This window comes from Falco punctatus (assembly GCF_963210335.1).
Source record: "Falco punctatus genome assembly, chromosome: 3".
In the NCBI taxonomy this organism is placed as follows: Eukaryota; Metazoa; Chordata; class Aves; order Falconiformes; family Falconidae; genus Falco; species Falco punctatus.
The window spans coordinates 108,750,933-109,002,749 of NC_137582.1; the positions used below are offsets into that span (position 1 = coordinate 108,750,933).

Sequence of the window (251,817 nt, forward strand, 5' to 3'; positions counted from 1 at the left end):
ATGAGCAATGCATCTCGCTGTGTGCGATGCATCCTATGAGCAATGCATCTCGCTGTGTGCGATGCATCCTATGAGCAATGCATCTCACTGCGTGCGATGCATCCTATGAGCAATGCATCTCGCGTGCGATACATCCTATGAGCAATGCATCTCGCTGTGTGCGATGCATCCTATGAGCAATGCATCTCGCGTGCGATGCATCCTATGAGCAATGCATCTCACTGCGTGCGATGCATCCTATGAGCAATGCATCTCGCGTGCGATACATCCTATGAGCAATGCATCTCGCGTGCGATGCATCCTATGAGCAATGCATCTTGCTGCGTTCAATGCATTCTATGAGCAATGCATCTCGCTGCGTGCGATGCATCCTGCAAGCCTGCAGGGCTCTTCAGATGAAAGAGGAGCATTCTCAGCTGCTCCGTTGTTAGTGGAGGCTGCCTTGCAAAGTCGAGCAGCTCTTCTCTGCCTCTCATGCACACCAGTAATCCCATCCTGGGCAGAGATGTGCAGTATGAAGAGGGGAGGTGACTCCTGCAGCTCTCTGATCCTCACACACCTGGGCGTGCAGAGCAGCGGCTGCCATGCAGCAGCCTCTCCTCCAGCCCATCCTTCCCGCTTGCTCCAGGCCGCTGGCTGGCTGGAGGCAGCTGGATCGCATGCGTCCAGGCTGACGCTGAGTGTCAGCAAAACCGTGTGTGGACTGGCACCTTCACGTGATTTCAAGAGAAAGAGACCTGGCTTCGGCGTGACAAGTCCTGCTCTTCCCTTTCATCAGGGCGCGCTGGGTCAGGGCTGTTTCTCACTGCTCAGGTTTTTCAAAGGCTCTACATCAAAGCCAGCCCTTGGTTTCCTCTGTTTCTTTAAAATTATGACAATGGCCTTGTTAAATCACAGAAACCTTTTCAGCTTTTGTTTCTTTCTTTTCTTTCTCTCTCTGTGTTGGGATTTTTTAAAAATAATCTTTTCATTTGATAAGGGAAAGTGGTTGTTGGGGAAAAGGAATTTCTTCTATAATATTTCTTTAGTGTTTTGCTTGTCAAAGCAATGGAAAAGAAGCACGAAGGAAAATGCAAGCAGATGGATGAATTGCTTTCCTATTTTATTTTTTTTATTATTATTTTTAATGTAGCTTTGGAGATGTGCCTTTGATTTTCTCACTTTCCTGCTATTTGCCCCCACCTTCAATCTTCAGTGCTGTAGCTGGGGAACTGGCCAGAATTACCCCAGTTGCCCATGGAGTATCCCTTACATTTTTCTTGCCTCAAACTCCCAGCTTACAGGCTCCAAGAAAATTGCTAAAATCAAGAATTTCCCATATTTGTGCCAGGTTCCCTTGAACCCACAGGGACCTGCTGCACCTCTAAGGTGGCCAGACTCTCCTTGGGCTCACATTTCTGGTGTGAAATGTATGAGTAACTTGACCCAGACTGGGCATGTTGGGTGATGTTAAGTCATCTGGGTGCCTATTGATGAATCCTGTCAGCTCCCAGCCACCCACGGCATCCCAGCCCAGGGTACCACCTGCTTCCAGGCAGCTCTCTTCGGAATTTGCCATCTTTTTTCCTTTGGCTTACCTCCTTTGAAGTTTCCTCCCTCCTGACATGAAACTGGGAGTTTTCTCCTGACTGCTACCACCACCGCACCTTACACCACCTTAAGTTTCCAGCCAAAAGCTGGATGCTCTGTGAATTCACCCCTACCTTTCCTTGAGCCACCGTTATCCAACTGCTTAAAACATCTCCCGCCCAGGTAGTCTGAATCCCCCAGCATAGCTACAGACAGTGGCCCTATCTCCTCCAGACCATCATTTTGTTTCTGGGTGAAGCATATCTTCTGGTCTGCTCTCCTAACCATCAGCCCTTCTCCTGGAGCCCCCCGAGGGGTGTACCTGGGGTGGGAGATGTGCTGATGCACCACGCTGGTCTCCTCACCACGCACCAACGTAGATCGAAGGAACCAAAGCTGACCCTGCCCCCGTTCCCCAAATGGCAGCACGTCCCCAGAGCTTTTGGGGGATTATTAGCAGCGTGTGGGGAATTATTAGCAAGTATTAGCCACAGAACAAGCTGGAGGGATGGGGAATGTGGGCTAGTCCCATCTACTCAGCACTGCTGGGGCTGCACGTGGGGAACTGCGGATGGTTTGGGGGCATTCCGCTACAAAGGGGGTGCCAAGAAAGCCTGCAGAGTCCAGTGGAGGGTCACTAAAATACCCCAGGGTATCGAACGGATGGGGTGTGAAGGAACTGGGTCTGTTTGGGCTGGCTGGGCATCCAGTTCGCTCATACAGGGCATCCTTCTTGGAGCACAGCGTGGGGCTTGAAGGGTTCGAGATAACAACAGGTTTGATTGGAATGTTCTAGATCGAATTTATAGCTGTTATTCCTGTTTAGCTATTAATTGGCAGGTTCCTGTGCTTGCCATGGGGCTTTCTTGCCTTACTGTATATTAGAGTCTAGTGCTCGTTAGTGGCTGATTTTTGCTTTTGCTGCTTGCTGTACCGCTGCACTGCTTGTCATTGTACAGTGCTGTGCCTGGGCACATTCTGATAACAGCCGTGGCGCTGTGCCTGGGCTGGCAGCTGGCCAGGGCATCGCTGCTGTTCCTGTGCTGCAAAGGATCTATCGCAAAGGTGTAGTCAAAAATCTCCGGAGATTTTTCAAAACTTGACCAGACAAGGCCATGAGCAATCTGATTTGACTTTGAAGTTAGCCTTGGGGAGGGAGAAGGATAGCTTAGAGGCTCCCAGAGGGCTTTTCTACCTTTCTTTGACTCCACAAAAGTAAAAGCCGAGGTGCAGGGCAGGCTGCACTCATTAGCCCATGTAGATGCCACCTTCACAGCTCTTCTTCAGAGCTGTTTCAGCTTCATTCGTCACCCAGAGCTGGATGACATCACACCACGCCAAACAGGAGGTGCTTCCTATTACACGTAGTAAGGATTACACCAGTCTTCCATGGTCATTTCTCATACGAGTTCAGCCAAACAAAAGCGCCAGGTAATCAGCCTCTAGGAGTGTGATTCCCATATCTCCTGCAAGACGTGCTGTTTGTATTCCTCTCCTGAATGGTTCCTGCCCGGGATGCCAATGCTGTGCCAGCAGAAACTGCCATATTGTGCAGACACCATCCCCAGCTCCTACACACCTTGTCTCTGCCAGGGGCTCTGCCTGACCCTGCTTTCCCACCTGACAGAGGGGGCTGTACTGGGAAAAGCATCCATTTCTCCCTCTGGTTCCTACAGGCATGCCTTTATAGAAACATAGTCCTAGAGAAGGAGCAGATGGAGTGATGAGCAAAAGCTGGAAGGTGAGTTGACAGGCACCTCAGCATTAGAGAACTTGTCCTTTGATGGCACCTCAGCATTAGAGAACTATCTGTCCGTTCAGTTTTGGGGTCTGTGTGAACAAAGACAACTGCTGGGAGTGTACGGCCGTGGAGTTATCAGGGTGGGTGGGATGAAAAGGATCCTCAGCAGAGCTTGTGTGAAGGGTCTGTGTTTAAAACCAGGAGTATCTCAAAGCAGTGAGACATTGCTGGGTGCAGCAGGGATGAGAGCAGAAGCTTGCAGAGGGTGGGGAGGGTGTTAGTGCCTTTTCTGATCATTCTACCATCACAAACTGCCTCCAGCGTACTGGTGTTCTCATTGGCAGGTACACAGCCTCGCCAGCTCTCCGAGGCCAGCCCCAGAGACTGGCCCAAATCCAGAATGGCTCTGTTTGCTCAAACATGCCCTTGAGCAATTGCTCAAAACTTGTCTTGGACTGGGATCAAGCAGTGTGACAGTACATCCTAACCTCACATCTTATCACACGTTAAACCGGTCCAGACAGGAAAGATCTGAGCGTTAACAATCTGCTTCCCTTCCCCGTTCAACCCCTACCGTAAAAGCTGACGGCTTCTCTTGATAATGCTTTGGTATGTGCTCATCTTCTCAGGAGCACATGAAGTATTTCAGAAGTAACAAGCCATGTGGCAGGAATTCCCCAGCCCGCCCAGACCTTCCCTTCTCCGGGGGGAAGCGAAGCCCTGGTTCCCTACTCCTGCCTTGGGCTATCGTGGTCCCACGGTTGTTGACACTTCAAGGTGCTTTTACCCAATGGGTGCAGCTCACCATGTCGGTGCAATTGTCAGCAAAGTGTTTCCTTTGCCTTGGCCTGAGCCCTGCAGGTGCTGAGTGCTGAGGACCAGCTCCAGGCTGCAATTCCCAGCGTGGAGCGAGGACGGACACTTTCCCGTCCTACACCTCCAAGAAAGTGAGTCATGTGGGGTGGGATTCATAGTAGTGACCATGAGTAGAGGTGGCCCAGGCAGCCAGCAGTAAGCACAAACACATCTTTAAATCCTTGCTTATGAGTTTTGGTTATGATATTATGGTTTTATGACACCTCTCTGAAGGCAGAGCTCACGAGTGCCAGGCTTTTCTGGGTCCGGCTCTGTGGCTCATTGAAGGTGGGGACAGCATCAGTGTCTTGTAGAAAAGCCTAATGAGCAGAAACATGCTCCTGTGAAAAGCCACCAAAAAGGCTGCTTGTGATCCCCAAATCCAGAGCTACCCTTCTGCAGGAGGCTGCCCCAGCTCCTGGGAGGGTGCTCTCATGGGTGAGTGGGATGCAGCCACCCGCTCTGCTCTGAAGGTGGCCACAGCATTCCCAGGAATATCAACGACATAAGCACAAAAGAAGAGGCAAGATGGGTCCAGACCATGTAACCTTGACTTCAGGGATTTCAGCAAGGAACTGGGGGAAACTGAGGTTCCTTTGCTGCCCACTGGTTGTCAGGTGTCAATACTGAGCTGAGTTGGAGACAGCAGGGCCAGGAGGCAGAACTCATCACGGGTCTGGCCAGCAGCGGTCCCTTGTAACTGCTTTGCTGGCAGGCTGAGGAATTTGCAGCCCCACTGTGCAGGATGAGCCATCACTGATACGGGAACACGCTCCTGGGATCGCTGAAATACAGGTAAAAGCCAGCGTGGCTTGAAACCTTTCAGAAGCAGAAAGAAGAGGAAATAGCGGTGGGATGGCAGCAGGATGGGAGGGTGCAGGGGGGTGCCTGTGAGTGGAGCTCATGTATAATTCCCTTCTCCAATGCTGGAAAACAGGCTTCAGCCTAGTGTCTCCCCTGCTGGTTAAGCAGACATGACTGCAGAGCAGAGGAGGCTCTCCTGCCCTGAGACATCTTCCTGGGGAGAGCACTACCAAAAGCAGGAGATTTTTGTAGGGTTCAAATAGCCTTTCCTGTCAAAAAGATCCCCTTGATTATTTCCCAGCTAACTGAAAAACCTTTGCACTAGCCCAAACATCACAGGAGGAGACAGAGGGAATGGCTGTGAGGACAGCACAGGGCAGCACCATCTCCTAGATGCTCAGCTCAAATTGTTCCTCTCCCAGCAGCAGTCCTCTTGCTAGCTGAAGCTACCGCTGCGGCTGAGCGTGGACGGGAGCACGTGTGCTCTGCAGCAGCCGTATCAAGCACTTGCAAATTACCAAACATCCTCTGCTCTCTGCCCATGGTCCCCCATCAGACCCAGCTCCACCTGCTGCCGCAGGCAGTGTGGGCAACACATGCAGTGTGGGCAACACATGCAGCATGGGCAACACATGCAGCGTGGACAACACATACAGTGTGGGCAACACATGCAGCGTGGGCGACACATGCAGCATGGGTGACACATGCAGCATGGGTGACACATGCAGCGTGGGTGACACATGCAGCGTGGACAACACATACAGTGTGGGCAACACATGCAGCGTGGGTAACACATGCAGCATGGACAACACATACAGCGTGGGCAACACATGCAGCGTGGGCGACACATGCAGCATGGGTGACACATGCAGCATGGGTGACACATGCAGCGTGGGTAACACATGCAGCATGGACAACACATACAGCGTGGGCAACACATGCAGCGTGGGCAACACATGCAGCGTGGGCAACACATGCAGGGTGGGTAACATATGCAGTGTGGGCAACACATGCAGCATGGGTGACACATGCAGCGTGGGTAACACATGCAGCGTGGGTGACACATGCAGCATGGGCAACACAGTGATACTTTATGCTATTGTTATGGTGGTGGTACCTCAGTTTCCCATGTTCTTGAATCCTGAAAAACACGTGGAGTAACATCCTTATGCTCCGGAAGCGATTGCTTGGCACACATGACTCAAGGTCTCCAAACAAGGCATAATCAAAAAGTGGTACTCTGCTCTGAATCAGGGAACATCAGTTCTCCCCTGCTGTTCTGTCACCTGCCATAGATTCTGTGCAGCTACACCCTTTCTATGGAAGCCTTCCACCTAACCAAGTATCGCATGAAGAGAAAACAGGAGATCAGATGAGATCTTTCCAGGCATGTTGGAGAAAAGAAGACATTTCTAACAGCACAGACGCTTCCTCCTTCCAGAATATTGCTGCCTTCCAGTGTGACTGGGTAAATCCCTGCCACTCACTCACTCTGTGCCTGGCTTTTGAAACAGACCTCTGGAAATCTCCAGTGGGGACAGATCATTAGGGAAACCAAGATTACCCATGGGTAGGAGTGCTGGAGAGACATCTGACATGCCGAGATAGAGCAGAAGAACCCATGGTGCTGTCATTAATAGCTATTGTGAAAGGCTGAGGAATGGCTGGAAACGAATTCATTCCCCGTTCTCACCGTACCTCCTGAAAATTTACCTGATTAGGCATCTTGCCTGCTATTAAACCTCATTCTTTTCCCTTGTGATGCTTCTCTAGCAGATGTAAGGAGCCAGGAACAGAGCCTGGTAGCTGTGTAGGTAAATGTCAGTCCCATAACCTGGCAGGAATTAGGGAAGCAGGACAGTGCGGGCAATGGATCAACCCGTAGGGAAACAGGCACATAGGAGCAGAGCAAACGAATGCATAAGGCAAAGTCCCTAGGAAGAAATCCCTGGGAAGGCAGGCGAATCAGGAAAACTTAATGCCTGGCCCACAAAATGAGTTAAAACAAGGAATAATTGGACGTGAAGGAAGGAAGGCTCAAAGGAAGGAAAGCTAGCTGTGTGCAGGGGATCAGCGATACAGAGAAATGATGTTAGCTGGGGTCGGTATTTCACATCCTCTCCTAGTGACATCTGCCAGGCTCTTTCAGCAGGAGCCTGCACCAGGGCACTGAGAATCCAGCGTTTCTGAGTGGGGGGGACACGGGACAAAGCCCAGGTTTGGCTTCACAGCTCCTCAGCCACGCGGTGGGAGAGGGAAGTGGTGATGGTGGGGAGTCGGGGGGCGAGAGCCTCTCTCTGGGAGATGAGGTGATGTGCGTGTCCATGTGGGGAGGAATTACCTTGGCCCAGCAAGTGAAAGGTGTTTTCACACTTCATGCATTTCCTCAGGGTCTCCGGCAAAGGTGTCAAGGTGAATATCAAGCACACTCGAGGAGCCCCAGGAACCAGGCTAAGGAGGCAGTTGCCGTGGTAACAGAATGGCTTATGGTAGATGATATTGAATGATATGTCGCATTCCTAAAATCACAGCACTGAGGCAGTGTCTCGGGGGAGCTGTTAAAGAAAACTCCAGACAGAGCAGAGAGCGAGCTGCCCCGCAGTGCCAGGGTGGGCACAGACGTGCGTCGGACCATCAAGGCACTCTGGGCATCATGCATGGATTCCCTACGGGTGGGCATCCAGGAGGGACACGCAGGGCTGGGCTGCTCCTGTTTCTGGGTCCCTCTGGAAGCACGTGCGCTGTTTTTTTGTGCTTTGGCAGGGGAGCGATTCTCACGCATAAACACAAGCTATGCCCTGAGCTGCAACTAGAGCTGTGCCACCAAATCTCACCGTGCCTGGGGCAGCAGCAGCTAGCCTTGCCCATTTGATGCATTCAAAACAGTGCAAAAACTGATGAAATCACCAAAGCATAGTGATCTATTTTAAGGGGCAGCGATTTCCTTCGTATTGGGGCAGACGCAGACCCCTTATGCTCATTTTGTGAATGGTGCCCAAATCTCAAGGATCAGAGTGATGGAGGACGTGGGCTTCTAATGATTCCGGCAGACTTCGCTCTTCCACTGTGGGGGAGATTGTCTTTGTGTGAGGCAAGGTCCCACCGAAGGACCCTGCAGATGGCAAGGACCTAGTCCATTTGACCTGGCCCCAGATATCGTGGATAGGCGACATTCCAGCCAGAGCCTGGCCACAGCTGGAGCAGAGCAGCATGCATGGATGCACCAGGTTGGGTAAAGGTGCTGGTTTCAAGGTGATAGAAGTATTGCACAAGGGGAGCTCGTATAGGAATGACAAGGTCCTCTGTGCTTCTGGCTCTCTGATCCTTCTGCAAGTACAGAGAGGGCTCAGGGCTGGCCTTCGTTTCCAAAGGGAAACACCTCCAGCCACAAAGGACCAGATCTGCCTGCAGGATCCAAGCATCTCGGCTCAGCCTCAGTTATCTCCCTCCCAGGCACTCGGTGGAAGCAAGTTTGAGCAAAACACGTCTTTTAAAAAAATCTATTTATTAATGACAAATGGAAGACATGGCAATTTCCCCCTAACCCTCTGTATATCCAAGGCAAAAATTGTGGAATTATTTTGCCTCAGCACTATTTTCCGACCAGATGTTTTAAGCGAGCTAGCAGAGGGGTTTACTCTTGTTCATTCATTAGCTCTGTAGAGCACCAGCTTGCAGTGGTGATGGAGCAAATCCCTCATCTGTCTGAAGGGACTTGATTTGCAAAGCTTTAACCCTGTGGGCTCCTCCTGATTTTGTGGTGAGGGATCTCTCCAGCTGAAGTGTTCCCCTTAGGGCATGGTGCCAATGTGAGAAGAACCCTGTATCTCACCGATATCTCAGTGATAGCGATAGCTATACAGCACCGTATGCCAACAGTAAATGGAAAGAGCAAGATAAACATTCTCCCTCCTCCTGGTAGCAGGCAGCCTGTGATGGGATATAGGTTCAGAGGCTCAGGCAGAAGAGGGATATGAACCCAAGCTTCCCACAGTCCTCACCGCTGCTGCCTGACCAGGGCTTTGGATGGCTTCTCTTTCCTGCTTTTGTAGGCAGTGTCTAAGTCTGATGGGAAAGAACCAACTGAGGGAGCAGGGGGTGGTGCTCCTGGCTGTGATGGTGTTTATTTCTGGGCAGAGGTGGCAACAGAGCTTCTGCAGAGAAGAGAAAATAGTCTCCTTACACCTGAAAGTTGGCATTCTCCCTTGCTATGCCATGTGGTACAGGGAGAGGTAGGGAAGTTCAAAAGCCAACAGATGGATCAAACCCACAAAGTTACATTTTAAATTCATGTCATGACCTACCTCAAGATTAACCTTTAGGATAAGCCTTAGCAATGCTAGCCGAGCAGTGGCATTTCTTCCTGTTAGCAGAAGGTCATATATTAATGTACTTACAAGGTTTATGTTTCTCCTTCTCTCTTGGAGGGATCAGATGTTGAGTTCCCTGAAACCCACACCCTGGTATTGCTCCCACCACTTGCTGGACACAGTAATCCAGGGTCACTCTGGACTTCAGCAGCATCCCAGCACTGACCAAGTGAGCAGCCACACGCTGCAGACATCGAGATCATATGGCATATGCTCCAATCCCAGCTTCCCTGGACCTGTGCTGGGAAGTTGGTACTGTTGGACACAAGTCTGGACTGTGGCAGAATGTGTCTTGCCATCACCCTACAGCACAAAACTGAGCCAAGAACATCCCAGAGATTTGCTGTCTAGTCCCTGCTCTTAGGACATTTTTTTAATTTATTTTTTTTTTCTCATCCAATAAATGTCAAAGCAGAACTTCAAGGCACAGTTTTTCTGGCTGGTGCCACACAGGAGACATTCTACCTGTTTTTTTCTGTGGGTTTTATGTTCCTTCTCCAGTTTCAAAATAGTGTGGTGGGGGCAGGCACTTTTGTTCTACCCTCCCCAGAAAATTGCAGTTATACCCACAGATTTCAGCTGGGATGTAGGATGTAGCCCTTTGGTTCCCGGGCAGGTGCTCTGGTTGCAGGATAAGACACAGCTGTAAGAGCTTTATAAGAAGACAGAGGTCTAAGTGTCCAAACATAGGAATAAGTTTCATGCTCCAAATCCCAATTCACAGGTTGCCTAAGTGCTGCTCTTGGATAGACGCATGAACTCATGTGGAAGAAACCCCACACAACCTGTGTCGCTGCCATCTCCAGCGCAGGGCTATGGACATCCCTGTGCTCAGCGTCAGCATTGTCACAATTCCTAGTCTCTGCTCCTATTTTTTCAATATTCACTCTAGTGCATGAAGATCCCCCAAATTCAGCATTACAAATTCCATTCCTGGAAGTGGGTGGGTTTTTTTTGGTCTTTTCCCCAAATATGCAACAAAACTCATGCACATACACACTTCCTTCTTATCATATCATTATTTCTCAGTGAAGCGACACCCATCTCATATACTGGAACTGTCATTACTAGAATTTTGGTTTCTAATGTGCTTGAAAAACTTCTCTCTACTGATGGCAACGGTGGATTTTTCTCTGCTGATCTTAACTCCCTTTATCAATTTTCTGTTATCTTAAATGTTTGCTTTTCAGGGATTGTTAGGTATCCCCCGTCTCCTACCATTGTTTACAGCTTTTTGTTTTTCACCAGTTCAGCCCCAGTGAACTGGGAGGTGGGGAGTTGAGCTGCAGGAGCCACTGTTGCTGGAAAGAAAAGATGGACCCTGAGGAAAATGTGGGACAGACAGATGGGGCAGGATGAAGGGGGTTGGTTTGAGTAGGATACCTTGAGGGTCCAAGAAGAGGAGAAATTGAATGGGCACCCAAGAGGTGAGATTCCTCTTGGCAGCATCACAGCCTACAGGCTGAAGGACTGTGACAGTTTAGAGATGTGAATGACTGTGTCCTCCCGTTGGTCTGCAGCTGTGCTCCGTAGCTCTTCTGGCCAAAAATCTCAGTGGTTTACAGTGTAAGTGACATGTTGCCACTTCACTGATCAAGGCAACACTGTTCGGCCGCAGGGAGAAGAGGCAAGATGCAGGGGAGAAGCAGAGGGAATGGAGAAAGATGCTCAATCCTGGATATGCACAAGGAGTGATAAAATTAGTGCCGGACACAGAGAGAGAAGATAGGAGGAAAACACTCATAAACCCAAGAAATATCTAAAAGCTACATAACATGAAACAGGACGAGTGTTGTGATGTAGTATGACAGGGTCTAGGACAAAGCAGAGCCCCAGCAATGGCCACCTTCTCACTCCCCAAAACTAATTCAAATCGAGAATAATGAATGCTTCCAGCCGATGAAAGAATGACGCTGGGGACTGTTGTACAAACCCCTTGTCCCTGCTGAGTTTCTGGGGACATCTCCTTTCTCTGCCCGACACAGCAATCTTCTTTGGAACCCGCTGCAGAACGTGCAAAGCCACGGCTCAAAGCCAGAGGAGCCACCTGCATAACTTTATACAAAAAGCAGAAGATATCCCTGTAGTTCCTAGACCTCCAATGCACCACGTTCCTCTAGTGAAAGGTGGTTTTATGCTCCTAGGCCACCGGCTCTCTTGTTCCCTCATGTCCTGCATTCTCCTCCTTGTCCTGCTCCTCTCCTGCATAATTCCCCTTCCTTGGTGGACCTGGCTGAGCTCCTGGGTGATGCTGCATCCACAATCTGCTCTATAAAGGCAACATGCCCCTTACCCTGTTCCACCACTGAGTGCTACTACATATCCCTCTGTGATTTTCCTTACAAGAGGGGATGAGAAGAAGACCACTACCCCTGCCTGGCAGCAGGAGCCACTGACCTAGCCAAACAGCCTGGGGTGGACAGACACCTCTGGCCAGGAACTCCTGCTTGGAAAGTGGCATAGGTGAACTTGCAATCAAAACTGGCAAAATCAAAACTGAACTTGCAGAAACGGGAACCTGCAATCAAAAGCTGCGCGTTAGAAGCTGCTTCAGTTGACCATACTGCCCATTGCGCTAGGTCCTGCCCAGCTCAACACAGAGCAGGTTATGCAAGTAATACCTTAAGCTACTTATTTTTTTTTTCATGGTTGCAGATGGTTGGTTCAGAGCTGTAAGTATCTGAATGCAAAGGGAAAAGTATAATTTGGTTCACATTGAGGTCACCTATTACTCCAGTCTCATTTCTTAAGTAGAAGAGGCTCCATAAATTGCAGAAGCCAGCAAAGGCACAGGGTAGCAAGCCTGCTGGGTGGGCAAACTGCACCAGAAAGGCCCATCCCACCCTCCAGCTAGTCGGCTGTGCACTGGGTTTGCTCTACTTTTGGTTTTGATTTAATTTAGACCCACGAGCCTTGTGCATTCTGGAAAGCGTGGCTAGGGAGAGACATCTGCTAACAAAAGCGGCAGCTGGAGATGGGAAGGGGAGGGAGCACATATAAAAGACTGTTACCCATTCTATAGGAAGAATAATACAAAAAGAAATTGTACTTTGCAGGCAGAAGTCTGAGGTTTTTAGGTGGTGTGTGGGGTGGCAGCTTTGTGTTGCTTGGTTTTGGTTCTGTTGTTTGTTTTTTTTCCCCCAGGAAATAAGTTTATGGCCTTGAAAGAAATTGCAAACATTAAAACCAGAGCTACGTGTTGTTCCAGGAGTTAGCTAACCAGGGCCAAAAGACATTTCTGCACAGGTTTTAAAGGTGTTCCTAAGGCTGTTTTTCCAACGTCTTCAGTGGACTTTGCATTGCTCCATATATCCATACTAACAGCAATTACCAAGAAGATTAGAAAGTTGCCCATTGGTATCAGGAACGCTAGTCCCAGAGAAACAGTCTAATTAAGAATCAAGTAATACAGCATTTAGATAAACGTAGGGTAGCTTGATTGGGTCAAACCATCACAGCTTCTGAAGGGAAAAGTATGCCTTGTTAACCTGAAAAAGTTAATAAAATCAGAGAGCAAGGTGACCTAAGTGCATGTAATTTACTTGGGTTTTTGAAACACTTCTTATAAGGTTCCTCTGAAAAGACTGTTAAGGAAAATAAATAGGTATAGGATAAAAGAAAATGATTCATTGGTTTAATAACTAATTTCATTAAAAGATACAAAGCAAAGAAATGTAGTGGAAGTTTTTTCCTTAGAGTAGCAGAGGTAAGAAAAGGGTTTTCTCAGGGAGCCAGTGTTGGTTTTTGTAGTCTTTAATTATTAAAAGCTGTGTTAATTATATTGTCAATGCAGAATATACATTTAAAATATAGGAAATACCAGATGTTTGGCTGTCTCTTGTAACAGAACTCTGAACTGTCCATAACTTTCAGATGGATTTTCTTGGTCCCAAAACACCCAAAAAACCTGCTCTTAAAACCAAAAAACCACCAGATTTTATCTGAAAAATGTATAAGAATAAGGAAGACTCTTCCAGACTGCTTTCCAGATCCAACAACCTGGTGATAATTCTGGGCTGGGATATCTCTGTTCAGGAGAAGTCACAGCACGTCATCATTTCTGATGTCCCCTTCTGTCTTCAGGAGCACATGCCTGCCACAGTGACCATGCTCTCCTGTCGTTCAAGCCAGTACCAATGCTGCCATGTCCCTCCTCCTCAAAGCTCCTGGAGGACTTCACCAATATACCAGCCTCTGACATGTCCAGAACCCCTCTGGGAGGCAAGATAACTTGGAGGAGAAACACTCCTTGGAGTCTGACATCTCAGTTCCCCATCATATTACTTGGGGACTTGTTCAGTGAAGCTTGGAACAGCCCCAGGGATGGAGATCCCACCACCTCACTGAGCTGCTGTCCTGGTGCCTGGTCAGGGTTTGTTTCCCAGCTGCTCCTGGCAGGCTGAAATAACACAGCTTTTGAGAAATCAGAAGCTTACACGGCTGCACGAAGTACCTCTTGTTCCTGCCCCTTTGCAATGCTGTTTTTATTTCAAGACTTTTGCCTGAAATCAATCAGCAGCCTGGCACGCAACGTAACTGATACCAGCTACATCACGATATTAGATGATAAAAATGACAGACCAGCAACTGGCTTAGATGCCCTCAGGAGAAGTAATACAGGTGTAGAACCAAAGACATTCCAAACTAGGCTTAAACCGAGAGGAAACCCAAAGAGCAGAGCAATCTGGAAACTGATGATCAGTGAATGCAGCCTCCTGCAGGTGGTAGATTTTGATCTTCCCTTCATTTCAGGCAGGTTGTGGTCTGACCTTACTGTTGATCCAGCCACGGCTTTGGCACTGGGTGTCTTGCTTTGCAACTGCATTAGCCACTGCTTTTCTCACGTATAGGGATGTTCTGCTGTCGTGGGATGGACATAGGAGACACACGCGCTGTGTCTTGTGATGCTTGGCCAGCAGCTAGCTACGCAGCGTGATGGGCCTATGTCCTGTGAAAAGATGAAATGTCTCAGTACTTTCTGTGCAGGGCCATGGGTGCCTGCCATCATCCTTCTAATCAAGAAACATGAAGGATGGATTTTTCTAGATTGACAGTGACAGTGAAGGAAGGCACAGTTGACAGATCAGACTGATTAAAAGGTTATTTTTCTCAGGGCATGGCTAATGATGCAGAGCTGGAGTAGTTTGACTATTGTAATTACACTCACTATCATTGTTATTTGTAGGATGGTGGTACCTTGGGGGTCCTGCTGGAGCCTGGAACCATGTTGTGCTGGATGCTGCAAGGACACGTATCAGAAGCAATTTGAGAGAGAGAAATGTGAGCAGACGAGACAGGGAGTGGGAGGAGGAACAGAGGCACAGAGATAGGAAGAGCTTCCTTAGATCATTCAGAGCATCAGCCATGAGTTGAAGTCATCCAGGTCTCCAGTGCTCTGCCCACCCAGCTGGGTGAATGGAGAACATCTCAGCTTTGAAAAAAATGACATTTCTCCTAATTCTTTGGCCATCATTCTGACATTTTAGGGCTTAGATCTTTTCTCCTAGTTGTGGCTGGAAAAGGTGAACATTCTTTATATCCGTTCTACATCAAAATATCATTTTCACTGTCATGTTTCTGGGGTTTTTACACTATTCATAATGACTACACTGGAAGCAAAAATGTAGCGTACCATGAAACTGCAAAGCCTTCAGAAGCTTTTGTAGAAAGCTGGGGAAAATCCTTTCCTGTTGCAAGCAAGAAGAGTCAGAAAAGACAAAAACTCCTCTATATTGTATTATGTTATAAAGCCAGACAATTGCCGTTTAGGATATGCAAGCTGCCTTGCAGAGAGGATGGATGATTTCTAGCAAGGGCAGGACACGGTCTCATCACTTCAGATGATGCCCAGCTGCATGGACTACAAGGTACTGGACTACCAGCACAAAAGACAATGCCAAGAAACAAACCCAATACCCAACATCTGGTAAAGGTGACAGGGACCTGACGCTCCGTGAGAGTGTGAGAGAGACCGAACTGTCAGGCAAACTTTGAGATGCTCATATATAGGACCCGAAACGGTTCTGGTGCATGGAAGGGCAAAACAGAGGCATGGAAGTCACACGGGTACTGAGAAACCTCCGGGATGCTGGAACCGGTGGGGATGGAAGGAATGAGGTGGTAGCAAGAAGCAGAGCGTGGAGGATGGAAATGTTATGGCAGGGTCAAAAGAGTGTTTTGATGCAAACCACTGCCAGGAGGGATGGCTGGAGAGGGAGAAAAATCTCACTGCCCTCCTCTGTGTCCCCAGCCTCAGCCTAATCATGATTAGTCTCTATATAGTTATCAAATGCAAAAGTATTAATGGCAATTATAGGAGACTTTTAACATCTTGAAAATTAATTGAAAGATAATTGATGCTTGTTGGCTCAGGTGTTTTAGGTGATGCGATTCTTCACAAAAGTAAGTTTAGCAGTGGTTTTGACCTAGCTCCTGTATGATTTTAAATGTAGTAAAATTTGAATAAAGTGTGACTGTGAGCTGCCTTTTCTCACTTTAAATTTCAAAATGGGCAAAAGTAGGTCTAGAATGAAGGTCTGGACACTTAGGAAGGCAAACTTTGAAATCTAAGGAAATGAATTATTGAGTCTAGCTAAGCAGCTCTGGGATCTGTGTGCAGAAAAGGCATAGGTACTTAAAATTCAAAATTCAAAAGGGAGAGAGAGCCGTGAGAAGAGGTATGTTTGAGAGGTTACAAACTGCAGAAAGAAAGTAAGGATGACCGAAAATCTACCTCACATAGGAAATTAAAAATAATAATAGTACATGGTACTTAAGCCGCAGAAACCAAGGGGAACAAAGAGAAAATTAGGACAGTTACCTATCGCTAAGACTGAAAACCTTACTTACTGCAGTTAACAGCAGCAAGGGCATCAACGGACTCCCAGTGTGGACAAGGGTAGGGCACGACAGCGTCTGCGGTGAAGCCCATAACTAGCCTGATTCAAGTGAAAAATGAAAAGCTGATGTCTGCCTCGACCATTACCAGCATTGGCAGGCAGAGCAACAGCTGAAGGAAGGACGATGTGTAACAGTTACGCAAAGCAGGGATAGTCCCCGTAATGGGAGGGTAACAAATACAACACCTCCATAAAGAAGAGGGTGGAGAATGATTCAGACAAGTGTAGGCCTGTTAGTTTGATGTCAGAGTTTTGGAAGAAGTATAGATAAAGCCCAGGAAGTAGGGAGAAATGTAAATATTCCAAGATAATTTACCCAAGCGAAATTGTTTCAGGATAATTTAGCAGTGTTTCTTGGTAGGACCAGTGCTCCCTTACACAAGAGACGTACATGAACTAAATCCATCTTACTTTCTGGGAGCTTCTGATAAATTAGCCATGGATTTGGGCTCTGGAGCTGAAAGTGAATGAAGGGAGCCTGCAACTGTTCACACTGAAGTGGTAAGTACCAGAAAAGGACAGATTACCTGTGGTGATGCTCAGAGGCGGTTCTGAAACCACTGCTGCAACAGAAGCACGGACTCACGGAGAAATGTGGGCTGGAAGGGACCTCTGGAGGTTCAACCTCCTGCTTAGAGCAGAGCTGGCTTCCAAGCGGGATCTGTTTGATACGGGTGTGGTGGCCAAAGGCTGAAAATCAGGTATGAGCTTCATGGTTTGAGGGTGACACAAAACTGGGAAGTACTATGAAGCCTGCCAGAGCAATTGGGTAATGCTGTTGATTGCGATGGTTCAGATGAGGAGACATTTGATAAAACAAAGCAGAGTTGTGTCCTTAGACGTTCCCAACAAAAGCTGCTTGCTATTAAACAGGGCTTCAGGAGTTAAGAAATAAAAATGCATGAAAAATAAAAACGCATGAAGACTGCTAGCATAAGGACGGTGAAAAAACTTTAAAGTGTTTATAGGATGCGTATGGCTATTCATTTTTTCTGCTACAAATACATTGGATGGGCCAGCCCTGACACTCATTTGAGGCATGTTGCACAGGGTAAGCTGGGAGGTTAAGTCTGTAATAACAGCTGAAGGTGGATCATGACCAAGTTTGGACTGGAAATCACTAGAAACCTTCCATTTTGAGTGTAAAGTGCACCACGGGTATCAAGCCAGCATTTATCTAAAAACCATTGGCCAACTCAACGTATCCCACACAGGGAAGCAGAGGACAAGGCACAACAGTGGCAAACATGTTGGGGTGACTCAGTTTCCCAGCACCTGCAGGTGGTCTGGCAGAAAAAACAGAATAATAACATCCCATCAGTTGAGTACATGGATATTCTTGCACCATTGGCTTCATTACCATGGCTAAACCATCTTTGTAAGTTCCTCTTTTAGGGAACTTGGCAGTAAACTTGAAATCATCGTGTCTTGTGGAGTATGGGTGGTTTGGTTCCCCCACCCACCTGCATCCTTCTGCCCCATTTGCATCGTGTGGAACAATTAGTGGCTTTTTTATGTAGAAGAGTCTTGTGGCTAAGTAGTCATCTACGGCACACATGATGCAGGGTTTCTGCCAGGGAAAGAACTATTAGTGAAGCTGCTGACAGAGATGGTATAAAACCCATCTGTATTGACACTGGAGCATTTTCTGAAGCTTTGAAAATCCACCGCCCAAATAAAACTGCTACTGGACCTGTTATGGTCAACCTATAGATCTGGAGAAAATGTGTTCCCATTTCCAGTTACATTTGGTGTCACGGAGCGGGAGCAGATGTTTGACTGAAAAAGCTCACAATAATAAGAGAAGCATTTTAGAGGGACAATAATAGGGAGGGACAATGTCGTTAAGTCATTAGCAAATCTTTAATGCAAAAAATGCTTAGATAAACTGGTAAAAATGGGAAAACTATTTTTTTTTTAAGTACCAAGATTATGAAATGCTTTCCCTTAACTGGATCCAACATACGTCCCTTGTTCTACACAATACATGAGATTCTAAGGAAGATTTCTTCTAAAGCTAATAAAACCATTTTTATTCACTGTTTGCTCATTTGCATTTGCTTACAGCAAATTGTGTCTACTGTAAAGACAGCAAAGCAGTAATTATTTAAATTAGTTTGATAGATGTTTAGCAATGCTTTGATTAAAATATCAATTTTAGATACCAGTAAGTTTGTGAAAAGCAGAGCGTTTAAATTATAATGTATTTTTTTGGCAAGAAAAAGTTTCATTTTGCACAAATGATTTTGAATGAAAAGCCCTTTTGATATAAAAATTTCAGATCCTCGCTCAAACAATGGAGCTGGTGCAGAGCTGAGGTCAATACAATGACCCAAACGCATCATCATGAGATAGACAAGGGGCACGTCTCTGTCGGATGAAATATGGATGAACCAACCTCCACAAGAGAATAGTTTTATTATGTGGGTGATGCCCAAGTAGCTCCAGCTCACCTGGAAAATTGTCCTGTAGGACTGACAAAACTTTGGTGGGGAACAAAGCTGAAGGTGATCAGCAAAAGGCAATGCCAACCTAACAAATCTGTATGAGCAACCAAGCTTAAAGCCACCCCAAGGTTCCTCAGTTCAGCCTGCAAGGCAGCAATCAGTCCCAGAATCATCGGAAAGGAATTTGTGGGGTTCCCTAGTCCGCTGCTCCACCTTCACACGGGAGGAATTACATATTTATCACTCCTGATAAAGATTTGTCTAATCTGCACTTTAAAATATTCCACAATGCCCCTGGTGATTCTGACCTAAATCTTGTCATGCAAATTAAACCCAGTAGTTTCTAGGCTGGTCGGAACGGGTATGGAAGTAAGGCTGTTCCTTCACTCTTTGCATATGTCCCCTAAATCGGCTTTTCCTTCAGACAAACATCTCCAATCCATTTTTTCCTTTAGATGTCTTTATCCATTTGCATAATGGGTTTGCATGGCAAGGTTGTGGTGGCTTCTGAGAAGATGCCAGAAGCATCCCCCATGCCCAATGGAGCCAATGCCAGCTGGCTCCGGGATGGACCTGCCTCTGGCCCAGGCTGAGCTGATCAGCGATGGTGGTAGTGCCTCTGGGATAGCATATTAAGAAGGAAAAAAAAAAAATGCTGGATGATCTATCTGTCCTTATCTCGACCCATAAGCCTTTTGTTATATTTTCTCTCCCCTGTCTGGTCGAGGAGGGCAGTGACAGAGCGGCTTTGGTGGACACATTGCCTTCAGCCAAGGTCATCCCACCACAAGTTGGTCCTCCAAATGTAGTTCTCCAAACTGGCAATGGGACTCCCACTGTGAGCCTGCCCATTCCGAATACAACAAAATGAGGACTGCACTTGCTTAAAGAATGGCAAATATATATATAAATATGCAAAAAAAAAGAGATTTTTTTCTCTTTCAACAGCGATGTGTTATGCCTGACTCATGCTCACCTTGTGATTCATTGTGGCTTCCCAGGTCCTGTTCTGTGGTGCTCTTGCCAAGCTAGACTCTTCCTGCCCAATACTTGCTGGAATATTTACTCTTACCTGCAAGGAGCAGCGTGTTGTGTTGGTGTCTATCAAAGTGTGCTGGATTTCTTCAGTGCATTTCTCCACATTGTCAGCATTCTGCTGAATTTTAAGCTTGTATCCTTACGACTGTCCATCCTCAGACAGAGTGGACAGAGGAAGATACGGTGAAATGGGTTAGATGAAAATAGATGAGGAGTTTTGAACTGCAATCATTAAAATGGGCACCCAGAGGTCGATTTGGTCATCAGGTCAAAATGTTAAGTTTTGTAGTTCAGAAACATGAATGACTAACCATGACTAACAACATAACTAATGCCATGAGATGCATTACTTATTTCAACATGAGCAGTCAGCTTGTAAGAAATATATTAGATGTGGAGCTGGCCAGAAAAACAGGATTTCTATCTTTTCTCAATAAAACTGCACTTCTGAGAATAAATTTCTGATAGAACAGCAACAGTAAAGGTGACGTAGGTGTCTGCTTCAGTAATGAGCAACATGCCAGACTCTGTGCCACCACTGTGAACCCAAGCAGGAATGCACATCTTCACTGTAGCTTTAGCGTATGCATCAAGCCTCAGATCCTTAGAGGAAAAAAAAAAAAAAAAACAAACCAAAAAAAAAAAACCAAAAAACCCAACCAACCAAATGAGAATATTTTGAGCTCAGTAAAAGTGTTTTTGCTAACAAGATTTCATCTAATTAGCAAATCTGTGAGCAGGGCTGATCTGCTCTAAGAAAATCCTGTTTGGGTCTTGCTGTGCTGGTGCTTGCTGGTGGGTAGGAGCACAGGGGATGTGAATCAAACCCACAGCCAAGGCGGAAACATTACTGGGAACTGCCTGAAAAATATCCTCTGCCAAATGTCATTTCCTCATCATTTTCTCAGGCAATCACCCACACCAATTTTTGAGTGAGGGCTGAGTAACGTTCTGCTGTTTGATCCTCAACAACCAGCATGTTCAGTATTTCTTTCATTGCACAACTAAAAGCAAACTTGTTGCGTGCAGTTTGCACCAAATAATAATAAAACTGAAGGAACCGAGGGGAACAGATGGATGCCAAAATGAAAATAAATCTTCAAATGCAGCAACAACAGAGGCACGTCTTCTCAGTGAAGCTATTCGTGTTGTCACCAGCTCATCTCTTAGCTACTAGAAATTTCTCAGCCAAAGGGACCTGTCCCAGCAGCTCTTACCTCCACAGCAGCGTGAAGCATCAGTGCTGTACTGTCATTGCAAATGGCATCATGGCGAGCAGTGAGAGAATAATCACTAGTGGGTGTCTTAGATAACAACCGCCTCTGAGGTGTTTTTAGTGAACACTGCACACCCCAAAATGATCCGTGTGGATGCTTGTCCGACAAAACCCACAGTCCTTGTTATTGCAGTTGTTTGAAAGCGGCAAACAGGTTTTAATGGGCTCGTTATCACACCTAAGGAAAGGACAGAAGGCACAGCTGCTAACATTGGAACAGACAACATATCTCATCTTGACCTTCATCCCCCTTCATCCCTCCACCCTCTGTCCCTGGAAAAATCCCCACCCCATCATGCCATGGTGTGAATCAGCACCTTTTTTTCTGCAGCTCTCCAATTAAGATTCAGCAGTGCTTGGAAAGCAGCAGTCAGCCCACACTGGACTAATTAATTTTTCCTGCCTGAGTAATTACAGTCCAGAGGTGACCATGAAAGCCAAGCAAATCAATTTGTGTTTTACTGAGATCCTCATCAGTCACAGAGCACTAGCCAAGAAGAAAAAAAATATGACCAGAGACAGAACTGCCCCCTGAACAACAAGCAACAAAGGTTGCTCTAAAACTGCTGAACTTCTCTGCTGCAGATAGCAAAGTTCACCAAATATTCGGGTTTTTTGCCCAATCAGTTGGTTGCCACAGTCACCCTCCTGAAAAATCTACACTTTATCTCCTTCACTGGCACTCACATCCCTTGCAACTGATTCATATCCTAGCCAAAACCATGTCAATGCTCAGTTTATGAAGATGAGCACTATCGTTTTGCAAATGTCTCAGCAAGTGTTGGATGTGGCTTTCCCACTTTCCAAACAGAAGCAATCTGCTGCTTTGCTGAACCAGTGCACTGCCATCAGCAGCTCAACCGATTTTCCAGGGAAAACTTTTCCAAATGTGCCAGGGATCCAAGCAGAAAACTATCTCCATGTACCACTTGTTGATACACCCATGAGGTGCCTCTCTAGCCTTAACAGAGAGTGTCCCAGAGAAGTAGTGTCTCCTGAAATCCATCGTTTTCTGCCTTGTCCACCTAATATTTCCAAGGAGTCCATGCAATCTTAGATGAAGAAGCAAATGTTTTAGGCAGGTCATATGATGGAGAAGATCCAGTTATTCCTACGTGGCAAAGAAATGGGGCACATGGTTCTCCCAGAAGTGGGGGTGAGGATTTGCGGACAGCAGCTGTCTCCCTTGGAAGGGTGCAGGTGGGATGGACCTCACTGGAGAAGCGCCGTGGCATTGTGCCCAGCTAGAAGTGATTCTTCTGCCCAAGTCAAACCCCGTGGAGCAGCCCAAAGGGGTACGTGCATCCCGGAGCCACCAAGAAGCATGCATTCCATCTGAGTTTTGGTGGCTAAATGTGGTGAGGACAATCCTGCTAGCTTCATCTGCTTGAGCTTTCCCAAAGCCTGCCTCAGCATGACTCATCTCTTAAGGGGGGCAAGGAGGGAATGCCACCAACAGGTAGGGAGAGTCATGGTAGAAGTTGGATGTTCCAGCTCTTCTCCAAGAGATGCTGCACCAGAAAACACAGAAGCAACATCCTGCATACCACATTTTTTATCCTGACACACCTGGATACCAGCAGCTACAGACTGTCCACTGGACATTCTTGCAAAAAGATTAATATTAGGGGGAGCCAGAAAACCCGCTGAGGAGCACAGAAGCTGATCGGGTACACATGTGCTCGTCCTTCAGCCTACAGCCTGTGCCAGAGCCAAGTCCACCCTAGAGCACAGAGAAGGTTGTGAGGGCAGCTTGAGGAACGTCACCAAGAGTACAAACACCGAGAAAGGTGCAGGGAGCCACTCCACACTGGAGAAGATGTGAGTCCACCTGCCTGAAGAGATGTTCTTTGTCTTTCCAGGCAGGACTGTGAGCTAACAGGAACAGAGATGGAGCCCACACAACATTCATGTTGCTGAGATGTTGGTTGAATGACTGTTACCATCACCGAACGAGGGTTTGTTTGCACATATTGTGACCTGGAAGTTCTTGTGGATATTTAGAAATGTGCTGTCCCTGAGCTGTGCAGACAAGGATACTCCTAGTAGGGAGAATGAGTTGGACTACTACAGGGAAGCTGTTGACTTTCCAAGTGAAACACCCGTGCCAGAAAGATGTGGATGACATTTCAGGCAGCTGAACAGAAATCACTATTTGGAATGCGGGGACTAAGGTGTATTTACCTGGGTCTGGATGGATTCATGGGGGAAATGCCCTTCTCTGTTGGAATCTGCTGAGGTCTGGTTGACTTATCTGAACCTGAGGTCCCCTAACAGTGCTGTGGAAGGCTGTGTGACGGTCAAGGTGGCCATCAATGGTTCTCTGCCCAGTATTTCAGGGACGTGGTGCTCCATTTAAGTCCATGGGATCCCATCATCCAAAGAAACCATTTACTATAAAAAGCTGTTCTTATTATGTACAGTGAGGCTGGTGTTTGGGGATTTTTGGTTTGTTGGTTGGTTTTTCCCCCCCCATACACGGAAGTTGCTTAGATTTTTCCTGACTGCCCAAGATGATGGCCTTTCCCAGAATGGAATTTTCTTGCCAATGGATTTATTTTAAGACTTAATTGTCTTTCAGTTCCTCCAGATGAGCATGCTTTGAGGAAACATTGCATTTGGAAAGGCCCGACCCCTGAGTTCAGAGAGGATTTGTGGAAAGGAATGAAATTATTGGGATTTTTTGCTTTGCTCTTGCTCCATGTTTTCTCCCCATCATTCCCCCAGCTGTCAAGTGAAAGACCTTGGTTTCTTGACTCTACCAACCTCAGCGAAGCGGAGACTGAAGGGACCCTGAGGCGCTATTACCGCAATGAATGGCGCGCCAAGAGCTTTTTGTCCTTCAACGTAAACAGCTCGCAGCATGGCAAACCCACTTCATTGGGTCATCGAGGTTAATAAAAACACAACAAATAATTTATCAACATGGTGGTTTGAAAGCCAATGTTGGTGACAATTACCAAATTTGCATCCCAGAGTAATTATCCTTTGCTATAAGATAAAAACATCCCCAAAATCCTCCCACCTCTTGCGCAATGGCGCCAAGAAGATGATTCCTCTTGACGCGCTGAACTTTTGAACCCGATGAAAAAATCTTTTTTTTTAGTTATACAAGAGAGTCATTGAAAGTTCATTGCCCTTTCTCACATTTGCACCACCAAAGGGACATAAGGAAAAACATCAAGTGTAATATCCGTCAATGTTAGTGAGGCATTCAGAATACATCACCGATGCATAAATAACCCAAATGAAACTCCAGTGGCAGGAGGAGGTTCTGGAAGAACGGAGATACACAACAATATTTAATTATAAATTGCATCAAAATTATTGTCTTTACTCATCAAAGGACTTCTCACAATCATTCCTTTGGTTCAGATGTGAGCCTGAAATCCTGGGTGCCCCCATCCAAAAGCTCTGGATTTTTCTTGGTTCACTGGCTACTTTTTCCTGCCAAAGCTCATAAAAATCCAGACACCAATTTACTTAACACGAGGGGTGTGAAATCCCCACTTAGGGAAGGTGAAGTTAATTGGAAAAGAAAAAAAATCATAAATCCAGGCCACTGAGCAGTTTGAATTGGCGAGCTCTTCTGTGACCTTGATTTGTTGTGTTTTTATTTTCCTGGAATGTTTTTCTCCCCCAACACAAGTTGGATGGAGGAATCTCTCCACCGGAATCCCCAAACACAGGCTTTTCCTATCCTTGAAGGAGAGCAGCGGGTGCGTACACCTTGTGTAAGGCAAATGCTGATAAAAAAACCCTTCTGCTAGGGCTAGCAGAAGCAAGGGGGCATCCAGCTTCCGCAGGTGGTCTATCTGATGGGACCCCAAGGCTGCTGAGCAGTTGCTGCTACCAATGCGTACGCAAATAACATTCTCTGGAGCATCTTCATGTCTTTAAGCAGAAATTCAGCCAGGGATGACTCACAACATGCTCCATGAGGAAGGCCAGGCTACAGGGTCACAAAGTTGTCTGCTGCTGGGTGACTCTCTGAAGACTCCCAGATGGAAATGCTGCAGCGATATGGCCCGCAGGGACATAGACCCCAGCCTGGCAGAGATCCCAGTTACCAGATGCAAACCAGTAGTGAGGCTGAAGAAAGCATGGGAGGATGTAGACCACTGACTAGTCTTGCACTGAGAAAGAGATGATCTTGACAGCCTCAAGTCAGAAATAGCCTGTGGAAGATGGTAAATTGAAGAAAACAGAAGCTTTCCTAGTCTGTAATACCTAGAGAGGCTTTTATATTCCTTTCTAATGTATATCCCTTAATTAACAAGAGTAAGGCACTGCCACATGAAACTCAAAGAAAGCTAAAATTACTGCATTACCCCCTTTTTGCACCACTACTTTGACGATTCCCTACTTCTATTTAGTCACTGCATGATATTCAGACCAGTAGCTTCTACTCTTCCTGGGCAAGATACACGTTTCCTCTTTGTACATCCACCTTCCTCTCTCTAACCTGTGTGGAAACACAAGTGAAGAGGATAAAGACTGTCAGAGCCTGTGAAAACACCCATGGGTGCCAACATTCACCTTGTTGTCAGACCCAACTCTAACTGGACAGTAGGGGAATAGAAAATACAATGTGACACGGTAGGGGAATAGAAAATACAACGTGACTGTGGAAAACTTACCTAACAGGTATGAGTATTCCCCTCTCGGTGAGCCAACAAGCATTGCTACAGCATCTCTAAGAGGAGGCAGGGAATAGCTACCAGCAGTATTGTCTGCAGGAGCATCAATGTGTTGGTTTGGGCATGTAATGAGAAGTAATGGTGAGTCATTAAGACACTCTCTTTAGCCGGAGCATCGTGTCAGTAGCCCTGGACCAGGCAGCTATTACAATAATCTGCCATGGGAGAAGGTAAATAGCGTGTTCATGAAATCAGCCTGTGGTACACAGCTGAAATTCAGAGAACCATTATAATGATAGATAATGAAAAAGATGGAATTATAAGAAAGAAAGAAAAGGAAGAAGAAAAAAGAAAAGAAAGAAGAAAGAAAACTGAGGGTCAGTATGGAAAACTGTAAATTATTTGAGAATTATTTAGCAGATATTCAACAAGCAAGGTAAATAAAGGAGATGCTGTACTTGAAGAGTCCAAGCCAGGGATATGTAGCATGTGACACAGGAGAGGGCAGGGACAGAGATCACTGAAGAAGTTTAATAATTGTGTACAGTATAAAAAGCAAGGGTGACAAAGATACCTTAAAGCATTACGCCTGACTGAAAGTGGCAAAGCAATCGAGCAGGAGATTTGCAAGAGAGGGAAACCAGTTCTCTTCTGAGTGATACAGAACAAGACACCTTTTTTTTGGTGTTGCAATGTTAAAGTCGGGGAGGAAATCAAGTCAGAGCAGCACCTCCTCCAGCCACAGAGTCAGCAGGGAAGAACAGGAGAATAGGTATACAAATAATTATTTTCTACATTCAGGTACTTTAGACATCTTTTTTATTGAAAACCAAGTGCAAATGCAAACTTTCTTTCCATGTACCGGTGTAATGAATGAAGTTTACATCTTTCCAGTGAAATAAATTAATTATTGATTAACCTTCCTTCTCTTTTCCCCTCTGATAAATATTAAAAAAAGAGATTTCAACCTGTACAAAAGGCTTTTACAGTCTCAGTTCATCCTCCCATTTTGACTCCACTAGGCTGTGCTGTCCATACGTGCTCGGTCACGGTTCAGCTCACCAGGACTCGCTGGTTGTTACGGGGGTTCTGAGCGTGTTTTTTCTGTAATGATCCATTGCAATTTCCTAACACATACCTGGATTTATGCTGTTATTTATTCTGTCCAAATTCACATGGCTTTTTTTTTCTACTCGTGATTTTCTCCTTTGGCTTCCTACAGCAGCCGCTCACGGTTGCTGTTGGGTGTACGTTCACACAGGGCTAATTGCCAGCGGAACGGAACAATTACATACACACACACACAGAGCAGCGTATGCGTGGATGTGTGTATTTCTTGCTCATAACAAATTTGCAAAGAAGGAAGAGCTCAGGGAGGATGGAAATGAGTCAAAAATCATCATGTGCTTGGCAAATGGGATTTTTTTTTGGAAGACCAAACATTTCTCCTCAGACCCTTGCATAGAGAATCATCTGCCTGAGCAGTCAGGCTGTTAGCTGGCGACACTTGCAAAACGAAACACTCCTACCTTCGGTTCAGAATAACATCTGTAAACATTTACATTTGTAAAACAAAGAGAAGAAATTACGTTTGGAGAGTTTGTGGAACCAAAGAGGAAGCAAAAAAGTGTCATTTCCAGTCTCATATTCCTCAGGGACTTTGAGGGGATGTTTGTGTGCTTTGTTTTATTTAATGAAAACAACCAAACACCACAAAAATGATTTCATTGTGATTTGAGTGTACTGCCCTCTTCCCTTGGTTTGGTAAATTAACAATTGATTATTCAGCTTCTGCTGTAAGACTACTGACACTGCATTTATTTACCTCTCTGCAAATCTTCCCATTCGGAGCATCCACAGCTCCATAACTTCTCATGAATAATGTACCAACGAGCATAAATGTGACACTTTCATATATGTGGCCTGATCTGATTAATTAAGACCCACAACATCCTATGATCTATGTTCTCTCATCCTGGCAGTTTATATATATTCGATTGACCTGAAATACACTTTTAATTGATTTTTATCAACAACTCCCAAGGACTGCAGTTTGATTTTTTTTTTTACTGTGCTTGTAGCCAGTCTGCGTCTTCACTTAAGTTGCGCTGCATTTCGTACTTTGACGAATTTCTCCATGGAGATCACAACAAAGTACCTTATTTCTATATTAAAATGTTAAGCAAAATATGACATAAAAAATAAGACTGCGAAATGCAAACCCACACTGCTTAAAGTCTTATTAAAATAGATATGCATTATTAATGAGAGAAGGAATCTTGAAACATCAGAAAAGAATTAATAATCCAGTACTCAGAACTGCAAAACAGCTTGGCTATGAATTAAAAAAAAAAAAAAAAGTCCAAATTCAGTGCTAATTATCAGTGAAAGTTCAGAAGGAAGAGCGTTAATATAACATTGTAATTCTTCACTTGAGCCCCTCTGAAGAAAGGTATGTATCTTCTTGTGGAGGTCTGTGGCAAAGGATGGTGGAGCCTCAGAGGCTCCAGCTGGACATTAGGAGAAGCTCCTTCCTCAGGAGGGTGGCACAGGCCACCAGGGAGGTGGGGGACATCTGCCATTCGGGGTTTCCAAGACTCATCCAGACAAAGCCATGGGTGCCCTGATCCAGCGTTGGGGACCGTTCTGGGGACCAGTGGGAGGCTGGACCAGAGACACCAGAGGTTCCTTCCACCACCCCCACTGAGATCCCTAAATAACAGGGTGACTTGGAAGATGAGGGCAGCAAAGCTCCACCTCATTTTCTGGGTGCCTTTCCACTGAAGGTTTCTTCTGCTTATCTGTCACCCCAGGCAGCCCAAGAACTGGTGCATGGCAAGACGTGTTTTCTGGCGCAGTCTCATCATTGCCATATGCGCAGCAAGCACCGCTTCCAGGCTCCTTTTTGTATTCCCCCAGAAACACGCTCAGGCAACCTTGGGCTGCCTAATAGCATCCCTGAGGCATCCTTAAAGCTATCACAGGGCATAAAATAGGGAATTCAAGTGGGCACTAGAGCCTGCCCCTGAGCAGATGAATGCAAAAACATCGTGAAAAAGGGTGAGCTCTCAGCAGAACTGGCTCAACAACGAGCTGGGATGCTCGTTGTGTTTGGTTTGGCTGCTAAACACCCTGACAACAATTATGTACAAGACAAAGGATTTAAAAAGCCTTTAGGATAACAACCAAGGCCCTCACTTATCTCTTTTGGTGGCAGAGGTATGAAGAAAGCCGGTAAGCACAAGATAAACAAAGTGGAGCAGACCCAGAAGTAAACGGAGAAAACATGAAAATACGAGGCAAAATTGTGTCCAAACTGTGAAAAGCAAATAAAGAAATATAGATGAGGGGAGATAAATATGCAAAGGAGGAACAGTGCAGACAATGGATAAAATGCCCTAAGAAAAATGCCTCATAATGGGCTTGTACCTAATAATTGTAGGAAGATCAAACATTATGCAAGAGTCTGCAGAGCAGAAAAAGCTCAGGAAAGAAAACATGATACCTGGGATACAAACAGTGTCTGAAAATCTCAGCTTTTATACATTTATGACACTAGCACATTCCAAAATGGCAGGGGGAAAAAAAATATAAATTTAAAGCTCTGACTAGGAACAGATAAGGGGAAAACCTGGCAGAGGCACACAAACAAGCAGGAGATTGAATGGGAAGTAGACATCAATGCTCCTGCGAATGAGCGAAGCTACAAAGACTTCCCTGCATTGTGCCAAGGGAGAAAGCAAACCCAGAGCCGAGCAAAGAGAAATTAAAATTTCATGCAGGCTCAAGGCAGTGTAAGATACAAACATACCAGAAAGGATATTCATCGGCCAAACAACACAGGAATCATTGCTTTCAGCAGTAAATTAAAGGACTCCTGACATGAAATCAGAAAGAAATAATCCTCACAAAACCACAGAAGTGAAACGGGTAAGCAAACAGCACACGTTCAGAGCTGACAGTATGCTGCATCTGCTAGCAAGAGAGAAATCCCTCCCGAGAACCCAGCGCTGCAGATCCCGGTGCAGCCTCAGAGCTGGCAGCTCACCGTGTGCCAAGCTTCAGACACCACCAGCCTCCTACGCGCTTTCCTTTGCACGGAGAAGTGACCCCAAATAGGGCTGTGAAGACCTTGACCTGGCAGGAATTGCTGTTGCAGAAAGCATCAACCACACCAGCTGCGGCATGGCTGGAGGGAGCTCCTAGGAAGCCCACCAAGGACCATGCTGTGGTCTTTTCAGGGAACCGTGTCTCAGACTATCACAAATATCACAAATAACGCTGAGGGTTCGTTGCTGGCATTGCAGATGAAAGCAGACTCTACAGATGGGTTCCTGGCCATCGTGCTTTGTACCTGGTGGAGAAGCTGAAGTCAAGCCTTCCTTCCAGGCGAGATGGGAGGGAATTTAGTGCCGTGCATCCTGTGACTCTGGCTTGAAGTCATTTAGATATGAGTAGGTGGTGCTGTCATACAGCCCCCAGAAAGGTCACCCCCAAGGGGTTGGGAGGTAAGTAGAGGGTTTTGAGCTGTGCTGCAGGTCCTGTGCATCTCTTAGGGCAAAAACGTAGGTGCTTAAACGATGACATACAGTTTTAGAGCCCACGATTTAGCCCTTTGGGGTCTGATCTCTCTCACGTGTGGATCTCAAACAGATGGCACGTGCAGGGAGAGCTGAGACACAGAGACAGATCTCCCTCTAACGTCACTCTTTAGACCTCAACAGCAGTTTCCCATCGGTGTTTTTCCACTGATGGCCACTGATCTATGCCTGACTTGCATCAGTGTGAGAGGAATCTAAACCACCAGTGTGTCTCCATGGAGTGTAGCAGAGAAGCTTCCAGGGAGACTTCTGGGCTGCTGTTTGCTTACCGACTGGCTTTCAAAGCAGCAAGCAGAGCAGTGACTTGGGGAATGGATGAGAGAGGACAGAAATGGCATTGTGCCAAAGGTTACCCTTCCTGGGTCAGGAAAAGCTTATAGCCTGGGAAGATCAAGCTTTTACGTGAGACCTATCCAGCCAGGAGTCCTTTTCAATGCTCTGAAAGCAAGAAAGCAGGTTGGAAGCAGCACAGGTAGGACCAGTTTCATATCTGTAGGGCAGCATCATTCCTCTCCCCAGTGTTCCCCTACGGCACCAGATATTTCGCCTGTTGCTATATGAAAGATACGTTGCTCATTTATTACCAGTTTGGACTACCAGTGCTCCACCCCCCAGTACATTCTGCAAAATGGTGCCTCTATCAAGTTTGTCAAGTGGTTATGGGCTCAGGAGCTTCCCTTAACTGTTTACAGATGCTGAGCAGAAGGAAGGACCCAAGTGACCGTGGCCTCGCAGCACTGGTTGTTACAAAGGTACTTTGGGAGAGTGGGTGATGCAGAAAGTAGGGCTGGGAGGAGAAATGGGGTGCTAAGAGGGCTCATGGTACAATCCTTGGTCATGGGAGAGTCACTAGGAGACTGTCTGACCCAGACGAACGTACCAGCCTGGCAGCAATATTGCTGGCCACGTGGCTTACTGGGGAAGAATTTCAGGTGTGCCCAGAGAAGTTCTTGGGAGACGATGCTGGCCCCATCACTTGTTCAATATTGATTAGGTCTTGCCCCAGGTAGAGACAAACACTCTTCCCTAGTAAACTGAAGTGGCCACAGAGGGTGGGAGGTGAGCCTTCCAGGCTGCTCATGCCTTTGCTGCCTTGCCAAGACTCTCCTCTGTGCTTGTTCTGCACGTGGGCTCAGGGTCGGTGTCTGGGTGGGCGAGCATCGGCTGCACCCCCTTCCATATGGCTCGGGAGTACTTGGTCTCTCTCAGGGATCCCGTTCTTTACAGTCTTCCTTCCCCTGCGGCTTGTGCCCCTGTCTGCTCCCCAGTGCTGGGTTCTCACTGCATTTTGCTCTACCCAAGCAGCTTTTAGGGGCCTTCCAGCACCCCACGAAAAAGGGGCAAACTTACACCCTGTTTGGCTACAGCCAGATTTGTAGTGCCAGAAGGAAGGATGCTGATTAACAGCCAAAGAAAAGATTTTTTATTAAAAGAAATGCACTTTCTAGGTGCATTGGTTTCACTTTGATGCTTGCCATCAGTATTTCTCTTTGACATTTCAGAACTGGGGTGCGTAGGTCACGTGCAAAGATTGGAGTTGGCAGGTTCAGGTCTCCACCCAAAGATTCAGGTGCACCTCCAGCTCCTGCTTCGTAAATGGAGCTGTACAGAAGCATCTGACAACTACAGAAACATTTATCTTAGCTACAAACACACAAACCTCAGCTTCTCCTGACAAATGCATTTGGGAAGGAAGCAGGAGGGTGACAGAACCAGACAACGTAGATCTCTGATTATGAACTAAATTATTGATGCTCTTATTAGGAGTCAAAGTCTTTATTGTGGCTGAATGCTAGATTATCACAGCTAATGGTCTGTACAGTCTATTTGCTATATTACTTATATCAATCACCTAAACTACACCTAGTTCTCTCAATGTGCATTACTTTCAGGGTTGAAAGATTACTGCACAGAAGAATTGGTGGACAGCAAGTAAAATAAAAGCATTGAGTTCATTTCCATAGAACTTGATCCTTTCACTGATTTACAATGATCATTTACATATGTGATTTTCTCTCTTTTTTTTTTTTTTTTTGTATGCAGGGCTGTCAAGGGAGCAAGATGCTCATGAAAACTGCTGGTTTACTTTCCACATGGGGTTCAAGCTGGGAGGTAGTTGCTCAGACACTGAATTGCCTTGAGTTTCCTCCTCCTGTTTACAATTGTCTGTCAATGCACTGGGCAGCTGAAATGTCACAGGACCAAGATTTCCCCTCTTGCTCTGTGAATAAGGAAGGCCAAGCAAAATCATCGCTGAAGTCACAAGTTCAAATACTCAAACCCGTGCACATATGAATCTGTAGCATCTTTTTAACTAAAGAACAAGTTAATGACAAACAAAATGTTCTTCTGGAAAATTTACAAGTGGAGCAAATGGCTACATTTGTTAATTAATTATTCAGGCTAAATGGTTTAAGCAGGGTAACAGTGGTATCTGTTTATCTTGAAGTCATTTCCCAGGCACTAAACAAGTTCTGGGCATGTTTTCCTCTCTCTAAGAGATCGATATCCCTCATGTTTGTCTACCATAACATTTACACCCCAGCAGAATTATGGGGAAGGGCAAAGTCGAACAGAACACCCAGAAAAGAAAGCCACAAGCAAATGCTTCAAACTTTACAATTCACATTTATTTTGAAAAAATGTTTTGTTAAAAATACTCCTACAAAGGCATTGGAGCAGCGGGTTTCTGTTTCCTTTATAAATACATCTGATTTATTTCTTTCTTTATTTTTCTCAGTAACATCGAAAGATATCTGACAAAGCCAGGGGAAGCCCTGGTCTGAATGGAAGACACATCCCTGTGTAACAAGGACCTGCACACTATCTCCCCATTCACAATTAAAAAAATACAAATACTGTCATGAAAAGTGTTACATTGTCCACAGGGCCACGGCCAACATACAGGATGACGAAGAGTAGGAAACCAGAGTTAGGGACACCCCTGGAGCCCAGCTGATGTCTCCTTGGACCGACGTGAGGGGGATGACGGGATGGTGCATTGACTACAGACACTTGTCTTTGGGTAGGCGAAGGATACACGTCATTCCCCTCCCCCCTCCACCGCCAGCTCCTTCCAACGCCGTGACAAGGAGGTCAGAGCCCAGCAAAATCTGCTCTCTGCAAACCTTCCCTACAACACAGGCAGCTCCTCCAGGACCTTCCAGCCAAGGCTGATGGCTTCACACCTTGGAGGAGCCACATCAGCAAACCACAGTAACCCAGCACCATGACAGGCAAGAGGATTTGTGGCCACGGTGCCCAACCACACTCTTCCATGCCACCTTCCTGCCACCTCACCTTTCAGACCTCAGCATAAGGTTTCCCTCCCTTCAGGACCTTCTTGCTTTCTCCCTTGCGTTGCTGACCTGGCTTTAGCCTCTGAGCTAGGAAAAGATCTTCGCTGCAGGGACTCTTAAAAAATGGAGACGTGGACGGCTATGTTGGCTCTGCAGTTGCTCAGAAGCTCACTGAGACACGGCACCTGGGGCTGCAGAGGGCAGTGTGAGTATCTCTGCTCCAGCTGACCGGAGGTCTTTGAGCTCCTAGTTGTTACTCACTTGCATGCTGCACCCCACCACCTCTCAGCCCAGAGCTCGGCTAAGCGAGGGGGGATCACAGCTCTTCGAAACACCTGGCTCATTTCTCCAGCAGGAATTGCTGCTGCTTGGCTCTGGCTTCAACCACTTGAACGCTCCCACAAAACTTAAAATTTGGCCTCACAGCCCATCCAAAACCGAGGGCATGGCAGGGAGCGACACCAGGCTGGTAAAGCCTTTCCGAAGCAGACCTGGGAACAGAATTTACATCCTCAGGTGGACAGGCGCGCTCATTTAGCTGCGGGTAAGAGGCAGGGTTGGACCCTTTTCCCTGAACTATTCCATGAGAAAATTGCCCAAGGATCCTGACACACCTGCCCTGCTTTTGTACAACCTTCTACTTCTTTATCCAGGAAGATCTGGGATGGGAAGTGGCTGATGCTTCCAGGGAGGTAAAAAGGAGGAAGACAGGTAGGCAGAGGGGGGATATTTTTTTCATGGGAAGAAAAGTAGCTAACAGCTTCCCTGCAGAGATGTGCTGAGCCAGCTCCAAGGACGGGAATCCCTGGCAATGGCTCAAACCTGAACAAACCATCCAGCCCTTCAATACTGGCAAAGGGACAGAGGGCAAAGGAACAATGCAGAGAACAAACAGCTGATGACGGAGGGCAAGCAATAAAAAAGAAAAAGGTGCAAGGATGACAGGCTGAAAAGCGGATGGAGAAGTCACTGGAGGAGGGCATCCGACAGAATGCCCACTGATGCAGGGGTCTACGCTTGGATCCACGAGTGAAGGAACAGATGCAACCCCCCAGTCCCTGATTTCTCCCCCTCCAGCTCCAGCAGGATGGCAAGGGGTAAGCTACGGTGTGTGGTCTTGCTTCAGGAGGGCCATTATGAAGAGGGAGGAAGTGAAGCCAGCACCTCAGCAGGAGAATCTGGATGATCTAGGAGAAGGACCACAGCCTGGCACACTGGAGATGTGTGCGGCAGGGCTTGCTCTCCTTGCAGAAGGTGTGCATGTCAGGGCACCCACAAACTGCAGCTGTCTGAGAGCCCAAGATCACGCCTGGTCTTTCCAACTCCACCCTCCAGGGAGTCTTTCCTTCCACCCCTGCTCAAGCCAGCTTTTTCACTGTGCAGATCTTCTGTTTGATGGGACAGGTGTGACCAGACTTGTCTGTCCACTCTGCACACAGCTGACCCTGGGCAGGGTGAACTGGGGGGGGTGTCTCACTTCTTTCCACTGTTCAACAGCTTGAAGGAAAACTCTGGAGCTTGAAGGCAAGATGGGCAGTGCTTCTACTGGCCTGAGGGACCCAACCACAACCTGACTGCATGACCCTGAGGAAGTTCTTACTCCAGAAGCACCGCAGCACCTTGGGAACTCCTCCAATTTGAACTCAGCTGTTTAAACAGGAATTGTACCCTGACTTCTTTGTGGCTCCCAGTCTTTATTTCTCTGTACCTCAGTCCTGTGGAAAGCCTTGGCTTGTCTCCAGGACATGTGCTTTGCAGACTGCTAGGGGCTCGGGTATGGTGGGAACAGGTACAATGGTCACTAGAAGCTGGGCTGGCCAGCATGAAACCCATAGCCCTGCCACTTCAGTTCCCTCACATGAGGGTTGGGCTGTCCTACAGGAAAACTGGGTTCTCCTATGACCCCAGTGCTCCTGGGACCATAACCACAGGAGCTGGGATTTTCCGGGGGAAAAAAGAACCATCTGAGAGCTTATAAAATCATCAGCTAGGAATACACCGGTCCTCTCCCTTCCAGCCCCTACTGGAGATCAGAGCCCAGAGGGGGCCAAGCAAGAAGCACGAGCACACCAAAGGTTGTGCTCTTCACGGATCTCCTGTGGCTTACAAGGGTCTGCAGGGGGCCAGGACTGCTCCAGACAGGCCCTTTCCCCACGTTCCTGGGCTGCTCTGCAGAGGGAAGTGAATCACTGCCCGTCTCAAACAGCTTTTCACTTCTGCCAGCTGGGTAGCCTCAGCAAAAGAGGGCTTTCTTTGTCTGGATCTAAGCTGTCCTCAGGAGGTAAAAAACAAAGCCAGCTTCAGAGCTGGGCCAGCACTCACAGCTGGACCTTGCACTCAGTACCTGTCTGTACCTTGTCCCGGAGCCCCCGTCACTCAATGCTCGCCCTGGGGTGCCTCTGGGATGTCACTGCACGCACCCAGCCCAGCCCTGAGTCACTCCATCGCACTGAGACCTCTTGGCCCATCTTGGAAGCCTGTCCCAAGCTCATTTCTTGCATTTTCACCCTTGAGGCAGCTCTCATGGGTCCATTTGGACTAACGATCAGATATCCAAGCAAAACCAGCAGCGACTGCTCGCACAGGCTGAGCCAACCCCCAACGCAGAGGGCCCACGGTCTCGCTGTCCGAGACCAAAGCATGGCAGAGCAAGGGAAGAAGGAAAGGGACCTCTCCTCACCCCAGCAGCCCCTTCTGTGCACAAGGTTCCTCTGGCACCACACAGAAATCCTTCACCAGGAAGAGTGAAGAATGGAAAATCAATGATGCTCGATAAAGGCTGCTTGGGCTTGTAAGAGATTTAAAATGTGTCAGTCCCAAGAATACATCGGTGTGAAAGAAGCGCTGTAGGAATGCTGTTATACACCCCATACCCTCAGGCATCCCTGACCCAGAAAAACTGGAAGAGGTATTTTTCTGTTGAGGAGATTATTCTTTCTCAAATTTGTCCAGTCATCTTTTGAATCCATCTAATGCTTGGCATCAACATGCACCAGCATGATATCACCCTTCAAGCGCTGTGCTTCGTGCCAAAGGATATTCTGCTTCACCTGCCTTAGGACTTTTATTGTGAGAAATAGCAGCGACTGCTTTTTCACCTTACTCACATCTTCCCTGATCTAACAGCGTGAAATCTTTTACCATCATAGCTTACCTCTGCCAGACCAAGAATCAAAAGCTGTTTATCTTATCTACTTCCCAAAGACTTCTGTCTGTTCCTGAGGCCTGTTTCTGTATTTTCCTTAGTTTCCGTGCATCCCTTTTGAGCCGAGGAGAACAAAAGCATCGCCAGCATTTGAGAAGCCAGCACATCAGAGATTTACTGGCTCAGCACAACATTCCCGTGTGAAGGCTACTGAATACTAATATTTGTTAGCAATCAGGCTCTGCACCTTTATTCTCCACTACCAAAGGCCAGGGAAGGGTGTGGATTTGCTACACCATCCATCTCAGGCTGGTGCCCACCATGCCTTCCAGGCACTGGTTCCATCTCTTGGGCTCAGGAACCAGCTCGCTCCTCACAAACCGGAGCCAGGGAGCTGGAAGTGCAGGAGAAAGGCAATGTGAGGAGAAGGGTGACAGGACTGTCAGCTCCAACCTCAGGTTAGAGCCACACGCTTCCCCCTAGCCCTCCTCGAATCCCTTCCATCAGTTCTTGCTAACACAGCTGTTAAGGATGCAGCACGACATCTGCACAGCAACCAAAGGCTGACCTTAGAGGTAGAAGTAGAAAGTACAATTGGAGCAACTGAAACATTCCTGAAATTTACTGGAACAAAAGAAAACTGGAAAAGGACCAACCGAACATTTGTTGTTCTTTTTCTTCATGAAGGCAAAACGGAGTTCCTGCAAGAAAATGAGGCACAAATGAGGTCAAGTCTGGTGGCGTGTTTGCAGGAACGGCCATCAGGCACTATGAATATCGCACAGCCTGTGCCTGGAGCGAAGCAAGGCGGCAGTCAGGCAGTGCTACAGAAGTGGCATGCCGACAAAGCACACGGCTGCAGAGCAATTTCTTGCAGAATTGAAAAAAACCCAGTGAAAGAAACTGCTGACTCAACTGCAAGACAGCAGAGAATGCAGATTAAGACAAACAAAGATTTGTGGGGAGAGAGGACTTCTTGCTTCCAGTCCCAAATTTCTGCAAATTTGTCAGTGGAGCTGGCAGGAATTACAGAGAGAGAGCAATAAGGTAAATTGCAGGAAATATTTGCGGAGCGCAGGGATGGGAGATTGCAACACATATTGAAGCAAGCACAGACCAAAGTTGTGTCCTGCGTCTGGGACATGCTTAAGAGTTACAAGAAGCAAAGGCATGGTGGAGAAATCTAAAGATACGTCCAAAATGTGACTGAAGATAAAAAAATCATGTACATTCTGCATAGTAGGAGGATTCTAGCAGCTCTCAGCAATGACAAGATGAAATCAGTAATACAGAAGAGATTTTTTTTTGGTAGGAATTGCTTGTGAGACAGTCAGTGGCAGAACCAACAAGATGAGCAGCTGGGACCAGTGCTCCAGCCTCGAACGAGTTCCAGGACAGAGCAGGGTTGTGTCGACCGCAAGCAGGTACAGCTCAGGTCATGCAACCCCGAGGACATGTCATTTGGCTTCACTGATCGATGAAAAGGACGATTGGTCCCAGAGTTGAAACCAGTTCACTAAGAGGTTGTAGTGTAAAAGGAGGGGAACGCAGCAAAGAAGATAATTTTTAGGCTGCCTTTAACGGCATCAGATAACTGCCAGCAGAATATCAAAATGCATTTGGTGCTACTTTACTTGTTCATCTAACTTTGAAGGAGGAAATGCTGAACCCTGTAAGTGAACAACTTGTAAATAATGTAAAATTTTCCAAGATGGAGAAAGATCTACATTAAATCAGCCTCAAGTTAGACACACAGGAAGGAAGATGAAATACATTAAAAAAATAGACTCCACTAAAACAAACCAGACAACAGGGATACTTCCAGAGACTCTGGATTCATACATCCAAGGCAGCCACAGATTTATTACATCATCAGAGGATACAACTGTTAACGATGCAGCAGGGTTCAAGCCCTGACTCCAGATTTTGTATAAATCAGCCTGGAAAATATAACAAGTTTTCTCAAAAGCTCAAACCCACCAAGAGGTTTTTCTCTACAAGCCTCTGCTAATCTACAGCCTGTGTGATGGTTACTGGAAAAGAACCTTTCCTTTAACACCAACTCCAAGAACAACTTCAAGGCCTGTAGGAGAAGCATTATTAGGATGCCAGCACCTCACACGGGTAGCGCATCCTCTCTCCTTGGCTCACGACATGCCAGCCCAGGGGGCAACTCTGCACCGGGGGGTGCTTAAGCACCCCATGTAGGAAGCAGGATCTTGCTGTCGCTGCTGGCCAGCAGTCCCTTCATGGCAAACTTTCCAAACCAGAGCTACACGCAGACGTAGCATTACTTGCTCCCCAGCCTTGCACGGGGTACTATCTTACACGCTTCCCTGCACATGGCTCTCTTCTTGCTAACACCGGTACCTACCGGTCCAGTGATGCTAACAGATGACTCCGCTATAAAATGACTGGCATGGAGTTGTGGCATGAAACTCTACATTTGAATTAGAATACTAAATTAATACTGCATAACTGGTAAACCCTGTGACAGCCACATTGACCCAGATCGATGGAAGCCCTGTGTATGGATTACTGCCATTGAAAGCTTGCTTGATGGTGAGGATGCTATGGAGAGAAGCCAGACTGCAGCAAGCAGCTCCTCAGCTGCTGAAAACCACAGATCTCCATTAAGTTAATGGAAGGGAGTTCTGAGATTTGGCTGGGGAGGGCACAAGATAACTTGGGGAAGGGATGCACAGTTCATAGTGCCCTGTTTCTGTTTTCTGTTTCCCCACAGCCAGCAAGGGCAAGCGGTTGCTCGTGGCAGTGCTGTGTATTACAAATTTGCTTTCCCTTTCGCCTGGCACATCCCTGTGCTGTTAATTCCAGGTAAAGGGCTGGTGGCAAAGGTAGAAAATGACCCACTAAATATATTTTACCTTTCTACTATCCACATATGTTTTGCTTTCTCCACTCTGGCCCATGATGCTCTCCATGATTTGAACTTAGCACTGGCCCACCAACTTAGTATTTTCAACCTCGGATCCTGCTCAGCTCTCCTATCAGCTGCCACAGGTGACCCTCAGCAGCAGATGGCAGTGGGAAACAGAGGAGAAGGGTAGGTCTGGGAGGTAGCTCGAAAGGTGGAGAGGAAATGTGAAAATTGCAACAAGCTGCCTGAAAAAACTCATTGTGGTAATTTTTGTTAAGTATTCACACATGCACACATGCACATGCACAACAGTATTTCACAGTGTCAGTGTTAGCAAGTGCCTTTTACCCTTGTTACATGTTCTCCCTGTGAAGCTGAATTTTGCCATTAGACTCGTATTTCATAGCAGTACACTTGATACCCATGAAATAAATATGTTAAAGTCACTTCAGTGACTGCCCTCCACTGGAGCATGCTCCAGAGGCATTTACAACCCAAGTACTTTGCAGGAACTCGGTTCCTCGTGCTCCCAGGAGAGCCTGAGGGATGCAGAACATCACAGTATTTTATGGATCACTTCTATTTTAGGTCCAGTTCTCCATTAGTCTTACACAGACAAATACAGACAGATGTCCCAGCCATGCCTGGTATAAACAGATGGGAACGTGTTATTTTTAGAGCCAACACCTTGTGATTTTTGGTCAGGAGACAAGGATATGCCTTCTCTATCCTGCAAGCAGCTGCCTCGGCTTTGGCGAGTCGTGGCACCGAGCTTGGTACAGTCCCATCCTTCACAGTGGGTTGGGTCTGGTACGTAGATTAATGGTACCAGTGAGGCCATTCAGTGCATTAAGACAAAATGCCGCCAAATGAAGACCTGAAGTGCCCTTCCAAGCCCTGTCTAGTAACGACTGGTGCTAAAGGGGATGCTGCCTGGCCACTGCTCCTCCCTAGTGTCTGCAGGAACGTGAGGGATGGCAGACAACACTCAAGAATTGTCTGGGCAGGACAACTGAAGGGCATCATGTGCTCCTTCCACATGGCTGCCCCATAGGAATTTGCTGGTGAGTTTTCTGGACAGACAGCTCTCCTTGCAAAGCTCTCTTGTACATAAAGGAGCTGCTTGGCTGTGGCTACACAAGTTGGCACAGCACCACACTTCCCTCACCCTGGACGGCCACCAAACAGCTTCAGACACGCCTTTGGGAAAGACTGACAACTGTTCCTTGCTCAAATGCAGCAGCTCGGATGTGAGACAGCGGCGCACCGCATGAGCCGTCCTCACCGCTGCTCCATGCTTCTTGCAGGTCAGGGACCACGGAGAAGCTTCTTGTTTCTCTGTGTGCCCTCTGCAAGCACTTCGTGTGGTTTAGTTGCTGCCATCGATTTTTGCACGCTGTTCTTTCAAAGCTGAGCCCATTTCCTGATCAGGAGCAGTGCTTTTAAAGTGCAAAGGCATGAAAAGCATCCCTTCACTAGAAACAGAGGCTAAAGCAGGCTGGATATAGGACAGATGGACGATGATGTCCAGGCACCACCTGCATACAATATGCCTCGGTCTCCTCACCTACGTCTCTACACCCTTCCTCACTCGACATCATATTCTGCCATTTGAAAGAGATGCAGGGCAATGGCACTGCTGTCGGAGGGGATGTGCTGTGGACGCCGAGCGCAGAACACGTCCCCGTGGTCCCAGCACACACCTGCTACGTGACTACAGATGCACTTTCAGATGCAAGGACAAGGCAATGCTGTAAACAAACGAAAATACAACACCACACTAGAGATTTCAGATGAATAGGGGCTGGAGGGAAAATTCCTCTGGGTAAGGCCCCTGCTGCTTAAGCTGTGCACCGAACACTGGGACGATGGGAGAGCAAAGTAACTCTCGCTTGGAGGGAACGGTCTGCTGCTTTCGTTGTCGGGTCTGGAAGTGGCAAATGCTAAGTATTTTATAAATGGCCTCATATTTTACAAGCAGTCTAGGGAGATGGTGTCTGGCCACAGAGGTCTAGACAGCTTGGGAACTTCATCCACAGCAGACACGCCTCCTCTTGGATTCAGCTTCTGGAAAATACAGCAAACCAGCTCCCCATGAACATGCCTTCCACACCCCGTGCTGCTGCAAATTAGTGGAGAACCCTACGAACGACATGGCAATGGCAGCCAAGGGCTGGTAAATGCCGGTTCTGCTGGCCAGGGCCACGCACGTGGAAATATGCCACGGGTGGCCCGAGGACGGTGGGCAGTGGTAGGCATGTTTCAAAGGATGCCAGATGGTGCTGAACAGGGAGTACAAGCCCGATCCTCATTCATACCCCGCTGCGCTTGCTTGGTGGTATTTACATGTACCAAAGACCTGGTCAGTAACTAAGGTATTTATTTCAGTTATTTATAAATCCATCGATTGACCATTCAGCTCCAACCACAGCATTTTGCCTCTGGAGACCTGAGCGATCAGCGGTTTTGCCTTTGCCATCTCAGGCTCTCCTTGAGGCGACCGGCTGAGGCTGAAGCTGCCTCAGAGCCCCCAGTGCATCGTCTAACGAAGGCACCGGGTCCCCGAAGGGCACAGAGCACATCCACAGAGTTGAATTACTACAGTGAACCACCCACAACCTGGCAGCGAGCACAAGTCAGACTCAAGAAACCACATGCCGCAAGCTCCTCTTAAGGGGATCAGGCTTACCCTGCCTTCCTATGGTCCATGCACCAACCGTGCACCTTTCTCAGCAGTCAGACACGTCCAAAGGACTCTGACAGCCAGCTGCGGGGCCACCATCCCCTCCCACCATCCAGCTGCCCTCCCCATCTCTCCCTTCCCCCCCTGCAAACCGCCACCCCCACTTCCAAACCCTCGGTGGTGCTGCTCACCCCTGCACCAGCCACACTGAATTGAGGAGGTGGTCATTTCATCTTGGTCATTTCACATTTTGAAACACATCTGTTGGGTGATGACCAATTGCAAAATAAGAAACAAGCAAATGGGAGGAAATGTGCACATAAAAAATTTTTTTCTCCCAGCATATTGTCAATAAGCTGCAATTTTTTCCTTCCACAGGGAAGGGATTTAGGTTCTTGAATGATATGATGCTTGGCGATGTCATTTCTTTTTTTCATTAAGAAAAACCAAACCAAACCAACCAAAAATTTCCAACCCCAAACTCACAAACTGGTGTTAACAAAACAAGGTAAAAGGACAAATCTCCCCAACAATGACAACTGAAAAATAAAGGTACACGTCAGCATTTGTAATAAAAACTACTACATACTGTACTTGGGAAGTCTTCTGGGAAAAGATCATTGGCATCTAGTGAGGACATCACTAAAAGTCTTGTGCATGTGATATGTATGAGACAATGATGCCACTGGAGGGTGGATGGACAGACCCTTAGGAAACTGTCACTCACAAAACTGTTCCATGACAAGAGAAAATAAGAGATGTAAAAAGGATTGGTTTTCCCCATCCCCACCCCCCCCCCAAGCGTTACAGATTCCTTCTCATTTGTCGGAAACAGCCTCTTCTAGTCTCAGTTTATTTGTGTTTTTTTTTTTTTTTTTTTAAAAAAAAAGTCTTCAGCTTTTGAAGAAGTCCATCGATTTCTGAGATGCACTTGGTTCCACAGCACCAAAGAGCTTCAGCTCTCTCTCCCCTTTCATTTCCTAACAGTGGCTGTTGGGAAGGACTGCTGGCTGCAGGCCATTCCCAGAGCTGCCATCCCACGTGAGAAAGAGAAGTGCTTCTCGTGACCTTTCGTTGCATTCATCTTCTTGAAAAAGTCTCATTGCTCCAGAGGTGCCTGCGCCCAGCTGCAGCAGCCTTGTGCAAGAGGAAACAGATGAAGCTGCTCTTCTCTTCCTTTGGAGACTCCCATTGGTCTTGGAGCCCTTTTCAAGAATGCAATTGCTTTATTATTATTTAAAAATATTTCATAGGGTTTTTTTGTTTTTGTGTTTGTTTTTGTGTTTTTTTTTTCAAAATAGTTGTCTTTTTTTTGTTCCCTTTTTCCATTGCTTAAATTCTAGAAGCTCTTGGTGACTTCTTGTTGTTGATGACAGGGCGTTTCTTCCTGTTGCCATGATCCTCAGAGCAGCTGTCTGTCTCTGGTCCACGCAGAACACTCAAGAACTGGAGCTTGAACATACAGGGGCAAAGGGGAGCAGGGTCTCGAGGAAGAGGAGGACACGTAGCTATCAAACCTCCACAGACTGAATTTGGTTCATCTGTGCTCTCATCACCTGGATACTGTTCAGAATTTTCTTCTGGTGTCCTGCTAAAGTGACCCCAACTCGCAGAATGTCCCTTTGGGAGGAAAAGAAACAACACATAAGCATCAAAAGACATTTTTCTCACAGCAGAACAAGATCACAGGTAAGCATGTGGTGTACCAGGAGCTGAAGTTTCTGCAGATTTATTCTGCAGCAAATGCCTGCAAACCTGGTGAAACCTCTACTCTTCCTCTTTGACTCTTCCCAGCTCATCCTCCTCATCTTTGCACTTGCTGCCTACCACAGCACCCCCAGAGCACCTGAACCCCAACAGAGAGCGTGAAACCAACCACCACAGGCTCTGCTCACTGCTTGTGGGTGAGTTAGCCTTAGGTATTCTACCCTTGTACCATTTTCATTCTCCCTTGGCACATTTGGATCCTCTCTCTTATTTCGTGACACAGTAACCCATTTCTTCCATCCCTGGAGATGTACGAACAGGATGTGCTATACCCTCACCAGTGTGCATCTCGCTCCCCCTATGCAGATGATGGCTGTCCTTGCTACTTTTCCTTTGATGTGATGAGGCCACGAAGTGATTAACTTTTGCTCTTTATCCTCTTTGCAAGGATATGTATGAGGGCGATGTAATTTTTGCACTGCTTCTATTTTTTTATAGCTAGTAGGCATCTGGGAAAAACAAAGGTCATGCCAAGAGCATGAGGGTGACCCTGCGCTGGTCCTATCTGTGATCACTCCAGCTGAGTTTGCTACTCATCTTGCTCTTGGATAAATCTCAGTCATGAATTCTCCTGGTCAGGGAACGGATGGCATTCATGGGACGCAACCCATACCTCCCTCTAAGGATTTTCAGTTGCCTTTTCTCCTTCCTAGAGGGTTAGGAACAGACTTACGAGGAAGTGTGGCAAAAACCTTGTCTTGTTTAGAGTGGAAGTCACTGGGCAAAGAAGGGCAAATAGGAGCTCCATGGAAAGGTGGAAAAAAGTCATCTAGCACGAGTGGCACATGAGCCTGTATGTTTGCTTCAGAGTTTGCTTTAGACCTTGCTTTTTTGGTCAAACAACAGGAGTATGAAGAAGGAAAGCTGGGCATGGGGCTATGCCACAGATGTACGCATTCTGCTTGGTGGTAGCCGACTGGAGACCACCACTGGGGTCTCCCATGCCCTGGGAGACTGGTGTGAGGGTGAACGTCCCAGACACACCTCTGCTGCTGCTCAGCCAAAGTGGAACCCTGCTAGCACAGCACACGGCTGGCAACCAGGACAGCATCCTTCACAGGGACAGCTCTTCTTCCAAAGGGTTTCCATTCCCTCCTCCGCTGCAGCCAAACGTGCTGAGCTAGGGAATTTTCCTCCTTGGATGAGTTTGGCACTTTGACTTTGGCTTTTGTTCCGATTGGAAACAAAGCCCAAAGTCTTCATCAATGTCTGTAACCCAGAGTAAGGCAGTGGCCGTGCACAGCCCAGTGCCTCCCAAGCTTTCTGCCCTGCACATAGACCATTTGGTGGCCCAGGTGGTCCAGCCTGCAGACACACCAGTGAGAGACCTTTCCAGAAGGTCAGTGTTGAAACCATGTGGATTTGATGAACTGAATCAGTTTTCAGCAAACATTTACATTTTGCTGGCTAGCCAAATTTGGAGAAAACAGCAACTCCACTTACATGACTATCTACTTCTGCAGAGACTACTGACCATTAGAACGTGGTTTCAAGATGTTCATGTTTTCATGTTGCAGCATGACTTCCCAAGGAAAAGGACTCGAGTGTCCTTTTCTCCATTATTATGGCCAGCCAAGCATGGAGGAATGTGGGAGGGAGGTTTGCCAAAACTGGTGGAGACATGAGCTGAGGATACCCTTGTGTCTGATGAAGGCACCTGGCAAGGACTTGGAAGACATTGTGAGGGCTGGGCTAAGGAATTGGGAGAGGTGGCACTTAAGGGACACACTGAGCATGTCCATGAAAAAACAGATTTCACTAGCTGGACCACCTGCAGGGGTTGGGTTGTGGTGCGGGTGTGATGTCCCAATTTGGTCCAAGTTCTTCTTTGCTATCCTTCAGAATTTATGAACCCTCTTCTGTTGTATGAACACAGCCTTTAGTGTGCCAAAATCATCCCCAGGGCCCTGGGGTTCTAACACAGATGTACTGAAATAACCAGAATTGCCAGCTGAATTTCAGCAAAATGGAAGCAAATAAGAACAAAAAAAGCCAAAAAAAAAAAAAAATGTAGTTGGGCTGTTGCGTGAACGGGTTCTGTTTCATCGGTAGACTGAAACTCTGGAATTAGGCACCAAATAGAAAGAAACCTTCCTGGTTACCAGGCAGAGAGCACCACAGCACTTACAGATGGCTTTAATGCTTGCCACTTTCTTAGGCAGGGTTTCTAAAACTAACTGCAACCAACCACAAATCTTTCACCAGAGGCATCAAAGCCCCAGCTAGCCCCAAGGGATTTCAAAAACCACCACAAATGGATTTCAGCTGCCTGCTTTCTCTGCAGAGCTTGCTAAAACTCTGCCACCGAGGGATGTTTTTAGTGGATGCAAGGCAATTCAGAACAAACTTGAAACCATCTGGACTTTCAGAGGCCTTTCTTAGGCAGAAATTTGTTTGCAGCGTGCTTGTCTCCATCACCAATACACCATACGTCCAAGAGGAACGTGGAGCCTGAAAGTGCTCTCGAGTGGCTGGAGAACTGTCTGATGCCGGCCTGAAATCTCCGTTTGTTCCATGTTGGGGTTTCAGAGACCCTGGTGGGGGTCTTGGTTCTCACAGCATGTTCTCACACACATGCAGTGTGATGGTGTGGAAATGAATTCTGCAGATCCCGAGCGACAGACAGTCTGGAGACAAGACAGAGCCTGCAGAACAGAGCAGTTCTGCAGAAACAGCACAGACTACAAGTGGGTCCACAAAGCAACAAACTCTATAAAAAGCAACATCATCTGAAAATAAGATCTAGTTCAATAGCAACTGATTGTTGTCGAACTACTGAGACTTTTCCTTGTGCTTTGGGACTAGAAGCCTGGGCACTTACTCTACAGTCATCTGAGATACTACGTCAAAGGTGGTGAAGCCAGCACTGGCAAAGCTCTCCTTGTACTGGCTCATCTTGATGGCATCCAGCCATTCATCCACAGTGTTGAAGCTGGTATAATCTGGGATTGTGCGGTCGAGGAGGGGGAGGTTCATCCTGAAACACAGAAAGGGGGAATGAGCAGAGCAAACGGCAGCAAGCACGTGTATTTCTGCACCCTCCATCAGCCAGAGGGACCTGGACCAGCATCATTCACAGTGCCTGCACCGCACCGTGTTAAGAAGTGTCCCCCAGAAAGCACTCTGTTCAACTGAGGAAGGATTATGTATAAAGCATCACAGAAGTCTTTCTGGATCGGTTTGTAGGAGCCATCAAAGGCGACGGGACGCAGCTCTCAAATCCTGGCTGCATAAGGGGAGAAAATGCATTCTCATCATGGGACCAGTGCTTCCCCCAAGCTGGTGTGTTCCCACCCCGTCCAGGAAACATCGTACTGCCTGATAAGGTTTCATCTGCCTCCACTGCCTGCCAGATTGGGCTACCAAAGCAACACGCCCACCCAGCAATCATGTGCACGTGAAACCACGATGCTCCTCTAACTGCGCAGAGTACACCGTCCAGCTCGGTGAGCCGTCTGGGTTCACCAGATCTAACCTGCCCAAGGACAGGGACCAGGGTGACCTTGACATCCCGTAATGCCCTTCCTACAAAGGACCAAACAACACAGGCCAAACTGCCTCTCTAGCTAGCCTAGAGAGATGCCAGGATGGTGCCCAGCAGGACACGAAGGACAGCCGATCTGCAAACAGAAGCGAAAGGACAAGAGGAAGACAGAGATACATACCCAGAGGAGAGAGGTGCCATGGCTTTCAGGCTGTTAGGATTTCGGATCATTTTATCTAAGGTGTTGACAATTTGCCCAAATTTGGGTCTATGGTTTCGGTCCTTCTGCCAACAGTCAAGCATGAGCTGGTGTAGGGCATTTGGACAATCCATAGGGGGTGGCAGCCGATAGTCCTGTTCAATAGCATTTATCACCTGCAAGAGGAGTCAAAGAGATCAATACAGTTGCAATAAAACCTATTGAATCCGTAACGTTCCTTTCCTTGGATCCTGAGGGTGGGCGGGCCAGCCATTCTGCACTGGGGCTGCTCTGCCTACCCTTAGTGCTGCCCACCACCTCGGCCACCACCACATGCTCCTCTTGAACTCCCAACCCTCTGCCTGTCACCTTGTCCTGTGATGAGCCATGCCCATCCGTTTCCTGACCTAGGGAAAGAGAGCACGTGTGAGCCTGCAGCTCCAGGCACCAGAAAGGTGACTCAGAGATAAGGGTTCATGTTTTCGGACAGGGACACAGCACAACAACACAGCTTACTGGGAGGAGAACATCCTCATCTGGTGAAGGATCTGCTTGTGATTTCCAGCCCGAGGAAGCTGCCCTCATGTTTTCCTTCCTCCAGTTCTACTCCTGCCAACCACCCAGCCCTTCCAGGAGCCAGAGCTGTGCCACAGGACAGGGTTGGGTGTGCTGAGCCAGCAGTAAGGGCTGCATCTCCCCATGATCTTCTACATATGCAGACCAAAGGACGCAGCAGTGGGGACCAAGACCTTGGTCAGCAGAGCCCGGCACAGGAGAGCTTTGCTATGGCATGTGGAGCAGGGTTGAAGCTCACCTTGCCTAAGCCATGCTGCAGCTCTGTGGGCCCACGCAAGATGGCTTTGGCTGCTGCCCATTTGGACTTAGGGCACGACACAACCTGGGACAACGTCTGGTCTTGCAACATTCAGTGTAAACAGCACGTGCACCAGGGCTAGAGGGTCTTCTTCAAGGCGAACCCCATTTCCCTGTCACTCTGCACATGGAGCCCTCCATCCCCATCTGGGTGATCAAGGAGGACGAAGCTGCACAGCTTTGTCCAGGGGCATATGTTTCTCTGACAGAGGTATGGGACAGGCAGTCTTCTCCTACCTTCTTGGCCTTGTACGTCCTACGGTCATACACATAGCAAGGGCACTGAAAGGCGAGCAGAAGGAGCCTTGGATACTATAAACAGGCTTGTGCATGGCCACAAAACCCAGAAGAGAGGATAAAAAACAGAACTAAGGGATACTGCAGGAACTGAAAACCAGGGTGGCATTTGGAAATGACCAACTCTCCAGAGAGATGATGAAGGGGAGGAAGATTGACAGAACCTCCCTCAGGGATCCAGAGGAAGGACCTCGATGTCCCTGGCTCTTCTCCATGTGATCCGTGTGATAATCCACGTGATCAAGTCTACCATAGCTTTGGCCAGCCACGTCTTGTGTACTTCCAATGACAGAAATGTGTCTGCTGAGCTACCCCAGGGCTGCGCCACTCTCCTGGGGAAGGAGTAGCGATCCCCACACAGCGGCGTGATGTTGAGCAGGAAGGCTACATGGTGAAAATTGAGGACACTGCAGCTGGGATTGGGAAAGCAGCAGGGAAGGGTTGGTAGAGAGAAGGCACTGGAGGTGCTGTGGCAGCAGAAGGCTGCTGCTGCGAGGAAGGGTAGGGACAGATCCCTGCCAAGCAATCCAGGGCATGAGGTGGGGCATCTGGCAGGGCTGAAGACAGACTGTGGCTTCAGGCGGAGAATGGATTTGGAGGGTGCTCCAGACACCGATGTGCATGGCCAAGGTGCTGGAGATGCTGACCTGAGACAGATGGGGGCTGGCACCGCTGCTGTCAAAACGTGCCAGAGGGAAGTTCTCCCTCCCTTCTGCCCCCCTGGCTGGATATGACGGTGCCCCACTGGGCTTGTGAAGGTCCGACTTGAAGCATTGTCGGTGTGCTTTGTGCAGCTCTTGGCTCCTGTTCAGGGATTCCCCCAAGAGGTGCAAGCTGTCCCCTCTCCCAGCGCTCTGGATGGCAGATGTATCCGAGGCAGAGGGGAGGGGAAGCATGGCGGGGAGCAGGGCTGGGGAGGGTCATCACTCAAGCATCAAACACTCGCCTCCGGCATGGACCAAACGGTTTCCCAACAAGCCACCCGCCTCGCTGCCATCAGACACATCCCCTGAGGGGGCACATGCTGCGCCCCCCGCCTCCTCTCCCGCCCCAGCCTCCCCAGGCGCTCACACCCCGGGGTCAGGAGGCTAATCTGCAGGGAATATCAGCCACGCGCTCACCCGCAGGGAGGACCAGCTGCAGTTAAGTGGCGACAGCTTCAGGGGCACCATGGCCTGCAGCAGCAGAAGGGGAAGAAGAGGCTGGGGACAGGCGCCACGTAGCAGGCTGTGCCAAGGAGACGGGCATGGGCTCTGCCATCCCCACCGGCTGAAGCAGTGCTGCTGCAGAGCAGGGGTCGCAGCAAGAGGAACCACTGAGAGAAGGAAGCCAGGGGGAGGAGGAGAAGGGAGAGGGATGGCAGAGCGCTACGCGTGCAGAGGGATGCTGAGGCAGGGAGAAGGGCAGTGACACCTGGCTGCAGGAAATCCTTGAAACTGTGGGCGATAAAAGCCTTAACAGGAGGAGAATTGTCCTTTCTGAGAAGGGCATACCCCTAACTCCTTCCCCTTTGGCTCAAAGATTTGATGCAAAGATTTTTCTGGTATGCCAGGGCCTGAGGCAAGGCTGTGAACAGCCGAAGGTGCAAAGATATCATCTATCCATTCCAGGTGTGAGGAACTACCTTGAGTAACTCTCCCACCAAGCACGAGTGAGGAAATTGTCCCACTCCGAAGAAACCTGACGTGGTTTCTTCAGATGGGGTTATACTGACTTGAAAACAGTTGTCTGACTTGCCATCGGGGTGGGCGGAGTGGTACAAGTCAGGTGGGAGCTGGCGCTCACTCTCTCCCTGTGAGGCAGGGGTTTTTCAGGAGCCCACAGGATGATGGAGATGGAGGTGACAGTCTGAAGGCTTCCAGCGGACTGCCCAGAGGCAGCTCTGAAACAAGCTGGAAGCCAGGCAGATGCTGTAGCATGCAGGTTTGCAAGAGTCAGGCTTGCAGCAGGCGGGAAGACAAGCCTTCTGCAAACCAAGGGACCTCCCGGGAAATCCTGAGGGTTCACAAGGTGGAGACCGCATCAAGAAGGGCAGCTCTTCAGAGAGACAACGTCACAAGAGACCTACGACGCTCACAGCAAAGGGGTCTTCTGGACACCCGTAGCATGCTGCACAGCACTCATTGTCGCTGGATGGGTGGGCTTTGACCACCCAGGTATCAGGAGGTAGAGGGAGCATGGCATTGCTGTGGTGGAGTGGACTGCAGCCACGGGTCACCCTTGCACGGGGGCAAGGGCTCACGGAAACTTGCCTGGGTCCCAGGGAGCAAGGAGTGCACATAACAGTTCCACCTGAATTAGAGAAGAGTCATCAAGTATTTAAAATTAAGCATGTCCTGAAATACTTTGTGGGTTTGGATTCTAGCTGCGTACAAGATGCTTGACTTCTTACACATCACAGGGCAAGCTTGCCAGGGCAGGTTTAACGACTATCTAGTGGCGGATGTCCTTGACCATGACAGGGGGGTTGGACTCGGTGATCTTTAAAGGTTCCCTCAAACTCAAACCATTTTACAACTCTATGTGTCTAGAACAGACTTCCACCAAATGCCTGTGGTCTCCTGCAGATGAAGATCTTCTTGCTGCTCCAGGAGCTCTCAGGTCCGTGGCAGCATTTTATTTTCCACCTGCCTGCTCCCTTTGCTCCTGGACGTGCCTACCACCCTCAAGATGCTCACGATAACCCTGTCCTACCCGCAGCGGGTGCTGAACAGTCCCAAACTTCTGCCACAACCGCACAATGGGACCAAAAGCCAAAGTTATCCCCATTACTTCTTCCAAAGGTGTTGACCTTGGACACATCTCCCACGACAGGGAAGGCTCTGGACATGCCACAGGCTGGGTCTAGCTGTAGCCATGCTTTGGCTTTGCAATGCTCCCAATTTCAGTGTTTCTTCTCCTTGTTTCTTAACAACTCACATCTTGATTGGTCATGTCCCAGTAAGGCCGCTCGCCATACGACATCACCTCCCACATGACTATTCCGTAGCTCCACACATCGCTGGCCGATGTGAATTTTCGGTACTGAATTGCCTCAGGTGCTGTCCACCGTATCGGGATCTTCCCACCCTGCAGGAAAAAACAGAGAGGCCAGTAAGAGGAAAAGAAAGAATGACTGAAACCAGTGACGGAGCAGGGGGGCAGGCTGCCCAGGGAGGCTGTGGGGTCTCCTTCTCCGGAGACATCCAAACCCGCCTGGATGGATCCTGTGCAGCCTGCTCGGGGGGAACCTGCTCCAGCAGGGGCTGGACACGGTGATCCCATGATCCCAGAGGTGCCTTCCAGCCCCACCGTGCCGAGATTCTGTGATCTTCTTTAGTATGGCATGCATGGACACTGGTGAGAAATGGGATGGACTGGGTGGGCGCTGGGGTCTCCATCATCCTGCTGGGCAAGAGCAGCTCTGGAGAAATCAGAATGACTTTCTACCCCTGCAGAGGAGTTCTGCACCGAAGGGGACAGGAGTAGTGCACCCAGCACGGGGCCACCGGGACTGCCACAGTCTGCTTAAGCCCTTGCAGCCTCCTGATTTTCCACCAGGCTCTTTGGACTCGAAGCATTCACAACTCAGGGGACCTTCTGAAGGGAAAATCTTCCCCTGTGCTGAAAAATAAGCAAAAGTGCCTGCATTTTGTGGCTGTGAGAAGATTACGGAACATTATACTTTGTCAATGAATAATTACCGTGTCTTATTAAGGGTCTCCTAGGACTTATTAGGACTCAGACCCTACACATGCTAGAATAATGAAAACAAGATAATGTTCCTTAATCTTCTCACAGCCACAAACCTCAGACAAAATATTTTGTTTTCCACAGGAGGGGGAGACCAAGTACTCCACACCAAACATGACAGCCTCTCCATCAGGCATACTCTTAACAGAGCTCCTGACAAGCAATGGATTGAAAAAGTGGATAAAAAAGAAGTCCTGAAGTAGAAATTACAGACTGGGTATGTTTGGAGGATCATTGTGGGAACTCACTTCTGCCAGACCCTCTCTGGTGATCTGAGCCAGAGCTTCACCACCCTGTTGGAGAAGGAGATTTTCCTTCGGTCCAGCATGAACCTCCCAAGCCATATCTTGTGGCTGTTCCCATCCACGAACACAAGGTTTCTGGGGTAATTAGAATAAAAAACACTCCTGCATCTTGGGACATTTGAGGATGGTGCAGTTTGAAGAGGAAGACATCATTACTCCAGGTACTTTGTTATAGTGGGTGCACATATTCTATCATTATAGATTATATGTGTCCTGCCACAGTGCCCACAGTTTAAGAAGAATAAATGAGAGATGACAGAGAGAAAAGCTACAGGCACAGTAACAGGAATAGAAAACAGCAGCAAACACCAGAAGCTCCCACGTATTTAGCTTAACAAAGGGAGAGTTAATTGCATGTAAGTATCATGTCATGAAAAATGAATGTTGCTAGTGCTTCTAAAAGCTATAGCATGACTATATAAGACTGAAAGGTTGATGTTTGAAGCTACACAAGTTCAGATGAGAATGAAAGTGCACATTTTTAGGTGTTTGTTAGGTAATTCACTAAGAGCTATGCCAGACATCTCTTCACTGGCAGCTTGGAAAGATCTGGGAGAGATGGTTTCCTACAGCTCATGCCCCAGCTCTATCAACACTTATTTCCAAGATGTCCTGTCACAGCCATTGTATGCAGGCATCGATCCTCTAGCATCACTGCAGAGGGTTTCTGTATGCCTTTGCGAACAGTGGTATTTACGAGAAGTCCTGGCTGCAATCTCACTGAACAACAACAAAATCTTCAAATTATCCTTTGGTCCTGGCGCACGTTCTGTAGCCTAAGCCAGGCCCCGAGTCCTCGGTGGGACTTGTGTCACTGGCACCATGGGGATCCTGTCAAGCTGTTCTGTGATCAGGAAACCATTTCTGGGAATGTTTCTCTAATTCCGACAGACTATCTAGATCAGTATCTGGAACTGCAGGGTTTCACCCAGCACGCATCCACTCTTCCTTCACTCCATCGTCGCTGGGGCTGAGCCTGTGACGTGACATGAAAAAGGATCACAGCCTCCCAGACAGCAGGGCAGATTGGACAGGGATGGTGAAAAAAAGAAACCCCAGACCTGCTGCCCTGGCAACGGATCTGCAAGGGCAGCATCTCAGAGGACCCCCAGCTGGTCCATGCTGGGGGGGTATAATGCAGCATTCCAACTAGAGGCTTTATCAGGGACATGTATGTGTTTGCAGACGTGGTTGGAAGAAGGTTCGGTTATCCACAGGGATGTCCATAGGGCCCATCAACAGCCACTGGCCCACTGGACAGGACCTTGCAAAAAACCCCTCCCTTGGTTCATTTAATTGGTCTTTCCCATCCAGCAGCACCTCATTTCCATCGTTAGCACCCTGAAAAAGTGTTCCCATGTCCAGGGGGGATCTCGGATCCTTCACCACCCATCCCTCCCCCTCTGGATGAGCAGCTTTACCAGTGCACTGGTGTAGGTGGGATCAGAGGTGTCGTCCTCCAGAAAACGGGAGAGGCCAAAGTCGGACACTTTGCAGACCAGGTTGCTGTTCACCAGGATGTTGCGGGCAGCCAGGTCCCGGTGCACGTAGTTCATATCGGCCAGGTACTTCATGCCTGCCGCGATGCCCCGCAACATGCCCACCAGCTGGATCACCGTGAACTGCCCGTCATTTTGCTGAGGGGAAGAGAAGGGAAAGAGTCCACATGAGAGGAGCAAATTCACGGCCCGCCATGGTCAGGCAAAGGGCTAGTAGACTCCTTTGACATCGTGTGCCAAGACACAGCCACGCCACAAGTTCCCTCTCAGAGCAAGAGGGTGGGCAGTGGGGAGCTCGCAGGGGCTGGCAGTCACCGTCACACAGCCTGTGGACCTCACCACGATGGCTGCTGTCATCCCAACAATCCCCAACCTGGCACAGGAGGGGTCGGAAGGGGCGATCTATTCCTATTTAAGCAGGTTCTCTCCCTTCAACACAGTGAAGGACCCATTTCAACCTCCGACCTGTAAATACTTAGACAAGAGCAGCTGGAGGTGAAGTCCCGCTGTGGGAAAGCTATGCCAGACTGTCCCTCCACGTCCAGAGAGGCAGAGCGGGGACAGGCACATGTGGGGATGCCTACAGGTAGGCACAGCCCAACACACATCACAGCTGACAGCCTTGGTGCCACCTCTGTTCCCAAGACACAGACCTCCGGGACGTGCAGCAGCTGCCCCAGTGGCAGGCGATGCCGGGCAGTGAAGGGCACTGTTACACTGGCATGAGAAGGGAACCTTCCCCTCCAGTCCTTCCCTGGCCCAACACAATCTTGAGCTGCATGATCCTGGGATCTCATACCCGCAAGAAGGAGTCCAGTGAGCCATTCTCCATGAACTCCGTAATGATCATGACTGGGGAACTCTTGGTCACCACCCCCTCCAGGTGGATGACGTTGGGGTGGTCGAACTGTCCCATGATGCTGGCTTCGCTCAGAAAGTCCCGTCTCTGCTTCTCTGTGTAACCAGACTTCAGGGTCTTGATGGCCACGAAGATCTCTCTTTTGCCGGGAAGCTTGAGATGCCCACTGCACACCTCACCGAACTCCCCTGTGAACAGAGGGAAACAGGGATAGGGCTCGTCAGTTCTCCCCGTGAGACTCTGCTCCCAGGGGCTCCAGCCATGCCCACCCTGCACGCCCCCGAGCTGACCACCCCCCATCTGATCTGTGCCCCCTCCCTCTGCACCAAAGACCTCCCTTCAGGTGGACTCATCATCGGTAAGAAGCACTGGACATGGGACTATAAGCAGAGGGGAACTTCAGGTCTCCAGCACTGGATGCACTTGCTCCTCCAGCACTGGACCATCTTGCTCCTCCTAGCCCAGGCTGGAGCTGGTGACACTGGTCTTCCCAGTATGCGTAAGGCTAGATCTCCACCAGAGCCTGAGACCACAAAGAAGCACAAAGGACTGCCGAGGGCCAGCCAGACATTCACAGTTCACCTACCTGCCCCGATCACCTGCTCGATTTTGACACAAGAGATATCGATTTCTTTCGCAAATTCCCGGACAGCTTCATTGGGATCTTCGTAGGTGAAGGGATCAATATAGATCTTCATCCCTGGAGTCACTGCATAAATGTGAAGGAGAGGGTCAGACAGAGAGATGCAAATGGAATGACCGATGGCTGGCATCAAGGAAAAGAGAAACTTATTTGTGTGAGGGTCTTCTTTACCTCAGCAGGTCGCGTAATCAAGGGCACGAAGCAGACATAGCAAAGCAGTCTGAGAAAGAACATGCAGAGCCATGTTTGCACAGGACTGTTATAGCTGGGCTATAACGAATATTGGCCCACAAGCCATTGCTGGGGCAGTGGAGGGCTACATCGTTAGCCAGGATTGCGAACTGTGACCACAGAGACCCACCCACCCTCTGCCGCGGGATTCAGCTTCAGCAGATCCAGAGGAAAAGCAAGCGAAGCGTTTGCTCTTGGGAGACGGCGCGATGCCACCCCATGCTCACCATGCTGTGACACCGTGAAGGGCCGTTTGTTGAGACTGCAGCTCTGCCCCTCTGCATAGCCCCGCACACCATCCCACCAGAGGCATGGGGAAGTGGAGGAGGGAACCTGGGCTCAGCTCTCAGGAGATGGTCAGGGGGTGCCTTGGGATGTAAACTGAGGCACACGCTACACTGGTTCTCCACACGGAGCTCTGTCAGGGAGGCAGCTCCAGGCACTTGGTATTACTGACACAGCCACCCAGGCAGACTGACTCCTTCACAGGGGCATCTGTGACCTTCCCTGGGACAGTGCAAGCAGGAGAGACTGTTCAGTCTGCCCCCTGTTCTCCTGACAGGTAACCCTGCATGAGGCTGGGTTCCCTCTTGGCAGCCTCAACACAGGCCAAGAAAACTGTAGGGATCACTGGGGAAATCACAGGAGCCAAGCTGCTCCTGCGAGGAAGACCAGAAGGCACAGCGATACGCTCATGTGAAAGGCAACGGCCATGGGACCTGGTGAGGTTGGACTGCTGTGGAAGGCCATGGGACCTGGTGAGGTTGGACTGCTATGACAGGTCATGGCCATGGGACCTGGTGAGTTTGGACTGCTGCGACAGGCAATGGGACCTGGTGAGGTTGGACAGCCGCAAAAGGCCATGGCCATGGGACCTGGTGAGGTTGGACGGCTGTGAAAGACCATGGCCATAGGACCTGGTGAGGTTGGATAGCTGTGACAGGCCATGGCCATGGGACCTGGGTGAGGCTGGACTGCTGATGCCACGTCACGTGCTATCTACACCATGGGTCAGCTCTTAGCTGCTGCCCATGCAGTTCTCCCCTTTTTATACTCGTTTTTCTGGCCTCTGGCTTGCTCCAGCTTTGGGGGTATTTGGAGAGCAGATCTCACAGCTCACTAAATAAGGAGCCTGACAGACCCAGAGACACAACTCCCATCTCTACATCTAGGATGCTGGTAGGAGTCGGGGGAGTTGCTGCGATGCTCACCAGCTCCCTGCACCTCGGCAAGTTGCTAACCATGAGCTGTAGCCTCTCCACAGCAATCACTGCTGGGGAACCACGCAGGGGCTGTGCCTTGGACTGGCACAGTGACAACGTGGCTACAAAGCACCCCGGGCCCGTGATCACTTCATCTGCATCTGGTGGCATCAAGCCTGTGAAGACACAGCTATTAATGCCAGCCCAGCCTGAAGCTGTCATGTTACGCACCACACCCCAGGAGAAAGCGTGAACGTATGTTTACACACGCGGCACAGACTGACAAACAACTGAGAGCTGCATTTACATAATCTTTCTTGAAGAGTGTCGTTTTTCTGGGTAATTTCTAGCTATGCAGCCAGCACGCTGCTGCTCTGGCACGGAGCTGCTGTTCAGGGCTCTGCCTGTTGGGAAATGCTTCCCAGGGAAATACAGAAGCAACAGTGAGTCCCTGTGCTGAAACACTACGAGGTTTTTCCAGGTCTGTACGGGAACAAGGTTATAAAAAGGATAGAAATCCTGAAGCTGCAAGTATAACACGGGGTAAGTAACAACGGAGGTTTGAACAAAGCAGGATTACAGCGACAAGTCTCCAGTGAAGGAGGAGAAGGGCATTTCAGAGGGCATGCAGCCCGGCGTTAATGAGGGGAAGGAGGATGCACCAGGGTGAGGCAGGGTGAGCAGCGAGGGTGCGAGCAGGAATGCTGGGTGTGAGGGAGCACCCTGCAGTACACAGGGATGTTGGAACGAGGGTGACTGCAAGACAGGGCATGTCACGTATTGTATTATATACCTAGATAGATAGATAATATCTACCAGGATTGTGGGAGCATTGGGATGGGCTCTAGCAAAGGCATCATGAGGTATGTGAACTCCTGCCGAAGGACAGTGCTCTGCAGGAGGTTGGGAAAGGGATCTCACTGCTGCCCAAAGCTGGGCAAAGCTTAGGAGTCAGAGTAGCAAGACAAATGTGGTGGCAGGGGGTGCACCGCAGGAGAAGGTGAGGCTTCGGGGGCGGGGGGGTGGGTGTTGGACATCACAGGGGTTTGTAGAGCATGCACAGGTGTTCACTGCATCCCACAGTTGGCACCCGACAGCACGCAGGTCTGGAGAGCATGGACTCTACAAGGCAGGGCAGGGATCTAGATGATGGGGGACTGGTGGGGGACCTAGACAGCACGGAGGTTTTCTTGTCTACCCATGCACATGCCTGCCCAGCTAGGTGGCCTGAGCCCTCCCCACACGCCGCAAGGAATGAGTGAACAGGAACACAAACCGAAGAGAGAGCGGACCCCCAGGCCTGGCGGGGGGCCGCGGTACGTACTGTGGCCACTGGTATAGTGCTGCAGCTTGTCAGTGTACTCAGAGTCAGCACGCTCAAAGCCCCGTCTTCTGGAAAGAAAGGGAGTCCTGAGCACCGTCACGGGTCCACTGGGGCCGAGAGATGCACTGCACAGGCATCTGTTTCCCCCTTCACCGCCCTGTGTCCTCCCCTCCTGTATCCCTGCCACCCTCTGCCTCCAGTCACCACCCCCAGCCCCGGGGTGAGCTACACACAGACCTACCTGTTGCACACAATAATGATGACGACTACAGCAATGAGGAACACCAGTCCTGCCGCGGAGGAGCCGATGATGAGTGGCAGTTTCTCCTGGACACTGGTCTGGTACTCAGCTGGCATGCAAGGAAGAGGGCACGGGTTAGTGCGGCACAGGACAGGTCTACACGACCAAGTTCACCAAGGTCAGAGCACGGTCATGAGCGGTGCCCATGTTGGCAGGGCTATGCCAATGAGCTTCCTGGTGTGGTTTTGGTCTGGGGCAGCCAGTGCATGGCTCAGGCTGGCTGTGACATGGGATGTGCCCAGTAGGACGGCTGGATGGAGTTACTGCTTTTGGGTGGGAAGTTTAGTCCCAGGGATGCATGCTGTGCCTTGCTTCTTGGCCTCAGGGCCAAAAAACTTGCTTGGCCTGTTTTATTTAGCAGCACAAATTTAGAAAATAAAGATCCAGGTCTGCCTTTGTCATCGGCAGCTGTGCACATGAACATCATAAACTTCCTTTCCTCAAAATCCAACCGAGTGGACACGTTCCCATGCCAGAAAAGCTTGGTAGAAACTGACCAAGATTATGTGATTCCCTGCATGGACCACCAAGTGCCCACACCTCTCTCCAGGTCTTCCCAGGTCCAATAAATGCCTGTGCCTTGTCAACGTGCCCTTGAAGGGTCTATCAGCAAGGGGACCAGCACTGCTGCCAGTGCATCTCCATCTTGTTCAAGTCTTTCTAGTCCCTGTGTCACCTTTATGCAGAGTCAGCTGAAGACTCACCTTCAGTCATGGTCTGGAAATACATCTTGCCACTATACCGGCCATACCCGGCCACAGTACGTGCCCGCACCTGGAAGACGTAGATGGTGCCAGCTTTGAGGTTTTGCACTGCCACGGTGTTGGTGGGGCTCTTCACTGTCGTTGAATTTAACTCACTGAGATCCTGCCAAGAAAATACAAATCTGTCATCAGAAAAATACATCCTGAATCAGGCACGGCATTTTGAGAAGGAGGAAGCGCAGGAGACCAGGGTACCAAGGGTGGAGAGACCACCATGGGCCTGAACAAACAGGGAGGGAGACACAGAAGCAAGAATATGAGTATGGATATCCCTGGGCTACCCACCACCTCACAGAAAGGCTCTGATGAAGGTTAGCTAGAAAACTCGGGTTGCTTCTCCAAGCCTTGGGCTCCATGGAGATGGGAACTGCTTCCCTCTTCTGTTCCCACTTCCTCTCAGCACTGCTCTCCTTCCTCACCCCTTCCTCCTGTGCCCGACCCAGCCTCAGCACCCTCTCCATTTGCTCTCTCTTGTCTCCCTTTACCTGTGCTGGAGATAAAGCCACCTTGAACACAGGGTTTTGGACCTCAGGAGAAGTAATGCTACCATCTGCCCCCACAGGGCCTGCTTCACCAGGGACCACGGCTAGGTTTGCAAACATGGGAAACCAAAAAGCATATTTAAAAGTGACAATAAGACTACTGCCAAATTTTTGTCCTGCCCCTTGTCTGCAGTTTTTCTAGCTGAAGATTCGAGCAATCGTATCATCATGGTCTATAGATGGTACTACACTTGTGTAGGTGATGGACCCATCACTGCCCTGAGGAATTATGCCCTTAGCTGAGCATCCAGAAGCACTAGTGGGTGGGCAGGACCTCCTTGTCCTAGCCACTGCACAGGAGGACAGACAGTCCCTGTCCCTGCCAGGGACATGGAGAAACAGGTCAACAGGGAGGATGGCAGAGGGGACTGAGTGTGGTCAGGGCGAGGTGGCCAGCTGCCTGGCAGCCACGAAGTCCTGAAAGCCAGTGCAAAGCAGCAATACATGCAAACAGCTCCATGATTCTGGAACCCAGAGAAATCTTAGGAAAGCCAAACTGTGAGTACGACCCCTCTAAAAGGAGGCGCAGGCACCGATATCTGAATCAACTATTTGTAGCGACGCTGCAAGCGCTCACCCTTTCTGGTAACGCCTCTGCTGCGGCAGGTCGGGCTGCCTTGGCAGGATCACCGGTTAGAAGAGATCAGCAGCTGACGGCTCAGAATCTGAACTGGCCAGTTTACCAGCCAGTCGCTGAGATCTGCTACCTTCAAGTCACTGCAAAGGGCTCAGCAAACCCCAGAACTCCTACCCGACACGAAGTCACCAGCCAGGGGAGAGAACCTCGTAAGAAGCAGGCAGGGACTGCCAGGAAGACGTCAGGCACATCGTCTGTGCCATCCCGTTAAGTGGGACTGAGGGTGTGATCAAGGGACTGGCTGTGAAACCCCACTGGGGGCGGGGGGGGGACGACATGGAGGGATTTCTTGTCCCGTGCTAACAGGAGGTCAGAGCGAAACTCCCAGTGAGGAGCACAGCATCTGCTCCTGCCCACCGACTTGTTCTGCAGGAGAGCGCTGGAGGACAGAGGGTATCGAAGGGGTGGTCAGGCAGAAGGTCCCAACTCACGATGAACCCAGGTTTCCCCACGTGATGGTGCAAGTCACCCAGGCTGCTGCTCTCTTGGGCTGCTTTGGCTACCTGCAGGCAACAGCGACGCAGGAGTCAACGGAGGGTCCGCACTCAGCTTTGCACACCCTTTGCCTCAGCTGCTGGGGCACAGGGTGAGTCCAGAGGTTATCCTGCCCACCCATAAATGATGCGGTTTGCTTCTGGGGACCGCTGGTCTCCTCTCTTCCACTGTCCACATCGCTAGCCATCTGGTGACTTTGCTTTCATGTTCATTCACTTCCAAGAGCAGCACTGGTGCCTTCACTCAGAGGAGCTCCTGCAGAGCCAGAAACTGTGGTTCCAGCAAGGTTACGAGGTCCACAAAGACCAGTCATTCACTACGGTGCTCCAGACAGCAGCCCATGCTGAGCCAACGTTCTCCTCATGTCCCCGGGACAGCCTGGTGCTTTCCCAATTATTCATCACACCGAAGCAGAATTGCAAGTGCACTGGCATTTGTGAGCTGGATTATATTCATGACCCGGGTTTCTGTAGACTATTTGCCTCACAGCTGCGAAGCAGCTGAAAAACAACATTAACGGAGTTAATTTCTTCTTGTGTTCAGCTTTTGATTGAGCAGTGGGGTGGGGTGGACGGCTGGTAAGAGAGCGGTCTGGCACGAATGTGTTTCTCCAAGTGTGCAGTCAGACTTGGAGGCTTGGAAATGCTGATGGCACATGGCTCTGCAGGGTAATGCAGAGCAGCTCTGCAATCCCCTGGGAGACCTCCCCTATTAACAGGCTTCAGGAACAGTCTCCTAAAAAAATGCAACAACAGTTTTATCCATCTGGACCTGGCGCTGAAGGTGCCTGGGTATTGCTGGGTTGTTTGGGAATTAAGGCTGATGACAAGGAAAAGCTCAAGTGCAGATACACAAACAAGAAAGATCAAGGGAAGAGGAGCACACAGAAGATGGATTGCCTCATCTGTCTGATCAGACCTGAGCACTCCCTTTCCCAGGCAGGCTAGGAGAGAAACAGGTCAGGAAATATTTAGTTTTAGTGCTCAAGGGCTTGGATGAATCCTCCCAGGCCCTCGGATGGCACTAAAACGCAGCTGGTTTAAAATAATTTGTCCAACTGTTTGAGGGAACTTCAGACCTGCTCCTGGAGGACTTAATTGAATGCAAGGGGCATGCTTACAGGACGGTGGATAGCCGGGGAAATCGATGTCTGTCTCTGTGAGGAAGGTGTGCTCATGGCTGTGCTCTCCTTTAATCCCAGGCAGCAAGGAAAGAGCATTTACACCTCTCCACCCCCCCACCCCCACCCTTATAAAACCTCCTCTTTCCCCTTGGCACCTTGCTCAGCCAGCAGCTCTCCAGCAACCTGTGCAATCCCTTCAAACACTTCTCCCCTTTCACCCCTCTGGGCTTCTCCAGGAGGTCCAGGGCATCCCAGGTGATTTAAAGTCCAAGTCCAAGCTGTTGTTTTTCACAGAGGTTTGTGTTTGGTTTTTTTTTTTTTTTTTTTTTTTTCCTGCTGATTATGGTTTGAGTTTAAAAATCCTAAATCAAAATAACAAGCTTCTTATTTCCTTATAGGTATGATTTGGAGTCCTCATCTGGTTCCCCATCCCGTGAGTCAAATCTAAGCAGAAACCAAAGTCTGATCAACAGAGTTTCTGGAAACACAGATAGTCTGTGAAAAGCCTGAAGGATTTGCAAAAATTGTTTCTAAAAAGTCATGTTTTCTCAGCCAAAAGAAAAAAAAAAAAGCCAAAGAAAAATGTCAACTGACTTAATTTGGCAGACAGCTCCTCTGTGCGTCTGCACAGCGGCAATCTGCTGTGGTTCCTGAAGCAAACAGAGCCACACGTACGAAGCTAGTCCAAGGCTGAGTGCCAAACCATCACACACATCTGAATTTTGCTCCCCATGGGATCAAGTGCATTAGGAGGGCTGCTCAGAGGTGATAACAGGGTCCGTGGCGGATCCATGGGGCCCACAGCTCCCAGACTCTCATGGGGGACACCACTTTGGGGAGATCTCAACAGCGTTTGCCCTCCCAGCACCCCCAGACTCTCATGGGGAACACCACTTTGGGGAGATCTCAATAGCATTCGCTCTCCCAGCATCAAGTGTGTTGTGGTAAGAGTGGCTGGATGCCTCTCACAAGAAAACTGAACCCCAGACAGAACGAGTGCGGCCCCTGGGCACGACTGGAAGCGCAGGGAAACTCTCAGGGCTTCCAGACAAGGTTTCCTCTTCGTCTTCTTGATCTCACAGTTTTCCCCAGAGAGAGCCCCCTCCAAGGGTGTGGGCAGCACAGGGCCAAGGGGCACCCCAGCTCTTGCTCCATCCTGGGGACAAGTGGGAAACACGGGGCAGCAGCTTTGGCTGCAGGCTCGGGGGGATGCTGGTGTCCAACACTGAAGCTGGAGACCAGAAAAGTCCTCTGAGCCAGCCAGGGAGCCTTCCAGCCACCCTGGCCATGAGCCCTGGTGACACCCAGCCCTGGGAATGCTGGGCTCCTGCCAGAAGCTCCTGGGCACCATGAAGGCTACAAACAGCTCTGCTCCCACTCCCACCTCCACTAGCAGCTGCCACAGGTGCCTCCCCCCCACCCTTCAGCCCTCCAGCCCACCCATGCCCCTTCCCCAGCATCCTTGGAGACATCAAAGGGCTCCCGTGCCTCCTAAAATATTTGCATCGCTGACCAAACCGGGCACAAGGGATGGGCTGAATGTCTTCAAACAATTACCAAATGGCTAACCTAATGCATACCCTAAGCCCAATCACTTTGCATAACAAGGAGAGCTAATTATTCTTTGCAGTGTTTGACACTGCAGTGGGTCTCCAGTTCCCACACTCCAGGATGAGTTTGGCAACATTGGACAAAAACTACTACGCCCTTTCTAAATGAAGACAACACGCACTTTTTTTAATAAGACAAACATTGGTAGGTGCCTCTTGGAGGTTAAAAAAAAAAATAAATATATACTTTAAGGAGAGGACCACAGAGAGCAGACACCTCATTCGGTGTTTGTGTAACAATCTGCACTGATTTGCTCTAACTACATGTGAAAGAAAATCATAATGTTGCCTCTGTAGAGGCATTTTTAATAGCATCTAATAATGGCAATTAATCTGTGAAATGGAAATAAAAATACCCCTTTGTTTCAGGTATTGTGAACAGCTCTTTTCTGTTAACGCTAAAACACTTACCCCAATTTTTTTTTACTTAATTTATGTCTTTACGTAGAAAAGAATCAAGTCAAAATGAGGAGCCAAAACACTTTTTATACAAGATGCATATGCTGCTATTCTTACATTTGACCTGTTTTCATGCTAATAAAATATAATTTTCTACTGGGGAAAAAAAAAATCCACTGGAAACAACTTAACTAGCTGGAGCGAGATTTTCTGAGCATTCAGAAGCACATGGGACAGTTTGCAATGAAACCTTTTGGAAGGAAAACACCTCTGTAGAGCCTGGCAGCCGAGCGAGAACACACCTGGGATGCGTCTCACACCCCATCCAAATTGCAGTATTGATGGGAAGCAGGGGAAGAGCATGGCATATCCCAAGCTGTGCATTTTGGGACTGTTCCCAGGGATCAAGGAAACAGCTTTCCGTTGCAAAACTCGGCACTGGACTAACGTGAGCCTCAGCTCTGCCAAGCAGCCAGAGGATACAGTGTCATTGCATCACTGAAAACGCAGAAGGCTCTTTACTGACCAAATCCAGCATATAAAGACCTTGGCTCGTGATGACTAGGGATGGATCAGACCTTGAGTGAGCTTATTCCCCTTCTTTTTTAACCTGTTTTCAGATCTTCTGAGGTTTGCTTGCTGTGGGACCGAGCTGTGACCCAGTGAGCCCTTTCTGGGAACGATGTACACGTTGGGTTGGGGGGAGAGATAAAGACATGCCTTTCTCCTTCAGCCAGAGCACCAGCAAAAAAGTATCCCGAGAGGTTCAAAGGATTCTGCCCCTCTGCTCCGCTCTCGTGAGAACCCCCTGAACTACTGCATCCAGCTCTGGAGTCCTAGCACCTCAGGGAAGGGAAGACACGGACCTGTTGGAGCGGGTCCAGAGGAGGCCACAGAAATGATCCGAGGGCCGGAGCCCCTCTCCTATGAGGACAGGCTGAGAGCTGGGGTTCTTCAGCCTGGAGAAGAGCAGGCTCAGGGAGACCTTATCACTCTTTTCAATACTTAAAGGGGGCTTATAAGAAAGATGGGGACAGACTTCTAGTAGGACCTGTAGCGATAGGACAAGGGGTAATGGTTTTCAACTAAAGGAGAGTAGATTCAGACTAGATATAAGGGAGAAATTCTTTAAGGCAAGGGTGGTGGAACACTGGCACAGGTTGCCTGGAGAGGTGGTGGATGCCCCATCCCTGAGAACACTCACGGCCAGGCTGGACAGGGCTCTGAGTGACCTGCCTGAGTAGAAGATGTCCCTGCTGATGGCAGGGGGGGTGGACCAGATGGCCTTTAGGGGTCCTACCCAACCCATTCTGTGATTCCATGAAATACCGGGACAGAACGGCCTCAGCGCGAGCACGTGGGGCTGCTTGCGCTGCGCTCCCCGTCAGGGCTGGTACCGCACCGTTCCCTGAGCATGCTGTGGACCACCTGTCCCCATCACCAGGGACGGGCTGTGTCCTACGCTCTGACAACCAACGGGGCAAGCAGACGCTCACCTCCAGGTCGACTGCAAAGAGCAGCCATGAAGAGCAGCTTCCCCTTTAGACAAAAATTCCCATTTTATTTGCAGCGCCACCCCCCCCTCCCCCGAAAACAGAGGGGAGGGGAAAAAAAGAAAGAGGGGGAGAGATTAAGAGAAAGAAAGAGGAGAATCCTCTGAGCTCCCCGAGATCTTCTCCCTCTATGCTGAGGGCACCCAGGGAAAGCACCCCTCTTTGCTTTCCAGATCTCCCTTGTCCTACTCATCCATCTTGCCACGTATTCTGGGATCATTTCCAAGGGTCAAATAAATGGCTGTGATTTATGCAATATAGGTCAGGACCTATTTAACAGCTTACAAAGAAGCTCCCCCCCTTCCCTGTTCTCCCTCAGGCTCTTGGTGATGAGAAAATAGGTCACAGGCAGGCAGTGGTGGGGGGATTAATAATTTCTTCCGGCAACTGCTGGGAAAAATATTTTCAGTTCCATTTAATCGTAAAGCTTTTTAATTAGTTAGTTTGCAATTTTTAATGTATAGTTTATAAGCTCTTGTGTTAAGGGGGCAGATTTCTGGAAGGAGAAATTTCCTGCTCCCCACCTCCCCCAGGTAGCACGGATGAAGTTCACCAGGCAGCCAGAGCTTGGCAAGTCCTGGTTGACATCAGCGTGGTCTTCAGGTCCCTCAGCAGCCACACAATTCCAGCCCCATGGGATGGACACCCTGGCCCAGCCCTGGCCTGCACTCCCTCTGCTTGCTGGGGCAAGGGGGAGGTGGAAGGGGCATGTTCCTCATGTCCCCCAAGTTGTGGGACCCCTCCGTGTCAGCCTCCCCTGACTCCGTGGGGCAGAAGGTACCCTCCATGGGAGTATGGGACAGCTTCTCCCTGGTACAACACCCGGCTACAGGCTGCTGCACAGAGATGCCCAACTCCTCTTTGGTGTAAAAGCACTGATGGAGAGCATTATATCAAACTTCCAAGACCAGACACTCAGCTGGTGTGGTCCAGCCTGGGATGCTGGATGGGATCCAGACGCTCCCTACCATCCCCATTCCCCACTAATGCCTCAGTGGCAAAAAGGGACAAATTAGACCCTGGGCCCTGGCTACCCAGCTCTCCCTGCAATGGGTCCACCTGCCACAGGGGCTGGAGAGGTGAAGGGAGAAGCTCCTCCTGAAAGACCAGTAGATCTTCCACACTCGCAGCACGGTCACTGGAACCACCGCTGGACTCCAAAGGGTTCCAGTCACTGCCACCCGCAGCAAAAGACATAACCTATGGATCAACCAACTGCCGTAGCCCGGTGTTACACCCTTAGGCGATGCCTTACACCACCTCCTCTCCCAGACACCTAGGGGTGAACCCTGCCAAGGTCCTGCGGTACCTTCTCATAATATTGCAGCTCATAATCCAGGATGACTCCGTTGGGTTGGTCAGGCTGAGACCATGAGAGGGTAATGCTGTCCACAGTGCGGCTGACCTGGTGCATGATGGACACAGCTGAAGGAGCTGGAAGAGAGAGCAAGAGAGAGGCCTCAGTCAGATGCCTGCATGGGCAGGACCTGCATCCCCTGGTTTTTATTGTGTATTATTGCTGTTTGGAGCTACTGAATTTGCTTCCAGCAGTGGCAGGGCTGTCCAGGGGTCAGGAGATCCCGGCTTTTGCTGTTTGTAGGGAGCAGTTAAAGGAGAACAAAATGTTTCCACTGCTCATTAAGAGTTTGTAATTATAAAACACGTAGGACAGCATCTCGGGCAGGAAAACAGATTGTTCCCAGGCAAAACGAGCTCAGGGCTGGAGCAAACACAGCCTTGTTCCCCTGGAAAAAGTACTACCAGCCCAGCAACATGCAATCCTCCCTGCTTGCCACTGGGAAATAGGGGGGGTTTAGATTTTTACATTTGCCTAGAGAAGCTTTGCAAGGCACAGGCAGATGCAGGAAGCGAGCAGCTCCTCTCCGCCTCAGTGTGCTGGGTCTGCAAGTTGCACATGCCAATCAAGGGAGGTGCATACAGCAGCCTGAGCATGCAAGGCAAACCTGACCTGACACGCTGACAATGGTGAGTCGCCCGCCTCGTCGCAGTGCCCTGGAAATAGCACACCCACAGACGCCACTTGTCCCACTGAGCACAATGGGACCTTCCAGCAGCTCCTCAGCCATCCGAGCCAGCTGTCCACCCCCTGCACAGCCCTGCATCGCCTACGTGGCTTGACGCATGGCCAGGTAGGATCAGGGCAGCCTTGGCTGGTGCCGCGCTGTGGGAAAACTGTCCTCCAGGGACCTGTGCTAACAAGCCCGTGCGGCAGGGAGCACAGCGTGGAGCTGCCACCTCCGTGGGAACCCCTGACCAGCTCTGGTCCTGCTGGCTGTGCACCAGGGCAGGTGAACAAGCAGCCTGGACTGCTTTTAATGGCTCAGGTACTGCTGGCAGAGATGCCACAGCATGGCAGCTATCAGCCTGCAGCTGCCCACCCTTGCTGGAGGGGCTGATGCACACCCATGTCCCTGTTGCCTCCTCTTCAGTGCATCCGAGATGGGGTGAGCACGTGTCCCTGCCCAGCCTGCTGCCGGCACAGCCTCCACGGACAGACGGCGCTCCGGCGGTCATCCCAGACCTCACCCAGCACCAAGCCAGCCTTGGAGAGTGCTAACCCCAGCACAGCATGCGCCCTGGCACGCCTGCCAGCGCAGAGGCACCGCTTCAGCAGCTCCAGGGCAGAGGGGAAGCCTCAGGGGTGGGAGAGGACTGCAAAGTGGTAGCGAGAAAGCTTCCCCATCACCTGCATGCCAGGCCTGGTTACAAATGGATGCAGAAAGGCTTGCGCTCAGAAGGGCTTTTACCAGGTCCAACCCTTTCAATATTTCATAGAAGAACAACTCATTTGACAGCTCTGAGAAACAGCTCGGAGGAGCGGCGCACAAAGCAAAGCTCCCCTCGCCCATCTCCAGTCTGGTTTCCCTTGGCATCACGGGCAGCGACAGAAACCACGCCAGCCGAGGACGGCAGACAGGGCAGGGGGAGGACTGCGCTACTTGGACCAGCGTGGCTGCAGCATGCCCTGGCACATAACTGTAATGACTTACAGCTGAGCCACCCCTCCCAAAACACACCAACAAAAGCTATTTTTTCTGATGCAGCGTCCCTGCACTTCACCACTGGGTTCCTGGATCCAGAGTGCTGTAGCTCCCAGGACGTTCAACACGCGTGCCAACAGGAGCAGGGGGCTGGGTATGGGTAAAGCAAAACCTGCCACCCCACTGGTGCACCCTTCATCTCCTTGGGTCCCCCCTCTCCTGAAGGAAGGTGCAGTGTGGGTCCAGGCTCAGCAAGCGTTGGCCATCTCTAGGATGGTCCAGCACTTCCAAAAAACTGAATGAGGGCAGAGAATTTCCAGCATCAGAAGTGTTCAAGGTCAGGCTGAACGGGGCTTTGAGCAACCAGATCTAGTGACAGATGTCCCTGTCCACAACATAGGGTTGGACTAGATAATCTTTAACGGTCCCTGCTGACCCAAACCATCCCATGATTCTAGATCTTGAGACCAAAGCCTCACCTCCTCCCAAATGCCAATCCCTCTGCCCACTTCTGGCTAAGCCAAGCCCCATCACCCACCAGTCTGAAACTCTCTGTATCATCTCAGACCTTCCCTTGCTCTGTGCCATACAGCACTGCCTCTCTCCCACCTTAATGTCCCAGTCCCGCCACTTCAGGGCCCATATTCACAGACTCCTGGGATTTCTCACGCTGGTGTTAAGATAAAACACAGGTAACATTACTGGAGCCTGTCAGCTCTTGCCAGAGCTTGCCGTTGCCTCGTTGATACAGATTTCGTAGGACATCTGCAATCTCCAAGACAAACATGTCTCTCTCTGCGGAGAAAGGGCTTGGAAGGAACATGTCACCAAGCTCCAGGTCACCCTGCAACAGGGATTAGGACTGGACGGAGTCGAGTACACAACCTTGACACACCTGAGCTGCACACATGCTGGGAACCGATCCCAGCTATTCCAGGACACAGACCACATTCACCCACAGCTTTCCCCCCCCCCAGGCACCGTCCCAGGCTTTAGACACAGGTTCAATGGTTGGTCTTGCAGCTGGAGAAGCTCCTCAGATTCAGCTCCCTCCAGGTAGGGCTGAGGTTCTCTGAGATGCTCTTCTTCCACCTCTGCACGCCAGCCTGGGAGCTCATGGCTTCCACAGGGCATCTCCTGCTTCTCCAGACCATGCCCAGGAAACTACAAAAGATAACAGCTAGGGCACCTCGCTGGTGTATAAATCAATTGTGCCCAGCCACAGCCCAGGCAGCTGTGGACTTGGTGAACCTGCCCTGTCTGGCTCAGAAAAAAACAGCAAATGGATGAGGTGGGGCTCCTCTAACGAGCCTTAACGAGCCTAATGGGGAGGAGGCAGGTGAGATGAACGACTACAGCAATTTCAGCACTTTTCCTACACCTGGGGCAAAGGAGTGGCTCTGGATAGGCAGGAACCTCCACCATCGCATCTCCTCAGTAACCACTCTTGTTATCACAGATGTCAGGGAAATGCACAATAATAAAATCACAGGAAGATTTAGGTCAGAAGTGACCTCTGGAGGTTTCCAGTCCAACTGGCTTGCAAAGTAATTTCCAAGTCAGATCATTTTGCTCAGGACTGCGTCGAGTTGAGATCTGAGTATGCCCAAGGATGGGGATCCCACGGGCTCTCCGGGTACCAGTCCTCAGCTGCCTTGCTCTCCTGAGGAAGCAGCTTTTCCTTACATCCCATTGGAACCTCCCTCATTACCCCTTGTGGCCGTTACTCCTGTCCCCTCACTGTGCACCTTTCCAGCTCTGTCTTCTCTCCAAACTCCCCTTTGAAGTGGAAGACTGTAGCGAGGTGCCCCTCAGCCTCCTCCTCTCCAGGCTGGCCAAACCCAGCTCTGTTAAACCTCACGCCTCGTGCTACACCCCCCAGCCCATCCCAGTGATCCTCCTCCTGGACCTGCTCCAGTTTGTTGATGCCTCTGGAGTACTGGGGAGCCCCACAGTGGACACACTACCCCAGGTGTGGCCTCATGAGTTTTTTGCCTGCACTCGTGCCAAGGGAGCACAATACCCAGCAATGCCACGAAACATGGTCCTGGTCACACATCTTCACCACAGGTGAGAGGCTCCCAGTTCCATCCATCAGGAATGGGCTGGGACTGGGTGTCTTGAGTTTGAAACTGGTTTAGTGGAATCAGCCAAACCTCAGAGTGACTTTCTCAAGCCCAGTCAGAGGGAAAAGCTTCTAGCCAGCCAGTGACACAAACACTCCGGCAGCTGGGATCTGGCAGCTCTTATCCTGGAGCAAATGGTTCCTTCCTGGTCAGTGTCAAAGCTAGTGAAGACCTATAAGCTTCTGACTCTTCACCACTTCCAAGGCTGGAAGGTCCTGGTTTCAGTTTGCTCTGGCCCCCCATCCACATGGGAGACCTTGTACAAATCCACATTATCCCTCTGCACTGCCATGTTCTACCTGGAAAATGAGGATAGCCATCCTGTCTCAATTTCACTCCCTGCCTGTTTTCCCAAATTTCACTGAGCACTTTCAGTGGCAGAGACCGTGCTAAGGAGTTCAGCCCCCCAGCAGTATTTAATGCAGGTAATGTAACAAAAAGGAAGGAGATGAAAACAGTTGAAGTGAACAAAGAGCATCCCATTTGGGATAGCACTGCCTGGTGCTACTCTCATCACAAGGTGTGCTCCGGCTCTGACAGAAGCATCAAGCACGTTGTGACCAGCCTGAACTATGATGCAGAAAGAGCTTTTTCTGCCACAGGACATGGTGAAGTGACAAATACAACAGAAAAGACCGTGAGAGAGATACACTTTCTGACACATGATGAACTCAGCTGAGCAAAGACGGTAAGAGTCTCAAAATATCTAAGCTGACTTGCCTGAACTGTTGCTTCTGAACAAACTATACATAGGTTCCCTCTGTTGGGTTTCTGAGTAGTTCAAAGAGAAGATTTAAAAAACTGCAAAAAGGACCAAAATAATAGAAAAGCCTTTGTTTTTTCCAGCCTGCTTTGTGCCAAGCCCTTCCTAGGACCGGCTAGAGCACAGCTGGGCTGCAGACGCCAAGATTCAGCAGCAGCATTTAACCTGGCCCTGTGGAATCAGTCACCTTCTTCCACAAACCCTGACTCCTCTTTGTTCCCGTAGGACAAAAGAAACAGAGCTTTAGAGGCCGTTTCCAACGGTGGAAACGGTCTTTAGCACCAGGCGATTTGTGCCATCGGGCAATTCTCACGGATTTAGTGACCGTTTCCAGGAGGGAGGTTTATCCTGATGGTGTCTCCAGGTGTACAGGTGCAGCAACAATGCGATAATTAAAACAGAGGTTCATTTCCACAGCAGATGGGAACTTACTTTTCATAACTGAAACCCTTGAGCCTCACATCACTTGGAGGCAAAATGAATCATCTGAGGCCTTGAAAGGCACTTTTCTAGATCCTCTTTATCTGGGACGGCCTCAAATTCTTCGGATTCCTCTCAGCGGAGCCCTGTGGCTTCTCCAAATTGCTGGAGAAATAAACCAAGCCAAAACCACCACTGGAGTGTAAAACAAGCTTAATGAAAATCCACTAAGGTAAAAAGGCAGATGACCTGTCCCCTGCTGCAGCAAAACCTGTAGCGCACGGGGAGGGGAGGCAGCCGCCGTATCCCACGTGATGACCCCTCCGGGGCAGAAGCACTGGTGGGATGCGAGGGATGCTTCCTCCATCATCACCCCAAGCCTCCGCACAGCCACCCAGCGCTGATCACAGCCAGACCCGTGGCTTGGCCCTTCGGCAGTTTACCTTAATCCACCAGGAGCTGAGCAGGCTTCCCTGGCACAGGGGCAGCTCTGCAGGATAAATCCCTGGGGATGTCAGCAGCTCTCCTCTGGCTTTTCTGTGGCCCACACAGGGTGCAAGAGGCTGCCTGAGCTCAGCTAGTGGAAACACTAGGGAAGGATGGGGCTTAAGACATACGCCACCCTCAGGTCTGGCCAGCAGAACTGCATACCCATAATATCCCTGAAGGACACACAGGTATAACCACTGAGTTTTGCCAAGGCTCTCATGACAGCTAAACCAGCAGTGTTCTCACAAACCATGCTGGCTTGATGCCACAAGGTGGACATGTCCAGCCTAGAAGGTCTCAACTCCCACCGCACAGCATATTCAGGTGTTTTCCATGGGAAGTTTGGGATCTTACGTCCCACTTGACTGACTGCCTCCCAGGAAAACCCAGACACCTACTGGGATGGAAACGTAGAGTCACAACAAGAGTTTGGCAAGAGAGGGTCCAGAGCCAAAAGGCTGCTCAGCCTGTTGAGCAGTTGACCTTCCCCAGCACCGAGGACAATACTTCAGCTTCCCCCAAGGTTGGTCCTTCCGATGTCAAGGTGGAGACCGTCAACAGACAACCTCAACAAATGGTCTGATCCAGCAAAAAGGTAACAGGCAAGGACAGGCATCCTGTCCTCTTCTGGCCATGCTTTGTACCAGAGCCATGGTGTGGACTAAGTCTACTGGCCAGACAGGCATAACCCAGGCACCATGGTGCTCCAGCACCTCCCAGGTCAGTGTTTCTGGGCTGGGTAATCAGCTTGGGTGCATTATCCATGTCTAGCTGAAGCAGTTGGACTAGATGATCATTGCAGGTCCCTCCCAACTGAAATTTCTATTCTATTCTATTCTATTCTATTCTATTCTATTCTGTTCTGTTCTGTTCTATTCTTACTCTATTCTATTCTTACTCTATTCTCTATTCCTTTCTATTCCATTCTATTCCATTCCATTCTATTCTATTCTATTCTATTCTATTCTATTCTATTCTATTCTATTCTATTCTATTCTATTCCATTCCATTCCATTCCATTCCATTCTATTCTGTTCTGTTCTTCCATTCTATTCTATTCTTACTTTATCCTCTATACCATTCTATTCTTACTTTATTCTCTATTCTATTCTATTCTATTCTATTCTATCCTATCCTATCCCATCCTATCCTACCCTATCTTATCCTATTCTGGACTGTGCTGGGGAATGGGATGAACCAAGAGGCTCAGGTGCCTCCACACCGAGCACAGAGTGGAGCCATGAGGGCTGATGGGGGAGGCATTCACCTGTGGATTGACCCCCCCCCTTCTCCCACTGTACCCTTCAGTTCCCAGGAGCACCAGATCCCAGAAGTACTGGTGGGATGGGACCCCTGGAGTCTCTGGTCCAACCCTCTGCTACACAACAGTCCTGACGCCACATCAGGGAAGGTGGAGGTTTATTAGCAGAGTCTTTAAGCTTCCAAGGATGGGGCTTCCCTAGTTAGCAGCCTCTCTGTACTAGTATCTTTTAGTCTTTGTTTATTAGCTCAAAAAATATATTTTTTGGTCATAAAGCACAATATTTCCCTGCCACAGCACTGTAAACGAGCCCCACCATGTCCTGCCTCCTGGCCACTCTAGCTGAGGTACATTCAGGATTACAAAAGGCATGTGTTCTAAAGAAAAAAAAGGGAAAAATAAAAAGGAAAAAAAAAACAACCAAAAAACACAAGAAGAAAAAAACCCCAAACTTTTGCTAACAATCCCCAACAGGGATCAGCAGATGTGAACCTGGACAAAGTGTCCGTGCCAGCCCCTGCGGAGGGTCAGCGGGGCAGAGCCCCTCGCAGCTCTGCACCAGGCATGCAGCTGCTCCTGAGGCCAAGAGGCAGCAGCTCCTCAGTGCTCAGCATGTACTTCCAGATAATTAAGAAATGACCATTTGTTCAGGAAAGGGATCCTATTTTAACCTGCTTACATCCTTGCCTGAAAGCACGTCCAGTTTTCCCTCCTCCGAGGGAGCTGCTCTGTGAGGATGCTGTGACGTGCAGGCTAATTAATACCTCTGTGGGCAAGGAACCGGGGAGCTCCGTGCCCACCACCCTCAGGGTTAAGCAACCTCTGCTAAGAAAAACTGAAACCCCAGGTGGCATAAATCCATCGCAGCAGACTCAGCTTAACTGTTGCTGAACCCTCCACGAGAGGCTTTGGATTCTTTTAACTAAAGATTTGTTCGATCTCAGGTACGGACTAAGGGGCATGTTGGTAGCATTGCTAAGCCTAAGGCTTGTTATAGCCAGTATTTTATTTCCACACCAAATAGTTCCTTCTTTTTGGCTTGCCTGCTCAAAACGACAAAAAAAAAAAAGATTACGGGAAGAAGACAAGAAGGAAAGAAATCTGAGTTTTCCAGCAGAAACAGGTGCTTTCTAATTGCAGCAATACCTGAAAGAAGGTCATGCTGACTGCAAAATCCAGGGTGGCTTGACAAGACAGCACAAGAACATGTCAACTTTGCCGAAAATTGGGAAAAGCTACAGCAACACCCAGGCCTGAACATCTGCACTGGCAACAGAACCCAGGCAGCAAGTTAAATACAGCTGAAACGCTTGTGGTTGACCCTCCTGCATATGTTATAGAAAGACATCCCATCTTCTTCAAGGACTTCGAATTATGATGAGCCCACCATGCCTCTGGGGAGGTTTTCCTCGTGGTTACTTGCTCTGTTCTAAAATGCACGTATTATTTTCAGGTTGAAATTTATGGACTTCAGCTTCCAACTGCTGGAACCTTTCTGGTTTTGCTAGCTAAATGAAGGACGAGTCTAGAAACAGAATCCTGTCCTCATGGAAGAACTGAAAGATCACGAAAATCCTTTTGTCTTCTTTTTCTATTAACTAAGTTGACCGAGCTTCTTGAGTGCTTCACAGACTCATCAGCCCACATTTCAGCATGATGACTTCTGAACCTTTTGCAATTTTTTGTTAACCTCTTTTTCAAACAGAAACCTCCCAACTGCTCTCAGTAGCCCGTACCCATCCCTCGTAATTACAGAGACAGCATCCTCCTCCTCGCTCAGGTTTGATATTCCTCCGAGTGTGTCCCCCACAACACCCCTCTGACTCAGCCCAGTCCTCAGAGCTTCTGTTCCCTCTCCATTCTGCACCTTCACCATCTTTTTTTAACTGTTCCCCCCCCCAGCTCAGGGAAGGGAGGAGAGAACTGCTGCTTCCTTCACTCCTGGCTGATGCAGGGTCAGAACAAACGCCTCCAGACCCAGTCTGTGTCTGCGTTCCCTATACCCCCCCTGTGTCCTGCTGGAAGCGGGGTGAGAGATCCGAGACGCATCCCAAATTAGTGTAATTGGTGAAACTGTTATGTGAAGCTTAGGGCAATTCATTATGAAAAAAACTGACAAAACGCAGTAGGGGGGCATCACACAATGAAGAATTGTATTAGGTGAACGAGAAATAAATAGGCCCATCTTCCTCGGCGGTTTTACACCTCTGAGTTGTGCTGTTCAGAGGCTTCCTCAGGAAGCTCATGTGCTTCTTCCTCCAACCCATCCCCATGACACCAGGTTTTCTCAGCCTGGCCCAAGATGACCAGGAGTCCTCAGGACATCTGCTGGGGCAGCTGCTGCTTTTATTCAGACAGCAAAAGCGTCTATCTGGGGGCTGTCACCTTTCTCCCAGCCCTGCTTTTTCAATATTACCAAGAGTCGCCTCCCTCCTGTCCCACCCCTACCTTTTCAGCACACAAAGACCACAAATAAAGACATGAGTGTGTGGGGACACACAAGAGGAGAACAAGGAAGCATCTTCCTTGTAGATGCTGAGCAACATAACCCTATGACAGTCTGGTCCCTCATGCATGCTGCTTCATCCCATCCCAAAGGACCCATCAGGGCTACAAGCATCCTGTTTCTACCAGGCTTTGATAGCACCAGCCTATTTTCTGCGTCAGGTCCTGACTCTTGGGCCACCACAACTGCCAGTGGCTGCTGCCACCGGTTTTTCGTAGGTCTGACTCAGTGACACGATGCTGTGGAACAAGCCCATCTCCAGCTACACCACATGATGTCCACAGCACTTCAGGGCCACTTCAGAGCCTCTAGAGCCCTGGTGCTGCTGTGAAGCCGTGGAAGGTCACACTGCACAGGCTGGGAAGCTGGATTGCTGCTGTAAAGGGAATAAAATCGGACGAGACACCACCAGCAGCCAGAGCAACACTACAGGGGGAGCCCAGGGTCTCAGACTCCCCAGGCAGCATCTCCTGTCCTGCTCCCTGGTCATCTGATGGGAATGTTCAGTAGGACTGTGTGGCTCCAGCCTCTGGACCGCCTGCTGGGGGACACCAGGATCTCTCCACAGCTTCTCTTTCATGGTCTTTATACTCATTTGAAACGCTCCCCGATTGCAATCTGCCCCCTGTTTTGCAGTTAGCCCCCCGCCTCCTTCACCTGCCAGCCCCACCAGGCTCAGCTTTTCCCTCCCTGCCTGCCAGCGGGTCAGGGCTATTGAGATCCCAGTATAATCAAAGTGTCTCCATTCCTCTGCTGGCTTAGCTGGAAGAGTCAGGTTACGGGCAGCAAAACCTCTATCTCTGATCACTTTAATACCACTAACCCATGTCATGTCAGACAAAGTCAACATTTGCTCTGGAAAACACTCTTGACAGAGAGAGAGCAAAGCCAACCCGGCCCGTGGCGTCTCCCCAGCAACACTGAAATTACCCAGGGGGGAAAAAAGAAAAAAAAAGGAAAAAAAAAGAAAAGAAAAAAAAAAAAAAAAAAAGAACAGCTGGGAGTTTTCCAGCATCTCCTTGGAGCCCTCCTGACAGATCCTGGTCCCCAGAGCATCAGGTTACCGGACGGCGGGAACTGCTTTTATTACAGGAGAGTCAGCAGGGAATTCTGGCATTTTCAATTACCCACATGCAGAAGCGGCTGTGATCCGGGGTCAGGATTAACTGCATGACCCTGCCTGAAGACAGAGTGGCAGGGAAATGCACCGTGATGCTGCAAGGCATCAGCTAGTCCAGAGGCCACGGGACGGGGCAGTAAACGGGGAGATGTGGGGGAGAAAGTTGCTGACAGAGCATCTGGCAGGGGATGCCTGCAACTGCCCTGCAAACGGGGAGAGAGGTCTGGAAAACTGAGGGTTAAGTGGGCAAGTTTCTCTCCCACTACCTTCACCCAGGAACTCAGCCTCACTGCGTGACCCAAGGAGCTCCAACACATGAGAACTACGTGGGGAACAGGATCCCCTGTGGGACCAGAGCATCCCCCGGAGCAGGACACCCCTCAGTACAGGGCTCCCCAGAGGTCCCAGAGCTCCTCCTGCACTTCAAGCCCTGCATAACACCAGCAGCTCGCTCCAGCCAGACCAAAAGGGTGATGCTGTGCAGCAGCAAAGATGGTGCTGTCACAGAGCAAGGGATTCCTTGACCTTGAAGCCACAGGGCCTGGAGGCATCTAGGCTGGGATCCAGGCTCCAGCAGCACCCAAAACGCAGTGTGCCTGAAATGGCAGGAGCACGCACGGCACGCAGGGCTTAGATGACCTCTGCTTCTCAAGCATGGGCAGGGTGGAAAGCCAGGACAACTCACTGCATTTCCCCACGGACCTGGATGTCTTGCGCCAGTACCTCACCCAAGGGACACCCAGCCCCAGTCAGCCCTCCCTGCTTGCCCCAGGGCATCCCAGTCCCACAGGGTCCCCAGCAGGTGGCTGTCACTGTGCAACGGTCCCGCTGTCGCCAAGCCAGGTCCCATCACTGACCTCAAAGCCCCAGTTCTTCATGCTCTTACCCAGCCCAGAGTCCAAATGCATGTGGGTATCGGACGGAAAACTGACTTCTTTGGTTAAAACCTTCCCCACTTTTTGCTTCTCCAGGTGAAGCTCCCACCTGCCATTTAAGCATCCAGGCTTTCAGCCCCCCCTGCAGAACGGGTCTGAATTTGGGATGCCCTCCTCCAATGTAAGCACTGAGAACACCATAGCAAGGAATATCCAGATGAGAAAGGGAAGCTGTTCCTGATATGCCCTCAACATTGCCACCACCCTGGTGACCTCCCTCTGCACAGAAGGTCGGGCTGGAGACCCCCAGAAGCGCCTCCAGCAGCAATTCTTGTGTACGTGACCCTCTCTTGCTAAAAGGGTTCACTATTGCTTGGACTGTTAAAAAGTTTGACCACTCAGATTCTTCCCCAGTGTCCCCCCCTGTGAAGCCACACACTTTTCAAACCAATTACCTCCAGCAGAAGCCCAGGAAAGCAACGCAGCATCACAGGGACAACAGCACGAGGGCTCTTTCACAAACATTCACCCTCAAAGCACCAAAAGCCTCAGGTCCGGGATGTTCAGCAGACTTGCTAGAGCTCTAAAAAACTGCTGGTTTACAGCCTGTGAGATCTTTGTTTCCCAGGTTCCTGGCAAGGTGGGCCCACCAGGCTGGTACCCATGCTGTGTGTGTGTGTGTGTGTTGAGCATCTGGAAAATTTCCCTGTGGGCCCAGCCTCCAGCCCCTTGAGTGTGTAACTACAAACACTGGAAAATCTTAAAAACACGGCAAAGCATCCAAAGCTGGTCCTGGCTCTGGCCCCATTTGAATCAACGAAGGCTTTGGTGTAGATTACAGCCTTTAAAGCAGTTCCTAAAAGCAGCCCAGTGACTTGGCCCGGCCAGACGAAGGCATTTGGCTGTCTTTATGCTTTGTTTAATTGAGTTTGCAGCCTTCATTCGCGTGATGCCATCCTGCCTGCGGAGGAGGGCAGGACTTTGTTCTCGGCGCTGAGAGGAGGTGCTCTGGAGGATCCCAGCATCCCAGCACGAAGCCTGCTGGAGTGGGTTTGAGGCTGCTCAGTGCCAAGGTCATGCTCACCTCCTGACCTCCTCTCTACGTGGAAACCTCGTCCGCTCCCGATCAAAACGATGTTATCAGGAAAAAGCTGGTGGGAAGCAGGAACGCTGGCAGGAGCCAGCCCTCCATCCCTCCAGCTTGCCCCTCAGATTTGCAATGAAATATTACTCTCCCAGAAATTGCCAATTAATGGCAACCAAAACGGTTCTTAGGAACACACTGATTCTGAAATTTCAAAACCAGAAAACTTAGATCAGATAAATATTTCCTGAAAGAATGACGCCTGCTGCAGAGCATCCCCTTGGACCCACTGAGTCTTGCTGATTTGAGACTGAACTTGTTCCCTTGCTCTCTTTCACGGTTGATTCCACCAGGCTGGCCTCCCTTTGTGTGTGTGTGTGTGGGGGGGAATTTTGGAAATATCAGGGCTTTTTCTTGGGAAGAGCATTTTCGACCCAGCCCTACCAATGCAGCAGCCTCCTGCACACTTGCCAGTGGCAGTGATAAACACGGCCTGGGCTGCAGTGAGACAGGCACAGCGAGGATCTTGCTGCTTGAACCGAGCCAGACAGAGACTCATCATTTGACACACAGAGGGGACTCCTAAATCACAGAGATGGACCAAGGGACAACCGACCAGCCGGCTGCATTAACCCGATTTGCTACAACCATCTATTACCGTCCACATAAACACACCACTAAGCAGCATCACCACTCCCCAACTGTATGTTCAGCTGTTCAAGCACTGCGACCCTGAAACTGGCCTCCCGTGTGCCTGCAGCCTTGCCTACCTGCCTCCAGCATCTCCACCTGCCCAAGCGCTGGCGCTGGGCGCTTTGTGAGCAAGCGAGGCAATTAGCACTGTGGGCTGTGTTTGCCAAGTGCAGCAGTAAAGATAAATCACCCCGCCTGAACGCAGAAGCAAAAGGTGAGCTCCTGAGCAGCTCCCAGCACTCGCACGCAGCAGGGATGGAGGCACGGAGTTCACCAGAAGGGACTTTCCACCCCATCTATCACGGACGGGCTTTTGTTTTCTGCCCAAAGTCAGCTCCAGATGCATCGGAACAGGTTTGTGAAGCCCCAGGCAGGTGTGGGAAAAAAATGATCCTCAAACTCACGTAGTAATTTATGCAAGAGGGATGCCGGGGTGTCAGCAGGCGGAGGAGCCTGCAGAGCTGGTAGCGGGCAGAGAAGGGCATCTGCTAGGAAAGCTCTGCAGCCTGCGCTGCCAACATCCCCCCAACTGCCCACCGCAGGGGTGGGAAGAGGAGCCCTGAAGAGCCAGCAGCTGACAAAGCTCCTACCATCTGGGAGCCCTGGCTGCAGATGGTCTCCAGTGGGCAGAGAAGGGGCTTGGGCATGGGGGGGGTCTCTCCTAGGTACCCACCGCTGGTGGCTGCAAGCTGGGGGGGCGCAGCGAAGGCAACAGGCTGGACCAGCAAGTGAGAGGAGGAGGGGGGCAAATGTCAAGCTGCATCAGCTTTTGGTGGCCACCGTGTGTAGGAGACAGGTAGGGTGAAGGTGGGAGCTGGGGGTGGAGGAAAGAGAAGAAGGACAGAAAGCAGCCTGCGGGGGCAGGATGGTTACCAGGGTCCGTGTGGGGTCTGGCTGTTAATGCTAGGTAAGAGAAACAGCCTTGGAGATGTCAAGGTTTCAGGAGGCTCTGGAGCCTGGGAGCAGGCTGAATGGTCACAGAAACACAGCCAGTGAAGTCCCCAAAAGAAGAAACCTGGGATTTACGGGACCTCAGAAACAGTCTACAGCAGACACACTCCTTGCTCTGTCACACAGGCAAAGGGGCTTTGCCCTGGCTCCTCCAGGTGGGAGACGGCTCCACAGCTCAGGAAATTTCTGCTTCTCCACCGAAATGCTATCACCGGCCACTCTGTACCATCTGCTCTTGTCCTTCTGCTTTAATAACTCTTCTCCCTTTCTAGTGTCCCTCCAGCCCAGCACATCATCACGGGCAGCAAATAAATCCCCTTTACCAAGGCTGAACACACAGTGCCTCTTTGGTCTCCTCTCTAACGTGGGCTCTCCCACGTTCTGCTCACCCTGCCAGCCTTTCTCTGCCTGCTACCATCAGCCCAGCTCTCTCCAATGGGGACAATCAGGTGTGCACACGATGACTGGACCAAAGCCCACCCAAGCTTCGTGTAATGGCAGTGAGACCTTGCTACAGCTGGCGAACTTGCTTGAGGCAACAATCTTGCACATCTTGGTTTTCCACCAGCTTTTTATACTGGAGAGTTGTCCTCTTCCCGTGGTCTGCCACCAGGTCCTCCTCAGCTGCCTTCCCTTGTGGAATTTCACCCTGATACTGTTATTCCACCTCTCAGTGTCTTTGTGGAGGTAGCACAGTTTCCTGCACAAGAAATACCCTACCAGATTTTGAATCAGCGCATCACCTCAGTTCAGCCTCATGCTTCCCCGTTTGGGTGGGAATGGTCTCCTAAATGGCAGTTCCTGGACAGACTTCCAGCTTTATTAGTAGATTTCCAAATCAAATGTTTTACTTGTGTCCAGACAGGCAGCGTCTACTGCATTTCCTTAGAAAATCAGTGAACTCATTGGAAAAAAAAAAAAGCAGAACAAGCTACACAGACTCGTGCACAAGGACCTGATGTTTCTTGATATCTCACGTCAAGACTGGTTGCCTTTCTGAAAGATGCTTTAGCCAAAGACACGACTAAATGAGAGGATAATTGATGTGCAGGCCGATCCAAACCATCTCTTGGCTTGAACCTTTGAAACTTAATATAACAAAGACCAACGGCCATAAATCACAGCTTGGGAGGTTCAAGTTGGAGATTGGGAAAAATTCCCTCATGGAGGGGAGTGGGTGCAGCTCTGGGACACATCACTGGGAATGCAGGGAGACCTCTGCCTTTGGCGATTACCCATAATTGTCTATGCAAAGCCATGGATGCCCTGAGGTAGTGCTGGCAGCAGCTGTGCCATGGGTGGGCGGTTGGGTGAGAGGTCCGAGATGCTGAAATGCTACAGTCTCCTGCCTTTTACGCTTGAAGGCAACAAGGAACAGATACCCACAGCTTTTAAGGTCTTATTCCAGCTCCACAAGGGGATTTCTGCAAAGGCTTTCCCAGGTGGCTGTTTCATAGACAAGGAGTTCCTGACCGCAGCCAGCTCAGGCACAGCTGAGAGCAGCACAGGGGGACAGAGGAGATGCCACGACTCGCTGCCTGCGCCCGGCGGAGCACAGCCCACTGCCACACATCCTTCCGAAGCAGGACGCCAGCCAGATCTACTGACGCAAAATTAAAGTGAGAAGATAAAAGCAAGAGTCCGTGTGCCCCGGGCGATACAGCTCTCCCCTCTCTGTCTAGCCTGAGCATAACTGATGTGACAAGCAAATGGCAGCCTCGATGGCTGGTGAGAAGCACCGTCCCTACCAGCGTCACACCTTCACCTTGGTGTGATGCTACCTCCACTCCTGCCTCCTCACCCTTCTCCCCCTGATCCCTCCATACTCCCTGTTGCATCCGACAGTAAAGCACATGGATAACGGCTGCAAGGGATGGATTTTTTTGGCTGAAGGTGAGGGAAAAATCATCCCCTTCTGGTGCTTTGCACTTCCCAGGATCTGTCCCACCCATGCTTCACCACTGAACTCCCCAGCCTTTGTGTAAGGACCAGACTGGTCTCAGCCCAGTCACAGGACATCCACAGCAGAGCAGAGCCACGGCCCACGTGCTTGCTTCGAGCCACTGAAACATTCAGCTGTCCCTGGGCTCGCAGGAACCCTCTGAGTCTTGTCGGGACAGCCCTGTCCAAAAACACTGCCTGGGTGGGATGCCAGTGCCTGGGCTGTGATAGCCACCACCAAGCAGAATCTTCCACCCTCCAGATGTCTGGCACGACCCTGGTGCACAGGCATGAAGCTGCACATCTCCCCGGCCAAAGGACCCATGTCGCGACATACTGCTGTAAAACGCCACCCAGAATAATAATGCAAATAATCACAAGTTATCTGGATCCATAGAGAGGGAGAAATTGTGCCAGTAAACTCTGCCGCTGCGGATGCTGCTCCTGATGGGTTTATCAGGACAGTGCAATGGTTTCCTCTGTCGCACCCGAGCTGGTACTCACGCTGTATCAGCCGTATGGCTCTTTTTGGCTCTGCTTGCAGCCAAGAGCCTCTGACATCAGAGTTAATCCTCCCTCCTTATCCTGTGCGACACCAGAGTCACTCACAAACAGGGCTATGTTCCCCCAAACCGGGATGGTCTCTTTCCCCCATCACTGGGAGGTCCACGAATTTGTCTCTGGATAACGCAGAGCCCGGGGCTTATTTCCTCCCTGCTCAGATCACAGAAGCCACAGCCTGTTACCAAGAGATGCCCTTCCCATGCGCTGCCTGTCACCCCTGCCCAAGCAGCCCTCTCCCTCCTTTCCCAGGGCACTCAGCCTACCCGGGGCGCAGATGGAGCCTACAAATCCTCGCAGCACCAAGACTCCCTCCCCTCCCAGCTCCTCCCCAAAGAATGGCCACAAGTTTGGAATCAGGGGCTGCGCGTTGTCACCAGCAAGAGGGTTGATGCCTGACATGGCTTTCAATTAGTCAAGTGTCATTATCCCAAGCGTGGGGCCGTGCTCAGCTCCTTGACCCCTGGCTTCTCTCCTGCTCCTTCCCTCTTGAGATGCTGGCATGGCTCTCAACCACCCTCTTGGCATGAATCTTTTGCTCTGGCACGGCTGAGAAAAGCCTTTTGGTGGCACCCGGTCTCTGTGCGATGTTTTCTTTGGCCGCATCACGGTCCCTGAAGGCAGGACTGGCTGTGTACGATGGCAAATCCTGGATCTCCCTCCTGGGATTGCTGCTGAGCTTTGGGGGAGAGATGCCACTCAGCAGCAGGGTGCAATAAGCAGGCAAGTGGAGGGTGCATTGGGAGATGCACAAGATGGAGCTGGAGGTCAAGAAGAAGCCTGCTGAGAAGAGCAGAGAGAAAACACAACCTGGCCTCGGAGGTGACAGAAGGTATTTCCTAGGAAGGCAGTGGGAATCACGCAGTTTGCTGGAAGGGGTAAATTCCAGTTGGCTGAAGACAGACTGGGGAGCAAGGAGGTGGTATTAAGGGGATGTTTATTCCAAGCTCTCTTTATTTCTGTTCTGCTGGTCTTGGTCCTTTCTCATTCTCTGCACTTTGAAAAGGGAAGCATCACACCTCCGGTTCTAACAAAACCTGCCCTTCTGGAGGTTAAACACCTTTGGTCTTTTTAGGGCACTCACTGCAAGAGAAAAATCCAGGAAACTGTGTCCAAGCACAGGCTGGCCACCCTCTTTTGACCAGCCTTCTCCCAAGAAGAGCGGTGGCATGTCCCTTGGGGCGCCCCTCGGCACCACGCTGCCTGGGCCACCCATTGCTTTGGTGGTGGGACGGAAAAGATGACACCGTTACAGAGACGTGCGAAGGGTAAACCTGGGGAGTTGGAAGGTCACAGGCTGAGCATGAGCCAGCGGTGTGCCCAGGTGGCCAAGGAGGCCAGCAGCACCCTGGCTTGTGTCTGAAACAGTGTGGCCAGCAGGACCAGGGCAGTGATAGTCCCCCTGTACTGGGCAGCGGTGAGGCTGCACCTTGAATCCTGGGTTCAGTTTTGGGCCCCTCGCTAGAAGAGGGATGCTGAGGGGCTGGAGCATGTCCAGAGACAGGCAATGGGGCTGGGGAAGGGGCTGGGGCACCAGGCTGATGGGGAGCATCTGAAGGAGCTGGGGGGGCTCAGCCTGGAGAGGAGGGGGCTCAGGGGGGACCTGATCACTCCCTACAGCTGCCTGACAGGGGCTGTAGGCAGGGGGAACGGGCTCGAGTGCACCAGGGCGGGTTTATACGGGATATGAGGGAAAATGTCTTCACCAAACGGGTGGTGAAGCCCTGGCACAGGCTGCCCAGGGAGGTGGGTGGTGGAGTCACCATCCCTGGAGGTGTCTAAAAACCACATGGATGCGGCGCTCAGGGACATGGTTTGGAGGTAGGCTTGGCAGTGCTGGGGTAACGGGTGGACTTGGTGAGCTTAAAGGTCTTTTCCAACCTGAATGGTTCTGTGATTCAGCACCAACCTGGCTGGTCTAAGGCCAACATCAACTTGGTCAATGGAGAACCCAGGGCCATGGGTCCAGGAGGAACTGCAGAGGATCCAGCCAAGGGTGACCAAGGCAGCCTGTGGCACAGAGCTTAGGAGACATGGAGAGAGCTGGGCTGGCTGAGCCTGCTGGTGAAGACGTTAGGGGTGAATTTAATCGCAGCTACAACGTGAAAAGTGATTATAAGGTTGTGCTGGGGTCTAGAACCCAAAATGCAGGTATTGCTTGCAGAATGGGAGAGTGATTTGAGGAACGCAGCATCTGACCAAGACAACAGCTGCCAGGGAGGGTCAAAGCTGCCTGCGTGGCTGAGTGAGGTAGCACCTTACACTTGGATGTGTAAGGGAATAGCGAAAACAGCAAGGAAAGCAGTTTATCTGCAGTAGAGCTGCTACTGAGTACAATATCCAGTTCCAAAAAGTCTGATGAAGAATGTAGAGGTTTCCACAAAGAGCTGAGGGAAGATCCACATTCTGGAAAGCCACCTCATAGCAAGAAAGGGATCACCTTGGTCTAATTACCTCATATTTTCCCTTGACAGAAGCTACCAGCCACCTGTGCATCCACGAGGAGAAATGTCCTGCTACCACAACACCAAAACCAGTTATGTTGATGTAAAGGCCAATGTCAGTGAAACCCAGACCTCAGTGGAGAGGGGTACAGCAGCGACAACTGCAGCATCTTCGGGAGAACAAGGTTGTGTCACCTTCTTCGATCTCATATTTGCACTGTGGGATGGTGGTCACCCCACCATCGCACCCCCCAGTGCCATTCCTCCGGCCACACTCAGCACCTGCCCGCTGGCTGCTCTGTGGGGATTGTTGTCCGACTCCTTCTCACAACAGCTTTTTCCTGGGATGCTGAAGGCCAAAAGATGCTGCTGGTGATGTGGCATCTCTCCTCAGCCCCCAAAGCACCAAGCACAGGTGGTCCCCCAGCAGCTCCATTTATCCGTGGGTGAGGCGGGGTAATTTTGCTTTGCTTTCTTCGGGGCTGGGAGGTCCCTGAAGGCCAGCGTAGCGGATGCTTTGCAGGGAGACCATGGACTTGCTGTGGCAGGAGCACAACTGATCACGTATTTGGTCTTCTGCTCTGGCTGAGATGGAGCCCCAGCTGGCTGCTCAGCCCAGAGCAAAGGCAGAGGAGACTGTAATGTCGCTTCCCCAGGCTCATCCCTCCCCTCCCTCCCCACAACACCCTCCATTCTCCTGTCCCAGCTCTGCCTTTGTGTCTGCAGCTTCTGTTACCAACTGCTAATGATCTACATCAAGGCTGCCAGGCGGTGCCAAGTGTAAGCAGAAGAATTCAGAGCCTCTAATTACAGAGGAATTAGCAAGCAGACAGTTACTGTTTAGTGCTAATGAATAGATACATTAAGAGAGACATCACACAGGCTGAGAAGTGTGAGCCCTGATAATAAAGGAGTGTCAAACAAGGAAAACACAAAGAGGTGGATCCAGGGGACTGAAAAGGATTCACCTGAAACTCAGCTCTCCGGTTTTGCTAAGGTGGAAGTAGCCGCAGGCAGTATAGGAAGGTAAGAAGCACGCCGCATAACTGCAAAGTGCAAAATCTGAGCAGTAAGTAGCTGGTTTATAGCGTGGGACCACGCTGCAGGGTGCAGAGCCCCTTCCCAGCCCAGGCAGAGCACTGCACCCACCTCATCTCCATCAGCCACCTCTAAAGGAAGCTGCGACCGGTCACCGTCCCAGACCAGCTCCTCTCCCCTCCTCACGTGCAGCAGTCAAACCACAGCCCACCGCCACGCTGAACCTGCCTTGGGAGGCTGTGGCACGGCACCGAGAACACCGTGACCCTGCCGCTCCCGCGCTAACTGGAGATCGGAGGCCATTCTGCTGGCTGGCGTGCACCCACGACATTTTGGCAGGTCACCTCTGCCGCGCTGCTCTGCCTGCCCCACCAAGTGATGCCCACCTGCACCACCGCTGCTTTCCCCCAGAGCAAACGCCTCCTGCCCCCCGCAGCCAGCCCCCCCCATGGCTCCCTGGCAATTCACTGCCAACGCAACCATCCACGACTGCCAAATTCACTCTTGAAGGTCACGCAGTGTCCAGGGCAGCCCGGGGCACGTTTGCACAACCCCACACACTCGCGGCAGCGCTCAGAGGGACCACAGAAACTTGTTTGCTCCCACGCATGCTTGTACCTCGCTGGCATGCTTCCAGCGCGCCATCAGCTGCAGCAAAGCCCCAGCCCCGGCTCCAGATGGCTTCCAGGTGGGGGGGGAGCAGCCCCTGACCAGCAGTTCTGTGGGGCATCCTGCCACCGGCACAGCTGCTGCTGGGGGGCTGCTGGGGACCCTTGGAGGAGCAGCCCTACCTGATGCAGCCCTTCCCCCCAGCAAAGCCACCCTGCACAGGGGGAGCGACGCAACCCCCCAGGCCAGCACAGGCTTGGTTGGCTTCACTAAGGTGACTCTGCAGTGGCACAGGAACTGGAGCAGATTTCCAGATGGCCATCCTGTGTAACCAGCCCCCAGCCCCTCTTCTGCGCAGCTTTCATTTGCTTCTACAGCCCGTCCTGGCTTTCTCTGCAGTTGGAGCAGAGATGGCAGCTTGTGTCAAAATGCTGGAGCTGATCCTGCTTTACCTCCTCCATTGCTACATCTGCAACACCCCGACGGTGCATGCAACTGATGCTCCAAGGCAACAACCTCAGGAACAGCCACGCACCCATCACCAGACAGGGATACTGCCACATCTGGGGGTGTGACATGAGCTGCTCTGCTGTGGTGACAGGGAGGGCAGCTCTGCCTTGAGGCACGGGCCAGCTTTTCGTGGAAATAAGGGACTTTTTTCACACCCAAGGTTTGGGATTCATCCAGGAATTGCCAGGCCCATGCACTTTAGTCACCCCCAGCATGACAGAGCAAGCAGCACCACCATCTCAGCCCACCTCTTCTCCCCTTCAAGCCCTGTTCAGCCCATGGGGTTTCACCCAGCACCTCTTGAGCAGGAGCTCTCCATCCACCACCACCACCCCCCTTCAGGAAAGGTCTGCTGGGAGACACGGGGCTGCACTTACCAGCCTGGTTGGTGGTGATGTTCACTGATGCAAACTGTGGGGAGAAGGGACTCTGGTCGGTGACGCCGTTCACCGCCTGGATCTCAAAGGTGTACTGGGTATGGGCCAGCAGGTCGCTGATGTAGATGCGGGGCTCCGTCAGGCCCAGCTGGCGGGGGGCGAATTGCACATTGTCCCCACAGCGCGTGCACGCCCCACGGCCGGAGCCGCAGCTCTTGCAGATGATGTTGTACACCAGGTCCTCCCGGCCCCCCGAGTCCCGCGGCGGGGTCCACTCCAGCATCAGCGAGGTCTCGTTCACGCTGGAGATGACGGCCTGGGGGGCAGACGGGATGGCTGTAAAGGGAACAGACAGAAAGGTGTAAGAGCTGGAGCCCTGCTCATTGCTATGGGACCAGCTGCACCCCCTCCTGTTCCCCATCCCCGACAGGACTCTGCAGCAGGCACATGCCGAGCTGGGTGCTTCTCTTGCTGTCGGGGACGTGTGGAGCAAGCTGGGCAGCCAAAGGCAAGAGCAGCAACAAAACCTGTCCTCTTAACCCAAGCTAATTTGATTACGTGGCATCCCTGGCAAAATTTACCAATTATTCTTTGTAGTGTTTCTGATTCCTGGCCTTTGCACTGATCTCCTGCATGCCAACAGGCAGATCTTCTCATCTGGGTACAGCCCCAGAGTGCAGTCCTCCCGCTGCCTAGAACAGCACAAAACAACCCAAATTTATGTCCTTTTATATGCACAGTGTTTGTAAGGTAAGACAGACCCACGCCTGCAAGGCTCCTCTGGACAAGGTGCTCCGAGCCCCCCGGCCTCCTCCAAAATCCCACTGAGACAGATGCCTTTGTTAAGCATCCCTCAGTGCTTTGACTAATGAGCATCTCCTTTCCCAGCCACGTGCAGCCCCTCCCCAGTTGCCTGGAGCCCACATACTGGTGCACGGCATGTCAACAGGATCGGCATCTGCCCGGTAATATCCGTTTCGGCACACGCAGTTAGTGGCCCCTTCTGAAGTCGTCCGGCTGTTAATCGGGCAGTGGACGCATCCTTCATCCCCTTGGCTGGCCTTAAACGTCCCTGACGGGCAGCCTGGAAGAGAACCAAGAGCAGCGGTAAGCAGCGAGGACAGGGGCTGGCGGGGATGCCCAGAGCCTGGCAGAGCTGCCAGAAAACACCCTTCGGGGTTTTGCAGAGTCTAAAGCCAAAACCTGACAATTTGAAATAAACAAAGTGGAGAAGGAGCAGCTGGTTCGAAGGCTCCAAGGAGGCAGGCACTGCTGCTCGCGCTGCCTGCAGGGACAGCGACACAGCTCCCCAGCCCCGTCCCCGACCACGAGTGCCGACCAGGGTCCACTCGAGGAGTCTTACGAATGCAAAGGGGGTTTTTAGCCACTGGCACCTCAGGAGATGCGAGCGGCTCGACTAAGTCAGACCAAAGGTCCGCAGTCACCAGGATGCTCCCCCCAACAGCGGCCACCCAAGGAGCATGTCACGAGCCAGAAGCACGCTGGCCACATACCTTCAAGCCACCCTCCAACAACTTATAGCTCAGGGACTTTCTAAGGGGCAGGCTCTTTGCATTTAATATCCCCGGTGGGATAGTTCTTCCACTAAGTTACCCATCATCATCATCATCATCATCATCATCATCATCATTATTATTATTGTTATTATTATTATTATTATTATTGTTGTTGTTGTTGTTAATTTTTTATTGTTTATTATTATTTTATTATTATTCCATGCAAATGTTTTGCACCCGTTTTATCCTGCAGCACAGAGCCCCGTGGTATAATTCTGCGCTGCATGAAGAATCCGCTGCTGGCTGCTTTGAAGCCGCCGGCTGCTGCTTCATTTGATGCAATTGCACACTTGCACTGGCAGCGAACACTACATCGCCACCCACCTTCCCCGTGACCCCTAGGGTCGCACAAACAGACAAGCTGCATGATGCAAGTTTGTGCGACAACATATAACAATAATAAATTGGTTTTATAAATTGCATATATGTTGTTTGTATAAATTGTAAATAACAACATGCACTATTTTATTCTCTGCTCTTTCCGCATAATTAGCAATGTCTGGATTATTAGTTAACCACCAGTGTATCAACTGGATTATTAGAGCCCCGAGGCTTTGTTCCTGAGAGACAACAAGCCAACTCACAGCCCAGCATCTCTGTGCAGGTGTATGTGAAATTGGGTTGTTTTCTCCCGTTTCCATCACCTCACGTCTATAGAATCCCAATTGCTTCCTCATTTCCCGGCCACGCCGTCTCATAAGGACCTTTTGCAACCCTCCACAGCCAGTCTGTCTCCATCACTCCGTATCACAAGCAAATTGTCACTTCTGCCACGACTTCTGCGTGCTGGCGTCCACCTCCACCGGGGCTCGGCCACCTAAGCCACTCGCAGATGAAGAAGATGCTCCATCAGCAACAGCTGCTCAAAAAACGCGCATCTTCAGCCCGGCAGGGTGGGCGAGGGTGGCACGGGGGTGCCTGGTGCCTGCAGCAGATGGGTGCTGAAGGCTGGACCGGAGCGTTGAAACACAGTATTAACAGATACGGCACAGGTGGCTAAAAATACCCCTGCAGAGCTTTAAACACCAGAAAGTCCTTCCAAGTCAGGGGATCACCGATGCCGAAGGAAAAGCTCAGCTCTAAGTGTTTCTCGGCGAGGTTCTTGGGGATTGCTCTTGGTTGCGACTTTCCGCCGCTGCTAATTCTTGTGCAGCGTGAAAAGCCTGGGGGGTGGCAGGTGGTTTCTGCACTGAAACGAGTTAAACAAACTTCTACTTTATTTGGCTGCCAAGGCTTTCAGGAATGAGGCAGATCAGAAAAACAGCCTGGGAAAAACATACACTCGGGGTTGCTGTAATAAAGAGCTATTGCTGAGAAGTATCTTTTTTTTTTTTTTTTTTTTTTTTTAATTCCAGTTTTCATCTCCTTTCCTTCAAAATTACCTTGAGTTTCCAATGGGAAAAGCTCTACAGAAAAATACCGTCAGCCTCCCCGCTTGCAAAGCCCCTCCTGCCTCCTACAGTCAAAGGACCTGCTGAAAAACTGCTTTCTCCACGCGTTCCCAGATCTTCCCACCCTTGCTGTCCCCTCCTCCCCACGTGTTTGACTCCATTTCTGACCCTATTCCCAGCATGTCCCTCAGTACAAACCCCTCTCCGAGAGTGTTAGGCTGTTGGGAGAGGTGATGGCTGCGTTCTCCATTACAGAGGAGTGATGGTGGCTCTGAAGCTGAAACGATAACAGGGTCCCCAAACTAATACCAATTTTTGAAATATGATAACATCAACAGACAAAATTGCTCTAGTCTGACACCCAGGGTGAAATACAGGGTCATTTGATCAAAGACATTCTAAGACGTGAGCCTCTTTCACCTTCTTGAGGGCTTCTTTTAAAAATAACAACTTTCCTAAACGCCTTCTGCATCAAGATAAAGATACATCAAAAAAAAAAAAAAAAAAAAAAAAAGCCTATGCTGTGGAGATTTAGTCATGGGTCCTGAGAGATAAAAAATTCCCCAGGTTTGGCCCGGCACAAGCTGACGGCTGCAATTAAGATACTTCTGCATGTGCTGCTCCTAAAGCAGGGCAAAAATTGGGGGTTGAACGACTGTTCACCAAAAATAACAAGCTGGGATGCTAAAACTCTTCGCATGTGCCACCAAAATGCGGCCAGAAGTTTTGGCAACTTTCTTCCTCCCCAGGAGGTCCTGCACACTGACATGGGATAAAATAATCCTGGAAAAGCAGAACTTCTCCGAAGATAGATGTTCTGAAAGCATGTTGAAAGACAGGAAAAAAACACTGACATTTGATGCAAAGTTGTTTGTGTGGGTGTTGGTTTTTTTTTTTTCCTCGAGTAATGACAACCTCCAGAAGTAAAATAAATGAACATTGTGTTCAAAAATGTTTTGTTCCCTCCAGGTCTTCCTCTGGGTGAGAAAACAGCTTTTAATTTGGAATCCACCCAATTTCTTGTTTCCAGAGTAAACAGCAAATCAAAACTCAATCTTCACACAGGGGCGAGCCCTCCTCCTGTTTGAACAGCACGGATGTTCTCGCCGCTGGCTGGAAGACACGAGGACACCCCAGTTTTCTGGTGACAGCAGCTTCGGGACATGCTGCTTCCCCTTAGGCTTGCAACGAGGGCAGGGTAGAGCATCCCTAGAAACTCCTGCTTGGAATTGAAACGGCGAAAGCACACAAATTTCTACTTGATCAGAGCATCCTTCATCCCAGGAGGGCGATTACTGTGACAGCGGCTCTGCCCCACCACTGAAGCAGGAGCTTTCGCAGCTTCCCATGTGGTGGGTTCCCACATCTCCAGCACCAGTCAGAGGATGCTAATAGGGGTTCACGGGAAACATATGGACCTTTAATTGCCTCACTGCTGCAGGTAGGCATGGATGGCTGCCTCGCGAGGGTACAGCTCAGAGCCAGCAGCGGGTTTGCTATGAGTACCGGTTGCAGGGCTCTCCAACAAGGCTGGAAACACCTGAGCACCACCACGTGTCCTCGTGTCCCATCAACCCACTCCCAGGGCACAGAAAGATGGTCATGCCCAGGAAGGCATGTGCTTTGGGAAGGGAATGCCATGGAGAAGGACCCCTGAGGGGTCCCTGCCCTCCCCTGCAGGAGGACTGTGGCAGGGATCTGGGAGGGGAGGACAATCCTGCAGCATCTGCTGCTGGAGGCAGCACCCAGGCTCCCAGCCCCCTGCCCTGGGGCAGCTCGGTGGAGAAGGGCATCCTGCAGCTCATCCTGAAGGAAAAGTCCCCAGCCAAACGTGCAGGAGGGGCCGCAGAGGGGTTCCCTGTTTGTTGGCCCTGTGTCCTACTGCTGCTCTCTAACCAACTTTTTAATTAATGCAGTGTGAGCTGAGCAGGCTCCAGCCAGGCTCCTCTGCCTCAAAAACTGCCCTGGCCTCCCCAGCCCACCCCGGACCATTCTGCAAACATCCCTCTCGTGCAATAAAAATTTCCAAAACGGCACTTTCAGCCCGTGCTAATGGCTCTGAGGAAGGGTCCTCCTTGGCTCCCTTTGCCTGGCTTTGTTTCTCCTGGCAGCAAAGGCTCCTTCCACTCGAGCGAGGCGTTTTTAACAGCTGATGGGAAACAGGCAGCGCTGGCTCTGTCAGGATCCGCCAGGAGTCTGAAATCCCCAGCCTTATCGCCCAGCTGCCTCCCGTCTCCCCGCGGGGCCGGAGACAGGGGGCAGGCAGGCTGGCTCCACACCCCCAGACCGGCAGCATCCCCATCCCCGGTGCTGCAGGACCCCGGAGCTGGTCGCTTTGGCCACCTCCTGCCTCTCACCCTTCCCAGTGCTTTTGGGAGCCCTCTCCCACAGCCCCCCCTTCCTCCTGCTGGCATCCCCATGACCCTGCAAACCCCAAGCAAGCTTCTAGCATCCTTGGCCATGCACCACGGGATGGCTTCGCTGGACCCCACGCCAAAGAGGTGTCAGCAATTTGTTATGGTGACCAGAGAAAACAATGTCCTGGGCCATGTCAGGAGTGTGGCCAACACACTGAGGGAGGTGTCTTCCCCCGCCAGGCCCTGGGGATGCTGCTGGAGCTAGTTTGGGGTTGTCCAGTTCAAGGACAATATGGAAGAACAGGGGAAGGTCACCGAGATGGCCAGCCCTGGGGCACAGGGCATACGGGGAGAGGTGGGAAGAGCTGGGATGGCTTAACTGGGTGTATCTGGCTGAGCCCCACAGCACCCTCAAAGTGCTGTGCCTGTGCTGGCAGCAGGAAGGGGGTGACAAGGCACCGGTGTGTGCTTGCACAGCACCCAGGCTGCCCCTCCAACCTCCCCCCTGCAGTAGGCTGGGGGGGGCAAGGTCTTGGGAGGGGACACAGCCAGGACAGCTGACCTAAAGTGACCAGCGGGATATCCCACGCCATACAACGCCTGCTCAGATAGAAAAGCTAAGAGAAAGGAGGAGGAAGGGGGGGCATTTGTTATTTATGGCGTTTGTCTTCCAGAGCAAGTACTATGCATGCTGAAGCCCTGCTTCCCGGGAAGGGGCTGAACATCACCACTAATGGGAAGTAGAGAAGAGCATCTTCTGTTTTCCTTCGCTTCTGCGCATGTGACTTTTGCTGTTGCTTCATTAAACTCCCTGTATCTTGACCCACAAGGTTTTTTTTTTTCCATCTTATTTTCTTGCTCCCTTGTTCTGCTGAGGTGGGGAGTGATAGAGCGGCTTGGTGGGCACCTGGTGTCCAGCCAAGGTCAACCCATCACACCGAGGCATGGTGGTGGGGGTGGATCTAACTGCAGCTATCTGGGGGCAGAAGACAGACCCAAACATTCTCAGGGTGCCAGACTCTGTACAAGGGACAAGGCCCACAAGTTCAGAGCGGACATTAGGAAAAGCTCCTTCTCCAAAGGATGGTGCAGCCCTGGGACAGGTGACAGAGGGGTGGCGGATCTCCTTCCTTGGGGGAGATGCAGAGAAATGCCATGGCTGCAAGGGGGAGGTCGGACCCCAGAGCCTCCTCCACCAGCAATTCCAGCTCTCTGCTGTTCGTGGTCTGTGTGGGTATTTATGATGCTGCCCTGTGCAGAAGACTATTATCTCCAACCAGCTCTGAATTTAGCCCTTTATCAACCATGCAACGAGGCGGGCGTCGTGTCGACATTGTCACTTTTCCTGTACTCTTCCCCATTCCGCCCCTTGTGCCTTGAGCTTTTGTTTTGCGTTCTGCACCCAAGGGGATGTCGCTTTGACTCACCTGCAAAAGTCACCCATTCTCTGGTTCTCCCTGTCCCCAGGCCCTCACACAGTGGTGTCTGTCACCTTAGCCAAAGGCTGGCCTCCGGACAACCCCAAGGAGCAATGCTGCCCACTGCCTTTGATCTGTTTATGCTTCTACCACGGCCCCTCCCCAGCCTGGATGTTTTGGTGCTGGTGGGACGAGCACTCAATCCTGCTTTGCCGGGCTGCAGCGCGGGAGGCAGGTGGGAACACCCCAGCCCCTTCAACTCGGCGCTGGAATTGCCTGCTGGCTCTGAAAGAGGGAATATCTTGGACCTCTCTAGGTGTCAGCTCTCTGCACTCATCCTTCCTGGGGACGCACAGGTCCTCCACTCTCCTTCCTGATAAATTTAATTAGCAGGCTACGCTGCTACCTCATACTTGAGATAAGCAATTAATCCCACTGCCAGGTGCTGTCACCGCCAGCAACTCTGACAGCATTTGGAGAGCAGAGGATGGAAATACAAAAAGGAAAACAGGGTTAAGTGACATTAACTGAAGGGGAACGTGGTGCTCAGCCGACTCCTGTGATATGGGTTAAAGAGTTGTCAATAAGGGAAGAAGTCACAACGCAAATGTTCCTGTTTAACCACGTCATTCTCCCTCCACAGGACAGAAACAGAAGCAGATGGCACAGGCCTGCAAAAGCCTCCTCCCATTGCTAGCGCCTTTCAGACAGGTCCCTGCGCCACCGACGGCACCAGCAACTCAAGGAGATCCGCTGGGTCACACCACCCCCAGGCACCGCCACTCCAGCCTCACAGCTGGAGGTGCCAGGACTTCAAAACCCACATCTCCCACCACAGCGCTCCCCAGGCCACCTCATCTGCCTCCCAGCTTCAGCCCAGGGCTCCTCTAGACACCATCCCCTTGGAAATGTTCCTGGCAAGGACTTCCAGACGGCACCTGCCTGCCTGCAACTCACCACCGCCTGCCTGATGGAAGAGGTTACATCTTCTCATCATCATCCTCACCCACCCCTCCAGCTGGTCCACGGGCAGGCGCAGCCGGGCAGCACTGGGGCAGCACGGGGCTGTGACAGGACCTCAGTACCGGAGTGTCACAGAGGTTTGGAGAGGACTAGGCAGGGAAGGTGATGCCCTGTTTTGGGAGCTGCCTGAAAAAAGCACCTTGGAAAGTCCTGCAAGGTAACCTTCTAGCTGGGCTGTCCTCAGCCCAGCCACCCAAACAGCTCCAAAGACCAGGAAAACTGCATGGCTCAGAGGTTCAGCTTTTTGGACACCACGAGACAAACCTATAGCCATCACGACACACCGACTGCTGCACATGCCAGGCAGTTACAGACCCCTGCTCTCCTGCAAGAGCATCACCACCCTGCTAAGCACCACCTTAGGCAGGGAACAGCCTCATCCAAAGCCTTGCAGCCCCCTCTTGGTGCCCACGCAGCAGCAGGGCTGAGCCCTCACCTGGGATAGGCTTTCATGCCGGGGGCTTGCCGGCAAATCCCTCCTGCGGCTTCCACAGGGTTCGCAAGGTCATCTCCCCACCAGCACCGCTCAGAAGTTCAAGCATCTGGTGAGACCCCCGCACCTGTGGGCATGCACACCTGCAAGCCCCCCCACCCCCCACCCCCCGCCGACCTGCTCTGGGCGGCACATCCATCAGCGGTGACGGGATTCAGCTGTCAGGGAGAAACGTCCGGAATTTCTTACCTGCCTGGTCAGCCTGGTTCAGCCTCCCCAGCCTGCTCTTAAAGAGAAATGGGAAGCTTTACATCCCTGCATGAGCACGGATGCTGTCAGCATCCTCACAGTACGGATGCTGAGGACCATAACCCAGTATTTCTCCTGCTAGAGCCAGTGGACAGCCAAGGGCAGAGGACTTCCCCATCCAAAGGAGCCATGGAGCTGTATGCTCATCCCACTGCTGCAGACCACAGGTGACTGCAGCCCCAAAGGGACAGTTTGCAGCTCACTTCCAGAGGCCAGCATCCCTGGGTGAAGCTGAATATGACCACAGATCAGGAGCACAGCTCTGATGCCAGCAGATGCTTTGGACCTCCTCATTCCTGCAGGCACCCAAAGAGCACTCTAGGATATACCTCCAAGCCCAAGCTCAGCAGCCTGCAGTGCTCTCCTGAAGCTTGACATCCACCATTCTGGGATGCTGGAGCAATCCCAGCCCCAGCACTCAGGGTGATCAGGATGCTGCCAGCTCCTGCACAATTTCAACCCCAAACCTTGTCTCAGCAGCTCGGCACGCACGGAAGGACCTAGAACTTCAGGTGCTGGGAAACTGCCTTGCCCCAGGAGCCCCGGGGTGACTCACAGGGAGCGATGCCCGCCTGTGCCAGGCGAGGTGCCGAGCCATGAGGTTAGTTCTGTGGAGTGACATGCCAGCAGATCCACCAAATGTCACCGTCATCTTACTCAGCCTCTTGTTTTCTTCTGGTGCAGAGGGCGGACTGATGCGTTTTCCAGCCTCTGACTGCAAGACTGCAGGGGTGGATTATTTTTTTTTTTTGGTTGTTTTGATTTAGAATCCTTACAACACAATCATATATTTTATTCTGATATTTTAAAAAATGCTTTTCAGGCAAGCAGCCTGCCCTTTTTCTATAAATGCAAACACTGCAGCGCTACATACTGAAAGAGCGGTTGTTTAAAAGGTAAGGCAGCTTTCTCCAAGTGGTGTCCAGAAGAATTTAGGACTTTCACATCTCGTTACTTTGTTTGGTCTTGTTTAAATGTTTCCCAAAGCTTCTGCCTGGGAGAGCTCTGCCTCGGGAGCGTGGTATGTTAACCATTACGGGAACCGCTCCCAACCTTTTAACGCAGGGAAAGGAACAAACCAAGCAAGCAAGTGGTGACATCAAAGTTGCTCTGATGGAAAATCCCTAATCCTATAAACCCTTCCTGCTTTAATTGGTGTTAAAACAAAGATAATCTTATCTCAGCCCTATAAAAGAAGGGATAGGATGTACTCTCTAAAAGCCTCTCTAAAAGCCCTCATAAACCTGACAAACGTTCTCTGTTTTGAGCCCGAGGAGAATGAATGGCTTTAATCCTAAAGGAAACAGGGAAGTAAAAAGGGAGCTTTTCCTGGACAAGGGCCCTTCAAGTGGTCTCCCCAGCCCCCTTGTCCTGGTGCAAATCCCGAGTTGCACCCCCAGTACCACGGATCTGCTGGAGATGGCATGCACATCCACCTGGACCCAGCAGAGAGGGTCAGGGGTCCAGAGCTGCCAGGGACCCTCCAACGCCTGCACGGCTCCAGGAGGACCAGAGCCAGCGTCAGGCCCCCGAGTGCCTTGTGCCTCCACCTCCAGCGGCTCCAAGTGCGTCTGTGGCTGCTCCGTGCTCTGGTCTGTGAGCTGCCTGTCTGCCCAGCTCCCTTATCTCAGGTGGCGGAGGAGCAGGGTCAGGGGCGCAGAGTCGGAGATGGGGTCTCTGAAGGACACCCCGACCTGACCCAGCAGCCCACCCCGACAGCCAGAGTGCAGAAGTGCTGATGGCGTTATTCCCAAATTGCTCTGCCCTCACTTCCCAGAGCAGGGGGATCAGCTCCCTCCCAGCCCACGCTCTCCTCCCCATCCCCAGCGGGCCAGCAGGCACCCCACGGACCCCCTTCCTTCCCAAAGCAGCTTTTCCAGGGCACAGGCAGCTTTCCCAGGTGGAGGTGGAGGTGGCCAGGAAAACTTGGAGTGGGCATGTTTAATCATTACGTTTTAATGCTGCTTAGCACCCAGTTTAGACAAGTTTAAAACATGCCAGCTGGGGAAGTGCCAGCAGCCGCTTTCCAGATGACAACATTGTTCTTTGTCAGGACTAGGTGCTGAGTGGAGCTGGCATAAGGGCTGATTAAATATGGTTAGTTATGGTGGTTTAAATCACCGGGGGTGTAGCTGCACAGTAACTTTCCTTCACAGCCTGCAGCCAGCAGAGAAGCTGTAGGCAGGCAGCACCGCATGGAAGGTCACACACTGCCCGGGGCGATTGCACGCTGTCCACCTCCACTTTGCAAAACACCCTGAAGTCTGCTTATGTACTCACGGAGGGCAGAACTGAAGGAGAACCAGCCTTCCTCCAAAACAAGCTCCCAAGTGCTCTACTGCCTGGGAGATCTACATGGAGCGCTGCTCCAGTTTGGGGCTCCCCAGTGCAAGGAAGATACTGGAGCAGCTCCAGGGGAGGCCACCAGGATGGCTCAGGGCTGGAGCATACGGTGGGTAAGGAGAGGCTGAGGGTTGGATGTGAGCCTGCAGAAGAGAGGGCAAAGGACAGAGCTTACTGCTGCCTTCAGCGACCCAGCGAGAGTAAGGACGATGGAGCCAGACCCTCAGAGGCAAGAGAAGGCTCAAGGTGGGAAATTCCAGCTTGACACACAGAGAATCCACCATGAGGGAGGTCAAGAACTCAGAGAGCTACAGGGATCTACATCCTTGGAGACAGTCAAAGCCTCTCCCAAGAGACTGACATGCTTTCTTGTCATTCTAGCTGCCTATCACCAACAGAGCTTCACTTCCCAAGCTTCTGGATGCCCAGCTTGCCCCCTGCTCAATGGGCCACCCCCTCCTGGCTGCACAGCGGAGGTTACGCACACATGCTGCTGGCCTGAAGGCAAAAAAGAGCCACTTACACCAGGAGAGCAAAGGTCAATAGGAGCAGCTGGGGGGGGACGGGGAAATAAAAATCACTTTTTCACTTCGCTTAAAATTCACAGACTTTGCTACATCCATCAATAGTTGGAAGCAACAGTCCCCTTCTGCAGAGTCCCTTGGTGCTGTCAGCATACGCGCCTCACGGACCATAGAGCCAGCCGATGACTCCAGCTCTGTTTCCCAAGCCCATCTGTCCCTGCCACCTCTGATTCTGTCACAACGCAGCAGGCACACGCTCCCGGCCCTCCACAACATCCAGGCTTCTGCAAGGGCTGAGCTGAAGCCGCTTCACCTGGCAATGAGCGACCACAGCAACACGGTTAGATGGACTCTGGATCGCTGGGTTTGGAGCCTGGGGAGGGAATTGCAAGAAGAAACCACAATTGCCGAAAAGCTGGGGGTCTGCTGAACCCCCCTGCTCCAGAGGAGAGGAGGGAATTACCGAAGTTTCTAAGATGTCCAGCCCTGCGGAGGCAATGCCAGCTTTAAGCCAGGTTGGAGAAAGAGCGTGGGGACAGCAAGGCTGACCATGAGCCACCTCCTAGAAAGGGGCACGGCTGGAGCATTGCTGCCACTGCGTCCCGGCTCACGTATACAGTCTGGCTCTCTGCAGCATCACTTAGGAGTAGCCAGTCTGCTAGCTGAGCACTGCTGATGAAATAAAACACACAAAACATTGCAATCGTAAAGGTTCACAATGGGGAGAGAAGGGTTTTTGTAAACACAACCACCTGAATGCTAGAAATCTGGGAAACAGCAGGAAGAAAGCCATCTGAACAGCCCCCTCCCCACCCTCCCCAGCCCCCAAGCTCTCATGTGTGTATGCGTGAACCTGGCATTTGCAGCACACAACCACGTGCCACTTTCCCCCCATACACACGGGACAGCCAGGACCAGGCAGCGCTGGCTCCTGCAGTGACAGGTAGCTGTGCGTGCCAGGCTGTCGCTGCGTGACCCATCAGCAGGACAGCAGGAAGCAGGAAGAAAGATACAAGCAGAGCAAACAAAACCTCTCTAGAAGAGCTCGTCTTTCCCCTTTTTTGACAGTTGTGGTTTTTTTTTTGAAAACGTGGATGGCTGCGCGGTATCATGCCCTGCTGGCATTTCCACTGTGTTCCTGAATGCCCAGGACCTGATGTGACCATCCAGGGTGCTGCCTGTTCACAGCCTTGTTTGCAGGCCAACCTGTCCCATGGCATCACCCACCCAGGGCACAGTAAGATCTGAACCTGACTCTGCTACAGCTTCTCCCCAGACGTGTTCAACCTTTTTTTCTGCTGACACGCGCCAGGCACTCAGCGGCTGGGCAGAGAGCGCAGACGCCCAAGGAAGGAAGCGACGGCTCTGTAATCAACACATGCATTTTTGACAGAGAGCAGGGAACATGGCGCGGGGCTGTACAATGAAGTACGAGTACAGAAAACTACCAAACCCCCAACTCCTTCCAAAGAGCAGGTCTGACCATCCTGCACGCTGAGAAACAGCAGCAGGGCCATGCCAAGGTCACCACGTGCCAGGGATGTGCACGTAAGGTGAGTTAAAGTAGAGATTTTATACATTATTTTCTAGGAAATCTTTTATAAAGCCTCCTCATTTTGCACAGCTGTAATGACCTCTGCAGTTCATGACTGAATAAATACCCGGGAGCAATTTCGACCTTGGGTGTTCCCTCTACACTCAAGGCATCGATCTGGTAGCGGTGTTTGTGCAGTACCGAGGGTTGCGGGGGATCAACATCAGAAAGAGAAGGCTGAACCCTGGGTCCCTTGGCTCTCATTTTACTGATGACTTTCTCCGAAAGGATTCTCTGATGAGGGAAAAGCAGCAGCAAACAATTATCTGTCTATATCCACCAGGAACAGTGTTGTACGGCAGGACCGGAGAGCCAAGCGTGTGCTGTCGGAAAGCACGGGTGAGACGAAGCGGTTTTCAGCAGCTCACAATCCCCTTTATTTGGCTGGCGTTTGCCTGCATCCATCAAAACGCACCTTCCACACCTGAACAAGCTTTCTTCCACCAGATTTCAGACTTTCATACTCCCAGATTTTCATACGCCCACTGGAAAGCAGAGAGGCCTCGGGAAGGCATCGCAAGCAACCTGAGACGGAAAAACCGTGACGATGCTCAAGCGCAAGGTTGGGAGCACGCTGGCTGGTTTCAGCTGCGTGAAAGCTGAACTCAGTTCCTGCCTCGGTGCATTTAAAAGCAACTCTCAATAAATCAGGGGTCTTCCCCAGCTTCCCAGGCTGCCAGGGCTCTCCCACCACGCTCCAGGGCTTCTTGCCAGCACCAGGCATGTGGCACAAGCGCTGAACAGGTTCCCAGAGATGGCACCAAGGACAGAAAGTACAAATAAAGCACTGGGAATAACAACCAAAATTGCCTCAAAAGAAGTTCTTGTTGCCCCCAGGAAAATGCAATTCGTATTTTTCAGTAAAAATTAATTCTGGCCAAGAAATTACAATGAAGGAGTAAAAATGCATCTTAAAAAGTCACAAACTATCAGCAGTGGCTTTACAGCACAAAACACAAGCAGTTGATAAGAGCAGATAAATTGAGCAGTGGAAAAAACAGAAGATTAACAGCAACAAGACAGAAATCAAGAATCCAAGAGAAATGAGGCCATAGTAAAGATATGTTCCTGCCCCCAAAATATGGCAAAATTGTCTGTTGTGACACAGACACAAAGGCATATGTAACAACGCAGTGTAGGCATAGAGAAGGATTGCTTCATAACCAACACTTGCTTAAAATTTTCCATTCCCCCTGAAAGTAAGAAGCAGATCAGCAACTGGCTCCCAACAGGATTAGATAACTTGTACCCAAGAGCTTTAAGAGTCAAGACAAGGAAAATTTTGTGATGCAAGTGCTGGTGTTTATGGAATCAGCCACCGTGAGACCATTGCAGGGGACCAGCCACGCTGATAACGCTGCAGCATACGATTATCAAGGGTAAGAAATGCTTAGCTCTCTTGGCCAAGATTTTGGCACCACTACCAGGGGTAAAGAGTGGAAGAAATAGCATCAAATAAAGTCCCCTGATATATTTTCTTTGCATTGTGGGGTTTCATTGGTTTACTGGCCACTTTGCAGAGTGGGATCAGAGATGCTCAGTGTGCCAGTGAGGCTGAGCATCCTCTCAGCTCCATTCTGCAAAAAGTGGTCCTTGGCACCACATGCCACATAGAAGAGAAAAAAAAAGCTGAAAAGCAGAGAAGTTACTGCAGAGGATGGGCTGAGTGCAGCAGCCCAGCACGAAGCTGCGGCAACGGATCAGTGAGATCCTCAGGCAGAGGAGGCAGAAAGCGCCCAACACATCGGGTCAGACTTGGACATGATGCGAGATGCTCGGGCAGCATGGTACACCTACCAGTGTCCTGGTCCCTCAGCAGCTGTATAAAAATATAGATAAATCTGGGCTTCTTAATCCACAGACTGCCCAACCACTGAGCTCGTGTGGCTGTGAGGAGTCCCAAAAGTCCTCCTGCAGGGACCTGCGCTGCATGTCCCCAAGGTGACCACTCCTGAAGCTCACAGCATGGCCACGGCTGACACAAGGATTTCCTCAGCCTGCAGAGCAGACAGGGAAAGCAACCACCCTTGCCTAGGTGGAAAGCAGCTGGGTTGTGGGGAGCAGGGGATGGTGGTTGGAGAAGGGTTTTCGTCAAAGCATGAGGCACCTGGAGCCGTTCCAGCCAGGGCTGGGAGCAGGGCAGATGGCAGAGCCCTCACTAATCCAGGCGGACAAGCCAAGCCCAGGACCATGTAGCTCCCTGGGACTCTGCCAAGCACCAACTCCCGCTTTAACATGGCCCCCTGAGAAGGTCCTGTGGGGAGACGTTCGTGTCTGAGAAGATTTGTGCCCTGCCTGGAGCAGAGAGGGGAAAGCAGAGCTGGGCTGGAGCACGGGCTGCACATCCCAGCCCATTCCTGCTGCAGCCCTCACTAATGGGGTGCAAAACCCTAAACTGCCTCCCGCTGACATGTCTGCATCCTTCATCCTAGCACGGCATCTGCCGCAGCGCTGGGATGTTAACAAGGAATTGCCTTTAGGGCTGCATGAGCAAAACTTGAGCTGCCATGCTCCTCGAGGGGAGGTCTGTGTCTTCTCTTGCTCCTTTTGGCTCCATCGCAATCCAGAGACTGGTTTTCCATGGAAAGGCAATGTTGGGCACAAGGGCACGCAGACCAACCATGGTCAGCTTCCAGGGCAGAGCTCTGCTTGGCAGGGCAAGGAGCAACAGACCCTCTGGTGCAAGCAGCAGCTCTGTCGGGACTAAATACAAGCTCCTCACAACATCTCCAGGATGCTAAGGCTCTTGCTGCCTGGTGACTCCTCCTCCTCTCTCTGTGTGGTACCTCTCCCTGCTGCTTTTGTTCCTGTGATTCCATCTGCTCCCATGGGAAACCATTATTAAGTGTCTCCCCAGCTTGTTGTCTGCCCATCCTCTCACACACGGATCTCAGCATCCCTCACACTCATCACGGCAGGCCATGGAGCTTGCTCATCTCCCATGCTGGGGACCAGCACCCTCCTCCTGGCCCAGCTGCCCAGCTCTGGGGGCTCTGCCTCGTCTAGCGCAGGGGATGTCCCCTGTTGGAAGGACCTACCAAGGAGGAAAGACCTCAGTGGCTGCTCTGAACTGGAAGCTCCTGGTACGGAAATGCCTGAAGCCAAATGAAGAGGCACCCAGTAGCAGGAGGGCCATGGGCTCTCCAAACCTGGTGGCCAAGCAAGGACCAGTGCATCCCTGGGTATGGACTATTCCCAAGGAGACCTCACACAATGGAAGAGCATCCCTCGTTATGGACAATTCCCAAGGAGACCTCACACAACAGGAGTGCATCCCTGGTTATGGACAATTCCCAAGGAGACCTCACACAATGGGAGCGCATCCCTGGTTATGGACAATTCCAGGCAATGAGCAATAAACCCGAGCAGGCACAGACATCACGGGTAACCCCACGCTCTCCCCCTGCACCAAAAGAGGGAAGGGATGGCACCTTGCGATGCCATAAAACACGCTTGATGCAGGAAAAGCAGCAGCATGAAAGAGCACGAGGGAAGCGAACGGCGTGACCCGCAGCTTGCCTGCAGTCCCCGTCCAGCCAGCACAGCCAGTCTGGGAGGTGGCAACACGCCAGGGGACCCTTGGGCTGGGGTCCTGCAGCAGCGGTTACGCATCCCTGGGAAAGCACAAGCAGGTGCTGCACAGCAGCCTTGCTTCTCCCCTGTGCTAGGGTGCCCAGCTGGCCACTAATGCCCTCCCAGTCCGCCCCAGTACAGACAGTACCGTGGTACTGGAATCCAGATGCTCACAGGACTGCTCTCTCTGATCTAAAGCTGAAAATTAAATTAAAACCGCGACAGGGACAGTTAATTAAAGCAGATTAGTGCGAGACTAATTAGGGACGCTGACACTGCAACCATCAAGCCCTGCGATGTTAATTAGCTGTTCATTAATGTCAGCTCCCTGTTCAGTACAGCAATATGAACTGCCTATCTCCTGGGCTTCATGCATAGCAGAGCACACAGCACCACTCGGTCGCCTCCTCTGAGGACACACCCAGCCTGCCGTCACCTCCCAGCAGAGCCACCGTCACCACCAGCAGCGAGAGCCTCGCCACCACCACCAGTGAGACCGTCACCACCAACAATAACAACAGCCAGACCTTCAACGCAGCACAAAGGCACAGCCACCACCAACAGCCAGACCTCACCACCACCATCACCAGCCAGACCCTCACCACCACCATCAGTCAGACCCTCACCACCACCAACAGCCAGACCCTCATCACCACCACCAGTGAGATCTTCACCACCACCACCAGTGAGATCTTCACCTCTACTCAGCACAAAGGCACGGCCACCACCAACAGCCAGACCCTCACCACCACCATCACCAGCCAGACCCTCACCACCACCATCAGTCAGACCCTCACCACCACCACCAGTGAGATCTTCACCATCACCACCAGTGAGATCTTCACCTCCACCCAGCACAAAGACACGGCCACCACCAATAGCCAGACCCTCACCACCACCGTCACTAGCCAGATCCTCACCACCGTCACCAGCCAGACCCTCACCACCAGCACCAGTGAGATCTTCACCTCCACCCAGTACAAAGGCACGGCCACCACCAACAGCCAGACCCTCGCCACCACCAAGAGCCAGACAGATGGTGCTCTAGGAAGCACACACGGGGCTGTAGGTAGCACACATGGGTTGTAGGCAGCACACATGGGTTGTAGGCAGCACACACAGGCATCCAGGGAGCACAGAGGGGCTGCAGGGAGCCCACCAGTGGCTCTGGGGCTGGCCCCATTCAGTAGCATAGTGTGAGCTGCAGGTACCGTGCACAGACCCCCACCTTGATCCTTAGACAATGCTCCCCCCTGTTCCCTACAGATGCCTGGCTTCAGCCCAGCCACGGGACCTGCCTGCCCCACACATCCCCCAGTGGGGTCTTGGGGACAGGCGAGTCCTCCTGCATTTGGGGATGGCCACAGCGGTGAGCGCAGAGCTGTCACCCCGAGGAAATGCTTCTGCAAGGGACCAGCTCCCCAGCGCATCGCAGCTGCTAGGCTGAACCAGCCCGAAAAACTATGCCTGCTCCTCAAACACGGCCACATTTCCCACCACACGAGCCTGCACCGACTCCCTCCAGAACCAAGCTGCATTCTCACATCCTGCCCTGGAAAACAAGCAAGGATGCTCCAGCCTTCTCCTTTAAGCTGTATCTTGCCCCAGCTCTGCAAGGGCCTCTTTGTACGATGCATCCATCACCTTTAGCCAGCTCTGGAGAAAAAAACCGTTTCGCGTCTCTGGTGCAAGCTGGTGATGGGGTGGAAGCTAAGTGAGGATGTCCTAATGGGAAGCAATCAGACTCCACTGCTCCTCCTCCCCCAGAGCATATTTAGAGCTTTCAGAAGGAAACAAAACTTGTTTATCTTAACGCTAATCAATTTATAGCAATCAAAATAAAACCCATTAGGAGCCATTCCCCATTTGAATTTCAAAGACGCTTCTGACCCCAGGAGGCTCTGAGCTGATTGATTAGAAATTTCTGACACTAATGTATGTCTTCGAAGGGTCCAGTGTGGCTTTAATTCCTCTCTCCTGAGACACTGATCATATGTTAACATCTGTCAGCCCCTTCCTGCACTTAGGGGAGGGGAAATTCATGAGCATACTGAGTTGCATGGCACAGCTGGGGAGAAGGCAGCATTTGCTGGCTTAAACAGCTTCCAGAAATCCCTTGGGGTAAATCATTTGCATGATCCTTTTCTCCTTGGGCAAAAAAAAAAAGCTGGAGTGCACCAAGAAATAAAAGGCACTGAGGCAGAGCGGAGGCAGCAGGTGGAGGAGTTGGAGCTTAGGGCTGGGATTTGGGCTTTCGCATCCCAACTTTGCCCCCAACTCTTTGTGTCCCTGGGCAAGCCCACTCCCTGCTCCGTGGGGACACAAACAGCAAAGAAAGATTATTTTTATTTGCAGTTGGAGACACGTAGGGAGGAGACTTCATCTGTCAAGACGGAGCATGCTTGGTCCATCAGCGTTTTGTATCATGGTGAAGACTACATCTGCCGCCAGTTGAGGACAGAGTGAAGGCACAGAAACCACCGGTCGTGTCATGGGGTCCTGCACGGCTGGGGGACACGAGCTGCATGTGCAGGTCCAGACGATGCCCTACGAGACATGCTGCCTTGAGGGCATCACCCCTGGTGACCACAGATCCAGTTGCTGGAGCTGGACAACCACGGCTGGGCAAGAAGGTGCATTTTTTGGCAGGAAGGCTGAAATAATTGACCCAGAGATGGAGGGATTCTCCCCATTTGTTGCCACATATTATTTTTTTTTTTTTTGTCCCATGCAAGAAAGCTGAGGGTGGCCAAAGGCGTTTAGGCTGAGCGTATATGCATGGTCACCTGCCACCTGCATGGGGGCAATCGATGAGGGCACAGCACGGGAACAGCGTAATCCCTTGCATGACCTTCCATCTGTACAAAGAGAAGGGGTGGAGAAGGGGTGGGAGGAGAGGGGGTAAAGCTGTCCATGCAAAGGGGATGCAGTGAACCCAGCGGGCAGCGGGCTCCCTGCTGCCTCTGCCTCCCCCCTGCATCATGCCCTCCCCAGTGTGGCGTTCCCTCTGTGGTGTTCCCAAGCGAGATCAACTGCCTCTCACTCTCAGCAGATTAAAGCAATTAATCTAGTTAAGGAAAGCAAAGCAGCCCGGCCGAGCTGCTCTCCCCTGCAGCAGGGTGGTGGGTCACCGGCAGCAAAGCTCTGCACCACTGCCCAGCACCCGGACCTCCCGCTGAGGATGCTGAGCTCCTGCTGCAGCAACCCGGCGTGCAAGGCTGGGGCTTTCACCCCCACAATGGGTGTGCAAGGCGAGCAGGCGTGCGAGGATGCCCCTGGGACCTGGCAGGAGCCTTCGGCCTCTGCCCCCACCTCCTCTGGGAGGCAATCAGCCGGGTTCGCCATGCCAGCCCCAAGCGAAGGCTGCTGAATCTGCAGGACATGGAAAATGGGTCAGCCGGTGTGAAGCTCCCCGGGAGGGAGAGGGATGCAGTGGGAGGGTTTGGTGGGGGTGTCTCAGGATGCTCCGGTGGATGCTGCGGTCTTGTCTCAGGGCGAGGCATTACAGAGCGCACATGCAGAGGATGCCGCGCTGGAGACTTGCCGTCCTTCAGGCCCTTCTGCAACCCAGGTGGCAGGGGAAGGGGAGTCTCCGCCGCTGACACCGGCGAGAGGAACTGCTGCCTGCCAGGCTCATGCATGCAGCCATTGCAAAAGTTTCACACCCCTTTGAACACCTTCCTCCTTCCCTACCAGTACCTCCAGTTGGTGTCCAATGGTGTCCAATGCCCACGATGCTGGCAAGGGACAGGAGGCACGGGAAGGGCTGCTGGCAGCACCTGCACAACCATCCCCTCAGTGGGTGCTGCCTGCAGGGACCAGGGACACTGCTCATCCCTCACAGGCACTGTGGGGGCTTCTCAGCCCCCCTGGGCTGGCTGCTCCCTCCACAGCCTTGCATGGATCTGGGGGCTCTGGGCTGAGGGTCCCCCGCATCATCCAAGTGCCCTTTGATGAACCTGATGGTTGCTCCTCAGCCCAGCAACCAACCATCTTCTTTTACACGCTCCAAAACGTGGAGAAGTCCCTCTTATCTCATTAGCCTGCTCTAGTGGTTAATCATTTAGAACACAGGCCTAATTTTTTTAATTTGTCTAGCTCAGTTTAACCCCACCAGTTCTTGTTATCCCTTTCTTTGCCAGCCTAAAAAGCCCTTTAGAGGTTGGTGCTTCCTCTTGGTAATCATCTCAACTTTCAATATTCTTTTTGAGAAACTACTGAGCTCTTTCAGTCCCTTGTGGAAGGCCATTTCCCATGGCTCTTGGGACCACGTTTGTGTTTCTCTGCAGCACCCTCCAGGTTTCTTTTCCATATCCCTCTTGAACCGTGGACAGCAGGGTGATCTCCTCAGGTGAAGGCATTTTTCTGACCTCAGCCTACAGGACAGTAACATTTCACATTTAACTTCATATGAGATGCGGCTTAGCACAACTTCCCTGAACTCCTCACTTACTGCTCATGGCTTCACAGGTTTTATCAGTAGAGATTTTCAAATCCCTGCTGGATGCAGTTACAGCAGGTCTAGGTCTGGGTGCTGCTGACTCGTGGTGGGGTCTCCTGTCCCCCCATGCTATCCTGAGGAACATATTTGGATCCCAAACTGGCTTCAGCACTGTACCATGTTTCTCTATCCATCTCCAGTGCAGCAGTGGTGCTCAAGTCAAGCTGGCTCCACGGTCCTGGCACATGATTTTTCAAGGCAAGCCAGCAGGGCTGGTGGGAAGGGACCTCTGGGTTCTCCAGGCCAGTCCCCAGCTCATGGAGCCCTAAACCAGGGCAGCTGTGGCTGCATGCCATGAAATCCCTGAGGATGGTGATGCTCACCTTCTCTGGGAAAACGTTTTCAACAAAGCCCATCCTGAGCCTCTCAAGCTGCAGCTCATGGCTGCTGTCCCCTCCTGTACGATCTGGCACCACCGATGGGGGCTTGGCTCCATCCTCTTTGAATTGCCTTGCACAGAGTCGTAGCTGTGCTTAGATCGCTTCTCAGGTTTTTCTTCCTCAGCTTCCCTCCACCTCACTGAAATTTCCTTGTGCGAAGCTCCAGCCAAGGGCTGAACATCCCAGCTAGTCATAGCTGCATCCCTCCACCGCCCTGCACAGCGTGTGATGCTATCCTCCTCTGCCGGCTGCCCAGCCATTGGGAAAGAGCCTCCTGAGAGAAGAGATAAAAGTGCCTCTGCTAGCCTAACAGTGGTTGAAGAAACCACAGAAACCACGCTGAGATCTGGAACAGAGCTTCGACATGTCCAAACAACCACCAGCCAGCCAGAAAATCCCACCGACGCGATGGATTCCTTCGTGGCATCCAGAGTTCAGGCCCACCGAGGGTGCCCAGCCGCTGTGTAACGTGTGAGTACATCCCCGCAAACGCTCGCATCATGCAGATGCTGAGGACATCGATCATATTGGTGCTGGAACAATGAGCCACCCTTAGCACCCACCTGCAGGCTGGAGCAGGGGGTGACAAGTGACAAGGCGTAGCCTCCCGATGCCCCCAAATTAGCTGGGTTTACCGGGGCTAAAGCCACACACAAAGAGTGACAGCGAGATCTCAGGGTGCTGAGTGACAAGGCAATAACGTGGCAAATGAAATTCAGTGGTGACAAAAGGAAACTAATGCACTTGGGGGAAAAGAGCCCTAATTATACAAACACAACGATGGGCACTAAATTAGCTATTAACATGCAGGGAGGAGATCTCAGCAGCACTAGAGATAATTCTCTGAAAACATCAGTTCAAAGCTCATCCATCATCAAAAAAAATGAGAAAATGTAAGGAATTACCAAGAAAGGGACCCAGTGTAAACCAGGAATGTTATTAAGCCACATTTTAAACAGTGTCTGTGACAGTGGTCACCCTTAGACAAGGTCACGAGGTAGATGATAAAAATGATTAGGGATATGGAGCAGCTTCCATATGGAGAGTCAATCAACTCCGGCCCTTCCTTTTGAAAAGAGACCACTCAGGGAGGTATATAAAGCCATCAGGAATACAGGAGACATGAATGGGAATATATTGCTTGCAATTTCTTACAGTGTGGAAGGACATTTTATTTTTTAACGTAGTGCATAATTAAATCGCATAACTTACTGCCGCAAGACACCGTGGGCACTGAAAATACAAACAGCACGCCAGAAGACAGGAGGAATCATCACCCCATCCACCTCTTATTTCTCCTACTGTCTGGCCAGGACAGACCTTTGCAAACCAATAAACACCCAGATGCTTCTGGAAAGGTGATTTTTTTTTCCCCGTCACACACGCAGTCACGCTCAACACATGGGAAACTCTCTCTCAGACACCTCTTGGATGTGCTTCTGGGTCTGCCTGGACCAACCGGTCAGCACCCATGGGACCTCCAGCTACCAAGAGCTGCAGCCAACAGCTTCCCAGAGGACGTAACCTGGAGGATGTCCATTTCTAGAGCACACTCCAGCCTCAAATATGTACCTTCTGGTGAGCCAAGTCAACAGCACCAGCACCTGGAACAGAAACTGGAAGGGCTGGCAAACCTTGTTCCACCAAGCTGTCTGTGCTCAGAGCTCCCCAGCTGATGGGCTAAGGACAGTCACCTCCTCCCATGAAAGCAGCAGGACACCCAGCATGATGTCACACTAAAGACGGTGGACTGTGTCCCCAGAGCCCCAGCATCCCATGATATTGGACTAAGGACCACAGACTGTGACCCCAGAGCCCCAGCATCCCATGATGTTGCACTAAGAACTGTGGACAGTGTCACCAGAAGCCCAGCATCCTGCAGACACGAACACTGCAGCTACAAGGCCTCCAAAGCCCTGGTCTTTGCCCTTGCAACGGGTGTCCGACCCTGCCCATCCACTGCCCACACTAAATCCCCAGCATGGTGCCTGCACCTGCATTTAAACCAGTTCCAGGAGGTTGCTCCAACTCTTCTGCCGGCCTCCAGGAGCCTTCTGTGGAATAAGAAACCACCCCAAAACAGATCAAAGATGTCCAGAGAGAGGCTGTTTAAGGGGAAAAAGCTTCTGGGCTTCCCATTTGAGGGCTACGTTTCCCTTCATGCTCAGCCCAGTGATTAGTGCTCGCCAGGGAATCGGAGCTGCAAAATGAATTTGAGAAGACACAGCAGTGTCAGGCTGTTTGTAGCTAAAAAAAAAAAAGGATCTTGGCTCCCCTGAGCCTGAAGGCTGAGCACTTACCAGGCAGATTTAACAACTCAAAGCTTCCAAGGCAGGCGGTGGCCTGCCTGTTAGGCTCTCCCACCCCGGCTCCTCCCGGAGGAAACCATTAGGCACCTGAAAACGGAGAAGCCATGGCCTTGGCCTCAGCATCTGGGGTTGGACACGGCGCTGCAGAACAAGGCTGGATCCGTACAAGAGCCAGGGCTACGAGACAGTTTCACGCACCGCCGCTGTGCTGGGGCTCATATTTTTGGAAACAGCATCCCAGAGGGCTGCAGTGGATGCTGCTTGTTCTCGCGCCAGCCCTGACTGTTTTGGAAAGTTTGGTTAAGCTCCATTTGGCTGCCTCTGAGTTATTCAAGTACAGAAAGGGGGGTTATTGGTTACAGGAGGTTTCAGATATTTTTTTTCTGAGCACAGTTTGGTCGAGAAAGCCCAGATTTGGCCTGCCTGGTGCAGCTCCTGCAGCGAAGCGAAGCAGCATCTTTACACGAGCATGCAAAGTCACGGCTAACTCAGCAGAGGGTTATTGAAAAGGACGTATCCAGAGCTCACATCCCAGGTCTGCTCAGCCCTGTCTCTGCAGCCAGGGCCAAGAGCCACCTTCTCTGCAGCCCCAACGCCTCCATTACCATTCACCCCGCTTCGTTTCTCTTCACGCCCCCAGCGAAAGCCACTCTCCCCGCACCGAGTGCTGCTCGGCTTTGCCACGCAGAAGGTTTTGCAGGAAAAGCTGGACACGAGCAGGCAGGGCTGCTCCAGGCTGCCCTGCAGAGTTAGTGCTGCACTTCAAAACCCCCCAGGAGCCTGGGACGCCCCCTCCTCCTTGTCAGCTGCTCGCTAGCCATAATGCTGATAATAAAGAAACCTCTGTGCGTCTCCAGGGAAGCGGGACTCGGAGTGGGGCACAAAGACTCCCGCAGCTGTGTGTTTGCAAACAACCCAGCTGAGCTGTGAAGAGGGGCTGAAAGCAGTAATTGTCTTTAATTAAAGGAGGTTGGAGGCATCTCAAGCTTTGACAAAAGACATTTCCAGTCTGCTAGCAGCTCCAGCACTCATCACTGCTGCAGCCGCAACCCGGCCCGCAGGTTCGAAGGTGGCATATGACAGCGGGGACCCGGGCATGTCAGCCCAAGGGTAGGGATGCAGCAGTGCCAGGGCAATGCCACACACCCACAGGGCACGCGAGAGGCACACGCCTGCACTCCAAGGAGTATCCTGCAAGTCAACTCACAGCAGGATAAAATATCTGGGACCCCCTACAAGCCTCACACTTTGCACCAATTCTGATCCAGATGTGCCTGTGGCGGGATCCAGCAGCCGCCTGAGGGTCCCACCCTCCTGCCTGACCTGGCTGCACGTGTCTCTATGCAGGGGTGTCACCTCCACCTTGGCTGGTGTCTCATCCCTGTCCCGATCTGCCCCCGTCACCCTCCCACAGTGGTACCCGCACGGCGGGATGCTCCCCCGGGCACTGCAGTGCACACAGGCAGAGGCTACAGACCAAATGCCAACAGCGCTATTGCGCAGTTCCCCCCAGGCTAATTAATTAATTCTGCTCGTTAGTGAGCTACCTGGGCTGGCATGGAGCTCTGTCATGATGCTGCATCCTTGCAAGCGCATGTTGGACTAGGCAGCCCTTGCCACAGCAGGAGTACACGCCGTGCCAGACACCCGTAGGTATGGATGCTGCCCTCCCCCCCCAAGCCCTCTGCCAGGGCTGCCCTTGCTCCCAGCCGTGCTCTGAGCTTCGGGGAGGTGGCAAGTGAGCTCAGGGCACCGAAATGCCCTCCTTCCCTCCTCTCTGCGCTTCAGGGATGCAGCCTCCCAGGGAGGGCATATTGCCCACCATACGCTGCTTCCTCCCTCCCACCTGCATTTGCTTTTGGCCTTCCAGCACAGCGTGCAGGAAATCACAGCTCTGGTTGCCATGGAAACCCCATCCCAGGGTACGTGTCCCCCCAGACATATGCAACACGACTGGGCTGGTGCAGCAGCAGTGGTCCCATGCATCCTGCTACCCCGTCCCCAGCTTGGCAACCTCCTCCTGGTTCCCACCGAAGCCTCTGTGACCCCTCCTCACGGTAGCCCTGGTGTCAGGCAACCCAGCCGGGAGCCAGGACTTCTGCTGCCAGAGAAATGCATCGCACCAGCCCTCTCTTCTTTAGGCAGGACAGCGCAGCAAAACTGCACTTGGGTCCACCCCGACCCCCCTGCTCAGCTTTGCACTGACGGCTTTGCCACCCGAAAACCAGCCCTGGCACACGGCAAATCTCTGTGCCACAGCTCCTGCAAAGGCAGAGAGAGCCAAACGCTCACCAAATCATTAAAGCTGTCGAGCGTTCACAGGCTGCATGTGAAGCGCACGTGCATCGGGCTCAAGATGTCCTGGAGGAACCACCGTGCGTGTCGGGCAGGTCCCCGTGCGCATATTTTTGCCTGGGAAATCCTGGAAAGAGCAGCTGTGCTCTAATTCAAGAGAAAGAAAAACAAACTGGGATCGCTTCCATCTGAGCCAGACAGCAAAAAAACTTTCCAGAAGAAAAAAAAAAAAAAAAAAAGAAAAAGAGACCAGTTCTAATTATAGGGTATCCTGAAGATACACACACTTAGATTTGTCACTCTATTTGCAAATTAACCGTACTCATGGTGGTGATGCAAGGAAGCAGTGGGCATGATAAAAGTGCCTCTTCTGGCTTCCTAATCCTCTTTAGAAAGCAGAACACCCAGTGTCAGCAGTACCCAAGGGCAAACTGGTGCACCCTGCCATTTCCAGCGCCGCAGACCTTTTACAGGTCCTAAGGCTAGGATGTGCACGGCTGCAGCTGGAAGGCTGAGCTGGAGAAAGCCTGGAGACTTATTTTTCCTCCAACAGCTCCCTCATACCTCATTCTCCAGTTGGTGCCACCAGGTCCACTCCTAGGGTATAAATTGAGAGTAAAATACCAGCATTATTGCTTGGATCAATGTCCAAGCTGACGTAGGTGACGGTAACGGCATAACCACTGTACTTGTGAAGGTGACTGAAAATTACAGTGCGAGCATCGCTCGCCGTACCACGCACCGGGAAGCGTGCTGTGGGCTGTAAGTACCGCCACAACGGCGAACAGAGGCAATTTTTAATCCATCACTGGGGTGCACAGCAGGGAAAGGTGAACGAGAAGCTTCTCCGGGTGTGAGTCATTCCCTGAACGCTTCTCCTAATCCCGTTTTCCCCGCTTTTACTCTCGGTTTTATTAACGATAGCTGCACGTATACACCAAAAGGCTCAGAATTAATTTTGCTCGCCGTGTGACCTGCAGCAGTAGTGTTTCCACTGTGGTAAACCCTCCTAAGCTTCATGCCTTCAGCTACGGGAATCCTCTGGGTGATGGTTGGCATGAGAGAGCAGCTCCAGCATCTGCTGCCTGGGCAGCCCCAGGCATCATCTCCTGCTCCTCCTCCTCCCTCAGCACAGCTCCCTGCAAGCCAAAGATGGTGCTGTAGGACCCCGAGCCATCCAGGTGGGGATGAATGGGGAGGTTATCTGCCAAAATAATGCTCTTGATCATGCTGACAGCAATATGCGCGCCTAGAGAGTTGTCACCAGCACACAAGACAGGAGGGATAAGGAAAAAGGGAAGGGAGGGAAAGGGGCAGAGGAAGGCTCGTGGAAAGAAGTTGGTTTCCACTGAAATGCCTCAAAAGAGAGACCAGCACCTTAGAAATCCCCAGTTAAGGATCTGATGCCCAGCAATGTCCCACATCTTGCCCGCCCCTGGATGCTCAACACACGTGGGCGCTTCGGACCGCTGGACGGGGGGCACCAGCCCACATCCCCTGGCTCTGCACACCCTGGGAGGGTGTAGACCCCGCGCTCGGGAACAGCCTTCCCAAAGGGCAGGGAGCAAGGTGGACCAGCGTGATGGAAACCACCCGCTGGTGTCTGAGAGCCCCTGACGCTGCGCAGACCCTTCCCGCATCTCCGCAGAAAGCCTCCTGGAGAGCCGATGCCGTAAAAAGGCAGATATCGTGCATTTAATGGAGTGTGCTGTTTGCTGTTTGACAAATATTATCTTTTACTACAGACGCTTCAAAAGTCGCTACGATCTTTTCAAAAGCCATCCAGGCTGGGAGAAATGCCATTTGGAGCAAAGCATCCCCGTTACTCTACTTTATGGGCTCCACTTCAGGCTGCACTTTAATTCTGACTAATCTTGATGGTTTGGGCATTTTGATGGTTCAAACTGAATAAAGCCTTTATCACATGTCCATTTATTGTTCACTCTGCTCCTGTCTCCTGTCACAGCTGCAGGTGTAACAACCTGGTACTCCTGGGATCATAATGTTTTGAAAGGAAATTGCTAGCTTTGGTTTCAGACTTAAAAATTGTCTTCTTGAACACAGGGTCTCCATGAGCTCTGAATGTGACAATACTCCAAAAGTGCAAAAAGACTTTCCAAAGTAGGAGCTCGGCGTTGAAAACTGTCAGCAACCAAATACGGAACAACCAGTTATTCCCTCAAAACCTATTTTGAATCTGCCCCATTAGTCATAGGAGTTATTTTTAGCCATCTCCCACCAAACCTCCGGACTTCTGATGGTACCCTCACCTCGTGGTTCAGGTGTGCCCATCACCTCCCCAGGTGCCGCCGCAGCATCACTGCGGTACCCACAGCCCACGCTTGGGATGCACTTCAGCACAGAATTGTAAACTCAAGCATCGAGAGCCCCGTTGGCCAACTGAAACCACAAAACGGATTTTTCCAAGGGTGTCTAGTTTCTGACACAAGGAGCAAAGCCAGTATCCCCAGTTTATCTCCAAGGACTCCAGGAAGGTGCTAGCACCTTGGCAAGCATCATTTCAACCTGCTGAAGGGAAGAAGAACTCCCTCTGTCTTTGAAGCTCTTGCTTCAGCACTCTGGAAAGGCTTCACAGGAGGCACCTACCTGCAGAACACATTGTGTTCACACAGGTCCCTCCTTTCAGGTGCCATTCAAAGAAAAGGATGCAGGAGGAGCAAGGCACTGAGTTGGTAGCTCCGGGTCTCAGTAGGACTTTCCAAGATCCAGTGAATTACAGTTTCCTGCTCACACTACACCTTGTTGCTCGTTTTCCAGCCTGTAAGACCTGCCAATCTGCAAATTACTAGTTTCTCATGTTCTATAACCAGTTTCCCCACTTCTTGGGCAGATGCTGGACTCCCGCAAAGGCACCTGAGTTAGGTGGGCACGGGGCTGCCACTCACTCGGAGGAGGATGTGTGCTGAAGCTTGCTGGCAGGGAGGCAGTCAAAGATGCTGGTTCAGAGCCTATTTGGCTTGTAAATGTATTTCCAGCACGGCCACAGCCCACCCAGCCTTCAACCAGCTGCTGCCCACACCCCACCATCTGCTGGGCTGTGCCCCTTCTTTCCTGTCCCTCTCTTTTTTTTTTTTTTTTTTTTTTTTAATTTTAATTTCTGCCCGGTTTTGCTCCGCATCCTTCGTGCACCTCCTTCCTTTACAATGTTTAAGTTCTAACACCCACCCACGCGAGGACGGGGTATCACGGCTCGGTGTCGCTGAACTTAAGGTCTCCTCCAAAATGTGAAAATTGCGTATTTTGCTTGGCCAAACCTAATTTAATGTTGTTTGAAGTCTGGTCTGTGTAAACACAGCCATTGTGTGAGCTATGAATACTTTGATTCCATCTCTTAACCTTTATGGGGACTTTTATGTATACTTTCAAGTGATATACTATGTTTCTAAGGCATATGGGGAACAATAAAGAGTTTCCCTGGAGCTAATTAAGCTAATCATGGCTTCTAGATTAAATTTGCTGTAAGATTTTTACCTTGTATTGCTAAACTAAAACAATTGTGCTCTTACAAAGTGATCATCTGACATCCGAATAACTTTAAATCAGTGCAGAATGTCTGAGGGCATTTCTCAGTATCTCTCAGCTTTGGCCCGACTCGCAGAAAAATTCCAAATGAAAAAGAAATCCTCAAAAGTAGCATTTTCTCCGATTTTCCTCAGGTTTCACACGATGAAGAACATTCTCCTCTTGCCCCATAACGATGCAGCACTGATGAATTCAGGGGAAAACCCTCCTTGCCCTCCAGATCTCCGAGCACTTTGATTCAAAGGAAAAGCGAACAGTAAAAACCACATTCCCTTCATTTTATGGCAATAATGAGTTAAAATCCTGGAAGCCCGGGCCTGGATCGCAGCTATTCATTCCAGTTCCTATTAATGTTTACCACTTTTCTCAGAATTGAAAAAAAAAAATAGGGGGGAGGGGGAGGCTTATGAAGGAGAGTGAGGAAAAGCAGGAATAAACGCTGCTCTCCCCCGGTGTTGGCACGGGATGCTGCTGGTCCCCGCTCACACGGGCGTAGCAAGACCAGGAATGTGGTATTTGATCCAAAATGCTGTTGTAAAAATAAGTCAGGGGGAGATTTTCTTATCAGGACAGGTGTGAGCTCCAGGAAAGCACCCGCGTTACAACGGGGCTCGGCCCCTGCAGCCAGGACATCACCCCGTGGTGGAGACCCTCTGGGTCTGCTCTCACCCAGCTCCTCGCTGATCCCAGCACAACAGAATGCCTGGGGAGTAAGGATGGGGGGAATGACCTGTCCCAACGCAGGAAGGGGAGCAGAGACCTCCCCCACAGCCCTGGGGGGTTAGATCTTGAGCAGAGAGAAGAAAGGGTTCGTGCAAAAGGACTGGGAAGCACCGACTAGGGCAGATAGCAGCAATGCAAAAGGAAATCCCAGGGATGGCCACCGTTCCCATCAGTGAATTCCCAGTGGGTTTTGCTGGACCTGAGATCTCCATCCCTCCCTCCAACCCAAGGGACTCGTGGCCTGCCCATGCTACGGAAGGAGAACATGCTGTTCCCCTCTGCGCTCCTAGTGGGCTGCTCTGGGGGGATCTCCTGCATCCTGCGGGGGTCTCTCCTACACCTTCACAACAGGGCTGGGAGGGCTCTGCAATGCTCCTGCTGTTCAAAAATCACACTCCTCTTCTGGCAGACTTCATCTCCTCCCTTTCTCTACAGACAAAAGACTTCTGTGGAAGGTCTCAGACCCATCCCTTGTCTCGAAAGAAAACGAGGAAGCAGTTCTCATTTCCTTTGCCTGCTTTTGGCCACCAAGGTCTACTCCCTCAGAAGCAGCATTTCTCCTTCTGAGGAGACTCGTCCATCTCCTTCCTTCATGTCCTGCCCCACTCCTGGACCACCTGTGACCCTCCTGGTGAAGTCAGCATCTCGTAGGGCTTGGGACCACCAGGAAATAAATGCTTCAAGTCTCCTGTCCGATGCCCCCCGGCTCTGCTTGGCTCCCCCAGTCCTGCTCCCAGCTCCAGAAGCCCAAACACTAGCCAGCCACGTGCAGAGGACAAGCTGGCATCTCCTCCGACTCCTGGGTGCACCAAGCAGTTGCAATCCCCACCACAGCCCTCACTGGATTCACGACATGGAGAGATCAGCAAAAAAAGCGGGAGGGAGAAGAATTAAAGCAATGGAAAGACAGACGCCGTATTCTTGCTTCCCAGGCAGAGAGGGAGCAGAAGGAGAAGCCCAGAACGCAGTATCCACCATGACATCGAGCCACGGCCGGCTGGGAGCATTCAAATTGTCAACAATCCTGTAGAAAAGGCAGACAAATTCCTGTTTTGTACTTGGGAAGAAGCCAGGTGATGTAATCATCTTATAGGATGATGGTGAAATACTTTCCATTCCAGCAGTAACTCAAGATGTTAAATAGCAGCTACTAAAGTTAAACATTGTTAAATCAGTATGTCAGGAGAGCATCTACCTAAGAGTTTTAAAGAGATGGCTGATGAACCAGCGGACAGTTAACGTTCATTTTCCACACGCCATGAAGTAGTAGGATGTTTCAGAGATGTAGGAAAAAGCCATTTGTTAAATGAGGCAGCCTTGGCTATTTTAGGACTGCCACTGCAACGTCAGTACCAGTCAAATAAGGATGTGCCAGCTACGGGATTCGGTCAGCAAAGGATTAAAGGCAGGCAGTAACAGCAGTGCCAACCTACGTACATTTATGGAAAACAGATTAAGGCAAATTAGCCTTGCATGTTTTTTTGATGCAATTACAAGATTGGCTGGAGAGGTAACAGCGTTAATGCAATGCACCCAAACTTCTGCAGAGCATTTCCCTTGGTAACACATGATATTTTGATTCTGAAATTAGAGGGTCCACTGACACTGTAGGACATATTCAATGCATTAAAACTTGGCAAGCTGATACTGCTACGGTCTGAGATCTAAGCAGGGAATGCGCAGAAAGCAGGTCTGTTTCTACTAGAGCCAACAAATTTGGTTCGTGCCTCTGGGCTATTTAACATTTTTATCAATGACCCAGGAGAAAGCGCAAAGCATTCCCAATAAAGTTAGCTGATGACATGGAAGTTGTAGTGTGGTAAATACTGAAGATGATGGGTTCCTGACACACAGCAATCCGGATGCCTCGGTGAGCGGGGCACAAGCAAGGAATGTGCATTTCAGTACAAATACATGTCAAATCACACCTCCAGGGACAAGGATGTGGGCCACAGCAGCTGTCTGCTCCCAGTCCCACTGGGAAGAACAAGGACCTTTCAAAAGCACCCAGAGAAACATCATTGCCCAAATGGGTAAAGCAAAGGGGGGATGTAGGAAGAGGGAAATTGGAGCAGCCACTCGGCCGATCGCTGTGAGCATCCTGGATGTGGATGCTGGATCTGCCAATGGAAAGGCTAAAGCAGCACCAAGGGACGGGAAGAGCTAAAAAAAAAAAAAAGCCAAAAACCTTACCAGAGGACCAGGGGGCCAAGGATTACTCTTAAACAGGCACACGGAAAGCAGAGGTGTGTTCACCAAGGTCCGAATGCCAGGGGTAAGAAGGCAGGAGTGACCGCTGGAAGCATTTAACGGGCAATTCTCCATCTCTGGAAACATTTACATCACTATTGGCTGCATCTGCTCCAGCTCAACCAGGAATGCTTCCTGTAAGAGCTTAATTACCCCTAGGGCCTTACAATTTATTGGCTGGGTCCAGCATTATCAGTGGAGGCTCAGACCCAAAACAGGCATGGAGCCATAAACAGCCTCTTATCTTCAAAACATCACGTACTTAGGACATACCCTTCTCCAGCACATCAGAAAGCTGCATGCCCCTCCGAGCCCTTAGCAGATACTTGTCCCCCTCCAAAACCCAAGCACAGCTGGGACAGACCCCCACTGCTCCCCACACCTCTGTGGTGAAGGAACAGCTCGGGGTTCTTCACACACACGTAGGTGCGCATCACTGCTTCTGCGCCCACATCCCCATCACACGGTGGAGCTGCTTGGACTTCAAAGTAACATGCAAGTACAGGCACAGAAGCCCACCACGAAGCCCACCTGTAGGACACACATCTGCAAGGGCACAGCCCTACCAAAACCTACCAGCCAGCCCCATACAGGGACACCCCGGGTACCAGCCCACTAGAGCAATAACCCTAGAGGCCACCCTTCCCCTTTCAGAGCTGGACTTGGGCAGAATCAGTGATGGAGCTGACCTGGGAGTATCCAGCCGGGTCACTGGTGGAGCTGGACTGTGGTGTAAGTGGGGCTGGACAGGACCAGTACCAGGCTGGGTGCCAGAGCTGGGTCAGGACCCTCACATCCTCTCTCCTGGCTCTGCACCCCAGGGATGGAACAGAATGAAGGCAGGGCAGGCTCCAAAGGGGAGCACTGCTGAGCCCTCAGGCTCCCCACAGGCTCCCTCGAGCTGGAGAAAACAGGTGGCAGCCTGGATCTTCTACAGACCACCTAGGTGACCAGGTTTCTCCTCTTCCCAGCATGTCACTAGCTTCTCCCCTCCCCAGAAACGCTTGTGACCCCAAAGGATGACGCTACATGACAGCAAGAGCATCACCACCAGCCTCTGCAGGGCAAAAGCATCCCACATTACCAGGGCCAAACAAGGACGCCCCCCGGTCATCGCCACAGGAGCACCACCAAGAAGCTGCCCGCCCAAGATGGAGCAGAGCTGGACGCAGGATTCAACAGCCAGGACCAGCAGCCAGCATCTGCCATCCCTGAGCAGGCAGAGACCCTTGCAGGCAGCGTTCGTCAACTGTCCAGTGCGAAAAGAGCGAGCAGGCAGCACAATAGCTCTGCCTCTGCTCTTGCAGAGGGGAGCCAATGAATACGGGAGGTAGAGAAATGCGCTTAATATGCTGCATGGGAGGGATGGGCGGGGGAGAAGGGGGGAGGCGGCAGACAAAGAACAGGGAGATGGAGAAGAAGAAAAAAAAAAAAAAAAAGATGCAGGCAGGGAGCAGGAGAAGGTGAAGCGGGGAGGATGGGCCTGGGCGTATTTGGCTGGGGGGGAGGCGCGTGCGGGGAGCCCCTCGCCAGCGCGGAAAGGAGCTGGGAAGCCAGCGGAGGAGTGGAGCAGAGCGGGCAGGCAGCCCCTCACAGGGCCCTGCGGGATTGGCGAGCAAGGCCCAGCAAAATGAAAATCTCTTAACCACACAGAATTGTTAACTGCCCCCAAATCCTTTTGTGTTGGGGCTGCAAGCTTAGAAGAGCTTAAGCTGTTAGATGCATGAACTTCCTCCATAAATATCCCTTGTGTACACTGCCGTGAGCAGCCTTGCGCCGTATTAGCCAGATGAGAAGTCCAGCGGAGAAAATGAGCAACTCCTTCCAGCGCCTTGCAGCTGCACAGGGGAGTTGGCCATCGCTTGGGATGCCCTTTTCCACCAGGACCCCTCGGCGGGGCAGGACCAGCGAGCCGCGTCCCCCACGCTCCCCGCCACGTCCTGTTTGGGTGACCGAGCTGTGCGAGAGCTCCTTCGCCCCCAGCGCCAGCTCGGATTTGCTTTTGTTTTGCTTCTGGAAAGGGGCCCAGATTCCCTCCCACCCCGCGAAACAGCAGAAAACCTGCCGGCCACATGTACGAGCCAGCCCCCCGAACCAGGCGGCTTGTGCGCTGCCCCTGGGGGGACGGGGGGCAAGGACACCATGGGGGTGGGCACGGCCGCAGGGCTGCATCCCGCAGGTCCTTCCCGAGATGAGCTGGGGAGGGGAGCCCTGTCCCTGCCCGACTGAGCCGGGGTGAGCAGCCCCCTCCCCAGACCTCTGTGGGGCTCACTGGGGGGGGCTGGGAGAGGATGGGGGTGCTAGGGCTGTCCGGCCAGCTGCGTGGCTGCCTCCCCTCCCAGTCCCTGCTCTTCTTCTGCTGGGGAAAATGGAAGGTGTGACCCAGTCTGGCGTGACACCGGGGTCCCGTCCAGCCCCAGGGTCCTGTCCAGCCCCAGTCACACAGCCCCACGCAGGGAGGGGAAGGGAGGGGAAGGGAGGGGAAGGGAGGGGAAGGGAGGGGAAGGGAGGGGAAGGGAGGGGAAGGGAGGGGAAGGGAGGGGAAGGGAGGGGAAGGGAGGGGAAGGGAGGGGAAGGGAGGGGAAGGGAGCCCTGGAGTCAGCTGCCCCACGGAGACGGTGGGCTGCCGGCCACCGTGTGATTAATGACGGCGGGGAGTGCGGGGCCAGGCGCACGCCAGCACCGGCTGGAGAAACAGATGCTGAGGTACGGACCTCCCAAAATCCTGCTGCTGTGCAGACAAAGAGGAGACCTGGCCTCTCCCTCCTGCTCGCTCCCTCCACCTTGGCCCCCTGCTTCTGCCCACTCCGCCTCTTCCCCGGATCCTGCAGGGACAGGGTCCTGCACCAGGCACCCCAGGAGCCCTGAGGTACGCAAAGGGACCATCCCTTGGCTGGGCTGGCAGCAGGACCAGGGAGCCCCAAGAAACTGTAGCTGCATCAGAGCAAAGCGCTGTGCAGGGCTGGGTCTGCTCAGGGGAAAAAAAAAAAAAAAAACAAACTCTGAGACAGAAAAGCTGACATGAATCATTTTGGCCTTCTGGTGTTGCTACGAATGCTTCACTTGGGTGTCATAAAACACCCATCTTCCCTTCGAGGCTGGGATTAGCCAGGCCCCCTTTCCACCCTGCGCTGCAGCAGTACTGCTGTGCTGCCCCCCTCCCCAGCACCGTCCTTGCCACAGCTGGAGGACACTTGGTCACCCCAAGCTCGGTGGCCAGAGACATTGGGTGCCCTAGGGAGGAGCAGCTCAAAGCACGGATATGACACGACACCTGCAGCACATCAGGATCTGTAGTTTGTCGCGAGCAGCCCAGCCAAGAGCAGGAGACATGGTTCCCTCTCCAAGGGGACCATCCAACCTGCAGACCCAACTAAGCATGGCCAGATACTGTCCAACCCGCTCTCCGGTGTGCCCGTCTCCCCACTACCAGCACCTTGCTGGGTGCTGCCCAGCCACCCCTTCCTACAGCAAGAACCGAGGAGACAAAGCTCTCACTCTGCAGTGCCCACCCATGTATCTATAATTGATCTCAGGAAAACCCCAGCTTTGCTCGGAGTGCACTGATGCTATCGAAATTGTCATGGGAGTTTGATGTTCATCCAAGACAGGGAGGGAGAGGAGTCCATTTGCTAAACGCTATAGTTTGCTCTATGCATTGTACAGCCACAGGTGCCCAATAAACATGCAAGTCTCGGATCCCCACCTCTCTCCCAATACCCCCAGCAGCTCCTTTCTCAACCTCCCCGAGCCCACACGTGACTGGGAGGGGCACGGAGATGGGTTTGGGCACAGTGCTTCCAGGGAGAGCAGTGCGGAGCCTCTCACTTGCCGGGGACCATGCTGGCTCCATGGTGCTCAGCTCATGGAGCAGGAACTCCTGGAGTCTGCTTTGAACATCTGCAAGGGCAGGACAACATCTGCAGGGGCAGGAGACCTCCAGCTACTGCAGGAGCTTGGAGGTTTCCAGGCTGGAGAGGTGAGCCTGGTCCCAAACAGCTCATGACCATCCCGCACCTCAGCAGGAAAACGCTGCAGACAACTTGCTCCTTCCCACCACATCACCCTTGGGTGCCCTCACTGCCATTCCTCTCATCCCAGAAGCATTTCAGCCCACGTCAAGGCACAGGGCACAAACCAAAGTGAGAACGGCCATAGTGCTTTGGGAGGTGACTGCAGATGGGTGGCACGCACCACGGCTACACGCATGTGGGTCCCTCCAAGACCTGGAGAACAAGGAGGGCACCAGCCCCTGGCCAGCACCCTGGGGACTGGTGGCTCTGAGGACCCAGAGGTAACGCAGAGGCTCTGCAATGGCTGGATGAGCCTGGGGCAGGAACTGAGGAGCTGGGCACGGAGTCAGCATCCCCACACATGCTCCTCTCCCACGTCCCCACGTGCTTCTCTCCCAGCCTTGCTCAAGGAGGTCACTCCCAGGCAGCTCACGCAGCACCCAGCTGCAAACCCTGACTGCCGCCACCAGCACAGCCCGTCGGCAGCGAGGCGAGCGCGCTGAGCGAGACCGAAGGCAAGCGGTTACCTCTGCAGACGGTTCCGTTTTCCACCGACTCGTAGCCTGCCCGGCACATGCAGCGGCCGATGGGCACCAGCCACTCGCCGTCCCCGTTGCAGTACAGCTTGATGGGCACGTCTACCTCCTCTGCGTTGGTGATGCACGTCCCCCGGGCTGCCACCAGAGAGGTGCTCTCTGCTCCTGAGAGGGTTTCTTGAAAGACGGCCCCATTCTGGATCACACGGGGACACTTGCGGTAGAAGACGCGGACGGCGATTAAGGACATGCAGCCTCCATAGTCCTGGAAGGCCAGGTAGAAACCATTCTTGGAGACAGGTCCAAAACTGCGCACCTCGGTGTTAATCTTCATCACCCGTCCACCTAGGTCCACCTGCGAGAAGCTCTCGTCGGCAGCGATCGTGTCCACCTTCATCCAAGGATTCTCCATCCAATTAGGAAAAGTCTTGGTGGCCGAGTCAAAGTCTGACTCAAAATAATAGAGGTTAAAAGTCTCCTTACAGGAGCCTGGGACATTAGGGATGCTGCTGCAGTCCCGGACAGAAAATTTCATCTCCACGTGGATACGGTGTGCTCCTCGCCTCCGGATATACTTGGTCCGGAGCCAGTTGTTTTGGCTGGATTCAAAGACGTTGCACACCTGGTAGGTGCGGATCGTGTTCATGTTCTCATCATACCCGCTCACCTCTTCCCACTGCGGACAGGACACACAAAGTCAAGGGGCTGCACTGAACTGATGCTTCCCACCCACCTCACCTCTCCCAACCCCCCCACGTGCCAAGCAGGCAGGTTCTGCCTGCACCAGCTGCCCCACACCGCGTCCACCCTATCACCCAGGCAGCCCCAGAAGCCCAGCACCCCGTACCTACGAGCCTCCATCCTGCTCTGGCAGGATTTGACCCATGCTGCACACCGGGCAGGCTCCGCACCGCGGGGACAAGGTGACCCAAGCCCTCAGCAGAGCTTGGGGCCATCTCGCTGCCAGCAGCACCGTGGTCCATGCCCGGATTGATGCTAAAGCATCTCTGCCAGGTGGCAGGGCATGGTGGGGCCACGCACCTCCCCTGCAGGCGGTAATGTCTTTAGCAGGGGCTGCTGCCCGTGGGCTGCGGTACGGCACAGCCTCCCAGCACAGTAACACGATGCCTTTAGCAGATGTATTCCCATCGCACCGCTACGGTTACAGACGTGGCAGACAGGACCTGCTTTCTCAGGAGCGTGTAATGCAGCCGTAAAACCTCCTCACCGGCTGCAGCCCAAGCACCGGTGCAGGCGGCCGGCTGAGCCACGGGCCAGTAGCCAGTGGCCTTTCCCCAGAGGCAGGAGGGAAGGTTTACGGGAGCCCAGCTGACCCCGCAACTTACCCAGACGAGTAGATGCTGGGCAAGACCCCCTGGCAGCCCTCATCCCTGCCCCTTCAAGGGCCAACAATCTTTAGGGTCCCTCCTGCAGCTGTGCACATGTCGCAGTCCCAGCTGTCCTAAACTGGATCTATGGGATGTCCCACGAGCTGCGGCACGGCAGGAACATCCTTCTTGGCAAGAGAGCTCAGAGCTGACATATTCCCTCATGGGAAGCTCAATCCAGCTCCCCCCAGCTGACCAAGAGCTGACTGCCAGCTCTGGAGGAGTCTCCACATTGCTCAGAGCTGCTGAGACACCTCCCGGCCCTGTCCAGCTCCCTGCCCCTTCCCCAGGCTCTTTTTTTCCCCAAAACCTTCCGTGTTTGCTGTCTCCATCCTTTGTAGGATGGGGAGACTTCGGGGTGGGTGATGTAGCAGGGAAGGGCAGAGCTGCAGCTTGCAACCCACCACTCCTCTGTGGCAGGTACAGACGGGAAAGGGTCTGTGTGGGAGGAGAACCATTCACTTGGCTCACCAGAACATCTTCCCCAGCCCAGGACCTTGCTGGAGAGCAAAGCACCTCCCCGTGCTGCCCCCTCCCCACCTGCAGCACCCTCGTGATGCTGGCGGCAGGGACCAGGGTCCAGCGAGCGTGTGACACGGCTCCAGCCAGCTGGAATGGCTTCCCATGAACTCGTTCATAAACCTGCTCAAGTGGAAGCTGAGCCATTTCCCACAGACGTGAAACCCCGAGCACAACCCTGCCTTGGATGCAGGATCGTGACACCCAGGGCAGGGCAGCAGCACAGCCCGGATCCAGCACCAGTGCCAGGACCCAGATCCGCAGGGAAAACCCTGCAGGAGCAGAGCAGCCCCAGCCCCTTGGCCTGCAAAAGGTCTCACAAAGGCACCCAGGACTGCAGAGGGAGGCTCACGAGATGGGAGACAGATTGCTCCTCGCACGTCAAGGCTAACAGCCCAACAGAAGGCTGTCAGGGAAGATCCCCAAACAGCTCCAACCACTTCTGATTGGCAGTGGCTGCAAATCTGCTGCCATTGCTGGGGGAGGAGGAGAGCATCCCTGCAAAACGCAGGGGAATCATTTGCTTTATTTTGCAGAAATAAATTTGGTGTAATAATGGAAAATCGCAGGATCTCCCCATCTTTTAGGGCACCGGTTGGGAGCGGGGTGAAGGAATAAAGGACAAGGGAAACAATTCCTTCCCCTGCTCTGCCTCTGGTGTGGCTCTCCCTCACCTGGACCACTCCTGACACCCGCTCTGAGACAGCAAGTCACCAGCTCAGGGATGTGCAGTGCTGCCCTGTCCTCACCCACACCAGGGAGGGCTCAGGGCATGAGCATGAAGAGCATGTGGTGGAAGGAGAACCCCTACAGCCCAAGGCTGAACCATAGATGGTGGAGGCAGGGCATGGGGACACCTACATGTAGTATTGGGGCTCAACAGCCAGAGAAAAAGCAACTGTCTGGACTTTAGAATCTCTCACCAAAGAAGCAACAAACAGGTGGAGCACCCATCAGCTTTTGCCTTCCAGATGATGCTGGCTGCACCCAACCTGGCCAGCCACCCATGGGTAGGATGCCTTGCCTTGTCCCACCAGTGGGCACGAGGCTGCACTGGGAGAAGCTGTGAAGGCACCACAGCATCAGCACCCGTGACGTGCACATTGCAGAGCATGATGCATGCCATGGCCCCCCAGAGGGACCTGCCTGGAGGTGGGCATGGGAGGAGATCCCACCAGTGATGCCGGGGCTACACTGGACTTCCCAGATGGACATCTCCATCCTGATGGGGCCAGGGGACCTGGGAGCACCACAGGGGCCAGGCTCAGGACCCTCAGCATCCTCCTGCATCCTTGCAGCAGCGAGCAAGGGGGGGGGGGGGGGGGGGGGGGGGGGCGGGGGGGAGCTCCCAAGCTCCCTTTTCTCAGCGAGGAGAGAAAGTCACCCCCGTGCACCAGCCCCTGCGCTTCCTCGATGCTTAATTAGAAGCCTCTCCCTTTCTCTTCGCTCTCTAATTAACATGCCGGGAGCTCAAAAGAAGAAGGCAGCACAATAATACAGGGAGACGGCTTCCAGCAGGCCCAGGCCTCATTACCGTGGGGCTGGGGAGCGGGGAGCAAGGCGTGCTTTACATATGGAAACGCCGCAAACAAGAAAGGCTGGGAGAGGAGAGAAAAAGACTTGACCTCTGCTCCCGCCTATTGTGCGCCCGTCATCCCCCTTGGCCGGCGCTGGCAAAGCAGCCGGGCTGGCAGGCAGGCGTGGGGCTTTATCATGGTGATGGGGGACCAGTGCTCAGCGCCCGTGCCCCGTCCTAGCAGGGCTGCTGGGGAGCCAGGTTTAATCTCCCCGATGGAGGCCTTGGGCGGCCGGTTCTTTTCTTCTGCCAAGTCGGCTCAGGGAGGGGGCTTTCTGTCAGCCTTGGGGTGAGGTCCACAGAAATGTCTTCATCCAGCCCCTGCGGAGGGTGGATGGAGGGCAGGATGGAGCCTGAGCCACCACCTCCGAGCACGGGGATAGGGAGCATCTCCAGGCTTTGGCCAAGCTGCGTTGGGCCATCTGAGCATGAGGGAGCAGGTCTGGGGGTGGCGGGCACGGGGGCTTCACACTGCTGCCGGCCAGAGCTGGGCAGGATGCTCTGAAGCGTCTTGATGCCCCACACAAGCCCCATGAGACACGGAGGTGGCAGAGGCCACTCCGGTTTTGTGCCGTGGGTGCTGCAGACACGCACGGCCTTGTCCAAGCTCTTCTTTAAAGGAGCTTGCTATGGGGGGTCTTGGGATGTGGCTCAGGGGACTCCTGGCACCGGTAAAGCAGAACGACAGTTGTTGCTGAGCCAGCAAATGCCCCTCCATGGGATGTCAGGAATGCTGGACATTCCAGGACTTGATCAAACAGCTGCTGTAGGTGCAGCCTCACAGGCCAGCGCCCTCATCCTTTTCTGCTCCAGGTGACAGGCAATGGGATAACAAGTGAGACACTGGGGACAGACGACAGTGGCCTTGGCATTTTCTCCCTCCCGCCCTCTGATTTTTAAGTGGCTGCAGGCCGGCTTTATGAAGAGCATGATTCCTCCAGCACCCCGCTGGCCTGATGCTATAGGGTGAGATTTACACCCCTCCAGCCCTGGGGTATTTTTTGGAAGCGTCACCTCCTAGAAAACTATCAGGAACTCTAATTGTCATCCTCTTCGTGCTCTTCCCACTAGACCTTTCCACGTGGCCAAGGCACTTTGATTCAGTGACTTCTGTGGAGCCAGCCCGCCTACGCTCACGCACAGCAGGAGACCCCAGACCCCTGTAAAGCGACAGGATAACTCACCCCTGACGGAGGATGCACCATCCAGCCCAGCTCTGCCGTGGCTGTTGTAGAGTCCATCAGCGTCTCTGCAGGGGGAAGGTGAAACAAGGAGTCAGTGGCTGGCCGGTGACTGGCCTGAGGCTAGCAAAGGGGAAAGAGGCGGAGAGGAGCCAGCCCAGGACCACAGCCTCCAAGCCCAGCCTGCGCTGAGACCCCTGGCCAGCTCTCAGCTGGGGCAGAGCCAGGTATCGTTCCTTCTACCCATCCGCTTCCCCATCCATCACCCACTGCTCCCTGGCTGCCTTGTCTCCTGCAATGCATGGGGGCACATCCTCCTCCACCCACCAGCCCAGCAGGGCTTTCCTCCTCAAAATCCAGAATCAGGGTACCACAGCTGCTAGAGATAATGAACCCAGCCTGAGCAGCTTTCCTCCATCACCTTTCAGTTTCTTGTGCAAAAGCAGGGCAGTTTTTTCCCAGCATTTTGCACGGTAGGCAGAATCCTTTGTGATGCAGTAGCACACAGCAACAGCACTTTTAGGACTTCGAAGTACTAAAAAATTAAACCAACGTTAAAGCTGGTTTTCCAGATGATTTGGGTCGAAATAAATCAGGCAATGCTACCACCGACCAGCAGAGGAGAAGCCTCCCTAAGCCACGCAGGCAGCAAACCTTCCTCATCCTTCATCACGCTTCCAGAATTTTATTTTTTTTTTCATCCCAAATAGATATAGGCTGGCGTACCTACACTGACAGCATGAGAAGGGATGCTCAGGCTATGGCACCCCAGTACTCAGGCTGACACGTGTAGGTTGCTCCCCATCCAGCACAGAAACCGGCCAGACAGCCCCATCAGAAATAGACTGGACCAGGAGTGGTTTCCACCATCTGCGTAACTGTCCATCCTCGAGGTCGGCATGCAACATGCTTGTTGCAACACCGAGATTTTTCTGCACTGTGCCCAGTGCTGATGTTTGAAGAGAACAGGACGATATTCCAGTGTTTAGGAAATGCAGTTTAGAAATCACACCCAAAGGTTTCAGCACAGCGAGGCTGGGCATGGGAAAAAGTGTGATGCTTGTGGGACAGACTACACAGGCTGGTGATTCTGTGGCTGAGACAAATGTGATGCCCACAGAAGGAATTATACCGAAGGAATTATACCCCTCTGCTCCGTAGGGAGAGTGTGAGCCTGCCCCTGATCTCAGTACATGCACACGGGATACCAACCGCATTTGCAGGGGTGCTGGAAAGCATCCATTGCACACACACACAAGTTTCAAACATGAAATCTGGCTTGCAGCCTCACTTTCCCTGCCCTCCTAGTTAACGTAGGACAAGCAGAGGAGCAGTCCAGCTTTAGGGCACTGCAGTTCTCAAGAAAAAGCACCTTATCCATGAGACATAAGGTCAGCTCACCGAGAGCAACCAGCCAGGAGAACCCCAATATAGTGGGGATCTCCAGTCACCATCCTATAATACATCAAATGGTGCCAGTTCCCATGGCCACAACAGAGATGGGGAACTACTGGCTCTGTGTCCTGTTGCTGCTCCTTACCACCAAAAAGCCAAGCGTCCTGCCATCAACCCCCAAAAGCACCTCCATCTTCCCTGCTTTCACTGCATTGACCAAAAACAAAGGAAGAGAAGCTCAGCCTGGAGCAGACCCATCCTTTAAGAGACCAGCCTGGATGCAGACATGACTGCTCTTCACACTGCCCAACAGCACACGTGGGTTCCTCTTCTCCCATCGGCAAGCCAGAAAGTGCCTTGGCACAGATACGCCACTTGCACCTACTTCTGGTAGTAAATAATTTTCAGACTGTGGGTTGTTCGTTACTCCTGGTTAGAGCCAGCGGTTTCCAGTTCACAGGAAACCAGGATTTCAAAATTTGGTTTTATTCCAAGAGTCAAAAGCAAAAATAGTTCTTTTCAAATTTTCCCACTAGGAAGAGTTCTGGAAAACAGCTAGTCCAGAAATGCTGTCATTCAGATTTATGAAATTTCTTTTTAAACTGAATATTTGTTTACATAGTTCAATAATAGTGTTTATTTTATCAGAGGACCTGGTTTTTTCATTAAAACACCAGTGGCACTCTGATCTGAAAGGAAAACACCATTTTTCACCCAGTGCTAGCTGGAAGCTGCAGTACTTAACAGATTTAAGTTGTTGTTTTTTTGTTTTGTTTTGTTTTTTTTTACTTTATCTTCACTGTCAATGACAGCGGTGCATAGTAAGTATATTAATAGCAGTGAAAATAATGTAAAAGATGATACACTCTAAAAGAGTATAAATAATTCCCCAAATAAAAATCGTATTTTGAAGCATTCTGCATTTCTAAAAGTCTCTTATTTAACAAAAATTCCATGCAATGGGAACGTTGTGCTCAGTGCACTACTGCGGAGCACGCTGCCCACAGCCCTCGCCACTGCCCCTTATCCTCAGTATCCCTTCTCCTTATCCTCATCTCATCGGAGCTATGCATCTACCCCAGCCGGCCCAAGGACATCCCGTTTTGACAGGAGACAAGGAGGAGAAATTCACAGGTTTTCAGCAGGTTTTTCCAATTTTAGCCTGAATTTACACCATCCGGCTGCCAGCTATTAGATTTTCTCATACAAAGACTCTTGCTATCCAAAATCCTCTTTCCCTCTCACGGTGCTTAAGGCTGGCAAATGAATCCATCTCCAAGACAACTAAATTAGCCAAGCTTCCTTCTTCTTCCACCCTAAAATAGGTCCCTGTCTTTGAAGCTCCTGTTTATCGACCTCCTTTATACAGGGTGGACCCCCAGACTGCAGCCCCCCATTGCACACAGCTTTAGCATCCCAATGCTCCCCCTTTTGCACAGCTTTTCTATCAAACCGCTGCCCCAACTACTGGCCATCTGGAGATGGGTTGGCACCTTAGCACTCAGTAATAGTTGCCTGAATTACAGAAAATTATGACTAACTGGTCCCCATGGATGGGAGTGAACTCAGTTAGGCGCACCGACTGCAAAACTGGATGTGAAGCCAAGATGGGCTTCAACGGTGGCAGTGGGTTTGCTGCATCCTCCATCGATGGCGGACTTCAAAAGATTTTATTGCCCAAATAACAGCCTGCCACAGAGTTATCTTGCCCATATACCCAGCCAGGACCAGCCCTCACGCTCCACCTGACATCAAGGATGCCACATGGTCCTCCAGGGAAGGTCACTGTCTCATTCCTGAGAAGCTTCTTATATTCCAGACAAAGAAAGCATATTAATCCCTGTCTCCAGCCAACAAAATCAGGAGTGATGTCCAATGAACCGACATACCCCTCATCTACAGGGGCTTCTCTCTGCCTCTCCCCCAGGCTCAGACCTGCTCAGATCTCCACAGCCAGAGGCAGCGGTGGGCAGGCTGCAGCGGAAGGAAAGCCCCCTGAAGACATAGCCAAGCCCTGCTCTGACATCCCATCCTGAAAGCACTGGCACAGAGTCCAAACTAGCAACCCATAAACCAGGAGGGTTTAAAAAAGCAAGACATGGCCCTACCACCCACCTCAGCCAGGCAAGAGAAAGGCTGAGGCTCCCCCGGGATCTATTCCTCCTCCAGCTGGAGGGGGTTTTATTGCTGCAGTGGGACTGCAGAAGCTCATCTAAGAGGAGTTTGCAAGGATGATTGCAAAGATCTACACCTGCAGAAAGTAGCAGCAAACAGCTCCTTAGCATGTAAAGCAGCTACAGCTTTGCCTGGGAGCTGAACCCAGTAAGAAACGTGGAAAACAAACGTGGAAAACGTTGCCCTAAAGAGTAATTGCCTAGAGGAGCAGATCTTGGACAGTTTGCATCTTTCCCCATCCCGGCTGAGCTGGAGAAGCGTGTGTTGCAGGAGCACACACTGGGTGGGAGGTTGCCTCGGTTCCTTCTGGCCATGAAGGAGACACTCACAGACATCTCTGAAGGGATGGGTAACTCCAGGGACCAAGGCGTCAGTCATAGAGTTCTGCTACAGGCACAAGCCCCACAGGAGGCACGGCAAGCCCCAAGGAATGGGAGCCCACCATCCTCCAGAGCAGCTCCTCTACCCGCAGCAGTCCCAACAGGGCTGCCCGCAGCGCGCTCAGCCCCTTGCAGCACATGGGTGATGCGTGGTAGGGTGCCATGGCCACCTCTCCCCCAGCAGATCTCCTGATCCCATCCGCAGGCTGCTCTGTGCTCCATGCACCCAACAGAGCCAGCTGGGGACAACAAAGATGGACCAACTCCTGGATGGGCAGCCCCAAGCCCTGTCCTGCCAGCCATGGAGAGGACAAGGTGCCCGTTTCAACCAGCAAATCTGGCAGCTTCACTCGCTGTCACAGCTGATCCTTTGCCATAAAGACCTGCCTGGCATCCAGGACAGAGCAACCCCCCAGCAATGACGGGATGACACGGAGCAAAGCTCCACAGGAGCGGCAGGGGTGGGTGTCTGGCCCCTGGCCCATCTCTGGTGGCTGGTGATAGCTGCAGCTCAGTGAAATGCTCTCTCCAGAGCAGCATTTTCTCAATATTGTTGTTTGTGTTCTTCCCTCCCGCGTGTTTATCTGCAGATTCACATGCTACCCACGGCATTATAAATAAATCTGCAGCTGCTCGAAACCAGCAGACGCAACTCTGGCCCGCTTCCCACCAGGAACCGCACTGCTCCCCACGGGACGGTTAGGAGATAAGTGCCTGTCCTTTTCACTTTGAAGATGCTTTCAATAAGCAACTTTCTGCCAGTGCTGGGGCCCGCTGCCGGCACTGCTGCTTGCTACGAGCACTTTGCATCTAAAGATGCATCGTCGCCACCTCCAGATGCTCAACAGCTACGCTAAGAGACCACCAAGCCGATGATCTGCTATGGCAGTGACCTGGGTGGGGGGCTCCAACGTTTCTGCCGGTCTTCTTGCTGCTCAGCCACTATGAGATGAGTGTGGGGACCTCAGCGGCACCAGCTTTTCCCGTCTGGCCACATCAGGACCCATGTGAGCAGATCTGGGACGAGAGTACAAGACTGGGATCACCCTGGATGCTGGTGGTGACTGGGGACACCAGCATGGGATGGCCAGAACTGGGGACGGAGAGTGACAGGACCAAGCGACGGAGGCAGAGAGGTTGGATGGGCAAGGGATTAACAGAGGAGCTGTGCACGTTGCAGACACACTTCTCTGTGTCCGGAAAAATAACTTCCATGGAGTTTTGCCAATTTAGACCAATTTAGAGCATCTGGCTCCAAGTTTCTCAGAAGTTCTGGCAAATCCTTCATATTCACAGGCTCCAAACTCATCCAGATAAAGAAACAGCTGGACAAATAAATAGCCCCACAGATAGCTGGAGCCTCCACCCTCATTTTTTCCACCCACAACTTTTTCCCTTCCCCTCTCACTTCTCACACCAGCTCCTCCCTCCGGGCAGACCTGCCAGCACTTTACTCCTGGTACAATATTCTTAAGACAAGGAGCGAGCTTCTCGGTTGACCCAGGATCGCATCAGTACGGCCAGCGCTGGGCATGCAGAGCAGACAAGAAGCCACCCAGACCTCTCCCATGGGCTGGGAGCAAAACCAGGGACTGTGCCTCACCACCACCTCCCATACGTGAGCTGGGAGCCCACCTAAGGCGCCTCCTCAGCCAGTCCTGGAGGGATGCTGAGGGCAGGCTCAGTGCTGGAGCCCAGCTGGGTGGAGTGAGACCGGGATCTGCAACGGAGACGCCACAGCTTGGGACAAACTCCTCCGCGCAGGCACACGTGCTCCTGAAACCACGTTTCCAGCCTGGCTCCGGCACAGCCACCACATCCCCACATGTGGGGGGGGCTAATGAGAAACCCGTCTGTCCCCCACCCCGAAGAGCCCTCACTGCAGATCTATTTACCCTTCTAGAAGTTGAAAGGCCCCCTCTCTGCCTCCTGTGCTTTCCTGGAGCCTTATTATAATATTTTTGCCAGCGAGAGCTGAGAGGGGCTGAGCAAACCCAGTGGCCCTTCTCTGCAGCCCCAAGCTTTGCTTTGCCTGGCCGATGGCCAGTGGAACAAACTGAAACCCAATCCCCCCCCGGCCGAGCCGCTGGCGCAGGAACAGCACGCTGCATTGTGAGCCGGTGGCTACAGGATATTTTGGATACTTCACTCAGGGATCCACTTAAACTCCAAGAGGGAGAGTGATTGATAGGGAGCGAGAAGAGGCAGTTGACTGAGCTGGGATGGGGACCACCAGCATCCTGCCCCCATGTCCACAGCCCCAAAGGGCACCCCAAGGGCAGCCGTACTGGGTTGCACTGGTGGTTCTGGTGCTGTGGACCCAACGGTCAGGTGCCTGGTCATTCAATGCCCTTCTCTGAAACATTAGGTCCAGCCAGACCTAGGAAAAAGGGTGATGTCCAGCATCTCCAGCACCCAGAGCACCAGCCAGCACCCCAGGCTGATCGTCCTGGGGGCTAGCAAAGCATGGAGCGGGGAGGCCTGACCCCAGAAAACCTGACCCCAGAAACAGCACAGGCAAGGGAAAGATGTCACCACTTTTGCGGAGCCATGGAGCTTTCCTGGCCCCTCAGCTCACCAGGATATCAGCCAAGCCTGCCTGCAAGCCCTGTGGAACAGGAGCCAGCCCCAGAGCCAGCAGGGAAGCAGGGGATGGTGCTGGAAGCTGGTGGGGCTCAGCACCCATCTACTGGGCGATGCTCAGCTGCTAATGACACTCGGAGGCAGGACTGGTGTCAAACGAAGGGATGTCCCCAAGATGCCCTGCCCTCAGCACAGCCATTCAGCAGCCCCACTGGAAATTCCCGAGTTTTCCCGCACCACGCTGAGGGGCTGCCATCAGCTGGGCTATGCTTTCCCCATTCCCACCTAGATCACTCCCTTCTTCTCAACCCCCACCCCTCGTCGGACCACACGCATCGCCGGACCTGTCCCCAGGGGGCCGAACCCAGGGCTGATGCTGTGGTGCTGTGTGTCCCTCGGCTCCCAGCCCTTCCAGGTGGGGAAGGAAGGAAAGCCGGGCTCAGAGCAGCGCTGCGCCCGCCCGTTGGGCACATCACACGTCGTGATGATCACACTGGGTGAGCCAGGAGCTGGGGCCGACAGTGGCTGCAACCCAGAGGCAGCACGCTGGGAGCAGCGGCTGCACAGCTCCTCTCCCCAGCCCCTCTTCTCCCTCCTCTGAAGCCATCAGCTGTCGCAGGCGTTGCCCCGCATGGTGCTCGCTGCTCCACTGCTGGAAAGCTCAAAACCAAGGGGAAAGCCCAACTGAACAGCCCCAGGGGTCCTGCAAGTCATCCAAGCACACATCCTGCTTTCGACGCCCCCAGCTGACCAGCCCATCCAGACTAGCACTAAGGATCTCCCCTCTCATCTGCTGGGCCACGAGGGGCATGGCGCAGCTCTGGCTCTCAGCTGAGAGGGGCTGGGGTTGGGAATTCAGATTTTGTGATCTTTCAGCCTGGAGCCTCTGCTGAAGATGCAGGTTAGGCTGGCTGCAAGGGAGGACCACGCTCCAGCCTGCTGCCACAGCCCCCCAGCATCGCTGCAGGTGCATCCTCCCCGGCCCCGCTTTCCCAACATCGCCTGCCCCAGGGGTCAGCAGAAACACGATAACACTACCAGAGACCCCCAGAAAGCTGGTCCAGCAGCACCAGGGACCCACGGTCCTTGCTGGCAGCATCTGTACCAAAAGGACCTGGGACTTGTAGGTGGTCCGAGTTCAGCCAAGGGCAGGCTGCCGGGAAGAGACAATGCAGATGCTAAATGCCAGCGAGCAGGAGCCCTCCTGCTGCTGCCGGGAATGCAGTAGCCACACAGAGAAGACACAGATGCAGACATTTAACAGCCATTGCTGTCAGTGCTAATGACTTGGTCCCTGCAGCGGCACCAACCCCATCTCTGCAAGACACCTTGCAGGAAGGAATCCCAGGGTTAAGCAGGTGGTGTCCTCACCCACATCCAGCCTCATCCACCCCAGCAGAACGAGCCCAGCAAAGACTAAATTCCCCACCGAGCCACCTCCCAGGAGGATGGAGCAGGACCGCATCTCTCCCTACAGCCCCCAGATCCCTCTTCCTCTCTGGGGAGCCACAGGGGTGCTCCAGGAGGTTAAAGACCCCATGCCCACAAGCTCCTTCTGCAGATGCTCCAGCCTCAGAAGAGCTGGCAGCTTCTACCACATGCTGCCCCGGTCTGGCCATTAGCATGGCACAGCCACCACACAGAGCTGACCCCACGGCATGGATGGACACACGGCTGTCACTGCCGGAGCCCAAACACGCAGCTGCTACCATTGGTGTGCATCAGCGGCTGCCACATGCAGCTCCTGGCTGCAGCACTCCCAAGGGAATGAGTTCCTTTCTAACACAATAACGTGCTCCCATCCCCCTGGGGCCAACTGGTACAAGGTGTAATGTCCAGGGTGCCAGGCTGCACCGCCTAGTCCTCTTCGATACCCTAGACCCACTCTCAATACCAGACACAGCATCCTATATCCCCAGACTCTTCTGTATCCCTGGGCACAGGGGTGAGGCGACCTCGGGAGATCTGGGATGCAGCAGGAAGCCTGGAGGCTGCAGAGCATCACTGGGTGAGGAGCACGTGCTTGGCTCTTGCAAAGCACCCATCCCTCTTCCCCGCTAACCCCTGCCCATCATCCAACGCAATGAGCGCTGAGGGGATCAGGAGGAGTGACGTGAGCCCAGCGCACCGGGTTTTGGCCAGCTCTGCCTCTCCTTCCCCCTGGGGCCAGCACCACCGGCCACCCCCACCCAGAGCAGCAATCATGCCGGCAGCAAGCCCCCATCCCACCTCCCAGCACTGCTGGCACTAAATGAGGTTTTGTCACCCTGCATGGTGGCACGGGCTGCAAGCAACTTGTTCCCAGCAGGCTCTGGAGCCCCGCTCAGCATCCCAATTGAGCTATCTTTAATGGGCTTCAATTTTAATTTGCTTTTATTGGAAAACACAGATGGTGACCCCCCTCTCCTCCCCCCCCTCCCCCCCCCCTCCCCGAACATATACAGGGTAATAACATTTACAGGGGAAAGATATTATCTCCAAACACAGCCAAAGCTCCAGCAAAAGCCCCACCACCATGCAGCGACAGGCAGCTGTGCCATACAGCCCTGTGCCTGGCTTGTAAAGGCAGGGCCACACAGAGCCACGGCGGGGCTGAAGGGAGGCAGCACCAGGGCCCAGCCAAGAAGAACCAAAGCCCAGGACCAGCCCTTGGTGCAGCCAAGCAAACCTGGCAGATTAACCTGGTTAACTTCTTCCACGCCCAGGGCTTTGCAAAGCAATGCGGGGAGCTGCCCGGAGTGCAGGGGTGCCCAAAGAAAGCTGCTGCTCAGGGCTGGAGGGGCTGTACTGGTGTACCACCCCCCACCAGCACCAGCCCCTGCCTGCAGCCGGGGTGGCTGTTCTAAGCATCCCTGGCTCCAGCCAGTCCCCTGCACCAAGATCGTGTCAGAGCTCAGGGTGGCTGCAGGGAAGTGACAGCAGCACAGGGACAGGCAGCGACAGGCAGGGAGCGCTGCACAGGCAGCCAGGCTGCACCAGCCCTGGTGAGCTGGGGTGGGGAGTCGTCCCCCACCACACCAGATGAGCATCGAGCAGCGCTTGACTTGTGCCACACAAGCACCAGTGCCTGCAGATGCTCCCACCCCTCCAGCACTGCTGGTGCTGCCCACAAAGCCCCAGACCCCTTTTCACATCCCCCCCAAGTGCCCAGAGCACCTGGCTGAACGCGGATGCCCTCCACCGCACGCGTCTGGCTCTGTGCATCTACCTGATGTTCCTGCTTTTCACTGTTTTTACTGACAGCCTGTAAATTTGTTCCTGGTTGGCAGCTCCAAGCGGGAACGGCTTGGGAGGAACTGCAGGGCCAGCTGCAGGCTTGTTTTTGCCAAGCCACAGAGGGATGCCCCATGCCCCAGGCTGGCTGTGGCAGTGGGGGGGGGGGGCTTCGGATCAGGCTCCTGGCCACAGGGAGCCTCTCCCCAGGACAGATGCAGGAAATCCCAAAACCCCACCAAGGAGCTTGGCTTCATTCTAGCCCCTTCCGAGGCCAGAGCACCTCTCTGGCCCCATCCCTTTGGTATCTCTGGGGGTTCACTTGCAGCCACGCCAGGAACACAAACCCTATGTCCCCTAGGCCCCCCTGCTGCAGATAAAGCCACCGCAGTGCTGGCAGCTGCAGGCAGTGGGTATCTTTAGTGAACTGCAAATGTTTCCTTCCTTGGGAAAACTCCATCTGCAACACCTCACCACAGAGTGGCCTTTCTTTTTCACGCTGGGGTAATACACACTAACACAACCCCATCGCCACCCCAGGCAGCAGGTTGAACCAAGGGGATGCTCCACCGGGGGATGCCGCAAGGCTCCTGCTCACTGGTGGCCCTGCCCGGGCGAGGGATGCGTTCCATCAATCCATCACAGCGCTGCCCATCAAGCAGGAGCTGGCTGGCTGCCCTCCATTGGGCAAGAGCATCCCTGAAGCAGGCAGGAGACGGGCTGTGGGATCACAAGGACAGAGAAGCCCCTGCAGGGCTGAAATCACAGATGTGACTTGCATCTGCACCGCAGCAGAGCTGCCATCACCTGCAAGGGCTGCATCAAGGAGCTGGGGGACCAGGGACCCGTGCAGGAGCCCGTGCCGGTCTGTATCTGCAGGTCTGTGCCTGGAGAAGGTGACAGCAGTTTATGAGCCAGCTCTGCTGCTCATAACGGGATGAGTACTGCCACTGGGATGGGGTCCTGGAGACCCCAACGCTTGTAGAGACCCATTTCCATCACCAAATTAATACAACCAATGTGGGTAACTGCAGAGCAAACCTCATTTTGTCAGCTGAAGCGGAGGGCACCGATGAAGCGAGGATGAGCACTCGCCGAGGTACAGACAACCATAATCTGGTTACACATATGTGGGAAGAGAGTTTTGCACTGACCAAAAAGAAACAGCCAGAGGTGGAAAAGGGGCAATTTCCAAAAGTTAAAAGTGATTATTAGCAAAAATTGATTAGGGGGGAAATGTAAACAAAAACAATGAAGAGTAATTACAGTTAGCTTAAGAAGGCTTTGCCAAAATCTCATAAATCTGTGATCATAAAAGAAGGCGTCTTTAGCTAAAAATTATCTTGGCTTTGAATAAAAGAAAAAAATTGCAGTAAAAATAAACATATTGTATAAATTAAACCGGGGGAAGTTGGCAGCAGTAAATTAGCAGTTATAAGATGCAGACAGTTACGAAAGGATGTATCAATGAAAAAATCAACTGCCAGCAAACATAAAGGAGAGAAAAAGAGGGACTTTTAAATACACCCAACGCAAATACAACCAAAGCTGTGGAAAGGCGAGTCCCTGAGGATGCTCAAGTGTGAAGTCAGGCAGCAAAGGAGACACCCCAACGCAGTGGGCCAAAACAAGGGCAGAGCCAGGAGGAACAAGCAGAGAAGGTGCCTCCAGGCTGGGGACCAGCAGTGACCAGGGAATGCTGAGAGCCACGGACACGCCTCGCTGGCAGCATCCCAGCACCCTGGGCAGCTGCTCGCTCCATCCAGGGGTGAGGGATGAGCGGTGTCAGGACCATGTTAGCAACTTTGGAGCTGTTTCCTGAGAGCAGCAGCATCCCCAAGACAACTGGTAGCTCTCAAGCAACTCCTTTGTGTGGTCAGCAGAGCCCCTGAAGACCTTTGGGGTGAGGACAGGCCCAGGACCCACAGCCTTCCTCTCCCTTTCCAACACTTTTTGCTACGCACCAAGCAGGGATGGTGTGGTCCAAGGATGGGGAATGATTTCATAGCATCCCACAGGGCTGGTGGAAAGGAGCTCGGGGATCTTGGTCCAGCTGCATCCCCACCACGAGACTGGGGCAGCCAGGGCTTTGCCCAGCTGAGCCTGGGAGAGCTCCAGGGATGGAGATGCCCCAGTGCCCCAGGAACCTGCTGCAAAGCAAGGCAGACATTTCCAGCCGCTCAGCAAAGCCTTCACAGACCAAGAGGATGCCTAAAGCACATGGTCTAGGTGCTGCCTGCAGGGAGGTCACGGTGGCTGCAGAATCCACCCCAGTCCCCTGGGCATGATCACCAAACCCCGAGAGAAGAAACAACCCATCGGCTCTGCAAAAACCGCAGCAGTCGCCCAGACAACTCTGCCAGCATCTTGGCAGGAGTCAAACCAGAGGGACGCCTGGGGCATTAGCTGTAGGACAACACGAACATCGGGGAGGGCAGATCCAGAGCTGAGAGATCCCCAGGCCAAAAATCCAGCGGTTCAGCCCTGTGCTCCCCATGCCTCGCTGTTACTTCCTTGCTCTGCATCTCAGATGTTTTGTCAAGGAGGTGACGCCTCCCAAGCAAGCTTGGAGGATAAAGCAGCAGAGGTGTCAGCCAGACGTAGCTTTGAGCTTCTGGCTCCTCTGCATCCCGCTGCACGGCCAGCCATCGGGAATGCCCTACAGGTGGGAAGAGCAGACTGCCACCCTGCTTCTGGGAAGGTCCCTGTTTCACTGCCTTTTCCCACTGTAGGTTTAAGCCTCTTGCACATCTGGCAGAACTGCCCAGCTCCTCCAGAGCCTGTCTCTGCAAAGAGGAGGCATCACTCTTCTCCAGGGGCTGGCAGGGAAATGGAGGCAGAGGAAGCTGGGGAAATCAGTGAGCATGGAGCGTCTTGTCCCCTTGCAACATGTGGTTTTGGCTTGGCACCGATCAGCAACGCCAGACCCTTCCAGCACATGACACTGAAATGATGCTACGGTGGTTGGCACTGCCTGTGGAAACCCCGAGACACGCACCTGGCAGCAAACTCGCCCACAGGCACCAGCAGACCCCGTGGGGAAAGGATGCCCTTGAGATCCGCTGCATCTGCACCTTCTCCCTGGCACCCCAGACCTCCAGTGCTCTTTGCATGGGTGTGCACTGGGGAGTGTGGAAGGATCCACTGGCTGCATCCCTGCTCCCTTCCCACATGCAAAACCACCCTGCCAAGAGAAGAGCAGCCCTGCATCCTCTGAGCACCAAAAAATGCGCAAACACCGACAGCTCAGCAGGGTTTAGGGTTTGCTACCTGAGCCTCATAAAAGTACCACACTTCCAGAATTTAGTGTACAGGGTGACCAAGGCATTACCTGACAACTTCCTTGGCCTTGACACGGGAAATCAGGCGAGAAGTCTTGTGCAGGGAATGCACCATCCCCCAAACTCCCTACTCAGCATGAAGCAGCCTTTATAAATCAATGTCTGCAGGAGGAAAACACGTGAGGGAGCAGCAAGTTCATCCTCTCCTTGCTGCTGCACTCCCAATGATCATTGGATCCCACAAGTTTGATGGGAAGAGATCTCTGGAGGGCTCCAGTCCCATCCTCTGCTCAGGGAGGGGCTCTGATCTGTGGGACGTGCTTGAGTGCTTGAGTCCCCAGGGATGCTCCCAAATCCCTGGGAGCACTAGAAGAAGGGGATGCTGCTCTTCTCCCATTTCCCAACACCGCACTCAGTCCTCTGCCATCACAGCACCCCGTTCCTCACCCACGCTTGCAGGAGATGGAGCCCCCTGAGAGCATCCCGGCAGGTCTTGCTTCCACCCTACCAGAGCCTGGGCTGGCCAGCAGCCAACATGCACAAGCCACGAGAAGCCACCAGCACCCTGCACCGCTGTCAGTCACGCTGCAGCAGATGGGCTGCTGGCTCTGGGATGCACAAGGAATTTATGGCAGGCAACACGTGCAGCCTGGGCCGTGGGTGGCCCCATCGATGTCCACAAGACCAGACTTGCCCAGCAGGCAGAGCATGAGCTTGCATGCACAGCTTTGTGCGTGGTCATCACATCCCCTCCGGAGCACCTGGGACCACAGCACACCTCGGAAAGCTCAATGAGCTACCAGTGCCATGGAGAGCCCAGAGGCCATGATGCCACCACAGCCCAGACATGACTCTCCAGCTACCTGTCCCCGAGGCGGGCTGCTTTCAGCCAGGGGGTGAGCACAGCCCGGGGCTCAGCAGCAGTACCGCTCCTCCAAATTGGGAAGCTGGAGTTCAAAACCAGCTGACTTGATCCCAGTGGGTGCAGTCTGCCCACACCCTGGGTGATGCAGCAAGAGCAACAGTCCCACGGGAGATGGGCTTCCACCATGGGCAACCTCACAGGGCACCAGGGCTCTCCCCACCCCACTGCAAATCCTCCCCTGCAAAAAAAAACCCTCCCCCCAAAAAAAGCCACCAGGCTCTGCTGGCTTCACTAAGTCCCTCCTGCCATAACACACGCCTGGCTGCTCACCAAGCACACCTGAAGCACAAATGCTGCCCTCCAAGCCGTTCACCCCAAATGCACAAGGCAAAGCTCCCCAAAACCCACATCCCTGGGGCAGCAAAGTGGGGGACCAGCAGGTCCCAGCCCTGCCGGGAGCACCTCTACACCTCATTGCACCTCAGCAGCTCAGGCAGCAGAAAACATGTCCTTGGAGTGAAAAATCCTGCCTTGATGTGCGGCAGGTACCTCTCCCACCTGCGGAGGATGCAGCACTCCTTCTTGTCTCCTGATTTATCCTGCCCAGAGAGCAGAGGCACCGGGGCTGGCTGCCCCTGGCAGAGATGCCGGCGGGATGCACCAGGCTGCTGGCCCCATCTTTCTGCTCACGCTGCCGAGGATTTATAGATGAATGAATAAAAACCCATTAGCTGAGCCTTTATTTACTCCTCTTGGAGAAAATAATTATCTCTTTACGCAGTTCTGACTCATGGGACATGGATTTAAAGAACTTGGTGAAAACTTACAAGCTGCCCCACTCCAAGCACAGGCAAAAGCAAATTATAATATTCCCCCGTACCATGCCAGGCCAGCGCTGAGCACAGCCTCGCCGGCTCCACACTTGTCCCTGGCCATGATGTCCCCTGGCTGGGACTGATCCTCAGGGAGCAAAGCCCTGCACCAGGGAGCCTGGGAAAGAAGCCACAGAAGGATGGGAGAGGGGGGACAGAAGGGAGCATCCTGCAGGGACCCCCTGTGCCAGGCAGGGGGGTGATGGCTGCTGATAGCCACCTGGTTTCCACTGCAGAGGAGCTGGGCCAGTATGAAACACCACAACTGGACGGACCTTCAGCGCCTTTTAGCTCTGGTTACTTTTTTTCCTTCAGATGCTGCCGATTCGCCCGCCGGGGTCACTCATGTCCCAAAGCCCCCAAAAGGAAGAGGTTGCATGGCAGAGGCACAGGTGACAGGAGGGGGCACCCAAATAGCTCAGCCACCACCAAACACGTGGGTCCTCTGAGGTGGCACCTGGAATGGGGCAGCGCACAGGGGGACCGGGAGCAGAGCCCTCACCAGCATTTGCTGCAGGGGGGGCACACAGCTTGCAAAGCTCATTCAGCACTTGGGGCCACCCCCCCTCAAAAAGCAACCCGACCGTCTTCCAGTTCCCCACAGAGCGAAGAAACATCAGACCCTGGAAAACCCAACACTGAGCATCCACAAACCGAACACCAGCCCCTGGAAAACCCAACACCCACAAACCGAACGCATGAACAAAATGGCTTGAACCGCTTCCTGCTGCTGCGGGGCGGGGGGGCAGTGAAGTACCTGGGGGGTGAGACCTCCACCAGCCTGGGGGCAGAGGGGACCCCCAGCCCAGCCCCACGGCCGGTGGCTGTCGGCAGCAAGGCGGGTTGTCACAGACGTGGCAGCGGGTGTCCGACCGCAAGGACGGGGAACAAAGGACGGTTCACGGCTCCATCGATCGGGAGGTCAGACGGGTGAAGCGCGAACATCTGGTCCGACACTGCCCAGCGCCGGCCAAAGGACTTCCCTGGGTTTATTTAGACAAGGGCGAGCCTTTCAGAAGGAAGCATCCAACACTGCTGTTAAATTTCCCAGGACGGAAAACCCTTCCCAGTCCTGCTTTGTGCCCATGGGCAGGGACAGGATAAGCACCAGCCGATGCCGCAGTGGCCGCAATGCACACAGCTGGGAGATGCACGTGTGCAGCAGGGTAACCCTGACCAGCACCTCGTGTCCAAGCATCTTTGCACTTTTTAACACATCCCTTGAAACTGAAACTCCTGCAGGATAAGTCCTACTGGGTAGATGCTTGCTCCGGGGAAGCCACAAAGGTTGGGGTCGAGCAGAGCCAGCCCAGCGCGCTCCTGCAGCAGGCGGGGGGAGCAGGGCTTTAGCACTGGCGTTGGCACCCGCTGATGCTGAAGGCAGGCTTGCAGCTTTCTAAGCCAGCAAAGAGCCTGGCCATCCCTCCCGGCCATCCCTCCCGGCCATCTCCCCTGTCCATCCCACCCATCCATCCCTCCTGGCCATCCCTCCTGTCCATCCCTCCTGTCCATCTCTCCCGGACATCCCTCCTGTCCATCCCTCCCGGCCATCCCTCCCGGCCATCCCTCCCGGCCATCCCTCCTGGCCATCCCTCCTGGCCATCCCTCCCACCCAGCATGTGCTCCAGGATGGCTGGAGGCAGAGGGGGAGTCACTGGAGGGAAGAGCCTCAGGGGTCAAAACCAGTTTATGAGAAATCAGTCACCTTTGCTCTACAGATTACGAGCAATAGCGAATCGACTACATCCCTGGGTGAGCTGCTGCACAGTTAATTAGACACATTATTAAAAACATGCTCCTCTACCAATCTGAATTAGTCCACTTTCCAAGCCACAGAGTCCTGCCCTGCTAAATTAAACAGACCTTCGTGATTAGCAACCCTTCGTCCAGGCTGGTACCAGCAGAGAAGGCAAAAGACACTCCTTAATCTGCTGGATAAAGCAAACAACAAGCAGGTTTTCCACACCTTGAGTCATGACTGTAGCTGATTTATTTTGATTTTGATTTTCCTTCAGCTGTGGACACCAGAAATGGATACAGAGGCATCCAGGTCTGGCCTCTATATCACAAGGAACAGACTCACAGGGATGAGCTGGCTCACCAAGCAAGGACCTGCTCAGCTCTTTCACTGCAGAAAAACGCATTTCAAAGGTGTTTTCAGGGCCTGAGATTTCCTAGTTAGCATCTCATGTCCCATAGCTGCGGACCACACTTTCTGCTCCCAGACACACCGTGGCCATACTCAGGTCCACTTTTGTTCCCCTGATGCGTCAAACTGTTTCAGGTGTAATTAAGCCACCCCACCCCCCATTTATTACTCTCCCAACACCGGTACTGGCTGAAGATGGGGATCTCACCAGCAACGCTGCCCAAAAAGTGGTGATGACTCACTTAAGAGTGTTTTCCTATGACCAGCCAATTTTAAGCCCCTTCAGTACACACCTGTAACTCCTCGCTGGAGCACCATGGGAATATCCCATACTCCCAATGCCACTGAATGGCATAAAAGGCTTGAAACCCTTTCTTACCTCTGCAGCAGCTCTTAGGGTGACTCATCCGTGCCCCAGTTTGAAAGCACCAAGCGCTGCCCACGTGTTTTTCTCCACACTACAGCACTGTGTAGCACACATCTCCCCACCTCTACAGCCAGCCTGAGCAAAAAAAGGTATGTCCTCAGGGTAGCTTTGTGTGCCACGATAATGCAAAGCAAGTCTTCCTGCTGCCCTGGTCCCCTAAACCCCACATATTCACCCCACATCTCCATCGGTAGAGCAGAGAATGGACAATTCCCCTTGAAGGGCATCACTGTGAGCTTGGGGGTTTTTCCTTGGTACGCATCCTCTTTGGGGTTTCATGGCTGGCTGTGTCACCTTACAAGAGCCATCCTGGCTGCCCCTGTGACCACGTACACCAGCTGTGGGACCCAGTGTTCCCACCATCCCAAGCCCCAGCCAGCGAGCCTCCGCCCTGCTCCTGGAGGCTTTTATTAGAAACACACAGTCATGAAATGTTGCAAGTGGAATCCATTACACAGCATTTAGTACGTATCATTTGTATTTCACAGCCAGCAATCTTTGTGATTTCACAGGGAAATGGCTATTAAAAACCCCACTGTGGCCGACGGGAAGGGGACAGTGTGCCAGGTGGGAGCAGGGATGGAGGGAGCATTTCCAGGTCTGGGATGGACTTGGTCTGGACATCTTTCACTGCCACAGCCTCTCCCACCACATACTTGTGAGATGCTGCCGGTGTGCAGGATACGGCAGTTGTGCTGTCTGCAAATAATTCACTCCCATCTGACTCAGGTGCTTTTTGAAACTGGGATGTGATTGCAAATTATTACTCCAAGGAAAGAGACACGCCAAAGCACTCCAGTGTTCAGTTTAGCACCCGCTCCTGCGAGGTATTCTGGATGCGTGCAGACATTTCTAGTTTGTGCACAGCAGAAATGTTGTAAGCCAGGCTCATGGATTAGCTCCTTTCCCACCTCCTCCTAGGTGCTTTGCTCCCCAGACCTCCGGGACAGGATCTCTGGGGCATCCGCAGTGGTCATCACCACTGGGGCGATGCTTTCCATGTATCATGACCATTTGGGGCAGAGTAAGAAGAGAACAAAAAACAAAGACATGGTTTAAACCCTCAACCTGGCTGTTCCCAGCAAGATGCAACCTCCTAAAGAAGAGGCTGAAAGTAATGAAGGGAAAACACAGCTTTCATCCTTGCCCAGCCGAGTAGAAGGCATCTCACCCCATGAAACAAGAGCGGTGACTCAGCTCATCCCATAAAACAGGGACAACAGATGACTCCAGGATGGACATTTTGAGCCAGGAGGGACCTTTTCAAACTATGAATTGTGACTTGGGACATTCAAGTCGGATATTGAAAGGTTACGTAGGATATCGCTTCCTCAGGGAGCCCTAAGGCAGGCCACCAGAGAGGTGGGGGATCTCCAGGACTGGGAAAATCCACAGCCACCCTGATCACCGCTACAGCTGGGGCAGGGGGACCTTAGGGACAGGGACACCAGAGCTGGACATCTACTCTGGTCAAAGATGGAGAAGCCTTGTTTTACTGATGGAGTTGAAAACCCTTGTTCTTCTAGAACGTGAGCAGACATAGCAGGACCCCCAATCACTTCCCCAGCATGTCTCCTATATAATGATGCAAGCCACTGTCTCATCCAGACCCTCTTTGCCACCCCGATGTTCCCTCCTCCTGGCAAGCAGAGCTACAACACGCAGCTCTAAATTTTACCCCCAGGAAGGCTGGCTGGAAACAGAGGCTGGGAAACACATCATCCAGCTCCAGCTCCACGTTCAGCATCCGAGGAAGGAGGAGCCACCCTGTCCCACTGAGAACACAACCCTTTCTGCCTACTCTAGGATGCCCACCTGGTTAGTGTTGTAACTTCCTGGGGGTGGGGGGAAGCACTGCTTTCTCTTGGTTGTGTTCTGGAGCAAAAATCCAGCAGATGCACAAAGACAGCAAGGCAGGATCTCCCTGGTCTAACACCAGGCTCGTTGGCAGGAGTGAACCTGCACCTTGGCATCCATCCTGCAAATTCAGAGGCTCAGCCACCCTTCGGTGGATGCCAAAAGGACTCTTCTTCCCTCACCAGCAGCAATGCATCAACTCAGCTCAACTCACAAAGCCCAAAACCAACACAGATACCAGCAAATGTCCAGCAGGAGCCACCTTCTCACATGAAAGCTGGTTTTGCCAGGGCAGCAGGTCCTTCTCTATGAGCCAAGCAGGTCACGACTCCTGCTCACAAAGGCTGTTACTGCATGTCCTCCCAAATCCAGATATAGGTGGTCCTTCTTCAGCCCTAAAATATCCTGTTCAACCCACCTGGCACCATGCCTAACCCGAGGCTGAGGCAGTCTTGGACTCCCCTCTTCATTTCAGCAGGAAATCTGGCCAGGGCTGCCGAGGGGACAGTGACAGCCAGGGAGAGCTGACTCCAGGGTGACCAGCATGCCTGGACCGAGCTGCCACAGCAGACTCCGCTGTCACCTCCCCAAACCATGGCTCCTCCAGCTCCTGGCTTGTCTACAGAGGAGGAGGTCCAACCAAACCATCACTGGCATGTCAATCCGTCAGAGCCAGGAGTAGGACTAATCTACACTGTAAACTCGTCACAGGGCAATTAAGCCGAAGAGGATGCTGGAGAAGACATCTCAGTTTGCATCGGTTCAGCTCCGCCACCAGTGCGCCAATAATAAATCAGAAACACGCTCAGGCTATGAAATGGTGCAACGACACGTGTGATGGAAAACCAACGCGTGACAGGCACAAAGCCAACGACCCAGCTTTCACCACTAGACTTCTGCTTCTCGCACTGCCTAGAAACACTGGTGCCTTGTACCTGTCAATATCTGTCATCGTTACGCTATATCCTGCCCTGCAATCGGTGAGGACAGGCTCGTTACATAATTTTAATGCACAAAGTGCATTAAAGACCCCGAGGTCTACAATTTTGGACCTCATAATGACACAGAAAGAGGGCTGAAACACTGGACTGGAAGCGTGTAATTGCCCCAGCACTGATGATCACAGCCTGTGTTGGCCAAAGGGAGGGCCGCCCAATTCTGAAATGCTTTGCTCGTTGCTCCAAACACATTGATTTCCCAAAACTCGGAAAATTTGCAAGCAGAGTCAACCAGGAAACAGGAGCGAAAAGTCCAAATGAAAATCAGAGGGGTTTTGGACTTGACAGTCTTTGGAGATCCCTTCCAGACCCAGCAGTCCTATGATTCGATGACTCAAAGAAAAGTTTAAAGAACTTTTTTTTTTTTTTTTTTTTGTTCTTTAAAGGCTACAATTTGACAATCTAGGAAGACAATAACTTCCACCAAAGGCAACCCTGGAGCAACAAAGTGCTCCTGTGATAACTGCACATAACAAAGGCAATGCAGGATGAATAGAAAGAGAATAAGCAGGCAACCCATAGCCTGTTGTGACTGGCATGAAGTGAAGGAAGTTAGTAAGAGCAACCTATGAAAAAGCCATGTCTGGTATGGCTGCAGACAAGAAAAACTATGGTGGTGGTGTTTTTTTAAGCACGTAGACAAAATGCTAAGTAAAAATGTTAAAAAATGTAGAAACATTGGGAAAAAAAAGCATTGACAATGCCCAGGGATGGAGATGCTGTCACCTTCCTGAGCCCTCCTTCACCACGACACCACTTTCAGGGTGATGAATTCTTTTGGGGCTTTTTTTCTCTACGTGCAATCAGAGCTTCCCTCACTGCGGTTCTTTCTAACCATCCATGAAAAATGGCCATGGCCAGCCAGCCTGCGTCTTTATTAGGGAAGCGGGATGTTATTTCCACAGCCCTCAAGAGGACAGGGCTGCTTCCTCCTGTTAGTAACGTGGGATTCCTCAGCTCATACATAACTAATGACCCAGGGACCGTCTGGCTGTAATTCTCTTAAACATCACACACACTGTTTGCAAGCGTCTAGCAAATAACTAAGACTTTGGCCACAGCTGGAACAGCTGTGTCAAGACCAAAAGACCAAAGATGTGTCTTTCCTACATGGACAACAGCCCCGTGGAGGCGGGAGAAGCCATAGCCATTGTTTACCTTCATTTTGGGGCATTTCACTTCCATAAATGAGTCCAAGGAAACACGGCCACACAAAATTCCTGTACGACACCTCCACAACAGGTTGAAAAATCAAATTCTGGGACTAACCATTAACATCAAATGAGAAGAAAACCCCAGAAAAAGCTCCACAGCCTGGTTGCAGCGCTGGTCAACGTCTGCACGAATAACTGGGCAAACCTACGTAGCTCTTTCCAGCACTGTGTTCCCAGAGAGTATCCCGATCTCCTTTGCCAAGGTGGGGAGAGATGAGGCCAGAAGCACTTTGGAAGGCAGGAAGAGACTTCAAAAAGATTTTTATCGCTTGCAACAGCAGCCTGAGATAAAAAGGGTGCAGATGCATGAGCCCCACCAGCTAGTAGAGAGCACAAGGCAGGGACAGCTGCTGACTGGGAAGGATGCTGGCTCCCAGCGCTCCACAGGCTGGGATGGCTCTGCTGGGTTTGCCTGGGGTGGAGGTCATCTTCTTCGTAGTAGCTGGTCCAGGGCTGTGGTTGGATTTGTGCTGGAAGCGGCATTGATAACACCGAGATGGTTTTGTTACAGCCGAGCAGCCTTTACACAGAGCCAAGGGCTCTGCTGCTCCTCACCTCACCCCACAGCGAGCAGGCTGGGGGGCACAGGGACTTGGGGGGGGGGGCACAGCCAGGACAGCAGCTGACCCCAACTGACCCAAGGGATGTCCCAGACCACAGGACATCATGCTCAGCACTATAAATCTGGGGGAAGAAGAAGGAAGGGGGGGACATTCGGAGCGGTGGCATTCGTCTTCCCAAGTCCCCGCCACGTGTGATGCAGCCCTGCCTTCCCGGGGATGGCTGCGCACCCCCTGCCCATGGGAAGCGGTGAACGAATTCCTTCTTTTGCTTTGCTTGTGTGCGCAGCTTTTGCTTTGCTTATTAAACCGTCTTCCTCTCAACCCACGAGTTTTCTCACTTTTACTGTCCCGATTCTCTCCCCCATCCCACCAGTGAGTGGCTGCGTGGGGCTGAGCTGCTGGATGGGGTTAAACCCCAACAGTCCTTTCTGGCGTCCAGCGTGGGGCTCAAAGGGTTGGAGATAATGACAGATTTGACTGGAATGTGCTAGATCGAATGTATAGCTGTTATTCCTGTTCAGCTATTAATCAGCAGGTTTCTGTGCTTGCCACAGGGCTGGCTTGCCTTACGGTTTATTAGCGTCTAGTGCTCGTTAGTGGCTGATTTTTTGCTTTCGCTACTCGCTGTACTGCTGTACTGCTTATCATCTGCTGTGCCTGGGAACATTCTGATAACAGCCATGGCGATGCGCCGGGCTGGCGGGGGGCCAGGGCACGGCTGCTGTTTCTGCGCTGCCGTACGGGGCAGGCTGGAACTCCAGTATGAACTGGAGTCCAAGGGACTGTGACCTGCGGGTGAGTCCTCGCGGGAGCAGGACACCCCAAAGCGCCTGTGGCTGCGGTTATGTCCGTGCCACAGCAGGTACCTCTGAAGGGACTGCGGCCCAAGGACAAGCCCAAGCTGGAGCAGGTACACCTCGAAGCATCGGTGGCTGTGGCTAAGTCCATGCTGCAGCAGGTCCACCTGGAAGCATCAGCGGCTGTGCATGAGGTCACGCTGGGGCACCTCAAAGCCTGTAGTGATGGGTAAGCCCAGGACAGAGCAGGAACACCCCTGAACAGACTGCAGCCATGGGCAAGGCCATGCTGCAGCTGGTCTATCTCTGAAGGCATTCTGGTCCATGGAGAAGGCCACGTTGGAAGAGGTGCACCTTGAAGTGACTGTGCCTGTGGGTACATCTATGCTGCAGCAGGCATCCCCCTGAAGACACTGCGGCTCAGAGACCAGGCTCCACGTGGAGCAGGTACACCCCAAAGGGACTGCAGTCTGCAGAGAAGTCCAAGCCGGACCAGCGACAGCAGGAGGAGTTCACTGCAATGTCAAACCCTATAGTCTTGTCCAAAAGGACCGGGGGTGAAGACAATGGAACTACCTTAAAACTGACATAACCTGGGATTTGAGTTGCACGCTCTGGGGAATTACTACAGCAGGAACCACCCGAACCAGTGGAGGAGAAGCCTTACAAGAAGCACCAGAAACCCAGCCTGAGCTGGCTTTGGTGTCCAGTAACTCCGTGCAGCGTATCACCTCTCCCGTCCTGGGTGGCCACCATAACAGATGGAGCCCACCAGCATGGACTAAATGAACTCCGTGGACATTTTATAGGGGTGGTCCATAGACTAAGGGAATCACATTATTATACGAAAGGATGGGAAGGGTAGTGAGGGTTAACGAGGACGCACTGGATGGTGCGAGACCTGAGCATCACATAAACGGTTTGGAATAAGGGGTGGAGAATGTGCTGGTTTTGGCTGGGATAGAGTTAATCTTCTTCATAGCAGCTGGTATGGGGCTGTGGTTTGGATTTGTGCTGGAAGTGGCGTCGATAGCACAGGCATGTTTTCCTTATTGCTGAGCAGCGCTTAGGCAGCATCAAGTGAGCAGGCTGGAGGTGCACAAGGAGTTGGGAGGGGACACAGCCAGGACAGCTGGGGATACAGCCAACTGACCCAAGGGATGTCCCAGACCATAGGACATCATGCTCAGCACTATAAAGCTGGGAGAAGAAGAAGGAAGGGGGGGACATTCGGAGCGGTGGCATTTGTCTTCCCAAGTCCCCGCCACGTGTGATGCAGCCCTGCCTTCCCGGGGATGGCTGCGCACCCCCTGCCCATGGGAAGCGGTGAATGAATTCCTTCTTTTGCTTTGTTTGTGTGCACAGCTTTTGCCTTATTTATTAAACTGTCTTTAACTCAACCCACGAGTTTTCTCACTTTTACTCCCCCGATTCTCTCCCCCACCCTGCTGGGGGGAGCGAGTGAGCGGCTGCGTGGGGCTGAGCTGCCGGCTGGGGTTATAACGTGACCATGGGGACAGGGAGAACTCAGAAAACCAAACATTTTTCACAGCGACAGACTCCACAGACTTCAAAAATTAGCAAGCAGGAGCCCGTAAGGGGACACCTGGGGAAAAAGAAAGCTGGGAAGTCCTTGAAAACACTAATGCAGAAGCATCTCGGTGCAGAAGGATCACGTTTAGGAGATGCACTAGGATTATAATGCGATGCAATGGCAGCATTCAAGGTCTCGCTCAGCCTGAAATCACTTCTGGGAAAATAATGAAAATGCTGATGTAATTCAAATCATAAAGAATTAAAGACCAGGAGTATAATTAGCACCAGTCAACATACTTCTACAGGAAACCGGTCTTGTCAAACAAATCTGATTTCATTCTTCACTGAGATTACAAGTTTGATTGGTGAGAGTAACCGTGTACAAGGCAGGAGGCTTTCTGAGTACCAGACCCAGGAGGCGTGACGGCAGCACGGGGGAGCAGAGCCAGCCGTGCCAGCAACAGCCAAGCCGTTGCCTGGGCGTATGGCTCCATATCGCCGAAAACATGCTAAAGGGATTAAAAGCTGATTAGCTGGCAGGTTCCAAGTAATCGTTCCCAGCATTGGACCTCAGTGGCCTCTGCAGGAACCAGACCCTGGTTCGGTTTTGTCTTGCAGTCAGCATGATGGAGAGGGATGAAGGAAACTGATGCTGAGGTGTCTAACGCTCTTGCAGGCTCACTGAGCATCCTCAGGTAAAGGATACAGGATTCGCCTCCCTTGGCATTCACCATATGAAAAAATAACACTTCCACTTCAATGCAGTTGTTAATTTTCTACAGATAGTAACGATAGAAAGAAAAGGGCCTCCAAGGACAAGCCAGATGATCTAAACCAGCCATCCCAGGCAGGTGGACTGAATTGCCCTCTGCAGGATACTAAGGGAGGGGGTCTTGCTAACAGCTAACCACTTCTGTACCAGTGATTACAGTGACCAAATCATCTTCAAAGGCAAGTTCAGAGGGGGGCAACATCTGAAAATAAAAACCTGAAAATAAATTAAACTCTGTTGGGAAAAGCACTGGAAAGCCTGGTGTCCTCCAGCAAACGCCCCTCAAGCTCTCCATTGCTAGGAGAGCAGGAGCATAACCACAGCTTTAAGGTTTCCAGGAGAGAGAAGATAACTGTCCTGGGCAGGAGCATCTCTGAGGTGCCATAGATGAGCTGCCCCGAGACACAATCAAGGTGAGCACATCCTCAAGGATGCAGCAGCGAGGACAAGGACCGTTCTCAGCACCTCCTGCATCTACCCATTCCCTGCCCCATAGCTCCCCAAAGGACAAACAACAAAACTCCAAGCACCCCAGGGAAGTCCCATGGGTGGTATTAACCCGGGAGCTCTTCCATGGCAGGCATCGCACGGGATGGGGAAGGTGGCTAGAAAGAGACCACTTGGTGCCCAGCCCAAACTTCAGGATTTTCAGCAGTTTTGGGGAACTTGCTCAAGCTGCAGCAGAGACAAGACAGATTTGAGATGTGCTGGGAGATGGGAGAGGAAGAGTCCCAGTTCCTTGCCTACCCCAAGGTTAGGGAAAACTCTCCAGCACCCCAGCAAACAGCAAATCCACATGGAAAAAGCCCTCAGCCACGGGGAGGGAGCAGCTGCTGCTGTCAGTGCCCCCTGGGCTTGTCACGGCTGCTTCTTACCCCCTGCGTCCCCAGCCAGATCCTCTTGACATCCAACACCGCCTCCGCCAAGCCAGCCCGGTTGGGTTCCCCCACTAATGCAAGCAGAAAAGCCATCCTTCGGGGGCTCCTCTACAGAGGTGCCTCCTCCCCCCAAAAAAAGACTTAGTCAAAGCAAATGCCAGACCCATTAAGAGCAAAGGACCTCACAGCCAAGAGAGGAATGCTTGGGCTTGATGGACTGTTTATAGAGTCTTTTATAGGAAGGATGGGTAACCTAATCCCAACTACAACATTTTTTATGCTGCTCTATGAGGGTTCAGCTGTGATTAAACTGTTGGCACAGTCCCATGGCACATAAAACCATGGAGACCAGCAAGTCTTATCCCCGCCAGAGCCCTGCAAACGCAAGCGGCAAAACTATTTCAAGCATTAAAGGCCGGCGAGCCCCGCCACAGGCCATCCCTGCTCGCACCTCCAACAGCCCTCGCTATCTTAAGAGACCAAAATAAAAGCGACTCAGCAGTGGCTGCGCTGGCTCTAGTGAATATTTACCCCTGCTGCAGTCCAGAGCAGGGCAAAACCCTTCCAGGACTTGTCTGGGTCCCAGGAGCTGGGTGCAGGAGATGCAACTGCTCTTGCAAAAGTATGCTCTCAGCAGCAAGCTTCAATGTCCTTCTTTCCTAGAAGAAATCCTAGGACCAGTACAGTGCCCTCCACCAGCCTCCTAAGACATTGGATAAATCCCATTGCAAGGTTTTCCGAGTGGTTAAAACACCGGATTTTGAGCCAGCCCCACTAAACTGAGATGACCCAAGTTGTGCGTCCCTGCTCTCCACCACAGCACTCCATGGCCGGAGTCTCTGCGTGGTCCCAGGCACTGGCAAAGTCCTCCCAGCTCCTGGGGAGAGGGCATCCAAACATCTCCCCTTGGCTCAAGCAGACATTGGCCCGGGAAACCATGCCCACCTGGGAAAAAACACCCCCAGGGTGCTCTAATTTGAGCGACTTGAGAAGGAAATAAAGATTTGGAGGGGAAGACATGGGAAGAGTGGGTACCTCCAGGCCCAGGTGTGGCACAGTCTCACACCGAACCCACGCTGGAGACAGGCTTGTGTAGCAAAACGTCCCCTCCAGACCCCCAGCTTAGTGGGAAAGGGAAAATAAGCAGGGGGGCTGGGGCAGGACCCCCTCCCCCTCTGCCACAGTGCATCAATAGGGTCTGTACATGGGATGCGCGTCCTTGGAGCAGGACAGCTCAACGTCAGACTGGCAGGGTCTCCCTCAGCGCCACTGGTGGGTGGGATTCCTTCAGCCAATTTGAACATGATGTTTGTTTCATTTTATTGTTACAGAACTGGAACAGAACCAAGGCTTTTAGGATTTTTTTTTTTTTTTTTTTGGCTTTGTTGACTCATCCATCAGTTTGGTTGCCCTCATGATACTCCCTGGCATGACACATCATCTCTTTCACGGCCACCACACACTGATTCCAGGTGGGCTCCCAGTGCTCACATTAGACCACAGCCATGTGAGGTGACCTCTCAGAGTTAAAGCTCTGAAGCACGTCGAGCACGAGAGCCTACATCAATTCCAAGCCCTTCTTCTGGATCAAATAAAAGACAGCACCACCTCAGAACCCCTGCGCTGAGCAACCCCAGCCACGGCAGCCGGGAGAGGGATGTGTCCCTAGTGCACAGTTGGGCTCTTTATGTGGAATGGGACCTTGCCAGCAGTTTTATTTTAGCCTTGTGCAAGTGTACAGCACATTCCTGCCACCAAAGGGAAGGAGACCCCCGCAGCGCTTTTGGATGCTACCGCCTCAGCCCCTGCATCCGTGAGGTTTCTCCTTCCAGCACACGTAGCACAGACCCCGAAGCACCACGCGCGGGGTGATGGGCACCTTGATGGAAACCCAACGGGGTGGGCATGCTGCCATGGCTCGATGAGCTGCCGGCACCCCCGTGAGAGCCACAGCAGGGGCCAAGCCCTTCTCCACCCTTCTGGCCACCGAGCAATTCCAGGCTGATGGATGACACACCCAGGGCTGACCTTGCAAATCCCATTTATTTTTTTTTTCCCCCTTTCCCTCTGTAGCCCACACACCAAGGACCTCCCAAACGCACGGTAGAACACCAGGTCAGCTTTCCAAGGCCTCAGCACCCACAGGCAGGAGCTCAGGTCATATTTAGGCCACCCAAATTACAGGGCAAGGCTTCTCCTTGAGGGTGACCTGCTTTGCTTCCCCCAGCACGAAGCCATATAGGCAGCCCCTGCCACCCTGGCTGGCACCACCCCAGGGACACCACGGGCTCCACCAGTCCCTCGTGTTGGTCCCTAAACCTACCACAGCCCCAGCAGTGTCCCCCACACATCCCTCACTCTCCAGTCCAAAATTCCAGCCCTGCCCTGCAACCCCACTTTTTTTTTTTTTTTTTTTTTTTTGCACAGACACATGGAAAGCGGGAGCAGCACTGAGGGACACAGACTGGAGAGGTTCTTCACTCTCGGCCCCACAGATAAGCAAGGATGGGCTTCTGCAATGCCAAAGGATGAAAGCAAACGCTGGGGATGGGCTGGCTCGCTCAGCTTTTGGCACATGCCCACCTGCTCCCCCACTAGCTGTGTCCCAGGGGGATGAGGATGGCCCCAGTGCTTGGCCCAGAGGGACAGGCTGGATGCACTCCCCAGCAAAGCCATACTGGCACTTGCCTGCACCTCCTGCCTGTCCCATGGCTCCCCATAACCCAGTGGAGCCCAGGAGACCTCCCCATAAACCAGTGGAGCCCAGGAGGCATCCCCGCAAACCAGTGGAGCCCAGGAGACCTCCCCGTAAACCAGTGGAGTCCAGGAGACCTTCCCATAAACCAGTGGAGCCCAGCAGACCTCCCCATAACCCAGTGGAGCCCAGCAGACCTCCCCAGCCACCGCTCAACCCCAGGAGGAGCATCAACAACTTCCCAGAGCGACGCAAGGTTTAGCCAAATCCAGGAACAGAGACCAGACGACAAATGGGAGCAGCTGCCAGTAAATTCAGTGTTTCCAGAGGATCTGTGTTTATCAAAAGCTGTCGCTCTCCAGCCAGAACAGGTGTCAGTCACAGCAAAATCTCGTGGCAGCTATTCAATCTGAAGGCACAAGAGTTTGACATCAGACCAAAAAAAGAAGACGACAAAAAAAAAAAAGGAAAAGAAGCACCGAGCATCGTTAGCAACTTCTCTGCTCTCCATCTCGCCTACAGACTTGGAAAAATAAAAATGAAGAACCAAAAGGAGAAAACCAGGTGTATCAGGCACTGGCTCTGTGCACCACACCAAGCATCTCCCCATCACCGAGCGATACCCAGAGCAGATCTGGTACCCCTGTGCCACAACCACATCACCCACTGTCACCCAGCTGCCACGGGTGGACCCAGAGCAGCACCCACCTACCCCAGGACATCTCCATCACACAACTGAGCTGGCCTCATCTCACCCGCAGACTCACTAGCTGCCTGCTGCCTGGAGATTTACACCGAGCGTGACACAGAGCAGAACCTGTGCTGCCTGTTCAACACTTCCCACCAGCCAGACACCAACCCCTACTAATGCTGCCAACATCCTAATTAGCACCTTTCCGGCGCCTGCCCCTGCTCCCGACCGCTCTGCACCTGTCCGAGGACTCTCTTTGAGGTTTCCCGAAGGTAGAGCAGACGAACAGGGACAAGTCCTGGAGCCACTCAGCACCCCTTCCCCCTGCGGAGCAGCTGGCACGGCCCGCTCCTCCAGCCCACACCAGCGTCCCGCTGCTCTGCTATGTGTCTGCTGTCAAGGGATTTCCACACAGCATCACGCACACTTCTGTGTTTATCCATCCCAAACCTCCAGAGCGGTGCTAACACGTGGTGAGAAAGGGAGAAGCCCAGGAGGGTCCTTGTTAGGCAGGGACTACCCACCCCTCCGCAAGGCTGGTAAAAGGAGCAGGGCTTTGTCCCGGTTTTGGCACAGCCGGGGTGGCTCCAGGCTCTGCCTGGGGAATGCATTTGCCCAACCTGGCTGGAAACTGTCCCTAGTGGGGCTGCTCTGCTCTGCCTGCCTCCATCCACCCCCTGACTCCCACAGCATCGCACCCCATGCCAGGTGGTAGCAAGCTCAGGGGGGCAAATACCTCCGTACCACCGCCCAGCACGCTCCAGCGCCAGGCAGTTAATACCCTGCCACCAGCCGTTCCCCACATCAAGGCACTGGCCGCTCTCTGCTCCCCAGGGAGAGAAAAAAAATAACATCACCGACTTGCTTTCCCTCTCGGTGCCTGTTTCTATGCCGGAGCAGCAAGGATGCCGCATGCCTGCTCGCATTGAACACACAGGTGCTCTCTCGGCATGCACCGTGCACGCAGTACAAAGGCTGGCGACCAGCAGCAAAAGCAGCGCTCAGCCACCTGCAAGGGCACTCCACAAACAGCCTTGGAGGTGCTGGGGATCCTGCAGGATTGATCCTAAGGAAATGCTTTCCCCAAAGCTGGCACGCTGCAATTAACTCCCTGCAGCCCTGCCAGCCCCCCTCCCTGCAGGCGACGCGCTCCAGCCAGCTCATCCACCTTGTTTTATTTCATCTGCACTGCCCCCAGTTCACGCATTTCTCCTGCTTGCTTTGTCCCCTGATACCAGACAGGCTTAAAAGTAAAACAAGGCAAAGATTTATTAAGTGAGGCTCACCGTAAAGGTTTCTGAGTTGCAGTTGTGGAGCCTGGAAACAGGATTACAAGCAAAGCAAATCATAAAACGCCACCGTAACCTCGGCACGGCGAGACGTGACCCCTCACGTGCTCCAGCCCATCTCACACCCAAGCATGTGGCGTGCACCGGCTGGGGCGGTTGCCCAGCCAGCTCATAGCCACTGGCCACCACTGAACCTCTCCTAGATGGCCAAAGGCTTCCTCGACCTCCCCTCTGCCGCCCCCCACTCATTAAGCTGGCCCAATCCTGATCTTCCACAGACTTTCTACCATACCTTGCCTCAAACCAGCTGCATGTGTATTTGTCAGCCCAGAGCACCCCTAGCTCTTATTCAAGACCACAAACAGCTTCTTTGGATGCATCCTTAGAAGAGGTGGTAGATACAGGATAAAGGTGTTGTCTCCAGGGATGTCCCAGGACCAAGCCCTCCTCCTGGGTCAGACTGCTGAGTCCCACCACCCCAACAGCTCCAACACTGGCTGTACAAAGAGCTGAGCTCGCAAGAAAGAGGCATCTCACGAGGGAAAGGCTTGAAGCCAAACTCAGAGGCAGCACCTTGTCCGTAACCGGGGAGAATGAGCTGCAGAGTCACGGGAGCCAGCGGGAGGGAAGGATGCTGCCAGCTCCCTCCAGGAGTACCAGCCATGGCCACCAGCCTTTGCCTGGAGGTTGTGGAGAACAGTGGATGGAGGCAGACACAGGTCCTGGTAGGGGACACACACCAGTCTCTTGGGTGAAAGCAACCACACATCTGGAGGCATCGGAACAGCCTATTCCTGTCCAGTTTGTCCTCAGACACGTCATGCCCAACCCTCTAGTCTCAGTGAGCAACCCAAACCAAAGCACTTGGGTTCAGCAGCCACCCCACATGAACGAGTGGCCTCCTGGGGGGCTCAGAAAAGCAGGATCTCCTCCAGACTGAAAATCACCCAGGGACTTCTGTCCCTTGCTCCAAGACAGAGTGCTCCGAGCGGTCCTCCCTTGTCCCGAGACACTCTGGGATGGGAAGAACCCGCACTGCCACACCACAGCGCGTGATGCTCCTCACCCGCAGCCTCCCACAACCCCTGTGCACCAGGGCTGGGAGGACAGCAACACCTCCCTCCTGAATCCCTCTGCTGAAGTTATTCAGGCTCACAAAGGGTCTGCACAGGGGGTCCAGAGGCTCCAGAGAGTCCGGCCCCTGTTCGACCCTCCTCACCCTCCCTGGCTCTCCCAGCCCTCTGCCTCACAGCAGCAGAGCAGTGCTGCACCAGCCCCAACAAGGGTCCCTGCAAACCACGGTGAGGATGTGCAACAAGAGCCCACCAGGCTCCAGCACGGTCCCACGCCCCTCGGGACATGTTTTTGGAGCTGGGTGATACCTTCCACGGCGCAGGACTCGCTCCAGCCCGCTGCCAGGCGGACAGACCCCAAACAAGCCTGGCCCAGCTGGGTGCAGGCAGCGAGCTGCTTGGCATGCGATAACCATCACCCAGGGGACAGCCTGTCCTTCAGCCCACCGCGGACCGGCTGTCCCCGTGGCCCCCAAAGCCTGGGTGGGAGTAGAGGGGAACCAAGCCCTCCGTGGCCAGCCCCCTGCCGCCCCCTCCTCTCCCATGGCAGGGGCTCAGCAGCCAGCCGCAGGCTGCCCAGGAGCCTGGCCGCGGAGCCCATTGTTCCCTTTGTCTGGCCTTTTGAGCATCAGCCCGCGTGGCTCAAGGCGTCCCCTCCACCGCAGGGACGTTCACACGCTCGGCCGCCCCCGCCACCCCCCAACCCGCTCAGCCGGTGGGCGAGGGGCTGAGCATCCCCTCTAAACCCAGCTTTGCCTCCCCCCCCCAACTCCAGGCAGATAAACCCAGGGATGAGGGTAGCTCCTCTCCTCCCCCAGCTCCAACCAGATGCTCCCACCCTCCCCAAAACACCCAAGGTGAGCACCAACGAGCATTTTCCAGGGGACCCTACCCCTGCCTGGCCACCCTGCCAAAATCAAGAGGCTAGAAAGCGCTCCTGCACCCAGAGGGTCCATCACCCCAAGGTGATGAGCTCCCTGAGCGACATGGACCCCCCTGGTGCTTTGCCTCAGAAGCTACAGATGGTCTCAAAAGCCAAGCAAGGAGCTGGGGGGTGGCAGGGCCCTCACTGTGCGTGGGCATCCAGCATCAGAGCCTTTCCCTGTGGGACAGACCTCAAATCCACATCCACCACCACCACCATGGGAGGCTGAGCCAAAGGGATTCCTGGTTTCCCTGCTCCCGAAGCAGCAGACTGGGGGATGCTCAGGCAGCAGACTGGAGGGATGCTCGGGGAGGAGGTGTAGAAAGCACCCTACTGGCCGCAGCCCGAGGGCTTCCCAGTGCTCCCAGTACCCAGGACTGGCAGGGGTGGGCTTCACCCTGCCCAACACACTCCTGCCTCCACCCTCCATCACTCCTGGTTTTACACCAGAACCCAAGAGCAAGTGAAAAGAATATAAAATAACAAATCATCACCCCTTCATCACCCTCTTCTTCACTCCTCCCACGGTCCAACACACCTCTGTGCACCCCCCCCAGCGGCATTTTTCCTGAAGCCCCCCCACCCCTGCACCTCTCCTGCACAAGCATCTTTACCCTCCTTTCCCAGCCTTTCCCAGTTCTGAGTTGACGCTTTCAAAAAGCCATCCACAATGACTTTAAGATCTCTTTCTTAAAATGCTAATAAGTAATTTAAAGACCGCCACTGTGCATGCATGGGTTTAGGGTAATTTTTTCCATGTGAATCCCTTCTCATTCATCACTGACTACATTTAATCTGCCACTTTATAGCCTGGTTATCTGGTGTCATGAGATCCTTTTACAATATTTTAAAGACAACTGTTGTTTTTATCGTCCTGAGTAATTTTGTATGATCTGCAAACTTTCTGGCCTTCCAGTTCCCACCCCTTTCTAGCGCATTTATAAATACGTTGCATAGCGCGAGCCTCACGGTGACCCTCATCCAGTGGGAAAACTGGCTGTTTCCCCCTCTTTAAGCAGATTTTAATCCATAAGAGAGCCCTTCCTCTAAAATGACTGCTCTGGAGTCTCCTCAATCACCCAGGGAGCCCTTCTTAAAGGATGCTCATCCCATTTGCTCTGGTCTAAATATTTGTTTTACCCATTTATATTAAAATATAAGCTCTTCTGCCGTCACTTCAGGGCAGCCTCTCAGCCTGGCCCTGCGAAGGAAAGCACCTTGGCCGGAGTCCCCTTGGCCATGGCCATCTGGGGGGACACTGAAGTCGCTCCCCACCTCCCCACATGCTCCATCCTGATTCTCATTTTTTGAGAGGGAACTTGGGGGGATAATTCATTTCTTCTCACAAGTTATTTTTCAAACTCCTCTCAGGCTGCCATATATGGTTTTACGTTCACCACACCATGGTTTCTGATTTTTTTTCTATTTTCCCCTTTTAGATACCACTTTCACTCGCTGAAGAACATCTTTTTACCTCCAATGACCTCCCTCAATTTGCCATTCAATCAAGGTATTAAAAAAAAAAAAAACCTCATACCTTAAATGGCCACACACATTTATTCTGAGCTTTAAATATAATTTCCTATATCATGTGCAAGTGTTTCACTATTTTAGCTGCTCCCTTCGCCCAGCTCCTTCGTTTTGCCTTACTTACAAGATGTTACTGCATCGTATTTTTAAGTGCTGGTCATTTTACAGACACGATGGCCTGCCTCTAAGAGAGGTAATGTGGAAAGAATATTACTTATTAGACCAACAGATAAAGATTCACCAATGTTGGGAGCTCACCACCTCTTTCTCGTGCTCCCATGGAGTCAGGCCAATGCTTTGCACCGCATCGCGCACGATGCTTGGGTCTAAATCAAGAGATCCTCCTCTTGTGGGCTTTCTGAAGAGCGGCGATTATTCACAGTCATTAAAACTATAATTTCCGAATAATGCCACTATGTGACGCTTACGGAGGCACGGACCATCCACAACTGTAGGTGTGTTTTCTGCCTTTGTGGCCCATTTCATTTCCCTTAATGTTTGGCAACTGGTGTCACAAGCTGGGTCCAAGGGGTAGCAGAGACCCAACGGTGTTCCCTTCATCCCCGAGCAGGGAAGTTCAGAGGGGCGGATGGCACGGCATGATCCTCACTTACTCCTTTGCCTCCATTCTGCTTTGTCCAGGGGCGAGGGGGCGACACACCTCACACAGCCAACCCCATGCCTGCACCCTGGCACAAACCCCATCCATCCAGTACATTCCTGAAACCCGATATAAAGTCAGTATTGATATATCCCTGCACACACCCCTGGGGCACCTCTTCTTCCACAACCCCTCCTACCTGCTGCCTGCCGGCGCCCGAGGGGTCCCTGCCTGCTTCCAGCATCCCCAGTCATACCTCCCCCGTGCTCCCTGCATCCCTGGGTACCAGCCAGGGCAGAGCCCCCTCCTGACCCCCCCAGGGCTCTGCCTCTCCCTCCCTCTGCACCACACATCAGCACCTTATCGCAGGAGGCCCCGTCCTTACCCCCTTATCTAAGGCTGAACTTTTGCCTCTGAGCATCTCCCCGCTACCCCCCTCCTGACACATCCCACAGGCAGCCGCTTCGATCTGGCCTCTCTGCAAACCAGAAGCCAGGTTTGGGAGGGATGGCAAACCAGGATGGGAGCCGACAGGGGTCTTTCTCAGTAAAAATGGCTTTTTTGCGGGATGGGAACCCCGCACCCACTCCCGGACGGACCCCACATGAGTATCCGTGTCGTTCTGTCGGGAGCGGGTGCGTGTTGGGACAGGAGCAGCGGGCTTAGTCTCTCGTTTATCACGGCTCGGGCTGCGCTCACACAAAAGCACTCAGGCCTCGGGAGGTATCTCGGCATCCAGTATTTACCCAGCTCCTCAGGCAGGTTTCGCAGCCCCACTGGTGCCCACCCCTCTTTACAGCCAGCTCAGGTATGTGTACACAAAGGGCTGCGACTAGTGCAGGCAGATCCTCAGCCCGGCTACAAAGGGGACCGCTGCCCCCATCCTTGGGGGACAGCCCCAAACCCCCCCTTCGCAGCATCCCCCAGGCATAGCCACGTGCCCTTCGCACCCCCACATCCCTCTGTAGGGTGTTCCAAGGAGCTGGGGGACATCAGTGGCCACGCCAGCCCCAAGCCCTCATCCCCTGCAGCCCTGTCCCCCCTTGGCATCTCCCTCCAGCATCTGCTCCCTCTGCTTTCATCACCCAGAGAAGCTGGAAATACAGCAGAGTTCGGGAACAACTGCTGCCCCTGCCCAGGAAAAGCGGGGAGGCAGAGCGACAATGGCAGCTCCACGGACATTTATATCTGGCACCAATTTATTTGATCGCCAAATGGAGTTTTCCCTGCTGCTGCCCAGGTAATGCAAAGGGCAGGCGGGCGCAAGGAATGCACCTCGTCAAAAATTAACCCATGGAGCAGGGCCGGGGAGGGGAGGCAGCGGCAGGGAGACAGGCAGCACAGGTCCAACCCGAAACCACCGCCTCTGCTGCACGCCTCATTCCCGTTTGTTCAAAAATTTGTTTCCAGCCTGGATTCAGGAGACTGTTTGCAGATCTGGAGTTCGAACACGCAGGAAGCACCAGCTCCTTAACAGATCCTGTGTTCTTCCCCGGACCTGCTGCTCTGCCGCATCCCTCCGGAGCGTGCTGCACTAGCCGGGATGCTCCTGCAGCTGGGTGCCGGCACACCCCGGGCACATGGCACCTCCCTGGAGCACCGAGGTCAAAGCAACTGCCCAGGTGTAATCCGTACCAGAAGAAACGGGTAGCTGCAACCACGCAGCTGGGCACCACGGGGAACAAGCCAAACCCTGTGTCGACTGGCATCCCCCCGCCCCACACCTGGGCCTGGAGGAGGCTGCAGAGGTGCTCAGCAGCGGGTCATGACCGTGTGTGCAGGAGAGGTGACCATATTTTAACACTGCAATATGTTATAGCACACATAAAATACAAAATCTCGTGTATTACGTACACATATGCAATATAATAAATGTGTAACGTCTATTGCGTGCACTGTAACACGTAAATATACAGAAACACAAAAGTCCTGTCTCCAGCTGGCGGGGAGGACAGACACGGGCGCTCGTGTCCAGCACCTCAGCTCCAGCGTTACCCACCCCAGAAAGGATACGGCCCTCCCTCCCCAGCATCCCTCTCCAAGGCCAAGGTCAGGCTCAGGATCCCAACCGCCCGGCACAGGAGGATGCTCAAGAGCAAGTCCCCTCACCCGTGCTGCTGCTTCCCAGCAAAACTCCTGCTGGGTGATCCTGCCTCGCCCACCAGAGCCTGCCGAGCCCCGTGCTGCCCGCACCCTCGCAGATATTAGGGCCATCTTGTTTCTCCTTTCACATTTTTTGGCACATGGCTGGCTTCCCTCCAGCCCTTGGGAAACTTGCCAGCGCTGCAAGGTTTATGAAAAGTTAACTCCAACAGGGTTAAGAGCGCCTTCAGGGTTTTTTTTTCACCCGCCTTGCACGTGAGTTTGCCAGGCTGCTGATTTTAAAATACCTAAGTGCCCTTCCCAGCTCCCCCCCAAAAATACGTCGGAAGTATCAGTACTCCAGATATGCGCACAGCATACACCAGCAGGAATACAAAGAGGAGCCGTTAGTGATAGCGGCACTGTTACCAACCGGTGTGGGATCCAGACCCTTCCAGGACTCCTTTGTTCTTGACTTTCTGGTTGTTGGGGTGGTTTTTTTGTTTAAAAAAAAAAAAAAAAAAAAAAAACACACACACAAAAAAACTTTCCTTTTATAAGCCTGAACTTTCTCAGCTGCTGATACGTTACCTTGCAACTGCCTTAACAACTGTACGCAATTCCTTAACCTCTGCTTTATGTACGTTGTCATCCACCTCCCTGTTTTCCATATTGATTTATGTTTTACGTTCTTTTCACATTTCCTTTTAACAGAGCTGGTTTTAACCAAACAGCCTTTCCTCCCGAGCCCGAGACACACATTCTGCTGGCCAGTGAGTAATCAACTTCCAATTTTCATGCACACTCCTGTTTATATTTCCTTCCCTATCGGCTTTGTTTCTAATTAAGGTTTGTTAAATGCAAGTGAATATATAGTGTACAGAGAAATATAAAGCATGTAGATAAATAAACACCCCACACACAGGCGCACTGACTAAGGCTGCGCTTTCAACCACGGATCCCAAAGCACTTTGTCATGTTCATTAACAAAACCTCGCGGCTCCCTTGGGAAAGACGCTTGTATTATTTTACGCCTTGTAATTAGGAAAACTGAGGCACAGAGGAGACAAGTGAAATTACCAGCATTACAGAAAAGCTCCGTAGCAGAGCTGAAAACAGGGCTCAAGAGGCAGGATCCCTGGGCAAATAACCAGAATGCTTTTTCCCCCCTGAATGAGCCTTTTTTGCCCTCGTTTTGGCCCTGGGAATTGGCCGGAGCTGGTGATGGCCGCACGGAGGGCATCGCCACCACAGAGGTGTCTTGTGGCTGAGGGATGCGGTGGGGTCCACTCACCGCTTCCTTGGCCAGCGGCTGCAGTGGGGTGGGTCTGCCCACGTCGACGGGCCCAGAGCAGCCGGAGATGCAGGTGAACCCCACATCCAAGCATCCCAAGGAGCCCCGGGAAGAGGCAGCTCCCAATGGGGAGGAAGGAGCAGAGGTGCACCAGGGGAGCTGCGTCTCACACGCTTTCGCCTCACCAGCTCTCCAGAAGCCTTTGGAAAGGAGGGAAAGGCTGGGATACAGTAGCTGGTTGTCCACACTAGCACTGTGAGCAACCATCACAACCCAACACACGCACGAGGCAGAAGGCAAGAGCGGGGCCGCGGGGGGGACCCCGCCGAGTCCGAATCACCGCGTTCAGCCTCAGACGGGGACAGTTGCTGGAGGGATGGTGCAGGGCCCCCGCCGAGCATCCCCAGCCACGGGACAGCATGCTTCACAGCGATCATCTCAGGTGGGTGAACCCCCCTCATCCCCAGAGGTATATCCCCCGTGCCACGGGATGAGCCCAAGCGCTCACGCATCCAGTCCCTGCTGCTCCTGCCATGATGGCGGAAAGGTCACCACACCTTCAAGCAAGCATGGATGAGCTCCGGGAGCTGGTCACTGACCCCCCTAGCAGCTCCTCTCCACACAGAGGATGGGCAAGGTGGGGCGGAGGCGTCACCCTGTCCCTGCACAAGGTGCCCAGCTCCATCCCCTGCCATCGCCAGCAGCATCGGCCCCGCTGGCCAAGCCCAAACCCCACCGTAAGTGTCAGCGCTGCCCGCTGACGAGGCCAGACACCCCACGTGGACACGTATGCTCCCACAAACACGCTCATCACCCCCACCCTCCCCCCCAATAATTAAAACCATACTGGGCTCATTTGAATAGCATAGCTGGCTAGAACTCTCCACTGCAACGTAAATAGTCCTATTTATGCCAAGCTCCCATATTGTAAATATCACGATGTATAGCTGGCCAACCCATGAGTCATCTCCCAAAACTCCAACTTAATAAATGGTGCCTCATCCATGTTCCAGACAAACACCGTCCGTGCAGCTCCCACCGCCCGGCACCTCCACGCCCAAGGCCAGCACGGCCACCCAGCCTGCCCACTAGCCCAGTCAAGCCAGGGGGCCAGCAGGGCCACCCAGCCCCTTGCCGGCTCAGCCACAGCCCTCCCGCAACGGGAACGCACCCGTGGCCTGGGATGGGCACCCGTGGACCGGGATGGGCACGCTCCCGCGGACCGGGATGCGCAGCTTGATGGCCTGACACGTTGCTCCCACCCCTGCCCGGCACAGCTCGGGGGTCCCTGAGCAGCGGGTGGGCTGGGGGCCCGCAGGCACGGCTGAGGTGGGCTTGTGAGCAGGAAGACAAGCCCCCCCTTGCCTAGACCCTCCCCAGCGTGCTCCCCCCCAGCCCGCAGGAGCCCCCCACCTGCCGCCTGCCTCCGCTTTGTCTGAGCACCGGGGGGACTCGGCGGGGAGCCCGGGGCCGCCGGGAAAGCCACGCCGCCAGCGGGGAGCCATGAGATCCAGGATGGCGAGGCCTTGCCGGGGTGAACCCCGCAGCCTCCCGCAGCCCAGCGGCAGCGGGCACAGCCCGGGCATCCCCCGGCGGCGGTACCCGGCCGGCACCCAGCGACCTGCGCCCGCCGGGGGACGCCCACCTTGCCGGCGGGATGGCGGCTGGGAGGGTCCGGGGACGGGGCGGGGGGGACGGGGACAGGGACAGACGACACGCGAGCGGCCCCCGGCTCCGCACCGAGGGAGCACCTCCAGCCGGGGCAGCACTTCCCCAAAACTTCGCCTCCCCTCCAGCGCTGCGGAGGTGTGCGGCGGGCGGGGGGGGGGGGTGGGGGGGTACACAAAGTGCCGCCACCCTCCCCCGAAAAAAAGAGCTGCGAGCCCCGACCGGGGGGGCTCGCCCCGCCGCGCAAGGCCGCCGCCCCCCGCCGCCCCCCCTTACCTTCCACGGCGGCGAGCAGGGGCAGGAGGGCGAGGGGCAGGCAGCAGAGCCACAGCGGCCCCATGGTGCGCGCCGGGCCGGGCATCAGAGGCGGCGCGGCCGGCGCTCCATGGAGGCGGCGGGGGAGCGGCGGAGCGCAGAGCCGAGCCCCCTCGCTGGGGCCGCCGCCGGCGCGGGCACGGCCGCGGGCACGGAGCGCACCGCCGGCCCCGCCGCCGCGGCCGGGCCGAGCCACCGCCGCCGCCGCGCGGGGGAGCGCCCCGCGCCGCCCGCCCCGCCCCGGGGCGCCGCGCTGCCGGCGGGGGCGGCGGGCGGCGGGCGGCGGCGGCGGGCGGGCGGCGGCGGGGCGGGGGGCGGCGGGGGGCCGGCGGCGCGGCGGGGGGCGGCGGGCGGGCGGCGGGCGGCGGCTCCCCCCGCCCGCCGATGGTTTCTCCCGGAGCTGTCGATCATCCGGAGAAAGCCGTGATTTCAGCCCAAATCTTCCTCGCCCGGGGTTGACTGCGCGCCGCAAAAAACGGGGAGGGGGCGGCGGAGGAGGGGAGGAGGAGGAGGGGGGGGGGTCCCGGAGGGATGCCCCCGCCCCCGCCCTTCCCACCGCCCCGCAGCCCAGTCCCGCCCGGCGGCCCCGGGCTGAGCATCCCTCCATCCGGGGGTGCGGCCCCCCCCCCGCCCGCCGCTGCCCACCGGGGTTGGCGGGGGGGGGCCGGGGGCGGCGGAGGGCAGCTTGCTGGCTGCGGCCGGGGCCCGGCGGAGAAAGGGCCAGCGGGACAGAAATTAAAAAAAAAAACAAACACACACACACAAAAAAACCCAAAACAAAACCCAAGGACTAGGCAAAATCCGCGGCTGGCAGGCCCCGGGCCCCCCAGACCCCCCCTCCCCGGTCCCCTCGTTTCCCATGTGGGGTGGCTGCGAGCTGGTGACAAGCTCCCCTCGCACCAGGGGGGTCAAGCAGGACTTTACCGGAAGCTGTAAGCAGAGACCCAGCTCCACCTGTGCCCCCCACACACACACCACCCAATGCCCCCCAAACCTGCCCTCTGGGCACCTTGTCACCCAAACCCTCTTCAGGACCGTTACCGGGACTGTTTGCCCCAGGAGGTCCCCTCTGCCACCACCCTGACCCCTCCTCCTGGCCCCATCCAGCCACCTTGCAGCCAGCAGTGTGCCTCTGCTCACCTCCCGTAGCGGTGCCCCGTTCCTTCTGGCTGGGAAGGAGGGTCAGATGCATCCCACAGAAAGCACACGTGTGTCCTGGAGGATCTTCTCCCAGAAGGTCCCATCCTGCATGTGGAGCTCTCCATGCCAGCTGTGCAAGGCTCGTAGCCCAAGAGCCACTGGACTGCCACCACGGACCCCAGCCCCTCGGCTCAACAAAGCATCCAAGACTGAGATAACAGGCTTGGCTCACTGCACGCCGCCTTATCCCTCTTCTGTACCACCAGCTTGAGCATCCTGGGTTCCCTGCCCTGACCCACCACAAGTGACTCATGTCTTGCCAGCTACGGGTGCTTCTGGGGGAGGTCGAGGCTCGCTGGTGGTGTTGGCCACATGCACGAGCCAAATGGCCTTCCCCAGCCCAGTGTGGCTAGCTGCAGGCTTGGATCCCCTTCGGCAGCTCCGGTCCCCAGGGCGTGCAGGCTTGGCCAGCCATGCAGTGCCGCAGCCTCCGGGGAATCCTGTGCCCCGGGTCCGTACCCTGTGGAGAAGCTCTCGTCTTCAGTGCCTCGTTAGGGTTCACTGGTGCTCAGTTCATCACAGAAGAAGGCAGAAGAGCCAGGAACATCCAGTGGTCTTGCTGCTCCTGCCTCCACATGTGTTCCTCTGCAGTGCAAGGAGCCCCAGCAGCGCCAGCAGTTACCCACCACCCCAGGGGTCCCCAAGTTTCCAAGCTCTGTAACGGTTCCCTCGCGCCCCGCTGCTGTGGGGCACCCAGCATTTCCCATCAGGTGTCAGAAAGCACTCACCATTCCCAAACTCCTCCAACTCTCATTCCAAACCTTCTGGGTGCCAGGGCTGCTGTTGTGTCCTGCAGTGCCCCAGACAGGGGTGTCCCAGAGGATCCACACTGTTCCCCAAAGTGGGAGCCTAGAACCCAAGAGCAAGCAGCAGCCCCGTCTCTTTGCCATTGTCCACCCAGACCCTCAGGATTTTCTTGCAGCTCCCCAGGGCTGCACTGCCAGACGCAGTGGGAACTTTGTGGTAGGATCAGAGGGTCATAGAATCGTAGAATTGTCTGGGTTGGAAAGGACCTTAAAGAACATCTAGTTCCAACCCCCTGCCATGAGCAGGGACACTTCCCACTAGATGAGGTTGCTCCAAGCCCCATCCAGCCTGGCCTTGAACACTTCCAGGGATGGGGCACCCACAGCTGCTCTGGGCAGCCAATGCCTTGCTACCCTCATGGTGAAAAATTTCTTCTAATCTAATCTAAATCTACCTTCTTTTATTTTAAAACCATTACCCCTTGCCTTATCACTGCAGGCCCTTGGAAAAAGTCTGTCTCCCTCTTTCTCAGAACCCCCTCCAGGCTCTGGCAGGTCTCTGGGGTCTCCCCGGAACCAGCTCTTCTCCAGGCTGACCAGCCCCAGCTCCCAGCCTGTCCTCACGGGAGAGGGGCTCCAGCCCTCGGAGCAGCTCCGTGGCCTCCTCTGGACTCGCTCCAGCAGGTCCGTGTCCTCCTTACGCTGGGGGTCCCGGAGCCGGAGGCAGCGCTGCAGGGGGGTCTCACCAGAGCAGAGCAGAGGGGGAGAACCCCCTCCCTGGCCCTGCAGCTGGGGGTGCAGCCCGGGGTAGGGGTGGCTGGCTGGGCTGCGGGCACGCATTGCTGGGACACATGGAGCTTCTCACCCACCAACACCCCCCAGTCCCTCTCCATCTGCTCCCAGCCTGGATTTGTGCTTGGGATCACCCTCACCCACGTGCAGGACCTTGCACCTGCTTGTTGAACTCCATGAGGGTCACTCAGGACCACCCCTCAAGCCTGTTGAGGCCCCTCTGGATAGCACCCCTTCCCTCCAGCATGTTGACTGCTCCGCACAGCCTGGTGTCGTCGGCACACTTGCTAAGGCTGCCCTCAATCCCACCATCCGTGTCACCAACAGAGGTGTTAAACAGTGCAGGTGCCGGTACGGACTGAGGAGGAACAGCACTCGTCCCTGGTCTCCACCTGGACACAGCGGTTGACAGCAGCTCTTGGAGTGCGCCCATCCAATCAATTCCTTCTCCACCAAGTGGTCCAGCTATCAAATCCACATCTCTCCAATGCAGAGACGAGGATGTTGTGCAGGACAGTGTCAAATGTTCTGCACAAGTCCAGATAGGTGGAACTCTTCTGGAGGGAACAGTCGCTAGTGATCTTCTCTCTCCAGCTCCTTTGAGCATCCCGTTAGGCTGTTGCTGCTGGAGATGGGACCTTGCACTATGCAGACTTATTGTCTGACCAGAAACATTACCCAGCAAAACCATCAGTTTGTTATCAAGGTTGTTCTCACATCGGAGCCAAAACACAGCACTGTCCCAGCTACTAAGAAGAAAGTTAACTCCATCCCAGCCGAAACCAGGATGCTGTCTGATTGCTGCTGCAGTGACCTTGAAGCTTTTACTTGGAGCACTTACTCCTTGGAGCTTGGTTTGTCCCCTGAAGATGCTCTCCAGAGTCAGTCATGAACCGTGAGCCCTGGTCCCACCTCAGGCCTTCACTCTGCCCCCAGGAAGGGCTTACTATGGCTCTTGCATCCCTTCAGCACCCACGGGAAGTCCTGCCAAGGCCCCACAGCTGCCCTCCCAAACTTGCTGTTGCAGTGCAGGGGGTGCCACCAGCCTCCACCTTTTGTCCTGAAGCCCTCGAGCTTCTCTGGTCACCACGCTAGCAGCTCAAGTGCCACAAAGCATTGCGCCGTGATAAGCAATGGCAGGTCTCCTCCGATGTCCTTTGCTGCACCTTCTACTCATTCTGTACCAGAAGTAGTGGCCTCGGTGGAGTATGGTCATGGACATCCTCACTGCTATCCTCAGCCAGCCACGACAATGTGAGCAGATGCTCTCCTTGCTGCCATCTGGTGACAAGTGGCCACAGCACTGTGTCACAGGGACCACCATCAGGCAGCTGGTCCCACCTTGGGAGGCAAGATATGTTGGTTTTACTGGCAGTTGCTGCCAACACCTGAGCCATGGGCAGCACTGTGGTAGGGAGCTCAAATCCTGTTGGGAAAAGCATTAGATAAAGCCTTGTCTGGGAAAAGTAGCAGCACCGGGGGTGCAAAATTAAGAGAGTCACCACTTCAGTTGCACCTACGTGTTAGTTGACATCAAAAGATTGTTCCCAAGCAGACAGAGCTAAGAGAGATGACATCTAGGGGACACTAAAACGGGTTTGATGGTGACGCATTTAATGTAGCATTTTCAGTTCCTGGTGCAGGAAGAACAGATTTCATTTGCACATGAAGCCCTTGGCTCATCACACCTGGAGGACTTGGCTTCTTCTCACTCTCTGCAAGGTTAAAAAGGTGCAGCAGGCGACAGCCAGGAGTCAAGGGAGACACAAAGGGAAGCAGCGTGAAGGAAGCAGCATCTGTGCAATGGGTGATATGGAGCTGTGGTGCACAGACTCAAGGCTCAGTGCAGCCATCCCAGGGCCAGGAGCGAGGGGGAGCATCACCCAAGGCGCCCCAGGCACCCGTAGGAGCTGGGAGATGCTCCTTGTTCTTGCGGTCTAAAGAAGCTTCTTCCCCCAGAGCTACTTGACCAAGCTCAATCCGACAATCAAGGGAGAGGGCAATTAATCTGGATGGGAGGGACGGGGAGTGAGTCCCTTGGTGGCACCTAAAGCGGTAAATCTGCCTGTCCAGAGCCACTGAGAGCAGGCAGCTGCTCAGGGACCACAGGGAGACACCCTGTGGGAAATCATCACCCTCGCTCATGCCCCTGCATGTGAAAGAAAAGCTTTTCAGCTCCTGGCTGAATCCCTGGGGCTCCAAGGAGCCTCGAGCTTCCAAGGGCAGGTTGGGAGGAGGAAAACATGAGCATATTTTTACAGAAACTGGAGTCTCCCTGCAGCAGCAAATCCCATAAAAGCAGAACCCAAGTGAAAAGCAGCTTCAGCTGTTCTGGCTCTGGCTGTGACGGGCTTGGCCCCAGGCCAGTGAGTTAATTCTGCCTATTAACTAATAGAACAGTATTGTCGGCAAAGATTCATTGCTAAACTTATGTTTTTAAGATATCACTTATCATTTAAACACTTAACTCTTGATCCCGGAACATGTACAGGCACCGTGTAGCCCCGCAGCCATGCTGCAGATAACCAAAGCCACCGCTGGCTGGGGAGGCCAGGCAGTGTTTAACCCTTTTCCCCCTCTTTGTCTGCATGATAAATTGTCTGGAGCAGCACTTTCCAAAGGAGAGCAGACCCTCCTGCTCAGGGACCGCTTATTATCACCTACTTAATGTTCCCGAGCTCAGCAGGGATGGAGGAACTGTTCCCAACAGTGAGTTTTTCTAACCTCTGTGAAGGGTGTAGGAACAGCAAGGAACCCCGTGGATAGATGTGATTGTGGCCTGTCATGGAGAACAGATTCCCTCTGTCCCTCCTCGCCTCACCCCATCACCCCCGGCGTGGTGGAGGAGCAGGTCTGGTCCTTCAGGAGGAAGGGTGGGAGCAGCAGGGGCTCCCCACCCCCAGGGCTGAGCCCTGGCTGCTGCCAGTGCCTTGCAGCGCAAGATCCCCCATCCCTGACCTGTATGTTAAATAGACATTCTGGGGGGACCACAGACCTCTCCCCCCTTCCCAGAGCAGACCAGCATCTTTACCAGTGGTACTGGCCTCCAGCCACCATCCAAGCAGGTGTGGACTGCAGCCCCTGCCCTCCCTGCCCCACAGGGGCCACAGTGGTGAGCTTTCTCTGGGCAGAGTTAGATCAAGAGAAGGTTTTTACATCCCTTTGTGCTTTGTGAGGGTACCTGGCCCTGGATGGCTTGTGCTGAAACGTGACACGGGACAGCCACCCTCACTCAACCTGTTTAGCGTGTGTCGCAGGGTCCTGCGCAGGGAGAGCTAACGGGGAACCAGCAGCTCACTCCACCCTTCAGCTCTTTCCTCCAGCATTTCTGAGCTCATCTATGGCCAAGTGAAAGATTGGTGCATGTCACAAACTTTGACGCTGCCTGGTACCAGAAGTGGGGAGAAAGGAGGAAGGAAAGAGGATGGCACAGGTCAACCAAGCATCATCCTCTGCTGGACCCCCAGGAACACAGCAAAGCCCCAGAAAAGTTTCAGGTGAGGATTTAATCTCTTAGAGGAGACAAAGGGGGTTGCAGAGAGGAGCGAGGAGTGGTAGGTAGTTATATTTGCATTGCTGTTGCAATGTCTGAGGTCTTAGGGTTTAAAGCCTTCGGCTAAATCAGGATGCAAAAGCCACCTGGTAGATTGCCTCCAAGATTTGAAGAGCATTGAACTCCTAAAATGAATGGAACTTTTGAATGGTATTCATGGGAAGAAAGTAAAGAGAAGAGGTACTTTTGAAGCATTCAAAACAGATTTAGAACCATAGAATTGAGCAGGAAATTGTTCACAGCTAATTTGAACCCAGCTTACGATGACAGAGCCAAATGCAGGCAGAAAAACCTTAGAGGAGGCAGGTAAACCTTAGATTAGGCGCTGCAGAAATTATCCGACCATGGCTGTGTGTTAACTGGCTGTAGAGTTAAAAGAAAATTTTGGAAAAGCCAAGTTTATAAAAGTATCTCCTTCAGGACTGCAAACATGTCAGATCTTGAACAATTGATATTGTAAATAAGCAGGACCTTACAGAGATAGAAAGAAAAAAAATTAAATAAAGAGAAGGCAAATTTATATAAAAGCATATACAAGGAACTCCCAATTTCCCAGAATGCAGAGAACTGCAACAATCAAGAGTACAAGTTATTATTCTATGTTTTAAAAAATACGTAAAATAAAAAAAAGGGATTTAGATATGCAACAAAGAATAGGCGGAACGATCACCAGGATGTCATGTTATGTACGTAAATCTAATCCAGAAGACTTCACAACCACAAGGCATGATTGGCAGAAGGTGGTATTTCTATTCTGGAAAATAATTTCATTTTAATCCTTGATTATTTTATGGTTGGCCGGAAATAGTGATGTTAGAGAATAAATCTGCCCAGTAGGTAACCTCTGATGAAAAACTGCCAGGCATTACATACTGACAGAGGTAATGACAAAAGGATGCACAATTTAATTGCTGTCATTTTAAAAGATTTGTAAAAGAAAAGCTGTTTTGTAGCAAGGCATCCACAGTCCAGAATTCTTCTGGAAAATAGTTTAAAAGTTGTTCAAAGGAAGCCAGAAAACCTGAAAAGTCAAACTCAGGTCTCTGTTTAATACTACAAAATTACAGGGTGGCATCCTTGAAATTGAGAATGCTGAAATGGCATTTAATAGGAAACTGGGGAGAAAACTACCTGGTTTTTCTCAGCGCTGGTGTTAAAAATAGGAGTTTTGCAAATGCTTATGAACACAGTGAAAAAATGCAACATTATGTGTTATGTTCAAGGCACTCATGAGTAAAATCCTCCAGTGCTCTGAGATGGCATAAGTTTACAAGAAGGCAAATATAAGATCAAAGGCAATGGCATGTTGTGAAATTGCTCTTTTCTCCTAAGAGGCGATTACTACAAAAAGGCAGACCTGAAGGAGGCAACCACATCTCCTTCCACAGCACAAGGATGGAAAAGACAGGTTGTCCGGGCCCTTGGAAAAAGAAGCAAGCTAAGGGAGACGCAGCAGCATGGAGAAGGCGGAGTGGTGCGCAGACAAAAACCCTCCGAGGTCTGGAGATTAAAGGTCAGGAGTCAGTGGGAACGGTGCTGCACGCTGTATGACAGGCACTTCACATTTTCTCTTTGGGTGTGGGAATATCCACTCCGTTACGGTTCTGGCTAAAATGTGACTGAGCTGGAACAAGTCCCACAAAGCCAGAGAGCTGTTGGATGCTAGCAAGTGCCTGCAGAAGCTCTTCATGCTAATATTTACTTACCTTTTCTTTTATTGAAGGCTCATCGGAGTAATAAGCTCTAGCACCAAGTTACCCTCTCCCGCTGGGGCCAGCTGCGGGATGAAACTGGGGTGTGCAGGAGAGCAGCGGGATGGGGCAGGGCGGCATTAATGATGCCCAAGCGCTGTGGGCAGAGGGGGCACATCTTCAAGGGAGGAAAAGCAGGGGCCAGCGCTGCAAATGTGAGTGGGAATGGGCTGTTTGGGGCTGGGCAGAGGAAGAGGAGGCAGCCCTGCAGGGCCTGAGGAGTGGTGGGCATGGCGCAGTAGCAGAGACCTGCTCCATGTTTGTCCGCTGGCAGGAGGCAGGTCTGGCAGGGAGCGGAGGGAAATGCTGCCCGATTAACCGAGGTGGCTGGAGCGCAGCTGCCCCGGCAACAGCCTGGCCATCTGCTTTTTGGGTTGCTGCGCTGGTGACATAAGGGACCTGCCAGCAAAAAAGGTGCTCTGGTGACTCCTGTCCCCCCGACACGCTGCCACGGCACCGTCGGGATGAAGCAGAGCTGGTAGAGATGCTGTTGCACAGGTCCTGGCCATGCACCCAGCGCAGGGGGCTGCAATGGTCAGAAAGATCATGGTTTCATCCTTTCTTGGAGCCCTCCAGTGCTGCTGATGGAGGAGGCTTTTTGCATATTTCCACGCAAGACTCGGTCCTTGCAGCTACTGGGACACCCTCGGCCCATTGGCATCAGCTGGTCTCTGAGAAATGTCCCCTTCTCCAGTGCTCCTTCAAGGGGTTCTCACAAGCACCTGGGGCTGCTGGAAGGTGTCCATGCTCCTGCACTGCACAGCATGAGGGACTCACCACTCTTTCCTGGCATCGGGGTGGGAGACTGGGGGTTGCTGCAGTGGCCAGCATGGCACCAGCCTGTGTGAAAAGTCCCAGGAAGATACAGACAACTACAGGGCTGCAACTTCAAGCTGCTTCTACAAGGTGGAGGGTGGGTGTTGTTAGTGAACAAAGAGACCTGGGTGAGTGCTCTCTGCCCAGGGGGAGTCCATGGGGCTTCTGCAAGAGGGAGTCCTGCTCCACGACCCCTCAGACACCTTCAGAGTGGCCAAACACGTGTGGCTCAGTGCAATCTGTTCATGTCATTTGCTGGGGTTCCCAAAGGCTCTGCATGAAGCCCCTTGCCAAAAGCTTCTTAAGGAAACTTTTGAAAAAGCAGCCTAGGGGGTACAAGAGAAGTTCCTTGTCTTTTGCATTGCTCAAAAAATGGTAACAGAGAGGAGCAAGCAGCAGTACTGCAAGCAGAGGGAGGTCACCAGGCAATCATCCTGCAGGGTCTGAGCTGGGACCTGTCCTCTTCAACAGACCCAGAATTGACAGGAACAGGGATGAGCAAGGAGGTGACAGAGGATAAGTAATGCACATGAGGAAAACAACCTCAACCTTGTACAGTGACAAACTGGCCACTCTCTGTCTCTTCCCATAGAAAAGCCAAGGCCTCCAAATGAAACTTGTGTGAGGTTCAGGGTCAGATTTAGAAAGCTTGGGGGTCAGGAGTGAAGCAGGTGATTCTTCACATGGATGGGAGATGAATTGTGGAGCTCCTCGGCAGAGCTGTGGATGCACAAAACTCACAGGGATTTAAGTGGAGGCTGGACAACTTGGAAGAGAGATCCAGGACCACGTAACACACAGGGAAACCCACGGAAATGAAAATAGCTGGGAAGTTTTCAACACGGCTCTCTCTGGGTTCGTGCTGCCCCCCAGTCTGTCTCCTTTCTGCCATTAAATCCCCTCCTGGGGCCACGGGAGCTGCTGTGAATGCTGGAGGTTTGCCCCACGGGCTACACCATCCTCAGGACTGAGCCACTGCAGATGCTCCCTGGTGTCAACATGGGATGGACACATGGATGGGGACCTCCTGCACATCCTTGCTGACCCGCCGCTAGCCCCATTCCTGCCCACCTCATCTGCCATATGCCCTTTACTCATCTCCAGGCTGCTATCAGAGACGTCTTTAATTTAAACTACAATTTGCTTTTTCCTTTCTTGAGACAGTTTTGTTCTGCCTGGAGAGCTGGGATTGCCAAGAGCCAGAGCTGCTGCATCACTGCTGGGCTGGGGACTTTAGCAGGACAGTGAGTGCAGAGCGCTGGAGAAAGGGAGCAGAAGGAGGGGAGCAGGAGGCAGCCCTAAGGGGACCAGGGATGCTCCTGGAGGCACAGCAATCACAGAGGCCTCCAGCCTTGGGATATGGAGGCAGGGATGTGTTAGGCTGGCTCTGTGCTGAATGCATTGCTCAGCAGGCATGCTAGGGAGGAAATAAATCAGTCCCTGATTTACCTGGGAGGACAGATACTTCTTCTCAACTGGTTTTTAATTTGGAGTCAATTTCCAGGACTGGCTGCTCTTGAGTCAATCAGGATTTTCCTTCTTTTCAGACCTGCAAAACTGTGCTCTGTAAGTGGGTGTTCCAGCTAATGAGGTGTTAAGTGTAGAGATAATCACAAGTACTTGAGGGCAGATTCGGCTGCTAGTAAAACCAATAACCAGCACCAAGATTGTCCTTAACTTCCAGGAACAACTTCAGAGAAAGAAACTGTCCTAAGGGCAGGATCAAGGAAAAACTTGGGAAATACAACTGCAAAACTATGGCTGTAAGTCATGCTACAGCCGCATTAACGTGGCCACATATGTTCCCTTTCCTCGGGCCAAGGAAGGAGTCTGATGACAAGGGGCATGCTTGGAGCAGATACAACAGCTCGCAACAGGGACCAAGTGGGAACAGCCTCCAGAGTCCTAAAATACCCCAGGTTTGCTGAAGAAATGGCCACACAAGATGTAGTGGATTATGTCAGGGAGGTTTAGCCCGGGTAGGTGCTCCCCAGGGAGAAGAGATGCTGTTTGGGCTTGAGCTTGGTCATCAACCGGGTCTCCTTAGCAGCATCTGCAGCACTGCAGAGGAACAGGGCTAGACTTGAAGCCAAGTTTGTCCTTTGTTTGCCTTTGGAGCAACCCAAAAGCCCAGCTGCAGCCATGCTCAGGAGCACTGTCCTCCGTCCCTCACCAGTGGAGGGCTCAGCCATCTCCACCTGTCCTCCCGTGCCGCAGCAGCGCTGCCTGTGTGCCTCTGTGGAAAGAGGCAGCCTGGGAACAGCAGGACCTGGCATAAGGGCAGAGGGGATGCACAGGCAAGGGGAATGCAAATGCGACACGCGGGGCTTTGCGGTGACCTGGTCTTCAGGATGCTTCCGTGTCAGGGAAGCAAAAAGTCACGGTGGTATTTTCTGAAAGGGACCTCCTTAGTCTTACACCATGGTCACAGGCTCAGCTGGCACATCACATGGACATCAGGGTTAGGGAGAAAGCCCACGAGGAGGCTGAAGAGGACCAGATGGGGCAGAGCAGTGTTGATATCCTTCAAATGCCGTGTCAGGACACGTAGGTGTCTTAGCATGGAACCTGAGCATGATGGATGGAGGATCAGAAACACATGGGAGAAACACAGCACGGGAACATCAACCTTTGGCAGATACCCTGCTAGCTGGACATCACCGAGTGAGGCTGAGATGCCCACAGTACCCTCGGGGCAGACGGTAGGACACCATCAGCTCCAGGACTCATGCAAGGGCTGCAGCAATGTAAGGAAACCTGGGGTTGCAGGAAATCCCCTGGAGGATTTCCAGGACTTGGCCAGCCACAGCCACCTCCACCCTGGTCTAGTGTTGATGACAGCCCTGCTGCAAGTGGGGGGCTGGACCAGAACCCCCACATGGGTTCCCACCACCACTATACTACTGACTATTCTTGTGGCACCTGAAGCTATTGCTCCCCCACCGCTGCAGGTGGATAAGGACATTTCCTAGGCAGCAGGGGTGCGAGAGCTGGGAGAAAGGCTCCAGCCACGGGACCCTCGCTGCTGTCACAGCACGGGAATGCTCTTGGCATCAGCTGAGGGAGGTCACCAGTGGATGGAGCCCTGGAAATAACACCAAAACTGGCAGAAAGCCAGCATCTCTTGCAGCACTGGGGTTTATCTTGAAAAATAACAATGACGACAACCCTGCTTCACTGGAAAACACCTGCCCAGCGCTGGCATCCTGCATCCTTAGGTGCCTAACTGACAGAACAGGGTGTCCTTTGGGAGCCGAGCTGTGTTATCTGACCATGGGGGATTATGCTGTGAGAACTGCTCGTTGGGGATTGTATATTAACAGGATATGCTCAGCTAGTTGACAGGAAGCAATAAAGTAATTTGAAGGAGACTGGGAGAGAGTGTGTGAGTTCCTGCATCTGTGTTAAATCACGGCACTAGATAAGCAAACAGCTCAGCCCTGGAGCGGGGAGGGACTTGGCCAGTGCCAGAAACCTCCAGGACCTGCCGCAAGTCCAGCTCCAATGCAGCGTGGAAACCAGTAGGTTTGCAATTGCAGCTCTCCCAGCCCCTGCTCGGGGCTCTGGTCTGGCGGTGGGCAGGTTGGCGGGTCCCATCGCTTGTCACCCCAGCTCTGCACGCATGCATGGGTGGGAAGAGAGCACCACTCAAGCAGCCCGGAGACCTCGGTGCTTGCTCAGGAGCCCAGCCCACCGGCTTTTCAGGGGCTCTGGGATGGAGCTGCTCCTCCCAGCAGATCCAGACCTGCAGAAGGAAGGGGAGGAGAGCCAGGACGAGAAATGCGTGCAACTGCAAGAAATGAAGCTGTGAGAGCTGCCGAGCGAAGGGTGAGCCAGGGGCTGCCTGCAACAGTGAGGGGAGCAAAGGGGGCTGTCAAAAAACATCAGGCACTTCATGTTGGTGGGTTGAAGCACCCTGCTCAGATCCCGCCTGGGGGAAGCGGTGCCTGCTGCCTGTGTGTCAGCAAGCACAGCACCTGGCACACCGTCCCTTGCTCAGCCTCCCACGTCCTGCCGGAATCCAATATAGCAAAAACTCAGCAGCAGGTTTTTTTTTGCTTTTGTAGAGGCTTTGTTGGCTTCCAGGAGGGGACATTTGCAGGCCTTCTGATAAAATCTCTGATCCTTTTCGTTACAGATAGACTTTTGCATGCTGTGTGATTGCCTGGAGAGCTTGCTGCTGCCGGAGGTGAGCTCCACAGGATCTACAAAAGTTTGTCTGCATTTGGTGGAGGTTGAAGACACTCAAAGTGCTCTCTTCAGAATAATAGAAGTAAAAAATCTATATATGCCACCTTCCACCATAGGCAAAAAAGGCCAAATCCTGACTCTCGATGAGTGTTGAACCCTTTTTCCCATGTGTTAAGGGTTTCTACCTGGGCTGATGGGCAGGAAACTTCCCTTGGCAACGGGTTATGCCAAAACTGTATCTCACTCTGAATCACCTAACATTGTCCTTCTCATGGGGGTGTGTGTGCGTGTGGTCCTGATGCACAGAGCACCGGTCTGGTCTGCATTTGGCACTCCTACATCTGACCAGTGTGTTCTCCAGGCGATGAGCACCAGCGAAGTACTCTCAGTCCTGCAGCTCTGCTATGAGGAGGCTTCCCTGGAAGCTGAGGGCATGTTGCAGGTAGACACCTACATGCATTGCAAAATAAGTCCCTGGCAGCACTTTTCATGAGCATGTTGGTTGCATTTGACAAGGCATCACGAGTCCTCCCTGCTGAGGAGGCAGTGGTGAAGGGGACAAGATCACTGGAGGCAAAAATGGTCAGTCACAGTCAGGCAGAGCCACATCCACATGTTCCTCTTCTCCTTTTCCAACAGTCCCTCCCTGATCCCTGCACTGATGCTGGATCCCCAGCTGAAAGAGTCACCAACCATGTTCATGCAACCTTCCTTCCTCCCACGCACCTCAGGCAATTTTTGGAATAGCCAGGTGGGACAAACACAACTTGTTCTCCCGCCTGTGGAAGAACTGCCCCAGCTGGCTCTTCCAAACGCATCCAAGCCAGCCACAGCTCAAAGTCATCTGATGGTCATGTTCAGCAGCTAAATGGAGCCTCCTCATGAGTCCTTCTGACAGACCTTTCCTTCTGCAATTTGAATGGTCCAGGCTGTGCTGGGAACCAGCTGGCTAGCTGCATGGGCACATAGGTAGTCCCCAGAGCCTGAGTGATGTCACTATGAGCTCGGGTTATGTGTTGTGCAGCCTTTGGCATCGGCATCCCTTCAGCAGACTCGTGTGGGTGGCCTGTGGTGCCCTCCAGAGAGGCGGTGCCCTCCACCGTCCCGATCTCCTTCGGTCTGTCGCTGTTTGTGTCTCACGCTGTCTCACCCTGGAGAGCCACGCACAGACTGTCTGACCTTCATCACCAGCTTGGCACCAGGAGTTACCCAACCTGCTCATGAGTCATTTCTGCAGGCAGTAAAGAACAGCATCCTCCAGATAATGGACATACCTGTTGCTATCCACCTCTGAACACAAGGCTTTGGAGCTCCCCAGACGGGGAATAGCTGCCACCACCTCACTCTTGCACGCCTTCCTCAGACACAGGCTTGAAAACTTCAGGAACCCTGATGGGACTGCCCAAAGCAGCCACATCCCCACCTCAGCCCCACTCCAGCTCACGTCTCTCAGCTCCATGCCTCCTGAAGAGACCTAACGCTGCCTGGGGCACCCTGATCCTCTTTGCTTCTCCAACACTTTGTTCTCCTTCCCTGACATCCACAGCCAGCTGCAGGAAAGAGATGTTCTCCCAGTGCATGACCCAACCACATCATAGCAGAATTGGAAGGGCTCCTGGAGCACTGGCTGCAGGCCACCAGAGAGGAAGGACCGCTCCCTGGACTGGATTGGCGCCAGGCTGGAAAGAGACACAAGCTGCCTTAGCTGCAGTAATTAAATCCTCAGCCCATACAAGAGAGAACATCACATCTTCCCCACTCTCTCCACGCTGCTGCAGCAAGTCACTGGCGTCACTAGACAAGCACATCAGTTGTCCCCAAGAGAGGTGGAAGACTTAGGCTGGGCTTTGGTTGCTTGGGCTCCGTTTCTTGCTGTGTCCAAGCCTGGGCAGGGCTCCCAGCTCCCCTGGCTCAGCTTCCCAAAAGCGCCACCCCCCACCCCCCCCCAAATTGGCCTAACCCTTCTGATCTGCTCACCCACGTGCACATCAAAGTGGCTGCCCTGAGCCTAGGGAAGCAGAGAGCAAATCCCTGGTGTAGACCGACCCAGTGTAGACATATTCTTGTCCTCACCAATGCACCATGCAGAGAGTTGAGGCTGCAGGATGGGCAGGAAGAAGAAGAGGCCCAACAAGTGCAAACCTGTGGGAGACAGAACTTTTGCTGTCCTGCAGCACCTAGAAATGGGTATTAATGTGTGTTATTTACTCAGTCACCTTCATCATCTGCTTCTAGGGAGGGACAGATGGTTTCTTCAGACCAAACTAAAAGAGTATCCCTGGCTTTCCTCTGTCTTGGGAAGAAATTCAAGTCCTATTAGCTTTGCTTGGTCTCTGTAGGAGCTGAAAGCCCCAGTGAACTAAAATCCTGCCAGAATAGACACGAGGATTCCCTTCCCCTGCCTGGGTGCCTGGCTCCAGGCTCTGGAAGCTGCTGCCCACCGACTGCTGTGGCCCCACATCTGGTTCCTCTGGTCCTGACAACTTCAAAGAAGCATCAGACATCTGTCCACACTCTGACAGTAGGACCACAGGTAGGATGCCATCCTTCTAACTCCTCTGCATGCCATTACTCTGGCTTCTGAGGGCTGTGAGATGCTGGGTGCCCGTGCTCCTGCCCGGAGCCCCACGAGACTCCCTAATCCCCCGGGAGCTGTGCAGCAGGGCTACGATGCCCCAGCCCGGCTCAGCTCACATGGGACCAAGCATCGTCACCAGCACATTGGCTTCCCAGAGGGCCAGGTCACCCCCACCCTCCTGTGGTCCCACCAGGTCCCCACCAGTCAAGGCACCCTTAAACCCATCGAGGGTGCTCCTCTGTGCCCAGGGTGCCCGCACAGCTCGTCTGCCCACAGGCACCAGGCTTGCACACCTTGCCCCCCTCAGAAGGCTGCCCCCACTCCCATCTCACCCCCGGGGGCCAAGGGGGGGTGTCAGCATTTGCACAGCCCCCACCCAAGCTGCCTCCCTCTCCCCCTGTAAGCAAGACCCCCTCCCCACGGCGTCGGCAGAGCCGCATTTACCACCCAGCTCTGCACCGGCGTGGCATGGCCTTTCTTCCTTTTCATCCCTTTCTCACTCCCTGAATGCGTTTTGCTTGCTTTGGCGGCGCGGGGCAGGGAGAGCCCCTCTCCCCCCCCTCACTCCCGGGGATCCCCCCGGCAGATGGGGCCGGAATATGAATGTGCACACAGTGAAGCCCCTAAGAGGATTTGCTGGCGCCCCTTTCATTGCGAGCCTTTGTGTGCTGCTCCGCTGCGGTGGGACGCCCCCGAGTTCTCCCCCGGCTTCTCTGTCTTCCACTCCAGAAGAAAAGAAAGTGCCTATAAAGGCCTTGTTTGTCCGACTTGTTTGAGGGGACCATATTGCTGTAGGTGCCGCGGGTCCCGGCGTGACAGCGTCGCCCCTTTGAGAAAGGGTGACGCGCGGCTCCCTCCTGGGAGGGTCTGAGCGGGCAGCTTAGCCAGGCGCTGGGAAAAAAGGTTTCAGTTGCATTTCAATGTCCATTGAACCCTGAATCCCTGGCGATGGTTTCTCCAGGGGCTCTGCAGACAGACAAAGCCACCGAGGCGGAGGCTGGGAAGATGCTTCATGGCTGGCGGTGGGAGGAAGACCTGCTAGCCCCCCAAAATCCCATCCGGGAGAGCCGAACTGGGATGGAAATGTTGCTTTTCCTATGACATCTAGTGGCAAAGCCAGGGAAGGAAGAAAATGTCGGCTGGGTTTTCCTGGTTCCAGCATTGCCGTCTCCAGCTGCGGCATTTTGCCCTTTGTATCGCAACAGACGGTCCCCAGGTACCAGGGGAGCAAACCCAAACTGCACGATAGCCTCAGCAGCTCAGAGATGCCAAACAGTCCATCACAAAAGCGTACACCAGGGCCCTGAAGCATCTGCCTGGGCTGGAAATGGAAGGAGGCACAAGCATACCTATGGCCCTTCTCACTCTGGTCTGTGCTCCAACACGTCCCCCCGTTTGCTTGCCAGCTGCTCAGAGGCAGGTATAGGACAGAGATGTCAGGCTCAGGAAAATTTCCAGCCCGGTATAGCGCACACACCGTGTCTTGCAGAGCAGCAAAACCTTTGCAGCAGCCAGAGGCGAAGCATCGTGAAACGTGGCTCCAAGGATGCTTGCAGGGCATCTTGCCCCAGCTAAGGCAGCCTCCGAGCTTGCATGGTCCTGGCAGGGGGGTGATGGGCTGGCTGAGACTGAGTAACAGCCTGGGCTGCTCACTGTTGAACCAAACTGTGTTAAGGTGTTGGCAAGAGCTTCAATACCTTACCAGACGCTGGAAAATCCACTCCGGAGAGCTCATGCTAAAGAGGTTAATCATTAATGTCTCCACCACAAGGTTTCAGTGCAATTTCTGACTACTTACTTAATACACACCAGAACATTCACATTGCTGGGCTGGGAGCTGCTGATAGCCGAAGGATGTTGTCCCAGGCCAAAATAGACCACTGAGACTAAATCCTCTTTTTGCACACCCTATCTCCTGCAGCAGATCACCTTGACTTGGTGAACGGTATGCAGGAAGGATGCGCCTGCAGATGCATCAAGGTGTGAGGACTTCAGGATGACACTGACAGTGGGAAAAAGAGACCAGAAGGAAGGATGAAGTGGGGTGCTTCGGTGGTCCTGCACCGAGGCAGAGCAGCTGTAACCTCCCCTGAATCTCACAGGCTGTGCCAAGTAGTTGTGCCACATCGTGAGCAGCCAGACATGCAGCTGAATCCAGCTCGGTAGGCTGGAGGTTGATCTTTCGTGGCTAAAAATTGCAAGAGGAAACTTGTGGGGGCACTGCCTGTCTCCCGTGACATTCACTTCAGGGCCTCTGAGCACTCCCAGACACAAGCGATGTTGCAGCAAAACCAGGGTCAAGGAAAAATGCAACTTGGGGAAATAAAGGTTATTTGACAGTACAACACGAGCTGCCTTTAAAAATTAAATACATTGAATCCAGAATCCCAAACACCAAAACGCATGACTAATAAATGGGTGATGTTTCTGTCCACAGAACTGTCCACCCACTCACCCTGGGCTCAGGGTGCTTCAGATGGTCTGGTGGAGGTCCTTGGGGTCATGAATGCAGAATATTCAGACACAACCAATGTTCCTGGAATGCATTTTACTAGGGGAAAAGGAAAACCAAGGGAAAAGGCGGAAAATAGAGACATAACCACACAAACCCCTGATGGGAGGCACAGGACGATGGAGAAGCCTGCCTGAAGGAGGAGGACAAGGCTCCTGGGTAACCCTCAGCCCACCTTTCCCTTCTCACTCATGCTCTGCATCCTCCCCTGAGGTCCCAGCTGGGTAAATGACAGGAGCATCTGTCTCCACTGCCTTTTGGGACAATTGGTGGTGGCTGTATGTTGGGGCTGTGAAGGCAAAAAGGTGCTCCAGCATTTCACATACTCCGCTGGCATTTGTTTCTCCTTCAGAAAGGCTTTTCCTTCTCTTTCTCGGCTCAGCGAGGGTGCAGGTCCTCCTCTGAATCAACACAAAGCAGGTATGAAATGCTGCTAGCAAAACCCTGGTGAATGGCTTTAGCTCCTTGCTCTACATCAAGCCTGAGGGACAAGTGTGATGGTGGCGGAGACCGAAGGACCAAGGCAGAACTACCAGGACTCACCCAGAGCCTAGGGACAGAGTTGGAGCAGTTGTGGCAGATGCACATGGACGTTAGAAAGAGAGACCACCTCCCCCGGTCACCCAGCCTGCCCCAGGAGACCATGTGGGGCTGGGAAGGGCCAGCTGACCCTTGCCTTTCTCCAGGGAGCTCTTCTACATGCAGGGCCAGCACCCAGCGTAGGGGGGAGGCACCCAGCACAGCACCCAGTGACCCACACTCTCTCCCCAGCATCCCAAGGGACCATACTCCACTGCAGGTAGCTGGTGGCCCCAGCAGAACCACTGGGCAGAGCTCAGGTACCATCACAGGAGCAGAGTCCAGGTCTTAGTGGACCCTGGGGGCTTCCCATTGCTGGCGCCTGGTGCTGTGTACAGCCGAGGGGTCTCCAGGAGCCAAAACTCTGCGCAAACCCCTGATGTTCCCAGAGCCTGACACTTCCCAGCCCTCGTGGCATCCCCAAGCTGCAGGGTCGGATCCATGACACAGGGTCACCCCACAGAGCAGAGGACTCCAGGCCATGCAGTGCGTGGCAGATGTGCATCCCCAGCCCAGCACCGCTGGCCGAAGCCTCTCGCTCGGGGATGTACCCGGCTGTCTAACTCCCTCCCAGCTTGTCTGGAAGCCTCGCTGATGACCCGCTGCTGTTCCCGTCTCCTTGGTGACTCCACATGCCAGCATCCCCAGACAAAAGCTCTCCTGGCACATAATGGGAACAGAAGGGAGCACTGGGCAGCGGCATTCAGCCCATGGGGAGCTGCTTTCCGAGTGCTCACCCTAGGGCTCCAGCCCCTGCTCTTTCCGAGTCAGCCAAGACTGCAGACTCACAGATAATCCCCATTCAAAAACCAGACGGGTATTTCAGGTATGTGTCCGTGCGTGTTGCACACATTTCCCCAGGGACCCTTCTCCGGCGTAGCAGCCCTCACGAGGCTGCACATGGCAGTGTCTCGCTGCGCTCTGGGCTCCTAGCTGTCTACTTGATTCTTTTTTTTTATTATTTTTATTTTTTTTCCTTCTGCATGTAAATGCAAGATTTAGGGCAGCGGGAAGCTGTTGAGAGCAATCCTGGACTTTTCCATCCCGGCACCGCCTGCCCAGCTTGCGTGTGCATTGCTCTCATGCTGCATGTTGAAAACGTGTTGTGCTTCGCATGATGTTTGTGTGGTTTGCATTTGGGGCGTATGCCTGCTACGTGCCCTGCATATTAATTCACACAAGCCTCTGACGAGCCTCATGCGAGGCACATGGCTACATATGTGACAAGGATGGGGCTGGGAGCTGCTCTCACCGCCTCACACAGGCTGAGAACACAGCTCGTCTTCCCAGCGGGTACTGCAAAACCAGGGCTGAAACTCACGCGGCTTGCCAGCGAGGCTGGTAGGACAGGGTATGGAACACAGCAGGGTCTGTTCCTCCCTGCAGGGAAACTGAGGCATTCGGGGGGTCGCTGATGTGTCCCCAGTCATTCCCAGGAGCCAGCAGTGGAAGAAAAAAAGGGTCTGCCTTTTTTCTTGAAAAAAAACGCTGGAGAGGAAAGCAGGGCTATGTGGGGCTCCCCCAGACCCACGCTGTCACATCTCCAGTGCAGGTTTTGGGGTTTCACTGGCAACCTGGTCCCATGTCATGGCAGAGTGGGTCCCCAGCATGGCACCCAGTCTCACTGCTCTGGGAACACAGGGCAGCCTGCATGCACGGGGTGTGGGGGGGCAAACCTAAGCTCATCGAGCTGCATCCCTCAAGGGGTTAAGGACACGCAGTGGGACAGGAGGACCACACCGTGCTCCCACCAGGCTCTCCTGCATCCTCTTCTGCTGCTTCAACATGCAGGGGCGGAGGCTGGGGGAGATGCTGCTTGGCTGCCGGCAGGCGCCGCGAGGCGTGAGGGCGGGAGGCAGCGGGAAACGGAGCGGAAGGAGCCGAGCCCGACGTCGGGGCGAGCTGTGCCTGGAGCTGAACGCTGGCCAGGCTTCCCATCCCGCACATCCCCATGGAAACCTTGGCCCTGCTGCCCCGCCTCACGCCCCCGCCGCATTGTAGGTCACCGATGGCCGCGCTGGTCCAAGCGGCCTCCCATGGGGACCAAGTGGCTCTCGCCACCCAGGCCATGGGCCAGGGCTGCAAAAGCTGCAAAGGGGTGAGGGATTGTGCCCTTCCCACCCTGCCTGCCCGCATGCACCCCACACTGCAGGGTAAGGGATGCCCGAGCATCCTCTCCCCTGGCAGCATCCCTGCTCCAGCCCCCCGTCAGGATGGCACCATCCCACAACCTGGCTCTGCTGGTCCTTCCCCTCCTGCTCTCCCTTCCCAGCACGAGTCCCCTGAATGCTCCATTTGAAGCTAATTCCAGCTGAAATCTGGTTTGCTTTCCAACGTTGCTGCTTTAAATTGGAGAGATTGACCTTGTAGCAGGAGGTGACATGCAGATGCACATCAGCAGCCCGTCAGAGCGGGCGGCGGGGGCTGGGGGGGTGCGGAGCCGCCTCAGGGATAGGCCAACTATTTTATGAGTAATTTAATATCTGGAACACAGACTTTTCATTCCCAGAGATCTGCTGGGGAAAGAAAGAGCCTTTCTGCAGCCCTGCAAAGGCTGTTCCTCATAAGGAGGCAGAGCAGGAAAAAAAAAAAAAAAAAGGGCTGGGACTTAACCCCTTGGTGGCCAGCTTAGAGCAGAGCCTCACAGCTCCCGGAATTTGCAGAGGGGCCAGGAAAAGCAGGAATTCTCTGTGAAGCTTAAACTGGGAGACAAGCCAGTCTGTGTTGCTGCAGGCAAAAGCAGCAATTGCTCCTTCCCATTCAAATTTAAATCTAAGCCTGAGCGAGGAGGGGGGAAACAAAGGTATCAGAAGCCCCGAGGTTAGGTGTGGGGTGGGAGGTGTTGCCTGAACTCCCTTCCCAGTCTCGGGCTGGTTCCTGCTGTGTATGAGTCCATACAAGTCCCACTGAGGTTGCCAGCAGCCCCAGTCTCCAGGCGAGCCAGGGGATCCATGCGGGAAGCTCCTGCGCTGCTGGCACTGCGGCAGCTGCCTGTGGCCTCGGTCCCCACCGAACCTGAGTGGTCCTGCGTGTCCCTTGGGTGTCTGCCACCCTCGCAACAACCACAGGCCACAGTGCACTGCCCCAGTAACGCCTCTGCCCCTAGCACACGGGTAGCATGGCACAGCACCGAACCCGTGCAGGGTGTCCCGTGTACCTCCTGCTTGGGATTAGGGTTTGAGGAAGGGGAGGGAAGGCAGAACATGGGAAAAACACATCTCGCTGCGCAGCTCAGCCCGAGGGCAGAGGAGAAGGTGGAGAGCAGCTGCCAGCTTGGCAGCAGCGACTATGCCTTGGTGCTGGGAGGCTGAGGGAGGGAAACGCTCACAGGGTGTCAGAGGGAGCTGCTGGCGAGGGAAAAGCATCCCTGTGTCTAGGAGCAACGTCATGAGCTGTGGGGGCTGTTAGGCAGGGCTGGCATGGGAGGCTGTAGCCTCTAGAAGACCCTGTGGCTGCATGGTGTTGCCAAGAAGGAGCGAGGCCAACCAAGGATGGGTTAGGTAGGGCTCTTCCTTGGGTAGCAGGTACGGGGAACCGGCCAGGCTCAGCGCAAACAGATCAACATCTCTGCAACTGCCACGGTGTTCGCTAGTGATGTTAGACCAGGCTGCAGGACCGACATCCCTGGCTCAGTCTTGCTGACAAGCAGCGTGACCATGCTTTGAGCTCTCCAGTTCAGCATCGCCTTCCATGAATATTGATAGGCAACTAGTATGTTCTGCCACATCAGACCCTGCCAGAGTTCTGCTTACGCCTGGACTGGAGCTTCAGCACAGAGAAAAGCCCAGCTAAATGATGCAGGGGTAACTTCTATGTGATTAGTCTTGCTGATCCCTGTTGCTATGTCTCTTGAAATAGGATGATTTTATTTTAAAATCCTGATAGCTCTCTACCAGTGCCTTTGCACATCAGTGGATTTGCTCCAATTCGGACCAAAGCAGTGGCTGCTTGCAGGGAGTCCCCAGCAAATGCCTTTAATACTTGCTGCTTTTTGGTGTCACCGGACACCTTCACGTGGTACGTGATGGGGCAGGGTGACACAGCTGTGCTCCTGGTTAGCTCCATGTCCCACTCCGCTCACCCAGTCTGTGTAACCTCCAGCATGGAGAGGCCAAAGCACCCCAAATTTGCTTAGCTACAGCTTGGCAAAACACTTCCAGCTGTGAAACTCCGTCTCTCTCTCTCTCTCGAAACACCACCTGCCTCAGCTTCTACCAGAACAGCATGTATTTGCACAAAGTGGAGTGAGTGTGCAGAGTGTGAGCATGCACAGAGCAGCAAGCGTGCACACAGAGCACAGTGAGCATGCACGTGTGCACAGAGCAGCAAGCGTGCACACAGAGCACGGTGAGCATGCATGTGTGCACAGTGCAAGCATGCACAGAGCAGCACGTGTGCACAGTGCATGGTGAGCATGCATGTGTGCACAGTGCAAGCATGCACAGAGCAGCATTACAGGCACTAAGCAAGGTGAGTGTGCACAAGTGCACAGTGTAAGTATGCCCAGACGGGTGTGAGTGAGCAGAAAGACAGTGCACACAGCATGCACAGAGCACTGGAACAGCTCCGCCAGGTCCTGGGTGAGAACAAAGCCTGCAAATCTATTCAGTGAGTGCGGACGCGGCCAGGTTAAAGTTTGGTGGGTGACAGGTGCTCATGGGTAAGATGTAAATAATTAATTAAAGATGCAAATTGGTCGTTTCCCTGAGAGACAGTGAATGTGGAGCTTCCCCTGTCTGACCTCCTTACCACCAGGCTGCACCTGACCCTGCAACAGGTTTCTCTCCAACTCTCCTGCTAATGGTTGTGTTGTTCCCAGATTGCTTTGTTTTGCATGGGAATAATTAATTATGCACACCGTGCAGGGCAGGGGAGGTTTGAGAGCCCGGCTGTAGCAATCCTGCCTTGCCTGGGTAACATCAAGCAGGCAACGTGTGACAGGCAGCACAGCGCCTAGCTGCTCAGATCAGTTTTATTTTTTCTTGCCTTGGCCCCGAGGATCTTACGGAGGGATTGCTGCCGCAGGGTAGCAATCCAGGCTCCTGCTGTGGATGGTCTCCTGGGAGGGGGCACCTGTATCTTGGCTCTGGCCTCAGGGTGCGCTATAAGAGCTTGAGAGGAGGGGGGTCCTCTCCAGCAGCCCTTGGGGCTGTATGACTCCCTGCAGGGTCAGAAACACGCTGCCCCCACTGAGCAGCCCTGGAGGAACTCAGCAATGATGCTGCATGGACCACCAGCCGCCCACAGCCCTCTGGCCTCCTTTTCTCATCCATTTTGGATACCTGAGGAGTGTGCTGCTCCATGGTCTGTGCACTGGCAGCTTTAAGGGAGCTAATGCCTGAGGTGGCATTGCTGAGCCCCGCAGGAAGAAGCAATGCCCGTGCACCTCTGTTTTCCAGCTGCATAAGCACAGTGAGCTGCAGCTAGTACCTGCACTGCCCTCCAACTCCCTCCAGGCACAGCCAAGCCACAGAAATCCTTTGGCTTGTGCTGGTGTTAGGTCAGACATTAGTTTTACAAATAAAAAAAAGCAGCTCCACTCCAGAGGGGTCCTGCCAAAAACCTTTTCACAAGTCCAAAATGATTATATCAGTTCCTTGGAAAGGCAGAAAGCTTCAGCTTGCTGTGCACCAGCATCTCCGATCCTTTCCTGCGGAGCTTCCCCCTGCCTGTCCCATTGTGTGGCAGGTTACCCCATGCCAGAGGAAGGACTTTGCATTTGTGCCCGTTAAATGTCAGTGGGTTCCTGCCAGCTCATTTCTCCAGTTTATCGAGGCTGTTTGGATGGCAGCCCTGTCCTCCAGTGCATCAGCTGCTCCTTGGCTTGGTGTCTCCTGCAGACTTGCTGAGCGCTCAGGAGTCTTACCTGGTTTATGCTCCCCAGCCCCTGTTTTGGGGGTCAAAGACTTACTCTTTCCCTCCACCTGCCCTGCTGACCCAATTTTATTTGGGATGCTGCATTTACAGTGGTGAAATGGCATGAGCCATGCAGCTGCGCTTTAAAAGCAGCCCAGCGCTCCTGCACGGGGGGAGCGTTGGGATGCAACAGGGGACATCTCTGCCCTGACGGGAGGTAGAGGTCTGGGGACATGGGGTGATTGCACCCCTGGGGACAGGAGCCACAGATTTTTCTGGGGGAAGGTCAAAGAGGATGAGGCATTAACCCAGGGCAGCAAGAAGCAGCACTAATCCTGCCCTCTGTCTCCTCCTAACCTCAGGGGTAAGGCAGAGCGGGACCTCCCACTGCCGCCCAGTCCCTGAGAGCTCTGCCCTCCCAGCCCGTGGGACAAGGACGCTGGCGAGGCGAGGGCTGATCCAGTCTCCAGTGCCACCTGCTGGTAAACCATCCCGGCCAGAACTGGGAGCCCTGGGGCAGCCCGTACCTCTGCCCATCACTGCCCTGCGCAGCCCGGAGCTGTGAGACCCGGCACCCAGAGGCAGACCCCACGAGCTCAGTGGCCATGTTCTATAAAAGCCACTCCATGTCCCCCCCAGACCCTTTATTGTCATCCCCTTCATCCAGCCCCTTTCAAATCCCAGACCCCTGAAAAATTATCCTCCCCTATGTCCTGAGCACCCCATGTACATCCCCATGGGCTTCGCTGCCATGGGTGGGCTGGGGGCTGCAGGCAATGAGCCCACCCAGGTACAAAGCTGGGTTGTCACCCCCAGGGACAGGACATTCCTCAGACTTCTTGTCTGGAGATCCTTGGGTTTGTCAGCTCTACTAGTAATTAATAAAGACATCTCTGGGTGGGCTTGGTGGTGCTATAGGACTTAGACATACGGGTCCTCTGCTGGGGTTATGGGGCTCTGCCAGACCCTGCCCAGCTGCACCAGGGGATAGCTGTGTGCTCCACACCTCTGCCATCATGGCATCAAGCTCTGGCTTCCCCACCTACACCTGGCCCTTCCACAAACTTCTGTGGGTATTATTGTCACCACCACCCCAAAAACCCCCAAGGCTAAGAGAGGTTGGTGTCCCCACATCCTACCAGCTTCAGGACTCTCAGGTACAGCACCATCTTCAGCGTCTCCCCATCTATCACCAGTTCCCAGTGGCCCCAGTTTTCCCGCTATATTCCCAACCCTGGGCTGGGGCTTCCTCTGGGTGGCTCTGGGAGGAGATGCTCAGCGTGGTCTGCAGCAGGAACTGCATGAATTGCCTGGCTCTGCTCAGCACTAATGAGATGCTAATGAACCTAGGCTGAACCCAGGGGTGCAGGAGGCAATGCCCTGGGTATCTGAGCGTTATTCATGAGGAAGGAGACAAGTTCTAGGCAGGAAGGAACCAGCAGCTCAAAGAGCTGTCATTTAATGTGCAAGACCGGCAGCAACAGGTTTCAGGGCACCAGATGTGGAGCGAAGAGTCATTTCCAGGGGCATCTTCAGCCAGCAGCAGGAGAAGGGCTGCAGAGAGACACCTTCAGCAGGCTAAGCCCCAGGGAAGATGAGGAAGCCGGAGAAGATGCTGTCAGACCCTTCAATCCCCACCAGGGAGTTCTTCTCCGTTGGCTCCAGCCAGACAGACTCGTTCACTGCCATTTTGAGGACCACACCACCAGTGGTGACCTGGTAGCTGCTGTGCACGTAGTCGCAGAAGGTCACCACCTTCTCACCCCTGCTGCCCCGGCCCTTCTTCACGTTGAGGCACAGGTTGCCCCTGGAGGTGACGTGGTAGGTGAAGTAGTAGATGCCTGGGATCCGGCAGGTGAAGCGGCCGTAGCGGTTCTCATAGTGACCCTTCTGGTTGGTGATGATGCGGTCGAAGCGGATGGGCTGCTCGCGGCGTGGGTAGGAGCTGACGGTCCTGGCAGCGGAGAAGGCAGACTTGAGGGTGGACTTGTAGTCACCAGAGTCCCCCTGAGGGCCAGGGAGTCCCTGTGGACCTGGTAATCCCCTTGAACCTGGAAGGCCCCTGGGGCCGATCTTCCCAGGGTGCCCTGGTACTCCGGGATCTCCTTTCTCCCCCTTGTCTTCTTCGTGCTCCACCTGGCCAGGGGGACCTAGAAAGCAGGAGGAAGAGTCATTGTGGTCATAGCTAAGCCCCACAGGTCTGCAGAGGCGGCACTGGGAAGGAAACTGCTGTACCTGTGCTGGGGTGTGGGGCAGTGGAGACCCCTGCCCACCTGGCAGGTGTGACACCCCTTGCTCTCATGCACCCTCCCTCCCCAGGATCCTCAGGGTGCTCTGGTCTGTCTAGCCCCTTCTGTTCCTGAACATCACCCCCACCTGATAAGACCCCAAAGGGGCTGGTGGAAAATGGATTGCTTTCCCAGGACCATGCACCCAGCACCACCTTTTCCTGTGCTCGGTACTCACAAGATGATGTTTTCCCCACCTGCAGCCTCCTCCTTACCTTGCTCGCCCTTTGGGCCATTCTCCCCATCTCTGCCGTTGCTGCCAGGCTGTCCTGGTAACCCTGGGATGCCTGGGATGGTGCCATAAGTCTTGCAGAAGGAGGCACTTGCGAGCTGTCCTCCAGCCAGGCAGATGAGCATTGCCCACACGGTCTGCATCTGCTGGAGCACAGAAGGATATCAAGGGGCTTGCCTTGGGAGGTGGGAGGGATGGGAAAGGCACTCTTTGCTGCTCTAGAGGACAACAACTAGAAGCACATCTGGGTAATATCATCAGGGAGGGAAAATATCCTGCTGCAGAGCCAAATTTGCTCTCCTGATGACTTTGGAGGGACCAGCCCCTTTGGGCATGGTCAGTCTCTTCCTACTCTTAAATTACCAGATTACAAGCGCCCAGAACTTCAGCCACATGAATATCTGGGGACAGGTTTGCCTGTGCCAGAGGTCTGATGTCCAGCCTGGCCATGCCGCTGCCATAGGCATGTGCTGCAGGTCCCTACTGCTCCCTCAGAGGAGAAATTCTCCATCCTGGTTTAGGACCACACCTGCAGGGTACAATCTTCTCCCCAGGTGAGAGCAGTTTCATCATTGGCAAAGGGATAGATAGCTCTTGCTCTCCACCCACATACCTGGGGCAGAGCTTTAATCCTTGCAGATAGCAATGAAATCCCCAGACCTGCCCTCCCAACCCCTGTGGGTTCCCATTGTATCCTGCCACATGCTTGCTTCATCCCAGGAGCGTTTCTATATCTAACTAGCCTTACTGGGACAGTCACCTGGCTTTCCAGTCCTGGGGTTCCCATCTTCCTTCTGCCCTCCTGGCATCCCACAGACCAGCTCCTTCCCCAGCTCCTGGTGCAGGTGCATGTGTGGTAAGCACTGGGCATGGGGGGGCTGTACTGGGACATCACATCACCCTAGCCACGCTCTCTGGCCTCAGGTGGACTTTCCCAGCACTGAAACTCTGGTGTCAGCAGGAAAAGAAGTGGGTGAGTTGAATTCTCCAACCACAGCTGCTCCGATTTGGATGCAGCAGGTACAAGGACCAATCTGCAGGCTCCCAGCCAAGGTCCAGGCAGACAACAAGAGCATCTCGGGGCAGGAGAGCACCCTCAGGCTCCCTTCACGCTGATGCTCAGTCCCTGATCACCCCTCTTGGCCTTTGCCATCTCCCTTTTCATCTCCCGCTTCCCCCAGGTGAAGCGGGAGGGATCGGGGTCCCATCAGGTATCTCCACCACCCCCAGCTCAGGACCCCCTTTTCTTTTCTACCCCAAGCCACAGTGAAGTGCCACTGGTGCAGGGGGTGACTGTCAGCCTGGGGCTGATGGGTTCCCAGCGTGGTCCTACCTGCAGGGAGGAGCTGGAGCTCAGCCTTGCCGACCTCTTGCTCGGGTGGGGAGATGGAGCAGGACACGCCAGTGTCCTGCTTGGAAATGACCATGAGGGAAAGCAGAAGTTTGCTGCAAAGGTTATTATTGTAAAAGGATCTGGGCCACATCCCTTTTTTATCTTTAGCTCTTATCCTTTCTTCAGTGGCACTTTCATATCCGCCACAAATGCTGTCCGTCAACTCAGCAGAACGTGCCGTCCCCAAAGAGCACCCTGAGGCCCCTCGGGCGTACAGCTCTGGCCCTGGGGAGCAGAGGGATGTCTGCTCTGCCCTGCAAGCTCTCTGGGTCCTGCCCATGTATGCTTGCTACGGGCAGCGCATCTGTGAGCTCCCAACAAGTTTGGGATAACCCCTGAGGGCTGCAGGAATGTTGCATGTACTTAGCTAGTAGCCCTCAGGCTCCTTCGCACATCCCCAGCTCTGCTGGGAGGTACCGGCAGGACCCCAAGGATGCTACAGAGGATGGGAAATGATTTCATCCTGCGGTAAAAGCATGTCCAGTCCTGCTTTCTGCTGATGCCCTGTGGAAGTGAAGCTCAGGATGTTCAGGGGAGATGACCTCCTTTTCCACTGTTCCATGTGTGCTGCCAGGAGGAATCTCCATTGGGTTTTGGTGGGCTCTGTAACCTCCACAGCAACAAGCTCCTTTGGTGTGGCTCAGACCCTGCTCTGCCCCTGGTGAGTGTAGGACCCTGAGGGTGTCCCAGCCACCAGAGGCATGGATGGCTGTGAGGTTTGCTGTGGTCTGTGACCCTCTGCAACTGAATTGCATCCACTTGGAGGGGAAGGGGATTATTAGGGCTCCTTCTTGGAGAAGTCTCGGTGTGTCTCCACCACCCCACCCCCCCCACCCCGCCCCGGTGGGGGCTGTGTGCATGGGCGCAGAAACCATCCCCTTCCTGCAGTCAGTGCAGCTGGGGGTCCTACCCCAGCGAGCAAGGGCAGGGTAGTGAATAGTGCATGATGCTCATGGATGCTGAACACAGCTGAGTCAGGGAGGGCTCTGGGATGTTCTGGTACCATGCAGACATCCAGATGTCATGCAGACATCCAGACATGGTGCACACATGCACATGGACTCCACATCCACCTGTCCACATGTGAGCTCCACCTGCAGCAAGGTGAGTCACGGAGGAAAAAACACGCTAAGACAGGCACACTGGGGAAGGTTTTTTATTGACACTTTCCATAGCTGGCTCATGGCAAAGGTGCTGCTGCAAGCCTCTTCCAGGACTTTTCCTGGTGTCCTGGCTGTCCCTGGTGCAACCCAGGTGGGAAGGGGAGAGGCACAGAGAGACCTCTTGCTCTGGCAGTGGAAGGTGATTCAGGGTTATCAGGGTGGATGTACATGGCAGGGCCAGCAGGAGCCCCAGGGTTTGGCATCATCATGCTGCATGCAGATGCATCCAGATGTGCCTGTCACCCCCATTCAGCAGCTGCCTGTGCTTGATCCCCAGGCCAGGGGGTTGTGTCTGGTGGCTGGGGCTGACCCCCTCACTAGGGCTTCCCACCCAGCAGAGAAATCTGGAGCATCAGCAACAGCCTGGTGGTGAGCAGCAGCATTTACAGTGCAAGGCAAAGAGGTTGGCGTGCTGGGGTGGGCTTTGGTGATCCTCTAGTCTGGGAAGAGCAGGAACCCTGAGAAGATGCTGTCACTGTTGTTGATGCCCACCATGCTGTTGTAGTCATTCACCTCCAGCCAGACCTGCTGCCCAGCACTCAGGTGGAGAAGGATCCCACCAGAGCTGACCTGCATGGTGTTGGTCTTGTGGTCGCAGAAGCTGGCCATCTTGCTCTCATCCCTGTACAGGATGATGCAGAGGTTGCCTGTCAGCGAGGTGTGGAAGATGAAGTAGTAGAGGCCGGGGAGCCTGCAGGTGAACTTGCCAGTGGTGGTGTTGTAGTCGTGGTTGGTGTTGGTAATGACGTGGTTGAACACCACGGGGACGTTCTTCAGGGGGAACTCCATTGTCTGCCTTGTCACTGAAAATGCTGACTGGTGCTTCTGCTTGTAGCTGCCTGGCAGACCCGGGTTTCCAACCACCCCCATAAACCCAGGGTCTCCAGGGGGACCAGGGGGACCGATGGGGCCAGTCTTGCCTGGCAAACCAGCGATGCCTGGTTCCCCTTTCATGCCCTTGGGTCCTTGTGTTTTAGGAGTGGCCGGGATGCCTGTGGTGTGTGGAGTGAAAGGGAGTCAGTGGCAGTGGCAGGATGTAAGGAGAGGCTCCTCCAGCCCCTTCCCTCAGGCAGAAGAGGGTTGTTGCTTCTCTCCAGCATCCCCTCCTCCTGCCCTGTCCACAGATGATGCTCTCCATGGCCTGAAAACCAAGGCAGACAGGCCATGGAGGACTCAATGGCCCCCCTTCAACAGCCTGTGTGGTCCCCCTCTTTGCTCACTCACCTGGCTCGCCTTTGGCTCCCTTCAGCCCATCCCGGCCATCCTTGCCTGGCACACCTGGCAGGCCTGGGAGGCCTGGAGCCCCATAGCAGCTGTGAGGGACATCTCCGGTCACAGAAGACCCCAGATTCAGGAGCAGGAGAGCGAGGGGCAGATAGCGTTGCTCCCAGAAGCTCTGCCCCATTTTGGTGCTTTGGTTCCTGGAAAGGGAAAGAAAGGGCTGGAGTGAGTGGCCACGGCAGGGTGGCTTCCAGGGCATGGTACACAGGAGCTGCTGTGCTATGAGGCCGACTGCACCAGCAGCACCTGACTGTGATGACTGTGCCCTCAGTGTCTCCCCCACACCAATTGCCGGGCGGTGGGGAGGTGGATATGGGGAGGCAGACCCTGGGCTCAGCACCACCCTGAGGGCAGCCCCTGATGGCACAAGGTGGGTTGGACTTTCAGTCTGGATAGAGCCAAGAGGTCTTGTGGTACCCTTGGCCAGCCCCAAGCTCTCCCAGTTCAGCATCCTGACCCCCCTGCAGATGCATATGCTACTGCAGACTGTTGCATCGTGCTGCACGGAGGCTGGAGTTCCTTGGATCCAGCTGATCTCACCCCTCCTCCAGCAGCAGCCTGACTTTCCTGGCTCTGCCCTCAGGATCAAGCACCCCATCGGCTGGAGATGTCCCAGGACAGTGCCTGGCTTAGGGGACTAGGTTTTCCTTCAGCAAGGACAAGCTTGCATCCCACCCCATGATATGTGTGCAGCCTGGCAGTGCCTCTGTCTCCTCCTCCTCCTCTCACATAGCCCAGTGCTGTACCATGCTGCTGGACCCCCAGTCCCCCTGCAGCCACCCCAAAGAGATGGACCTTGCAGCACCTCTTACCTCTTACCTCTCGTGTGGGGAGCAGGGCACAGGATCCTGCACTGCTGAGCCCTCTGGCTGCCCTGGGCACTGCTGGCCAGCACAGCACGGTGTGGGTGACTCTCCGTGACACCCTCCTGGAGGAAGTTGCAGCATTAGGAAAGGGCCCGTGGGGATCCAGAACCCCCAGCTAAGTTTCACATCCTCCTGCTTGATGCTTTCCTCTAAGCGAACACTTCCCTGGCTGTCGAGCAAGACTCATACTTGTGCCACTGCAGCAGCAGGGGCTTGAAAAACAGAGGCTGGGATAAGCCTCCACCAGGAGATGTGCCACAGACCCTCCAACCACCGTGGGGACTAGCCCTCTGCAAATCATCTGCCTTCCACCCATCCTGAGCTCATTTCTGAGCAGAAGAGCAGCGAGGGGATGGGAGGCAGAGCCTCATGCCAGCTCCAAGGGGCCAGAGATGCCTGTGCAATGAAGGGCTGGTGCAAGCTCATTACTGTCTCTGCCTGGGAGATGCTGCACCCCTAGGCAACGGGGCTGAAGGATGCTCCTCTTCGAGGGGATGTCCTCTCTGCACCTTACCCTGTGCTCTGCCAGCTCTGCTGGCTGCTGGATTTGCTGGGGCTCCAGCATCCCTGGTCGGGGTGTTGCTCCTCGCAGGTGACCTGCCCTCCTCCTCACTGCTCCAGCAATGAAGACATTTGACTGCTCGACATGTGTGTAGCCGCTCCTCTGAGTAGCAGTCCTAGAGTATGGCACTTGTGTGGCTTTCCCGATGCTTTCTGGCTGCCTGCTACCCACCCAGCCTGCTGCACTGCCTGCCAGTCTCACCCCAAGCCACCGAAAGAAGAGCATTGCCTCACAACCACCATTGCCCCACAACTCCATCAGTCACCCTGAAGTCCCTGTGCCTCCTTGCTGAGAGGCTGGAGGATGGCAGCTGCCTTCCCCCTTCCCTGGGAGTGTTTGGGTACCAACAGAGGGCCATGTGGGTGAGGTGTGGGGTCTGCTGTCTGTATTTCACCTTATACAGGATGGCCAGCTTCGACTCATCAGAGAAAGGACACACATAAGCTAGTCCCAGAGATTTCCCATTCCTCCCTGTGAGTGCCAGCTCTGCTTGTAAGCTCCGTTCCCTCCTGTCTTTCTGCCTTTGTGGTTAGGGTTCTCCAAAGAGAAGCTGGGATTGCTTCTCTCCCTGGGCAGCTTGGGAAGGGACCCGGGACATAAATGGTTTGGGAAAAATGCAAGAATAAGAAAGGCAACCCAAGTGGCAGTTGTGGAAGAAGGATTTATTTGTACTGATGGGAAGGATGTGAGAAGCAGTAGTGGCTCAGCACCAGAAGGACATTTGCAATGGTTAGTGTAGCAGAAGCAGTGGCATGCAGTGATTTCCCACTCAGGAGCAAAGAGCCACAGCTGATGAAGGGCTCTTTCTGACCCCGTGACAACTGGGTCTCTCCAGTGTGGGGTCTGAATGTCCAGGAGGAGAAAGAGCTTCTGGGACCAGGAGCCCTCTGCCTCCAGGCTGGAGTGGGCAGACTCAGCATGGAGGCAACTGCTGGCAGGGGTCTCACCGATGCAGTGATGACCCACGGCCTGGCCACTTTGTGACATTGGTGGAAGCACAGGACTTGTCTGGTGGCTTGGTTTGCGGTCATCCCTGTTTGTTGTGGTGCTAAACCATCCCACACACTCAGAGGGGGAAAACACGTGCAGAGACACCCACTGCAATGTGCTGGTGCTAAGCAGGTCCAAACTGGGAGTCCATCAGCCCATCTGCGGGAAGAGCATGAAGCCATTGAAGACGCTGTCTGCCTCGGAGCCGCTGTAGATCATGTTGCTGCTGCCAGGGTTGGTGCTCACGGAGACCTGGTCGCCCACGGCCAGGCTGAGCACAGTGCTGCCTGAGTTCACCTGCAGGATCATGCGGCTGTTGTAATCGCAGAAGCTGACCATGTGCTCCTTGTTCTTGGTGATGCTTAGGCAGAGGTCCCCGCTGGAGATCACCTGGTAGGCGAAGTAGTAGAGCCCAGGGACGCGGCAGGTGAATTCCCCAGTCTGGGGATTGTAGGAGTCCTCCTGGTTGGTGATGATGTTGTCAAACACAACTGTCCTGCTGTTGGACCGTGGGGACCTCAGTGAAGCGGAGAAGGCAGGACGTGGCTGGTCCAAGATGTTGCCAGCTTTCCCCTTGTCCCCCTTCGGCCCCGGCTGTCCTGGGAGCCCAGGGAGGCCAGGCAGGCCGGGGTAGCCCTGTCTCCCTGGCATGCCAGGAGTCCCTGGCTCGCCTGCATCCCCCTTGGGTCCCTGGATGCCTGTCCTCTGTGTTGATTTCCCTAGGGAGAAGTGGTGAGGAGGAACCGTTCATGCACATCCAGCATCTCCCGAGCTGCTTTCACAGACTGTGATGCTCCCACCAGGAGGCTTGAAGCTCCCAAGCCACCTGCACCACCCGCATCCCCAGCTCCCCATTACCTGGCTCTCCCCTGTCACCCTTCTGCCCTGGCCTCCCATCAAGGCCAGGGATTCCAGGGAAGCCATCCTTGCCGTTTGGTGCCTGACACAAGCCGTCCTCCAGCAGGGCCGTGCCCAGCACTGATGCCAGGATGCTGGTTGCCAGCCAAAGCCCAGGTTGCATCCTGCCTGCCTGCAGGCGCTGGGGGGGGGGGAACTGCAGATGGAGGCAAGAAGAGAGCAAACACACAGGTGCACCTTCAACACAGACATGCAAGTGTGCAGGTCAGCTGCACATGTCGTCCATGTCACCCATGTGTTGTCCAGTACAGATAGCTGGACACCACATGCAGTAGTGAAAATAACTTCCTGGAAGGATTTTGAGGCTGTTTCCTTGTGCGATCTGAAATCATTGATGTTACTCATGTGCCCATGCTCGGGTGGAATTGGAAAGCCCAGGACATGGAGCGTGGTGTAAACCCTTTGGTGCATGTCCTGGGGATGGGTGGTTGCACATCAAATGAATGCAGAGGATGCTTCTTCCAGCGTTGGGGAGCAAGCACTGATGTATGGGGGCAGTGGTCCCATGGGATAGAAAGCACAAGTGAGGAAGGGGTGCAGAAAGACATGACAGAAGAGGGAGAAACAGGCAAGGGAGAAACAGGCAAAAGGGATCCAGGTCTCCAACACACAGAGCTGGGAGAGAGGAGGAATGTTCTGAGCGCACAGACCTACCCCAAAACTGCAGTACTTAGCCTGGGACAAGCTTGCAGAGCCCAGTGATGCCCACAACCACATGGAGACATGGAGCAAGGACAGACTACTGCAGCCCACCCCCTCCACCCCCCCATCTTCTCTCCCTTTTCCTACTTTCAATCCTGGTGGAGGAGGAAAGTGAAGAAAGGAAGGTGGCAGGGAACAAGGACTGAGAGTGATGACAGAGAAGGCATGTGTCCCCAGCTATTTGGGGTGACTTACCTCCTTGCTGGGGTGAAGACAGACCAGTCTGAACAGTCTGTTTTCTAGAAGCTCTTGCCTGGCAGCAGGGAGGAAAGGGGTGGGGGTGGGGGTGTAGTTGCATGCACGGTGGTTTGCCTGGTTGGGGAAGAGAAATGCCAGGTTTCGCTTTCTCTGCACAAAAAAGAAACTCGTTTCCCTTTCCACATTTGGTCGTGCTGGTCACAGTCAGGGAACAGCTTGGTCAGCGAAAGTGCAGGACCACAGGGTTCCCAGCAGCACGGTCCCCACAGCAGGGACCAGTGGTGACTGGGCACAAAGCAACACAACAGTGGAGGGTGCCCCAAAGCATGCCACAGCTGTCACCGCAGGTGACCGGTGGTGTGAGCGCTAGGTGGCATGGCCATCCAAGGGATGCTCGTCAGGGATCACGCTTGATGACTCCTGGTCTGGGTGGTGGGCAGAGCATGGCTGTCACTGACCTTGTCATCCCTGCTGCTGGGGGCTGACCCCTCCAGATGCCCACCCTGAGGGAGCAGGGCTCCAGGAAGGATCACCAGTGCCTGTGTGGCTCAGCAGGGCCTTGAGCATCCTTGATGAGACATCTCCTTCCTACTGCCCTCACTTCAGTGGTTTGGGGACCTTGTCTCTGTAGTAGAGCGGGAGAAGATGGGGGTCTATGGCACCTAGGTTGCTCCTGGTCCTGTGCTGCTTTGCACCAGCCAGATCTGGGCAACCCCAGGAGCTGTGCATGGCCTCCCCCTGACCTACAAAATGAAAAAGCCAGTGTCTCACGCCACAGACCCCAGGGAAGGTGCCCAAGGATTCAGCTCTGCCACAAAAAAGTCCAAAAAAGCCACCAGTACCCAAGCCCTACCACGACAGGGAGCAGAGGGATGAGCCATGCCACAATGACCCCAGCAGGTGGCAATCCTGGGGATCCTGGGGACCAGCCCCATCAGATCCAGATCCACCTGGAATCTCCTTTCAGGACCCATGTGGCAGCTGCGCTGACCCTCATGAGAAAGAGACGCTGGGCTTTCCAAAGCAAATGTAGCCACAGCGGGAGCTCGGGGGAGGATGTTCCAAGGACAGAGGGTGGTGTGAAGGCCCAGGACCAGGGTAGTCCCAAAGCCAAGGGGGGCTGGCAAACCCTCTGTCCCCCCTGCCTGCCACCTCTAGCAAGGTGTTGCATCACTTCCAAAACAGCTGAAAAAGGGAATCACTAATGTGAAACCAAAAATCAGCCCGGAGGCCCTTACCACATAAAACTTCACTCATCAGTGCATCTCCATTAATAATTACCTTTGGAGATTTGTCACTGAGCTGGTCTTCAATTCATTGAATATATGCCCTCTTAATGCAATATAATACACATTTTTAATCAAAATGTCACCCCGTAATAAATCAGATGCCCAGAAGAAATGCAATTTTATTTTATCAGCGGAGTTCCTCTATCAACCAGATCTGTAATCGTGTCAAGAAAAGATGACGGGTGAGTTTGAAAAGACCTACCTTCCACAAAATGCTGTTTCTGGACAGTAATTGTATTTCTGCCCTATTGCCCTTTCTTAATATACAGCCAAAATGAGACCACTCCAACATTTCATGCAGGATTGATTGATGGCTCTGTCCTAGTGCTCCTTGGTCTCTGACTGTCCCCTTAACCTCATGTAAATGTTGACTTACAGGGGGCTGGTTGGGGGTTTCCAGCATCTTCTGGAAGTTGGTGGTGGTCCAGGCAGCACCTCTTCCAGGTCCTTGAGACCCCTGAGCAGCTCTTAGCTCCAGTCACTTGTCTTTTGATGTCGCTGCGTTCCAATCAAACCTTCCTCCACCATCCTCTGAGCATCTCCTCCTCCTCCTGATCTGCAGCTGGGACATCTGTGGCTCCAGGGGACGGCTGGCTGCAGGGAGCCGTGGGTGAGCATGGCATGGTGCCACCCCAGAGGCTTCTGCAGAGCACATCTGCCATCGTCACTGAAATCGGGAATCAAACCTCTTAACACCAATGCAGCATTAAGGAGCAGGTGCTCCTTCATTGCAGCGCTGGGTGCTTGGTGGCATCTCCACAAATCAAGCACACCTGTGTAGATTTTACCGTTACATTTATACACAAAATTATAAGGTCATACACTCCCAATTACAATGACTGGTTAGTAATTTGCATATAATTGTCGTATTTGCTGTGTCATCCTTTTCTGTTACTATGCTTGCACAGGGGAAGGGGCTTCACCTGGGCGAGGGTCTCCTTGACCTGTGGGCGTGATTTTTAGTGTTATAATGAAGGGAGTTCACTTCAGGACACCTTAAAAGTTAGTTTTGTTGCCAAGTTGGGAGGCTGGATGTTGGCCTTGCCAAGCTGTCCAATAACCCGTCCTATACACTATAGAACCTGGGTGCTCTGGTTGTGGTCTGGAGAGTGAGGACAGAGGGTATTATGGTCTATAGCATAGGGACTTCAAGGAACAGTCTGGGATAACAAGCAGCACCGCGATTCATACGTCATTGGTTAATAAGCGCGAACGTAATTCTATCATGAAGGTTAACTCCTTAGAATCAAAATGTTCTTATAAGAACATTATAAGCTTAGAAGAGCTGTTCCATCAACACAAAATACAGGGAGATTCGGTGATATTTTAAGACGATCCGCAACACCATCACAAGCATCCCTCCAGCCGGGCACGCTCCTCCTTCCCCCTCCCGTCAGGGCCGCTCTGGGAGCGGGCGCCGGCAGCGGGGTGACACGCCACGAGGTGGCAGCGCTGCCTCAGCCATGCCTGGTGGCACCTGCCGTCGGGGCTCCGCGGCCTCCCCCGAAAGCAGGTGGCTGGCCGCGCCTCCCCGTGTCCCCAACGGCCACGCCGCAGGATGCCCAGCCGCGGAGCGAGCCCACGGGCATCCCTGCCTCGGAGCCGGGAGCCACAGCAAAACCCCCTTCCCTCCTGCAAACGGCCCCAGTGAGGCCACGAACATCCTCCCCCCAAGCTGGGAGCAGTTTGGTACCCTGAGAGCCGGGGAGAAGTGGTGTTGCACCGGTGAGGACCAAGCCGTGGTTGGAGTTGCAAGGGGTTGTGATGCCCTGGCAGGTTACCCCAGCTGCTGCAGGTCCAGCAGCATCCCACCAGCACCACCACCAGCATGGAGAAAGGGCAAGGACGATGGAGGGCACCCTCAGATGGCGTGAAATGGGGCCAAGGCCGAGGCAGAGGGGAAGGTGGGTGTATGCTGGAATAGCCAGGGCACCGCAGAGCCCTGCAGAGCACCATGCAGCACCAAAACCCACCCCGAGGAGGACAGCCCTGGGTCTGGGGGAGCCTGACCACTGTGGTCAGCATCCACATCATTTAGGGTACCTGTCACGGCCTCCTGGCTCTGCTGCAGACCCAGACAGCCTTGCCCCAGATGGATTTTACCCCAAGCAACCCTCCTTTCAGGATGGGCCATGGGTTGCCAGCTTCTTCACCTCCTTGCTGCCCCACCACCTGGTGGTTCCAGGCAGGATCAGTCAGTGCCATCCGAGCCTTGCACCCCTTCATGGAAGACAAGTGACCCCTGCAAAGCCCCCTCCCTGCATCCCCAATGCCTTCAGGCACACACGAGCTGCCTGACAGCAGACAGCGGGGAGGGATGCTCCTCCACTGCCTTCCCTGCTGGGGATCCCCTGGGGTGCAGAGCGGTGACAGGCAGGAGCTGCCAGAGGAGGATAAATGAGGTAGCCAGCGCCTCCCTGTCACTGCTGAGGAGACAGTGACAAAAGCAGGTGGTGGGAGATCAGCAGTGCTGGCAGGTACTGCACACGCCTCTGCTGCCAGTCACCAGCATCCCAGCCTGCCACCCACACCCCCAGGAGGTCAGGACAGCTCAGAGCATCCGTGCTTCTGCCCTCGCTGGTGGCTTGAGGATGCCTGAATAACCACTGCAAACTGGTTTTGCAGCGGTTGAGCTGGCCTGTCCTCAGATGCTCACCCTGGGCCACTGACCACCAGGTAAACTCCCTGCGCAATGCAATGGAGTTGGCATGCATTCTGCAGGCTCCCATGTTTCCATCAACCGAACAAGAAGCTGGGATGGTTCGAGTGCCCTGAAAGGATTTCCTGACACGTCAGCTGAAAATCAGGCTGCAAGGCCACTTGCCACGCAATGTCTAAAACGTTTTAATTGTTTTCCTAGGGGATGTGGTATTCCTATGACAGATGCTTGCACAGAGCAGGTGGGAGGAACAAAGACAGGTATGGGGTTTAAAAGCCAGGATTTTATGCTCCAGCCCTTTCTCCTGTCTCCTGGTGCTGATACACATCCCTGTTGGCTCATGGGATAAGAGATAGAGAAGTGCTGAGCAGCCCTGGGCAATGCTAGGAAAGCATGTCCCATCCCTCCTCCTCTTGTTCTCTGTTAGGGATGTCAGGGCTTTTTGTTATTCAACATCTATTGGTTAATTTGGTTGATTGTTTCCCATTCTTTAATGTATCCATTATTTATTTATTCATTTGTGTATCAAGCATTTCCGGATTGATCACTTTGGCATGTAAATGAGCTGCTCTAGTGCCTGTCACTGAAATTTGTAGATTGGGAGAGTTTACAATCAAATACAGCCGGAATCAAAATCACAACATTTCAGGCGATAATAGCAGGGAGAAGGCAGGAAGGATGTGCCACAAATAAGATGGGATCAGAGCAGGGTGCCCATAGCTGTGCTGACAACACACCAGCAGCCCCGGGGCATGCAACAAGGTCCCTGCTTTGTGGCATTGCTCTGTGGCTGGTTCCCCCAGCACAGAAGGGCAAGCAGAGGAACCAAAAGGCTTTTGGGGAATGGTAGGATCTAGCCACTACTAGGAGTAGGGCTACTCCTCGAACCAGTCTCTGAAGGGGGCTGATTTTAGCATAGTGAAAAGTATGCAGACTATGGGCTGCAAGGGGCATCTGGCCCATTGTATGGGATACTGATTTGTTTGCCACCGTGGCTCACGTTTGGCTTCTTCCTACCACTCAGGGCTCCATCAAAAGCCTGTGGATGCATCCAGGATGCAAGCCTGTCCATCTTAAGGCCAGTAAGGGAGATCACTCAAGATGAGTAGAAGCGATCGCAGTGCTGTAAGCCTTCCTACAGGCAACGGGCACGGCGGCTGGGCTGAGGAGCAAGGAGCCAGCCAGCACCCCTGCAAGGCCAGGGGAGAGGTGCCTGTACCACTCCATGGCAGGGCATCCCGGGACAGAAATCCAGCCAGGAGAAAAATTATGTTCAGCAGGCACAGTGCTGTGTGAATCCCAGCATTTAAAACTTTGCAATTTTTTTTTTTAATGGCTTAAAAACCACAAGGCAACTGAAAAAAATACAAGTCCTGGTCCTTCCTTCCTCCCCCTCTTGGCTTTATGCTATGGCTCAGGAGACAAGGCTTGGAAAGACACCCTGGACAATAGGAGTTTCCCTTCCTAATCCAAAGTGATGGCCATACTGCGAGGGAGGCACAAGATCCTCTTCTCTGGGCTTTGTGTTTTGATGCCTTAGTTCTGGGTATGCGAGGTTTGCTTTCTTTGGGGCCATCAGGGCATGGCGAGACCATCATGAATCCCTCCACCAGATGGGGATGTGCTATTCCCAGGCAAATGGAGACCACCATGCACTCCTTTATAGCAATGTCATGCTTTCCACTGGGCTGAGATGACCAGCATGGATCCTTCCTGCATGTCATGCACAGCCAGATCCTGATGGCTGCTAGAGCATCGGATGCTCTTCGCAGGCTAACCTCAATGCCATCATCTGTTTCCCTAATGTAACACCTTGAAAAATGAAGTGGAAGTTTCCTGCAGGTGAGTGTTAGTGTTAACTGGGTCAGCGGCAGCTGGAGGTCCATGCTGGCTGGAGACTATTACAACTTATTTCTATTACAACTCACTTTCCACAGTGGCTTCTCCAGGAGCTCAGCTTCCCTTTGACTGACCTTGGCTGCTGGATCGATCCAAAGTTGCAAACTCACTTCTCACGTCCCCACAATTTGGAGAGCATCTGATTGCTGCTTCAAAGGCTTTGATTGCTTTTGCTTCTGGGCGGCAGGACCCCGACGGGTGGCTCGCAGGCACCATCAGCCAACCTCCAGTTTAGTGGATTTGCTGAGGAATATCCCAGCCCAGCTGCAGCAACGCTGTGCAGAGCCAGACCTGACGTTTTCAAGGTTGGAGATGTATTCAGGTGGCGGTAGGCTGGAGGTCACCATGCCCCTCCGGCCCATGCTTGAGCCCTTCAGCAGCAGGAGTAAGGCGTTGATGTGGCCGGTAGCTCCCTGGGGTCTGGTTCCCCAGGTGGGCAGAGGGCAGCAGCACTGGTACCCTCGGCACTCATGTGGTCCACACACCTACAGCATCCTCTCCAGCATTTTCATTAGCTCGGCAGCTCATTACTTTCTGTCAGCAGATCCCAACCTCTCTGCTTCTGCCGTGCTCCCTGTGGGTTCACCCTACTCTTCTCAACCACCTCCATCACTTTGCAAGGAGGAGGTAGCCCCTTCCCAGCTTGGGCAGACACTTTTCCACTTGCAGTGGCATTAACTACTCGAGATGCCGTCCCGCAGGCACTGCTGGAAGTCCTCTCCCTCCTCTCTGCAGGCAGAGGTCAAACCCGTGTCCTTGCTGCCAACTCAAAAGCAAATCGATCAACATCTAGGAGACAATTGCAGTCCTCATCGAGCCTCTGCGTGGGGGGCAGTCGCGTGGCAGCCCCAGCACTGACTCCCTGGCCTGGAAGTTATTCTTTACTCAGACTCTTAATTTCAGAGCTGCACTGAGGGATGAGAAGACTCCTGGCTTCTAATTAATTACTGAGTTCCCTGTAATTGGTGCAATTTACTGCCAGTCTATCTGTTTTATTGCACTGCGGAAAAGGTCATTTTCTAACACTATTTTTTCAAACACCCTAGTGAGTGGCCATAAGATGTGCCTTGAAATTCATCTCCAAACTCCAAAGCCAGGGGGAAGGTTGCAATGGCGGGCAGAAGGCATCTGCGGTCCCATGCCCATCACCAGAGGTGTTCACCCAGGAGGTCCCTGGGGGAACCACACGTGGCACTTGGGGAACACAGTGTGGTGGAACTGGCTGCATCTGGGCACTGGGTCCTGGTCCTCTGGATCTGGGTCTGGTACACACATGTCATAGCATGAGGCCAAGCACAAGCTGACACATGCAGGAGACCCTCAGCTGGGCTTCATGTGGCATTTCGTGTCACACAGTCTGGGCATTTTATGGCGAGTTCAGATTCATCCTGTAATGGGATGGATTTGTTTACATTAGTCTTTATGAGGAGGTTTCAGGAGCCTCAGGATGGGCAGATCAGGCAGTGGGATTTCTAGGGAGCTCTAATCTAATCCCTGAGCTTTTCAAATTAATTTATTTGGGGAAACCAAATGGAGCCTCTCATTTGCCACAAGGGTACAAGAAGATTAGCAGGTTGTCTCTCCCAGTCTGTCCTGAACTGGATGGACCTCCCTAATCCCCTAAAAGCCCATGTTGGTGGGGAGCATGTGTCTGTGTCTCTGCTCAAGTGTCACCTATCCTGCTTTGGTGTAGCATCCCCTAGGTAGAGCCATATCCTTCCACTTAAAGCCATGCTGATGTGCCTCACTGGGGCTTAAGAGGGGATTTTACTGAGCCCTTTGAATTGTCTCATTCACTAATTAATGACCGGGTTTTGGTTTCGGAACAAGCACTTAGATAAACCGCAAAAGTGCATTTCATTAATCTTAATTAATGATTTAAATACTCAGAAGCCTCTGCTAAAGCCCTGTGATTGATGGCAGCTAGCTGGCTGTATCACCATGCTTTGGTCCCTTGGCATCCTTGACTGTACAGTGGGGATATGGGCACTGACCCTCCTTGCTTTCCCTTTGCCTGCTGCCTTCAGATCTAGGCTGGTCACCTCTCTGGAAGGTTTTAGCTAGGTGCTTGATCAGAAAGTGAATGAGTGACAGCTCATATCTTGTGCTACACACAACATCTTCCCTGAATTTAAACTCTTGTGTGTCTCTGTGCGTGCAGCCGCAGCGTGCCAATAGCTAGGGCTGGTGGAAAACAGGGTTTGCAGACCCTGGAAAGGAAGAGCTGGGCAAACCAGGCAAGAAATTGCACTTCAGGTCACTGCAAAAGTACCTTCCACATCCCTGCAGGGCTTGGAGAGCCCATGGGGCACAAAGCATGTTGCATGCCATCCTACGGGATGTGGCACCAAGAGCACTTCCCAGTGCCGAGACGCTGAGGAAAGACCTTCCATTAGATGCACACACATAGCTGTGCAATTGCTCATGGAGACAGGAATTAAGGGGGGAAAAGGACTCTCCTGCTCTGCCAAAAACCTGCTGCTGAGCCTGAACTTGGAGATGGCACCTGCCCGCACCCTGGACCTGCACGCTGCCTGCACTCTGCGCACTGGAGGGGCTGTGCCCAAGGTGGTCTCTCCCACACTCCTGGCTCCCTGAGGGGTTAAGATAGAGGTATCTGTCACAATTAAAGTTGAGAGCATTTGATAAAAGCTCGTTTGCATGCCCACAAAGGAGCACGAAAGGACAATGGCAGGAGAGGGACCCCAAACAATACGCTAGGGCTACTCCCAGGCTCATCACAGGAGAGCCATCAGCCCATCAAAGGCCAATCTCCACAAGCTCAGAGGAGCACAGGGACACAGTGCCAGCTGGGAACCCAGATTGCAGACTCCAGAGGATCAGCCACCTTGTCCAGGGCCCCTTCCAGGGGTCTCAGCGGACCCATCAACCCCAGTGTTGAGCTGTGAAACCCATCTCCATGAGTCACTGGGAGTAGCTCCTCAGGTCACCTTTTGGACCAAGGGGGTTGCTGCCTAGGGGTGTCAGATCCATCATGGGATGCAGGGCAAGAGCATTTTTGGATTTATTATGGACAAGCTGGGTGTCCATATGGACACTGTGGGAACTGGGAAATGTGGACACTGGGAACTGGAGGCATCCACATTGCATATATGTGTGTATATGTATGTGGAGAAAAAAAAATAAATAATATTTATATATTCTCAGGACCTCCATCCTGCCCAGCCAGAGAGGGGAGCAGAATGTGGCTGTTGGTGTCCTCAACGTTCTTTTGGGTGCTCTGACTTTCTGTCTGTGACCTGTGTGGCCAGCCAGGTATATAGGTATATACGTATATATGAAGTACATGTGTGCTTTGTCTGTGTGCGCCTGCTGGGAACACACGCCTTTATGAGGAGCAGTCAACGTGGAGTCACTAAGGGGAAATCATGCTGATGGAAGGGCTGGCTGGGTACACCAGGGGAGAGTGGTGGATGTTGTCTACCTTGACCTCGTCAAGGCTTTGGATGCTGTGTGCCACAACATGCTCACGGGTAAGCTCAGGGAGCGTGGGTTAGAGGAGCGGGCAGTGAGCTGGGCTGAGAACTGGCTGACTGGCAGAGCAGAGGATCTGCCCTGAGGCCATGCCTGGAGAGCTGTGCCCAGTGCTGGGCTCCCAGTTCCAGAGGGACAGGGAACTACTGGAGAGGGTCCAGCGGAGGCTGCAAAGGTGATGAGGGGGCTGGAGCATCTCCCTTGTGAGGAGAGGCTGAGAGACCCGGGGCTGTTCAGTCTGAAGGAGACTGAGAAGGGATCTTACCAACGCCTACAAATATTCTAAGGGCCAGGGTCAAGAGGACCTTCCAACCCCTTTTTTCCAGAGTCCAGGCTCTTCTCAGTGGTGCCCAGCAGCAGGACAAGGGGCAACAGGCACAAACTGCAACACAAGAAGTTCCTTCTGAATATGAGGAAGAACTTCTTTACCTTGAGGGTGATGGAGCAGGGGGGCAGGCTGCCCAGGGAGGCTGTGGGGTCTCCTTCTCCGGAGACATCCAAACCTGCCTGGATGGATCCTGTGCAGCCTGCTCGGGGGGAACCTGCTCCAGCAGGGGTTGGACACGGTGATCCCATGATCCCAGAGGTGCCTTCCAGCCCCACTGTGCTGCAATTCTGTGATCTTCAGCCTCACTACTGGTTGGACACAGGGACAGGGAGCTGCAGCAGCCTCACCTCTCTCAGCTCTTGGATCCAGCATAATAGATTTCCCACTAATAATAAATAATAAAAGCAATTTCATGATGAAGAGATCGGGAATCAGCATAGGAACCATCCACACTTGTGTCTGTTGTGGTTACAGGGATCCAGCTGCAGACCCTGAGTGCTACATCCACTGGTTATACAGACAGGGAGAGAAAAAGCCCCTTTCTGGAGAGAACACCAAGAAGCTGTGCCCATAATGTTGTTCTTCCAGGAGATGAGCATCCTCCTGCTCCTCTGGGATCTCGCTAGTTCAGTGAGTGACACGCAAACCTTCTCTTTCAGCATCCCAGTTACTTTGTGGTTTGGATCTGGAGGTGAGAGACTGTTGTCTGCAGCTCTGCGGTGATATCTGCTTGACTTTTCACTGAGACCTGGCTCCACTACAGCGAAATCCTTGTTCTCTCCCTAGGCATGCCCTTCTCTCAGAGGAGAATCAGGAAGGGGAACTCCCTTCATTTCATGTCATCTGATAAAGATGGATGTTTTAAAGCCCCACTTCCTCGAGTCATGAGATTGAGTGCAAAACTCTGTTTCCACCTAAAAGAAGTACATTTATGCCCATCTGGTGAAGGAAGAGCCCCAAAACATTATTAAAAGGCCGCTGTCCATTTAGACATCAAAAGCTGAGGATGAGAACTCAAAGTCAATAATGGTTTTTAAGCCAGGCCTGACTGGAGGTCTGGAATAGGTTTGGGGCAGAGCAGGGGGTCCACCAGCACCCCCAGGGTGACACTGAGGAGCATTCTAAATTCCTGGGAAACCTAGGGGCACAGGTTATAGGTGTCACCTGGGGTGGCAGCATCTCCCCTGTGCCTCTGAGGTCCAGGCATGTGCTGAGCAGCAGCTGGCCTTCCCTACGGCCGGTGTGCCTGAGGTCGTGCCTGGGATGGGGAGCCTTCCCTCGGGTCTCAGGGCTGCAGAGATGTCAGTCTGGTCCTTGCTCTACGCTGTACCTCCTCCTCCTTTATTAAACATCACACTTTGCTTTGGATGCTGCTTAAATTCTAATCAAACCTGCTTGCCAATGGTTACCCCCGAGCCCCCAGGGCTGTACTGCCAAGGGCTCCCGTGTTTCTGGCATCTCCAAGGCAGCATTTCTTCTGTGCCTTTCTGCCTCAGCAGTGTTCTCAGCACAGCCGATCCCGCTGCTTTCTCATCTGACTGTGCAGGGTCTTTGCAGGGGAGGAACAGATGGGAACCACCAGCAGGACATCCACCCCAAGGGAAAGCTGGCAAGCTGGAGAGAAGCACTCTGGGGCATCCATCTTAACCAGACATCTACCTCTTCACGAGTGCTAGTGGTAAATTTGCACTAGTGCACTTCACCGTACCCTCTGACGGCTCAGCCCTGCTGTCCAGACAGCCCCAGAGCCCTGCAGGATTGCTGCGATCTGCAGCTAGTCCTAAATGGTCCTTCATGGGACGACCCCGGTGAGTGCAAACTCACTCGAGTGTCCTAAAACCAGACTCGGGAAGGAGGGGCTGTTGCTGTCTGATTGTCCTTAGGGGGTGTTATTTGCATCAGACTGAGGACAGATAAATAATCTGCATGCAAAGTGCTTTCCTCATGCACAGCTGGCTCGCGTGACACATACAGGAATCGGGGAGCTGGGGAAGGTTCATTATACCTGGGATTATAGAAGTGTCTGACAACTGCTTACTGTAAGCCGGCCAGAAGAAAAGGATGCTCTGCATTTTGATGAGACCCCTGCATGAGTGAGCAGCAGCAGCAGCAGCCGGGGAAAGGCACTGCTGGGACTTGCTTTCCTTGTGGACCCCAGGACCTGACAGCATCAATGGGCCACCCTGCAGCTGTGCTGAGCGGCCAGGGAAGTGGACCAGGAGGTCACTGGGGGATGGGGACAGTGCCTGCACACCGCTCCCACCCTGGATGGGCTGTTCTGGGGATGCCCTTTGGAGACGCGGTTGATATGGCCGTGTCCTCTGTCCGCGCCTGGTGCATGACCTGCGCCTGGCTGCAACCCTTCTTCTGGCTCTCCCAAACCTCAGCGAGCTGCTGCCCGCACTCCTCCCTGTCTCCTTTCTCCATGCTTTACCCCTCCTGCGACAGATCCAGGTGTGCCCTCTGAGATGACAACAGACAGGGAGGAGAGCCAGCTCCAGCTGGGTGGAGAGGCTGGAAATAGCCTTTCGTACACCATTTTTAGCAGTTCATTTGGAGTTGTGTTTTGCCAGCAAAAGTTCCACACGCTGTTTATCTCTCTTAGCGGAAGGCTGTGATTATCGCAAAATGAAGCAGCATGTATGCAGTTCCTCGGCAGCACAGAGCCGCTCATGCAGCAGGAGGGATGGAGGCAAGCACAGAGAGTGGCTTCAAAGTGCCATTATTAATTCACACTCACATTCATTGTAATAACGCCTTGAATCGTGGCAAATTCAGCTGGTGTTAACCACTCAGTGGAAGCAAGGGGCTTTCTGGGGGAAAAGGTTTGTGCAAAGAAGCGCACTGGCTTTGCAAGTGCAGCTGCTTGCTCAGCAAATTAAGAGTGGGGTTGTACTGGTTTGACTAGGTCCCTGGCAGTCATGGTGGCTTGGCTTCTCCTCAGCAGTCTTTACATCCCACAGAATTTCCAGTTAGCGCGCACTGAGGTGAAGTTCATTGTGATCCTGTAGACAGGGATAGCCTGTGGACATGGATCTTCACTGAACGTCTCAGATCGCCTCTTCCAGCCTTTGAGCCTCCCCCAGCTCTCACCCCAGGGATGACACCAGAGGCACAGCTTTCTTTTTGGCAGGGAAGGGGTTATACCACACCAGCGAGCTTCAGCCCTGCCTCTCCTGTGGCGATCTGCACTCCTTCCGTGGGACGATTCCTGCTACCCAGTTTGCAGGGCAGCTGCTCAGCCCAGTATTTGCAGGGAAAGAGGGATGGGTCCTGGTCCTGTGCTGACCCCAACCCCCTTGTGCCTTGGCTAAGGGATGAAAAGACACTGACAATTTGAAAAGCAGGGAAAGCAGCGTATATACACACACGTATGTACGTATATGTAACAAATCTGCTATATAAATACAGGTACAGCAGGGACAGTCACACACACCCATGCATACATGCACCACATGCTTTCCTCTGGATCAGTTTCACTGAGGCTTATAACCCAAAAAATTTTATTTTTTTTAAAAAATATATATACTAAGTGTTACACAAGGGGAAAATGCACCCGTGACAGTGTGTGTGTTTGACAGAGGTATTTCTGCAGTTGATCTGCAGCTCGTTCTCCTGCCTGATCTCTGGCTGCTCTGCCAGCAGGACAGGCTGAGGAGAGCAAGTCTGGGTGGCTGCTGACAAATCTTGGAGAGAAAAATGTAACAGCAGTCCCAGGAGCCAGGCTTCCTGGTGCTGGGAGGGTTTTTTGCCCACTGCTGGAGCAGGAGCATGGATAGTAGCAGCGGGGTGTCCATGCCCACCCTCTCCAGGCCAGTGGAGGACATCTCCCATTGAATGCTTTGCTCTTTTTGCCTGCAGCAACACTTCAGCAGCACTGGGAATGGCCTGACCTGGTCTCCCACTGTCAGCAGCCACATCAGCATTGCAAATGAAAAGGGAACAGCTGCTGGTAGGAGATTTTTCCAAACTGGAACCAGGATTGGTGATCAGAGCAGAGCTGTCACTGGGGAGGGGCAGGACAACCCAACCAGAAGACTGATGCAGCTTAGGAAGAGTGGAGGAGAAGGAGGAGGTGGGGATCATCCTGCAGTCCCTGAAGGGTTAAACCTCCAGCCCCAAGTGGATTGGGAGCATGCAGGAGCCACATTAAGAGGGGTCTCAAAGGAGGGGTAGAGCTGGACAGAGTCCCCAAGAAAGGCTCAGATGGAAGGCTGCAGCAGAGCTGGGTGCAAGGAGATGCTCTGGACCCAGTACTGCCAGGCAAGGAGATGCTCTGGATCCAGTACAGCCAGGCAAGGAGCTGCTCTGGATCCAGTACAGCCAGGCGGGGATGGCAAGTCCTGCTGAAAGCACTGGCTGATCCGAATATTTGCATTGTTTTTCTGGCCTTTTCTGATGTATTAATGAAGTGCTTTGAGGCATAGCAGGAGTGAATGCGCCTCCTCAGCACGGCTACTCTGGGCAATGTCTGTTAAAGGAAGCCTGCTCTGCGTGCTTAGTTATTAAAATACATTATTTACAGGGAGACAGAGAAAGCAAGACGTGTGATCAGTAATGAGGGTGTAATGCTGCATTCTGGCTACGGTGGGCTCATTTCAGAAACACGCATTTTAACAAGGCCAGAGGCAAGGTCACACATCAAAGGCTGAGGAGGGTAGGTCACGCTTATCGGATGGGGGCTGCATCCTGCAAAGCAGTGCCCTTGGAAGAGGATGGCAGGTTGCAGCAGGCAAAGGCACTGCTGGCTGTGGCTAACAGGGCAAATGCAGTGCTTGTGTGAGCAAGAGGTGCCACGGAGGGTGATGACATCCCTGCCCACATGTCCAAAGCCTTGCAAAGACATGATGTGGCCAGCTGGCTTTTGCAGCATCAAGGGGAGGGTTTTTATGGTGTGTCTGGGTGCTAGTGAAGGTCAAGCATGACTGACTTTGTCAAGGGGAGGCAAAGACAAACCTTCCAGACCAGACCCAGGCAGATGCTTTGCATGGTCTGAAGTGTCACTTAGACACCAGGTCCATAGAGGTGTGATATGAGACCCACTGCCCCGGCACAGTCCTGTCATCACTGTCTCTTGGTCCCATGGAAGGCAAAGCAGATGCTCCTAGATCAGAGTTGTAGCAAAAGGTGGTCAGGAGTAGGTGTGAGGACCAGGAACTAAAAGGTGCCCAGGGGAGAAAAACATGGAGTGCAAGATGGATATACCTATCTTTAGATACATTTACTCATACAAACCACTGTGTGCTCATCACCCACTGACACAGGAGGTGGATGTGATCTCCTTCCCCTGATCCCACCACTCCTGCTCCACATGCTGCCACCATAACAGCTCAGCCTCCTGCTCCAGCACGGGGTGGACAGGATGGGTGAGGGGAGGCCACAGAGGCAGGAGTGAGGGCAGGGAATGGAGGTGGGGGGCAGCATCACTTGATCCCCATGGCCGGATGGATGCAGGGGTGCAGGGAAGCTCCTTCCTGACCCTTTATCTTCCCTGTGCATGTGGAGGCCATGTGCTGTGTGGGGTGGAAGGGTAACCCTCTGCCTGGTGATTTGAGAATGGAGCCAGCGTTCAGCACCAGGATGGTCACCTCAAGGGGGTGAGGGTGATGCTGATCAGTGATCATGAAGCTCTGGCTTGGCTTGAGTGTTGGCGCAACCTGGAGCTGCCAGTACCTATTTGTGTAGAGGTGTTTTGCTGTGGCAGAGTCCTTCCTCTGACACCAAGGATGTTCTGCATCTTTTCCCTCATGTGGCATCCATGTGTAGGTCACTCCTCACTCAGACCTCTGTTTCTTTCTGCACGAACTCTGCAGAGGTCCAGGTCTCACTGTACGGCGACACAGCAGAGCTCCGCTGCTGCACAAGTGCTGGCTTTCATGGTGAGCTAATTCCGGAGTCACTAATTTAATGATGATTAATGACAGGTACACCACCCTTTCCTTCCTCCTTTTATCGATTGGGAAAAAAACCCAGAGTGGAGCCGGAGATGAATTAATTCTCTCAAGTGGAGGGGAAACTAATCAGACTGAAATCAGATCGAATTTAGGACTTGCAGGCGAGCAGGAGGATGTGCTGAGTGACATGTAAATGAGAGATGCCCCAGCCAGCGTTGGGTCCGGAGGGACACAGCTGCTGAGCAGGTTCCTCAGGAAGGGTTGGGAAAAGCGGCTGCAAATATAGCAGGCAAGGCTGCATGGGACGTGGCATCTAGGCTGGACCTGCCCAGCCAGGGGACAGAGCCAGGGCCACATACTGGACTGGACTGGGGATGCTGGGAATTTGGGGCAAAGCCTGGCACTAACTTAACCACAGTGCTCAGGGCTTACCCTCTGCCCTGCCCCAACCTTGACTCTGGAGTTGTGTTGCTCTTTGCTACGAACTGCTTTGCAGCGTCACCAGCACTGCTTAAGAGCTGCCACAAGAAGTTGCATTCTGCAAGTCACTGTGACTGCAATTGTTTTCTTTGTGTTTTTCATGTTTGCTTCACCCGGGAATCCCAGCGCAGGGCTAATCGAGGCTGCAGGGGTTAATCTGCCAGGTACCTAACTGTACTAAACCCACATATCCTCCAAGAACATCTATTTCACCTTGAGAAAATATCTCCTCCCCTCTTTTCCTGCAAATCAGTTCACCGGCAGGGCAGAATTGAGCCTTACGGTTCTCTGAGGCTCGGGGCTCCAGCAATCTCCCAAGTATTTAAGCATGACTAATTGGCTTGTGCCTACCATACCAGGGATTTAAAACCTGTATGCTATTCAAGTATGGTCAGGCCCACAGCTGCTCGATCTCTAATAGCATGCACACTCAGCCGTCAGCAAGTGAGGTATTCCAGAGTGCTTTTCTCTTCGCAGTCCAGTGCAATGTCGCCTTGTATTAAGAATGGGACCATGAATCCTAAACTTGTGACCCCAGTGAAGCAGTCAGCGATACCGTGTCAAAATCTTTGGACGTGATGCTTCAAAAAAGGATCTTGATGAAACTGTCTTAACTGCATGCACATAAACAGTCATTTTTCATCATGAAGAGAGGTTACATCAGGTCCGTTCTGGGACGTGAGCAATCAAGGTATTCTTACAGGACCAGAGAAAGTTTTCTGGTGACACAGAAAACTTGTTCGGTCAAGGCTGTGTGGCTCAGCTCAGGTCAGACTGAGCCAGCATTGCCCTCTGTGGTCATGAAGGTTGTCCGCAGGTGCGCTGCATTAGGAGAAGCACAGCCGACACGTCAAGGAAAGTCATCATTCCCTCTACCCAGTGCTTAAGGAGCCACAGGGCAGCCCCGTGCCCAGTTTTGGCCACCCTACTGCAGAAGAGATACCAAGTCCAACGGAGGCCACCAAGATGGCCAGGAGCTGGAGCACAGGATACAGAAAAGGAGACCAAAGGAAGTATCAGCCTCTAGAAGGGAGATGTGGGTGAGATCTAATTGCATCTTTCACTGCTTTAAGTGGAGGTTTTAAAGGAGGCAGAGCCAGAGGTGTAGAGTGAAAGAGCAAGAGGACACAAGGACAGCATCCAGCTTCATGGGGCATAGTCAAAAAAATCCTCCCTGTGACAGTGGTGCAGCCCCAGTCCAGGTTCTCAGGGAGCTTCTGGGATCTCTTGGAGGTTTTCAAAACTCCCCTGGACAAGACCCTCAGCAACGTGATCTGACTTTGATGCCAGGAGGCAGTAACACCAGCCGTACAGCCCCACGACTCTTGGAGTGAGCTGTTAGTGGGAGACAGTGGGGTCTTATGGACAACTCCTGGACAACTCCAGCTCTGTGGGGGAGCGCAGACACAAGCACCATCTTGGGAACAGTCGGAAAGAGAGACAGGAGCAAACCAGAAACCTAGTTATGGCTCCTGCACAATCAACAGAGGCTCACTTAGATGCTCACTGCCTGAAATGCCCTGGAGACAAAGATGTGGGAGTTGACTCAGAGACCTCGAGGGAATGACAGGGAAGGGACAGCAGGCAGGTGGGAGCATTTTCAGCAGGCAGGAGACAGGCAAGAAGATGAGGAGAGAGGCGCAGTGTTTTGTAGGCTGGTATGGCTGAAAACAGGCCCAAGCTAGACTCGTTATGTCACACCATTTGGTCTGCCACCCTCAGAGAATTATGCAATATTTAACAAATCATTTTCTCCTGTGTTTTGTGGAAAGAGCAGAGAGAGCTCAGCCTCTGAGCCAGACGCTGCTCTCCAGTCCCCAGACTGGCTTGGGGGGATGCTCAGCACTGTGTGCCACAGGGGCAGTGGGGGACAGAGGATTGCCACAGCATCCCTGACCTGCTCACTGCTGGCACGCTGGCTGCTGGCACAGGAGCAGGAGCCAGCTTCGAATTACGGTGCTCTCTGAGAAGTCTCACCAAGGCTGTGCTACCTGCTAGGTGACTTCAGCTGTCACGGTGCAGATGGTCTCTCGAGAGGATGCAGAGGGTCTCTTGAGAGGCTGCAGAGGGTCTCTCGAGAGGCTGCAGACTGGCATTTCCCAAGCTGGGCTCAGGCCAGGATGTGCAGAGGAGGGAGCGGAGGGGAGGGTGGGATGAAACTGGGCAGGTGGAGAGAAGGAAGGGAGGATGATCCCTGGTTCTTGCCTGACATCCAAGCCTCCTGCCAGGGGAAGGAGGTCCCTGGAGCCGTGGTACTAAGAGGCAGAAGTAACAGCCCTCCTGGCTGCCTCCTGCATCCCTGCCCTGATTAAAGCGATGCATATCTTGGCAAGTCTAGCAGGGCTGATGCATCCCTGAGGCTGCTTGAAACCCAATTCTGGGAGCTAAAGCCAGCCGTGATCAGTGAAACTCTCTGAGCTGGGCTGGTTCCTCCCCAACCAGCCTTCCTCTGCCCACAGCACCCATTTTAACAGGCTGTGCTGTGCCCATACCGTGGGCAGGCAGGGCTGCCTTCCACCCAGGGCTCAGGGCAGGAATGGCAATGAGTTGTCCCCAGCACCTGCAAAGCAGCTCCTGCCTGCAAGAGCTGCCAGCCCGGTGGGGTGCAGGCAGGGCTGAGCAGCAGCTTCCAGGCTCTCGTCGGAGCGAACGTTGTCCATCCAAGCAGCCCAGATGCTCTCCCCCGAGGGCTCGGCTCCCTGGGGCTTGGCACGGGAGCCTTGGCCCTGCTCAGAAGGAGGATGAGTTTATCATTTATTATTGATTGTCAAGAGTGGGGAGTGCCCTGCAGGACACGGGGGATGGAGAGAGGCATACTGGCTCTCCTAGTGCTTCTGCAGCAGTGCTGCTTTGTGATAGAAGTTTAATAAATTGAAAGACACAGTTTCCATTCCATTGGTAATTAACTTCTGCTGTTGTGTTCCCTCCTAATTGTCTCTATTACTCCAGATAAAACTGAGATCAATAGAAACCAAAGTCTGGAGGCAGGGAAAGTTGCAATTAATTAATTATCTCTCTCTTGCGTGCATCCTCCATCTGCTGGTAATCAAACAAGACTGGCTGGTCCTCACGCAGGTCCTGGGCCCTCCATGGCTGCTGGCGTTCCATAGGGATTTTGCAGTGGGCTGAGCGGTGCATCTTGGAGCAGAGAAGGCAAAGGGACAGCCTTTACTGTGCTGCTGCATCCCTCATGGGTGCTTTACCTCTCCAGGTAAATTGGAGAAAAAATTCAGGCTGGATTCCACAAGGTACCACTTCTCCCAGGGTGCTGGTTGTATGGCCATCCCTCAGGCTGGGCAGCTTGTGCTGGGACAGAAGTGCTAGGAAACGCCTGGAAGGCAACACCGCTGATACATCCTCTGTTGAGGCTCATCACTGCCTCTGGGTTGTGACTGCGAACAAGGCTGGGAAGAGCCAGAAAGTGTCTCTGCGTGGAGCTTCTGAGAGCCTCCATCAGCCTTTAGCATGTTCCATGACACATGGACTAAACCACTTTGCTGCCAGTGCCTGGAGTGAGCTGAGCTCTGGATCCTCTTTAAAGTCTGGAGTATTCCTCCCACTCCTCCTAATCCTGTTGCATGCAGAAAGTGCTTCTCCTGGATGGGCAGCCCCATGCAATTCATGTCCAATCAGCTCCCCCAGCCAAAACTGTGCCTTCTCAGGAATTCCCTCCTGTGACGAGGCCAGCAGCAAGGCAGATCTGCAGCCTGCACAGCACTGACCCGGTGGCCAGCCTTCTCCTGTACCCTCTGTCTGCTGAGGCTCTTGCAGGACACAGCCTTGGACACAGCCTGCTATTGAGAACGGACATTTGGTAAGCATTTATATTAACCTATACCAGTGTGCGGAGAAAATAATACCTTCCCTGTGAAGAGGTGAACACAACAAATTTACAGAAGAACCAAGCCACGGACACTATCCATCAGCACGTGGCCAGCCACAGACAGCTGGTGGGTCTTCATGACCTGGACCCCAGGCGATGAGTCCTGCACTGCGGTGCACTCCTTGAAAGCTGGAATATTTCTTCCTCTTGTGTACTCATGAATACTGTCACATTTGTAGATATTCAAGTGAGCCTGAGCATCTTTCTCCATGCTTTGACTCACCTGTGGTTCGGGATGTACAGGCCGGCTCGGCAGGAGGGATGATGCATGGCTTCTTACCCTGACATCCCATCTATATTCTCCTTGCAGAACTGCTCTCTGAGGTTTTGATATCATTTACTAGGATGTGGGTGCTGCTAAATTGAGAATTTAAAAAGAAACGCTCAGGTGTGCTGTGCTGAATTTCAACACATCCTTCTCCTTCCACCAAGCTCCAAGGACCTGCCTCAGCCCCCTCTCAGGACTTCTCCATCAGAGGCCTTTGCAGGATGTGACCTGTACAAAGCTGGTTTAGACCAGCTCCACGATGCCCTGTGGGACCCTTCCCAGCACGCCAGTTCCCTGCCTGCACCATACCTACGGGTGAAGAGGAAGGTTCAGGAGTTCCCTGGCTTCCAGCAATTTCCATGGGCACAATCTGTGCTCTTATCCTGTGCTCGGTGCAGACCCTTTCAGACAAAGTGAGCCTCTGAGTCACCCTAACCACATCTTTTTCCCTTGGCGAGGCTTCCCCAGCAGCATCAAGGTGATTCTAGTCTCTTGTGCTTATTTTGGTGTCTAGTGAAGATGGGGGATGCAGAGAGGAGCTGGCAGGAGTTTGTGTGCCCAGCTGAGTCCTGCACTTTTCATGCTGCTTCTACAGCAGCTTTCCTCTCCTTGAGACCTTAAACACCTTCAGCATCTTGGTCTGCAGAACCCGTCCCTAAGGACACTGGCTGCAGCTCCACCCTACACCATCTCTGGCTGTGACTTATCCCGTGTTGTCCACCTATTCATCCTGGTCCCCTAAAGTCATCCTTTGCCCTCAGAGGTTCCTACATCAAAAACTACCCTGTTCAGAAAAAAACATTGTGCCTGGACCAGGGGGTCAAGGAGACACTGGACTGCTTGAGTCAAGCCCAGCTTTCCACAATCACGGTAATCACAGATGTTTGCTCCAAAAGCACGGTCACTGCACATTCCCAAGTCTTGTAAAACAAACAGGCAAAGGCAGGATATTTTTGCAATGCTAGGCAGGTATTAAGGAAGATAACTGACAGCAGGCAATCTCTGGGGAAAATTCCAGCTAGTCCTAGGAGAAAGTGGACAAAACCTATAGTACAAAGGGAAAACAACAGCACCTTTGCCTCTCTGGCTAGGGGAGCTTCCTTTCTGACCTGGGTTATCGTGACAGATGTGTCAGGTCTTGTCCTGTACATTATTCCAGCTGTTTCTCTGCTCCAGCAGGGAAAAGAACCAAGAGACTGAGTTATGGGGGGAGTGGGGGTGGAAATATTAAGGAGAAAAATGGTTTCTGGCCCTGCAGGTGGTCAGCAGGACCTGACAAGGAGATGCTCGCAGGCAGTGATGGACCGTCCTGTCCAGCCTCTCTGGGGAATGCTGTTATTCCGGCTGCTTGAGCACTGGTGATGCAAAGCTGCATTTCCAACGCCAGGCTCGCTCCTGCCTTGACCCTTGGCTACGGTACTAATCCTAAGCCTCTTTGTCCCCTTCTCCCTGCTTGGGAAACCATTCCCCTTTGTGTGTTTATGAATCTCTTAATTTTCCGTGTCAACGTGGTCACAGGCAGTTTATGCAGATTTTAGCTGCTAACAGAATTGTCGCTGAAATTGGATAATCCCTTTCCATATTTAAAAGATCGTGATCTCCTTTCTCGACCCTGGTTGCGTCAGGCTGAGGTCTCTGTGCTCCTCCACTCCCCAGATCGTCCCAGCACTGCTGCCAACTGCCATAGCTGCAGATAATAATGTAAGTAAGATCTTAACACCGCCTTGTACGTCCCTGTCTCTGCTGCAAATGCTCTGTCTGGTGCATTGTGCGCCCGCATTAGCCACAGACTATTGGAAATCAAATTAGATTAGAGGAAAAAAGAGATATCAACTACCCTTGATCTCTGAGGTTTGAGACCAATTGTTTGTGACTAAGATCTTCACTAAGCCTGATTTGAGAGGCACATATAATTTGCCTGGAGTGAAACAAATTAATGGAAAAGCCTCTCAAATGAGGTAAATCCATTTTGGGGTCTTGGTCATGCTTGTTAGTCCATAACTGCCTCTGCTATCTTCCAATATGATAAGCCATACTTCTAGGGTAGTACTAAGTACTTTGCAAAAACCTAAACGTGTAAGTAGTGTTTAAAATCTATACAATTTCTGCATTGCCATCAGCTGTATATTAAGCTGGAGAAATGCTCTTTTAAACACTGTACAACTGTATTGCTAGGTTTTAAAGGTCTGCTATGGTTAAACTGTGAAGTTGCTTAGAAATAAAAAGAAAGTGGTGTCCAAAGGCAGAAAACAGAAATGTGCCCAGGCCCCGGAAAATCAAGTACCAAACCATCATGAATCAGATTAAGTATTTTTTAAGAGCAACTTGCTAACAGCTTGAAAGCTAAGAACGTAACTTTTCCCACACTTGAGGAGGCCAGATCAGGAGGTTGTTATCGCTCGTAGATGACAATGTATTAAAGGAGGGCAGGACGAGCACATAGATCCACAGAAAAATAAAATTAAACCACTGCAGTGGTATTTTGCACATCTATGATTAAGGAGATTCCCACACCGCAAGGGCTTTTCCAGTGGAAAACCTGAGGATTGCCTCAAAGAGAGGTGGTGGAGGAGGTGGTGGAGCAAAGCCAGTGCCTGAAGAGTCACCAGTGACCGGGACTGCACAGGACACAGACAAGACCAGAAGAATCAGATCAGCTACAAATTCCCATGTGTAACCTCAAATCGGTGTTGAAGGTGACAGATGTGACACCAATCCATACAAAAACCTCTGTGGCCATTCAGACAGCATATGGCCAGTGGGTCTGAATGCCACACCAAGCAATGGGGGCAAACTTAATAGGCACCTGGATAAACATAATTTATCAAGAAAGTGCTGTGAGATTTTCTGTGAAGGGGAGTCAAGTCTCTCCGACCTTGGAGAGATCTTCGAAGGAGATAGAGAAGGACTATATGGTCAACACCATGTACTTGGATCTCAAAAGGCTGTGGCAAAGGTACCTCAGCCAAGGCTTTTATAGATGCTAAGGTGCCATGGTTCAGTCCTGTGGACTGATAACCAGCTTAAAGGAGAAAAAACACAAGCTGGGAACAGATGTCCCATTTTCATGATGGAAGAGCTCACCGTCAGAGGCCCAGGGATTTAGGCAGAGTCCCAGGCTTGTTAGCATGCTTGTAACACCCAGAAGAGGTGGTGGAAGCTGAAGCAGCAATGCAAATCTATTCAGAATGTTCCAATCTAAAAGTGACCATGCAAAACTGAAAAAAAAAAAAAAAAAAAAAAAGTGTCAAAATGGAGACTGCCTGGGAGATACAGTGGCACCCTGAGTCCATGCTAAAAGGCACAAACTAATTTGGATAGCAAAGAAACGCAAGCTGTACATGATAATGGGCTCCAAATCTGCAACGACCACACAGGAAGGATCTTGCAGCCACATGGAGCTCCCTGATAGTACCTTGAAACTATGCCCAGCAGCAAAGAGAAAAGGAAATTTATTAAGAAATGTATTGCAAAAAACACAGAAACTTTGGTAAAGCTCCCATGAGTTGAACAACATGCGGAGTTCTGGCCTTGCCACCCCAAAACCGACTAGAAACAGGGCTAAAGGAGAGAGGTGGGATGATGGGAGACACAGAACAGTTACATGAAGGGAGACTGGATGGATTAGGGCTGTTCAACCTGGGAATAAGAGAGTGAGAGGGATGCAACAGAGATCTGTGCAGTCCTGCTGGCTGTGGGATGATGAAGAGCTGGGAGCTGGAAACGGGAGGGGACACGTTTCTGGAGGACAGCTCCACCAAAGGTGGTAGGCTGGCTCTGGGTGTCCTTGTCTTGTGGACTGCCATGCTGCTGTGAGCTACCCGTCAGTCCCTATGCCATGCAGAGCCCAGCTGGCCCAGTGCTGGTCCTGGACTCGATCTGCACTGCTGCTCCGTGTGAGACAGGTTGGGCGGGCAGCTACAGCTTCTCAGATGCCCCACCATGAGTTGGAAAGGGACTGCGAAAACACATGCCATGAGCAGGCAACAGTCCAGGCCAAATCCATTTGCTGAGTCTGCCAGAAAATTGTTTCCCTGAACTGCTCATTTACAGCCAATAATGAAAATTAGAGAGGGGGTTGTGAATTGTTAGCAAGCCGGGAGAGAAGGTCTGAGTTCTTCTGCATTTGATTTGATGGAGCTTTCCAAATCCACACAGCCAGGTTCACTCCCCTCTGGGTGACTTTGAGGGTGCGTTGGCATCAGCCTGGATGGGCAGATATGTTTGCAGGACTCCACGTGTGAGCGTTCTCATCCAAGCGGAGTCGCTGCTACAACTCACCGCCTGAAAACAGGTCCCTCCAGTCCCTCCTTTAGTCCATGGATCCCGATCTCCCCTGTGGCCAGGGCTCACCCCACTGACACCCAAGCCAGGAGGGTGCAGCAGGAGGCACATCCCACCACTGCTGTGCCCACAGCCCCCGAGCTGCTCAGGGCAAGGGGCAAGCATAGCACAGGCGGTGCTCCCAAACGTGGGGAGCTCCAATGGTCTGTACAAACCTGCCCTAATCCTGGCCCCTGTGCAGCCATGTGGGCAGCAGCTCCAGCTAAGAAACAGAAATTACACATTTAAGACACAGTTGCTAGCGTTATTTTCTTTCCTAATTTGAAAGCCTGTAGTGTTTGTGCTCCTCATTTCCATCACTTCTGCCAGCTGCATCCCAGTGTCACCCAGCCTCGCAGCTCTCCCAAACACGATGCAGGTGACAGGGATGCTCCTGTGGCTGGCTGTGCCCATGGCCCCTGGTTTGCATTGTCTGACACCCCGTGTCATCCCCGCTGACTTTGCCAGGTACTGCTCCTTCTCCAGGGAAGACAGTGCAGAAATTCACTGTCACAGCCATTTGCAAGCTTGCTATACCATACCTGTGTCCTCTTCTCTCCCTGCATTTGCACTAATCCCCTCCTGCCTGTCTGCTGCGAGACTCTGAATTCCTCCTTGTTCTCTGTTTCCTCTTCCCCTATGGATGCTCCCCTCCTTTTGTCTCACACCTGAATCACAAACTCTAATTACTCCCACTGTGCTCCCTGCCTCTGATCTTTCTGTAAAATGCCATACCCATGTCTTCTTCCTTTTCTTCCTAATACTTTCTCCTTCTTCTTCTTCTTCTCATACCCTGCCCCTGACAAATATTCCCTTCAGACCCTGGAGGTTTTGAAGGCTTTGCTCGGCCTTGACTCCCCCATCCTCCCCAGCTCCTGGCTCCATGCATCCCTTTGGGGCCATCCTCCCTCCCGGCTGCCCCATCAGTGATGGGACTGTTGCTCATAAAAGCAGCAGAGCTACAACCCTGTCAAGAAATAACATGTAAAGAAGAGGCCAAACTCTAGGCAGCTGATCTGCTGGCAAATGCACGGTGGATTTTGGAAACAGCAAAGCCCTTTGTTTTGTTTCAATGCCTTAAATTGATTCCAGCCAGAGGCCTCCTGCACTGTTCTCCCGTCTCCACCACCCAGCCGGCATCTCCCGTGGTGCTCGTGGCCCTGGTACCCTCACTTCTATAGGGTAACACGTGGGGATGCCCCAGCATCCTATGAGGACCCTAGGCTGTGGGGCTTTATGCTACCTTAAAAAGAAGTGATTCATTTTCACAGCTCAATACCCTTCACATTTCATCCCATTTTGCAAAAAAAAGCTGATAAAGCCACATACTCTACAAGGAAAAGGGTTATCTTGACAGCCACCTTATTCTCTCTCCTCCCAGGCAAACCCTCCCAGGTCTCAGGAAGGGCTGCATCCACCCACTCACCCCAGCACAAAGGTTTTCAGCCCAGAAGATGCCGGGGAATGTTTTCAGCCCAGAAGATGCTGGGGATGTGTCTGTGGGAAGGGGGTGCCTGGACCCATTGTGACACCACAATGACATTTCCTCTCAGTGCTGGGCAAGGCTGCAGAGATGCCCCCACACCCAGACGAGCCCTCCTGCCTTCACAGGGAAGATGAAACCTCTGCAGCAAAACCAGGGCTGTTTGTTCACAAATATCCTAACAGCCTCCTGTTTTGCAAAGGAGCCGAGCGGGGGGTGGAGGGTGGGAGTACTTGAAAAGCAAATGAACTTATGTTTTATGCTTTTTAAGATGTCTAACAGAGTACAAAAGTTCATCTTTAATAGGAGGGCAACACAGAGTGCTTAGAGCTGCGGTTTGACACAGATACAGAGCTCAAATGCCTTTGAAGTGTCTTCTGATTCCTCATTCTGCCTGAAGTAACTTTAGATTTATGCAGCAGATGGGAAATAGTCCCTCGTTACGTGGCTCTCTACTTCAGCGCTGACTCCGAGATAAGGCAGCCTCATTGCATCTGCACTCCTTAGAAGAGCTCTTAGTGCTTTAGTCTTCAGGGGCCTGAGTCTGTAGTTTGCATATTTTTCCCCCTGTTTTTCTCTAAAATTAGTCTTGATAAGTCCAACATGTTGTAAGCATCTTCAAAGGAGAACGAGGGGGAGAAAAGTTTGTCTGTGGAGGAGAGGTGATTCATTTCAATTCATTTGAAAACAGTTTTGTGTGTTTGGGGGAAGAGCTCACGCAGAAACGACAGGGAATGGCCTCACTGTGACCCCAGCCTCCAACACGCTGGCTTTGAAGAAGTCGCTAGAAAAGCTTTCCTACCACTCTCCCAACCGCAACCCACACCCTCAGCAGCACCGAGGTCCCTGCGAGCGCGGGGGATGCTCCCCGAGGGGGCTGCAGAGAGAGGCCAGCATGTGCCACACGTGCTGCTGCTGGGGGTGGCTCGGGCAACCAGAGGAGACGATTTTTCAGCTTCCAGTAGCCATGTGCCGGGCTGGCAGCGGGCAGAGCCGCCCTGCCTGCACGCAGGGGCTGCTCGCACCGTTGCGTGTGCTCAGCAGCGCCCAAATCCATCTTTCTCCTCTCCAAGGGCAGGCAGGGAGAAGCCGACATCTATCAACCTTGTGAGCTTGCTTTCTCCACCTGGACCAGCCACCAGCCTTCCTTCCAGGGGCTTCAGCCCTCCCAGCCCTGTGTCTCTTCCTTGCAAGGCAAGGCAAAGCCCCTCGCTCCCCGGCACACATTGCACCCCCTTCCCTCACCCGTTTGAACCCCGCTCCTACAGTATTTTCATGCACTGAAGCACTCCTTGTTTCATCCAGCGTGGCCAGGACATTTCTGGTGAGTCCTAAGGGCTGGGCCATCCCCTGAAAACTGGTCCCAGCAAAGCACAAGCCAACCTGACTCAGGCCGCCCCCTCCCCCTAGGGTGCTCGCCGCTCCCAGGAAGGTTTGGGCTACTTCTGTGCTTCCCCAGGGCTTGGATCAGACCGTGGCTGATGGGTGCTGGATGGGGCAGAGCGCCGATGCCATTGCCAGTTGTCACTAGGAAACCTCTTCTATTACATCGCAAATTAATGGAAGTAAGTGAGGTTGTGCAAACACAATTTATCCTAGCAGGATTCACAGCTGTGACTGAGCTGGCATTGTTTTCAGCTTTGAAGTTTTCCCCACTGACCAGATGCTGAGTGTTGTGTTGTTTACTCTCCTTGCAGAAAGGCATCATTTTACAGACAGCTTGGCATCTCTCTCGCAGGTTTTTTTGGAATATGCCATGCTGGAGCATCGCCCTCCTCAGATCCTGCCCAACAGCTTTTGAAGCCTCCTAGCCCCTCACCCCTGCAGGCACCCATCCAGGAATGTGAGTCCCACTCCCTGAGATGGTGCTGCAGGGGCCACTTAGCCTGGCCAGCCGAAGGTGTCTCGCAGCCTCCCGAGGTCCTGAGGCTCGGGTACCGCTGCAGAAGGCAACTGGTGATGTTTGGGAGGAGGCTGCCTGGGGCATCCACTGGCTGACCCCTCTCCTGGCCTGCCCTGCATAAACTCCAGCATATATGGCGTGACACTTGTGCTCAGCTTCATGCCCTGGGTTGCAGGATGGTCACTTTGCCTATTCTGTTGCCACCAGACTGTTCCTGCCCTCTGCCTTTGAGCTTCACACTAACAAGCTGCTCAGAGCAGGTGCCCCATCGGTGTCCCTGAAATTGCTTGTGTGAGCAGGGAGAGGATGAGGGGGGGCTCACATAATTGAAACAATCCTTCGCTCAATCCATCTTCTGCAATGTTTATGCCTCACGCTTTGTCTCTGATGTTCAGAGCAAGCTGATAGCCACTGTATTTATAAGTTGTTTGTACAATACTTGCTGCTTAAGATAAATGATTCATAAAGTCCTACCATAGGCTTGGAAACGGTGTAAACAGGGAAAGCAGCTGGAGGACAGCAGTGGGATGCTAATGAGGGACCACGATGGGGAAGTAAATGTATGAAGACTGGGGAGGAGGGGGATTAATTCAGCCCCTGGTGCTGGAGAGCATCCTGCTTCCAGCGCTCACCTGCAGCACAGGCTCTGCGCTCTGACAGCTCAGCTGTCCAGCTGAGCAGGGCATCAGTCCTGAAACAAGAGGTCTGTGAGAGTCACTGTAAACCAGGAGGGGCAGGAAGGGTATGAGCACTAGAGCCAGGAGACAACAGGAGCAGCTCTGAGATCTCAGGAATAAGGAAGGAGACAGAGGGGACGGGGCTGGAGAGCCAGCCCTGGGTAGCAGGAGGCAAGCTGGCAGGTGGGACTCGCAACATCTGGCGTGGGGGATCGCCGACCCCCTAGCTTAGCTGAGACCCTGGAGCAGGTAAGGAGGTGGCCTGCTGTTGAACAGGAGCACGCAGACCGGGAGCACACAGGCCATCTGCTCCACCAGCTCAGCGTGGCTGTCACACAGCTTTACAGCCCCGAGTCTAACCCTCCACATCAACAGAATGCAATAGATGGAGGTGGAGGGGCGAAGAGTGATGACACTCCTGGTTTCCAGGTGACCAGAAATAAAACTTTGGGAGTGGGAATGGGAAGCTGTTCCTCCACATATCACCATAAATACTCCTAGGATGTCTACTACTAACAGCATGAGCCACGGTGGATGCTGGGTGGGAAGTGCTCTACTCCAGCCGTGGGACCAGTCTGAGGAGAGCTTACAGGAACAGCCTGCTGTGGTTGTGGTCCTTTAGGAGAAGGCAAGAGCAGCGTGAGGATGGGCTTCTGCCCTGCCTCAGCTTCCCTGCTCTCCTCTGAGTGCCCAGGGCGTGTGGACACTCCCAGGAGGTCTCCAAGTGCTTTCTTCTGAGCACCACTTGGAAGAGACCAGCCGCAGGGCAGCACCTGAAGGCAGACGCTGAAAACAACCTCGCAGGATGCTTACATGTGCTGAACATCCCCCATCAGCTGCGACACAGATGGCACCCCATGGAAAGGCAAAGGGCTTCCTCTGCCCACTGCTCTCCAGGCACCTGTTTACTAATAAAGCAGAGGCTGCGGGGAAAAGCAAACCAAGATGTGGTATTATTCAGCCTCTAATTGAAAATCAAAGAGCTGAAACGGGTCACCCTCTGTCTCCCACAGGAATATTAGCCAAAATACGTGCCTTTACTTGCTACACAATAACCAGGGCTGAAGCAGTTAAGCACAGTCCTCTGCCAGTATCCATCACTTAGCTGCTGGATGTTGATGGAAAAGCAGTGCAATGTTTGTGTCCTAGTAGCTTTTTAAAGCAAATTGCTGTTGAATAGCAGAAGTTATCACTTGAGATCTCCTGGGAAGAGCAGCTTGGAAGTGAGGCAGAAGGATGAAAATGTCAGTACGGAGGGGCGCTGCCATCGTCTCTGACTCAGGCTCTGTGGAGTCCCTGCAGAAGGATCCCTGTAGGGTGTGAGTAGGGTGCTGCACGCAAACACAGCCAAAAAAACCCCAGTGCTCATCCCCTCCAGGCTAGCCCAGTGGCTGGGTAACTGAGGGTGCAAATCAAACACAGGTAAGAAGTAGATGGACTACAATTAACAAGGTCCCTGGGACACTCAGCTCAGCAGCACAGGGTAGCAAACGCGTCCTGCTGCAGCAGAGAACCTTTCCTGCCTTATGCTTCTGATGTGGTGCTCCAAGAGCACAATTTTGGGCTGCATCCCAACAGGGAGCCACATGCACATCCCTGCAGCACCATCTTCTGATTGCACTACATCCAGAAAGCATTCATCCCCAAAAACCTCACTGCTGTGGCCCTTTGCAGAGCAGCTGGTACCTCCCCAGTCTCCAAAAAAAGCCCTTGCAAGCAGCTGAGACACTGACAGAGCAAACGGTGATGGTGACGCTGTAGGTTTAGCAAGGGACGGTTCTGGGCAGCCTGGGTTGGGATGCAAGCAGAAGTAAGAAGCCAAGGCACCTCTCGACTGCAAAGATCTTGCAAACCTGACCAGGGGCTGGACCCTGTATGCAATGCGAGACCTGAAGTCACTTAAACCCTTTCAGACTGATTCCCATTTTAAGGGCTCATGCTGTCAGGCAGGCATGTGCACATGAGCTCCAAGGCAGAGGGGTGAAGTGTGGGGCTGAACTCTGCTAGGACCCAAAGCTGAGGCAAAGGCTTTTGGTTTTGGGGTGCTCTTCCCTACGCCCAGCTGAATGGGCAGGCATCTAGGAACATGGCTGATCACTGCAGGGTCTATCCCCCTGCCAACACCACCCCTCTGTGCCATCACATGTAGTATTAGGAGAGGACAAGAGGTGGTGGTGACCCTCATCACTGCCAGCATCTCTGTGGGAAGGCCAGGCACCCTGGTCACAGGCTCTCTGAGCACCCTTCAGCCGAGGGTAAAGGTGGGAGCCTGCTGAGAGGGGGCACACTGCTGGGGGATGCCTGATGCAAGCAGCACCGAGGCAGCTTCGCATCCCTGCGCCTACGGCAGGGTCTCCTTTTGAAGGACTGGAGCTGACGCTGAGCTACAGTAGCATCCATTATCCTGGGCAGCAGCCGTCTGCAAGTCCAGGACCTAGCTGAGCCTCCAGGGATCCGGAAAGCCAGGTGCCTAAACAGCCAGCAGGATTTGGCCTGAGGAGAAGGGACTAAGCATCATGTTTAGCGCTGGCTCTGCTGAACCCCAGGAGCCTTGGGACAAATGAAGAAAATGACAGACTAGAGGGAAATTAATAGAGCAGAAAATTTGAAATTATGTGGAAATAATTTCCCCAGCTTAAGGAGAGCTCCTTGTATGCTTAATTTCAGAATGCAACTGTTTTCGTGTTGCTAAATTACAGTATCAAAGTAAGGGACCCTGACTGGACCTTATGGGACATGGGGACATTTCCATGCATGTGGCAAGCTCTTCCATCTGAGGCAAGGTAAGGGTTGGGGTGACCTTAGTTTGCCACAGGGTTGGGGGCAAGGGGTGGTGGTGGTTTTCTTAGAAAAGCCAGTGTGACGCTTGATGTCTTCACAGAGATTTGTCCTGTTAACCTTTCATCCCTAATCTGGGCTTGCCATAAGCAGCTGCAAAGGAGGACAAGGGGATGGGGGAAATCTGTGAGGTGTCTGCTGCCCCTTCCCTCCCCCCAACCTCTGCTAGCCCCTCTCCATGGAGATTTCTGTCCCCTCTGCTGTGCCAAGCAAAAAGGCTGAGGCACAGCCAGGCCCGGGAGCTGGGTGAGCTAGGAGGGAGCAGCCACAGTGGGAAGGGAGGAGAGGAACACTGCTGTTCCAGGGAAGCCCCCCGAATCCACCCGCTGCATGGGTCTGGACCCAGCTGCAGGAGTCTGCCCATGCCCTGACAAGGCCACATCTCCTTGGCTGACACCTGGGACAGGTGAGGGCTGAACTGGCCCTGCAAAGGTCTCCCACCGCTTGCAGCCATCTGCCTGATCCTGTGCAGCTGAGCCAAAGGGGGAGCGAGCACCCAGGACCCAACTCCGCCCCCGTGGCAGGACCTGTAGGACTGGGATGAAACCCTCTCCCCCAGCACATTCTTCATCCAGGGATGTGATGCCTTTTGGGCAGAGGCCACAGAGAGAAGAGATCGACATGCCCCTGGGGTAAACATGAATCCATGAAAACGGTGCCCCCTGCATCCCCCACCCCAGCCTGGGTGTCCCTGCTCAGGGCTCGGTGGCAGCCCATGGGCACACTCTGCCAGCGGATGTCGGGGAAGTGGGCAAAGGGAAGATGCTCTTTCAGATGCTGGAAATCTGCTGGGAAGTCCCCAGGGAGCCCCAGGGAGTGAGAAATCAGCTTCTTTTCTGACAAAAGAAGTTTTCAAGGTGTCCTTTAGGCTTCACAGCGCACAGTGAGATTGATCTGTGCTCAGCCCCCCAGAGAAAATCACCAGTCTGTATTTTCTCTTTCCTCACACACAAATGGGCAGGAGCTGCCCACATGTCCCTGCCAGCGGAGCCGGGAGCAGGCAGCCCCAGGCAGTCAGGAGAAGGGAGGCAGGCAGGGCCAGCAGCCCTGCACTGGGCATCAGAGCCGCATCCAGCCCTGCCCTGAAGCGAGGGTTTCATTTCCCTCTCTCTCTGCAGCAAACACAGCTGGCACAGACTCCTGATGTGCAGGGTGTGAGGAGCATGGGCAGGGAGAGACACAGCCCTGGGATGTGGGCAGAGGCACAGGGCCATCCCACCAGGAGACACAGCCCCAAACTACCCTGGGAAGAAGGAAAGCAGCTTTTTGCTGCTAAAGCACTATGGACCTTTCCTGTGCATGCTCCAGTGCAGCCTCCTCTGTGCGTGCATGACCACACAGACCTACATCCTTGATGGGACAATCCCAGTTAGGAAACCGGGGCGACAGCTCCTCTGTTCCATGGTGCTGGGCATCCAGCAGCACGTCCACACAGGAAAATTTACGTATCAGAGGGATGCTGCAAAAAGCCTCAATTCATGTGAGTGATGCTGGAAGGACCAGCTGGAGTGGCCTCTGTCCTCTTTCTGCTGAGCTAAATCGCTCCTGGAATTCTTGCTAATCAAGCTGAGTGGAGGTTTCAGCCTTCCTGGGAAATAGCCGGGCTTCCCAAGGCAAATTCACAGCCCAGTTCATCCCTGCCTGCCCTAGTTTCCTCCTGCTCACGGCTCACCGCGAGCACCAGCAGTGCCGCGCATTCCCCCAGCACAGGCAGCTCAGTACAAGCCAGGGAAATTCCACATTTATTACAGCAGATGGAGTCCGAAGCCTGACATCCTGGAGAAGAGGAGCATGCCCACCGACCTCTGCAGCCACAGCCTGCATTGGGCTCATCAGCCACCCCACCGGGCCACCCCTGGGCACACAGCATCTCTGGCCAGGGGACTATCCTTCTGGATGCCTGCAGGGTCAATATCCCTGCTCTGACAGCCACGACATGGGCAGCCAAAGGTGCTCCCTCATCATCCTCTTGCACACAACTGCAGTTTTCCTTTTGGTACACAAGTCTCAGCAGCATGGGATGGTACATCCCCTTTGGTTAGGACATTCCCAGTTCCAAACCCCCTGAATTTCCCACCTGGACTGGGCCCTCTGGGGTGTATCCTGTGCTCAGGTGGCCACAGCTGGCATTGCCTCACCAGTGTGTCTGCTGTCCTTCCCTCCTAGTTCTTGCAGCATCTACTGATGGTCTGTTGGCAGAGTGACTCCCTCTGCTCCTCAGGACCCTGTCCCTCTTTCCTGGAGTTTTGAGCCCCAAATTAGGCTTATTAGAAAGACCTGTCTGAGTGTGGTGCATGGCCAATGTGATGGCAAATGAACTGTACCACAGCCAAATGCATAGAGAAAAAAACATTGAACCCTCTGCACATGTAAAAAGCCCCAAATTGAAGTGCAAGAGCTGGAGAAACAGCTCAGGATTTAGGAATACCTGGAGTTGTTATCAGCACCCCATGATGGTCTGATCACCCCTCAGGCTGGGTAGAGCAGAATGGGTAACGGACCAGGAGGAGCTGCAGGGTAAGTGGAGATCTTCCAGGGCAGGACCACCATAACCAGGGCATGGAGTGCCAACCCCTGTCAGCTGGAGCTGGGAGAAGACCAAGACACACCCACAAACCCTGGCCACAAGAGCCAAGAATGATAAATTCAATTTGAAAAGTAATCTCTTAACCTTAGTGGACTGGTGGAGTGGCTAATTGCTTGCTATGGATGGGACAGTCATCTCCTACCAGTCACTCCAGCCCAGTGGATGTTGTAGGGGAAAGCCACCTCCGTCCCCATCAAGGCTTCAGTGGTGGCTTGGGGCAGCCAGGCAGTGAGGAGTGGAGAGGTAGAGGAAGGTAGAGCAAGGAGAGCAGAGGCAGAGTGGGGACCCTGCTCTGCCACCAACCCCCTGGGCTCTGACAAGCACAGACCACTCATGCTACCAGAGCAGCACCCGGTGACTCTGGTACCATGGCTGGGAGGAGAAGGAGTCCTGGGAGCTGCAGGGCAGAGCGTGTGTGTCAGAGAAACCCCTGGCCGCTCGCTGTGTTGTGCCAGCAATAGCGTGTAAAGCGCTGTCTGTGCGAGTGGAATGGCGTGTCAAGTGCTCCCCAGGGCTGTGGGATCGCTGCTCGCCGCCGCCTGCCTCCATCCCTGCCCTCCCTGTGCGGGAGGCAAAGGCAGAGCAGCGGAAAGTGTCTGGAAGCAGCATCTCAGCAGGCAGGCAGCCCACCCGCCGGGCAGGGAGGCAGCCAAGGCTGCTGCCGGGGAAGGGCTGCATCCCTGGGCACAGCCCAGGCTCTCCTCAACTGGTGCTGTGCCCCCGAACCAGCCACCCCAGGACAAGGGAGGCAGTGGGATTCAGGGGTAGGAACTGGATCAGTCCTTCGGAGGCTAAAGCGCTGAAGTCCCCGCATTTAGGCTGCTTTAAGGCGTCTCAGCTCTTGTCCTGGGGCTACTCCATCGATTTCAGCAGACGCCTTATACCTGCCATGCGTATGAGGTCGTTCCTGCCCCATCACGTTGCCTCTCCTCGGAGTGTGGGCAGAGAGGCACAGAGACCCCTGTGCCCTTGGCTAAGGGGCAGCGCAGGGGGAGGCATGGAGAGCTGGCGTATGTGATCCACCCACGTTAACGGTGCTGCTACCATTTCTCAAACTGCAGCCGAGAAATCACACCATGTGTGGGCAGACAGATAAATTAGCTCTGGAGCTAATTGCACTGTCTCCTGAATTGCACCTGTTGAAGGTCAATGAGTCTCTGGGTGGGCACAGAGCTGGCGGTGCACGGCTGTGCTTGAAATCCACATGTAAAAGAGAGGACAGCACTTTTCCCACTGCAAAACAACACTAGAGAGGATGGACTGGATTGTTCCAGCAGGGAAAGCACAAAAACACACAGCCCAGAGGGTTCAGCTTCCCAGGGTTGTCATGAAACGAGGCTCAGTCAAAGGTTTAGGTTGGAAGGACTCTCTGGAGGTCCACAGTCCATCCCCCAGATCCAAGCACGGCTGACTTCAGAGTCAGATCAGGTTGCCCTTGGCCACCTGAGACCTGAAAATCTTCACAGATGGAGATTTTTTTGGCCCCCACCAGCACTGCTTGGGGAATTTTATGCTTGCACAGGATTAACGGCACAGGTGTAATTCAGGGCTGCGAAAGGCAGAGGGAAAAGTTTTCAGCTCCAAATTACTCAGCCCTTTGCAGATAATCGAGCATTTAATTTTGTACAAACTTCTGGTGCCTTTGATGCCTCCTGCAGCTGGTTGTGTGGAAAAGAGGCAACCAAGAACCTGCTGAGCATAAGCCATGTGCTCATGTGTGTGGATGGAGCTGGGAAGGAATGGCTGTTGTTGCACAAAGAAAACCGAGGCAAGTTGGGATGCACAAAGTTTTAAAGCCGATGGTACGTATCAGCTTCAAGGTCACCTTACAAAAGCACAGGGACAGAGAAAGAGACAGATGCACTATGATCTTTGCTGTGTCCCCTTCTCCCTGTCCCACAGAGCAGCTCTGGGGAAGCCTGTTAGCACTCACGTTGTCCCAGATAACTGAAAAATTTGAACAGTAGGAATGTCCTTGCTAGGTACAATTAGCTGCCTGAAATAACCCAGCTGAATTCTCAGGAGCCAGGCTTATTTTGCAGGCCTGGTCATTAGGAAAATCATCAAGATCTTGCTGAAGAGAGAGCATTTATCAGCCTGTTGAGGAGCCGACCCCGTGTCTCCAGAGCAGAAGCAGAAGCTGTGTCCTTCACGCAGGAGGTACCTGGTTGCACACCTTGAACCGGAGCCTCCACACCGGGCAGGGTCCCACCACCTCATCCCTTAGCAGTGCTGCTCCATGTCCAGCCATTGTCCAGCCATACCCAGCCCCAGCCCATCCGGAAAACAACTTTGGCATAGGCAGGACCCGTGCAGAATGCCAGCCTAGGAAGAGGGAGGAAGCCAGATGCTGGCAGCATCAGCGGCGAGAGCAGGCTGCAGACAGCGGGGCTTGCTCCAGAGTGGTAGGAGGTGGCAGGGGACGACCGGCGGGCAGGGACAGGGACAGGAGGGATGGCAGGCAGGCAGGAGCAGCAGGCAGGAGCAGCGGCAGGCAGCGGGTGGTTAATCAGCCGTCTGCTTCCGTGACTGAGCTCCGCGTTTGCAGCAAAGAGCTCCGGAGAGGAGAAAGCCTCTCGCTCATGAAAGAAACATCAGTGCTAATCGAATCAGGGTCCAGCCCAGCAGCACGCGACAGGCCACGGCGGCTCATTCATATTTCATGCTTTGCTCCACTTCAGCAAGAGAAAGGCCAGTGCAAAAGGTGGGGGAGCCCTGCCCGGTGCAGGTGGGACCCCAGAACCATGGAGGGAAGCCAGTGACTGAAAGGGTGAGGCACTGAGCCTGCCAGGTTCTGGGTCTCCTGCAGGGGAGAGGTGTAAGGCAGCATCCTGCACCCTCAGCCTGCACAGCAGTGTGTGGGCAGCAGGTCCTGGGGTGAGACCTGTGCACAAGGAGGGTCTGGACCTGGGGACCAGCATCCCATTAGTGTAGCCTACGGCAGTGAGAGGCTTACCTGAGGGCAAACCCAACCTCCTGGAGGTGACCCAGAGCAGGATGTACCTGTCTGGGTCCCCACAGGCTGCAGGTTTGCATCCCTGCCTCTGCTCATAAGGGAAGATGCTGAAACCTCGACAGAGGAAAGCATGGTTTGGGGAAAACAAGCAAAAATGCTGACAGTCTCCTGCATAGCATCTCCAGATGGAGCTTTGCCTATCTTCTCTTACCATCAAGCCTGTAAACTCATGACATGTCTGCCTGCATCTGCTCTCTTGTCCTACGCTCTAGCTGCCAGCACCTACACAAAAATACAGGCTCAGAGAGAGACAGCCGCTTGGCAGAAGCGAGAGCTATGGGCAGTGATCACAAATGCCTCCCATGGACACTGAACATTCTTAAAAAACTGGGGAATCTCACCCCAGATATAATACTGACCCTTGACAACCAGTCCCAGGTGCCAACCCTGTGTACTTCAAGCTGCATATCCCTTTCATCAACTGTTCTTAAATTCCCCACCTTGCAATGCACTGGGATTTTAGAGAGGCTTGAAAAGTAAATGTGAATAGAGACATGGTGGTATGCTTAGAAAAGTAAGTGAGAGCAAGAGGATGCAGGACACTGGAGAGAGGCAGCGGGCACAGACCCACCTGCCTTCAGACAGTCCTTTCACCAGGCTGGTGGAGAACCAGGGGTGGCCCAGGCACAGTTCATCCCTGACCTGCTTCATTTCCCCACTAACAGCTTGTCCATCAGCCCCAGTCCTCCCCGCACAGTTACAGGCTCTGAGAATAATGTTTTTGCTAGGCTGCACCAGAGCCCTGAGACAGAGCAAGACCAGCCGCCTGGTGATGCTCCACCAGAGCAGGGTGGGCAAGGAGGGCTCTGTCCCGAGGGCAGGACCGAGCCCCCGTGCCAAAGGAGCAGTGCCAGGGACTGGGCTGCTGAGGTGAGGATGTCTAAGAGCTGAGGAAGGGGTTTTGTCAGTGGTGGGAGCAGTCCCGGGAGAGGATCTGACTGAAGGCGCTGCTTTGAGAGGGCAGAGAGCTGGGGGCCGCAGCTATCAGCACGGATGGTGGGGGGCTTCTCAGAGCACAGGGAGCTCCCAGCAGCCTGCCACAAGCATTGCTCAGCCCAGCCACGTCCATCTGTCCATCCCATCCTCCCAGAGATGGGCAGCTCTGACAGACACTCTGCAGAGGCAAAACAAAAGCACAGGCTCCCCCCAGCTCCGTGCCCCTCCTGACTCCCTGGGATGCATGTGCAGGGAATTTCAAAGAGGCTGCAACTCTGCTCTTCCCAGAAAGGAGTCCGGTGTTGCCGCTCCCTTGCAGGCAATGTACCATCCCCATCTCAGCTGTCCTCCTTCAGCACTGCCCTGCTCAAAGGACATAGGCGGGGAGGTGAAACCTGGTGTAACCCATGGTTAGGAGCACCAGGAAAGCCCCTCGCTACCGCAGATGCTTCACCACCCTGCCCATTGCCCTCAGCAGGCTGTGGGACCATCCCGGGGGCACCAGGATGAAGGAAAGGTGGTGGGATGCTTTCAGGGAGCAGCTGAAGACGCAGGAGAGCAGGGGACAAGGGTGAAGGATGGAAAAGCAGAGCACATGAACACCAAGTAGTCTCAAGGCTTCTTGCAAGCTTGAAGCAAGGCTTTGCCTGCAGGGAGCTGTGACAGGTCCCTCTTTCATGCCTTCTGCAGGACATATGCAGATGCAAGCTGAGGCTGCCACCGTCTTGTCTGCAGGGGCACTGCTACATCGCAGGCTCTTTCTCCGGCTGTCATCTGTTTCCATCAAACTTGTAGAAACACGGCTCCTCCGTGCTTGCTGTCCCCTGTCACGTCTGGCTGAAACCCACCCCAGCTCCAGAAGGGGTGGAGAGATTCAGGACGGGTACAGGCTGGGGAGTGTGTGTGCTGCCCATGACTGCATTGCCAAGCCCTTGCTGGTAGAAAAGGTGCAAGGCCTGGAGATGTCTTGGGAAGCTGTGTCATAACGTTTTAGCACTTTATGTCCAGCATTTGTTGATGAGAATTGCTGCTTAGAGATATTTCATTGCCTGGCAATCACACAGAATCCAGCAGGGCTGGTGCAAGGGACCTCCAGCATCACACTCGTGGTGGGGCTGTCACCTGTTACAGATCAAGTTGTCCCATAGCACCATGTTCCCCTCACACCCCTCTAGGGATGTGGTGTCTCCTTGCTATGGATGGCTGGAGCCCTGCCGGCCCCTCCTGATCCCAGGTCCTTCTGCTGCCTCCCCCTGCACCAGCACCAGCCACCGGGGCTCTTGGACGGGTAATCCCAGGCCATTGCAAACACACGTCTGGTGGCACCTGCACAGACACAGCATGAGGACCCCCAGGTTGGAGGGGGGAGATCTGAGCTTTGGGCACGGGAGTAGGACTCTGAAAGGACAAGGGAAACTGAGGCAGGGAACAGCACCGAGGAGACTAACACTCCATTTCAGGCTGGGGGACTTTTATCCCAGCAAAGCCTGAGAGAGGCTGCACTGGGAACCACAAGTCATGTCTGTGCCTAATCCCTTAAGTATCAAAGTGTTGATAAAGAAATGAACTGAAATTCAAGTGTCTGGAAAAGTGAGGGTGCAGGGAGGAAGGTCAGGTATTGGTAGGAGCAAGGGATGGGTGGTTTTTGCATGGTGAGAATAGAAATGTGTCCATGGCCAGAGAAGGGGCTATAGACAAGCAAGTGCCATCCTGTTTGCATCTCTCTGAGCACAGAAGCCAAAGATTTTGCTAGAGCTTATTTTTTTGCCTTTGCAAAGCTTATAGTCAGTAAGCCATGGCCTCTGGTTAAGAGCCCTTTTCCCCAGCAGGCATGGCTTGCACTGGCCTCTTATTTTAGCTCCCATCCCACTCAGACCCACCTTAGCTTCCCTGTGCTCCTCAGCTCATCCCAGTTCCTCCTCCTGCCACAGCTCTTCCCAAGTCTCTCAGCCACATAGTAGTTCACTCAAATCTGTTCTACCCCCCTCCCTTTCCCACCACCCACCCCTCCATTCTGTCTTAAAAAGCCCCATCGCTCGCACAAGATGCTCCTGTATGATGCTATCGCCTCTCAGCAGGGCTCAGTGATGGGGAAGCGTTGATGGAGCCAGTGGGATTCATCTGTCCTCAGGAGCATCTGGAGTCAAGGAGGCTGCTGCTCTGCTCCCGAGACCCTGCAGAGCCCAGAGTTTTTCAGCTCCCCAAGTTCACTCCTTGCTGCACCCCAGCAGAGAGTCACATCAAAGAGCACAGCCTTTTGTTTGGGCCCTGTTTGAAGTTTGCTGCTAATTTTTGGTATGCATGCAGCAGTGTTTGGCTCATGCTCGTCCCTGGAATAAATGCTCATTGCATTGCTCTTAAATGATTGGAGACCTCCAATTTTAATCTTTTATTCATAATCTTCTTCCAGCTCAGACACAGAAAAAAACATGTAAATTCAAAACCTGCGAGAATTGAAAATTTCGTAAGTGCTGCTGACCCTTCACTGGCAGCTCTGAATGTGAGAGAAATAAAGAAATTGTAATAAGGAACCTCATCTTTTGATAACAGGTTTAGAGGAGCCTAGCATGAGATGGGGTTTCCTGCTGTGTATCCATGTGGGATGGGGTCAGGGGGGTGTAAGCCTGCTGCTCCTGCCTCTCCGGGGCTTCCCGCGTCTCCATCTCCTCAGCACTGGGATGGCAGCTCTCCCGGTGCCTGGAGCATGCCCTGCCCGTGTTGCAGCACACATCGGTTCCCAAGCTCATGCCCCATCAGTGCACCAATGCAGGTCCATCCAAACTGCCTTTGTTGCTCCACACTCCCTCAGCTCCTGTCCAGGCACAAAGACCACCCACCACTCAGCACCTCTGCACTGCACACCCTCGCCTCTCCTCCTCGATACACTCCGTCAGTTCGCACCCCGCTCTGTGTTTGGGAAGGACACATTATCCACCAAACGCCACTTCTCCCACGCTCTCCATCCCACTGCCCGCTCCCTACAAGGGCCACTCTTCAGGACAGCTTTATCAGGGGAAGATGGGAAGGTGGGGAGGAAATGAGACATAGGATGAGTAAGAAGAAATCTATATGAGTTAAAGACTCTGAGGTCAGGAAGACATCACTGAGTGCCTGGGAACGATTTCACCTTCTTTCAGCATCAGCAAAATGAAAATCTCTAATGTGCTGTGGCTGAGAGTGTAGATCAACAGGTTTCAACGTTTTTACCCTTTTCACAAGTTTCCTGTGTGGTGTGCAACGCCTTAGCCTTTTTTAACTCAATAAGAAGAATCTTGCTTTTTTTCACTTCCAAGAATAAGCAGCACGGTGTGTAGGGGAAGTGTCGCCAGCTTTGCATGCAGAAATCTTTCTGGCACTTGCAGGTGGTCTGCAATTCCCTTCCAGAAGGACCAGCATAAGCAGGAGATGCAGCAACTGTGCGCTGGGATTTCCCAAGGCACAACTGCCAGGAGTTTTCATCCAGAAAAGGCTCTGTTGTTTTTCTGGATATTGTGGGTATCTGACAGCCTGCTCAGAAGAGCAGATGTAATTGTGCCTCGGTTGCTGGATGAAGGACCCATAAACTGCTGAAAGTACAGAACCTAAGCAACCTGCTCATGTGCTGCACAGCAAAACCGCTCCCCCCCCCCCCCCCCCAAACTACGGGGGGGGGGGGCGGGGGGTGTCACAGATCTCTGAGGGCCTGGGTTGTGTGTGTCTGGGGATCCCCTGGCACTCCCCTCTGGGTGAGATGCTTTAGGTTGCATCCCATGGGCTGGTGGGACTCCCCTGGGCACAGGGGTGGGATACACGTCATGTCACTGGAGGTAAATCAGGCTGATCAGTCCAGGTTCCCTTTTACACCCAATTGAGAGAGAAAGGCACTTTCACGAGGCGAGTAATGAAGGGCCATTCCTTTCCTCGTTTTCCCACTCAGCACAGCAGGTGACTGCTCAGAGGGAGACCTCCTAATCTGAGACCTGCGTTTCTTCTCCAAAGCCCATCCCATGCTTCCAGCCCCTGCAGCAGAAGCCAGGCTCACTTCTGCTTTATCAGAAACTGTGGATGAGTGGTCCTGACTCATCCCCGCCAGAGCCCAGCTCACTCCAGCTGGGGAGACCCTGGCCTGATGGCACAGCAGGCGCTCTGTCAGCCTCCCTTCATCCTGGGATAAACCCTGCTGCTATCTCACTCCTTGACGGTGCTTCCCAAGGCGTGACCTATGGAAGACTTCAAAACCCTTGCAGAACGTAACCCGTAACCCTTCCAAGGGTTAAAACAGCAGCTGTGGGTGATACTTCTATCTTACATCAGATTATCCTGAGTAATTTGCTTGGACATGATGCTAAATGACTGTGCTAAAAGCAGAGAGAGAAGGTGGTTTGGGAATACAGCCTGCCTTGGCAGACTAAGCTGGTATGTGATCAGACAGGAATCATATCAGTAAATACGAAGCAGAGTTCACCATCTGTTAACACCATCCACGGAGCACATCTGACCCCTGCAAACCTGCCTAAAGTTGGCACAAACTGAGTGTGGGTGCAGAGCTGAGGCGGGTGGCTCCACGCAGGGCTCTGCAGGTGCTCTGCAAGTCCAGACTGCCACCTCCAGGCACACAAAGCTTGCAGAGCCTCGTTTGCTAATGACGCAGCTGAATTTGGCCTAGACAGCTGTAAATGAAATGCTTCGGAGATGACTTATTTGTAGCTTGGGGTAATATTGGGTGTGACTAGAAAAGAAAAGCTGTTCTACTAGGGAAAGACCAGCTTGCAACCATGTAAGCTGGAATTAAAGTCTCTTGGGGGACATTTAAGGAAGTGTGAAAAGCCCGAGGGCTATTTTGATAGATGGAAGGGGGTTACTTGCTGTCATACGTAAGCCAGAGATTCCATCACCTCTCCTTGGATGGAGGACTTTGCCTCTTGACCAGCTCCTTCCCCCGGACGAGTTCCCTAAGTCTTCTCCACAAGGGATTTGCTGCCGCGCCAGTTCCTCTCTGAGCCATCAGGATCCCCAGGTGTCAGCCCTGTCCTCAGGGCCGGACCAGACACCTACCGCCTGCGGTGGAGCTCAGTGTTGGGAACTCAGAGCAGTGCACAAGGTCTGGAGACATGGCTCTTTGTCCTGGAGAGGAACCCCCAACGACTGGCCTTTGCCAGGGCTGCCGTTTCATGGTCATTCATCTTTTCCAGAGGGGGAAGAAATGATGTGTTAAAAATGACACGACCATGCCTTGTCTTGCTGAGGGTTGTGAGAGCGGGGTGATACCCTGGGCTGAAGCTTCACAGTCTTTCACAAAGTGATGCTGTAGTAGCGGTGGAACACGGGTCCTCGCCCACACGGAGCAATGCACACCAGCCTAGCTGACAGCATCTGCCCCTGGCCATACCTGGGGAAGGAGCCAGGCACCAGCAGCATCCACCCTTCCATAGATCGAGTGTTCGCTTTGGGACTGAGGCATGTAAGAAAACTTCGTACATTTTGCACAGTGCGGATGCTGGCTTTATTCATAACTGAAATAAATTAACAAAATGTGAGTTCTCGGTGAACACTGACACATCCCAGCATTCCCAGGCTGTCCCACTATGCCTGGTGCCAGCAACGGACTGTGACCGAGATGTGACATGGTTGCTGTCCCTGTCCACCTGAGAGGCAAGCGTCTGAGCAGAACCTGCGTGCACTGGACGTGCACGCAACGGAGCGGAGTGAGGTGACCTTTAGAGGTCCCTTCCAACCATATTTTGTGAAATCTCTGGCAGATAAAGGCTCCAGCAAACTAGAAAGCTGGACCACGATCCTAAGGATGTGTTTGGGCGGGTGATGGGGAAAGGAGAAGGGTCTATGACAGGACACCTCAGGAGCAACAGGAGAAGCCACAGGCATCCTGCGGCCATGGTACTGGTGGCAGTGACAGGAAAGGTAAATACCGGGCTAGGAAATGTAAGGGGGAATGTGGAGATCAAGGCTTGTGAGCTCAGTCCTCAGTGCTGGGGAGACTGCCCAGCAGCAGCTTGCCCAGTCTGGGGGCCTGTGCTGTGGGCAATGGGTCACTGGGGACAACGGCAAAAGGGGGGACTGGGAGGAAGGACGCTCTGGCAGGATAACTGGATAGCACGTAGGCAGCTGGCACAAGGAGGACTGGGGGGACTGGGAGGACAGGGCTGCACATCACCCTGGATGGGCCAGGCTGGCCTTTCTCCACAGCAGGGACGTGGAGTGTGGCAGCATTGCCTGGGGACGGCCACCTCCATCCCTGATGCCGCTGCAAAGGCTGGGGACAGGTGAGGAGGCAGTGAGACGGATAGAGCCAACCCCACCCTATGCTGTGATGCCCTTTTAGTTTCCTATGGCAAGAAAAATACGCTTCTTCCCTGCAAGTGCTAGTGTTGTCTTTGTCCCTGCAATTCAGAGGCTGGTTATTCCTTCACTGGAAGGCAGCTGGAGCCACAGCTCAATGCCCACAAGAAGGGTTTTGCAAACTCACCTACAAGATACTTCAGCTCAGACTTCAGGGCATGAGGACTGAGGTTTCACTTGGGTATTTTTCTTTTTTAAAAAAAGATTCCTGAGTTTCCAGGAGAGGGTAAGATTGGGTCTGGGAAAACCTGCAGGAGACCCCCAAGGTTCAGAGGAGCCTCTGCAAGCAAAATCCCTTGTGCTTGTATGATCTCCTGCTTGAGGCGCTCCTACATAGCCATGACTTGGTGGTTTTGGAGAGGCTTCTCCCAGCCTGCAGCACAGCAACCCCCCTCCCAGGGACCCTGCAAGCCCTTCCCTGCACCTGTGGACCCATCGCACACACTCCTGCTCCCCATGTGGATCATCCTTCACATGTGGGAGGCTTTCTGGAGTGGAGGAAAGTGGTGGCTATCTGGGCACCCCACTGCTAGCCCCCCTGTGCCTCTGAAGCAGCCGTGGAGGCCCCCATGCCCTCTGCACGTGGCAAAGCAGCTCTGCGCAGCACAGCGACAGTAACAGGCAAGGAGATGGCCCATGGGAAGAAGGAGTTTTATTGTCCAGGAGGAGGTGCACACTCTGAACATAAAAGGCAAACTCTGCCCCACCATCCCTGCAGCTGAGAGCAGCCCAAGGACCCCCCTGCTGCAGGATCTGACTCATGAACCACGTGGCAAGTGGCCATCGGGCAGCTCCCGACCACGGACCCTGCAGCCTGTGTTACCAGGGTTGCCCAGCAAACCCCAAGGACTTTGTGGACACTAGCCTGACCTCTGTTCTCCCCACGTCCATGATGGACTCACCCTCCGGAGAGTCCCAAATGCTGGAAGAGAGGCCATGGCCAGCACCCACCATCCTGTGCTGAAGGGCTTGGGCTGAGCTCCATCACGATGCTGGCTGCAGGGCGGGTGTAACGGGTCTGTGTGCAGGACGCAGGGTGCAATACAAATTAAACAACACATTGCATCTGTCCCCCGTTACAAAAAGCTTCCATAGGAAGAAGTAAAGTGCCCGCCACAGTCAAAGAATCCATCAGGACATAAGCACCCTGAAAGGAAAGCTAAGCCAGCCCTGGAAAGGCCAGTTTAGCCTGGATTATTGCAGCTGAGAAATGGCTTTAACCCTCCCCCCACCCCACCCCTCGTGCCTAAACAACACTGGGAGGAACAGACCTCAGGCCAGATCCTACCAGTACCTGCATTTGAGTGATGCTGGATTTACTGTGCCAGTGCTAAGTACAGGATGCTGTGGGCCAGGCTGGTCCCTGGCAGTCAGCGTGGGTCCCCTCCGGCACTTCTTCTCCAGCAGCGTCCCCCCCCCAGCCACGCTCCCAGCAGATTTATTTTTTTTTGCAGTGAGTTCAGCCCCACGGCTGAGGCTTCTGTGCTTTGAGACCTTTTTGTGTACTTAATATCATATTTCAGTCAAACAGTTCCCAAACCCATAGAAAACTGTATTTACACCCAAGAGAAACCTTCCCAGCCCACAGCCTGCCCCGCCCCGCCCCCCCCCCCCCCCCCCCTCCCCCC

At 52.9% G+C, this 251,817-nt stretch overlaps 3 protein-coding genes across 9 annotated transcripts; all 3 read right to left on the bottom strand.

Annotated features, from left to right (window-relative positions):
• Nucleotides 1–42,559: 42,559 nt before the first annotated feature.
• On the bottom strand, nucleotides 42,560–187,637 carry EPHB2 (EPH receptor B2). 4 transcript variants are annotated; one of them, XM_080379604.1, is made up of 16 exons: nucleotides 170,690–187,637; nucleotides 130,614–130,678; nucleotides 125,938–126,622; nucleotides 89,783–89,938; nucleotides 88,855–89,190; nucleotides 67,394–67,518; nucleotides 59,666–59,828; nucleotides 58,902–59,010; nucleotides 58,661–58,725; nucleotides 55,847–55,969; nucleotides 55,201–55,448; nucleotides 54,324–54,539; nucleotides 51,785–51,934; nucleotides 47,678–47,871; nucleotides 46,834–46,989; nucleotides 42,560–43,865 (listed from the first exon to the last, which is right to left on the bottom strand). In XM_080379604.1, the coding sequence occupies exons 1-16, from the start codon at nucleotides 171,333–171,335 to the stop codon at nucleotides 43,757–43,759; spliced, it is 3,546 nt and encodes a 1,181-aa protein (XP_080235730.1). In that variant the 5' UTR covers nucleotides 171,336–187,637; the 3' UTR covers nucleotides 42,560–43,756. The 4 variants fall into 4 exon arrangements, with proteins under 4 accessions (XP_080235730.1, XP_080235728.1, XP_080235729.1 ...); XM_080379602.1 differs by having other exon boundaries at nucleotides 58,613–58,725; XM_080379603.1 differs by having other exon boundaries at nucleotides 58,661–58,728.
• Nucleotides 187,638–196,720: 9,083 nt separating this feature from the next.
• Nucleotides 196,721–199,198, bottom strand: C1QB (complement C1q B chain). Of its 2 annotated transcripts, none has more exons than XM_080379610.1 (3): nucleotides 199,156–199,198; nucleotides 197,806–197,965; nucleotides 196,721–197,452 (listed from the first exon to the last, which is right to left on the bottom strand). In XM_080379610.1, exons 2-3 carry the CDS (start codon nucleotides 197,963–197,965, stop codon nucleotides 196,881–196,883), a joined length of 732 nt encoding a protein of 243 aa, XP_080235736.1. In that variant the 5' UTR covers nucleotides 199,156–199,198; the 3' UTR covers nucleotides 196,721–196,880. The 2 variants fall into 2 exon arrangements, with proteins under 2 accessions (XP_080235736.1, XP_080235735.1); XM_080379609.1 differs by having other exon boundaries at nucleotides 197,806–197,968.
• A 1,159-nt stretch (nucleotides 199,199–200,357) lies between these two features.
• Nucleotides 200,358–206,010, bottom strand: C1QC (complement C1q C chain). 3 transcript variants are annotated; one of them, XM_080379611.1, is made up of 4 exons: nucleotides 205,893–206,010; nucleotides 202,479–202,587; nucleotides 201,603–201,799; nucleotides 200,358–201,370 (listed from the first exon to the last, which is right to left on the bottom strand). In XM_080379611.1, exons 1-4 carry the CDS (start codon nucleotides 205,993–205,995, stop codon nucleotides 200,814–200,816), a joined length of 966 nt encoding a protein of 321 aa, XP_080235737.1. In that variant the 5' UTR covers nucleotides 205,996–206,010; the 3' UTR covers nucleotides 200,358–200,813. The 3 variants fall into 3 exon arrangements, with proteins under 3 accessions (XP_080235737.1, XP_080235739.1, XP_080235738.1); XM_080379613.1 differs by lacking the exon at nucleotides 205,893–206,010 and having other exon boundaries at nucleotides 202,472–202,601; XM_080379612.1 differs by lacking the exons at nucleotides 200,358–201,370; nucleotides 201,603–201,799; nucleotides 202,479–202,587 and adding exons at nucleotides 203,734–204,796; nucleotides 204,936–205,172.
• Between the last annotated feature and the right edge of the window lie 45,807 nt (nucleotides 206,011–251,817).

Coding starts and splice junctions, on each gene's coding strand:
- C1QB (XM_080379610.1), bottom strand. CDS start 197,965: ATGCAGACCGTGTGGGCAATGCTCATCTGCCTGGCTGGAGGACAGCTC. Junction 197,453..197,805: donor TGGCCCAAAGGGCGAGCAAG/GTAAGGAGGAGG, acceptor CCTGCTTTCTAG/GTCCCCCTGGCCAGGTGGAG.
- C1QC (XM_080379611.1), bottom strand. CDS start 205,995: ATGCAACTACACCCCCACCCCCACCCCTTTCCTCCCTGCTGCCAGGCA. Junction 202,588..205,892: donor GTCTTCACCCCAGCAAGGAG/GTAAGTCACCCC, acceptor AACTTCCTCCAG/GAGGGTGTCACGGAGAGTCA. Junction 201,800..202,478: donor CCCTGCTCCCCACACGAGAG/GTAAGAGGTAAG, acceptor TTCCCTTTCCAG/GAACCAAAGCACCAAAATGG.
- EPHB2 (XM_080379601.1), bottom strand. CDS start 171,335: ATGGAGGGATGCTCAGCCCGGGGCCGCCGGGCGGGACTGGGCTGCGGG. Junction 59,011..59,665: donor TTTCCAGACCATGACTGAAG/GTGAGTCTTCAG, acceptor CTTGCATGCCAG/CTGAGTACCAGACCAGTGTC. Junction 54,540..55,200: donor CACTGGACTCCTTCTTGCGG/GTATGAGATCCC, acceptor TCTTCCCCTCAG/CAAAATGACGGGCAGTTCAC.